Here is a 288,358-nt window from a genome sequence, read left to right as displayed (position 1 = left end):
ACTTGATCTATCTACATCTTCGGATCTGACCTTTGGTAGAGCTGTTCTTAATACAGTAATCCCACCCAAATAATGACTCTCTGAAAATCTCTCATGTGGGGTGCTGTCGTGGCGAAGAGTAAAAAGCCAGATTACGTACCGGTAATGCTCTTTTAATGAGTCCACGACAGCACCCATGTATTACCCTCCCTAAATTATGCACAGCTCTTTCCTTTAAGTTCACAAGTAATGGTTGTATAGAGTTAAGAATTTTATGTTACTGAATAAGAATGAATACTAACACTTTTGTGGTTCCCTTTTTATACTCTGTAAACTAAACTGAGGAGGAGAGGGGACCGCCTCCTTTTATTCTGTAGGTTTCCTGTTCCTATGGGCGGATCCCTCTCTCTCCCATGTGGGGTACTGTCGTGGACTCATTAAAAGAGCATTACCGGTACGTAATCCGGCTTTTTTATTTATCCCAATTGTTTTTTTTAGCTTGATTCATGAATAGCTAGTGCTAAATTTGTGGATTTGTCATAGAAGGTTTTGTTAGAAATAAGAGTGTGCTTCTCAGGCACATTGTGCCCTAACACATATTCTCTCTCTTGCTTCTGCTTTTCTTATGAAATGGCGAGGAGAATATTTCACTTGTCCAATGCCCTTCATGTTGAGCAAGTGCAAAATATACTGCTTGATGATGAGACAGACCCCTTACAGCTAGAAGATTTAGGGGAAGAAAGTGACATTGATTCAGAAGATGATGTGGAAGAATGTCCAGATGTGTCTGATACAGATCAAGATGGAGAGAGTGAGGAGGATGCTCAAGACATAGAAACATATTACTTGTCTGGTTATTAAAAAAAATTTTTACACCTGATTATGTGTATTCTCATTTATTACATTCCTATTAAGGTAACTGATCACTTTTAGAGCATTTAAATTTTTAAAAAAGGAAAATATAGCCAATTTTCTAGCCTGTGCCGGACAGGCGCAATGCCCCTAAACTCCTTATGAAACATATTGCCCCTGACGGAGGGTTAAAGGGGCCGCAGATCTTAGCTGGTGCGAGCGAGGTCACTCAGGACAGGGAGAGCGAATCACTGACGGAGTCGCTTAGGCTGCTTTATCAGGTTTTTGCCGTCAGGCACAATCCGGCAAATTTTGAAAAAAAACATCCTTTTTTTTTTCCGCCGGATCCTCCTTTTTTTGAGTTGTGTTAGCGCCAGATTGCGCCTGATGGCCACATGTTTCATACGTTTTTAGCCAAATCCGTCAAAATTAATTTTTACGGCGGACGGAAAAACGTACAGCGACGGTTCCAGCAATAAACGGATGAAATGTGAGGTTAAATGAGTTAATCTGGCTACAGATTCCGGTATTTTTCCACTGAGCATGCCCCCGTAGCTTTGTTTTCAATTCTGGAGTTCTCTCTCTCCCCGGAACAGGAAGTCCAAACTCTATGCACGGTAAACAAAAAACGGATCCAGCAAAAAAACGGATCTGGCACATCAGTTTTACACAATTTGCATCGGATCCGATTTTTAAAACGCCGGATTATGCCTGATGCCAAAAAACTGATGTGAAATTAGCCCTACATAGCGAGCTCAAATTTATCACATACTATCTACTATATAATTGTCTAAGGGTCACTTCCGTCTGTCTCTCCTTCTGTCTGTCTGTCACGGATATTCATTGGTCGCGGCCTCTGTCTGTCATGGAAATCCAAGTCGCTGATTGGTCGTGGCAAAACAGCCACGACCAATCAGCGATAGGCACTGTCCGGCGGCAACATGGCTGCTCCTTCCTCCCTGCAGTCAGTGCCTGCTCCGTACTCCCCTCCAGTCAGCGCTCACACAGCTGTATGGGGATTATGGGTGAAATATCACAAATACACATGCCCAGGAACATATTTAATCTACTTCTGATAGGAATATGGGTATAATTATTGATCTGTATGGGGATTATGGGTGAAATATCACAAATACACATGCTCAGGAACATATTTCATCTACTTCTGATAGGAATATGGGTATATCTATTGTTCTGTATGGGGATTATGGGTGAAATATCACAAATACACATGCCCAGGAACATACTTCATCTACTTCTGATAGGAATATGGGTATATCTATTGATCTGTATGGGGATTATGGGTGAAATATCACAAATACACATGCCCAGGAACATACTTCATCTACTTCTGATAGGAATATGGGTATATCTATTGATCTGTATGGGGATTATGGGTGAAATATCACAAATACACATGCTCAGGAACATATTTCATCTACTTCTGATAGGAATATGGGTATAATTGTTCTGTATGGGGATTATGGGTGAAATATCACAAATACTCATGCCCAGGAACATACTTCATCTACTTCTGATAGGAATATGGGTATATCTATTGATCTGTATGGGGATTATGGGTGAAATATCACAAATACACATGCCCAGGAACATACTTCATCTACTTCTGATAGGAATATGGGTATAATTATTGATCTGTATGGGGATTATGGGTGAAATATCACAAATACACATGCTCAGGAACATATTTCATCTACTTCTGATAGGAATATGGGTATATCTATTGTTCTGTATGGGGATTATGGGTGAAATATCACAAATACACATGCCCAGGAACATACTTCATCTACATCTGATAGGAATATGGGTATATCTATTGATCTGTATGGGGATTATGGGTGAAATATCACAAATACACATGCCCAGGAACATACTTCATCTACTTCTGATAGGAATATGGGTATATCTATTGATCTGTATGGGGATTATGGGTAAAATATCACAAATACACATGCTCAGGAACATATTTCATCTACTTCTGATAGGAATATGGGTATAATTGTTCTGTATGGGGATTATGGGTGAAATATCACAAATACACATGCCCAGGAACATACTTCATCTACTTCTGATAGGAATATGGGTATATCTATTGATCTGTATGGGGATTATGGGTGAAATATCACAAATACACATGCCCAGGAACATACTTCATCTACTTCTGATAGGAATATGGGTATATCTATTGTTCTGTATGGGTATTATGGGTGAAATATCACAAATACACATGCTCAGGAACATACTTCATCTACTTCTGATAAGAATATGGGTATATCTATTGTTCTGTATGGGGATTATGGGTGAAATATCACAAATACACATGCTCAGGAACATATTTCATCTACTTCTGATAGGAATATGGGTATATCTATTGATCTGTATGGGGATTATGGGTGAAATATCACAAATACACATGCTCAGGAATATACTTCATCTACTTCTGATAGGAATATGGGTATATCTATTGATCTGTATGGGGATTATGGGTGAAATATCACAAATACACATGCCCAGGAACATATTTCATCTACTTCTGATAGGAATATGGGTATAATTATTGATCTGTATGGGGATTATGGGTGAAATATCACAAATACACATGCTCAGGAACATATTTCATCTACTTCTGATAGGAATATGGGTATATCTATTGATCTGTATGGGGATTATGGGTGAAATATCACAAATACACATGCCCAGGAACATACTTCATCTACTTCTGATAGGAATATGGGTATATCTATTGATCTGTATTGGGATTATGGGTGAAATATCACAAATACACATGCTCAGGAACATATTTCATCTACTTCTGATAGGAATATGGGTATAATTATTGTTCTGTATGGGGATTATGGGTGAAATATCACAAATACACATGCCCAGGAACATACTTCATCTACTTCTGATAGGAATATGGGTATATCTATTGTTCTGTATGGGGATTATGGGTGAAATATCACAAATACACATGCCCAGGAACATATTTCATCTACTTCTGATAGGAATATGGGTATATCTATTGATCTGTATGGGGATTATGGGTGAAATATCACAAATACACATGCTCAGGAACATATTTCATCTACTTCTGATAGGAATATGGGTATATCTATTGTTCTGTATGGGGATTATGGGTGAAATATCACAAATACACATGCCCAGGAACATACTTCATCTACTTCTGATAGGAATATGGGTATATCTATTGATCTGTATGGGGATTATGGGTGAAATATCACAAATACACATGCCCAGGAACATACTTCATCTACTTCTGATAGGAATATGGGTATATCTATTGATCTGTATGGGGATTATGGGTGAAATATCACAAATACACATGCTCAGGAACATATTTCATCTACTTCTGATAGGAATATGGGTATAATTGTTCTGTATGGGGATTATGGGTGAAATATCACAAATACTCATGCCCAGGAACATACTTCATCTACTTCTGATAGGAATATGGGTATATCTATTGATCTGTATGGGGATTATGGGTGAAATATCACAAATACACATGCCCAGGAACATACTTCATCTACTTCTGATAGGAATATGGGTATAATTATTGATCTGTATGGGGATTATGGGTGAAATATCACAAATACACATGCTCAGGAACATATTTCATCTACTTCTGATAGGAATATGGGTATATCTATTGTTCTGTATGGGGATTATGGGTGAAATATCACAAATACACATGCCCAGGAACATACTTCATCTACATCTGATAGGAATATGGGTATATCTATTGATCTGTATGGGGATTATGGGTGAAATATCACAAATACACATGCCCAGGAACATACTTCATCTACTTCTGATAGGAATATGGGTATATCTATTGATCTGTATGGGGATTATGGGTGAAATATCACAAATACACATGCTCAGGAACATATTTCATCTACTTCTGATAGGAATATGGGTATAATTGTTCTGTATGGGGATTATGGGTGAAATATCACAAATACACATGCCCAGGAACATACTTCATCTACTTCTGATAGGAATATGGGTATATCTATTGATCTGTATGGGGATTATGGGTGAAATATCACAAATACACATGCCCAGGAACATACTTCATCTACTTCTGATAGGAATATGGGTATATCTATTGTTCTGTATGGGTATTATGGGTGAAATATCACAAATACACATGCTCAGGAACATACTTCATCTACTTCTGATAAGAATATGGGTATATCTATTGTTCTGTATGGGGATTATGGGTGAAATATCACAAATACACATGCTCAGGAACATATTTCATCTACTTCTGATAGGAATATGGGTATATCTATTGATCTGTATGGGGATTATGGGTGAAATATCACAAATACACATGCTCAGGAATATACTTCATCTACTTCTGATAGGAATATGGGTATATCTATTGATCTGTATGGGGATTATGGGTGAAATATCACAAATACACATGCCCAGGAACATATTTCATCTACTTCTGATAGGAATATGGGTATAATTATTGATCTGTATGGGGATTATGGGTGAAATATCACAAATACACATGCTCAGGAACATATTTCATCTACTTCTGATAGGAATATGGGTATATCTATTGATCTGTATGGGGATTATGGGTGAAATATCACAAATACACATGCCCAGGAACATACTTCATCTACTTCTGATAGGAATATGGGTATATCTATTGATCTGTATTGGGATTATGGGTGAAATATCACAAATACACATGCTCAGGAACATATTTCATCTACTTCTGATAGGAATATGGGTATAATTATTGTTCTGTATGGGGATTATGGGTGAAATATCACAAATACACATGCCCAGGAACATACTTCATCTACTTCTGATAGGAATATGTGTATAATTATTGTTCTGTATGGGGATTATGGGTGAAATATCACAAATACACATGCCCAGGAACATATTTCATCTACTTCTGATAGGAATATGGGTATATCTATTGATCTGTATGGGGATTATGGGTGAAATATCACAAATACACATGCTCAGGAACATATTTCATCTACTTCTGATAGGAATATGGGTATATCTATTGTTCTGTATGGGGATTATGGGTGAAATATCACAAATACACATGCCCAGGAACATACTTCATCTACTTCTGATAGGAATATGGGTATAACTATTGATCTGTATGGGGATTATGGGTGAAATATCACAAATACACATGCCCAGGAACATACTTCATCTACTTCTGATACGAATATGGGTATAACTATTGATCTGTATGGGGATTATGGGTGAAATATCACAAATACACATGCCTAGGAACATACTTCATCTACTTCTGATAGGAATATGGGTATAATTATTGATCTGTATGGGGATTATGGGTGAAATATCACAAATACACATGCCCAGGAACATATTTCATCTACTTCTGATAGGAATATGGGTATAATTATTGTTCTGTATGGGGATTATGGGTGAAATATCACAAATACACATGCTCAGGAACATACTTCATCTACTTCTGATAGGAATATGGGTATAATTATTGATCTGTATGGGGATTATGGGTGAAATATCACAAATACACATGCTCAGGAACATATTTCATCTACTTCTGATAGGAATATGGGTATATCTATTGATCTGTATGGGGATTATGGGTGAAATATCACAAATACACATGCCCAGGAACATACTTCATCTACTTCTGATAGGAATATGGGTATATCTATTGATCTGTATGGGGATTATGGGTGAAATATCACAAATACACATGCTCAGGAACATATTTCATCTACTTCTGATAGGAATATGGGTATATCTATTGTTCTTTATGGGGATTATGGGTGAAATATCACAAATACACATGCCCAGGAACATACTTCATCTACTTCTGATAGGAATATGGGTATATCTATTGATCTGTATTGGGATTATGGGTGAAATATCACAAATACACATGCCCAGGAACATATTTTATCATTATTTTAAGAACATATATATTTATCCCAAATAGTCATGCCCAGTACCACATTTGATGAATTTCCCATAATAATATGAATAGAATTATTCACCTCCATGGTAATTCAATGTGAAATATTATATTTACAGAGGCCAAATAATTTTGCAGCTTTGTTTGAAAAAATATCTTTAAAAACTTGTGGGCACCTAAGCTCCATAATAAATGAATACCTATATGTACATTTATATTACAGCGTCAAATAGGCTAAGTAATTTCCTTTTACAGCTTGGTAATTCTGCATTCAATAGCGCTGTAATAAGTCAGTATAGGCTGTTTATTGTCTCTATGACGGCTTTTCATTAATATAGCGATAACAGTTTGAACTATTAATTTGAAAATATCTGCATTGATTTCCTGGACATATGCAGTGTTTAAACGCTCAAAGATGCTGAAACAGGCCTGGAAAGATGGGTTTAACAAAGTTTTTGGTTTTTTTTTTTTTTTCTTCAAGATTGTGAAAACTGTCTGAAGCATTGACTTGAAAATAGCTTTTGTGACTTTATTGATATATTTTGTGTTTGGACATCAAGGTTGCTGAAATAAGTAAATAAAGGCTGATTTAAGAGACTTTTAACTGCTTATCTTCAGTACTGGAAAAAAGGCTTAAAGCTGACCTGTCATCACATTCAATGCCACCAAGCCGCAGCTATGGTGGCATAGCTGACAGGTCCAGCAGTGTGGACAGCCCTCTATCCGCCTCCCTGGTGCCTCCGCACTAAAATATTACACTTTATTCCTCTCGACGGGCACCACTGGAAGCATGAAGTGTCTGTATCGGTCCGATGGAGTGTGAACAAATCTGCGCTATCTACAATGCACTGCGTCATCAGTTGCTGGGCAGGAATTTTTTTACTGCCCAGCGACTGATGACGCGGCACAGCGCAGGGCTCAAGCACTGATTGGTTCACACTCCAAAACACCAACAGGACCACTTCTTGATTCCCGTTACGCGTGCCAAGGGGGCAATAAAGTTTATTATTTCAATGAGGAGGCACCCAGGGAGGTGGACAAAGGTCTCTCCACACAGCTGGACCTGTCAACTATGCCACCATAGCTGCGGCTTGGTGGCATTGAATGTGATGACAGGTCCTCTTTAAAGCGTCGAGTTGAAAATAGCCTGTGTTTTCCTTGTGAAATTTAATACTTAGCTGCTCAATCGTGAATAGCGTGTGCTGTCAACCAACAAACACCTTACCCCACTAATTTCACATAAAATGTATTGTGATATGATCATCAGATGTGGATGATTATATTATTGATTATTATCAATATTCATTTATATGGGGATTATGATTTGGCTACAAATCCCAACTCCCATATTTATCCTTTACCTGATAAAAATATCCAGTAGAGTCTCTTTTATCCAAGCTAAACGGGAGCAGAGGGTGCTTGGATTTGTGAAAAACTGGGATAACTCAAACAACTGAATAAAATGCCCCCCTTTGTATCCTGCTGTCCCGCTTTGGGTCTTCCTGTCCCTCTTGTATCCTTCTGTCCCTCTGAGTATCCTCCTTTTGTGTCATCCTACCTCTCTTTTATGTTCTACTGTCCGCTTTTGTCCCTTTTTTGTGTCTAAAAGGGGAGCCCTGGGCAGCCGCCTGGATGCTTGGATAAAGCAGTAAATTGGCTGGCAAAGTGCAGTACAGTCATGGCCAAAACTATTGAGAATGAGACAAATAGTAATTTTTCCAAAGTTTACTGCTTCATTTTTGTAATGGCAATTTGCATATACTCCTGAATGTCAAAGAGTGATCAGCTTAACAGCAATTACTGTACTTGCAAAGTCAATATTTGCCCAGAAAATGAACTTTAACCCCCAAAACACATTTCAACATCATTGCAGTCCTGCCTTAAAAGGAGCAGCTAACATGATTTTAGTGATTGATCCATTAACACAGGTGTGGGTGTTGATGAGGACAGGGCTGGCGATCAATCAGTCATGATAAAGTAAGAATGACATCACTGGACACTTTAAAAGGAGGCTGGTGCTTGGTATCATTGTTTCTCTTCAGTTAACCATGGTTATCTCTAAAGAAACACGTGCAGCCATCATTGCACTGCACAAAAATGACCTAACAGGGAAAAGTATTGCAGCTACAAAGATTGCACCTCAGTCAACAATCTATTGCATCATCAAGAACTTCAAGGAGAGACCTTCCATTGTTGTCAAAAAGGCTCCAGGGCGCCCAAGAAAGACCAGCAAGCGCCAGGATCGTATCTTAAAACTGTTTCAGCTGCGGGATCGGACTACCAGCAGTGCTGAGCTTGCTCAGGAATGGCAGCAGGCTGGTGTGAGTGCTTCTGCACGCACTGTGAGGCGGAGACTCTTTGAGCAAGGCCTGGTTTCAAGGAGGGCAGCAAAGAAGCCACTTCTCTCCAGAAAAAACATCAGGGACCGACTGATATTCTGCAAAAGGTACAGGGAGTGGACTGCTGAGGACTGGGGCAAAGTTATTTTCTCTGATGAATCCCCTTTTCGATTGTTTGGGACATCTGGAAAACAGCTTATTCGGAGAAGAAGAGGTGAGCGCTCCCACCAGTCTTGTCTCATGCCAACTGTAAAGCATCCTGAAACCATTCATGTGTGGGGTTGCTTCTCAGCCAAGGGAATCGGCTCACTCACAGTCTTGTCTAAAAACACAGCCATGAATAAAGAATGGTACCAGAATGTCCTCCAAGAGCAACTTCTCCCAACCGTCCAAGAGCAGTTTGGGGCCCAACAATGCCTTTTCCAGCATGATGGAGCACCTTGCCATAAAGCAAAGGTGATAACTAAATGGCTCATGGAACAAAACATAGAGATTTTGGGTCCATGGCCTGGAAACTCCCCAGATCTTAATCCCATTGAGAACTTGTGGTCAGTCATCAAGAGACGGGTGGACAAACAAAAACCAACAAATTCTGGCAAAATGCAAGCATTGATTATGCAAGAATGGACTGCTATCAGTCAGGATTTGGTCCAGAAGTTGATTGAGAGCATGCCAGGGAGAATTGCAGAGGTCTTGAAGAAGAAGGGTCAACACTGCAAATATTGACTTGCTGCATTAACTCATTCTAACTGTCAATATAACCTATTGGTACTCATAATATGATTGCAATTATATTTCTGTATGTGATATAAACATCAGACAAACACTAATAAAAACCAGGGGGCAGCAGATCATGTGAAAATATAATTTTGGTGTCATTCTCAAAACTTTTGGCCATGACTGTATACGTTACCCTCATCTTTTTCCCACAGACACACCAAAAAAAAAAAAAACAACACACACAAAAAAAAAAAAATGAATATAATGTCTTTTTTGTTAAAGGGACTGCCAGTGCCAAATCACATGTGTTGTGCTCTGCAGGCCTGCATTGACCTGCTGCCGCACAGCACAGCAGCACAGTGATCCCAGCCGCGCTCCGATCCGATGAGCCGTTCGGGCGCTACGGCCCCCGAAACGGAGCGCGTGCTGGGCTGTCACAGCGCTGGGACTAGTCCTGTGATGTAGCTCCCCCAATCAAGTCAATGGGAGGAGACCCCGTGACCGGGACTAATCTCGGCTCTGACAGCCAGCATGTGCTCCATTCCAGGGGCCGTAGCACCCGAACAGCTCATTGGATCAGAGCGTGGCTGTGATCACTGTGCTGTGCTCAGCAGGCCTGTATTGGCCTGCTGACGCAGAGCATAATGAGACCAGCGGCGCTCCGATCCGATGTACAGTAAGGGTGCTACGGCCCCTGGAACGGAGCGCACGCTGCCTGTCAGAGCCGGGTTTAGTCTGGTCACATGGTTTCCTCCATTGAGTTCAATGGAGGAGCTGCATCATGGGACTAGTCCCAGCGCTCTGACAGCCAGCACATGCTCCATTCCAGGGGCCGTAGCACCCTTACTGTACATTGGATCGGAGCGCGTCTGGTCTCATTATGCTCTGTGTCAGCAGGTCAATGCAGGTCAGAAGCAAAGATGATTTTGAGGTGGCAGATTAAATGGCTTTTACAACTGCAGCATGTCTTTCTCTATACATGGAGAGATCCAGCTCAGGATGGTCACCTGACTGTTACCAAAGCAACATCTTAGGGGAAAAGTTACAAAGTTACATATATTAGATGCTACTACTAGCCTCTCAGTGACCCTCCCAGGATGAAGGAGAATCTGCCTACATTCTTAAACTGAGTTTTCTTTCTCTGACCATTGTACCAATCTAATGGCGAACAAACCATATTTAAGAGACAAGAAGGATGACCTTACAAATCAACAGGTGATTGACCTGATTGAAAAGGTAGCTAGAGGAGAAATTGCAGAAGAACTAATGATGCATGGTCCACCAGTGACTCCCAAAGGAGGAGAAATTTACATCTTTGTGCCTCTAAATAGTCTTCAAGAAAATGATTATTCAAAAGATCAATACAGATGGATTTCAAGAGGAAACAACAAGCAGCGCAAGTGGTATGTGGAAACACAACTCCAAAAAAGGTGGGCTCTAAATCATTTTTCCATTGTGAAAGGGAATTTGCAAAAATCTGTGCAAAACAAAGCTGACTGTAAAAATAAATCAGTTTGTCTTTTTTTTTTTGTCATGTGTTGCTTCAGTTTATCTGGAAAGAGCAACTGTGACCAATTATTTTTTTATGTTACTACAGTGGTTGACCTTGTATTTTGCACCTACAGTTCCACATATTAAGGCTTCTGTACTGCATCACATGTCAGTGACGAGTGTGACCATGAGCCAGAATTTCAGCCTCGACACAGGCTGCCTGTGTTGGGCCAATGCTAATCAGGAGGGCTGCGCTGCATTGCATTACTCATGTCTTGCTATGACACCCGCACTGAGCTGATGCATTAGCATCAACTCAGTGCAGGCCCAACCGCGAAACCTGTGTGAGGCAGCCTGATTCTAATTTCATGGGTGGCACTGCATCGCATTATGCCGATGCAGCATCGGCCACAAAATTAGCATCAGGCTGCTTCACACAGGTCTTGCAATAGCGCCCGCACTGAGCTGAAGCATAAACTCAGTGCGGGCGCCAGCCATAGCGAGACCTGAGTAATGCAATGCGGCGCAGCCCTCCTGATTAGCATTGGCTCAACACAGGTGGCTATTGTCAATGCTGAAAGTCTTAGTTACTCACCGGTTAACGGTGTTTTTCGGAGTCCATGACAGCACTACGGAGAGAGGGGATCCGCCCTTCAGGAACAGGAAACCTACAGATACATAAGGGCGGCACCTCTCCCACGCATCAGTTGGTTTACAGAGCACAAGAGGACCACCAAGGTTAATAGCATACATAATAAACAATAATACAATAACTAACTATTCACTACCCGTGAATTACATATAAATAAAGGAAGAGGTGTACACCCAGAACTTTAAGAAGACGGGAGGGTATGTACAGGTGCTGTCATGGACTCCGAAAAACACCGTTAACCGGTGAGTAACTAAGCACTACGCAGAGAATTACAGAGAGTAACTAACTAGGGAGGGACTACAGCTTGCAGCACCCTTACACCAAAAGAGAGGTCAGAAGAGGCACCCAGGTTCAATCTATAATGGTTATAGAAAGTGTTTGGAGAAGACCAAGTAGCAGCCTTACAAATCTGGTCGATCGACACCTGCAATCTTTCCGCCCACGAAGCCGCCATAGCTCTAGTGGAATGTGCTTTAAGACCTTCAGGCGCCGGCTTGCCCTTTGAGAAGTATGCCAGCGAAATAGCCTCCCTAATCCACCTAGCTAAGGTAGATTTCGATGCTCTATGACCTTTTCTACTACCCTGATAGGACACGAATAGGGCATTATCTAACTTCCAGGGATCAGTTACCGCTAGATACTCCAGGATACATCTAACTACAAGAACTATTTCCTGTGTTCTGTGGAAACTGGACACTACTTTAGGAAGATATGCTGGATCAGGGGATAGTATCACTCTATCATCTCTAAGCTGCATGTAAGGGGGAACCCTGGATAATGCTTGTATGTCACCTATCCTACGCGCCGATGTTATGGCCACCAGGAAGGCTACTTTAAGAGATAAATTTTTAATAGAGGCTGAAGTAATTGGCTCAAATGGGGCCTCTGTCATGGCTGAGAGGACTAGGTTCAGGTCCCAAGGCATGACTCTATTCTTCACAATTGGCCTAGACCGTTTTGTTGCCCTGATTAATCTGCTGACCCAGTGATTCTCAGCAATGTTGCAGCAAAAGAGGGCCCCTAAGGCTGATACCTGCACTTTAAGAGTATTTGGGGATAACCCCATATCTAACCCCCTTGGTAAGAATTCCAAGATCTGGACAATCGGTATTGACTGTCCAGCTGTTGCCCCCGAGTTCTGAAGAAATCTCTTCCAGATTCTGACATAGATTTTTGTGGTTATCATTTTCCTGCTTTTCAGCAGCGTGTTAATGAGGGCCGGCGAGAACCCCCTATCTTTTAGCAGCGCCCGCTCAAAATCCACACCGTCAGATGAAGGCCAACCGCTCAAGGATGGTAGACTGGCCCCTGGGATAGGAGATCCGGAACGTCTGGCAAGACCCATGGATCGGACATCGACATAGCCCTCAGGCATGGAAACCACGTCCTTCTGGGCCAGAAGGGGGCAATTAATATTACTGTGGCTTTGTCCTTCCTGATTTTCCTCACCACCAGAGGAAGTAGAGACAGGGGAGGAAAGGCGTAGGCTAGCCTGAAGTCCCAGTTTATGAGGAGGGCGTCTACTGACAGGGGATTTTCTCTGGGGTTCAGAGAGCAGAATTGTGCCACTTTCCTGTTTTCTTTTGTGGCAAACAGGTCTACCTCTGGTTGTCCCCACCTTTCCACGATAAGGTCCAAGATGGTGCCGTTCAGGGACCACTCTCCCTGCCTCAATGTGTTGCGACTTAAGAAATCCGCCGTAGTGTTTTCTGCCCCTTTTATGTGTAGAGCCGTCAACGAGAGAAGATGTTGCTCTGCTAGATGAAACAGACGATCTGCTACACATATCAGGGATCTGGAACGAGTCCCGCCTTGGTGATTTATGTATGCCACGGTGACCCGATTGTCCGAGAATACCCGCACGTGGTGGCCCTGTAGATAGACAAGGAGTGTTTTAACCGCCTGTTCCACAGCCGTTAACTCCTTTAGATTGGAAGACATCTCCATCTGATCACGATCCCAAAGCCTCTGGACCAATGTATCCCCCATGTGAGCCCCCCACCCAGAAGGGCTAGCGTCCGAGGTGACAATACGAGTTATATTATACTCCCGGGGGACCCCTGTGGACAGATTCTCTTGGTCTAACCACCAACCGAGGGATACAATAGCGTCTTGGGATAGGGTCAGCAGACTTTCTAGACATCCCCCCAACCTTTTTTGATGTACCGGCACCTCGCCCTGAAGTATCCTCGTATGATACTGAGCCCATCGGACCGCTGGAATACAGGACGAGAGAGAGCCTAACAGAGACATGGCTCTTCGTAGGGACATGGTGGGGTTTTTTGAGGCATTCAGCACCTGAAGGTGCAGGCGATTAATTTTTTCTTGAGGCAAACGGCATTCCTGAACCTGGGAATCCAGGGTCAGGCCAAAAAATCGCTGCACCGTCATGGGCTGTAACCGTGATTTTTTAATATTTAGCATCCACCCCAGACGCTCTAGAGCCGACATCACTTTATGTAACTGCTCCAGACAGTGATCCGCCGTTTTACCTACGATAAGGAGATCGTCCAGGTAGGGGATTATTAGAATGTTGGACTCATGCAGGTGTGCCATAACTTCCCCCATTACTTTGGTAAATACCCGAGGGGCGACCGAAATCCCAAAGGGAAGGGCCCTATACTGGAAGTGTTTTACTACCCATCCAACCGTACCGCCACCCTCAGATATCGTTGGTGACCTGCATAAATAGGGATATGGTAATAGGTGTCCTTCAAATCCAATACTACCATAAAGCAGTTTTTAAACAGCAGCTTTATTGCGGTGTTAATAGTTTCCATTTTAAATGGTTGAACGGTCAGAAAATTATTCAGCGCTCTAAGGTTGATAATTGTTCTGAAGGAGCCGTCTGGTTTACTTATTAGGAATAGAGGAGAGTAGAATCCACTACCCTGTTCTCCTTCCGGAACCTCAGATAGGACATTTTTATTGAGCAGATCGTGAACTTCCGCTTCCAGGGCCGCCTGTTCCGCTGGAGAGGATCTGAGAGGGGTGATTCTGAAGAAGTTCTGAGGGATAGAGGAGAATTCTAGCCGCAGACCCGTAGCTATCAACCCCAAAATCCAATCACTACTGGAGATTTTGGACCAGGCCGGGTAGAAGGCAGATAGTCTACCTCCCACCGGGGCGACTAGTCATTGGGGTGGTTATTTGATTGCACGGGGTGGCTCCTGACGTCCTCCACCAAACATGAACCCAGTACCTCTCTTCTTTTTATCGTCCCATCTGCTCTGGTCTCTGGCTGGTCTCTTCCGAAAGAATATTTTCCCTGCGAAGGGGCGCCTGTAAGAAGTAGTTGGTAGATTAGGAAACTTCTTCTTCTCATCTCCGGCTTTCTCTAGCAGCTCATCTAGGACTGGCCCAAACAGGTATTCCCCTTCGCATGGGATAGAGCACAGACGAGATCTGGATTGAAGGTCACCCGGCCAACATTTCAGCCATAGGGCCCTGCGCGCTGCGTTCGATAATCCTGCCGCTCTAGCCGCCATTCTTGCCGAATCCGCAGAAGCGTCTGCGAGAAAGGCAGCAGCATTTTGGATTGTTGGCAGGAATTTAAACATGGAATCTCTGGAAACACCTTCTTCCAATTTAGACCCTAGCTGATCCAGCCAGACCATCATCGATCTAGCTGCGCATGTCGCAGCTACAGCAGGTCTCAAGGCACCAGCCGACATCTCCCATGTCCCTTTAAGGAACGAGTCAGCCTTTTTATCCAGAGGATCCTTTAGGGAAGCCATGTGATCAAAGGGGATAGATGATCTCTTAGATGCCTTAGACACCGCCGCGTCTAATTTTGGCGCCTTATCCCAGGTGTTCACCATGGGGTCCTCAAAGGGGTATCTTCGTTTAAAGGCCGGTGGGAAAGAGCCTTTTTTCTCTGGCTTCTTCCATTCTCTTTTGATGAGGTTCTGCACCTTGTCATTTAGCGGAAAAGACCTACGTTTTTTAGGGTCTAGACCGCCAAACATTAGGTCCTGCGTTGAACGTTCTGGCCTTTCGTCCGCCACCCCCATGGTGGATCTAACTGATTTAATTAGTTTGTCCATTTGGTCCAACGGGAAACATAACCGGTTAGACTCTTCTTCCGAAGAGGACGCTCAGGAGACAGAGGCATCTGAATCAATCTCCCTACTTGGGCCAGCGGACGAATCTGAATTTGAGGCGCTAGGCTCCCTTCTTCTCTTGGAAGGCTCTCCCCGGGATAGGGATTTCAGGGAATCCTTCACCTCCTTCCTGATAATCTCCCTAAGATTTGAAGTGAAATCGGGAGACTCCTCCGCCACCTATGGGAGCGGAGAAAAGGCTATGTCACTTATCCGGTGCTACCGCTATACAGTATCCCATTCAACTATTTCCTACCGTCTGCCGCACACACGACTGACAAAGTCTTTTAGGGTAGGCGTCTGGCAAAGGGCAAGAGCATAGCACGCACTCCTTGTTTTTGGATTTACCAGCGCTTTTTTCCCCTACGGAAATAAACATAGGAAAAGACTGCATCAGGGTACATTCACGAAGATCTCTTACCCAGGCAGTAGCGGTAGGTACCGGATCGCTGGGGGGTCGGTCCAGATCCTTCTGCCTTGATCTGCGACTGGCCTGATTACTGCGTCCGCGGGTCTTCTGCTGGGGTTTTGCAAGGGTCTCCGAGGATCTGTCCTGCTCCTGCTCCAGCAGACCAACGGCAGCTTCCGGCACATCCATAGCTGCAGATGCTCATAAGCAGCTCTGCAGCAATCTAATCGGCTATATATAGCCTTCCCCCGCCGGAACATGTGCAGGTGTGTGTGGCCAGTAATTAATCTCCCCCCTGCACCGGACCCTGCTCCATCCTCCCCCGCCCCTAAACGCTCCCCCCCTGCCACTCCCATCACATGCAGGACGCGGCATTTCCATCTGAAGCCGGCCGGCGTCCGAGTTCCGGTCCTGGCTCCGCCCCCCCCACCGCATCACTTCCGGAAACGGCTAGAGCGGTCAGAGACGGCGTCGCCGGATCCTCCAGCCGCACGCCCCATACCAACGCCGCACGCGGCCCCAGCACAGCGGCGATCGTGGCGGAAGCCGGCGCCCGACACCCGGATCCGCCCCGATCCCAAAGGAGTGCGGAGGGGCGTTCCAGGAAGCCTGCGCCGCCTGGATAGGACCAGAGGTAGGGAGACAGGGCACGGGAGAGCAAACGGACCCCGGGGGGGAGGGGGAGACATACTCACCTCGCTGACCCCAGAGACAGACCTCCTCCGGACGCTGCTCCCCTCTGCACCGCTCACTGTCGTGGAGCCCTACCCGGGCCCACCGTGGCGCTTCCAAGGACCCGCACTGCCCGAGGTAGGAGACCCCCTCGCTACCTGGGTCGGACAGCCGGCCTGGGTGCTTGATAGATGACTGAAGATAATCTGTAGGGAATCCTGTCCTCCAGGAACAGGAAACCAACTGATGCGTGGGAGAGGTGCCGCCCTTATGTATCTGTAGGTTTCCTGTTCCTGAAGGGCGGATCCCCTCTCTCCGTAGTGCTGTCATGGACGACCGAATAAATTGCCGTTTCACACCCACAGCTACTAGAAGGCAGCTTCTGGTCCACATCGTACGTCAGTATTGTTAGGTTAGGTTCGCACCTGCTTTAGTTCACTCTTAAGACCAGAGGGTAACAACTCCATTCTTTACGGTGAAGTAGCGGAGCGTTACTAATCTCCATCGACTTGGATTGACAACACAAGTGGCACGAATATACACAGTTATAACAATGGTCACCAGACAACGGACGCATCAGGACTGAAGTTTCGGTCGTTATTCGGCAGCGGCCAAGTGACGATTATGGTATCCAAACGTTAAAAATTTCCATAGATTTGCATACATACCGTAACTAGTATTGAGCGAACATGCTCGACACTGCTCGTTACTCACCCGAGCATCACGCTACTCGGCATGTTCGGCGAGCACCGAGCATTTCCGGGTTACTCGGGCAGTAGCTCAGGTCTCCGCCCTGCATGTTTGGCGCTCTTTACAGAGCCAATGAACATGCAGAGATTGCCAGCCAGTCACTGGAATGCCGCATCCATGTTGTTTGTGGGCATTACAGTGATTGGCTGGCCGCACAGCGTCACCTCGAGTATTTAAAACCGGGCGCCACCATCTTGGAAACAGTCGCTCCGGATTAGACAGTGTAGGGACAGCGCTGCTGAGCTAGGGAGAGATTTATATTGCAAAATAGTTAGTGTAGGGTCTCTAAAGGCTGCCATATCAAACAAGCAGTCCTTCTCAGGACTAATATCCATCCCAGATATCAGGCAGGCAGGCAGGCTGTATAGGAGACGCAGTGGTTATACCAGCAAACGCTGCATTACAGTCCTGTGTGCTCCTGTTGCTGAAATTTCTGTACTTAGCTCCAGGTCTCGGGGGACAGGAAAAATCCTTTTTTTTCATCTAAATCCTCTTTTTTTTTTCCTCCTTCACACTGTACAAATACCCGTCTTATTAACCTTTTGGTGTCCACCCCAAAAAAAAAAAAGTGTGTCTGTGACAGTTCAGACACAAATATATCTGTTGAAAATAGTCTGGTGTAGGCCACAGAAACAGAAGTGTGGTTTTGCAGTTCCACGGTGCAAACCTCAGTGTTATCCACTTTTGGGCCTTTTTTATCTAAAAAAACAAAAACGTTTCAGTGTGTTGCTCACTGTTCAGCCCAAAAATATCTAGATAAAAAAGTCTGGTATACACCAGTAAATTATAACTGTGGTTTTGCCATCCAACGGTAAAAAAATCTCTATTATTCAGGTTTTGGTATTTTTTACATAAAGAAAAACAGTAATAGTGTCTCCTGACTGTTCTGACACAAAAATATATCTGTTGAAAATAGTCTGGTGTAGGCCAGACAAATCCCAGTGTGGTTTTGCAGTTCCACGGGTAAAATCTCTGTACTATCCAGTTTTGGGCCTTTGGTATCTAAAAAAACACAGTTTGAGTGTGTTGCTCACTGTTCAGCTGCAAATCTATATATTTAAAAAACTCTGGTATATACACCAGTAAACAATAACTGTGGTTTTGCTCTTCCACGGTAAAAAATCTCTATTATTCAAGTTTTGGTATTTTTTACGTAAAGAAAAACAGTAATAGTTTCTCCCTGATTGTTCTGATTGTGTAAAAGAGTCGGGTGTAGGCCAGAGAAATAGAACTGTGGTTTTCCTCTTCCACAGTTCTAATCTCCTTTTTCTTACCCTTTTTCCATCGGGTGTAACCCCTGCTTCTTCCACTGTTGTGCATGCAATAGAACCCCCTGTTGTGTGTGCAAGGCAATCCCCTGTCCATACTGCATGTAAAGATGCCCCCTCCTCTCAGTCTTCACTTGTTATGGCAGTTTCTCAAGAAACAGCATCAACGTCCACGTCCCACCGCAGCGTTCAATTGTCCATATCCCAGACCTTTGAACGAAAGCGGAAATTCGCAGCTAACGCCCCACAGGCCACAGTCCTAAATTTGCACATTTCACTACTGCTTGCGTTGGAAATGCAGCCTTTTAGGCTGGTGGAGACGGAATCCTTCCGCAATCTTATGGCGGTGGCCGTCCCTCGGTACTCGGTCCCCAGCCGACACTATTTTGCCCGGTGTGCCATCCCCGCACTACACAAGCACGTGTCCCAAAGCATCTGCCGTGCCCTCAACAACGCAGTTACTGGGAGAGTCCACCTGACAACGGACACGTGGACAAGTGCTTGTGGCCAGGGATGGTACATCTCTCTGACGGCACACTGGGTAAACATAGTGGAAGCCGGGACCCAGTCGGACCTTGGGACAGAACACGTCCTCCCCACACCGAGGATTGCGGGCCCTATGTCAGTCATAGTTGCCCCCACAGTGTATAGCTCCTGCGCATCATCCTCCTCCTCATGTTCAGCCTCCATCTCAGATATCACCACATCAGTTACAAGCTGGAAGCACTGCAGTACTGCCTCCGCCAAGCGGCAACAGGCTGTGTTGAAACTCATAAGCTTAGGTGATAATCCTCACACTGCTTGTGAGTTGTGGACAGCTGTGAAAGAGCAGGCAGATCTGTGGCTGAGACCGCTGAACCTACATCCCGGCATGGTCGTGTGTGACAATGGCCGTAACCTGGTGGCGGCTCTGAGGCTAGGTGAGATCACACACGTACCATGCCTGGCTCATGTGCTTAACCTCGTGGTTCAGCGGTTTCTTAAATCGTACCCCGAGTTGCCAGATCTGCTCGTGAAAGTACGCCTGAGCAGCCCCAGCCAATAGCAGCGCTCGTAGCTGCAGGGAAGCACAGAGACTGTGCTTCTCGGCAGGCGAGGACCCCGACGGTACCGTAGGTACCGTCGCCCCCCTCCGGTCCCCGTGCGATCGCGTGCGGGGACCGGAGAAGCACTCCACCGTACATGTACGGCGGCTGTCCATTGGTCTGGACAAAATACGCCGTACATGTACGGCGGATGTCGGGAAGGGGTTAAAGAGCAACTGAATGCAAAATTTTTATTGCAGCAATGTGCTGCAACTGTTCCCCGACCCCTGGAAACAGTGTATTCTCCTAACCTTAGTATAGGAGAATACACTGTTTTCTCCCCTCTTATCTGCAGCTTTGGGTCCCGGTGCGATGCTCTGCAGCCGACCCGACATGGTTTCATGCATGGGAGCAGCGCTGAGAATGCTATTGGCTGATTGCTGTGTCAATCAAGCATGACTTATCAACCAGACAATAGCGAGCACCCTCTCAGCGCTGCTGCCTCGGAGGAGCCGACACCTTTAGGCCGACTGCAGAGTGCATATGTGACATGCGCTGCAGGTAAATGAAAAAGTAAATGAATACAAGACAGTACAATTTTGACCTGAAGTAAATTTATGTTCTCTTTCCATTTATACTGTGAATGTCAAAAGTTTATATTGTGTACTACAACTAATTTTGTAAATACTCCTTTTATAGGTATTTTGCTTTAAAGGATCCAAATGGCAAAGGTAAACAGTACCTACTGACATTCAGAAAGCAGGTACAGCAATAAGAGCAATTGTAGTTTACTGTCAAACGATACAGTATTTTTATGTTTTCATATTTAACCCCTTCCTGACATCAGCTGTATATATACGCACATCTTTTGTCTGGTGTCGGTATATGCTGTGTACATGCATGGTGCTTGTCTACTGTGAAAGCTGACACACCTGCAAACGGCTATGACCAGAGATAACTGATTGTGGCTGTTTAACATACTGTGAACACTGAAAGTGCCATTTACATGGTCTTGCAGAAACACATACACCCGCAATTAAATTCATGGCCGTCCATGAAACTCACATGGCAGCCGGAGGTCTTGTTAAAGAGGAAGTATAGGTTTAACTTACCTGCCGGATTCAGACCCACGGCGGCACGATTATCACATCTGGATTAGCTTCTCCTGGTCCCCGACGGCTCCTTCACCCTCTTCTTGGCCTGGTTAAGTCCCGACACAGCGCTCCATGCACCACCAGAAAAGTCGGAGCGCTGAGCGGGACCATTTGTCCTTTTTGCTACTGTCAAACACAAATTCAAATCCAATAGACTTAAAGGGGTAGGACCAACTTAAAGATCCCCCCTCATTATACAGAACACAGCAGCATATTACTTTTTGTAATATGCTTCCTATGTCCCTGTGGCTGTAGCCACACATGCGCCATGTGTGCCATGACCACGAGCATTTATGGGAGATTTAGTCTCCCATGAGCTCAGGTACACAGTCGCGTTCCCCCTAGCAATGGTCATCCATCCACCACGTTCAGCGGGAGCGCGCGCCGGGACTTTTGTGGTTCACGCTGCGGTGGCGGGAGCTGGCACCACAGTGCAACACGCATCATTAGGCTGCTGGGGCGACTGGGCAGCCCTCCCCAAAAGTCCCAATAGTTGGGCCAAACCCTTTAAACGGACTGTTATCATTTGATCAACACAACATGCATAGCATTTTGAATGTGCAAAATAACTTATGACAGACAATGTTTTACTATGTCTCTTTAGTTCTCATCTCAAAAAGATGTTTGTTTAACATTAGATTTCATTTTTTCCCAGGTATGGCAATACATGACTGGGCCACACAAACATATAAAAGTTATACAATATCTTGGAGATCATTCTGTAAATCTTCCAACCCCTCATGGAAATTCAAAATCTAACCGTATGTTCATACCGTCCACTCCATCGCAATTACTAAAATGTAGACAACATTACTCCAGTGCTCCAAAAAACACATACTCAAAATTGCGTAGTGAGGCATCTGCAGGAAGAGATGATGGAAGAGCAGCCGTAAATCGCCCAAGAAATCTAAAACAAGTACAGAATGTTCGCTATTCAGAAATTATCAGACGCAAAATTGGTAAAGATGAAATTTTTAGTACAATACAGCTGGCAGAACAGATTTTGTAAGACATGTCACAATATATCCAGATCTTGTGGTGTTTGCGTGGTCAAAAGAGTTATTGGATTTTGGAAAAGAGTTAATAAAAAGTGCCTTACAAGACATTGAAATAGAACAAATGTTTGCCTATGACACCACCTTTAACCTTGGTGATTTCTACATGTCAACTTTTGTTATGAGAAATACAATGTTGGAGAAAAATCCAATATTTCCAGTAGCTTTTATGGTTCATGAAAGGAAGTTTCAAAAATACCATGAACTCTTCATTGGAGAACTTGTTAATCAGTTAAATCTAAAATACATCAAAACTATTCCATTTGTGACTGATCGTGAAAAAGGAATTCTTAATGCTGTGAAGAAAGTGGCACAATCTATTTCACTTGTGTTATGTGAAAATCACATTTTGAGAGATATTGAATATTGGGTGAAGTCTGCTAGAGGAAAAAACGATGACATAAAGGTATTGAAGGATCATGTAGAACAGCTTAAAGATTCTGAAAGTGAAGAAGAATGGAGGAACAAATATGAAGAGTTCAAAATACTGTGGTCGCACTCGTTCGCTGAATATTTTGAACATAATTTGCATGAACACATATTCAAATTTGCAAGCAGGTTCTATACTAAGAAGTTTGCTGCATTTCAAGATAAAGGGTCAACAAATAATGTAAGTGAAAGCATGAACAAAATATTGAAAAACGCAACAGATTGGAAAGAATTGTCTTTGGACTGCCTTCTATTGTGCTTACTCCATTTACAATTGTTTTATGTTTATGAGTTCCAAAGGGCTTACTATAGTCTAGGAATGTATCACTTGAAAGCAACATTCAAGAAATTGCAGAAAGTCCCTAATGAGTACACACAATTCCCATTATATATACCAGTTGAGAAAATTGCTGAGAAGGTGAAATCAGAAAATTCCACAATTGTTCCCAGCCTTAAAAAAGAATCCACTAACAGAATGACACAGGCAGCTATTGCAAACTTATGCATTGAGAACAATTTAGTTTAGTTTGTTGTTAAGAGTCCATTTAAAAATGATGTCCATTCAGTGTGCTTGTCACGAAAACCTCAATGTTCCTGTAATAGCTCTGGACTGTGTTTCCATTTAATAGCAGTCCAAAAGGCATGTGGAATTTTTATCCCAGATAATTTCACTTATAATCTTTCCACTTTGAGGAAACGACAACGTCGGAAAGATGGAAAATCAGGACGTAAAAAGGCAAGAAAGAGAGATTATGACTATGAAACAGAGGCTGCACCAGATTCCGAGAAGGCAACTCAGCCAAACTCTTCACAGCCCAAATCTTAACCAAAAAAACCTAGAGGAGAATGTAGCAAATGAATCTCATGCAATCTTGATACCTACAGTTATGCAGTTAATAGAGAATACTCAAGACCAGTCTGCCAGTTCACACAAACAAATTGATAACCAACCAGTGTCACCGTTTTCCTGTGAAAGTCTCACGTTTAAAGAATTAACTGATGAGAATATTGCAGTACAATCTCCAAAGTATGAAAGCACACCAAGAAAGTCTGATAGCTTTGTAGACAAAAAGCCTTGGGATCAACCAGTAGACCTAATTGACAGTCTGACACTATGTCTAAAACCAAAGGCCTGGCTTGAAGGAGAAGTAATAGACAGTGCCATAATACAGTTGGTTAAGGAATCTGGAATTTCCAGTGGTTGTTTGACTGTTCCTCCACATTTTTTTCAATGCTATTAGTAATGGAGGACACGCATCTTTTTTACGATTTGCTGATTCCTTAGCAATGTTAAACTATGACATTTTGCTATTTCCAATAAACAGTGACCTCACTTTATACGGACGAGGTTTCCACTGGTTTTTGGCTTTAGCAGACCTAAAATCTAAAACAGTGACAATAATGGACTCTATGATCTCCGAATACAACATACACTGTGCTGTTCTCAAAAAAATTCTCTATGGCATCCACTCTCTATGCTCCTCAGTGGAGTTTTTTGAATATGAATGGACTTTTATTGTGAGCGCCGACTGCCCAAAACAGAATAATTCATATGACTGTGGAGTGCATGTCATACTAAATTCATATGTGATATGTAATGGTATTAACTATGTTCATTGGTTTGACAGCAATAATGTTAGAAGGTGGATACAGACCAAAATTAGGGAAGTTAATTACTCACATTTCAGCTACAAACAAACACCACAACAAAAAATTGTGGCTGAGAAAATGAAGACCTACAGCCCATCAATGATCAAAATAATTGAAAAGGAAACAGAGCAGGAAATAAGTACTCTTGCATCCCGCTACAGCAATTCAGAAGGGTGGACATTTTGCAGCTCTTGCTATTGCACAGGTGACATTTATCATGAAGAAAAACAGATCCTGTGTGTAATTTGTCGAAATTGGTATCACCAGAAGTGTGCGGGACCGATGGGCCGACCACCAAAATATTTCCTATGTTTACAATGTAAAAGAAACTAGTGCAAAATGTTATTGCCATTTTGTTTACGGTGAGAGACTTGATATTTAAAAAAAAAACCTTTATATTTTAATGTGGACTTACTTTTAAAAGAGTTACTGTCCTTTTTACTAACTTTTCATTTTCAGGTCCGCGCTGTCCTCCAGATCCTCCTCAGTCCAGCGGTGCCAGGTCTCCTCGCGCTCCTTCACCCGCTTCTGACCCGCTGAAGATCCCGGATCCTGTATCAGCGCTGAGCAAGCTGTGTCACATGACACGGAAGTGCCAGCGCTAATACAGCGATCCTGATTGGCTAGCTGCAAACTCCTGCGAGCAGCCAGCCAATCAGGCACACGGTCTCAGTGCTGCGCTCCGATTTTTCTCAATTGTTGGAGCGCAGTGCTGAGACCGGACTCCGGAGCTGCGGCGGGTCAGAAGCGGTGAAGGAGCATGAGGAGACCCGGCATCGTGGGTCCAAAAAGCATCTGGAGGACGACACGGAGCTGAAAATGACAAGTAAAAAGTACACTGACTCTTTAAACAGATCAAAAACAAGGAAGATTGATATTTTTAGCTTGGAATCCAGAATTTTACAAGTACTTTGTATTTTATGGGCGCTTTAGACTTTCATTATTTTCCAAAAGTGCCCATAAAATACAGTAAAGAGTATATAAAGGCTCTGAATTGGCATAATGTGTGTTCTGTACATCAGGAACGAATGTGCTGAACATAGGACTTTTTGATGGTGGCACAGCTAAACTGTGCAATCAGGGAGGCAGTGAGGGCAGAGGGAGAGGGATGGGTAGGTCTGCCCACCGCCAATACCTATTGCAGTTGAGAGGGAGGATGATGTCTGTGACCTATGTCAGGCAGACATCATCCTCCTCCGATGTCCACCCCTCCACATGAGTGTTCCGGCAGAGGTCAGAATTCTCTTGAAGAAGTAGAAGGAAATATGCCACGCACTGGACCTGGGTTTCTGAAGCACAGCAGAGGATGATAGTGGCAGCACAGAAACAGCAACACAAAAAAAAAAAAAATCTGCCCTGTATAGCGGGGAACAATATGAAAGTTTCCATTCCCATTCAAGTGAACCTGGATGGAAAACAGGCACATAAGATTCAATTATGCCTTGCCTACTGACGAAGAAGCAATACCGAGTCCTATATCAGACATGTGAACGTAAGCAGGATCATTTATTGTTCCATGAAAGCTATTTTGTTGGATTTGTTATGATGGCCTTCGTATTAACCTAGAGACCAGTATACACTAAAATTCATGTTCCATTTCCAAATATTTTTGTTAAGATAAAACCTATTATTTTATTAAAAGTTTTTTTTTAAAAATTCTATATATCTCCATTAAAAGTTATTGATGTCAACAAACCTAAGTAACCAATAAAATCCTGCAAAAGATCCAACATCCTATAAAGAACAATGTATTGAGAATAATATAGGTATATAAGCAAGAAGTATGGTGCAAGACTGCTCATCTCTATGACATGGCCGGCCTAATAAGGAGGTGGGAACACTGGGTCAAAGACCTATGATGCCAGGGCTCAAATCTCCCAGGGGTGGGAGAAGTCGATGGACATGTAATCCTGTCAGATGCAAATAGGTTACAGGATCTGTATATCCATAGCATTCTGACCATAACCCCATATAGAATAATAAATATACTCATATTCTTACCGGAAGTTAATGAAATGTTTCATCATATTTTACCAATAATCAACATATAAAACAATAATTGTACACATACGTGTTCTTACCAGGAATTGATCGAATATGACACTGGGCATGTGTATTCATGATATATCACCTATAATACCCACAAAGAACCATTATACCCATATTCCTAGCAGAAGTAGATGAAGTATGTTCCTGGGCATGTGTATTTGTGATATTTCACCCATAATCCCCATACAGAACAATAATTATACCCATATTCCTATCAGAAGTAGATGAAGTATGTTCCTGGGCATGTGTATTTGTGATATTTCACCCATAATCCCCATATAGATCAATAGATATACCCATATTCCTATCAGAAGTAGATGAAGTATGTTCCTGGGCATGTGTATTTGTGATATCTCACCCATAATCCCCATACAGATCTATAGATATACCCATATTCCTATCAGAAGTAGATGAAATATGTTCCTGGGCATGTGTATTTGTGATATTTCACCCATAATCCCCATACAGATCAATAGATATACCCATATTCCTATCAGAAGTAGATGAAGTATGTTCCTGGGCATGTGTATTTGTGATATTTCACCCATAATCCTCATACAGAACAATAATTATACCCATATTCCTATCAGAAGTAGATGAAGTATGTTCCTGGGCATGTGTATTTGTGATATTTCACCCATAATCCCCATACAGAACAATAGATATACCCATATTCCTAGCAGAAGTAGATGAAGTATGTTCCTGGGCATGTGTATTTGTGATATTTCACCCATAATCCCCATACAGATCAATAGATATACCCATATTCCTATCAGAAGTAGATGAAGTATGTTCCTGAGCATGTGTATTTGTGATATTTCACCCATAATCCCCATACAGAACAATAGATATACCCATATTCCTATCAGGAGTAGATGAAGTATGTTCCTGGACATGTGTATTTGTGATATTTCACCCATAATCCCCATACAGAACAATAATTATACCCATATTCCTATCAGAAGTAGATGAAATATGTTCCTGAGCATGTGTATTTGTGATATTTCACCCATAATCCCCATACAGATCAATAGATATACCCATATTCCTATCAGAAGTAGATGAAGTATGTTCCTGGGCATGTGTATTTGTGATATTTCACCCATAATCCCCATACAGATCAATAGATATACCCATATTCCTATCAGAAGTAGATGAAATATGTTCCTGGGCATGTGTATTTGTGATATTTCACCCATAATCCCCATACAGATCAATAGATATACCCATATTCCTATCAGAAGTAGATGAAATATGTTCCTGGGCATGTGTATTTGTGATATTTCACCCATAATCCCCATACAGATCAATAGATATACCCATATTCCTATCAGAAGTAGATGAAGTATGTTCCTGGGCATGTGTATTTGTGATATTTCACCCATAATCCCCATACAGAATAATAGATATACCCATATTCCTATCAGAAGTAGATGAAGTATGTTCCTGGGCATGTGTATTTGTGATATTTCACCCATAATCCCCATACAGATCAATAGATATACCCATATTCCTATCAGAAGTAGATGAAATATGTTCCTGGGCATGTGTATTTGTGATATTTCACCCATAATCCCCATACAGATCAATAGATATACCCATATTCCTATCAGAAGTAGATGAAATATGTTCCTGGGCATGTGTATTTGTGATATTTCACCCATAATCCCCATACAGATCAATAGATATACCCATATTCCTATCAGAAGTAGATGAAGTATGTTCCTGGGCATGTGTATTTGTGATATTTCACCCTTAATCCTCATACAGAACAATAATTATACCCATGTTCCTATCAGAAGTAGATGAAGTATGTTCCTGGGCATGTGTATTTGTGATATTTCACCCATAATCCCCATACAGAACAATAGATATACCCATATTCCTATCAGAAGTAGATGAAGTATGTTCCTGAGCATGTGTATTTGTGATATTTCACCCATAATCCCCATACAGATCAATAGATATACCCATATTCCTATCAGAAGTAGATGAAGTATGTTCCTGGGCATGTGTATTTGTGATATTTCACCCATAATCCCCATACAGAACAATAGTTATACCCATATTCCTATCAGAAGTAGATGAAATATGTTCCTGGGCATGTGTATTTGTGATATTTCACCCATAATCCCCATACAGAACAATAATTATACCCATATTCCTATCAGAAGTAGATGAAATATGTTCCTGATCATGTGTATTTGTGATATTTCACCCATAATCCCCATACAGAACAATAATTATACCCATATTCCTATCAGAAGTAGATGAAATATGTTCCTGAGCATGTGTATTTGTGATATTTCACCCATAATCCCCATACAGAACAATAATTATACCCATATTCCTATCAGAAGTAGATGAAGTGTGTTCCTGGGCATGTGTATTTGTGATATTTCACCCATAATCCCCATACAGAACAATAGATATACCCATATTCCTATCAGAAGTAGATGAAATATGTTCCTGAGCATGTGTATTTGTGATATTTCACCCATAATCCCCATACAGATCAATAGATATACCCATATTCCTATCAGAAGTAGATGAAGTATGTTCCTGAGCATGTGTATTTGTGATATTTCACCCATAATCCCCATACAGATCAATAGATATACCCATATTCCTATCAGAAGTAGATGAAATATGTTCCTGGGCATGTGTATTTGTGATATTTCACCCATAATCCCCATACAGAACAATAGTTATACCCATATTCCTATCAGAAGTAGATGAAATATGTTCCTGGGCATGTGTATTTGTGATATTTCACCCATAATCCCCATACAGAACAATAGTTATACCCATATTCCTATCAGAAGTAGATGAAATATGTTCCTGGGCATGTGTATTTGTGATATTTCACCCATAATCCCCATACAGATCAATAGATATACCCATATTCCTATCAGAAGTAGATGAAGTATGTTCCTGGGCATGTGTATTTGTGATATTTCACCCATAATCCCCATACAGATCAATAGATATACCCATATTCCTATCAGAAGTAGATGAAGTATGTTCCTGGACATGTGTATTTGTGATATTTCACCCATAATCCCCATACAGATCAATAGATATACCCATATTCCTATCAGAAGTAGATGAAATATGTTCCTGGGCATGTGTATTTGTGATATTTCACCCATAATCCCCATACAGAACAATAATTATACCCATATTCCTATCAGAAGTAGATGAAATATGTTCCTGGGCATGTGTATTTGTGATATTTCACCCATAATCCCCATACAGATCAATAGTTATACCCATATTCCTATCAGAAGTAGATGAAATATGTTCCTGGGCATGTGTATTTGTGATATTTCACCCATAATCCCCATACAGATCAATAGATATACACATATTCCTATCAGAAGTAGATGAAGTATGTTCCTGGGCATGTGTATTTGTGATATTTCACCCATAATCCCCATACAGATCAATAGTTATACCCATATTCCTATCAGAAGTAGATGAAGTATGTTCCTGGGCATGTGTATTTGTGATATTTCACCCATAATCCCCATACAGAACAATAATTATACCCATATTCCTATCAGAAGTAGATGAAGTATGTTCCTGGGCATGTGTATTTGTGATATTTCACCCATAATCCCCATACAGATCAATAGATATACCCATATTCCTATCAGAAGTAGATGAAGTATGTTCCTGGGCATGTGTATTTGTGATATTTCACCCATAATCCCCATACAGATCAATAGATATACCCATATTCCTATCAGAAGTAGATGAAGTATGTTCCTGAGCATGTGTATTTGTGATATTTCACCCATAATCCCCATACAGATCAATAGTTATACCCATATTCCTATCAGAAGTAGATGAAATATGTTCCTGGGCATGTGTATTTGTGATATTTCACCCATAATCCCCATACAGATCAATAATTATACCCATATTCCTATCAGAAGTAGATGAAATATGTTCCTGAGCATGTGTATTTGTGATATTTCACCCATAATCCCCATACAGATCAATAGTTATACCCATATTCCTATCAGAAGTAGATGAAATATGTTCCTGAGCATGTGTATTTGTGATATTTCACCCATAATCCCCATACAGATCAATAGTTATACCCATGTTCCTATCAGAAGTAGATGAAGTATGTTCCTGAGCATGTGTATTTGTGATATTTCACCCATAATCCCCATACAGAACAATAATTATACCCATATTCCTATCAGAAGTAGATGAAATATGTTCCTCAGCATGTGTATTTGTGATATTTCACCCATAATCCCCATACAGATCAATAGTTATACCCATATTCCTATCAGAAGTAGATGAAATATGTTCCTGAGCATGTGTATTTGTGATATTTCACCCATAATCCCCATACAGATCAATAGTTATACCCATATTCCTATCAGAAGTAGATGAAGTATGTTCCTGAGCATGTGTATTTGTGATATTTCACCCATAATCCCCATACAGAACAATAATTATACCCATATTCCTATCAGAAGTAGATGAAATATGTTCCTCAGCATGTGTATTTGTGATATTTCACCCATAATCCCCATACAGATCAATAGTTATACCCATATTCCTATCAGAAGTAGATGAAGTATGTTCCTGGGCATGTGTATTTGTGATATTTCACCCATAATCCCCATACAGATCAATAGATATACCCATATTCCTATCAGAAGTAGATGAAGTATGTTCCTGGGCATGTGTATTTGTGATATTTCACCCATAATCCCCATACAGAACAATAGATATACCCATATTCCTATCAGAAGTAGACGAAGTATGTTCCTGGGCATGTGTATTTGTGATATTTCACCCATAATCCCCATACAGATCAATAGATATACCCATATTCCTATCAGAAGTAGATGAAGTATGTTCCTGGGCATGTGTATTTGTGATATTTCACCCATAATCCCCATACAGATCAATAGATATACCCATATTCCTATCAAAAGTAGATGAAGTATGTTCCTGGGCATGTGTATTTGTGATATTTCACCCATAATCCCCATACAGAACAATAGATATACCCATATTCCTATCAGAAGTAGATGAAGTATGTTCCTGGGCATGTGTATTTGTGATATTTCACCCATAATCCCCATACAGAACAATAATTATACCCATATTCCTATCAGAAGTAGATGAAATATGTTCCTGGGCATGTGTATTTGTGATATTTCACCCATAATCCCCATACAGAACAATAATTATACCCATATTCCTATCAGAAGTAGATGAAATATGTTCCTGGGCATGTGTATTTGTGATATTTCACCCATAATCCCCATACAGATCAATAGTTATACCCATATTCCTATCAGAAGTAGATGAAGTATGTTCCTGGACATGTGTATTTGTGATATTTCACCCATAATCCCCATACAGATCAATAGATATACCCATATTCCTATCAGAAGTAGATGAAGTATGTTCCTGGGCATGTGTATTTGTGATATTTCACCCATAATCCCCATACAGATCAATAGTTATACCCATATTCCTATCAGAAGTAGATGAAATATGTTCCTGGGCATGTGTATTTGTGATATTTCACCCATAATCCCCATACAGAACAATAATTATACCCATATTCCTATCAGAAGTAGATGAAATATGTTCCTGAGCATGTGTATTTGTGATATTTCACCCATAATCCCCATACAGATCAATAGTTATACTCATATTCCTATCAGAAGTAGATGAAGTATGTTCCTGAGCATGTGTATTTGTGATATTTCACCCATAATCCCCATACAGATCAATAGTTATACCCATATTCCTATCAGAAGTAGATGAAGTATGTTCCTGGACATGTGTATTTGTGATATTTCACCCATAATCCCCATACAGATCAATAGATATACCCATATTCCTATCAGAAGTAGATGAAATATGTTCCTGGGCATGTGTATTTGTGATATTTCACCCATAATCCCCATACAGATCAATAGATATACCCATATTCCTATCAGAAGTAGATGAAGTATGTTCCTGGGCATGTGTATTTGTGATATTTCACCCATAATCCCCATACAGATCAATAGTTATACCCATATTCCTATCAGAAGTAGATGAAATATGTTCCTGGGCATGTGTATTTGTGATATTTCACCCATAATCCCCATACAGAACATTAATTATACCCATATTCCTATCAGAAGTAGATGAAATATGTTCCTGAGCATTTGTATTTGTGATATTTCACCCATAATCCCCATACAGAACAATAATTATACTCATATTCCTATCAGAAGTAGATGAAGTATGTTCCTGAGCATGTGTATTTGTGATATTTCACCCATAATCCCCATACAGAACAATAGATATACCCATATTCCTATCAGAAGTACCGTATATACTCGAGTATAAGCCGACCCGAGTATAAGCCGACCCCCCTAATTTTGCCACAAAAAACTGGGAAAACTTATTGACTCGAGTATAAGCCTAGGGTGGAAATGCAGCATTTACCGGTGAATTTCAAAAATAAAAATAGATCATTATTTCCCCATAGCTGTGCCATATAGTGCTCTGCACCGTTCATATTTCCCCATAGGTGTGAACCATATAGTGCTCTGCACCGTTCATTGTGCCCCCTAGCTGTGCCATATACGGTGCTCTGCACCGTTCATTGTGCTCCATAGATGTGCCATATACGGTGCTCTGCACCGTTCACTGTGCCCCATAGCTGTGCCATATACGGTGCTCTGCACCGTTCACTGTGCCCCATAGATGTGCTCCATATACGGTGCTCTGCACCGTTCACTGTGCCCCATAGATGTGCTCCATATACGGTGCTCTGCACCGTTCACTGTGCCCCATAGATGTGCTCCATATACGGTGCTCTGCACCGTTCACTGTGCCCCATACATAGCTGTGCTGTGCCATATACGGTGCTCTGCACCGTTCACTGTGCCCCATAGCTGTGCTGTGCCATATACGGTGCTCTGCACCGTTCACTGTGCCCCATTGCTGTGCCATATACGGTGCTCTGCACCGTTCACTGTGCCCCATAGCTGTGCTGTGCCTTATACGGTGCTCTGCACCGTTCACTGTGCCCCATAGCTGTGCCATATACGGTGCTCTGCACCGTTCACTGTGCCCCATAGCTGTGCTGTGCCATATACGGTGCTCTGCACCGTTCATTGTGCCCCATACATAGCTGTGCTGTGCCATATACGGTGCTCTGCACCGTTCACTGTGCCCCATAGCTGTGCTGTGCCATATACGGTGCCCTGCACCGTTCATTGTGCCCCATAGCTGTGCTGTGCCATATACGGTGCTCTGCACCGTTCATTGTGCCCCATAGCTGTGCTGTGCCATATACGGTGCCCTGCACCGTTCACTGTGCCCCATAGATGTTCCACATAAATTTGTGCCGCCGCTGCCGCAATAAAGAAAAAAAAAACACATACTCACCTCCCTTGATTGCAGCTCCCGGCGTCTCGTTCCGGCGCCTCCATCTTCCCGGCGTCTCTGCTCTGACTGATCAGGCAGAGGGCGCCGCGCACACTGTATGCGTCATCGCGCCCTCTGCCTGAACAGTCAGAGAGCAGAGACGCCGGGAAGATGGAGGCGCCGGCCGGGAAGATGGATCGGCGCCCGGCGGCTGGAACGAGGACAGGTGAATATGCTATACTCACCTAGTCCTGGCGATCCTCGCGCTGTCCCCTCCTGTCTTCGGTGCCGCAGCCTCTTTCTCTATCAGCGGTCACCGGCACCGCTGATTAGAGAAATGAATAAGCGGCTCCGCCCCTATGGGAGGTGGAGCCGCTTATTCATTTCTGTAATGAGCGGTCCCACGTGACCGCTGAAGAGAGGAAGAAGCTGCAGCACAGAAGACCGTGGGACGGCAGGGACAGCGCGAGGATCGCTGGGACTAGGTAAGTATACCTCAGCGCCCTCACCCCCTCACCCGCCGACCCCACCGCTACCGTGACTCGAGTATAAGCCGAGGGGGGCACTTTCAGCCCAAAAATTTGGGCTGAAAATCTCGGCTTATACTCGAGTATATACGGTAGATGAAATATGTTCCTGAGCATGTGTATTTGTGATATTTCACCCATAATCCCCATACAGATCAATAGTTATACCCATATTCCTATCAGAAGTAGATGAAATATGTTCCTGAGCATGTGTATTTGTGATATTTCACCCATAATCCCCATACAGATCAATAGTTATACCCATATTCCTATCAGAAGTAGATGAAATATGTTCCTGAGCATGTGTATTTGTGATATTTCACCCATAATCCCCATACAGAACAATAGATATACCCATATTCCTATCAGAAGTAGATGAAATATGTTCCTGAGCATGTGTATTTGTGATATTTCACCCATAATCCCCATACAGAACAATAGATATACCCATATTCCTATCAGAAGTAGATGAAGTATGTTCCTGGGCATGTGTATTTGTGATATTTCACCCATAATCCCCATACAGAACAATAATTATACCCATATTCCTATCAGAAGTAGATGAAGTATGTTCCTGGGCATGTGTATTTGTGATATTTCACCCATAATCCCCATACAGATCAATAGTTATACCCATATTCCTATCAGAAGTAGATGAAATATGTTCCTGAGCATGTGTATTTGTGATATTTCACCCATAATCCCCATACAGAACAATAATTATACCCATATTCCTATCAGAAGTAGATGAAGTATGTTCCTGGGCATGTGTATTTGTGATATTTCACCCATAATCCCCATACAGAACAATAGTTATACCCATATTCCTATCAGAAGTAGATGAAATATGTTCCTGAGCATGTGTATTTGTGATATTTCACCCATAATCCCCATACAGAACAATAATTATACCCATATTCCTATCAGAAGTAGATGAAGTATGTTCCTGGGCATGTGTATTTGTGATATTTCACCCATAATCCCCATACAGAACAATAGATATACCCATATTCCTATCAGAAGTAGATGAAGTATGTTCCTGGGCATGTGTATTTGTGATATTTCACCCATAATCCCCATACAGATCAATAGTTATACCCATATTCCTATCAGAAGTAGATGAAGTATGTTCCTGGGCATGTGTATTTGTGATATTTCACCCATAATCCCCATACAGATCAATAGTTATACCCATATTCCTATCAGAAGTAGATGAAATATGTTCCTGAGCATGTGTATTTGTGATATTTCACCCATAATCCCCATACAGAACAATAATTATACCCATATTCCTATCAGAAGTAGATGAAGTATGTTCCTGGGCATGTGTATTTGTGATATTTCACCCATAATCCCCATACAGATCAATAGTTATACCCATATTCCTATCAGAAGTAGATGAAATATGTTCCTGAGTATGTGTATTTGTGATATTTCACCCATAATCCCCATACAGATCAATAGATATACCCATATTCCTATCAGAAGTAGATGAAGTATGTTCCTGGGCATGTGTATTTGTGATATTTCACCCATAATCCCCATACAGAACAATAGATATACCCATATTCCTATCAGAAGTAGATGAAGTATGTTCCTGAGCATGTGTATTTGTGATATTTCACCCATAATCCCCATACAGAACAATAGTTATACCCATATTCCTATCAGAAGTAGATGAAGTATGTTCCTGGGCATGTGTATTTGTGATATTTCACCCATAATCCCCATACAGAACAATAATTATACCCATATTCCTATCAGAAGTAGATGAAGTATGTTCCTGGGCATGTGTATTTGTGATATTTCACCCATAATCCCCATACAGAACAATAGATATACCCATATTCCTATCAGAAGTAGATGAAATATGTTCCTGGGCATGTGTATTTGTGATATTTCACCCATAATCCCCATACAGAACAATAGTTATACCCATATTCCTATCAGAAGTAGATGAAGTATGTTCCTGAGCATGTGTATTTGTGATATTTCACCCATAATCCCCATACAGATCAATAGTTATACCCATATTCCTATCAGAAGTAGATGAAATATGTTCCTGAGCATGTGTATTTGTGATATTTCACCCATAATCCCCATACAGAACAATAGTTATACCCATATTCCTAGGAGATGTTGATGAGATATATCACCAGGCGTGTGTAACCCGATATTCTACACATAATCCCATATAGTTACAATCTTTTTCCCCTGGTTCTATTATTAAATTTTAATCCAGCCCTGTGGATGTTCTGATTCATTTAAGTATTTCCATTGAATTCCCTTCTTCCTATATTACAAGAAGTCATTTCCTGGGCTGCATTTGTAAAATGTGCTGCCATCTAGTGGTGGAGTCTAGTATTGCAGCCCATCATCCCATCATCCCATCATCCCAATATGCAGTTTAGTCCGTCCCCAGTGTCTGAAATCTCCACAGAGAGAAGTGTACGGCCACAAAAAATCATTCAGCTTCCCCAGCAATTCACTTTCTACAACTATGAACTCAGTTCTGTCCAAACGTGGAAGGAGGAAGTCGGTCCATGAGGATCACATTTACTTATTTTCCAAACGAACCGCTGATGATGTCCATTCCATCTGGGTATGTGAAAAATGGTCGACTTGCAAGGGACGTGTTTGGACCAATGAAAAATCTGGCGAAGTTGTGAAAGTAGTCAATCTTCACAGTCACGCAGCACAAGCTGCAAGCCCTGAAGCAATCCGACTTGTTAATGAGGCAGTCACCAAGGCAAGGACAACACAGGAGACACCACAACAGATTCTCACAGACGTCGTTTCAGGAGCCCATTCTAATGTTGCAGCACTTCTCCCAAAGAAAGCATCACTGAAGAGAACAATACGATTAGCAAGGCAACTTGGCAATATCCCAAGGTTACCTCAAACCCTTGATCAACTTGTTATCCCCCTGGAGTTCCAGGAGATCAGTATTGATGGTGTCCAGCAGCAGTTCCTTCTGCATGACTCTGGTAAGCTACTTAACCATTTAACATTGTATTAAAACAATTCCATTATGCATAATAATTGCAAAGTTTATTTTGCACAAATGTGAAAAATGGTAGACTATAAGGTGCTGATATAAAATACTATGTGATTTTTGCCTTCAAGGGAAACTTTGAGGGTAATATAATGTAGTGAGGCCTACTGATTCCAACTAGTGTTGGCCGATCACTGGAAAGATAGGATCAGATCGGGCTGGTCATACCGTAACATTGGAATTAATTCCGTAACATTGGAATTAATTCCGATCCAATCACCAGAGATATATATATATATATATATATATATATATATATATATATATATATATATATATATATATATATATATATATATATATATATATATATATATATATATATATATATATATATATATATATATATATATATATATATATATATATGGGTGGGTGATTGTGGTCTGGCACTTTTGGAACTTTGTAATGCAATAAAGGATTTGTATAGGACTTCAGCAGCGCGGAGGTCTTTCTTCATGGATGCATGTTAAGTACGGGCGGAAGCCAACCCCTGCTCTAGCAGCACACTGAGTCCTCAGCAATAATCTCAGTTGAGCCACTCTTCTTCCAGCTTTCTTGCATATATATAATGGCCCCAAGCTGCGCTGTTAAAAAATAAGTTATTCAACTCTCTCTCCGGTGTCCAGCGCTGTCTTCGGCGGTGCTGGGAATTCCAAAATCCCAACGCTATGCATTCTGGGTTGTGCATCACCACCTCTGCACATATGCCGGGCTGTTCTGTGACGTGATGTGGTGCTTTCCCAGGACCGTCTAGTGAGCGGTCCTGGGATCACTCTCCATTATAGTTATAGTACGGCAGGCACAAAGGCGGCGATGCGCCGCCCGGATTTTGGGATTCCCCGCACTGCTGGGCTAGGAGCCGGAGACAGTACTGGACACTCTATCAAGAGGTGAGTAACTGGGTTTGTGTATTTTTTAACAGCGTAGCCTGGAGCCATTTTTTAAAGCTAAATATGCACATACGCTGTACACCCGTACAGTGTGTGTGTGTGTGTGTGTGTGTATGTATGTATGTATATATGTATATACACACACACACACACACACACACACACTGGGCGTGTATGCCCGGACAGTGTTTTCAGATTATGGAGGATTCTGATTCAGATCATCATCATGATCTGGCTACAAATCGGATCATAATTTAAAATAACGATCAGCCTGAAAATCGTAATAAATTACGATCTTCAGTGATCGGATCGGCCAACACTAATTCCAAATATGCAGCATTGTACTGGTCATACCTGTCCTGGATGCTGCCCCGGAGTTCAGCCTCGCCTGTCTTCGGCATGCATGGGCTGAACTGCAATCGCCGGCTGATTCCTTTTGTAGATCAGTCCTGCAGATCCGTGGACAGGTCGGGCTGAACTCCGGAGCTCAGGTGAGATACGCCAGGATTTGCAGAGGTGTTTTGCCTGCTGCTTGCAAGCACTTTGTAAGCACTTTTTAAGCGCTTTAGCAAAACTCTTCTGCAAATAGGGGACGTGGCCATGCCCTGCTGTGGCCTAAACCGAGCGTATTTCCTGTGGTTTGCAGGCATTTTTCGGGAGGTTTCCCTCTTGCCCATTCCCTTGAATGGGGGCGAGTTAAGCAAGGGATCCGCTGGAAAATAGCTTTGAAGCTATTTTCCGGTGGGGCGTTTTCCGGCCCCGGCCGGAATCCGCCCGTAACCCGCACCATAGACATGAAAGGGCGGGTTTCAGGCAGGAAACAGCACGGAATACGCCTGTAAATCCAGCTTGTCTGGATAAAGCCTGAGGCCTCATGCCCACTGACGGAAGGGGATTGCAGAGCGGCATCTCCGCAGCGGCTGTAATTGCAGTAGCAATTGCAGATCCCACAGGAATCTATTTGTGCCTGCAACTGTGGCCACTATTGTGGTACTCTAATTCTGTATCAAAATCTTCACTTAACTCTATGGATTTAGGTGCAGGTTTTAGTGCAGGATTTCAGCCTCTTATCTAAATGGCTGGAATTTTCTTTGTATAATGGCAGCATGCATTGACATGCTGCACTGCATGTTTTTTTTTGTAAACAAATTTTTTCATCAGCATGTGGATGGGATTTACACATTAATGCTGCATATGACCCCAGCCTAATGGACCATTCAGTTATGCCTTAGGCCAAAAGCACACTGGTGATTTTACTGGCGTTTTTTGCGTCCTGCACAATCCTCTCAATGAGACAGCATAGTCACGAACGTCCGCCCTGCCCACCCGACGACTAGCGCGCCCATCCGCCTGAATGGAACGCCCCATTTAGGCGGACGGCCCGCCCAGTCGTTCATTCAGACGTCCAGCTGCACACCGCATCTGGATGCGGCTGTCAACTAGACGACCGTTCAGCATGGCGGCGATCGGCCGTGCTGAACGGCCGTCTAGTTGAAGGGTCTAAAGGTACTCTAAAAATGTGACCTATTTCAAGTTTGGAAGTAATTTTAATTTTAAACAAATATATCATTTTCCACTGCGACAATATATGCTGTAAAAAACTATTGGTTGGCCCCTTCACACTAGATTTTGCTTCAGTTTTTTTATTATGAAATCAGAAACTCTGGAGCAAAATGTGAGTTTTTAATGTGAGATATGAAGGCTTCTGATTAGGATATTTTTTTTTGTGAATTTATCCCAAAATTCTCTGTCTGCTGCTTGTTACACTTTTTCTGTTGTTTCCTCTACTAATACTTTCATTTTAAATTAGGAAATGGACACAGCTGTATGTTGATATTTGGAACAAGAGACAATCTCCATCTACTGGCACAAAAAAGAGTGGTTTGCTGATGGCATGTTTTTCACTACACCAGCCTTGTTTAACCCCTTTCTGACATGGGACGTACTATCCCGTCGAGGTGGGGTGGGCCCCTATGACCATGGACGGGATAGTACGTCCAGCGCGATCGGCGGCGCTCACAAGGGGGAGCGCCGCCGATCGCGGCCGGGTGTCAGCTGCCTATCGCAGCTGACATCCGGCACTATGTGCCAGGAGCTGTCACGGACCGCCCCCGGCACATTAACCCCTGGCACACCGCGATCAAAGATGATCGCGATGTGCCGGCGGTGCAGGGAAGCATCGCGCAGGGAAGGGGCTCCCTGCGTGCTTCCCTGAGCCCCCCGCAGCAACGCGATGTGATCGCGTTGCTGCGAGGGTCTCCTCACCTCCCTCCCTGCTCGAGCCCCGGATCCAAGATGGCCGCGGATCCGGGTCCTGCAGGGAGGGAGGTGGCTTCACAGAGCCTGCTCAGAGCAGGCACTGTGAAGCAGCCTGCACTGCTATCAGATCGGTGATCTGACAGAGTGCTGTGCACACTGTCAGATCACCGATCTGTGATGTCCCCCCCTGGGACAAAGTAAAAAAGTAAAAAAAAAATTTTTCAAATGTGTAAAAAAAAATAAAAAAAAATATTCCAAAATAATGAAAAAAAAAAAAATATTATTCCCATAAATACATTTCTTTATCTAAATAAAAAAAACAAAACAATAAAAGTACATATATTTAGTATCGCCACGTCCGTAACGGCCCGACCTATAAAACTGGCCCACTAGTTAACCCCTTCAGTAAACACCGTAAGAAAAAAAAAAAAACGAGGCAAAAAACAACGCTTTATTATCATACCGCCGAACAAAAAGTGGAATAACACGCGATCAAAAAGACAGATATAAATAACCATGGTACCGCTGAAAACATCATCTTGTCCCGCAAAAAACGAGCTGCCATACAGCATCATCAGCAAAAAAATAAAAAAGTTATAGTCCTGAGAATAAAGCGATGCAAAAATAATTATTTTTTCTATAAAATAGTTTTTATCGTATAAAAGCGCCAAAACATAAAAAAAATGATATAAATGAGGTGTCGCTGTTATCATACTGACCCGAAGAATAAAACTGCTTTATCAATTTTACCAAACGTGGAACGGTATAAACGCCTCCCCCAAAAGAAATTAATGAATAGCTGGTTTTTGGTCATTCTGCCTCACAAAAATCGGAATAAAAAGCGATCAAAAAATGTCATGTGCCCGAAAATGTTACCAATAAAAACGTCAACTCGTCCCGCAAAAAAACAAGACCTCACATGACTCTGTGGACCAAAATATGGAAAAATTATAGCTCTCAAAATGTGGTAACGCAAAAAATATTTTTTGCAATAAAAAGCGTCTTTCAGTGTGTGACGGCTGCCAATCATAAAAATCCGCTAAAAAACCCGCTCTAAAAGTAAATCAAACCCCCCTTCATCACCCCCTTAGTTAGGGAAAAATTTAAAAAATGTATTTATTTCCATTTTCCCATTAGGGCTAGGGTTAGGGTTAGGGCTAGGGTTAGGGCTAGGGTTAGGGCTAGGGTTAGGGCTAGGGTTAGGGCCAGGGTTAGGGTTAGGGCTAGGGTTAGGGCTAGGGTTAGGGCTAGGGTTAGGGCTACAGTTTGGGTTGGGGCTAAAGTTAGGGATCGGGTTGGGGCTAAAGTTATAGTTAGGGTTTAGATTACATTTACAGTTGGGAATAGGGTTGGGATTAGGGTTAGGGGTGTGTCAGGGTTAGAGGTGTGGTTAGGGTTACTGTTGGGATTAAGATTAGGGTTGTGTTTGGATTAGGGTTTCAGTTATAATTGTGGGGTTTCCACTGTTTAGGCACATCAGGGGCTCTCCAAACGCGACATGGCGTCCGATCTCAATTCCAGCCAATTCTGCGTTGAAAAAGTAAAACAGTGCTTCTTCCCTTCCGAGCTCTCCCGTGTGCCCAAACAGGGGTTTACCCCAACATATGGGGTATCAGCGTACTCAGGACAAATAGGACAACAACTTTTGGGGTCCAATTTCTCCTGTTACCCTTGGGAAAATACAAAACTGGGGGCTAAAAAATAATTTTTGTGGGAAAAAAAAAGATTTTTTTATTTTCACGGCTCTGCGTTATAAACTGTAGTGAAACACTTGGGGGTTCAAAGTTCTCACAACACATCTAGATTAGTTCCCTGGGGGGTCTAGTTTCCAATATGGGGTCACTTGTGGGGGGTTTCTACTGTTTAGGTACATTAGGGGTTCTGCAAACGCAATGTGACGCCTGCAGACCATTCCATCTAAGTCTGCATTCCAAATGGCGCTCCTTCCCTTCCCAGCTCTGCCATGCGCTCAAACGGTGGTTCCCCCCAACATACGGGGTATTAGAGTACTCAGGACAAATTGGACAACAACTTTTGGGGTCGAATTTCTCCTCTTACCCTCGGGAAAATACAAAACTGGGGGCTAAAAAATAATTTTGGGGGGAAAGATTTTTTTTTAAAATTTTCACGGCTCTGCGTTACAAACTGTAGTGAAACACTTGGGGGTTCAAAGCTATCACAACACATCTAGATGAGTTCCTTAGGGAGTCTAATTTCCAAAATGGGGTCACTTGTGGGAGGTTTCTACTGTTTAGGTACATTAGGGGCTCTGCAAATGCAATGTGACACCTGCAGACCATTCCATCTAAGTCCTCATTCCAAATGGAGCTCCTTCCCTTCCGAGCCCTCCCATGCGCCCAAACAGTGGTTCCCCCCACATATGGGGTATCAGCGCACTCAGGACAAATTGGACAACAAATTGTGGGGTCCAATTTCTCCTGTTACCCTCGGGAAAATATAAAACTGGGGGCTAAAAAATAATTTTTGTGGGAAAAAATTTTTGTTTTATTTTTACGGCTCTCCATTATAAACTTCTGTGAAGCCCTTGGTGGGTCAAAGCGCTCAGCACACATCTAGATAAGTTCCTAAGGGGGTCTACTTTCCAAAATGGTCACTTGTGGGGGGTTTCTACTGTTTAGGTACATTAGGGGCTCTGCAAACGCAATGTGACACCTGCAGACCATTCCATCTAAGTCTGCATTCAAATGGCACTCCTTCCCTTCCGAGCCCTCCCATGTGCCCAAACAGTGGTTCCCCCCACATATGGTGTATCATCGCACTCAGGACAAATTGGGCAACAAATTTTGGGGTCCAATTTCTCCTGTTACCCTCGGGAAAATACAAAACTGGGGGCTAAAAAAATAATTTTTGTGGGAAAAAAATTTTGTTTTATTTTTACGGCTCTGCATTATAAACTTCTGTGAAGCACTTGGTGGGTCAAAGTGCTCACCACACCTCTAGATAAGTTCCTTAGGGGGTCTACTTTCCAAAATGGTGTCACTTGTGGGGGGTTTCAATGTTTAGGCACATCAGTGGCTCTTCAAACGCAACATGGCGTCCCATCTCAATTCCTGTCAATTTTGCATTGAAAAGTCAATCGGCACTCCTTCCCTTCCGAGCTCTCCCATCCGCCCAAACAGTGGTTTACCCCCACATGTGGGCTATCAGCGTACTCAGGACAAATTGTACAACATCTTTTGGGGTCCAATTTCTTCTCTTACCCTTGGGAAAATAAAAAATTGGTGGCGAAAAGATAATTTTTGTGAAAAAATATGATTTTTTATTTTTACGGTTCTACATTATAAACTTCTGTGAAGCACTTGGTGGGTCAAAGTGCTCACCACACCTCTAGATAAGTTCCTTAGGGGGTCTACTTTCCAAAATGGTGTCACTTGTGGGGGGTTTCAATGTTTAGGCACATCAGGGGCTCTCCAAACGAAACATGGCGTCCCATCTCAATTCCAGTCAATTTTGCATTGAAAAGTCAAATGGCGCTCCTTCGCTTCCGAGCTCTGCCATGCACCCAAACAGTGGTTTACCCCCACATGTGGGGTATTGGCGTACTCAGGACAAATTGTACAACAATGTTTGGGGTCCATTTTCTCCTGTTACCCTTGGTAAAATAAAACAAATTGGAGCTGAATTAAATTTTTTGTGAAAAAAAAGTTAAATGTTCATTTTTATTTAAACATTCAAAAAATTCCTGTGAAGCACCAGAAGGGTTAATAAACTTCTTGAATATGGTTTTGAGCACCTTGAGGGGTGTAGTTTTTAGAATGGTGTCACACTTGGGTATTTTCTATCATATAGACCCCTCAAAATGACTTCAAATGAGATGTGGTCCCTAACTTTTAACCCTTATAACTCCCTAACAAAAGAAAATTTTGGTTCCAAAATTGTGCTGATGTAAAGTAGACATGTGGGAAATGTTACTTATTAAGTATTTTGTGTGACATATCTCTGTGATTTAATTGCATAAAAATTCAAAGTTGGAAAATTGCGAAATTTTCATAATTTTCACCAAATTTCCGTTTTTTTCACAAATAAACGCAGGTAATATCAAAGAATTTTTATGATTGTCATGAAGTACAATATGTCATGAGAAAACAATGTCAGAATCACTGGGATCCGTTGAAGCGTTCCAGAGTTATAACCTCATAAAGGGACAGTGGTCAGAATTGTAAAAATTGGCCCGGTCATTAACGTGCAAACCACCCTTGGGGGTAAAGCGGTTAAGCAACTTTACACAATCCATGTAGTCCACAGCGGCCTTGTTGTTCCGCTAGTGTACACCTTGCTGACAGACAAGAGCCGTTCTACATACCAGAGGTTGCTGCAAGAGCTGGAGAAATTGCAGCCTGGACTGCAGCCAGACAACCTGATGTTGGATTTTGAGCTAGCTGCAATACAGGCATTTGAAAGTGAATTCCCAAACCTTGTGAAGACTGGTTGCTTTTTCCACCTATCACAGTCAGTTTGGCGTAAAGTTCAAAATGAAGGACTCAAGATGCAATACCAAGGTGACCATGAATTTGCCCATTGGATACGCATGATACCTGCCCTTGCCTTTCTACCACCACAGAATGTTGTGCAATCATTTGAAGAATTGGTGGAAGATCCTGACTTTCCACAAGAAGCAATAGCTATTGCCAACTATTTTGAAGACAGCTATATCGGTCAAATGAATCGCAGAGGACGTCAAGCCCCTTTGTTTCCAGTTCAGTTCTGGAATGTGTATGAACGAACATTGAATGATCAACAGCGAACAAATAATGATGTCGAAGGATGGCACCGTAGCTTTCGAGAAACATGTGGTACTCTTTTCCAAAATATATACCATTTCATTAACTGTCTGAAACATCAGCAAGAGCTCCATAGTTTTGAAATTATTCAGATAATAGCAGGAAATCCCATCGCTGCAAGAAACAAAAAGTATGCTGTAATTTCAGCAAGGGTTAAACGTATCGTGCAAGATTTCAATAATAGGAGCTTGATGGATTATCTGAGAGGCATTGCCTACAGCTTTGAATTTTAGTTCATGGTCACATACTGTATGTTTTGAGAGCAGTGTTTTTAGCTGTAAAATAATTCAAGCATTATAACCTGTAATTTGTATTTTCTTTTTCTCTAATCCTTCCCCTCTATACCTTTTTATGTTTCTTGTTAAAACAGTTTTGATATATACAGTTAAAGCATAACTCTACAAAAAAACATGTTATGTTAAAGTACCTGTGCCCATGATATTCATTTCCAAAGGAGACCTTCCAGCAGCTTCACTTCTGTGTGAAAAGTCTCATCCAAGTTAAAGCTCCATGTGCTGTAGGATTTCAGTGGTTGCTAAGGAGGTTGTTTCTCCTTAGTAGCAGTACTTGTGGATGGATTCTAGAGGGTGTGGCTGCACAGGAGCATTCAACTAACAATATATTCCCTATGATGTATAAAGGGCTGCTGGTTTACAGCCCTCTGCAAAGCCCCCATGTGTTCCGTCCTGTAACGACTTTACACAGGCAGGGGGGAGCCTGTTGTAAATTCTGCTCTTGGGCTCCCTCCGGTGGTTATGAGTGGTAGTGCTGCTGTCTTTGGATCGCAGCATTTATCAGGTGTATCCACTTTTTGCAATTTGGGCTGGGCTATTTAGTCCTGCTTTATCCTTTAGTCTGTGCCAGTTGTCCATTGTTTTTGGAGGATTCACATCCCTCCCTGGTCTCTCCTGTTTTGCTGTTCATTTCAACAAAGATAAGTTCTGGCTTTGTTTTTGCCGTCCACCTGCTGTGGACCTTATAGTTCTGTGCATTTTCATGTTTTGTCTTGTCCAGCTTTGTCTGTGAAGGATTTTTTTTTGCAGCCAAGCTGTGTCTCTGGAGATGCAGATATACCCTCCATGTCTTTAGTCAGATGTGGAGATTTGTATTTTCTGTGGTGGATATTTTCTAGTGTTTTAATACTGACCGCATAGTACTCTGTCCTATTCTTTCTTTTTAGCTAGAATGGCCTCCTATGCTAAATCCTGATTTCAAGTCTGCGTATGTTATTTCCCTCTCCTCTCACAGTCAATATTTGTGGGGGGCTGTCTATCCTTTGGGGATTTTCTCTGAGGCAAGATAGTTTTCCCGTTTCTGTCTTTAGGGGAAGTTAGTTCTTAGGCTGTGTTGAGGGGTCTAGGGAGTGTTAGGTACTCCCCACGGCTACTTCTAGTTGCGGTGCTAAGTTCAGGGTTTGCGGTCAGTACAGGTACCACCTTCTCCAGAGTACGTCTCATGCTGCTCCTAGGCCACCAAATCATAACAGGAGCCCTCCTCTTGTCCAGGACAGAGCATATGAGCGGAGGGTGAAGGGGAGCTTTGCAGAGGGCTGTGAACAAGCAGCCCTGAATGTATAACAGGGAGCCAGGATCCATTCTGCTACCAAGGGGGCACGACCTCCTTAGTAACCAATGAAATCCTACTATTTTCCTGTCTGTAAAATTACTCATCTAGAAAACAAGGTTTTAGAATAAAAAAAAACTAATTTGATCAGAATTCTATATCTTAGACTCATATGGTGTATTATTTGTGATAAGCGAACCTGCCAATGTTCAGTTCAGGCAGGTCTTTCCTGGATGCGAAAGATCCAGGAGCAAATTGCTAGAGGTAAAACATCCGGTGGCGAACTGCTGGGTGCGAAACATCCGGGGGTGAAACATCCAGGGGCGAACTGCTGGGGGCGAAACATCCGGGGGCGAAATGTGCGGGGGTGAAGTGTACCTGGGCGCGAACTGCTGGGTGCGAAACATACGGGGGTGAAACATCCAGGGGCGAACTGCTGGGTGCGAAACATCCGGGGGCGAAATGTGCGGGGGTGAAGTGTACCTGGGGGCGAACTGCTGGGAGCAAAACTTCCTAAAACCCTCATAACCATAGTGTCTCCCCAACTAAACTTCCAAGTAATAGAACATATATCACATTTCAGGCGGGGTAGTGACTGTATCCAGAAATTGAAACACCGGGAGGCTTTTTGGATTCACACCTTAGGGACTTTGCACCCCAGAGGTCTCAACAGGGAGTATGATTTGATGTCATGTATTTGAACTGTATGGCCATTTCTTTCCCAATGTTCTCTCACTTTATAACATCGTCTGAATACAAAACTAAGCTGCTTTCATCATGTACTTGATTGTATGTATTATTGTTATACTAATTATGTCTTTCCTCTTTACAGAATAGTCTTTATCGATCACCTCCACTACTATTCACCACCTCGAGTCCTCTATAGCCCAGCCATCTCCTTATCCACCTTCTACTGGCAATATATTAACTCACATATCTCCCCAGCTTTTTATAAGCTACTAGCTGAAGAGCCCGGCGTTGCCTGGGCATAGTAAATATCTGTGGTTAGTTATAGCACGTCACTTCTCTTATTTTCCCATCACGCCTCTCATTTTCCCAATCACATCTTTAATTTTCCCCCTCACATTTCTCATTTTCTCCCTCACACCTCTCATTTTCTCCCTCACTCCTCTCATTCCCGCCTAACACTTGTCAGTTCGACCTCACATCTGTCATTTTCCGATCACTACACTATTTTCCCTCACTCCTCTCATTTTGCACTCACACCTTTTCATTTTCACCTCACACCTCTCATTTTCACCTCAGTATATGCATGTTTGTCATCTCCCTTATATATAGTATACACCTGTATGTCATCTCCTGTATATAGTATATACCTGTATGTCATCTCCCCTGTATATAGTATATACCTGCTGTGTGTCATCTCCCCTGTATATAGTATATACCTGTATGTCATCTCCTCCTATATATAGTATATACCTGTATGTCATCTCCTCCTATATATAGTATATACCTGTATGTCATCTCCTTCTATATATAGTATATACCTGTATGTCATCTCCTCCTGTATATAGTATATACCTGTGTGTCATCTCCCCTGTATATAGTATATATCTGTGTGTCATCTCCTCCTGTATATAGTATATACCTGTATGTCATCTTCTATATATAGCATATATCTGTATGTCATCTCCTCCTGTATATAGTATATACCTGTAGGTAATCTGCTCCTGTATATAGTATATACCTGTGTGTCATCTCCTCCTGTATATAGTATATACCTGTATGTCATCTCCTCCTGTATATAGTATGTACCTGTATGTCATCTCCTCCTTTATATAGTATATACCTGTGTGTCATCTCTCCTGTATATAGTATATATCTGTGTGTCATCTCCCCTGTATATAGTATATACCTGTGTGATCTCCTGTATTAGACCTCGTTAACACGTTATTTGCTCAGTATTTTTACCTCAGTATTTGTAAGATAAATTGGCAGCCTGATAAATCCCCAGCCAACAGGAAGCCCTCCCCCTGGCAGTATATATTAGCTCACACATACACATAATAGACAGGTCATGTGACTGACAGCTGCCGTATTTCCTATATGGTACATTTGTTGCTCTTGTAGTTTGTCTGCTTATTAATCAGATTTTTATTATTTTTGAAGGCTAATACCAGACTTGTGTGTGTTTTAGGGCGAGTTTCGTTTGTCAAGTTGTGTGTGTTGAGTTGTGTGTGGCGACATGCATGTAGCGACTTTTGTGAGATGAGTTTTGTGTGGCAACATGTGTGTAGCAACTTTTTGTGTGTCGAGTTGCATGTGACAGGTTAGTGTAGCAAGTTGTGTGCAGCAAGTTTTGCGCATGGCGAGTTTTGCGCGTGGTGAGTTTTATGTCTGGTGCCTTTTGAGTATGTGCAAGTTTTGTGTGAGGCAACTTTTGCATGTGTTGCAAATTTTGTGCATGTGGCAATTTTTCCGCATGTGCAAGTTTTGCGTGTGGCGAGTTTTCCATGAGGTGAGTTTTGCACTTGTGGCGAGTTTTGCGTGAGCCTATTTTTTGCACGTGGCGAGTTTTGCGCGTGGTGAGTTTTGAGCGGCGACTTTTGTGTTTCGACTTTTATGTGGCGAGGTTGGTGTATGTGTGGTGAAATGTGTGCTGAGGGTGGTATATGTGTTCAAGCACGTGGTAGTGTGTGGCGCATTTTGTGTGTGTGTTCATATCCCCGTGTGTGGTGAGTATCCCATGTCGGAGTCCCACCTTAGCAACTGTACGGTATATACTCTTTGGCGCCATCGCTCTCACTCTTTAAGTCCCCCTTGTTCACATCTGGCAGCTGTCAATTTGCCTCCAACACTTTTCCTTTCACTTTTCCCCATTATGTAGATAGGGGAAAAATAGTTTGGTGAATTGGAAAGCGCGGAGTTAAAATTTCACCTCACAACATAGCCTATGACGCTCTCAGGGTCCAGACGTGTGACTGTGCAAAATTTTGTGGCTGTAGCTGCGACGCCTCCAACACTTTTCATTTCACTTTTTCCCCATTGTGTAGATAGGGGCAATATTGTTTGGTGAATTGGAAAGCGCGGGGTTAAAATTTCACCTCACAACGTAGCCTATGACGCTCTCAGGGTCCAGACGTGTGACTGTGCAAAATTTTGTTTCTGTAGCTGCGACGCCTCCAACACTTTTCCTTTCACTTTTTTCCCCATTATGTAGATAGGGGCAAAATTGTTTGGTGAATTGGAAAGCGCGGGGTTAAAATTTCACCTCACAACGTAGCCTATGACGCTCTCAGGGTCCAGTCGTGTGACTGTGCAAAATTTTGTTGCTGTAGCTGCGACGCTTCCAACACTTTTCCTTTCACTTTTTTCCCCATTATGTAGATAGGGGCAAAATTGTTTGGTGAATTGGAACGCGCGGGGTTAAAATTTCGCCTCACAACATAGCCTATGACGCTCTCGGGGTCCAGACGTGTGACTGTGCAAAATTTTGTGGCTGTAGCTGCGACGGTGCAGATGCCAATCCCGGACATACACACACACACACACACACATACATACATACATACACACACACACACATTCAGCTTTATATAGTAGATTGCACCACAGTGTAACGTATAACATGGCTGCTATAACGCACGTGGAGCGCACACCCAGCACCTTCCTCCATGACGTGACGGCACTCTGAGGTCAGCTGATCTCATAGCCACAACCACTTCCTATTTAGTCTCGGCGCTTCTCACACCCGACTAGCGGTGGATGCCGCGTCACTGGAGCACACGCCGATTGCACTAAGGATAAGGGTAGGTATGCTTTATTCCACTTCGCTTCACACACCATCGCAAGTTTATTAAATAATACTCCACGTTCACAGGTTTATGCAAACTCGCCAGATCCCATGGCTGTACCTTTATGAGCCTACCTCAACACAAACTGGTAGGCATCACGGCACTAACATAGTGTCACTGTAGTGCATCAGTCTGTTTTACATTTAGCCTCACAATATGCGTTTTATCTATAGATATAAAGGCGTCACAAAATTCATCACAATTTTACCAGCCTAGATTTCCTGCCCCCATTAGGCAGCACGGTATGTCATTAAAATCTACTGTTTGCTATACATACTTATGTCTGTAATCATTATGCAACGTTTTTTCTTTTACCGTGTTTCCCCGATAGTAAGACACCCCCGAAAGTAAGACGTAGTGGGGGTTTTAGCGGGGTCGGCTAATGTAAGACGTACCCCGAAAGTAAGACGTATTAAATACCGTAGTGCTGAGTAGTGTCGGGGTCGGCCGAAACTCGATGGTTCCCAGGGTCTGAAGGAGAGGAAACTCTCCTTCAGGCCCTGCGATCCATATTTAAGTGTAAAATAAAGAATTAAAATAAAAAATATCGCTATACTTACCCTCTGACGCGCCCTGGTACTAACCGGGAACCTTCCTTCCTTCGAATCAGCGCTTCCAGGACCTGCGGTGACGTCGCGGTGACGTCGCGGCTTCTGATTGGTCGCGCGAGCGGTCACATGGGCGGTCGCGCGACCAATCACAAGTAAAAGAATGTAAGACACTGTCTTACTTTCGGGGAAACACGGTATGAGCAATGTATTGGTCTTTTCACCTCAATAGGCTTGTTATTATTCTATTCTGTTGACCATAGCTACCATTTTGTATATACTTTGTTTGCCTCTGTTTGAGTAATGTGTACTCACTTTATTGTTTATTTTTTTGTACATAGTTACTGAAGAAGGCCAAGACAGGCCGAAACTTTTATTTTTCTTTTGCTGTAATAAAGTGAACTTCTTTTGTATTTAAGTTGATTGCCAGGTTTGATTTACTTTGACACATGGTGTGGGAACCTACCCTGGCACCTTCTCCGGTAGTGCATATGGTATTTCACTTCACAAACGTGCATGTGTCTGCACAAACGGTCAGAAACCGACTCCATGAGGATGGTCTGAGTGCCCGACGTCCACAGATGGGGGTTGTGCTCACAGCCCAACACCATGCAGGATGCTTGGCATTTGCCACAGGATTGGTAAATTCACCACTGGTGCCCTGTGCTCTTCACAGATGAAAGCAGGTTCACACTGAGCACGTGACAGACGTGACAGAGTCTGGAGATGCCGTGGAGAGTGATCTGCTGCCTGCAACATTCTTCAGCAAGACCGATTTGGCAGTAGGTCAGTAATGGTGTTGGATGGCATTTCTTTGGAGGGCCGCACAGCCCTCCATGTGCTTGCCAGAGGTAGCCTGACTGCCATTAGGGACCGAGATGAGATTCCCAGACCCCTTGTGAGACTATATGCTGATGCGGTTGGCCCTGGGTTCCTCCTAATGCAGGACAATGCCAGACCTCATGTGGCTGGAGTGTGTCAGCAGTTCCTGCAAGATGAAGGCATTGAAGCTATGGACTGGCCTGCCCATTCCCCAGATCTGAATCCGATTAAACCCATCTGGGACATCATGTCTCGCACCATCCACCAACGTCACGTTACACCACAGACTGTTCAGGAGTTGGCAGATGCTTTAGTCCAGCTCTGGGAGGAGATCCCTCAGGAAACCATCCGCCGCCTCATCAGCAGCATGCCCAGGCGTTGTAGAGAGGTCATACAGGCACGTGGAGGCCACACACACTACTGAGCATCATTTCCTTGTCTTGAGGCATTAACACTGAAGTTGGATCAGCCTGTAACTTCAATTTCCACTTTGATTTTGAGCAACATTCTAACTCCAGACCTCTGTGGGATATTAGTTGTGATTTTTGTTGATCATTTTTAGGTTTTATTGTTCTCAACGCATTCCACTATGTAATGAAGAAAGATTTACAACTGGAATATTTCATTCAGTGATATCTAGGATGTGGGATTTTAGTGTTCCATTCATTTTTTTGAGCAGTGTACTTTTAGAAGCCTTAGACTTCATTGCTGGACTGGCTCTCTGGAGAATCCACCTGCGGGTCCAGGCCTCTCCTTCAGGGGCATCTACAATGCCAGACTTTACAACTGGTATGGTGGCACTGAGACTTTATTGGTATTTGAATATCTATCTATCTATCTATCTATCTATCTATCTATCTATCTATCTATCTATATAGTTGCATATGATGGTGGAAGACCGACATTGCTCCCTTCTTCACTATTCAGCTAATACATCTTAGCCTGGAAGCGGCAGACGTGAGGACGCTAATAGATTGTGCCTGCCGTGTCTGATCACACGTGATGGATGACATTACTACATTGTGCCTGCCGTGCCTCAGATGACATGTGAGGACATTACTACATTGTACCTGCTGTGCATCTGACTACATGTTAAATATACCTATTTTGTATATTTATTTATTCAGGACTCTTTACCAGGTGTGATACTCTTAAGAAAAGGTCATGATATTTCTTATAAAAAATGTAGTAGTTTATTGGATTGTCCACCAAAAAGCATCATTGCAGCAAAACATAAAAAAGGTGAAATAGTTACAAAGAGATTGTCCATTTGTCGATATCAAAGTTTGTTCCCCATCTTTCCTGGGATCTTGTATGGTAAATGGCATCTGTCATAAACATGGTTGAAAGAAACACATTGATAACTCAACTCACCACCTGTCCATGTGATGTCTTGTGTGGAGTGTGTGCGTGAAATATCCGAAGTGAAATACCCTTCCTGTAGGTCATGTGTTATACAGTATATGTCCCACAAAGCACGTGCTCTTTGTATATGGTGTTAACTTCTACTCTAACACCACACGTGATGGATGACATTACTACATTGTGCCTGCTGTGCATCTAACCACACGTGATGGATGACATTACTACATTGTGCCTGCTGTGCCTCAGATCACACATGATGGGTGACGGATGATGATGGATTGTGCCTGCTGTGCCTCAGACCACATGTGATGGATGACATTACATTGTGCCTGCCATGCCTCAGACTACGCGTGATGGATGACATTACTACATTGTACCTGCCGTGTCTTAGAATACACGTGAGGACATTACTACATTGTGCCTGCTGTCCCTTAGACCACACATGAGTACAGTACTACATTGTGTCTGCTGTGCCTCAGACTACACGAGAGTACATTACTACATTGTGCCTGCCTGCTGTGCCTCAGACCACACGTGATGGATGATGATGGATTGTTGCCTGCCGTGCCTCAGACCACATGTGATGAATGATATTACATTGTGCCTGTCATGCCTCAGACCACGCGTGATGGATGGCATTACTACATTGCCTCGACGTGCGTTTCATCACCTACGGCGTGTCTCACAGGCACTTCATACAGGGTGACCATCATGTCGCAAGGTAAATAATTACTATACATATTAACTTCACTACAGCATGATATCGTGGACAGATTGATTCCATTATTTATCACTGGCATTTAAGAGGGAACAATTGGGAACCACGTGGATTTTAGCCATGGGATACATGAACTCCTTATTGTCCCAATGGACGATCACGGCGGCATAGCCAACACCACTAAAACTGACTTATGTACTGGTACAATATATTATATCAAATCTGACCATTACTCCTTTTCAATCTTTTTTCCTGTATAATAACATACAATAGTGCCTTTTGAGACTCGTTTGTTTTTTCTCATTCCCAGTACCATACTGTCCAACTTATACGATACTGGTGGTCTTTTTAGCCACTTGTCACATACGAATGCTCTTTTGTTGTTATTGCGTCTGTTGTACTAAAATTATATAATAAAAGCTTTACATTTTTTCACTGAAAAAGTCCCCTATTTCTTCATTGAGGTCTCTGACCTGCATACTGACAGATACACAGGTTGACATTATTGCAGGATATTTATTTATTTACAGAGATCCAAGTTTTCTCTTTTCTTTTTGGTCTAACATTACTACATTGTGCCTGCAGTGCCTCAGACCAAACGTGAAGACACTACATTATACCTGCCGTGCCTCAGACCACTGGTGATGATGACATTAGATTGTGCCTGCCGTGCCTCAGACCACATGTGAGGACATTACTACATTGTCCCTGCCGTGCCTCAGACCACACGTGAGGACATTACTACATTGTGCCTGCTGTGCCTCAGACCGCACGTGAGGATATTACTAGATTGTACCTGCTGTGCCTCAGACCAGATGTGGACATTACTAGATTGTGCCTGCTGTGCCTCAGACCACACGTGAAGACATTACTACACTGTACCTGCCGTGCCTCAGACCACACGTGAGGACATTACTACATTGTGCCTGCTGTGCCTCAAACCACACGTGAAGACATTACTACATTGTACCTGCCGTGCCTCAGACCACACATGGTGACATTACTATATTGTGCCTACAGTGCCTCAGACCATACCTGATGACATTACTAGATGGTTCCTGTCGTGCCTCCGACCGGACAGGTGATCTCTGTATCAGGATGGTCATGAGAATATATCTGGAGATTCTATAAAGGACAAGTGATCTCTGGTATCAGAACTGGTCCTGTATAATCATATCTGGAGCTTTCTCTAGAAAGGAAAAGTCATCTCTGGTGTCAGGACTGGTCATGTGTGATATCTGGAGCTTTTATAAGGATAGGTAATCAATGGGGTCAGGAACTGTCATAAGTGATTGTCACGGATCCCCACCGTGCTGCTACCAGTTTTATCGCGTACCTGCTCTCAGCACGTGACTTGGGGTTGCGCCTGCAAGGGTTAATCTATCTCCCCTCTCTCAGTCCAGCATTCAGTCTCTGTCCTGTGCTGTAATGGGAGCATAAATCACACACCAACCCAGGCCAAACACCCGCTCATACACGCTGCCACCACTCACTTAACACACAGCGATGAGTCCCGGAAATATTACTAATACTGTCTACCACTCATAAGGGTCAAACACTTTAAGGCTATGGATTCTTTAGAACATACAAGGTTCAACTGTTAAAGTTTTATGCTTTAATAGAAAAAGTACAGTAAAAAAAAGAATATAAAAATATGGTAATAAAAAGACATACAGGTATGCAAAACAGTATAAGATAAACAGGAGAAAACTTACCAAAATAGCTAACTTGTAGTCTGCTTCTGCTCCATGAGGGGGGCTGAACATGGACTGGATCTCATCAGCTAGGCTGACCCTCAATCTATGAACAATTTTGAATGTATACAAGCCAAACTTATAGTCACTCTGGAGTTCAGATTTCTAGACCAGCCCCTGAAGTTGATATTCGAATAGCTAGTTTTTGATTGGACCATGGCCACGCCCCCAATGAATATATTATTCTCTCTGAGATTCTTTGTGTAAAGCTTCCCACAGAAAGACACTATCAGGCCATTATTGACATCTCTCTTCCAAAGAGCCGAAGGTGTGAAGCGCTTCCTCTCCTTCCTGGTCCTAGCTAGGCCCCCCTGGTGAGATTGGAGACAGAAGTCTGCTGTCTCAGGATAATACATATTAACACCTGGGTGAGACCTGCAGCCTTCAGGACAGATGTTAAATTATTACTAGTCACAAAATAAACCTGTACATAGTTCACTGCACACATATATATTTATACATATTTCACTACACCTCCCTCCTTATGATCGTGCATGGGGCTTGGCTTACAGGTCAGCTGGCAAGCATGTACTGGTTCCACCCCACCTTGGCGAGTTAGGCCATCAGCATTGCCATGATCGATTCCTTTCTTATGCTGAATTGTGAAATCATATTGTTGTAACATCAGACTCCATCTAAGCAATTTCCCGTTGTCCCCAACTACTCTGTTGAGCCAACTCAATGGGTTATGATCTGTGATCACGGTGAAGTTGCGCCCATAGATGTATGGTTGAAGCTTCTGCAGAGCCCACACCACTGCCAAACATTCCTTCTCAATGGTGGCATAAGCCACATCTCTGGGAAGGAGTTTCCTGCTTAGGTACAGAATTGGGTGCTCCTCACCTTGATGGTTCCCCTGGCTGAGAACCGCACCTAGCCCATAGGTGCTGGCATCTGTCTTTACTACAACCCGGCGAGTGAAATCTGGGGCCTGAAGGATGGGTGACCTAACCAATGCCGACTTTAGGGCAGAAAATGATTCCTCACACTGAGGACTCCAGGAGACAATTTTGGGAAGTTTCCTCCTGGTCAAATCAGTTAACGGTTTGTCCAGAGCACTGTAGTTTGGCACAAATAGTATTGTAGCCAGCCGTACACAGGAAGGACAGTACCTGCTTCTTGGCTCAGGTTTTAGCAGTCCTCCCCCCACCCAGTGTCCTAGGTATTGTACTTCCCGCATGGCTACCTGACACTTCCCTGGCTTAACAGTAAGACCTGCGGTTTTAAGCCTTTGCAACACCTGAGAAAGATGTACGAGGTGTTCCTACCAAGAATTACTAAAATGGCTATTTTATCAGGATAAGCAACAGCAAAACCATCACATCCTTCCAATAAGTGATTGACCAATCTCTGGAAGGTGGCAGGGGCATTCTTCATACCAAATGGCATTACCAGAAACTCAAACAGCCCGAATGAGACCTCTCCTGAGCTTCTCTGGTCAGGGGTATCTGTCAATATCCCCTACTCAAATCCATGATGGTGAGGTACGATGCATTAGCTAGCTGCTATAACAGCTCATCTATCCTTGGCATGGGGTAGACCTCACATGTAGTCAGTAAATTTAATTTCCTGCACTCTACACAGAACAGGGTAGTACGGTCCTTTTTCGGGACAAGAACCACAGGCGAGGCCCAGGCACTCTGGGATTTTTGTGTTACCTTGAGGTTTAGCATTTTCTCTACCTGTTCCCTCATGTGCGCCTTCACCTCTGCTGACACCCGGTATGCAGACTGCCGTACTGGGGGATTGGTACCAGTGTCCACATGGTGAGCTACTAAGTGCATTCTCCCAGGCTGCCCTGTGAAGACTTCGGTGAACTCGTTGAGCACCCCCATCAGCTCAGACCCCTGACTGTGGGATAGCTCAGGGTTAAACTCTGCTGACTCCAGGGACTCCATGTTCTGAGTCCCAGCCCCCACATCTAGTAACAGATCAGCCTCCCCCTCTTCAGGCAGGCTACAGACAGGTAAGACACAGGTCTCCTTGTCATGATGAGCCTTCAACATATTGACATGAAATACTTTCTGACGCTTTGCATTCTCATCTAGGGTCACCACATAATTAACATCATTTAGCCGCTTGTGTACAGTGTATGGTCCCTCCCATGCGGCTTGTAATTTATTCTGCAACATAGGGACCAACACCCAAACCTTCTGCCCCTCCTCGTATGCCCTCAGTCTGGCATTACGGTCGTACCAGACATTGTGGTTGATTTGGGCCTGGGTCATGTTCTCATGGGCCAGGTTGCTCAGTTTTTGCATCCTTTCTCTGAGCTGCAGGACATATTCAACCACTGAGACTCCCATAGTTTTGGGGTCGTCCTCCCAACAGTCCTTAATCAGATCAAGTGGCCCCCTGACCCTCGTCCCATAAACCAGTTCAAAGGGGGAGAATCTTGTAGACGTCTGGGGTACCTCCCTGTAGGCAAAAAACAGATGGGGAAGGTACCGCTCCCAGTCTCACCCTTCAGTCTCCACCAGCATTTTGAGAACCAGCATTTTGAGAATTTGCTTTAATGTTCCGTTAAAACGCTCGCAGAGTCCGTTGATTTGGGGATGATAGGTGCTGGCCACAACATGCTGCACTTGTATTTTCTCGCAGAGGCTTTCCATCAGATCGGACATGAACTGGGTTCCCTAATTGGTTAACATTTCCCTGGGGAAACTCACACGAGAGAACACATTCAGTAAAGCATCCGCCACTTTGTCTGCTCGGATGGAGGACAGTGCCACTGCTTCCGGGTATCATGTAACATAGTCCACCACTGTGAGGATGTAATTTTTGCCAGAGCTGCTAGGGATTGCAAATGGCCCTATGATATCCACAGCCACTCGCTGGAAAGGCTCATCGATCACAGGCAGTGGTATCAATGGAACTTTCTGTATATTCCCAGATTATCCAACTTTCTGGCAAACTACACAAGATCGACAGTAATTGGTAATATCTGTCCCCATCTTGGGCCAATAGAAGTTATGTGTCAGGCGAGCTTTAGTCTTTTGTATTCCAAGATCTCCGGCCAGAGGGATTTCATGAGAAATTTTCAATATTTGTTCCCTAAATGGATAAGGAACGACCAGCCGCTTTTCACAGTCCCAAGATTCTGTAGTATCCGTGGGGAGTGTCTCTTTATACAGTCTGCCCTTGTCCAAGTAGACTCTCTCCTTGTCAGAAGCAGCAGGGGGCTGGCCTGCAAGACGTCTGAGCTTCTCCAGACTGACATCTGTCCTCGGGGCCTCTTGGAAACTCTGTCAGTCTGCAGGCCCTGGGCTAGTGTGAATGCCAGGCCCTGATCAGAAGTGAATTTCAGTGTCAGTTATCAGGGACCTTGGTGGGTCTGCCATGTGAGGAGGCTCTGGGGCCACAGTATGGGCCTCCTGTTCTGGCAGTTCTGTCCGAGACTCATCCTCGAATCTCTGGGGTTGAGTCTGAGCCGCAGCCTGACTCTGGGTCACAGCTGCCACATACGTACAGTCCTGTGCAGTGGTACATTCTCCCTCCTCGCATTGGATCTCAGGTTGGGTTACTGGTTTCCACCTTCTCTGTAACATTTACTTGCAGGGGAGAAATATAGTGGGACACCATCCTCCCCAGGTCCTTGCCTAGCAACACATTGGTGGGGATAGCATCTGATACTCCAACTTCTCTCAGTCCTTTCCCTGCTCCCCAGTCCAGGTACACACCGGCCATGGGCATGGCAGGGCTGACCCTTCCAATCCCTGTTATAGACATAGTCTTTCCTGGTATGATATCGGCAGGGTTTATCATGGCTGGACGCACCAGGGTCACCTCTGCCCCAGTGTTCCTGAGACCAACGGTGACTTTATTGCTAACAGTGACAGATTGACAGTTCTCATTAGCCCTCGCATCAGAGCCTGCCACGAAGAGGACAGACAGTGGGGACACAGACGGCTTTGTGGTTGGGCGTTTCTCCCTATCAGGGCAGACAGAGCTAACATGTTCCACTTTGTTGCAGGAAAAGCATCGGTGTGCATCCCCTAGAGAATATCTATTCCCCAGGATCCCATAGGAGGTGGGCTTGGACAGTACTGGTGATCAGCCGGCAGAGGGAGAAGAGTCACCATTTGGCTTACATCCCTTCCAGCTGAATCCCGATGGCTTCCGCAACCTCAGGCATCCTGTTAGCTACATAGCAGTCCGCAATCTTTGCATCCTGATCCGCAGTTTGTGGTTCCCGATCACACACAAATTGTCGTACATCCGTGGGGCACATGAGAAGAAATTGATCCTTAACCATAAGATCCGTTAAGTCCTCAAAACGGTTAACAGAAAGTCCTCTGGTCCATTGGTGGATGGTGCTCACAACATCCACATAGCTGTCAGTTGATCCACGTTGTAGGTTCCGGAACTATCTCTGATACACTTCTGGTGTTAGGTTGTATTTCCTGATCAGGGCCTCTTTTATGGCCTTGTAGTTCCCGTCTAGCTCTGGTGGGAGGCCAGCAAAATCTTAGAGGGCTTTGCCTCTCAACACTGGGGTTAGATACTGCGCCCACTGCTCACGGGGTATTGCCTGCAGTTTTTTTTCAAACCCCCGAAGGAAATTGTCTAAGTCCGTATCCTTCTCCATCACAGGGAAGTTTTCCAGATGTGGTCTCCTCAGATTTATGTCCTATGAGGGGGTTAGCTTAAGACTGATACCCCTCTGTATTTGAGCCATCTGAAGCTAGAAAGCTCTCTTCTCTTGGCGTTCTGCAGCCTCTCTCTCAGCCCGGTCCTGACGTTATGCAGCAGCCTGTCGGTGCTGTAGAATAACCTGCATGCTCAGATTGTGATCACTTGTTCCCAGCCGTTGTAAGTCCATTTGTAAAGCAGAGTCCATATGCTCCTCAGCACTGGCACTTCCATCAATTATCTCCGGTGCAAGAGCTGGCATTGCATCTCTCTGAGATGAACTCTCAGCTTGCCCAGATTTTGCAGCACTTTGCTCCACGTCCTGCTCGAACAAGGTGTGTATCAGCAGTTCCTTGGATATGTTGTCCGTCTCTATTCCTCTCTGCTCACAGAGGTCAGTCAGAGCCTTTTTGCTCTGCTTCTAGTACTGGGCTGCCATATCGATGAACAGCCTTTGCCAGATACTGTTTGCAAGTATGTCTAAGTAAGCACTGAGTTGATCCTTGTAGAACTGGTGTACTCCTCACAAGGATACCAATTCTTTAGTACAGGGAATAATTGCTTAAACCATGCACTAATGCTCTAATAGAAATAATTCTATCCCACCGCTCTGCCACCAATTGTCAAGGATCCCTACCATGCTGCTACCAGTTTGTCACGTACACACTCTCAGCACGTGACTCGGGGTTGCGCCTGCAAGGGTTAATCTATCTCCCCTCTCTCAGTCCAGCATTCAATCTCTGTCCTATGCTGTAATGGGAGCATAAGTCACACACCGACCCAGGCCACACACCCACTCATACATGCTGCCACCACTCACCAAACACACGGGTGACGAGTCCCGGAAATATTACTAATACTGTTCACCACTCATAAGGGTCAAACACTTTAAGGCTATGGATTCTTTAGAACATACAAGGTTCAACTGTTTAAGTTTTATGCTTTAATACAAAAAGTACAGCGCTTACAGTAAAAAAAAAAGGCATACCAGTATGCAAAACAGTATAAAATAAAGAGGAGAAAACTTACCGAAATAGCTATCTTGTAGTCTGCTTCTGCTCCCTGAGGGGGGGGGGGGGTGAATGTGGGCTGGATCACATTAGCTAGGCTGACCCTCAATCTGTGAACAATTTTGAATGTATAGAAGCCAAATTTATAGTCACCCTGGAGGTCAGATTTGTAGACCAGTCCCTCAAGTTGATATTGTAATTGCTTGTTTTTGATTTGGGGCGCGGCCGTGGTCCAATGAATATATTATTTTCTCTGAGAGTCTTTGTGTAAAGCTTCCCACAGATATAGTGTCAGGCTATAATTGACATTATCTTCCAAAGATTATCATACAAAAACTATGATTAAGCTTGACGTGTATCCACTATTCACTATATACCTATACATATGATACACACTTCATTATTTGAAAAAATATATAACACGGGAAAAGAACCACCAGATGGCACAAGAAATGCTGGAATCAACACAAGGGCATGAAATTACATATGATAAATTACATAAAAAAGTACAAAAAATATAAAAAATTCTATGTATATATGTATATATATATATATATATATATATATATATATATATATACACACAGCAAGTGATATAGGAACAGTGACGTTTAGATATTTAAAAGGATTTTTTTGAAAATTATATCCCACTGTCCAATATTGCTAGATTATTGTATAGTATTTTTTTTTATATATGTATAGCACAAAGGAACATATATATATGCAGTATATACTAAATTATAATAAATCAATAATACAATAATTGTAATATAATACTTCACATAAAATACAATAATTCCTAATATGCCATAAATTATATAATAGATATCAGTGATATTAATAAAAATATTATAGACGGCAGTGATTAGTATAGCATTTGCTGGAGAAAAAGTGCTACTGTGCAATATACATTCCTAGCGTTTAAAGGGAACCTGTCACCCCGTTTTTTGAGATTGAGCTATAAATACTGTTAAATAGGGCCTGCGCTGTGTGTTCCTATAGTGTATGTAGTGTACCCCGATTCCCCACCTATGCTGAGAAATAACTTACCAAAGTCGCCGTTTTCGCCTGTCAATCAGGCTGGTCAGGTCGGGAGGGCGTGGTGACATCGCTGGTTCTTCCTCAGCTTTACGTTGGTGGCGTAGTGGCGTAGTGGTGAACAAGCAGCGCGCGATCTGCGCTGCAATCCCTTGCATCGGTGGGGGCGGCCATCTTCCTGGGGCCGCGCGTGCGCAGATCGAGTGCTCTGCTGCACGGGGCTTCAGGAAAATGGCCGCGGGATGCCGCGCGTGCGCATTAGAGATCGCGGCGGCCATTTTCCCAAAGCCGAGCTGCAACTCGGCTTTGGGAAAATGGCCGCCGCGATCTCTAATGCGCATGCGCGGCATCCCGCGGCCATTTTCCTGAAGCCCCGTGCAGCAGAGCACTCGATCTGCGCACGCGCGGCCCCAGGAAGATGGCCGCCCCCACCGATGCAAGGGATTGCAGCGCAGATCGCGCGCTGCTTGTTCACCACTACGCCACCAACGTAAAGCTGAGGAAGAACCAGCGATGTCACCACGCCCTCCCGACCTGACCAGCCTGATTGACAGGCGAAAACGGCGACTTTGGTAAGTTATTTCTCAGCATAGGTGGGGAAGCGGGGTACACTACATACACTATAGGAACACACAGCGCAGGCCCTATTTAACAGTATTTATAGCTCAATCTCAAAAAACGGGGTGACAGGTTCCCTTTAACAAACAGTTGAAAAGGTCAAATGCAGTCACTTGCTAAATCCCACTATAAATTGTAATGCGACGGTCTATACTTCAGTCTCCCTCGTCAAAGCCAAGGCGAATCGCGCGTCGGGCTGTGCCGGTTTCCAACACCTGGGTATGTCTTTGTTTAGCAAGTCTATAAAGGCACGGATGGATACCATGCTTGGCATAGGTGGTTTTCCTTTATTGGATGTTTTCCTTTATTGGATGCTGCCCTTCCCTTGGTTGTTCCTTCCCGGTGAAAGGCCTGGCTATTCACTGCCTGCGTTGAGAAACATGTGATGGTGTCTCCGCAGCTCCTCTACTTGCATTTGCATGTTTGGGGGCAGTGTTCTGGATCACTGCGTTGAGAAACACGTGATGGTGTCTCCGTGGTGTTGGATGTTTTGGTCTCCACGAGGTCAATCATCCGTGCCTTTATAGACTTTCTACTAGGCACTGCTCCTGATAGCCAGTTTCCTACTCCACACTGATGAGGGGCAAAAACCCCGAAACAGCTGTCTGTGGATGGATACCATGCTTGGCATAGGTGGTTTTCCTTTATTAGATGTTTTCCTTTATTGGATGCTGCCCTTCCCTTGGTTGTTCCTTCCCGGTGAAAGGCCTGGCTATTCACTGCCTGCGTTGAGAAACATGTGATGGTGTCTCCGCAGCTCCTCTACTTGCATTTGTTTAGCAAGTGACTGCATTTGACCTTTTTGACTGTTTGTTAAACGCTAGGAATGTATATTGCACAGTAGCACTTTTTCTCCAGCAAATGCTATACTAATCACTGCCGTCTATAATATTTTTATTAATATCACTGATATCTATTATATAATTTATTATGGCATATTAGGAATTATTGTATTTTATGTGAAGCATTATATTATAATTATTGTATTATTGATTTATTATAATTTAGTATATACTGCATATATATATATATGTTCCTCTGTGCTATACATATATAAAAAATACTATACAATAGTCTAGCAATATTGGACAGTGGGATATAATTTTCAAAAAAATCCTTTTAAATATCTAAACGTCACTGTTCCTATATCACTTGCTGTATATATATATATATATATATAATTTTTTTTATATTTTTTGTACTTTTTTGATGTAATTTATCATATGTAATTTCATGCCCTTGTGTTGATTCCAGCATTTCTTGTGCCATCTGGTGGTTCTTTTCCCGTGTTATATATCTTTGTCATGATGTAAATAATAAAATATACATATATTTTTTCAAATAATTATCTTCCAAAGAGCTGAAGGTGTGAAGCACTTCCTCTCCTTCCTGGTCCTAGCTAGGTCCTCTGGCGAGATTGGAAACAGAAGTCTGCTGTCTCAGGATAATACATATTAACACCTGGGCGAGACCTGCAGCCTCCAGGACAGATGTTAAATTATTACTAGTCACACAATAAACCTATACATAGTTCACTACACATATATATTTATACATATTTCACTACAGTGATCATATCTGGAGATTCTTTTCGTAAGGAAAGGTGATCTCTGGGGTTAGGACTGTGTAATTATATCTGGAGATTGTTCTGGAAAGGACAGATGATTTCTTGGATCAGGATTGGTTGTGACTCTTGAGCTTCTAGAAAGGAGAAATAATCTCATGACCATCCTGATCCATAGATCACATCAGGAGATTCTAGAAAGGATACGTGATCTCTGGGAACTGTTCATGTGATCATATCTGGAGCTTCGTCTAGAAATGGCAGGTGATATCTGAGGTTAGGACTGGTCATGTATAAATCATATCTGGAGCTTCCTCAGAGGTCCCCAAGGTTTCTGACCTTGAGAGCCACATCCAGCCTTGAGAGAGGGTCGCGAGCCACATTCAGCTCCCCTCACAATACTGGCAAACAAAGCCCCCATTACAGGCATAATAGCAACCAAAGCTTTTCCACAAAAATCACCCCAAAAGCAGTATACAAAGATCCAGGGGTTCCTACAATACCCCCCATTCAGTATTCTCCTATAAAGAACTCCCAAGACACTGTCACATCCAGCTTCATACATCTCCTCTGACAGGTGGTGTCATCTTGTCTCCAGCGTACCACACTTAAATCATCTCAAAATCCCTAAGACCAGCATATGTGCATCCAGATCTGCTCTTCTGTGCAAGGCTGCTCAAAATTCACCATTTTCAGATGTGCTCTTCATGTCTGTTCACAAGAACTGGAGCTAATGAACCAAGATGACAGACAGCCACAATTCATGGGACCACGAGCCACATGTGGCTCCCGAGCTACAGGTTGGGGACCCCTGCTCTAGTTAGCAAAAGTGATCTCTGGGGCAGGAATGGTCATGTGTGAACATATCTGGAGCTTATTCTAGAAAGGAAAGGTGATCTCTGGTGTCAGGACTGGCCATATGATTATATCTGGTGTTTTGGAAAGGACATGTGATTTCTGGGATCAGGACTAGTCATGAGATTACTTCTGGAGATTCTAGAAAGGATTTGAGGTCTCTTGGGTTAGAACTGGTCATATGATCATATCTGGAATTTCTTATAGAAATGACATGTGATTTCTGGAGTCAGGACTGGTTGTGGCGGGGTGTTTGAAAGAGCAGAAGGGCAGCAGGCTGATGAACAATCCAACAACTTTTATCTAGATCGGAAAATATAACACCAAACTTAGATTCCTTGGAGTCTGCAAGATGGCTACACAAATCCGAGGTGCCACCCAGTAATCAGGCGCCAAGGAATATGCAAAAACACAGTCTTTAGATTTGGTTATCAAATCCAGCAGGGTGGCGAGACATCACAATCGCACTTGGGAAATGATCTTCAATCTTCCTATGTGGCACCAGGACCTGGCCACAGCTACAGATCCTCATCCTTCCTAAGACACACCATCAACAAACTCAAAATGTGGCTTATTGTCCTCTCTCTTAGGGTACCGTCACACAGTGGCATTTTGATCGCTACGACGGCACGATCCGTGACGCTCCAGCATCGTAACAATATCGCTCCAGCGTCGTAGACTGCTGTCACACTTTGCAATGTACGACGCTGGAGCGATAATTTCATGACGTATGTGCGATGTAGAAGCCGTTGGTTACTATGCGCACATCGTATACAATATCGTGCACACCTTTGTTACACCATGCGATCATGCCGCCACAGCGGGACACTAGACGACGAAAGAAAGTTTCAAACGATCTGCTACGACGTACGATTCTCAGCGGGGTCCCTGATCGCAGGAGCGTGTCAGACACAGCGAGATCGCTGGAACGTCACGGATATATCGCTGGAACGTCACAAATCGTGCCGTCATAGCGATCAAAATGCCACTGTGTGACGGTACCCTTAGTATCTCTGCCCAACAAGGGAGCTGATACCAACACCCACCCCCTTAAGCATAGCTCAAAGGATGGAAAATATTCCAGAAGGCCTGTCTGCAGGTTTGTGTACCTGAGATGCCATCTGTAGAGAGTAACAAATACAAACATGACCCCACCAGATGCAGGACAAGGAATGCTAATGTAGGCCCGATTACAGCATGGTCCATGTGTACAGACCGGGGTGACACTGTTACACTGGTCATATATGGAGCTTCTAGAAATGACAGGTGAAATTTGGGGTCAGGACTGGTCATATCTGGAGCTTCTTATAGAAAAGGACATGTGATCTGTGGATCAGGATGGTCATGATATTATACCTGGAGATTCTAGAAAGGAAAGGTAACCACTACAGTCAGGACTTGTCAGGTGTGATCACAGCTGGAGCTTCTTCTAGAAAGGACAGGTGATTTCTGCGGTCAGGACTGGTCATGTGACCTTCCCTTTTCCCCCCCCATTAATAGGCAGAGTGGTAAAACAAGGCTTTTATTGCATAGCGATATATTACAGAGCCGCAGTAGCAAGGACAGAACATGAATATACAGACATTACAGGTAAATACAGATCATATAAATAGGCGCAGTGTCTGCACTGCAGGAGAAGGTGCTGGTGGTCACAGGATCCTGGAGAGGCACTGGCAGCTACGGCTTCTTCATAGGCAGCGGGCGCCGGAACAACAGGATATGTGGCTCTGAGGAAGACAAGAAAGCAACATGTATTACAGAGAGCAATAAGGAATGGCGTTCAGCCGCAGAGCCCCATTGTAGATGGGCAGACAGCACCAGAGCTGCCCTGGGACTTGGCTAGCCTCTCATGTGGGAGCAGACCTCGCTAACAAAGAGGACCCCGTCCGTCTCTTAATAAAGCTGTAGTTCTTTATACTCCTGTCTAATGTAGTGCTTGTTGTCCTTCTGTATACTCTAGTCCTGCGCTACTACATTTGGGAGCGATATTGACAATTGTCAGGCCAGAACTGATATTAATAAATATACAGTCACAACGAAAAGTTGTGAAAAGTTGATAGGTTAATGCGTTGAGGCGGTAGGCCAAACTATCCCTGTGTGGCCCATTCAAAAAACAAACAAAAAAACCCAACACATAATTGGGTTCCTCGCATCATGTTCTCATACACTTTATGCAGTTGATAGCCCTCTGTGTCTATACTGCTACATACTTAGGCTGTTAAGTGGTTCATGCAGCTTTACATGAACAACCGAGCCTTACACTATGGCTGGTCCGAACAACGAAAGCAATTGTTACCGTCCACCTCTCCTGTCTCCCCTTTTCCTCATAGTTTGTAAGCTTGCGAGCTGGGCCCTCATTCCTCTTGGTATCTATTTTGAACTGTGATTTCTGTTATGCTGTAATGTCTATTGTCTGTACAAGTCCCTTCAATAATTTGTAAAGCGCTGCAGAATATGTTGGCGCTATATAAATAAAATTACTATTATTAAAAGTTTTGGCACCCACGTGAATTTGTTCTAGACAATTATTGATAGAAATTACATCCAATTTGCCTTTTTTCGTTGTGTGTATTGGAATAACAAAACAAAGGAAATAAAGTGTGTAAATGCAATAGTTTTATGGGAGAAATACGATATTTTCTGGAACAGTTTTAAGTGTGCCCACACTTTCAACCATGACTGTATATCGCAGATGTACATAGTCTACACACCCCGGAAAATGATGTTGCCGAGAAGAATAATTCAGGAGTTTCTACCCCTTTAAATATAGATCTGGAGACACAGGGAAAGCGCTAGCCGAAACCGCATGGACCAGGGCTCAGCCCACCGAACGCCCACTCTCCTTTTACCGTGGGTATAAAATACTAAGACAATACAGGGTGAGGGTAAGAGTGTGGCCATGCTTTACTGAACCACAAAGCAGGCAGATAACACAGAACAGTCCTAGTTCAAAACCCCAAGATGGAGCACATTACAGAGCCTCACCCTTCCGCTGACTCGCCGTGATAATGGCAGCTGTGACGTCAGAGCTTCCAGGGTCGACTACCCCATCTGTTGCGCACACACACATAAAAAAAAAGCGTAGGAAGATGACAGTTTATTCAGGTACAAGGCCAGTTGCCCCGAGGGTCATAAACTGGCTTCTCCAAACATCTCCATGGAGCCAATCCTGGCTTTCTCCAAAACGTATCCATGGAGTTCATGTGATCGTTGGGTCCAAAACTTAACTACCCCAAAACGTATCCAAGGTTCAGTGATGTTCAATGAAGCAGATCTGTATTTTTCCAGCTGGGGCAGTGGTCCCCTAAGCTGGCATCCTGTCGAATGTAAATCTGTGTCCCTCGTGATGGAGCCTTGATGTTCTGGCTGATCTCTTGTACAGTGCTCCTGGCTGTGGTTTTATAAAGAGTCTATGGTTCCTTGAATCTCTTGTTACAGAGGCAGATCCCCTTTATATAATTCACAACTGTTGTCCTTCAGGCCATCATCCACAGGTGAAGAGGAAGGCGAGATGAGATGAACTTATATTGTTTGAGTATTTAAATCAATTTGCTTAGAGTTTCCTCTTCCCTTTTGCAAGTCAATAAGAAACAAGACCCACACAATGGTCACTCAACTTATTAAGCAAGCATCCATTCTGCAGTGACCCCACGTCCCTGCCTTGCAAAGTTTGCAGACAATAAGTTACATAAGCATCAATATAAAAAATACAGTCTATGCCTCCTGGCTTACTGAAAATAGATGATAATTACAATCGAATGCGGTGTCATCACAGTTGCCTATAATCTGTATAAATCCAGTGAGGAAAAACTGATTATTTTATTACTTCATTTTTCCACCAGAACCTAATCTGGTTGCATAAATCTGCACTCCCTGACATACTTTGTTGCAGTCCCCTGTGACTTTCCGGCAGTGCTCAGTCTTTTTTGGTTGTAGTCTATCAGCTCGGCACATCTAGAATTGTCGATCTTTGCCAGTTCCTCTTTGCAGCAGCTCCACATCTGTCAGATTGCAGGAACATCAGCTGTACAGCACCTGTTGTGAATTCTGTGGCAGAGCTCTCTCCTGTGGTCACAAGTGGTACTTCGGCTGATTCTCTCTATGAGCTTCCGCTGGTGGAGGAAAGTGGTACTGCGGCTTCTGAGTTTCCTTCCTCAGGTTATGTGGTGAAGTCGTTAGAGCAGCACCTATTTAACTCTACCTAGTGCTTTGATCCTGGCCTCCAGTCAATGTTCTAGTATTGGACCTGTTTCCTCCTGGATCGTTCCTGTGGCCTGCTGCTCTGCATAGCTAAGTTCTACTTTGCTATTTTGTTTGCTGTTTTTTTCTGTCCAGCTTGTCTATTTGTTTTTTCCTGCTTGCTGGAAGCTCTGGGACGCAGAGGGTGTACCTCCGTGCCGTTAGTTCGGTACGGAGGGTCTTTTTGCCCCCTTTGCGTGGTTTTTGTAGGGTTTTGTGTTGACCGCAAAGTTACCTTTCCTATCCTCGCTCTGTTCAGAAAATCGGGCCTCACTTTGCTAAATCTATTTCATCTCTACGTTTGTCTTTTCATCTTAACTCACAGTCATTATATGTGGGGGCTGCCTTTTCCTTTGGGGTATTTCTCTGAGGCAAGGTAGGCTTATTTTCTATCTTCAGGCTAGCTAGTTTCTCAGGCTGTGCCGAGTTGCATAGGGAGCGTTAGGCGCAATCCACGGCTGCCTCTAGTGTGGTTGGAGAGGATTAGGGATTGCGGTCAGCAGAGTTCCCACGTCTCAGAGCTCGTTCTATGTTTTTGGGTTATTGTCAGGTCACAGTATGTGCTCTGACCTCTATGTCTATTGTGGTACTGAATTACCTTATCATAACAAGCACCCTCTTCAGTTCACCACAGATTGTCCCTCAGATTCAGGCCTGGGCTCAGCCCTTCCATCTTCTCCTGGTGAAGCCATTCTTTTGGGGATTTGGAGGTCGCTTAGGGTCGTTGCCTGCTGAAATTCCTTTACATTTTCAGCTTTTTAGCAGAGGCCGGAAGGTTTCAATGAACAATTGTCTGATACCTTTCACACTATCTGACCACCATCTGCTCACTTTCAACTCCATGTCCTACTCACCTGCTGTCCATGTCCAGCAATTAGGGCCCGCTGCCAAAACTTGCACATTTAGGCATTCACACACTGCCTGTATTTTACAGCAGTCCTCCATATTTTTACTCAACGCAGAAAAGGTCTCTACACCACCACATAGGCAACAGCTATTGCCACCTCTCTTATACATGAAAGAACGAACAATCAATAGACAACCCTGGCACAACAGCCTCACTAAGAAGCTTTGTAGTTGTCCCGGGTTGCAGAGCAGTGCTACAAGAAAACGCACGCACAGTATGCCAAACCACATTCATGCAAATTAGTGTCAAGTACAGGATTGGCAAATTGGGAATAAATTTAAATACATGGCCATATAATAAAAATTATTTCAAAAAGGATGACAGACAAAAAAAAAACAACAACACACCAATACACCAGTGTAACGTACAAGACTTAAGAGTTTCCATCTGGGGTACAAAATATGTTATTTTTCCAAGTTGAATAGGACCACATAGCAGATACTATGGATAGGTCCTTTATAATATCCAGAATATTAGACCAACATTAGATAGTGTTCCCTAACTGATGAACTAACCGGATACTACCTGACTCATTATAATTATATATATATATATATATATATATATATATATATATATATATATATATATCTGAACGTGTGTGTGTGCGCGTGCGTGCGTATGTCCGGGATTGGCATCTGCACCGTCGCAGCTACAGCCACAAAATTTTGCACGTCTGGACCCCGAGAGCGTCATAGGCTATGTTGTAAGGCGAAATTTTAACCCCGCGCGTTCCAATTCACCAAACAATTTTGCCCCCATCTACATAATGGGGAAAAGTTAAAGGAAAAGTGTTGGAGGCAAATTGACAGCTGCCAGATGTGAACAAGGGAAACTTAAAGAATGAGAGCAATGACACCAAAGAGTATATATCGTACAGTAATAATAAGCAAACTACAAGAGCGACAAATGTACCATATAGGAAATACGGCAGCTGTCAGTCACATGACCTGTCTATTATGTGTATGTGTGAGCCAATATATACTGCCAGGGGGGAGGGCTTCCTGTTGCCTGGGGATTTATCAGGCTGCCAATTTAGCTTACAAATACTGAGGTAAAAATACTGACCAAATAACGTGTGAACGAGGTCTAATACAGGAGGAGATGACACGCGTATATACTATATACAGGGGAGATGACACAGGTATATACTATATACAGGAGATGACACACATATATACTATATACAGGAGGAGACGACACACGTATATACTATATACAGGCGAGATGACACACGTATATACTATATACAGGCGAGATGACACACATATATAATATATACAGGAGGAGATGAGATACAGGTATATACTATACTAGCTATTGAACCCGTTCTACGCCCGGGTGGTGAGCATTTATATTGGTATGTGGTCTCCATCCTGGTATGTGCTGCTCCATCCTGCATCCCCATCCTGTCATGAGCTGCTCCATCCTGCGCCCCCATCCTGTCATGTGCTGCACCCATCCTGCGCCCCCATTCTCACATGTGCTGAACCCATCATGCGCCTCCATTCTGACATGTGCTGCACCCATCCTGCGCCCCTATCCTGTCATGTGCTGCTCCCATCCTGTGCCCACATTCTGTCATGTGCTGCTCCCATCCTGCGCCCCCATTGTCATGTGCTGCTCCCATCCTGCGCCACCGTTCTGCAATTTGCTGCTCCCATCCATATGCCCCATACGCTGCTCCATAAAGGTTGATGGCCCCATAAGATGCTCCATAGTATATGCCCCATACGCTGCTCCATAAAGGTTGATGGCCCCCATAAGATGCTCCATAGTATAATCCCGCGTATGCTGCTGCATTACGGTTGATGGCCCCCATAAGATGCTCCATAGTATATGCCCCGTACACTGCTCCATAAAGGTTTATGGCCCCCATAAGATGCACCATAGTATATGCCCCGCATACTGCTCCATAAAGGTTTAAGGCCCCCATAAGATGCTCCATAGTATATGCCCTATATGCTGCTCCATAAAGGTTTATGGCTCCCATAAGGTGCTCCATACTATATGCCCCGTACACTGCTCCATAAAGGTTTATGGCCCCTATAAGATGCTCCATACTATATGCCCCGTATGCTGCTGTGATATAGAAAAAAAAACAAAAACAAAACATACCTATCGTCGCTGGGCGCCGAGTGCTGGGGGGCCTGAGCAGGCGGGGACAGCGGCGCGCTGTGGGGGTCAGGTGCCGGTATCGCCGCTAGCTCAGGCCCCCGACACTTGCTATATTCACCTGTCTGTCCCGTTCCAGCGCTGCGTGCCACTCCGTGTTCCGGGTCCTCTGGCTGTGACTGTTCAGTCAGAGGGCGGCGCGCATTAAGTGAATCATCACACCCTCTGAACGTCACAGGCAGAGGACCCGGAACACGGAGCGGCACGCATCGCTGGAACGGGACAGACAGGTGAATATAGCTTATACTCACCCTCCTGCCACGTCCCTGCTTCTCCGTTGGAGATCGCGGTGTGCGTTCAGTGCTTACGCATACCGCAATCTCCTGGGAGCGTCACTCTGTGGGGTCCAGACTGCGCCGGCGCTTGCGCAGTCTATAAAAGGCTTCGGACAGTGACCCTCCCAGCCTTATATTATAGATACAGGAGGAGATGACACACACACGCACACACACACATATATACTATATACAGGGGAGATGACAGGTATATACACTATATACAGGAGGAGATGACAGAAATATACAATATACAGGAGATGACATACAGCAGGTATATACTATTTACAGGGGAGATGACATACAGATTATATACCGTATATACTCGAGTATAAGCCGACCCGAGTATAAGCCGACTCCCCTAATTTTGCCACAAAAAACTGGGAAAACCTATTGACTCGAGTATAAGCCTAGGGTGGAAATGCAGCATTTACCGATGAATTTCAAAAATAAAAATAGATCATTATTTCCCCATAGCTGTGCCATATAGTGCTCTGCACCGTTCATATTGCCCCATAGCTGTGCCCCATACAGTGCTCTGCACGGTTCATATTGCCCCATAGCTGTGCCCCATATAGTGCTCTGCACTGTTCATATTCCCCATTGGCTGTGCCTCATACAGTGCTCTGCACTGTTCATATCTCCCCCTTGGCTGTGCCCCATACAGTGCTCTGCACTGTTCATATTCCCCATAGCTGTGCCCCATATAGTGCTCTGCACTGTTCATATCTCCCTCTTGGCTGTGCCCCATATAGTGCTCTGCAGCGTTCATATCTCCCCCTTGGCTGTGCCCCATATAGTGCTCTGCAGCGTTCATATCTCCCCCTTGGCTGTGCCCCATATATGCTCTGCAGCGTTCATATCTCCCCCTTGGCTGTGCCCCATATAGTGCTCTGCAGCATTCATATCTCCCCCTTGGCTGTGCCCCATATAGTGCTCTGCAGCGTTCATATCTCCCCCTTGGCTGTGCCCCATATATGCTCTGCCCCATATATGCTCTGCAGCGTTCATATCTCCCCCTTGGCTGTACCCCATATATGCTCTGCAGCGTTCATATCTCCCCCTTGGCTGTGCCCCATATAGTGCTCTGCAGCGTTCATATCTCCCCCTTGGCTGTGCCCCATATAGTGCTTTGCAGCGTTCATATCTCCCCCTTGGCTGTGCCCCATATATGCTCTGCAGCGTTCATATCTCCCCCTTGGCTGTGCCCCATATAGTGCTCTGCAGCGTTCATATCTCCCCCTTGGCTGTGCCCCATATAGTGCTCTGGAGAGTTCATATCTCCCCCTTGGCTGTGCCCCATATAGTGCTCTGCAGCGTTCATATCTCCCCCTTGGCTGTGCCCCATATAGTGCTCTGCAGCATTCATATCTCCCCCTTGGATGTGCCCCATATAGTGCTCTGCAGCGTTCATATCTCCCCCTTGGCTGTGCCCCATATAGTGCTCTGCAGCGTTCATATCTCCCCCTTGGCTGTGCCCCATATAGTGCTCTGCAGCGTTCATATCTCCCCCTTTGCTGTGCCCCATATATGCTCTGCAGCGTTCATACCTCCCCCTTGGCTGTGCCCCATATATGCTCTGCAGCGTTCATATCTCCCCCTTGGCTGTGCCCCATATATGCTCTGCAGCGTTCACATATCCCCATAGATGCTCCACATAAATCTGTGCCATGGCCGCTGCTGCTGCAATAAAAAAAAAAAAACACAACACATACTCCCCTCTCTTGATTGCAGCTCCCAGCGTCCGGTCCCGGCGTCTCGTCCCGGCGTCTCTGCACTGACTGATCAGGCAGAGGGCGCCGCGCACACTATATGCGTCATCGCGCCCTCTGACCTGAACAGTCAAAGCAGAGACGCCAGGAAGATGGAGGCGCCGGGAAGATGGAGCGACGCCCGGTGTGTGGAACGGGGACAGGTGAATATTACATACTTACCTAGTCCCAGCGATCCTCGTGCTGTCCCTGCCGTCCCACGGTCTTCGGTGCCGCAGCTTTTCTCTATCAGCGGTCACCGTTACCGCTGATTAGAGAAATGAATAGGTGGCTCCACCCCTACGGGAGGTGGAGCCGCCTATTCATTTCTCTAATGAGCGGTCCCACGTGACCGCTGAAGAGGGGAAGAAGCTGCAGCACCGAAGACTGTGGGACGGCAGGGACAGCGCGAGGATCGCTGGGACTAGGCGAGTATGCGTCAGCGCCCTCTCCCCCTCACCCGCCGACCCCACCGCTACCGTGACTCGAGTATAAGCTGAGAGGGGCACTTTCAGCCCAAAAATTTGGGCTGAAAATCTCGGCTTATACTCGAATATATATATATATATATATATATATATATATATATATATATATATATATATATATATATATATATATATATATATATATATATAATATACACAGGTCCTTCTCAAAAAATTAGCATATAGTGTTAAATTTCATTATTTGCCATAATGTAATGATTACAATTTAACTTTCATATATTATAGATTCATTATCCACCAACTGAAATTTGTCAGGTCTTTTATTGTTTTAATACTGATGATTTTGGCATACAACTCCTGATAACCCAAAAAACCTGTCTCAATAAATTAGCATATCAAGAAAAGGTTCTCTAAACGACCTATTACCCTAATCTTCTGAATCAACTAATTAACTCTAAACACATGCAAAAGATACCTGAGGCTTTTATAAACTCCCTGCCTGGTTCATTACTCAAAACCCCCATCATGGGTAAGACTAGCGACCTGACAGATGTCAAGAAGGCCATCATTGACACCCTCAAGCAAGAGGGTAAGACCCAGAAAGAAATTTCTCAACAAATAGGCTGTTCCCAGAGTGCTATATCAAGGCACCTCAATGGTAAGTCTGTTGGAAGGAAACAATGTGGCAGAAAACGCTGTACAACGAGAAGAGGAGACCGGACCCTGAGGAAGATTGTGGAGAAGGACAGATTCCAGACCTTGGGGAACCTGAGGAAGCAGTGGACTGAGTCTGGTGTGGAAACATCCAGAGGCACCGTGCACAGGCGTGTGCAGGAAATGGGCTACAGGTGCCGCATTCCCCAGGTAAAGCCACTTTTGAACCATAAACAGCGGCAGAGGCGCCTGACCTGGGCTACAGAGAAGCAGCACTGGACTGTTGCTAAGTGGTCCCAAGTACTTTTTTCTGATGAAAGCAAATTTTGCATGTCATTCGGAAATCAAGGTGCCAGAGTCTGGAGGAAGACTGGGGAGAAGGAAATGCCAAAATGCCTGAAGTCCAGTGTCAAGTACCCACAGTCAGTGATGGTGTGGGGTGCCATGTCAGCTGCTGGTGTTGGTCCACTGTGTTTCATCAAGGGCAGGATCAATGCAGCTAGCTATCAGGAGATTTTGGAGCACTTCATGCTTCCATCGGCTGAAATGCTTTATGGAGATGAAGATTTCATTTTTCAGCACGACCTGGCACCTGCTCACAGTGCCAAAACCACTGGTAAATGGTTTACTGACCATGGTATTACTGTGCTCAATTGGCCTGCCAACTCTCCTGACCTGAACCCCATAGAGAATCTGTGGGATATTGTGAAGAGAAAGTTGAGAGACGCAAGACCCAACACTCTGGATGAGCTTAAGGCCGCTATTGAAGCATCCTGGGCCTCCATAACATCTCAGCAGTGTCACAGGCTGATTGCCTCCATGCCACGCCGCATTGAAGCAGTCATTTCTGCCAAAGGATTCCCGACCAAGTATTGAGTGCATAACTGAACATTATTATTTGATGGTTTTTTTGTTTGTTATTAAAAAACACTTTTATTTGATTGGATGGGTGAAATATGCTAATTTATTGAGACAGGTTTTTTGAGTTATCAGGAGTTGTATGCCAAAATCATCAGTATTAAAACAATAAAAGACCTGACAAATTTCAGTTGGTGGATAATGAATCTATAATATATGAAAGTTTAATTGTAATCATTACATTATGGTAAATAATGAAATTTAACACTATATGCAAATTTTTTGAGAAGGACCTGTATATATAGATATATATAGTCATGGCCAAAAGTATTGACACCCCTGCAATTCTGTCAGATAATACTCAGTTTCTTCCTGAAAATGATTGCAAACACAAATTCTTTGGTATTATCTTCATTTAATTTGTCTTAAATGAAAAAACACAAAAGAGAATGAAGCAAAAAACAAAACATTGATCATTTCACACAAAACTCCAAAAATGGGCCAGACAAAAGTATTGGAACCCTCAGCCCAATACTTGGTTGCACAACCTTTAGCCAAAATAACTGCGACCAACCGCTTCTGGTAACCATCAATGAGTTTCTTACAATGCTCTGCTGGAATTTTAGACCATTCTTCTTTGGCAAACTGCTCCAGGTCCCTGATATTTGAAGGGTGCCTTCTCCAAACTGCCATTTTTAGATCTCTCCACAGGTGTTCTATGGGATTCAGGTTTGGACTCTTTGCTGGCCACCTTAGAAGTCTCCAGTGCTTTCTCTCAAACCATTTTCTTGTGCTTTTTGAAGTGTGTTTTGGGTCATTGTCCTGCTGGAAGACCCATGACATCTGAGGGAGACCCAGCATTCTCACACTGGGCCCTACATTATGCTGTAAAATTTGTTGGTAGTCTTCAGACTTCATAATGCCATGCACACGGTCAAGCAGTCCAGTGCCAGAGGCAGCAAAGCAACCCCAAAACATCAGGGAACCTCCGCCATGTTTGACTGTAGGCACAGGGTTAATTGTGTTAACGGAGTGCATTACACCGCGGCATAATGCGGTCCACTAACGCTGCCATTAACCCTGTGTGAGCGCTGACTGTGGGAAGTATGGAGCGGGGGCGCTGACTGCGGGGAGTAAGGAGCGGCCATTTTGCCGCCGGACTGTGCCCGTCGCTGATTGGTCGCGGCAAAACAGCCATGACCAATCAGCGACTTGGGATTTCCGTTACAGACAGAAAGACGGAAGAGGACCTTAGACAATTATATAGTAGATTATATATATACTGTACTAGATGGTGGCCCGATTCTAACGCATCGGGTATTCTAGAATATGCATGTCCACGTAGTATATTGCCCAGCCACGTAGTATATTGCCCAGCGATGTAGTATATTGTAGAGCCCACGTAGTATATAGCACAGGCCACGGAGTATAGTGCAGAGCCCACGTAGTATGTAGCACAGCCCACGGAGTATACTGCCCAGCCACGTAGTATATAGCACAGGCCACGGAGTATAGTGCAGAGCCCACGTAGTATGTAGCACAGCCAATGGAGTATATTGCACAGGCCACGTAGTATATAGTACAGGCTAAGGAGTATATTGCACAGCCCACGGAGTATATTCTCACCTTCCGTCCGCAGCTGTCACCACCGCATGTGCTGCGCTGTTTCCTTCTGTCGCGGCCATCATCAATGACCGCGGTTGTCATCACTGACCACGGCTGCTAATTTAGTCCCCGGCTTTTGGCCGCATTAGGCCCAACAGCGCCCATGGTCCTGGCCGGCTCCGCCTTCCTCACGGTGACTCCGCCCCCTTTGCAGCGCTTCTGGCCGGGCCTGTACGGAGTGGGCAAGAGCGAGCTCTGCATACTTCCTGGCCTCCCCTACCCTTTTGTCTCCGCTCACTGGCTGGCCCAAGGTCCCGGCTGGCTCCGCCCTCCTCATGTCTACGCCCACTGGCTGGCCACGACCAATGAATATCCGCGACAGACAGAAAGAGAGAGAGATGGAAGTGACCCTTAGACAATTATATAGTAGATCTTTTTTTCTGATGGGGGCCATGCCTACCAGGGTCGGGGACAGTTGAGAATAATCAGGGAGGTAAAATAAAGTGAAAATGGTCATGGAGCACAAGCATCAAAATTAAATTCCATCATAATAAGGTTGCTGGACCCACATAGGCAGCAAGGGAAAATTACCGAAATTTGGTGTCATAAATATAGAACTTGCTCATCTAGTTGAAAACAGTATTGATAATCTAGATACGATGGGGAACTTCATGTGACGCTGATAATGCCTCAACACAATTCTCCGGTAAGGAATTTACAGATGCTACTTAAGGCCTCTTTCACACTTCAGTCTTTCGGTGTCAGTCAAAAACCACCATTTTCCTCAAATAGCGGATCCGCCATTTTTTTTTGGCGGATCCGCTATTTTCCCATTGACTTGCATTAGTGACGGATTGTGGCGGATGGTGGTCCGTTCCATCTGCCATGCGACGGATCTGTCGAGATTTGGCGGACGTTGTCTAGACATTGACGGACTTTGTAACGTTTTTTGTCGCCGCCGAAAAGGCGGACCGCGGCGGATCCGTCGCGTCCGCCACTTTTTAGAATGGGCGCCTATGGGCGACGGATCCGTCGCGATCCGCTTTTTGGTGGATCCGTCGCCCCATTCCGCTTTTTTAATTGAGCATGCTCCAAAAAGTGGATACTTTGCCCAGACAACCCCAAAACTATATAAAGAGGACAGGTCATTCCCAAATGTGCCAGCCAGCAAGAGAGACCCTGCCAGCCAGAGAGGCCCTGCCAGCCAGAGAGACCCTGCCAGCAAGAGAGACCCTGCCAGCCAGGCCCTGCCAGCAAGACCCTGCCAGCCAGCGAGGCCCTGCCAGCCAGCCAGAGAGGCCCTGCCAGCAAGACCCTGCCAGCCAGCCAGAGAGGCCCTGCCAGCCAGCGAGGCCCTGCCAGCCAGAGAGGCCCTGCCAGCCAGCCAGCGAGGCCCTGCCAGCAAGACCCTGCCAGAGAGGCCCTGCCAGCCAGCCAGAGAGGCCCTGCCAGCCAGAAAGGTCCTTCCAGCCAGAGAGACCCTGCCTGAGAAAGCCATGTGAGTACTGCCATCCAGTATGAGTTGTGCGTGTGTGCGTGCGCCTGCCTGCCCTGTTTATATTTTTTTTTTTTCATACTATGCTGGTATTTTGAATAGCTGTGCTGTAACGTGTTTTGTGTGTGTATAAATGTCGTGTGATATGTTCTGCATTTTTGTTGTTTTCCATAATGTACTTGTATTTCAAATAAAGAGCAGTGTAGCTCCTACTGTTCCCAAAAAAAAGTAACTTTTAAAAAAAATATAGTAATAAAATTTTCACAAAACTGTCAGTTTCATTTCAAGATAAATGTCCAATTGGGTATACATGCAGTAAAGATTATATATACAAATGCGGAATGCAAATCTTTGCTATAGAAAATGTTATCTGGTTTTAGAAAATACAAACTGTAGGGTAATCATAATTAACAATCTTGGGAATTGGTATTTTAATTTTGAATGAGGAACATTTTTTTTATAAGGTTAGGTGGGTTTACCAGCATGTGCATGGCGCATATCAAGTTCAAAGTAGTTTTGGTTTTGCTTTAAAGGAATTTTTGGGGTTTTTTTTTGTGGGGAAACAGGAGGTAGAGGGTTTGGCAGCATGTGCATCAAGCATATCTAGCATATCAAGTTTGACGGTTAAGAATTTTTTTTCTTTTGTGGTGGGGGAAATCAATAAGTAAGTTGGCATACTTCTTCACAATCATTCGAATTAAAACTGTCTTCAAATTGGAAGATGTTACAGGAACCAAGCAAGGTACTGACCCAAAACGTAGGCAGGCAGGCTCCCCAAGTTTTGGAAAAAGATGTACCGTATATACTCGAGTATAAGCCGACCCGAGTATAAGCCGACCCCCCTAATTTTGCCACAAAAAACTGGGAAAACTTATTGACTCGAGTATAAGCCTAGAGTGGAAATGCAGCATTTACCGGTGAATTTCAAAAATAAAAATAGATCATTATTTCCCCATAGCTGTGCCATATAGTGCTCTGCACCGTTCATATTTCCCCATAGGTGTGAACCATATAGTGCTCTGCACCGTTCATTGTGCCCCCTAGCTGTGCCATATACGGTGCTCTGCACCGTTCATTGTGCCCCATAGATGTGCCATATACGGTGCTCTGCACCGTTCACTGTGCCCCATAGCTGTGCTGTGCCATATACGGTGCTCTGCACCGTTCACTGTGCCCCATAGCTGTGCTGTGCCATATACGGTGCTCTGCACCGTTCACTGTGCCCCATAGCTGTGCCATATACGGTGCTCTGCACCGTTCACTGTGCCCCATAGCTGTGCTGTGCCATATACGGTGCTCTGCACCGTTCACTGTGCCCCATACATAGCTGTGCTGTGCCATATACGGTGCTCTGCACCGTTCACTGTGCCCCATAGCTGTGCTGTGCCATATACGGTGCTCTGCACCGTTCACTGTGCCCCATAGCTGTGCTGTGCCATATACGGTGCTCTGCACCGTTCACTGTGCCCCATAGCTGTGCTGTGCCATATACGGTGCTCTGCACCGTTCACTGTACCCCATAGCTGTGCTGTGCCATATCCGGTGCTCTGCACCGTTCACTGTGCCCCATAGCTGTGCTGTGCCATATACGGTGCTCTGCACCGTTCACTGTACCCCATAGCTGTGCTGTGCCATATCCGGTGCTCTGCACCGTTCACTGTGCCCCATAGCTGTGCTGTGCCATATACGGTGCTCTGCACCGTTCACTGTGCCCCATAGCTGTGCTGTGCCATATACGGTGCTCTGCACCGTTCACTGTACCCCATAGCTGTGCTGTGCCATATCCGGTGCTCTGCACCGTTCACTGTGCCCCATAGCTGTGCTGTGCCATATACGGTGCTCTGCACCGTTCACTGTGCCCCATAGCTGTGCTGTGCCATATACGGTGCTCTGCACCGTTCACTGTACCCCATAGCTGTGCTGTGCCATATCCGGTGCTCTGCACCGTTCACTGTGCCCCATAGCTGTGCTGTGCCATATACGGTTTTCTGCACCGTTCACTGTACCCCATAGCTGTGCTGTGCCATATCCGGTGCTCTGCACCGTTCACTGTGCCCCATAGCTGTGCTGTGCCATATCCGGTGCTCTGCACCGTTCACTGTGCCCCATAGCTGTGCTGTGCCATATACGGTGCTCTGCACCGTTCACTGTACCCCATAGCTGTGCTGTGCCATATACGGTGCTCTGCACCGTTCACTGTACCCCATAGCTGTGCTGTGCCATATACGGTGCTCTGCACCGTTCACTGTGCCCCATAGCTGTGCTGTGCCATATACGGTGCTCTGCACCGTTCACTGTGCCCCATAGATGTTCCACATAAATTTGTGCCGCCGCTGCCGCAATAAAGAAAAAAAAACACATACTCACCTCCCTTGATTGCAGCTCCCGGCGTCTCGTTCCGGCGCCTCCATCTTCCCGGCGTCTCTGCTCTGACTGATCAGGCAGAGGGCGCCGCGCACACTATATGCGTCATCGCGCCCTCTGCCTGATCAGTCAGAGAGCAGAGACGCCGGGAAGATGGAGGCGCCGGCCGGGAAGATGGATCGGCGCCCGGCGGCTGGAACGAGGACAGGTGAATATAACATACTCACCTAGTCCTGGCGATCCTCGCGCTGTCCCCTCCTGTCTTCGGCGCTGCAGCTTCTTTCTCTATCAGCGGTCACCGGCACCGCTGATTAGAGAAATGAATAAGCGGCTCCGCCCCTATGGGAGGTGGAGCCGCTTATTCATTTCTGTAATGAGCGGTCCCACGTGACCGCTGAAGAGAGGAAGAAACTGCAGCGCCGAAGCCCGTGGGACGGCAGGGACAGCGCGAGGATCGCTGGGACTAGGTAAGTATACCCCAGCGCCCTCAGCCCCTCACCTGCCGACCCCACCGCTACCGTGACTCGAGTATAAGCCGAGGGGGGCACTTTCAGCCCAAAAATTTGGGCTGAAAATCTCGGCTTATACTCGAGTATATACGGTAAGTGTAAAGTTCCAGCTGCATCTATCTATCTATCCTTTTGTATAGTAGCTTAGAACTCTCTTTATACTTACAGATTCTAGGGACCAAGAGGGACGCAAGGAACTGACCAACCCAAGATTTACGCAAGACCATAATGTCTTCTTCTGAGAGCCCCCCAGCACATCATCAGCAAACTGAGGTGTTTATTTTTTTTTCTTCATAATTTTTTTTTTTGGTACAACTATGGTAATTGTATTTTAACCCTTTATGTGTTTATTCTGTATTCACAGGAAGATGAAGCAGAGGGGCTTACAGAAGGAGATGGACAGGGTGGAGAAATTCAAGGAGCGGGAGCGCATAGTGTAAGTTTTGCACAGACCGATCCTCACATACAACACACTACACCCAACACAAACATTCAGCACAGCACACAATACATATGCCTCTATCCAAGCACATAATTTTTTTTTTTTTTTATTATTAGTCTTCACAATCCGGGGCTCCCCCTAGAGTTCCTCAAAGCACCTCCCATAGTCGTCGGAATGCTAATCGCGGCGGTCGCCGAAGAGTAAGTTCCTTTTTGGTTCGGTGTTTAGTAAACTGTAAAATTCATGTGGTGTAATCTTTCCCTTTTTATTCTTATCTTTTTGTTAGGCTTCACAGCGTGCTCCCGAACAGGATGACGAAGAGGAGGGCATAGATGTGGACACCCTCATCCAAGCGGTACAAATTCGGGAGCCGCTGTGGAACATGTCGGACCGCCGCCATGCTGACCAGTTAATCACCCGACGGCTATGGGAGGAAGTGTGCAGTGCTGTTCTGGATAACTGGGAGGAACTCGATGCTGGGGCCCAGGATCTAGCGCGTAAGTATTCACACTTCATTACCTTATATTAGCATGATTTAATGTGTTGTATAGTAACCAATTTTTGCTTTCTCTTTCCAGGTAACAGGATTATTGTGCGGTGGCGGTCACTCAGGGATCGCTTCAAGAGGGAATTCAATAAGGAGATGCAGGCCCCGAGTGGATCTAGAGGATGCAGGAGCAGACACAAACATGCCAGAGCCCTGTCGTTCCTCCGGTCGACGCTGCTGAGCAGAAGGTAAATATTCAACACCACATATTTTCAGTCAAACTGTAAAAATGTGTAACCTTCAATTTTTTTGGCAGCAAGGGCAATTGTAATATCAAGATACTAATTTTTTTTTTTCTTCTTCTTTAACAGCACTTTCTGCAGCACTCGGAAGCCTGCATCAGAGTTGCACCCCTCTGGAGCGATCCCTCAAGAGTCCGCCACCGGGGACCACGTCGACCCCTCTGTATCTGCACCTTCCCTTTAGTTTGATCCCTCAGCCTCATCCACCAGCGCTGGAGCAGCAGGGTGGACTTCGTCACATGAAGCTGCAGGTGATGAGTTAGAGTTCCCTTTACCCCACCCCTCTGCCACTGCCGCAACATCTAGACCACCTTTGTGGTCAGGACGGCAGCGCCAGAGAGGTCAGGAAAGGAGCTATGCGCCTGACTTTTTGCAGCTGAATGCATCCTTCCACAGTGCCATCAAGCTTTTGAGTGAGCAAACGTCTGCTGGGTACAATATGCTTAACAAAAGCATACTTGAACTCAGCAGTCGTCTGGATAGGATGCAATCAGATGCAAACCAGTCACCAAGACACTTTTTCAGTCGGTCCTCAGGCACATGGAAAATCTAACTCCTGACCTGCAGATGCATGTGATGCAAGGCTGCCACACTGCTCTAGCGCAGGCGATGTCCCAAGCCCCTCCACCTACCCTTCATGTTTCAACACCTTTCCCCTCTCAAGCCACCGTCTATCCTCCCGTCCGTCCTCCTCCCGTCCATTCTACTCCTTCGTCATTCGTTCCTTCCCCCCTTAGTCTTTCCCAGTTTTTACCGTCCCCTTTCCATTCTTCCCCTTTAACTTCTCAGTTCCCGATCCCACGAACACCTTCCTACCTCACACACACCACATCTGCACCTACTCATGTTTTCACCACCCATTCTACTTCTGTTCCTCCCCGTGATGTCCTGTCTCACACTCTCGACGTGGTCCAACCTGTCAGCCCCTCCGCTACTATCTCCACCCAAAATTATGAGAACCTGTAAAATTTAAAAAATAAACTTTTTTTGGTTGAAAAACAATTTTATTGTCTCTCTTTTAATAAAAAAAAAAAAAAAACAAAAAAAACAAAACATGTTTTAAAGCCATCAAGGTTATGGTAATAGTAACAATAAACAGTGTTTAAAGGGTACCGTTTCAAAACATACGATGCAGCATTAAAGTACAAAGGTTTTGTAAGCAAACAAAAAATGGTATTTTTACAAGTGTAAAAAACAAAAAATTTTTTACACCATTTCATACTGCCAGTCAACTGATCCTGCAGGAGACATGAAGTAGTCTGCAAAATTGTCCCGCATTCTGGAGACTGCTACTGGACTGCGAAAAGTTGTGTTGTGGTAATCCCGCAAGGTGCTTTGTGACACATTATCCTCCAGGGAAACTTGTTCTTTTGATAAAACAAAATTGTGAATGACCACGCACGCTTTCACCACATCATCGACAGTTTCAGTCTGCAGTTTAATTGCAGTTAGCAGGACTCTCCATTTGGCAGTTAAGATGCCAAAAGCACATTCCACTACTCTTCGTGCTCTGGTTAAGCGGTAATTAAAAATTTTCTTCCTCTGGGTCAGTCCACTACTTCCAAAGGGTTTCAGCAAATGTGGGGAAAGCTGGAAGGCATCATCTCCAACGCAAACAAATGGTAATGGTGGACCGGTGGTTCCAGGGAGGGGTCTAGGGGGCGGAAAGTCAAATGTCTCTCCATACAAACGACGCCCCATTGGTGAATTTTTAAAAGATCTGTGAGTCATTTGCGCGTCCATACGCACCGACATCCACAGCGATGAACTTGCATTATGCGTCGGCTATGGCCATCAACACAATTGAGAAGTACTTCTTATAGTTATAAAACTGTGATCCAGAGCCAGAAGGTTTGACGATCCTTATGCGCTTCCCATCGACTGTTCCGACAACTTGGGAACTGGCAAATTTGATGAAAATTTTGGGCAATCTCCAGCCACCTCTCCTGTGATGGCTCTGGAATGTATTCCACTTGGAGGCACTCCCACAATGCCCGGCAGGTATCTCTGATGATCCCTGAGATGGTGGATATCCCAAGCCTAAACTGAAAATGGTGGGATGAGAACGACTCTCCAGTTGCAAGGAATCTGTTAACAAAAGGAAAAGACAATAATTAATAAAAAATTCAAAAAACAACATTACAGTTATAAGTCTGATGAATGAGAATCATTTAAAAAAACAAAAACAAAAAAAAAAAAAAACTTACCGAATAGTCACCATGAGACGCTCCGCTGGTGATATGGAGAAGCGCATCTGGGTGTCTCGTCTCCGTATAGAGTCTTGCACATGGCCCAATAAAATTTCAAAATTTTCAGCTCTCATCCTCACATAATTGAAGAACTTCTGAGGGTTTTCCCTTAGTTCAATGTAAAGTGTGGAATAAACACCACGGGTCATGCGTTGTGCTGTGATGGGATGGATCCACAGCCTTCTCTTCCGCCGCTGCCGTAGGATGCGCAGTCTTTCTTCCTCCCTCTCTCGAACGCTGACTGCCAACTGATTTGCCTCAAAAGTAAAATCAGTATAGATCTTTGCAATGTTCGCCAGTACTCCTTCCATTTCTGCCACTTTCTCTACAACCTTTCAAAGATGTTGTAAATACACACTATATATAGTTTTCCAGTAGTTTCCAGTAGCCAATCACATTGAAATCCTCCCCTTTTAAAAAATGGATCCGTCAAAAAACAGTTACAACGGATGTAAAAACGGTCGCAACGGTTCTAACGGATCCGTTTTTTTAACAGATCGGGGCAGCTGATCCGTCTAAAAAACGGATCCGTTAGAACCGTTTTCACAACAAATTTGACGGATCCGTCGATCCGCCACGATGTCGGACCTAACTGACGCCACCCAACTGAAGTGTGAAAGAACCCTAAGGAGACAAAACACTCAGTTCTCACCAGATTGAAGGGAGTTTAAGGATAAAACTGAATATAGAAGTGTTAACAAATTATATGCTTTATCATCAGTTACTGACACTTCTAACACTGAGCGAACAGAGAGCGGAGATTTGGGAAACTACCGGGGCAGGGATAGACTACATAAAATTAAATGGTGGGGACAAAGGAAACAATTCAGACAGACAAACAGAAATAAAGGCACTACCACACGATCCTCATCTCCATCTTCCCCAGTATCACACCATTTTTAGACAAATGATTGATGGTGTATGATCTGAGGAAAAGGCCATAAAGGATCAGGAACAGATCAATTTAACATGCTATAAACTTACAAAAGAGGAGTGTGCAAGGTTACAGAAGGGGTGTCATTTTGCACCCACGTATCCATCTAATTGGGTGAAAGATATGGGTTTCGATATAACCTTAAATAGAAACTACTTCAAAAACATGATGGTCCAAGCTGTTGGCACGGTTTACGATCGGACGATGAGATAGTTGGTTGGGCTACTGCAAGAGAATGAGAAGGATATAGGGTGAAGGCCCATTCACATACCTTAAAAAGAATACAAGGCCACCAAATGAGACCACGAGCTGTGTAGACACTGGGAGGGGGGGGGGGGGGCAATATTGTCCAGGGCTCATCACACTGAACTACCGTACTCGTTTTCCGTGGGCATACTACTTGGACAACTCAGGGTGAGGTTAAAACAGCGTGGCAATGCTTCATTGAGCCAAACAGAAAACGTCTGTAATAGCAAGATTGTGCAAAATTACAGCAGCTGTGACTTCAGGGCTTCCAGGGCAGACTACCCCACCAGTGGCACACCGCTTTTGGCAGGCACCCACAGAGAGGAGGTAACAATACACAATAAGGTTAGGAAGCTGACAGTCCATTGAGGCACATCGCCTGGTGACCTGGAGAGTCATAACCTGGCTTGTTAACATCTCCAAGGGTTCAGTGAGTCAATGGAGCAGATATGTATTCTGCCAGTTAGGAATGTGGTCCCTTAACCCCTTTCTACCATTGGACGTACTATTCCGTCCATGTGGGGTGGGCCCTACTTCCCAAGGACGGAATAGTACGTCCAGAGCGATCAGCTGGGGGAGCGCGGCCGAGTGTCAGCTGACTATCACAGCTGACATCCGGCACTATGTGCTAGGAATGGTCACGGACTGCTCCGGGCACATTAACCCCCGGGCACACTGCGATCGAACATGATCGCAGTGTTCTGGCGGTATAGGAAAGCATCGCGCAGGGAGGGGGCTCCCTGCATGCTTCCCTGAGACCCTCGGAGCAACGCGATGTGATCGCGTTGCTGCGAGGGTCTCTTACCTCCTCCTCCCTGCAGGCCCACGGATCCAAAATGGCCGCGGGGCTGCATCCGAGTCCTGCAGGGAGGTGGCTTACCAGTGCCTGCTCAGAGCAAGCGGTGGTAAGTGTCCCTGCTGTGCCTGTGTGATCGCTGATCTGACACAGTGCACAGCAAAGTGTCAGATCAGCGATCTGTCAGATCAGCGATCTGTCAATAAAATGCGATGCGCCCCCAATTTATTTCCATTTTCCCATTAGGGTTAGGGCTAAAGTTAGGGATACATTTACGGTTGGGAATAGGATTGGGATTAGGGTTACCGTTGGGATTAGGGTTAGGGGTGTGTTTGGATTAGGGTTTCAGTTATAATTGGGGGGTTTCCACTGTTTAGGCACATCAGGGGCTCTCTAAACGCGACATGGCGTCCAATCTCAATTCCAGCCAATTCTGCGTTGAAAAAGTAAAACCGTGCTCCTTACCTTCCGAGCTCTCCCGTACGCCCAAACAGGGGTTTACCCCAACATAAGGGGTATCAGCGTACTCAGGACAAATTGGACAACAACTTTTGGGGTCCAATTTCTCCTGTTACCCTTGGGAAAATACAAAACTGGGGGCTAAAAAATAATCTCTGTGGAAAAAAAAGGATTTTTTATTTTCACGGCTCTGCGTTATAAACTGTATTGAAACACTTGGGGGTTCAAAGTTCTCACAACACATCTAGATAAGTTCCATGGGGGTCTAGTTTCCTATATGGGGTCACTTGCGGGGGGTTTCTACTGTTTTGTTACATCAGGGGCTCTGCAAATGCAACGTGATGCCTGCAGACCAATCCATCTAAGTCTGCATTCCAAATGGCGCGCTTTCCCATCCGAGCTCTGCCATGCGCCCAAATGGTGGTTCCACCCACATATTGGGTATCAGCGTACTCAGGACAAATTGGACAACTTTTGGGGTCCAATTTCTTCTCTTACCCTTGGGAAAATAAAAAATTGGGGGCGAAAAGATCATTTTTGTGAAAAAATATGATTATTTTTACGGCTCTGCAATATAAACTTCTGTGAAGCACTTGGTGGGTCTAAGTGCTCACCACACATCTAGATAGACGCCCTAAGGAACTTACTTTCCAAAATGGTGTCACTTGTGGGGGGTTTCAATGTTTAGGCATATCAGTGGCTCTCCAAACGCAACATGGCGTCCCATCTCAATTCCTGTCAATTTTGCATTGAAAAGTCAAACGGTGCTCCTTCCCTTCAGAGCTCTCCTTTGCGCCCCAACAGTGGTTTACCCCCACATATTGGGGTATCAGCGTACTCAGGACAACTAGTACAACTTTTGGGGTCCATTTTCTCCTGTTACCCTTGGTAAAATAAAACAAATTGGAGCTGAAGTAAATTTTTTGTGAAAAAAAGTTAAATGTTCATTTTTATTTAAACATTCCAAAAATTCCTGTGAAACGCCTGAAGGGTTAATAAACCTCTTCAATGTAGTTTTGAGCACCTTGAAGGGTGCAGTTTTTAGAATAGTGTCACACTTGGTTATTTTCTATCATATAGACCCCTAAAAATGACTTCAAATGAGTTGTGGTCCCAAAAAAAATGTTGTAAAAATGAGAAATTGCTGGTCAACTTAACCCTTATAACTCCCTAACAAAAAAAAAAATTGGTTCCAAAATTGTGCTGATGTAAAGTAGACATGTGGGAAATGTTACTTATTAAGTATTTTGTGTGACATCTCTGTGATTTAATTGCATAAAAATTCAAAGTTGGAAAGTTGCGAAATTTTCAAAATTTTTGCCAAATTTTTATTTTTTTCACAAATAAACACAGGTAATAAAGAAATTGTATCACTATCATGAAGTACAATATGTCACGAGAAAACAATGTCAGAATCACCAGGATCAGTTGAAGCGTTCCAGAGTTATAACCTCATAAAGGGACAGTGGTCAGAATTGTAAAAATTGGCCCAGTTATTAACGTGCAAACCACCCTTGGGGGTAAAGTGGTTAAAGAGAGCCTGTCACCACCAAAATCGAAGATGAGCTGCAGCCACCAGCATCAGGGGCTTATCTGCAGCATTCTGTAATGTTGTAGATAAGCCCCCGATGTATCCTGAAAGATGAGAAAAAGAGGTTAGATTATACTCACCCAGGGGCGGTCCCGCTGCAGTCTGGTCCGATGGGTGTCACTGTCCGGGGTCTCCTATTTTCTTACGATGACGTCCTCTTCTTGTGTTCACGCTGTGCCTCCGGCGTACTTTGACTGTCCTGTTGAGGGCAGAGCAAAGTACTGCAGTGCGCAGGTGCCGGGAAAGGTCAGAGGCCCAGCGCCTGCGCACTGCAGTACTTTGCTCTGCCCTCAACAGGGCAGACAAAGTACACCTGCGTCGCAGAGTGAAGACAAGAAGAGGACGTCATCCTATGAAGATAGGAGGCCCCGGACCGGTCCGCCCCCCCTGGGGAGTATAATCTAACCTCTTTTTCTCATCTTTCAGGATACATCGGGGGCTTATCTACAGCATTACAGAATGCGGTAGATAAGCCCCTGATGCTGATGGGCTTAGCTCATCTTCGATTTTGGGGGTAACAGGTTCCCTTTAAGCTGGCATCCTGTAGAATGAGTTGTGCATTGGCTGTGGTTCTTTACAGAGTCTCTTCATAATAATATAGGCTCTTTTTAGACCCACATCTGTGGTTCAGACCTTCATCTACAGGTCAGGAAGTGGGTGGTGGGAGGGGGGTAAGATTTATCTCATTGTTTGAGTATTTAAACAATCTGCAGTTTGTACTTCAAGGTTTAGCAGGTCAACAAAGCTACATGGACTTATATAATGATTAATCAACATTGAACAATCAATGTTTGTCTAATGATCCCACTTCCCTGTCCTCCAAAGACAGTAACACAATAACTGTAGGAGCTGACATGAGGTAAACTGCAACCATTCATCAATTTCAAGAGTCAACGTTAAGACTCATGACAAGTCTGTGGTTCTTGAACTACTGAAGAAAAACACTAAACTATTGAAGTTATATTCAGACAATAGCCTCCTGAAAAGAAGGCATCTGGCATAATTAAGATTAAACACTGTTTCGTCACAATAGGTCAGGAAATGACGTATTTGATTCTATATTATCACGCACACTGAGCTCTGCTACATCCAATAGATCTGTGTAAGACACGCTTGAGCTGTGGTTCCCCCTGGCCCCTCCTTCTCCCTGCCTAGATAGCTCTCCTTCTCACTCTGTTTAATTCTAAACCACCCATGTGCTTCCATTTGTGTATGAGAGTTATTCAAAATGGAATAACTCGACCCCAAGTAGTGGTATAGGTGTGAAAGTTACATATTTGGGATGTGCAACAATAGTTACACACCAGTGCGTTTCCTAATGTCCTGTACCAGCAGAACGCGGGAAATGGACTACTACTTAACCGGGTCTGTCACGATATTGTATGAAATATCATAAGTTTAGTTTCTCTTGTTAGCCAGGCGGTGGCTTTCACTCAGGCAAGAGCCTGTCTTATCAATGCATGTGGGGGAGTTTTATTGTCGAAAGGTATTTACGACTAGGCTCAAAACTCCCTCTAGCAGAACTGTCTAGAAGTTTCCAGAAATCCATGAGAGTCCTTTGTTCCAATATGATCAGATATTGGGAAAATGAGTTAGGCTAGAAAAAAGGAAAATACATATTCTTTATATCCAGCGACGGATCTGTTAACCGCTGTAAACATGAGCTTCTAACTCCATTAGGTAAAAAAAAAATAAAAAAAAAAAATAGGGATTTCTTGGTAATTAGGCATCCCAAATAGGGCATATTTGATCTCGTTAGAATGCCAATGTTAATACGAGATGAATGCTGGGTTTGTTATGACCATGACATGTTCGGTAGCAGAGTTACAAGCCTTAGACACATTTAGCTTACATTTAGTTAGACTGAAAAGGTAGGAGGGTCTGGGATAGCCAGCCCTTTTGGTGATGTCACCAAGCTGAGCTATAACTGTTTTGCCAGACTCCAGCAGTCAGTCTGCTGCTGGAAGCCATGTGAGTCTGACCTGAAGAGCTGTTCCTAACCAGTCCTAATGCATTGGGACATATGGACCTAGCCTGGTTGCCTGAACTGATATGAACTAAGAACATGCGAGTTGTACCTTTTCTTATTTAATCCCTTTATTTTATAATTACCTTGTACATATATTTTCAATTGTCTCTTATTGTAACATCTTTATATAACTTTTTATAAACACTGCCTGAAAATCATTTATGGAGTATAATATTTAATATACTAGATTCGTTCTCCTGTTCTAAAACGTACCCCGTCTCCTGAAGGGAATTACGCTACTGTTTTGGGTTAGCTTCGGACCCGTTTAATCGAAGCTGGTGGCAGCTTACCGTGTGCAGGCCTCTGGGTGTTGTTGTAGCGACTGCAGCGTTGATAATTATTGTTCCTGCCTGAGTGGGAGTAGTTTATCGCATCGCTGCAGTGTGCCCAATAGCCAGTACATAGCAGGCAGCCTTTCTGGCGACTAATTACCCCAGGTGCAGTACCTAATCTGACCTGAGTGTAAGGGGGGGGGGGGGTGCCAGAGAGCTGCAAGTCTTAAGTGGAACTGTAAGCGGGATATACATAAATCCCTGCAGTTCGTGGTATATTGAAGAGCAGTGGGATACCTAAAATAAGCCCCTGCTGTAAACTAAGAGGTCAATAGCCCTGTGTGTGTTTTTTTCATCACATTGTGGAGTGGAGGGATAACTAAGATAAGCCCCCCTGCACATGCGATAGCCGTCTGTTGGCCTAAAGTCACCCCGACCCGTGACGTAGGGGTGACGGTCACGGTGTGAATCGTGACAGGGTCATACAGATGCTTCATGTTTGGGCTCAAATTAACGCCCATCTCATAGTAGTTCCATCGTCGCTATATGAGGTTCATACCCTGAGCTATGTTTAATAGATGGTTTTCCATAACTCTTCAAAAAGTAGGAATTAGTCCTACCGGTAATGTAATTCCCAGGAGTCCATCCTGACAGCACCACCAGGATTCATATCCTTGATAGGGACAGGAAACACAGAAGAGGATAAATAGCCCCTCCCCACCTCCACCCTTCAGTGTCTTTTCCAAGTACCACACCAGGATGGATGCAACGCCATTTTATTAAGTTTCCATTACAAATGTTTTACACCACATCAGATAAGAAATATACTGGAGGGAATATAAGGGGTGCTCTCAAGATGGACTCCTGGAAATTATCGGTAGGACCAATTCCTACTTTCCCAGGACGTCTCTCCTGACAGCACCACCAGGAGAAGTACCAAATAAGTACCATTAGGGCGGGATTACTGCTTGAAGGACTTTCCTCCCAAAGGCCGTCTGTTGATTTGACAGAAAGTCCAGGTTGTAATGTCTACAAAAAGTATCTATTTTGGACCAAGGTGCGGCCCTGCAAATTTGATCCATAAAGCCCCTGCACTTTCTGCCCATGAAGCAGAGACTGCTCTCAGTGAGTGGGCCTGAAGGCCTTCTGGCGGAATTTTTCCTGCCGAGGAGTATGCTGTGGAAATGGCCAGTTTTATCCACCTAGCTAAGGTGGCTTTTGATGCCTCTATTTTTACCTGCAATCTGGACGAAGAGATTTGAATCTAGTCTCCAGCCATCTGCGAGTTTCATGTATTGTAGGACTGTTCTTTTAACATCCAAAGAATGGAGTGCACGTTCTTTCTCGTTTTTATAGTCCTGACAGAAGGTGGGCAGTATTATTTCCTGGCTCTTATGAAAGTCAGTTACTACCTTTGGAAGGAAGGCCGGATCTAGCTTAAGAATGATACAGTCGTCCTGTATCCTTAGATATGGGTCTTTTATGGAAAGGGCTTGAATTTCCCCTATACGTCTGGTTGAGGTTATTGCCACCAGAAACACTGTTTTAAGTGTTACCGATCTGAGATCTGCTTGATCTAGGGGATCGTAAGGATTTTCCCATAAAATTATTCAGGACTAAATTTAGGTCCCAAGGAGGGACGGAGCTACATATTGTAAGTCTAATACGTTGAATGGCTCTAATAAACCTTACCACCCAAGGGTGTTCTGCCAGCAGGTAATCAAAGAAGGAGCTCAGAGCCGAGATTTGTACCTTTAGGGTCCTGGGCTTTAAACCCTTGTCAAAGCCAGCCTGAAGAAAATTTAAGATTTGAGGAATATCAGGTTTCTGTTTAAGGGAAATCGGGCCTGTACAATATGAGCAAAATTTCTTCCAGACTTTAAGATATATGGCTGAAGTGAGTGGCACTCTACTCATTTGTAAGGTAGATATGACTGACTCCAAGAGGCCTCTCAATTTTAGCATTTCCCTCTCAGGATCCAGGCTCAAAGCTGTAGGAATTCTAGATTGTGACTAACAAGAGGGCCCTGTATCAGCAGATTTTGTTGTAGTGGTAGAAGGATTGGATCTTCCACCACCATCTGCTTTAGTACTGGAAACCAGCTTCTCCTGGGCCAGTACGGCGCTATTAGAATAACCGTTGTCAGACTCTCCTGAATACTTCCATAGAACTCTCGGAATTAAGGGCAGTGGAGGGAAGGCATAAGCCAGTTCCATATCCCAATCCTGGGCTAAGACATCCACTGCTGTCAGGTTGTCTCCTGGATTTAGTGAAAAGAAGAGTCTTGTTTTTTAATTTATCCTTGAAGCGAATAAATCTATCTCTGGGAAGCCCCAGATGTCGGTAAGATGTAGAAGACTTCTTGATTTAAGGCCCACTCCGTGGGTTGGATTTTCTTCCTGCTGAGAAAATCTGCTACTTGGTTTCTTTTGCCCTTCAAATATACCGCCGTTAGGGCTCTTACATTTAGTTCTGCCAAAGAGAATATTATGTTTGTTAGGTCTTGAAGATGACGGGGTCTTGGACCTCCTTGATGTAGGATGAAAGAGACTAGTTGAATTGTCTGAGAATATTCTGACGTGAAGGTCGTTGAGCTGTTGCTGAGATCTGCTTAATTCTTCCCAAACTGCTCTGAGTTCTCTGAAGTTTGACGAGCTGTCGCTTATCCATGAGGGCCATGTTCCCTGAAGATAACTACTTTCTATATGAGCTCCCCAGCCCGAGACTTGTGTCCGTAGTTATATTTATGCATGGAGACACTCGCCAGGGTTTGCCCTGCTGCAGATTTGAGATGTTGATCCACCAGGACAGGGAGCGTCTTCCTTCTATGGTTAAGGAAATTTTGTCGCCCAATGACGTCTGTTTTCCGTCCCATCTGGCTAGTATGTCTCGCTGTAATCCCCTTGAGTGGAACTGGCTCCACTGGATGCACGGAATGCATGAGGTCAACAGGCCCAGTAGTCTCATGGCCTTCCTGATAGTGGTGTGCTGTGTTTTTCCCAACATCTGAGCTTCTCGTGAGACGGCTGTTTGTGAGCTGGAAAAAATGAATACTCTTTCTCAGAGTCCAGAAGGACCCCCAAGAAGGTTTTCCTCTTTTCTGCTTCTAGACTCTACTTTTTTAGATTACCCATCCTAGGGTTTCCAGAAGTGACAGTGCAGTGTTTTTTTAGACACTCTTCCATCTGCTGTCGTGAGTCTGCCACCAAACAACAGGTCCTCTAAGTACAGCACTATAAGGATATTTTTTGTCCGTAGGAAGGCCATTGCCTCTGCCTTGAGTTTTGTAAAGATTCTCGGAGCTAATGAGAGTCTGAATGGCAGACACAAATTGGAAATTAAGAATTTTCCCTCTGTCTTTTTTAGCGAACCTGAGGTATTTCTGGTGTAGGGGATGAATGGGCACATGATAATATGCGCTTTTGAGATCCATTGTACACATCACTGAATCTTTCTTTATTAATAGTATGACGGATCTGATGGTCTCCATTTTGAAGCGTTTGTAAAGGACCCACTGATTCAGTGGTTTTAAGTTTATTATGGTCCGGTACTCGCCTCCTGGCTTTTTTATAGAAAAGATTGGAATAGTGGCCATGGAGTGGTTTCGACAGGGGTACCGGAACTATGGCTCCTATTTGTAGGAGTTCTTGTATATCTTTTAAAAAAGTCTTTGATGGACCTCTGGAGATTGGCTTCGGGTCAGACAATATCTTCTGGGGGGTATTTGAGTAAATTTTATTTTGTACCCTTGAGAGACTGTTTGGAGTATCCAACGGTTTTGGGTAATACCCTGCCATCCTTCCACGAACTGTTGAAGTCTTCCTCCAATGCGCCTGCCGTCATTGTTTACCTGACCCGGTACCTTGGCCACGAAAAGAGCCTCTACCCCTGCCTCCTTGAGGGTAGCTCCACCTTCCGGTTTTACCCTTGCCACGATAATCCTGCCTTGGATTGAATTGGGGCCTCCGGAACACTGACTTTTTGTTTTGTTTCTGTTCTGGGAAGCTTTGTCCAGTAAAATCATACCAATACTGGACCAAATACAAGGAGGAGACCAGAAAATGGGATTGAGCAAAGTTTATTCTTGGATTGAGTGTCTCCTGACCATGACCTTAACCATACCGCACGCCTTGCGGCATTAGACAATGCATTGCCCCTGGCTGTAAAGCGGACTGGCTCCGCGGAGGCATCTGCCATGAAATCAGTTGCCATCTTCAGCAGTGGTAAGGATATTTAAATTTCCTCTGAGAGTTTTATTTTTTTATTTGGGTTTCCAACTCTTCAACCCATATACACATTGACCTTGCTACTGAGGTCACAGCTACATTAGCCTTCATAACTGCTGCTGAAGCTTCCCATGATTTTTTAAGGAGATCCTCCGCTCTTCTGTCCATCAGGTCCTTAAGGCCTGAGGAATCTTCGAATGGGATGGCTGTCTTTGACACTCTGGCTACTGGTATATCAATTTTCGGAACTGTTTCCCACGTCTTAGTATCCTCAGGGTTAAAGGGAAGTTGGAATTTAAAGTCTTTTGGGACTATAAGTTTTTTCCCCCACATCTTCCCATTCCTCTAATATCATGGCTGATATGTGATTATTCATGGGGAAGACCCTATGTCTTTGAGCCCTTAGTCCTCCGAACATTTCGATCTGGATTGTCATTGGCTCCGTGGCTTCTTCCACTTTCATGGTGTTTCGGACTGCCTGTAACAGGGTGTCTGTGTCTTCGGAAGAAAAGCATTAAGCTACTTACTGGTAGCGGCATTTTTCGGAGGCCCATGACAGCACTACGAGAGGGGATCCGCCCTTAAGGAACAGGAAACCTACAGATACAAAAGGGCGGCACCTCTCCCATGCATCAGTTGTATTTCAGAGCCTGAGAGGACTACCGCGGTTAGTGGTACACAAACATACATTATATACATTTGGAAACCAAAAAATAATCTACTATATTGTAACCAGACACCATATGTGAGATTTACATACTACACTATTTACATATCAGGAAGTGCTACCCCCACGTGAATAGGGAGGGAACTAAGGGTGCTGTCATGGGCCTCCGAAAAATGCCGCTACCAGTAAGTAGCTTAATGCTTTATTCGGACTCCCATGACAGCACTACGAGAGATTTACAGAGATGTAAGCTACCTTAGGGAGGGACTAGTCTGTAGCACCCTTAACCCAAAGGAGAGATCAGAGGAGGACCCCAAATCCAACCGATAGTGTTTAAAGAAAGTGGAAGGAGATGACCAAGTGGCCGCCTTACATATTTGCTCCACTGACACTCCAGATCTCTCTGCCCAGGATGACGCCATGGCCCGGGTGGAATGTGCCTTTAGATTCTGCGGAGCTGGCCCCCCACCTGCTGTGTAAGCTAGAGATATAGTTTCCCTAATCCATTTGGCTAGTGAATATTTTGACACTCTAAATCCTTTCCTTGGACCTTGGAATGAAAGAAACAGTGCTCCATCTTTCTTCCAATTATCAGTAGCTGAGATATACTGAAGGAGAGATCTCCTAACGTCTAACGTATGAAGCTCCTGCTCTTTAGGATTAGAGGGATTAGGAATAAAGGATGGCAAAACTATCTCCTGTGATCTATGGAAACGTGACGCTACCTTCGGCAGATATGCCGGGTCTGGTCTAAGGACTACTCTGTCTGATAAGATTTCTGTGTATGGAGGAGCTCTGGAAAGCGCCTGGATATCCCCTATCCTGCGAGCTGAGGTTATGGCAATCAGGAAGGCGGTCTTAAGTGTCAACATTTTGATTGAGGCCTCTTGCAGAGGTTCAAAGGGGGGTTTTGTTAGAGAGGACAGAACTAAATTTAAATCCCATGGAACTGTCCTATCCTTATATACCGGTCTAGATCTACTAACTGCCTTCATAAACCTCGCTATCCAATAATTGTTTGCTATATTGCATGAAAACAGGGCACCCAGAGCTGAGACCTGTACTCTAAGGGTACTAGTAGAGAGTTTTAACTCGAAACCCCTCTGTAGGAACTCTAAGATTTGTTGTATTGGTATCCCGTCTTGGATGTCAAATCTTGAACAAGACAAGAACTTCCTCCAAGTTCTAGAGTAGATTTTTGTAGTTACTTGCTTTCTACTCTTTAGGAGTGTCTCGACTAAATTTGGAGAGAAGCCTTTCCCCACTAATAGTGACCGTTCAAACTCCACGCCGTTAAATGGAGTGCTGCCACTTGTGGATGGGAGATCGGTCCCTGAGAAAGCAGGTTCGGGATCTCTGGTAGTACCCAGGGAACCGATACAGACATTGTCTTGAGCCAGGCAAACCAGGTTCTTCTGGGCCAAAAGGGGGCGATAAGGATGACTTTCGCTCGATCCTCCCTGATTTTCCTCACCACTAGAGGTATCAGGTTCAGTGGTGGGAAAGCATAGGCCAGTGGAAAATCCCATTTTATCAGAAACGCGTCCACCGCCAAGGGATTTTCCCTGGGATTTAGCGAGCAAAAAAGTTTTACTTTTCTGTTTCTGGTGGCGAACAGGTCTACCACTGGTTGACCCCATCTGCAGACGATCAGATTGAAAATGTCTTCGTTGAGAGACCACTCTCCTTGCCTTAACATGTTTCGGCTGAGGAAATCTGCTGCCACATTTTCCTTTCCTTTGATGTGGAGAGCCGTCAAAGATAGAAAATTGAGCTCTGCCATCTGGAACAATCGATCCGTGATTTGCATCAATGTCTCGGAACGAGTTCCCCCTTGCCGGTTTATGTAAGCGACTGCAACTCTGTTGTCCGACAGAATTCTGACGTGCTGGCCCTGCAGATATATGAGGAATTTTTTAACAGCCAATTCAACCGCCAACAACTCCCTCTGGTTGGATGAGAATGTTGTGAAGGGTTCCCATTGTCCCTGGACCACCATGTCCCCCATGTAGGCTCCCCGGTGGGCGCCGCCATCTTGGAGCTCCTGCGCATGCGCAGAAGCTCCGTGACCCGGAAGTCACAGCTGGCTCCGCCTTCCGACGTCACCCCCGGCCCACAGCTCTCCCTAAGCCGCTCAAGGGAGGGAAACAATATACTCACCAAGCGCCGGCTTCGGAGATCGGACACCCCCTGGTGACCGCTCCACGCTGATGAGACACTGCCGTGCAGCCCCCCAGAGCCACCGTGTCTCCTTCAGGTACCCCGCACCGGCCGAGGTAGGAGACCCTCTCGCTACCTAATTCGGCCCGGCCGGCCTGGAATCCTAGTATCTTCCGTAGGATCCAGTCCCTTCAGGAACAGGAAACCAACTGATGCATGGGAGAGGTGCCGCCCTTTTGTATCTGTAGGTTTCCTGTTCCTTAAGGGCGGATCCCCTCTCGTAGTGCTGTCATGGGAGTCCGAATAAATAAGTATCTCTTCTGATCACCGGAAAGAAGTACTGAGGAAGATTCACCTTCCGCTGAGTCTAGATCAGAGTAGCCCGATACTTCTACTTCCTCGGAGCCTGGATCCATGATCCATCTGGGTCTCTTAGGCGAGGGAACCTGGGGCGGTTCAGTAGTGGCTATAGTGGCCTGAGCCTCTTCTCTGATCATGGTGCGTATATTATCCAATAAGGATGATTGCTCTTGTTTGAGCAGCTTGGCGATGCATGACTCACTACATTTTTTCATAAACATCTGAAAGTCTCGCGGCACATAATGGGCACTTATTAGATCTTCTCTTGACCGCTGTTGTGGAGCGCTTAGTCATTTCCTTATCGTGGTCCAAGGGAGATTCAGACTGGACGTCAGGATGGCTATCACTCTCCATTTTACTGGGTCAGTGTGTGCTGTCAGTTTTTAATAGATGTCTTGAAGCCGGGCAAGACAGACTGAATCGTCCTCCTTCCGATCACAGCTGCTGCTCGTTTGGATCCTGCTGTCACTGGAACGCACTCTGGATACTGGATCTTTGCCTGGCAGCCACGCCCCCTCCTGGAGCGCCCGCCGGCCCATTCAGTGCCGCTCCCGGAGGTCGTCACCACGCGACTTCCAGTGTCATGGCGCCGCACTGGAGGGAGACGCCGACCGACAACTTCCCAGCCACCTGCAGTTGTGCCACATCGCTGGAACAAGCATCGTGGACGACTGCCCATAGGCCGTCGTGCAGCAGCTGCAGCCCAGTGTCTTCAGAGGGAAATACACCCATTGTACTCCAATACCAATAATGAACCACAGCAAGTTATTTATTGTGATAGATACTTATAGACATCACAGCCCCAAAATAGGGTTAGAAAACCTTATTGCCCAGCAAAATATGGTGAAAGTCACAGCTACCACACAATGAGGACTGTACTGACCAATAAGCTGCATGTGCATATAACACAGGACTGTTCCTTCATCGGTCCTTCTGGGCTCAGTTTAAGCCTTGGTTACAGACCAGCTTACCGTACTACAAGGAGACCTGCAGGACAGAGACCATGGACTGCGGGAAGATCAAACCAATAACAGTTAGTACATGGATAATGGCTGAGCATTGGGATGTACGCACATTACTCATCCAGGAGATCACATCTATTCCAAATCCTTAGACGTCTAACCCCAAATAAGGGTTATATATTATTGAAACTAAGGAATACACCATCCGGCAGGTAATATCCCCTGCCATTGCCAACGTCGGGCTTCTCATTAGAAGCGCTGAAAGAGAACGTGGATCATCACTCCTGTTTTACTTGATGTTAGACACAGGGAGCCTGGACTCTGAATTGATGAAGGTGGTGGTGCTAGAAAAAAAAAAATCTTCCGACACTTGAAATTATTCAAAACTGCATTTATACGAGTCATTAGTCCAGACATTATAAGTATGTCAACTTATTTGTCCATATATATTATTTGTCTTATATTCTAGGTTCTTCAAAGTAGCCACCTTTTGCTTTGATGACTGCTTTGCACACTCTTGGCATTCTCTTGATGAGCTTCAAGAGGTAGTCACTGGGAATGCCAGTCAGCGACGGCCACAGTCCGGCGGCAATAAGCGGCAATATGGCCGCTCTTTCCTACCCGCAGTCAGTGCCCACTCCATACTCCCCTCCAGTCATCCAGTCAGCCCTCACACAGGGTTAATGCCAGCGTTACCGGAGCGCGGTGTAACGCACTCCGGTTACGCAGCTATTAACCCTGTGTGACCAACTTTTTACTATTGATGCTGCGTATGCAGCATCAATAGTAAAACGATCTAATGTTAAAAATAATAATCAACAAAAAGGTTATTCTCACCCTCCGACGTGCGTCCTATACTCAGCAGTGCAAGAGGCAGGTTTCGGTTCCAAAGATGCTATGCGAGAAGGACCTTCCATGACGTCACGGTCATGTGACTGCGACGTCATCACAGGTCCTGCGATCATACCAATCCTGGGACCGGAAGCTGCCGCGTTCACCGCACACAGGCGACAGGACAACAAGGGACACCTCGGAGAGTAAGTATATGTTTATTTTTTATTTTTTAACCTGTTACATACGTGGCTGGGCAATATACTACGTAGCTGGGCAATATACGTGTCTGTGCTGTATACTACGTGGCTGGGCAATATACTACGTGTCTGTGCGGTATACTACGTCACTGTGCAATATACTACATGGCTGGGCAATATACTACGTCACTGAGCAATATACTACGTGGACATGCATATTCTAGAATACCCGATGCGTTAGAATTGGGCCACCATCTAGTATAATATATTTACTTACTTTAGACACAGTAGTTAAGCCCCTGATGGCGGTGGCCTCAGCTTATAGGCCTAAAATGTGGTGACAGATTCCCTTTAATAGCCTATTCCAGATAGAAGCCCCATGCTTATGCCCTTCGTGCTAACGGCTTTCTTATTGTGGACCTCATCTTTAATCCAACTATCCCTAGTATGTAGATGCAATACATTACAGGTGGGTTTTTTTTTTATCCGGATCCTATCCAGTGCCTGCTGTCTTATCGTGGTAAGCGCTGCTGACTCATATTCTACCATATGCTGTGGGGAACCATTCACCACGAGCCTGCTTACTGACTCATGTAGTGGCAGCCTTGCACTTTACTTTTTCATCTATATATGTTTCTGACAGCCTGCACTGGTGGTTATCCGCATGTCCCATCCTTATGCACTTTATTATATTGTATGCATGTTTTTAAGACATTTTTGGTATATAATAAAATATGACTTTATAGTTCCTATTGACTCCTATTGGTCTCCTTGTGTTATAACTATTGTATGGAGTTGGTTCTTTTTGGTTTGGGGTGTTTGCATGCACCACTGTGTTGTGCTCTCTCCCTTTGTGTTGAATTGTAATGGTTCCTGGTTCTGTTACCACATTACAGGTCCGTCTCTAGATGGCACGGCCGAAGATCTCTGTATATGTTAATGGTTTCACTCATTGAGATCGTATGTTCCATGATGAAAGCGGTACCATTGAGCTTTGGACTCAATGCTCCCATGGTGGATTGCAACTACAGGTAAGGCGGTAGCAGCACGTCACATGCGCGTTCCACCACTGGAGAGCATATTAACCAGGAGTGATGTCGTGCTGCATTGAGGCGCGATCCTGGCTGAAATGCACAAAGCTTTTACCCGTGCCATGCACATTTTATGTCCAGGATGCGACAACTACGGTTTGTTTGTAGTGCATGCAAAAATCTTAATTACTTATCGATAATGGGATTTTACAGAACCCATGATAGCACCACCTGAGAGAGGGTATCACCAATCAAGGACAGGAAACCTGTTTTCCCTTTCTCCCATGACAGCACAAACTGAGAGATTTATATAGACCAAAACACCTTAGGGAGAGAAAAAGACAAGTCGATAATGCTTATAGAAGGTAGAAGGAGAGGACCATGTAGCTGCCTTACATATCAGGTCGATCGACACTTCCACCTTCCTGTTGATCCAATTTGCCAGGAAGATGTCACGGCCCTAGTGGAATGAGCCTTCAAGTTCTCTGGAACTGGTATATCACTAGAAGAGTAGGCTAAGCTAATGGCATCCCTAATCCATCTAGCTATGGTAACCCTTGTTACTTTGAGGAATTTCCTGACGCCTTGGTGGGACATAAATAAGGATTCACTCTTTCCCCACTGTTTTGATATAGCCAAATACTGCACCAAGACCTGTGTGAGGTCTCTGCTCCTCTGCATTTTTAGAATTCCTAAAAAGAGGAGGGGATAATTTCTTGGCTACTATGACATTTATATGCCACCTTCAGAAGATATGCTGAGTCTCGTCTCAATATAACCATCTTCCATGATCTGCGTAAACCAGGGCTGTGGAGTCAGAGCCCATTTTGGTGGAGTCGGAATAAAATGGACCCACTCCTAAAATATATAATAAATTGGGTACAGTAGTTCAATGCAGTTTGTGGGGAAATTTTTTTTCATAAGAATTTGGGAAAGTTACGAAATGTCCTATAAAGGTCTGTCCTATTCCTTCCTGATCTAAGGTCTAGACTTTTAGCTGGGATGAATCTGTGCTGCAGTTTATGTTCATGATAAGTAGTGAAGCTCCACCTCTACAGATGAGGGGGAAAAAAAATAAAAACACACAGGGAAGGAAAGCTTACATTCATCTCAGAACTTCTGGAGTGAACAGGAAAGCAGGATTAAAGTAAGTATTCATTAAAGCATATCTAAACTTTCAATAAACTGTGCATAAATCAATAGTCCAGTATATGTTGTCTCTGTATGCTTTAGTTTACTTTTCCTCTTAGCTCATGTTTGGGGAAATTAGCTGCTCTGATGACTTGTTGTATATACTCGTGTACAAGCTGAGTTTTTCAGAGCTTTTTTTGTGCTGAAAACGCCCCCCTTGACTTATACATGAGCCAATTGCCCCAGAAAGCCAGTGCTGCTGCTAAAGAGAAATTAATATTCCTGCCTCTCCACTCCTATAGGCGTGGAGGGAACATTCGTTACCTTAATGCACGGGGCCATGTGATCACTTGGCACAGGAAGAGCTGCCTGCGCCAACGAGATACTGCGAGGGCGCCGGGACAAACGAGATGCTGCGAAGGCGTGTGGAAGGTGAGGAAGATGTTTTTGTTTGTTTTTTTGCTAATAGGAACCATTTATACCAGGACAGGAAGGGGGAGCCATTCATACCAGGACAGGAAGGGGGAGCCATGCATACCAGGACAGGAAGGGGGAGCCATGCATACCAGGACAGGAAGGGGGAGCCATGCATACCTGGACAGGAAGGGGGAGCCATGCATACCTGGACAGGAAGGGGGAGCCATGCATACCTGTACAGGAAGGGGGAGCCATGCATACCTGGACAGGAAGGGGGAGCCATGCATAGCAGGACAGGGAGGAGAGGAAAATGCATATTCAACTTATACTCGAGTCAATAAGCTTACCCAGTTTTCCATGGCAAAATTAGGTGCCTTTTAGTCTCCCACCCACTGGAGGATTAACTGTATAACTATAGGCTGAACTGGATGGACAAATGTCTATTTTTGGCCTTACTAACTATGTTACTATGTTATTTATTGCGTTTTGCTTAAAAGGGTCCACCAAACAAGGCACCTTTCTGCTTTGTCTCCCAGCGATCTTTCTGGCCCTGAAAGGATACAAACAGTGCCCTACTCTGCCTCCAGGACAGAGTTCTCATCATGTAGGTCAGGACAGCTCTTTTACGTCTAAAGTATGAAAGTTTTCTTCCTCCGGGCCTGAGGGTGTATCAAAAAAGAAAGGAAGAAATATCTCTTGTGAGCTATGATAACTGTATGCGACCTTAGGAAGGTATGATGGGTCTGGCTTGAGTATGGAGTACTATCCGGCCTTGGAATACTAACAATAAGGAAGGGGGGGGGGGGGGGTCTATGGAGATGGCCTGGATGTCACTGACTTCTGGCTGATGTCAATGTCACTAGTCGAGCTACCTTATATGACATGTTTAAAGGGATCGATTCTAATGGCTCAAAAGGGGGACTAGTTAAGGCCTCGAGAACCAGATTTAAATCCCATGGTGGTAGACGTGGAATGTGGATCGGGTTACTTCGCTCACATGCCTTAATGAATCTTGCAATCCATCTATCTCCCGCTAAATTACACCCATAAAGAGCCCCCAAAGCTGAAATAGACTTTTAATGGTGCTAACTGATCAACCCAGCTCTCGACCTTTTTGTAGAAATTCTAAGATGGCTATTGTCAGGAATCCCTGACCGCTGCCACCAATTTGTCACGATTCACACCGTGACCGTCGCCCCTACGTCACGGGTCGGGGTGACTTTAGGCCAACAGACGGCTATCACATGTGCAGGAGGGCTTATCTTAGTTATCCCTCCACTCCACAATGTGATGAAAAAACACACAGAAGGCTATTGACCTCTTAGTTTACAGCAGGGGCTTATTCTAGGTATCCCACTGCTCTTCAATATACCACGAACTCCAGGGATTTATGTATATCCCGCTTACAATTCCACTTAAGACTTGCAGCTCTCTGGCGCCCCCCTTACTTTCAGGTCAGATTAGGTACTGCACCCTGGGTAATTAGTCGCCAGAAAGGCTGCCTGCTATTTACTGGCTAATGGGCACGCTGCAGCGACGCGATAAAATACTCCCGCTCAGGCAGGAATAATAATTATCAACGCCGCAGTCGCTACAACAACACCCAACTACCCAGTACAAAACGTATGCTGCCACCAGCTTCGATTAAACGGGTCCAAAGCTAACCCAAAAACAGTAGCGTTATTCCCTTCAGGAGACTTATGGTACGTTTAGAGCATGGAGAGAACTAGTATTAAATAATATACCCCACAAAATTTAGGCAGTGCTTTATCAAAATATTTTACAAACCCCCCAACCCCCCCCTCCCCTCTCCTTGATTTTCCCTAGTCTTTTTGTTGACCCCTCCCCCCTCTTTTTTGTTTTTCATCTTTTCTTTAGCTATTACTTCCCCTCTCTCACCATTTGGGGTTATCTAGTTACAGAGTGGTAGTCCACTCGTATTGTATTTCCATGTTGAATTCTATGTCTTTAGCCTTATGTTTACCTTGATTGAGAGGCACTTTGCCTTTAACTTGCAAACTGGATCGCTAAAATAGTTATCGTCTTTAATAGTGGGCTTCTGTATTACCGGAAAGGGAGAGGTAATTCCGTGTACCTATGTTTGCATGTTGATATGCTAATGTTGAAAATGTTTAATTGAAAATGTTTAATAAATACAGTTTGGAAAAAAAAAAATATTTTACAAAGATGTTACAAATGAGACAATTGCAAATAATTGCAAATATGTACAAGGTAATTATAAAAAAAACGGTTTTTACGTACCGGTAATAGGATTTTACGGAGCCACGACAGCACCCCTACGAGATTTTCAAAGATCAATCACCTGGGAGGGACTACAGCACTAAGTACTGTACGGCCAAAAACTAAATTGGCCTCTGAAGATAAATCAAGACGATAATGTCTATAAAAGGTGGAAGGAGATGACCACGTTGCCGCCTTACATATTACGTCTATGGAGACGTCCGCTCTTTCCGCCCAGGATGAGGCCATGGCTCGAGTGGAGTGGGCCCTGATACCATCTGGTGGTGTCTGGCCTTTAGCAGTATAAGCAAGATATATGGCATCTCTTATCCATCTGGCGATAGACGCTTTAGTTACACTCGCCCCTTTCCTTGGATTCTGAAAGGAAACAGAGCCCTACTCTGCCTGCATGGTTCTGTTTTGTGTAGGTACTCTAATAGAGTTCTTCTGACATCTAACATGTGATATTTCTGCTCGTCAGCTGACTTCGGATTGTCACAGAAGGATGGTAAAATTATTTCCTGACTTCTATGAAATTTGGAAGCTACTTTTGGTAGGTATGCTGGATCAGGTTTTAACACTACCCTGTCCTGAAAGACCATTAAATAAGGAGGATCTATCGATAACGCTTGTAAATCACTCACTCTCCTAGCAGAGGTCAGGGCTACTAGGAAGGCTGTTTTTAAGGTTAAATTTTTTATGGAGACAGAATCTAATGGCTCAAAGGGGGGTTCTGTTAAGGCGTCTAAAACCAAATTTAAATCCCATGGTGGTAATCTAGGAATATACACTGGGTCACTACGTTCAGAGGCCTTAATAAATCGGGAAACCCATCTATTTCCTGCCTCATCGCTGTTATATAACGCTCCCAAAGCTGATACTTGGACTCTAAGGGTATTTACCACCAAGCCCAATTCTCGGCCTTTCTGTAAAAACTCCAGAATAGCCGGAATTGCTAGAAAAGGGATTTTGGTAGAAGGCAAGGAACTTTTTCCAAGTCTTAGCATAGATTTTAGTGGTAACTTCTTTCCGGCTATTTAAAAGGGTAGATATGAGAGCCTCTGAAAACCCTCTTCTCCTCAATAACTCCCTCTCAAATTCCACGCCGTCAGATGCAGGGATTCCACATTGGGGTAACTGAATGGACCCTGAGAAAGAAGCCCCGGGCTGGTCGGCAGTACCCAGGGGTCGGACACAGACATTGCCCTGAGTAATGAGAACCATGCCCTCCTGGGCCAAAAGGGGGCAATCAGGATCACTCTCGCCCTCTCTTCCCTGATCTTCCTGAGTACTATAGGGATCAGACACATTGGGGGAAACGCATAAGCCAGAGGGAAATCCCAGTGTATTTGAAGGGAGTCTATTATACAGGGCTTGTCCGCCACCCGAAGAGAAGCGAACTTCCTGGTCTGCCTGTTCTCTCTCATTGCAAATAGATCGATAACGGGCAATCCCCACAGGTCTACTATCTGTCTGAACACCCGTCGATTTAGAACCCATTCTCCCTGATGTAGAGAATGACGGCTGAGGTAATCTGCCTCTGTGTTGAGCTCTCCCCGAATGTGAACAGCTGATAGAGAGCGAAAGTGGGCTTCGGCTACTTTGAGTATGTCTGTGGCGGTGTTCATTAGGGATCTTGACATTGTACCCCCTTGATGGTTGAGATACGCCACTACTGTTGTGTTGTCTGTCGGACTCTTACATGTGAATCCTGCAGAGATGGAAGCAACCTGAGTAAGGCCTTTTTTACTGCCGTAAGCCCTTTCCAATTTGAGGACTTTTGAGCCTCTAAGAGAGACCATTGCCCTTGAGTCCAAACATCTCCTATATGAGCTCCCCAACCTATTGGACTGGCATCGGTTGTGACAGTGTTGTCTGGTACTACACTCCAGCGTACTCCTTTTTCTAAATGTCTCCTGTTTAACCACCATCTCAGACTGTGTAGAGTGGCGGTGGACAGCCCGAGTCTTCCGCCTAATTGCCCTTGAAGACTCCTCTCTGTATCCAAGACTTGGGCCTGCAACACTCGAGTGTGGAATTGAGCCCACTGGACGGCTGGTATGCAAGACGTTAGGGATCCCAGAAGGGACATTAGCGTCTCTCAAAGTCAGATCTGGCCTCCTTGTTACCGTACTGACTTTGTGCACAATCCTCTGCTTTTTCTCTTCCGGAAGGAAACATTGTTGCTCTTCCGAATCTAGCAGAATACCTAGGAAAGTCTGAGTTGTTGATGGTTCGAGTCTTGACTTCTCCATATTGACTATCCAACCCAAGTCCTGTAAGGAAGATATTACATGATTTAGGCGAGTACTACACTGGCAAAGGAATTCCCTACTACCAGGAAGTCATCCAAGTAGGGTATAATTAACGTATCCTGTTCTCTGACATAGGCCATTACTTCTGCCATGACTTTAGTAAACACCCTCGGTGCCACAGATAGACCAAAGGGCATTGCAGCAAACTGAAAGTGTCTGACCTGGTCGTTTAGGCGCACCGCCATTCTGAGGAATTGTTGATGATCCTGGTGAATGGGCAAATGGTAATACGCATCTTTTAAATCCAGGACTGTCATATAACATCTGGGAAAAAGAAGTTTAGTTGCCGTTTTAATAGATTCCATCTTAAAGGCATGATACTCTAGATGTTTGTTCAATCTCCGTAAGTTTATGATGGTTCGAAAGGATCCATCTGGCTTGGAGATTAAAAATAAAGGGGAATAGAACCCTTTCCCCTGCTGTTTTGGAACCTCCACTATGACTTTCTTCCGTCTTAACATTTGGACCTCTTTTTCAAGGGCCTTTTGTTGGTCTAAGGAATCAGGGGCAGTCAAGATATAAAATTCAGAAGGTCTTTCCCGGAACTCTAATTTTAACCCTGAATTAATTATACCCAGAACCCAATTGCTCGAAGTTATTTTGGCCCACTGAGCATAGAAGTATTTTAACCTGCCTCCTACTGGAAGATCTTTATTAACGATAATTCCTTCTTCTTCTTGAGGAAGATGATGAAGCATTAAAGTCCGAACCTTTCTTTTTCGGGTCTGATGGTTCCCAGTCTCGGTTGTGGTGAGGTCTTCTGTATTGGAAGCATCTCCTGAAGGTATTCCTAAAGGTAGGATTGAAAGCTTTAGGAAAACCTTTCTTCCTATCCTCAGCCTTAGCTAGGATATCATCCAATACCGGGCCAAACAGGTACTCACCCCTACACGGTATTGTACACAGTTTAGCTTTCGCCTGGGCATCCCCTTTCCAGGTCTTAAGCCATAGGGCTCGGCGAGCAGCGTTTGAGAGACCTGCTGATCTTGCCGCCAATTTTAAAGAATCCACTGATGCGTCCGCTAAATACGCCACCCCTTCACGTATTTGCGATAGGGAGTTCAGCATCTTGTCTCTGGGCACCTTGGACTTCAGCTGTTCCTCCAGCTGGGATATCCACACCATGACGGATCTAGCCGTACACGTGCTAGAGATAGCAGGTTTGAACGCCCCTGCAGTTGATTCCCATACTTTTCTCAAAAACATGTCCGCCTTCCTATCTGACGGATCTTTCAGAAGGCCCACGTCCTCCAGCGGCAAAGTACCGGCTTTAGACGTAGAAGCCACCGCTGCATCCACTTTCGGTACTTTCATCCACTCTGCCAGATCATTGTCTTCAAAGGGATACCTTCTTTTGGCTGATGACGGGAGGAAACCTTTATCCTGTTTATCCCATTCTCTCTTTATAAGAGTCTTAACCGTATCCACAACCGGGAATGCCTTACGACTCCTCTGGCACAAGCCCGCAAACATTATGTCCTGTGCGGACCTTGGTTCCTTGCTCTCTGCAACACCCATGGTAGCTCGGACTCCTTTAACTAACATGTCCATGTTATCCACTGATAAACAAGGCCTTCCCTCTTCATCTGAGGAGGATGGAGATGAAGAGCGGGAACATTCCCCTTCTTGCAGGGACAGACTAGATCCTGGCGATATGTCCCTGCCCGACCTTTCCTGGCGGCTGCCTCTAAGGGAATAGCTAATTTCCTCCCTGATGACCGCTCTAAGGTCTGATGACCGAATGGGAGCTTCCTCTTCTAAGGTCTGAGAGATGCAAGCCTGACACAGCCTTTTGGTATAACTGTCAGGCATTGGAGTCATGCATAGAGCACATTGCTTGTGTTTAGATTTAGCGTTTTTTTTCCCCTAAAACAAAGCACAAATAACAGACCATATCAGCACCAGGTGTCTGGTTTAACACTCACCATAAGGCTGATTCTGTGAATACCGGTTCTGGAGGAGTAGGATCCATATGTGACGCTGGGGCGCTCGCACGCTGCTGCCCCCGTACCACGCTGCTGCTGCTTCTCCTTGACCGGCCGCTACCGCTCTTACTGCGCTGCTCCGTTCCCTCTCCATGAGGGTGCTTGGCGTCCCCTACTGAGGACATGGCTGCACGCATCATTCCACAGGCGCCGCTCTTTTACAGCGCTGCAGCGCTCCTCCCCCGGCTTACCCCGGAAGTGTGCCAGTTCATTGGACGTGCTCAGGGCTCTCCGGGAAAAAAAAAAAAAAAACGACAAGAAGTGACTGCTGGGGAGCCTGCCACAAACTTAAAACCTGCAGCTAGTGATATCACAGAAAGGCTGGCTTATCCAGACCCTCCTCTCTCTACATTCTGAGTACTTCAACCTTAAATTTGTCTACTTTCTATAACTTCGCTACAAAACATGTCAGTCATAACAAACCCAGCATTCATCTCGGATTAACGTGGGCATTCTAATGAGATCAAATATGTCCTACCCGTGATACATATTTACAGAGAAATCTCTACTTCTTTACCAGATGGAGTTAGAAGCCCGTGTTTAGAGTGATGGGTAGATCCACCGAGGGAGATTAAGAATATATATTTTCGTGTTCTTAACGTAAACGGTTTGCCTAATATCTTACAAAAACAGAACAAAGAACTTTCATGGATTCTGGAAATTTCTAATCCAGTTATAGCTAATCCAGTTATAGCAGAAGAGTTGGAGCCTTCCAAAGCGATCGTAAATTCCTTTCTTCAATAAAACTCCCCCCAGTACATTGGCAAGGCAGCTCTTCGCTGAGTGAAAGGGAAGGGGGGGGGGGGGGGGGAGGGTGGCTTTTTAGCCCACAGCCTGCTAGCAAGAGAAACTACTTATATGATGTTTCATACCATATCGTGACAGCTATAATTGGAACTTCTTTAGAGAAAGCCTCCGTATGGAAGTTTAGAAACTTTCTCCACACTCTGCTATATATTACTGTAGTAGATTCTTTCTTACTTCTCAAAAGTGTGTTGAGAAGAAGATCATTAGAGAACCCTTCTTGATCTCAAGTTCCACGCCATCAAGTGCAGGCCCTTCACTTGAGGATGGAAAAATGGAGCTTGAGAGAGCAGCTTAGGGTCTGATGGAAGGATCCAGGGATCGTATACTGACATGGCTCGTAGACAGGAGAACCAAGGTCTCTTCGGCCAGAAGGGTGCAATAAGGATCACCCTTGCTTTTTCTTTCCTGATTTTTGACCAGTGGAATTAGTGTCAACGGTGGAAAAGCATACGCTGGATCGAACTTCCAGGGAAACTGAAGAGTCCACCAAGTCTGGTCGATCTATTTTGTTTAGGGACGTGTTCTTTGTACCTGTCCGTTTTCCCTGGAGGCAAACAGATCTATTTGTGGGAGACCCCATATGTCCACTATCTTTTTGAATATGTGGCCGTTGAGAGTCCATTCCTCTTGGCATAGCATACTTCGACTGAGAAAGTCGGCTTTTGTATTTTCCGCTCCTTTGATATGGAGGGTGGTCAGAGATAGTAAATGGACTTCCGCCAACTGAAAAATGTCCTCTGTGATAGACATTAATTTTTCCAATTACGTTCCGCCTTGATGATTTACATATGCTACTGTTGTGGTATTGTCCGATAGGATCCTTATGTGGGATCCTTGAATCTGTGAAAGGAAATGATTCAAGGCATGACTGACTGCTTTTAATTCTTTCCAATTAGAAGAGTATTCTAACTCAGAGTTCCAGCGATCCAGTCCTAGACTATCCCCCATATGGGCGCCCCATCCTGAAGGGCTGGCGTCGGTGGTAATTATTTTGGAAGGCTATATTATCCACGGTACTCCTCTGGAAAGATGGTCTCTATCTAGCCACCAGGCCAGAGAATCTAATACACTGTAAGAAAGTTATATTGCTCTCCAGACGCACCTGTAAATATTCCTGCTGTGCACATAGAATTTCATGCTGTAAAGTCCTAGTATGGTATTGGGCCCATTGGACTGCTGGAATACATGAGGTAAGGGACCCCAGTAGAGACATGGCCTCCCTCAGTGACATCTGAGGGTTCTTCCTTGCTGACCTAACTTTTGATATTATAGTTAATTTCTTGGATTCTGGGAGAAGTCACCTCTGACTTACGGAGTCGAGATGTAATCCTAGGAAGGACTGGAAGGTTTCCAGAACAAGTCTAGATTTTTTTTAAATTGATGATCCATCCTAACGCCTGTAAGGATGAAATTGTGTTAGATAGGCGATCTTTACATTGGGAAACAGATCTTCCCACCAATAGAAAATCATCTAGGTAGGGTACAATTAGTGTATCCTGTTGACGTAGGTAAGCCATCACCTCTAGCATTACTTTCGTGAATACTCGAGGAGCCATCGAGAGACCAAAGGGCATTGCTGATATTGGAATTGACAGATTTGGCTTGCCAGGTTGATTGCCACCCTCAGGTACTGTTGGTGCTCGGTGTGTATGGGAAAGATGGTAGTAGGCATCCTTCAAGTCTATTCCTGCCATCACACATCTGGGAAACAAAAGTTTGATAGTAGACCTGATAGATTCCATTTTAAAGGTACGATTATACAAAACGGTATTTAATTTCTTTAGATTTATAATAGTTCGGAACGAGCCATCGGGTTTAGTAACCAGGAACAAAGGGCAATAAAATACCCTTCCTTCCTGATCCCTTGGAGCTTCTATCAAAACTTTTTTGGACGATAGGGTCAAAACTTCCAATTCAAGAGCTTTCTGTTGTTCCAGCCCTCTAAGAGATGTTACTATGAATGAATCCTGGGGAATTTGTACAAATTCTAGTTTTAATCCAAAGCTAATTAGGTCAAGGATCCACTGGCTTGATGTTATGAGTTTCCATTTTTGGAAAAATTTTTTTAGTCTACCACCCACTGGAGGATTAACTATTTATTGCGTTTTGCTGAAAAGGGTCCACCAAACAAGGCACCTTTCTGCTTGGTCTCCCAGCGATCTTGCTGGGGTTCATATGGCTTACTTTTATTAAACGGTTGTCTTCTAAATGCCCTCCTGTAGGAAGGAAGAGACTGGTTAGGGAACCCTTTCCTTGTCTCTCCCGCTTTGGTGGGTAGATCATCCAGTGTCTTCCCGAACAGGAACTCACCCTGGCACGGGATTGCGCAGAGTTTTGATTTTGACTGTGCATCTCCTTTCCAGTTCTTTAACCAGAGCGCTCGTCGGGCTTTGTTCACTAAGCCGGCTGACCTAGCTAATAGGCATAGGGAATCCGCTGATGCGTCCGCCAAAAATGCCGCAGCTTTTTTAAATTAAAGGAATTGTAAGTAGAATTTTCTCTCTCGCTACTTTCCCCCTGATCTGCTCTTCCAATTGATCTACCCAAACTAGTAACTAGTGCCGTACATTTACTAGAAATGGCTGGTCTGAATGTCCCCGTGTTAGCCTCCCATGACCTTTTAAGCATGTTTTCCGCTTTACGGTCCAGAGGATCCGGCATAACTCCCGCATCCTCTACTGGCAGGACAGTGTTTCGATGTGGATGCTACAGCGGCATCTACCTTGAGGACTTTAGTAAATGAGAACTGGCTACCTGGTCCAAAGGGTTAACGCCTCTTGGAGGACGATGGTAAAAACCCTTGCTGGTTGTGTCTATCCCACTCCTTTTTGATTAGTTCCTTTATGGCAGAAATTACCGCAAAGGTTCTGCATTTTGTTTGTGCTAGTCCGGCGAATATTATGTCCTGTGCGGACTTAGATTCCTTTCGTGTCAGGGCATCCCATTGTATTCCTGACAGATTTTACTAATTTATTAATGCTGTTAATAGGGAAGCACAAACGACCTTCATACTCTGATGAACTTGACTGTGACCTTGGGGACTAAGAGGATCAACCCTGACACTCATCAGAATCTGAACTGGTAGCTGGGGTAAGAGTTCTACCCCCAGTTTGCCTTCCCGTACCGCTGGACTGTTCCAAAGCATGAATCTCCTCCCTAATTATGGCTCTGACATCTGTGGGCATCATCACTTTTTCCCTTCCGTAAGGTTTGATTAATGCAATCTAGGCACAGTTTTTTAATATACGAGTCCGGAAGGGGCTGCATGCATAAGGCACATTCCTTATGTTTGGATTTATGGGTCTTTTTCTTAGTCTAGTAAAGAGGAGTATATATACAAGGAATAGGCCAGCTTAATAGGCAGAGTAACATTTACACTCACCCAGTGAAGCTCAACGGTACCGATTCTGGAGTCGGGGGCACCACTCGGGATCTAGGTACCTCATCCTCTCTACCATACTGTCCCCTGCTCGTGGATCGCTGCTCTCTGGGGCGTCCACTGCTGCTCTTTGTGCTGGTGCTTTTCGCACTGCCACCTTTTTGCGGTGCTACTCTTAGTGCTACCTTTAGCACTGCTGGATGGTTGTACCGCTACCGCGGGTGGGTGCGCTTCATTAGCCGGTGACATGATGCACACGCCGGCCTTCTGCCTGCACCCACTTTTGAGTCTGGTGCCACGTTCCCTGCCTCCCCCGGAAGCGCTCCAACCACTTCCGTCAGAAACGTCGGATCCCTTCCCTGCGCGGTAACACAGACGCCGGGAATTTTTAAAAAAGCCTGCCGAGGTCCTACCGCTGCTGGGAGCTCATGCACGTGTCCTCGTGAAACCGGGTGGCCCACTCTGGACCCGGACGCACGGATGCTGGCGATCAGACGAGGGGGGAGGCTGCATGCAGGGTACCGCAGCCCCTGCTGTTCCCTTAGACACCACGCATGCGGATGCATTGGCCCAGGAATCCTCTTCTTACTGTAGGTATTGTCGGCATTCCTATAGGAAAAGGAAACCAAAACTGAGGAGGAGAGGGGGACTGCCTCGTTTTATTCTGTAGGTTTCCGGTTCCTATGGGCGGATCCCCTCTCTCAAGTGGGTGCGGTCGTGGCGAAGGGTAAAATCAGAGCATACTCAGACAGTGATAAAAATTCTCCTTCAAGAGCTTCCAATCTAAAAAAACCATTTACAACGCTGCCACCCAGAAGTTTACAAAGCTGTGGTTGAGAAAGATCACAGCAGCACCAAGAAACCAGAGACCAGCACTTCCTGCCAGGCAAAAAGGAGGAAAATTTCTCAAACATCAGTTACAAGATATTTTGTAAGTGACAAGGTTACTGTAACAATGACAGCAGATGTGTTTAACACAGAAATTTCGAGCTCCAAAAAAGGTAGAAATGTTAAATGACCCCTCTCTGGGACTTCTAGTGTTAAAAGACAGCTCATCGAGCTTGTTGTGAAGGACAGTGTACCATTATTTGCATCACCAGCTTTTACAGCCCTTATTGGAGAAATGGCCCGCAAACTTGGTGTTTCTCTAGAAAGAGAAAGTATTAGAAGATTAGTGATTGAAGAAGCCCTTAACCAAATGGAAGATATTAAAGACTCACAAGAGACCCTTTGTGTTTCTTAAAATGGATGCCTGCACACGTCTCAGAGTGAACTATATTGCTATTAACGTTCGGTATGTTTGTGACAAAACAATTGTTTCCAAGACGCTGGCAGTAAAAGATACTAAAGCCCATCACAGCAGCCAGTATTTCCAGACCTTAGTGGAAAAAGTTCTGCAAGATTATGAACTCAAAAAAGAACAGGCTCTTGCTATTGTAACTGATAGTGCTTCAAATATAAATACAATTAAACTGATCACTGAGAGTAATGAAGGTGAACAGCTAGAAGAACATTTCAAATTCAATATGTTGGAGATGGAAGGCCACAGTCCTGTTCCCATAACGGAGGAACAAACAGATATTACTACAGAAGAACAGCAAAATGATTCTTTACAATTAGATGATCTTGTTGAAGCTGCTTCATACCTCTTTTCTATTCATCACATGCGCTGTGTTGTGCACACGCTGCGCTGGCAATCAGAGATCGTCTGCAAGAGGGACATGCTGGAACTAGCAAAGTGAGGAAATTGGCTATTGCTGCCAGAACCCCTAAAATTGATTCTATCTTAAAGAGACGTGCTGGAAAAGGTGCAATTGTGGATCAAGCCACTCTGTGGCACCTATTTAACCCCTTTCTGATATCCGACGTACTATTCCGTCAATGTGACCTGGAACTTAAAGGGAACTTGTTACCCCCCTCAGGTGTTTGTAACTAAAAGAGCCACCTTGTGCAAGGTGGCTCTTTTAGGTATGCTCCCTGCAAACGCTGAAATAAACGCTTATAAAATGTGCTCCCTCATACCGTGAAATGGTACCAGGGGGCGGGTCTTTCCCTCCTAATCAGACGCAGTACAGCCGTCACTCCGGGCCTGTTCGCGCCACCTCTTGCTTCATTAGCGTCCCCGGCGCCTGCACTGTAAGTATTTTTTCCGGGTAAGCGCAGTTGCGCTGCCCTTCAAACTTACAGCGCAGGCGCCAGGGACGCCAATGAAGCAAGAGGCAACGGCGCCCGGTGCATCTGCTTATGAGGGAAAGACCAGCCCCCGGGACCATTTCACGGTATGAGGGGGCATATATTTTATAAGCGTTTATTTCAGCATGTGCAGGGAGCATAACTAAAAGCCACCTTGTCAGAATGCAGCATTAGTGCTGCACAAGGTGGCTCTTTTAGTTACAAACGCCTGAGGGGGAGGGGGGGGGGGGAACAGGTTCCCTTTAATCCCCATGGATGGAATAGTATGTCACGTCCTTTAATGCGACATTGTGACTTAAGCCATCTTACCTCAAGGAAGATGGTGACGGCATCCCGGGCTGCGTACTCCCCCATCCGGCCTCCTGATCGCTGTGATTGGCTGTTCAATTCTGAACAGCCAACCGCAGCCTCTCATTGACTGAAACAGTGAGGTCCCAGGCAAGGATCAAGTATCGATGTACTCTATGCTAGGCCGGTGCCTGGCAACAGGCATCGTCCAAAACTGCTTAGATTGGCGCAATCTACAATCACATCCATCGCGCCAATCGCAGGGCACACATCGGCGGTGTTACCGTTCTGTGCCCTGCTGGTACCGGCCTGGATCGGTGCTGTAATAGCAACGATCTTAACTCGGTACCTAGGACAGGCCTAGTATGGCCTGCAGCTGCTGATTGGCATGATCAATGTAATCGTGAATCGTGCCAATCACAGGGCACATATTCGGTGTGACCGCGCTGTGTCCTGCCAGTCACCTGCTGGTGACCTGCCTAAGATTGGAGCTGTGAACTCTGTTCCTAGGCCGGTGCCTAGCAACACCGATGTCACCAGGGCCACCTCTGATTGGTGAGATCGATGTGATCATCGATCCCACCAATGACAGGTCACAGCAGCGGTATGACCGCTCTGTTACCTGTCTGACTGCTCTGCAGGAATCCTCACACTAGCTGATGATTCCTGCAGAGCAGTCACACAGCTAGATCTCCTCCTGTGCTGGGACTTGTGGTGCCACTGTAGCCTGTGACACCACAATTCCTGCTGAAGAAAGAAGACAGATGAAAGAAGAGAGACTATAACTGTGATCCCTAATCCCTGCCCAATCTCTCTTTATCCACCCCAATCCCCCTCTTTTTACCCCCTTCACGCTGCCTCCGTGTGCATATTTAGCAGCCGCTGAGCGTTGATTGGTAACACAGCTCACCGATCACTCGCGCTTGCCTTCTCAGCCCCCTTTGCGCCAACTCGGTACGCACATCCAGCAGCCGCCAAACTTTGATAAGTGACGCAGTTCACTTGCCAGACCTTGCGCTGGCAGCTTTCCATTTTTTTTCACCCCAACTTGCGCCACCCCTGTACGCACATCCAGCAGCCGCTGAATTTTGGTAAGTGAAACAGTTCACTTATCAGAGCTAGGGCCTGCTGTTTTAGACTTTTCTTTTCACATGTATTTTTTCTCCCCATTTGCTTTTTCTCCTTTTAGCTTTTTCTTTTCAGATAACAGTTTGCACCAAGCACTATCCCCCCAAAGCACCATATTCACACAAAAAAAAAAAAAAGGCCCACCCGTCACGTTCGTCCCAACAACGTTATTCAGTGGAAGAGGCATATTTTCTTTCCTTGCCTCCGACACTGATAGCGAGGGAGAGGATCCCACATTTCTATTCTTTTCAGATTCTTCATCCTCCTCCTCGGGTCCTGCGGAACCACCACGCAGGCATCCCAGGAAAAGAGATGAGGCAGCGCCCACTCCTGAAAATGAACCAGCGCACCCCTCTTTGGACCCTGTATTGACCTCGCCCCCCCCCCTGAAAATTATAAGCCACTGATTCCTGATTTTGTAGCAGAATCAGGAATCAAGTTTGACCACCGGCCTCACAGAACTAGACTTTTTGAAAGTCTTTTTCACTGAGGATTTTGTTAACCTCATGGTGGAGCAGACTAATTTGTACGGTCGGCAGTTTTTGGCACAAAACGCCGGTTCATCATTTTCTAACTGGTCTCCTGTAGACGCAGTTGAAATTATGCAGTTTTGGGGCCTGGTCCTTTGTTGTGAATTCTGTGGCAGAGCTCCCTCCTGTGGTCACAAGTGGTACTTCGGCTGATTCTCTCTGAGCTTCCGTTGGTGGAGGAAAGTGGTACTGCGGCTTCTGAGTTTCCTTCCTCAGGTTATGTGGTGAAGTCGTTAGGTGCTGCTCTATTTAACTCCACCTAGTGCCTTGATCCTGGCCTCCAGTCAATGTTCTAGTATTGGACCTGTTTCCTCCTGGATCGTTCCTGTGGCCTGCTGCTCTGCATAGCAAAGTTCCGCTTTGCTATTTTGTTTGCTGTTTTTTTTCTGTCCAGCTTGTCTATTTGTTTTTTTCTGCTTGCTGGAAGCTCTGGGACGCAGAGGGTGTACCTCCGTGCCGTTAGTTCGGTACGGAGGGTCTTTTTGCCACCTTTGCGTGGTTTTTGTAGGGTTTTGTGTTGACCGCAAAGTTACCTTTCCTATCCTCGCTCTGTTCAGAAAGTCGGGCCTCACTTTGCTAAATCTATTTCATCTCTACGTTTGTCTTTTCATCTTAACTCACAGTCATTATATGTGGGGGCTGCCTTTTCCTTTGGGGTATTTCTCTGAGGCAAGGTAGGCTTATTTTCTATCTTCAGGCTAGCTAGTTTCTCAGGCTGTGCCGAGTTGCATAGGGAGCGTTAGGCGCAATCCACGGCTGCCTCTAGTGTGGTTGGAGAGGATTAGGGATTGCGGTCAGCAGAGTTCCCACGTCTCAGAGCTCGTTCTATGTTTTTGGGTTATTGTCAGGTCACTGTATGTGCTCTGACCTCTATGTCCATTGTGGTACTGAATTACCTTATCATAACAGTCCTTCACATTGGGATCCTGAAAAAGCCAGAAATTCAGCAATATTGGAATGTTGATACTTTATACATCACTCCAGAGTTCTGATTGGTCATGGCCCGGACAGGTTTTGGGGCCATGCACAAATTCCTGCATTATACCGATAATGCAGTGTCCCCCACGAGATGACCCCAACTTTGACCGTCTGTTCAAAGTTCGGCCGGTCAACGAACACTTCAGCAAAATGTTTGCTGAAGTGTATGTGCCCCTAAGGGACATCTACGTGGAGGAGTCCTTGGTTCATTTTAAGCCTAAATCGTCCTCATTCTCCAATATTACTGACCCATTGGAATCAGATGCTTGCTGCTTCGGTCTCTTTTCCTCCACCTTTTCTTGCTTCATCAGTTGTTTCAATGAGTCTTGGATCTCTGATTTTATTATAGATTTTAAATACATAGCAATTTTGGAGGTCGCTTCAGAGACGGTCTTCTGAATACAATTGGAGCAATCTTTTTGTGGTGGACTCATGACCAGCCCTATTCCTCTGGGCAGTTTTGTTGTTGCCACTTGCCTGACACCTCCAGGGACGCAGAGGTGGCAGTCTGTTGCTGCAGCTCCTTAAGCACATCCATGCTTGAGGTTGCTGCAAGATGCCATCTTCTGGTGACCATCCCATTATATATAGGGATAGTCCTGCCACACCTCCTCCGGTACCTCCCTGGTTTCCAGGTCATCATATAATTTAAATCCGGCAGCTGGGAGCCTCAGCCAGCCCTGCAAATTCCCAGATAGCTGCATATTCACATCCGTCGCGCTGCATCATAAGGACGCATCAAATATTATATACCATGTCCTGTGCAAACCCGGGCGGCCATGCTTTCTAGCACGATAGTCACTGGGGTGTGCCGGAGCTTCCACCAGTGTATTCAGCACATGTGCAGTTCCAGAAGCATGTCCTGGCGCACTCAGCACGGGGTGTTCCTGCAGCCCCGGCGTGCACAGACCCAGGACCTCGCATCGGCAGGAGACTTTTTGCCAAGAGGTCTCTTCCTGTACCGACCTCTTGGCCAGTGGATGTATCGCCCGTCCAGAAGGCATGCCGTCCCAGGACACCCTCCAGACCAGGACAAGTCTTTAGTGTACCGCTCTTCCTTCAAGGACAGGAAACCAGATGATGCGGAGATGTACCACCCTTTTATTCAGGTTTCTTGTCCTTGATGGGCGGATACCCTCTCACATGGTGCTGCCATTGGAGAAGGGGAAAATGAGGACACCGTAGTCCTGTAACATGAATAAGATATCTTGCACAAACCTCTAGGCTTGGAGGGTCATTTAAAGCCCATATTGTTTATTAGGTATGCCAGAATCATCCTGTGCTTAAACCATCATGAATCAGAACGAGCCATGTATAAAACCCCGAGGAACCGAATAGGCGGGGAAAAGTGTTGAGTCAGAGGCATTATCAGTGTCACAAGAAGTTCCTCAGCATATCTAGATTATCAATATTGTTTGCAATCATATGAGCACGTTCTATATTTATGACTCTAAATTTTGGTCATTTCCCCTCGATGCTGGCAGTCTACAAGTTGGCCAAGAAACCTTATGATAGGATTTAATTTTGATAATTGTGCTCCATGACCATTTTGACATTATTTCTCTTACCTCTCCTATATTCCCACTTGTATCTAGCTAATATAGGGCATAACAGGAGAAGAGAGGGCGAGCCTCCGACAAGCTGGGGCGCCAATCCAGTATCTTATAGGGCACCAACCTCTGCAGTCAGGTAGTATCAGGTTAGTTCATGAGTTAGGGAACATTAGCTAATATTTTTGGGCCACTATCCTGGATATTGTTCATAAAGGACCTATCCACAGTATCTTCTGCATGGTCCTATACACATTGGAAAAATAACACATCTTGTATCCCAGGTGGAAACTTAGTGTACTTTACACTGGTGTAATGGTGTCTTTAGACTGTGTCATAAACAAATAAATCTTTTAAAAAGGGATTATATGCTCATGCGGACCACAATCATACAAGCAACTTTCACATTCAAGTCTGCCCTCAACCCCTCCTGGACCGGACGACTCCATAACCCTCGTATCCTCCTTTTCCCACTACCCCAAATACCTCTACCTCCCTCCTCCGCCTCTCAGACCTCCCTGACTTTGCTGCATATTTCAAAGCCAAGATTGACCAAACACAAAGCTTTACTGCTCAACCACCACAGGCCCTATGTATAACAGGTCATTGCGCCTCCCCCATAACTTTAGTCCCACCATCACTGAAGGAGAGCTTGCTCATCTCGTCTCCAAATCACACTTTCTACCCAACCTCATCGCCATGCTTATCCCAGCCCTAACCAATTATTAATTTCTTCCCTTCTGCTTTCAAACATGCCACGATACCTACCCTCAAGAAACCATCCCTCCACCCGACCGCTATGACCAGATATCGCCCCATATTGCTACTCTAATTTGCCCCAAACTCCTCGAAAAGCACGTCCATGATGAACTTTCCTCCCACCTCTCATCAACCCATTTCACAAACCAAAATTTGTCCCCATCACTCCTCCAAATCTGCCCTGAACAAAACTACTAGCGACTTACTAGTAGCGACTTACTGCCAAAGCTAACAAACATTTCTTTATACTCCTTGTAGACCCATCCTCTGCCTTCGACACTCCCTCCTCCTACAGATCCTTTCTTCCCTCAGTATCACAGACCTTACCCCTATCCTGGATCTCCTCATACCTCTCCAATCATATAGTCAGCATCTCCCACTCACACACCATCTCACCCTCTCTCTGTTGGAGTCCCACAAGGCTCTGTTCTGGGACCCCTCTTCTCCATCTATACCTTTCGGTCTGGAACAACAAAGTCGGATGGCTTCCAGTACCATCTATACGCCGACACTCAGATCTACCTCTCTGCTATCCAGAAACCCAGAGTAGCCATATCCTCCTCATAACAATTCCTAAAGCTCAATGTGGACAAAACTGAACTCATCGTCTTTCCTCCATCTCACCTAACTCCACTAACCGATCTATCACAATACGTCATATTACACTTTCCCCTATACCGCAAGTTCGCTGCCTCGAAGTAACTCAGCGGTACCACGTTCTTCCACCTGCACATCCAAGCTCTTGCCACATCCAACAAAAACATTTTGAGAATCAGTCCTTTCCTCAACCCTGAATCTACTAACAGGTTAGTGCATGCCCTCAATTTCCCGCCTGGACCACTGCAATATTCTCTTCTGTATTCTATCTGCTAACACTCTCGTACCTCAACAGTCCATCCCTAACTCTACTGCACGATTAGTCACCACTCTCCTCGATATTCCTTGTCCTCTCCCTTCTGCAAATTCTGTCATTGGCTCCCAATTCCCCAACTATTCACTTCAAGCTGCTAACATTGACCTACAATGCCAGGAGATCTAATCTCCTGATACGTCCCAAAGTAATCTATGGTGCTTTCAAGACCTCCTTATGTCCTCCACACTTGTACTTTACTTGTCGCCTGCAAGACTTCTATGTCACACCTCCCATCCTCCAGAATTCTGTGCCCATCACGTTCAATTATCCGCCACATACAGAATCTCCAGACAGAACTTGAAAACAATCTCTTCAAGAAAGCGATAATCTATACTGGCCCTGCTGCCACCTCTTCACCACCAGAGCTGCCACAACCCCCAACCTACTGCTTCCTTCCCCATTATCCTGTAGAATTTATGTCCATTAGAGAGGAGAGGGCCTTGCCCCGTCACTGTTAGTATTATATGTGTATCTTGTATAATTCTAAAAATATTTCAGACTGTTCATAATTTGCTCCCCCTTGTCAAAAGCCCCAATTCTAGCTGCCAAAAATAACATTCATGAAGCAGAATTCTGTCTCCACCATGACTCACTGTGGGGATGATGATCTTGGCTTTGGGCCTTGTTGAATTATGGCCACAAAGTGCCTTCTCAGACTCAGGCAGAAGACATTTCCTACTTCTGGCCAACATGATTGAGGTTGGCAGAATTTTGTCAGCCTGGATGATTTTGTGTGTTAAGAAAGGCTTCCGTTTTGCCCCTCGACCCTACAGGCCAGAGATATGAAGTATGTGGGAGCATGTTGTCACATGCAAAACACAACCAGGCATGGACAGAAATTCTTGTAGCTCCTTTAAAGCTGCTGTCAGCCTACAGCACCAAATTTCTAAACTTTTCACCAATGTTTGAGAGATATCCAGTTCTCAGTAATATCACTGTTGTGCCACATTTGGGCCTCCTCGTGATGTTTTCAGTGTCCATGGTCGACCTAATGCCTGGGAAATGTTTTTGTCCCCTTCTCCTGACTGACAACTTTCCACAGTGAGATCTTTTGCTGTGTTGTCGACTGTTTACAGAAAATGTCAGGCAGGAAAATCCTCCTAGAGCAGCAACACTTTCTCTGGGGTTAATCAGAATGGCTGTAAATGACGGCGGCCGAGCACTGACTCGGTAAACAACTAGTTAACTATTAGGAAACTACTTGGTAAAAAAAACTGTCATCCAGCCAAGTTGGAAAAAGGAAAATAGTTACAGCTCTTATAAGATGACTCTCACAGCACTGCCCCTTATTCTCCAACTTTGCCCTTCTCCTTCTGGCAGCTGGCTATCGGCTTCAGGGCAGACCCTGACTGATGACAGCCACCATGTCAGGTTCTGCCCAGAAGCTGATGTCCAGCTGCCAGGGGGAGAAGGGCACAAGTTGGAGAATAAGGGCCAGCGCTGAGAATATTGAGGTTTCACAGAAGCTTCATGGATGTCAGTAAAAGTGCAACAAGTGATGAAATGTTTAGAATTGGCCATCATTGGCCGGGGGGGGAATCAAGGCACCGACAGGAGTGGCCACGCACTGGACAGACCACCGAAGACAGCCACTGTGGACATGATCAGGCATCATATTCCCACCCTTCTCCAGGCATTTGCAAATTTTTCTGCTTCCAATACATCAGGATCGAAGAATCCCCTCTCAGTGCCAGCAGACCCCCCCAGTGCCAGCGCAGTCTGCTTGGTGCCAGCAGCCCTCTGTCAGATGCCAGCAGACAACTAGTATATCATCAGCGCCAGCAGACCCCCGGTGGCAGCCCCAGCACTCACCAGGCTCGTGGATCATGTAGTGCACCCAGCCCTGGCTCTGCTGCACCCCCAAGTTCCGCCATTCAGTTTCAGACATGAGGTGGCTCCTCGGTACCATCTTGGCAAGGTCCTTAGGTAACATAACGTGGCTGCAAGAAAGGAAGAGAGTCAGGGGGGATGCAAGAGAGCGGCCCCAAAGGAGGAGTCAGGGGGGGAGGCAAGAGAGCGGCCCCAACGGAAGAGTCAAGGGGGAGGCGAGAGAGCGGCCCCAACGGAAGAGTCAGGGGGGGAGGCGAGAGAGCGGCCCCAACGGAAGAGTCAGGGGGCGAGAGAGCGGCCCCAACGGAAGAGTCAGGGGGGGAGGCGAGAGAGCGGCCCCAACGGAGGAGTCAGGGGGGGAGGCGAGAGAGCGGCCCCAACGGAGGAGTCAGGGGGGGAGGCGAGAGAGCGGCCCCAACGGAGGAGTCAGGGGGGGAGGCGAGAGAGCGGCCCCAAAGGAGGAGTCAGGGGGGAGGCGAGAGAGCGGCCCCAAAGGAGGAGTCAGGGGGGAGGCGAGAGAGCGGCCCCAACGGAAGAGTCAGGGGGGAGGCAAGAGAGCGGCCCCAAAGGAAGAGTCAGGGGGGAGGCAAGAGAGCGGCCCCAAAGGAAGAGTCAGGGGGGGAGGCGAGAGAGCGGCCCCAAAGGAGGAGTCAGGGGGGGAGGCGAGAGAGCGGCCCCAAAGGAAGAGTCAGGGGGGGAGGCGAGAGAGCGGCCCCAACGGAAGAGTCAGGGGGGGAGGCGAGAGAGCGGCCCCAACGGAAGAGTCAGGGGGGGGAGGCAAGAGAGCGGCCCCAACGGAAGAGTCAGGGGGGGGAGGCGAGAGAGCGGCCCCAAAGGAAGAGTCAGGGGGGGAGGCGAGAGAGCGGCCCCAAAGGAGGAGTCAGGGGGGAGGCGAGAGAGCGGCCCCAAAGGAGGAGTCAGGGGGGAGGCGAGAGAGCGGCCCCAACGGAGGAGTCAGGGGGGAGGGAGTATACGCGGAGCGCAGCACAAGGACTCCAGGCGTTGTCCCCGGGGCTCCCCCGGCTCAAGTTACCGGTACTCGTAGCTGTCGTCGTCGTACTTGTCAGAGTAGTAGATATGTTTGGCGGACATCTCTCCTCCACACTGACCGTAGATCGTTCCGTCCGCGCTTCACGTTCAAACCCGAGTTCCTGTCTTGGTTATTGGCGGCCAGGCTCAGCCAATCACCGCTCCAGATTCTTCAATGGGCGGAGTCTCGTTTCAGAGCGAGGCTTGAGATACATTCCCATCCACGATGGCGGCTCCTCCCCTGTGACGCGACCCAGGCGGAGCCGGAAGTGGGAAAGTTTCGTGTTTAGAGAAAGACGGAAAGTTTCTTGTCAAAAGATTCCGAATCTGTGACTCCCCTTCCCGTCCCACTCCATGCTGCCCCGGTGAGTGCGGGTATATGAAGGGAAGGCTTAGCCCACGGAAAGGTCAGTCACCTCCAACCCGTGTGTGGCACTGGCCACCTACCACAGATAATTGCCCACCCCCGTCCTGTCTCTGCTGCCACCCCCTCTGGTTCTGCCGGCCCCTTCCCCGTCATGATTCTGCCACCCCCCGATTCTGTCACCCCGTCCTGTTTCTGCCCCCCCCCCCGGTCCTGTTTCTGCCCCCCCGGTCCTGTTTCTGCCCCCCCCCCCCCGGTCCTGTTTCTGCCCCCCCCCCCCCGGTCCTGTTTCTGCCCCCCCCCCGGTCCTGTTTCTGCCCCCCCCCCCGGTCCTGTTTCTGCCCCCCCCCGGTCCTGTTTCTGCCCCCCCCCCCGGTCCTGTTTCTGCCCCCCCCCCCCCGGTCCTGTTTCTGCCCCCCCCCCCGGTCCTGTTTCTGCCCCCCCCCCCGGTCCTGTTTCTGCCCCCCCCCGGTCCTGTTTCTGCCCCCCCCGGTCCTGTTTCTGCCCCCCCCCCGGTCTTGTTTCTGCCCCCCCCCGTCCTGTTTCTGCCCCCCCCCCGGTCCTGTTTCTGCCCCCCCCCCCCGGTCCTGTTTCTGCCCCCCCCCCCGGTCCTGTTTCTGCCTCCCCCCCCCCCCCCGGTCCTGTTTCTGCCTCCCCCCCCGGTCTTGTTTATGCCCCCCCCTCCCCGGTCCTGTTTGTGCCCCCCCCTCCCCGGTCCTGTTTGTGCCCCCCCCTCCCCGGTCCTGTTTGTGCCCCCCCCTCCCCGGTCCTGTTTGTGCCCCCCCCCTCCCCGGTCCTGTTTGTGCCCCCCCCTCCCCGGTCCTGTTTGTGCCCCCCCCCGGTCCTGTTTCTGCCCCCCCCGGTCCTGTTTCTCCCCCCCCCCCGGTCCTGTTTCTGCCCCCCCCCCGGTCCTGTTTCTGCCCCCCCCCCGGTCCTGTTTCTGCCCCCCCCCCGGTCCTGTTTCTGCCCCCCCCCCCGTCCTGTTTCTGCCCCCCCCCGGTCCTGTTTCTGCCCCCCCCCCCCCCGGTCCTGTTTCTGCCCCCCCCCCGGTCCTGTTTCTGCCCCCCCCCCCCCGGTCCTGTTTCTGCCCCCCCCCCCGGTCCTGTTTCTGCCCCCCCCCCCCCCGGTCTTGTTTATGCCCCCCCCTCCCCGGTCCTGTTTGTGCCCCCCCCTCCCCGGTCCTGTTTGTGCCCCCCCCTCCCCGGTCCTGTTTGTGCCCCCCCCTCCCCGGTCCTGTTTGTGCCCCCCCCCTCCCCGGTCCTGTTTGTGCCCCCCCCCCCCCGGTCCTGTTTCTGCCCCCCCCGGTCCTGTTTCTCCCCCCCCCCGGTCCTGTTTCTGCCCCCCCCCCGGTCCTGTTTCTGCCCCCCCCCCGGTCCTGTTTCTGCCCCCCCCCCCGTCCTGTTTCTGCCCCCCCCCCCGGTCCTGTTTCTGCCCCCCCCCCCCGGTCCTGTTTCTGCCCCCCCCCCGGTCCTGTTTCTGCCCCCCCCCCCCGGTCCTGTTTCTGCCCCCCCCCCCCCCGGTCTTGTTTATGCCCCCCCCCTCCCCGGTCCTGTTTGTGCCCCCCCCTCCCCGGTCCTGTTTGTGCCCCCCCCTCCCCGGTCCTGTTTGTGCCCCCCCCCTCCCCGGTCCTGTTTGTGCCCCCCCCCCGGTCCTGTTTGTGCCCCCCCCCGGTCCTGTTTGTGCCTCCCCCCCGGTCCTGTTTCTGCTACCCCCCCCCCCCCCGGTCCTGTTTCTGCCGCATTTTATTCACTCCTCTCTCCCGCGGCTGCTGCCCCCAAGTGGTCAGTTCTGTAAATGATATTGTCCCCTTGGAGTTCTGGTGTCTGGTTCTCTGTCCGTCCATCTTCAGGGGTCTCAGAAACCAGTTTTCCAATTGTTTCCTTCCTGTATATTCCAGTCTGATCTATAGGAGTTGACTATGTGAACAGGACTGGTCAGGCCAAGCTGTCACCCTCCGTATTCAATCACTGATGGCAGAGCTCTGCACTCTGCATCCTGTACATGTTTGATATCTCACCAGTCCGTACTCTGCATCAGTGTAGGGGTGTGTATAACGGATATAAGTGTAGCAGATGTGTAGACAGTGGTGTTTTGCAGGCGGTGGCAGAGGTGCAAATGCATGTAGTGTTGTACAGGTATGGGTGGCGCATGCAGGTATCCCCATGGTGTGTGGGTATGGGTGGCGCGTGCAGGTATCCTCGTGTGTTGGTATGGGTGGCAAGTGCAGGTATCTCCACGGCATGCAGGTATGGGTGGCATGTGCAGGCGTCCCCGCGGTGTGCAGGTATCCTTGTGTGTGGGTATGGGTGGCGTGTGCAGGTGTCCCTTCGTTGTGCAGGTATCCTCGTGTGTGGGTATGGGTGGCAAGTGCGGGTATCCCCACGGCATGCAGGTATGGGTGGCGTGTGCAGGCTTCCTCGCGGTGTGCAGGTATCCTCGTGTGTGGGTATGGGTGGCGTGTGCAGGTTTCCTCGTGTATGGTATGGGTGGCAAGTGTGGGTATCCCCACGACATGCAGGTATGGGTGGCGTGTGCAGGTGTCCCCGCGGTGTATGGGTGGCAAGTGTGGGTATCCCCACGACATGCTGGTATAGGTGACGTGTGCAGGCGTCCTAGCAGTGTGCATGTATCCTCGTGTGTGGGTATGGGTGGCAAGTGCGTGTATTCCCGTGGCATGTGGGTATGGGTGGCGTGTGCAGGAGTCCCCGCGGTGTGCAGGAGTCCCCGCGGTGTGCAGGAGTCCCCGCGGTGTGCAGGAGTCCCCGCGGTGTGCAGGAGTCCCCGCGGTGTGCAGGAGTCCCCGCGGTGTGCAGGAGTCCCCGCGGTGTGCAGGAGTCCCCGCGGTGTGCAGGAGTCCCCGCGGTGTGCAGGAGTCCCCGCGGTGTGCAGGAGTCCCCGCGGTGTGCAGGAGTCCCCGCGGTGTGCAGGAGTCCCCGCGGTGTGCAGGAGTCCCCGCGGTGTGCAGGAGTCCCCGCGGTGTGCAGGAGTCCCCGCGGTGTGCAGGAGTCCCCGCGGTGTGCAGGAGTCCCCGCGGTGTGCAGGAGTCCCCGCGGTGTGCAGGAGTCCCCGCGGTGTGCAGGAGTCCCCGCGGTGTGCAGGAGTCCCCGCGGTGTGCAGGAGTCCCCGCGGTGTGCAGGAGTCCCCGCGGTGTGCAGGAGTCCCCGCGGTGTGCAGGAGTCCCCGCGGTGTGCAGGAGTCCCCGCGGTGTGCAGGAGTCCCCGCGGTGTGCAGGAGTCCCCGCGGTGTGCAGGAGTCCCCGCGGTGTGCAGGAGTCCCCGCGGTGTGCAGGAGTCCCCGCGGTGTGCGGGTATGGGTGGCAAGTGCGGGTATCAACGCGGCACGCAGGTATGGGTGGCGTGTGCAGGCGTCCTGGTGTGTGCAGGCATCGTGTGTGGGTATGGGTGGCAAGTGCAGGTGTCCCCGCGGCGCACAGTAGGATGTCCCGGCCCACACCCTCGTGACAGATGTGTCGGGGCTCGCTCTCTGGCATGTGGGTGGGGGTCGAGAAGTAGGAAGTGACTGTGAATTGTGTCTTTGGCTGCCAGGGGGTCTGCCTGTGCATCACACTACACTAGTGGGCAGGGGTCCTCAACCCCCACCTCCAGTACTTTAACCCCTTCTTGTCGCTGACATGCAGGTAGCTGAAGACCAGGCAGAAGTGAGACGCAGAGATGGAGTACGTGGTAAGCACAGTTGCCACGTCTTGTCCTGGTGTCCGCGGTGGTGGGCTGTGTCTTGGTGGAGGGCTCCTGGTGATGAGTACCCTTTGCAGTCATGTTTTAACATCGGGGAGTGGTCGGGTGCCCGCTGCCTGCAGTGCCCATACCTTCTTCTCATCAGTGCGGGACTTTGTAAAAATACGAGGCACAGCATGCTATTTCAGAGCCTGTGTGTGCTGAATGACAAGGCACTGCATTGTTCCATGCATAATAATGATAATAATTTTATTTATATAGCGCCAACATATTCCGCAGCGCTTTACAAATTATAGAGGGGACTTGTACAGACAATAGACATTACAGCATAACAGAAATACAGTTCAAAACAGATACCAGGAGGAGTGAGGGCCCTGCTCGCAAGCTTACAAACTATGGGGCTGTACAAGCTATGCTGGGACTTGTGGTTCTGCTCTGTATGCGCGGGGCGTCCCTCAGTGGTCGCCCCTTGCTCTGGAAGGTAGAGTGTGGTGGACAGCCCACAGATCAGCGGTCACCGGCCTCCCCTCGTCCTCGGCCTCCTTTCCTGTGTGGGGGAGGATGGCAGGAAGTCGAGTCCCAGGAGAGCGCCTAATGGCCATGGTGAGGGCTGAGGAGGAGGCGGGATGCATGGAGCATCTCTTAATTCTGTCCCCCATAGTACATAATGTCTTCCACACGTTGAGGAATGTGATCCCACTAGGAGGGGTGCTGGAGCGGCCCTGGACTACTCCCTATCATCTCTTATCTGCACACGAATGAATCAATAGCTGACATTACGGCCACTCTCCATCCCATCTGCTGTACTGAGTGTTGTAGTTCACCAGCCCACCACTAGGCGGGGTGAGGTCTAACACATAGGTCTCTGGCTGCCTCCACTACACAGCGCTGCAGCTTGGAAGCAGTTAATGGTTTCCATGACAGCAGGAAGCTGCGCCCTACTGTCGCTGTGACGATGCCACCACTGGCAGTGACCTTGTGCATTAGATGGCAAGCTCCGTAGGCAGAGTGACGCGCCGCAGGGTCACGTGCCGCAGGCTTTAATCTATCTGGGGCTGCAGGAAATGAGCTGGTGCCTTCCTGTGAGTCAGCACAGTGCCTGCCATTGGCCGTCTGCCTCTCCTCCAGGGAGCCTGTTAGCTGACAGCAGACACTCGCTCTACTCCAGAGATGGGAGATGCAGCTGCTCAGCCCTCCTGACCTCTCCTCCCGCCACCTCTTCCTTCCGCTGGGTGGAATAGGAAGGGACTGGGATGGGGTCCTCCTGGCTTCCATGCCAGGCCTCTGGCATCTGACTCTGCTTTACACTGCTGCTTCTCTCCTGTGAATTGCCGGACCACCTGGGGCACACAGTACTATGTAACCGGCCGAGTGTTAAGGGGCTCTAACTGCCGTTCTCCAGACTATGATACCTGGACCCCTCATGTCTGTAGATTACAAGCTGCCAACTGGCATCATGGATCTCTTGCCCAAAACCAAGTACAATCACCTACGTAACGAGTCTGTGAGCTCCGCGGAGGATGCCCCGGGCACCGGGCCCCCCACACCCTCAGTGGATATCATGGAGTCCTTGCCCAGCTCCTCCTCTTCCTCTTCTCTGACTCCTATGCTGAACCTGGCAGAACTTTCCTCCGAGTCCGAGGACAGCCCCACCACCCTTTGCTCCTTCTTCCCCAAAATGGCCAACCTTAAGCTCTCCAATCCTGCTAGTCTGCTGAGCCTCCGCGGCTTCTCAACAGGCATCCCTGGGGGGGCAGTAAATGAGACGGGCAGCCCCGCGGGAGCGGTAAATGAGACGGGCAGCCCCGGAGGGCCAGGGAAGGAGACAGGCAGCATCTGGGGGTCGACAGATGACAGCCCAGACTCAGGAAGGACTTTCACTGTTTTCTCCCAGGATATGAACAAGCTCAGCTGCGGGAGGAAAGTGCGAGTGGAAGGAGGACAGCTGGCTGGAGACGAGTGGACCCGACATGGCAGCTTCGTCAACAAGCCCACCCGCGGATGGCTGCACCCCGATGACAAGGTGATGGGTGCTGGAGTCCCCTACATTGTCAGGGTAAGTGCTCCCCATGTGTCGCTCTCAGGGATGTCCCTGCACCCCGAAACCAGAGCCCCCTGTGTATATACTGTCCCCCAAACCAAAGCCCCCTGTGTATATACTGCCCCTCAAACCAGAGCCCCCTGTGTATATACGTCCCCTCCCAAACCAGAGCCCCCTGTATATATACTTCCGCTAGTATATATACTGCCCCAAACCAGAGCCCTCTGTGTATATACTGCCCCCGAAACCAGAGCCCCCTGTGTATATACTGCCTCCCAAACCAGAGCCCTCTGTGTATTTACTGCCCCCCCAAACCAGAGCCCCTTGTATATATACTGCCCCCAAACCAGAGCCCCTTGTATATATACTGCCCACCAAACCAGAGCCCTCTGTATATACTGCCCCAAACCAAAGCCCCCTGTGTATATACTGTCCCCCAAACCAAAGCCCCCTGTGTATATAATTCCCCCAGTATATATACTGTCCAAAACCAGAGCCCTCTGTGCATATACTGCCCCCCAAACCAGAGCCCCCTGTGTATATACTGCCCCCCAAACCAGAGCCCCTTGTTTACATACTGCCCCCCAAACCGGAGCCCTCTGTGTATACACTGCCCCCAAACCAGAGCCCTCTGTGTATATACTGCCCCCCAAACCAGAGCCCCCTGTGTATATACTCCCAAAACCTTAGCCCCTTGTGTATATACTGCCCCCACACCAAAGCCCCCTGTGTATATACTGCCCCCCAAACCAGAGCCCCTTGTATATATACTGCCCCCCAAACCAGAGCCCTCTGTGTATATACTGCCCCCCAAACCAGAGCCCTCTGTGTATACTGCCCTCCAAACCAGAGCCCTCTGTATAAATACTGCCCTCCAAACCAGAGCCCTTTGTTATATACTGCCCCCAAACCAGAGCCCCCTGTGTATATACTTCCCCCAGTATATATATACTGCCCCTGAACCAGAGCCCTCTGTGTATATACTGCCCCCCAAACCAAAGCCCCCTGTGTATATATTGCCCCCCAAACCAGAGCCCCTTGTATATTCTGCCTCCCAAACCAGAGCCCCCTGTGTATATACTGCCCCCAAAACCAAAGCGCCCACTGTGTGTATACTCCCCTTCCACCAACCAGGGCCCCTGTGTATATACTGCCTGTAACGGGGTCTACCAAGCTGGGGTACCTCTTTCAGTACCACCCGTGTTTCAGGAGGTCCACTCTGCTTTTGCTAGATTCTGAATGAAGGACGCTGGCAGGAATTTCTTGATTACATGAGAGCATATAAAAGCTGACTGCTTCTCCACGCATTTCCAGTCTAAGAACACCCTTTATTTACAGCACACAGAATATATAACACAGATACACAGGGCAGGCCAATAGGAAAACAGCAGGCCAGACATACATTACAATAGCCGCAGGGGGCCGGAGCCTGCTGGTATTTACTGTGGGAATTACAAAGGTGGGGGAGGTCAGAAGGAGAATATCTTGTCCAGGGGCGCAGCCTGTGGACTGATGCATTTCACATGGAAACTATTATACATACATATACTGCATAACATTCTTGGTGCTGGGGGGTTCTGTAACACTGCTCCCCTTTTCAGTGACGCGATCGGCATACACAGTCTGATCCTTAACGGATCGGTTTGGGGATGACCGAAGTTTATGGAGTTGGTACGAGTTCCGTTTGTCAACTTAGTCCATCGGCGTTACCGTTTTGTTTGCCGGGTCTGTAGTGGATGGTGAAGTCCAGAGGATGTAGAGCTAAACTCCACCGCAGTAATCTGGCGTTGTCTCCGGAGACCCGATTAAGCCAGATTAGGGGATTATGGTCCGTTAGGAGGGAAAACTGTCGTCCATACAAATATGGTTGTAACTTTTTGAGTGCCCATACTATTGCCAGGCACTCCTTCTCGATGGCCGCGTAGCTTACTTCACGGGGCAGTAGTTTCCGACTCAGGTAAGCTACCGGGTGTTCTTGGCTGTCCGGCCCGACTTGCTCAGTACTGCCCCCAATCCAAACATAGAAGCGTCTGTGTGGACAAGGAAACGTTTAGTTGGATCGGGTGTGGCCAATACAGGGGTATTGGTGAGGGCGTCCTTTAGCTGGTGGAAGGCTTCCTCACACTCTGGGGTCCAGGTTACCTGGCGGGGTTGGTTCTTACGGGTCAGATCAGTGAGGGGCTTGGCTACGCTGCTGTAATTGGGAACGAATTTCCTGTAATACCCCGCTGTCCCTAGAAACGCCATGACCTGGGTTTTAGTGCGTGGGGTGGGCCATTTGGCTATGGCCTCAATCTTGGCTGGTTCTGGTCTCTGTTTCCCACTTCCCACCCAATGCCCTAAATATTGAACCTCTGTTTTGCCCACGTGACACTTGTTTGGGATCAGGGTGATTCCGGCCTTGTGGATCCTGTCTAATACTGTCTCTAGGTGATTTAGATGCTCTTCCCATGTCGGGCTGTAGATGGCGATGTCATCCAGGTAGGCACACGCATAGTCCTGGAGACCATCCAGAAGCCGGTCAGCCAGCCTCTGGAAGCTCGCCGGGGCAGTCTTCATCCCGAATGGCATAACTCGAAACTGAAATAAACCAAACGGGGTGACAAATGCTGACTTGGGAATAGCATCAGGAGTAAGGGGAATCTGCCAGTAGCCTTTGCATAGATCGATGGTGGTCAAATACTTTGCCCCTGCCAGCCGGTCTAACAAGTCATCCACGCGCGGCATGGGATACGCATCCGTCACAGTTTTCTCATTGAGCTTACGATAGTCTACACAAAACCGTGTAGTCCCATCTGTCTTGGGCACTAACACTACGGGGGATGCCCAGGGACTATCTCACTCTTCAATGACCCCTAAACGCAACATCTCTTGTATCTCTTGTCGCATCCCTTCTCGTACAGACTCAGGGAGGCGGAAGGGGGGTTGTCGCAGGGGGGGTCTGATCCTGGGTCTCAACCTTGTGTTGTGCCAGGTGAGTGTATCCGGGTTTCCCCGAAAACATCCTCTGTCGCTGCCTCAATAACTCCTCCGCCTGCTGTCTCTCCCGGGGACTTAAGTCTTCACCCCAGTGTACCTTGTCCCATGTTTTAGACTGAGTCCTCTCCCCTAAGACATCAGGCAAGGGAAGTCCGGCTAAATCCTCTGCTTCAGGTGCACAGATGGCCACTACCTTTTCAGGGCGCTCCCGATAGGGCTTCAGCATATTCACGTGGAACATGCGGATAACCCTGGGGTCGTCACAATCGGCGACATTATAGGTGGTGTCGGCTATTTTCCCCACTACCTGGTAGGGCCCCTGCCATGCAGCTTGGAACTTGTTCTGCCTAGTGGGCAATAACACCAGGACCTTCTGCCCTATTTCCAAGGTGCACTCTCTGGCCCTCCGATCGTACCATATGCGCTGGCGCCGCTGGGCCACCTGCATGTTCCCACGTACAGCCTGGGTCAGCTCCTTTAGGTGGTCCCGGAATTCCAGCACATAGGGTACAATAGGTACCCCTTCTATGATGCCTTCCCCTTCCCAGTGTTCTAGCACTAAGTCTAGGGGTCCGCTTACCCGTCTCCCGTATACCAGTTCGAATGGGGAGAACCCCGTGGATTCTTGGGGCACCTCTCGATAGGCAAACAGGAGGTGAGGCAAGAATTTCTCCCAGTCCCTGTAGGTCCTGGTAAAAGTCCCAATGAGTTGTTTTAACGTCCCGTTAAAGCGTTCACACAACCCATTGGTTTGCGGGTGGTACGGGGCGCTTCTAATGGACTTTACGCCGCACAGCTTCCACAGTTGGTTGGTCACCTCTGCTGTAAACTGGGTACCCTGGTCTGAGATAATCTCCCGGGGAAATCCAACCCGTGAGAAAACCTGGAGCAGGGCAGCCGCCACCGTCTCTGCCAGTATGTTAGGTAACGCAACCGCCTCTGGATACAGTGTGGCATAATCTACCACTGTCAATATATACTGTTGTGAATTCTGTGGCTGAATTCACTCCTGTGGTCACAAGTGGTACTGCAGCTTCTGAGCCTCCTCCCTCAGGTGTTCTGGTGAGCTCGTTGGCTGCTTTGTTATTTAACCCCACCTGATTCTGTCTTCCTTGCTCCTTGTCAATGTTCCAGTGTTGGATCTGAGCTTCTGGATCTTTCCTGTGGCCTGCTGCTCTGCTTAGATAAGTGCTTCTTTGCTTTTGTTGCTATTTTTTCTGTCCAGCTTGTCTATTCGTTTTGCTGGAAGCTCTGAGACGCAAAGGGTGTACCGCCGTGCCGTTAGTTCGGCACGGTGGGTCTTTTTGCCCCCTTTGCGTGGTTTTTTGCTTTAGGGTTTTTTGTAGACTGCAAAGTTCTCTTTGCTATCCTCGCTCTATCTAGAATATCGGGCCTCACTTTGCTGAATCTATTTCATCCCTACGTTTTGTCTTTTCATCTTGCTAACAGTCATTATATGTGGGGGGCTGCCTTTTCCTTTGGGGTATTTCTCTGAGGCAAGTCAGGCTTGTATTTCTATCTTCAGGCTAGTCAGCTCCACAGGCTGTGCCGAGTTGCATAGGTAGTGTCAGGCGCAATCCACAGCTGCCTTTAGTTGTGTTTAGGATAGGTTCAGGTATTGCGGTCTACAGAGATTCCACGTCTCAGAGCTCGTTCTATTGTTTTTGGGTTATTGTCAGATCACTGTATGTGCTCTGATTGCTGGCACACTGTGTCACTGGATTGCCTTCATAACAGTACAAGGAGCCAAACTAATGATTCCCAATAGAGGGAAAAAAGAAGTTCTGACATCATTTTTTTTTTCTCAGCTCTGTGTTCAGTCTTTTTTTTCCCCTAGACATTTGGGTGTTTCCAGACACAGGTGTGGACATGGATATTCAGGGTCTGTGCTCTTCAATGGATAATCTCATTACAAATGTACAAAGGATTCAAGATACTATTGATCAGAAATCTATGTTAGAACCAAGAATTCCTATTCCTGATTTGTTTTTTGGTGATAGAACTAAGTTTCTTAATTTCAAAAATAATTGTAAGCTATTTCTGGCTTTGAAACCTCATTCTTCTGGTAATCCTGTACAACAGGTTTTGATTATTATTTCTTTTTTGCGCGGCGACCCTCAGGACTGGGCATTTTCTCTTGCGCCAGGAGACCCTGCATTGAGTGATGTCAATGCGTTTTTCCTGGCGCTCGGATTACTGTACGATGAGCCTAATTCAGTGGATCAGGCTGAGAAAAATTTGCTGGCTTTGTGCCAGGGTCAGGATGATATAGAAGTATATTGTCAGAAATTTAGGAAGTGGTCAGTGCTCACTCAATGGAATGAATCTGCGCTGGCAGCTTTGTTCAGAAAGGGTCTCTCTGAGGCTCTTAAGGATGTCATGGTGGGTTTTCCTATGCCTGCTGGTTTGAATGAGTCTATGTCTTTGGCCATTCAGATCGGTCGACGCTTGCGCGAGCGTAAATCTGTGCACCATTTGGCGGTATTGTCTGAGATTAAACCTGAGCCTATGCAGTGCGATAGGACTATGACCAGAGTTGAACGGCAAGAACACAGACGTCTGAATGGTCTGTGTTTCTACTGTGGTGATTCCACTCATGCTATTTCTGGTTGTCCTAAGCGCACTAAGCGGTTCGATAGGTCTGCCGTCATTGGTACTGTACAATCCAAATTCCTTCTGTCCATTACCTTGATATGCTCTTTGTCATCGTATTCTGTCATGGCGTTTGTGGATTCAGGCGCTGCCCTGAATCTGATGGATTTGGATTATGCTAAACGTTGTGGGTTTTTCTTGGAACCTTTGCGGTGTCCTATTCCGTTGAGAGGAATTGATGCTACACCTTTGGCCAAGAATAAACCTCAGTACTGGACCCAGCTGACCATGTGCATGGCTCCTGCACATCAGGAAGTTATTCGCTTTCTGGTGCTACATAATCTGCATGATGTGGTAGTGTTGGGGTTGCCATGGCTGCAAACCCATAATCCAGTATTGGATTGGAACTCTATCTCGGTATCCAGCTGGGGTTGTCAGGGGGTACATGGTGATGTTCCATTTTTGTCTATTTCGTCATCCACTCCTTCTGAGGTCCCAGAGTTCTTGTCTGGTTATCAGGAGGTATTTGAAGAGCCCAAGTCCGATGCCCTACCTCCGCATAGGGATTGTGATTGTGCCATCAATTTGATTCCTGGTAGTAAATTCCCTAAAGGTCGATTATTTAATTTATCCGTGCCTGAACACGCCGCTATGCGCAGTTATGTGAAGGAATCCCTGGAGAAGGGACATATTCGCCCATCGTCATCACCACTGGGAGCAGGGTTCTTTTTTGTAGCCAAGAAGGATGGTTCGCTGAGACCGTGTATTGATTACCGCCTTCTTAATAAGATCACCGTTAAATTTCAGTATCCCTTGCCATTGTTATCTGACTTGTTTGCTCGGATTAAGGGGGCTAGTTGGTTCACTAAGATAGATCTTCGTGGTGCGTATAATCTGGTGAGAATCAGGCAGGGAGATGAATGGAAAACTGCATTTAATACGCCCGAGGGTCATTTTGAGTATCTAGTGATGCCGTTCGGACTTGCCAATGCTCCATCTGTGTTTCAGTCCTTTATGCATGACATCTTCCGTGAGTATCTGGATAAATTCCTGATTGTTTACTTGGATGACATTTTGATCTTCTCAGATGATTGGGAGTCTCATGTGAAGCAGGTCAGAATGGTTTTTCAGGTCCTGCGTGCTAATTCTTTGTTTGTGAAGGGATCAAAGTGTCTCTTCGGTGTGCAGAAAGTTTCATTTTTGGGGTTCATCTTTTCCCCTTCTACTATCGAGATGGATCCGGTTAAGGTCCAAGCCATCCAGGATTGGACTCAGCCGACATCTCTGAAAAGTCTGCAAAAATTCCTGGGCTTTGCTAATTTTTATCGTCGCTACATCTGTAATTTTTCTAGCATTGCCAAACCATTGACCGATTTGACCAAGAAGGGTGCTGATTTGGTTAATTGGTCTTCTGCTGCTGTGGAAGCTTTTCAGGAGTTGAAGCGTCGTTTTTGTTCTGCCCCTGTGTTGTGTCAACCAGATGTTTCTCTTCCGTTCCAGGTCGAGGTTGATGCTTCTGAGATTGGAGCAGGGGCGGTTTTGTCACAGAGAGGTTCTGGTTGCACAGTGTTGAAACCATGTGCTTTCTTTTCCAGGAAGTTTTCGGCTGCTGAGCGTAATTATGATGTGGGCAACCGAGAGTTGCTGGCCATGAAGTGGGCATTCGAGGAGTGGCGTCATTGGCTTGAAGGAGCTAAGCATCGCGTGGTGGTATTGACTGATCATAAGAACCTTACTTATCTCGAGTCTGCCAAGCGCTTGAATCCTAGACAGGCCCGTTGGTCGTTATTTTTTGCCCGCTTCGATTTTGTGATTTCGTACCTTCCGGGCTCTAAAAATGTGAAGGCGGATGCTCTGTCTAGGAGTTTTGTGCCCGACTCTCCAGGTTCATCTGAGCCGGCGAGTATCCTCAAGGAAGGAGTCATTGTGTCTGCCATCTCCCCTGATTTGCGGCGAGTGTTGCAAAAATTTCAGGCGAATAAACCTGATCGTTGTCCGGCGGAGAAACTGTTCGTCCCTGATAGGTGGACTACTAAAGTTATCTCTGAACTTCATTGTTCGGTGTTGGCTGGTCATCCTGGAATCTTTGGTACCAGAGAGTTAGTGGCTAGATCCTTCTGGTGGCCATCTCTGTCACGGGATGTACGTGCTTTTGTGCAGTCCTGTGGGATTTGTGCTAGGGCTAAACCCTGCTGTTCATGTGCCAGTGGGTTGCTTTTGCCCTTGCCGGTCCCAAAGAGGCCTTGGACACATATTTCGATGGATTTCATTTCTGACATTCCCGTTTCTCAAAAGATGTCAGTCATTTGGGTGGTCTGTGATCGCTTTTCTAAAATGGTCCATCTGGTGCCCTTGGTTAAATTGCCTTCCTCCTCTGATTTGGTGCCTTTGTTCTTCCAGCATGTGGTTCGTTTGCATGGCATTCCTGAGAATATTGTTTCTGACAGAGGTTCCCAGTTTGTTTCAAGGTTTTGGCGAGCCTTTTGTGGTAGGATGGGCATTGACTTGTCTTTTTCCTCGGCTTTCCATCCTCAGACTAATGGCCAGACCGAACAAACCAATCAGACCTTGGAAACATATCTGAGATGTTTTGTTTCTGCAGACCAGGATGATTGGGTGTCCTTTTTGCCGTTGGCTGAGTTCGCCCTTAATAATCGGGCCAGCTCGGCTACCTTGGTCTCTCCATTTTTCTGCAATTCTGGGTTCCATCCTCGTTTCTCTTCAGGACAGGTTGAGTCTTCGGACTGTCCTGGTGTGGATTCTGTGGTGGACAGGTTGCAGCAGATCTGGACTCAGGTAGTGGACAATTTGACCTTGTCCCAGGAGAAGGCTCAACTTTTCGCTAATCGCAGACGCCGTGTGGGTCCCCGACTTCGTGTTGGGGATCTGGTTTGGTTATCTTCTCGTCATATTCCTATGAAGGTTTCCTCTCCTAAATTTAAACCTCGTTTTATTGGTCCGTATAGGATTTCTGAGATTCTCAATCCTGTATCTTTTCGTCTGACCCTCCCAGACTCCTTTTCCATACATAATGTATTCCATAGGTCGTTGTTGCGGAGATACGTGGCACCTATGGTTCCATCTGTTGAGCCTCCTGCCCCGGTTTTGGTGGAGGGGGAATTGGAGTATATTGTGGAGAAAATTTTGGATTCTCGTGTTTCTAGACTGAAACTCCAGTATCTGGTTAAATGGAAGGGTTATGCTCAGGAAGATAATTCCTGGGTTTTTGCCTCTGATGTCCATGCTCCAGATCTTGTTCGTGCCTTTCATGTGGCTCATCCTGGTCGGCCTGGGGGCTCTGGTGAGGGTTCGGTGACCCCTCCTCAAGGGGGGGGTACTGTTGTGAATTCTGTGGCTGAATTCACTCCTGTGTTCACAAGTGGTACTGCAGCTTCTGAGCCTCCTCCCTCAGGTGTTCTGGTGAGCTCGTTGGCTGCTTTGTTATTTAACCCCACCTGATTCTGTCTTCCTTGCTCCTTGTCAATGTTCCAGTGTTGGATCTGAGCTTCTGGATCTTTCCTGTGGCCTGCTGCTCCGCTTAGATAAGTGCTTCTTTGCTTTTGTTGCTATTTTTTCTGTCCAGCTTGTCTATTCGTTTTGCTGGAAGCTCTGAGACGCAAAGGGTGTACCGCCGTGCCGTTAGTTCGGCACGGTGGGTCTTTTTGCCCCCTTTGCGTGGTTTTTTGCTTTAGGGTTTTTTGTAGACTGCAAAGTTCTCTTTGCTATCCTCGCTCTATCTAGAATATCGGGCCTCACTTTGCTGAATCTATTTCATCCCTACGTTTTGTCTTTTCATCTTGCTAACAGTCATTATATGTGGGGGGCTGCCTTTTCCTTTGGGGTATTTCTCTGAGGCAAGTCAGGCTTGTATTTCTATCTTCAGGCTAGTCAGCTCCTCAGGCTGTGCCGAGTTGCATAGGTAGTGTCAGGCGCAATCCACAGCTGCCTTTAGTTGTGTTTAGGATAGGTTCAGGTATTGCGGTCTACAGAGATTCCACGTCTCAGAGCTCGTTCTATTGTTTTTGGGTTATTGTCAGATCACTGTATGTGCTCTGATTGCTGGCACACTGTGTCACTGGATTGCCTTCATAACAATATACCTTTTCCCTGACGGACTGGGTTTGGCTAACGGCCCTATCAGATCGACCGCTACTCGGCTAAATGGTTCCTCCACAATGGGGAGGGGGCGTAATTTGGCCTTGCATCGATCTCCCCTCTTGCCAATGCGCTTGGCAACTGTCACAGGTCTAGCAGTATTGACGAACATCATAGGTTACCCCCGGCCAAAAGAAGTTTTGTGTCAGACGATGTCTGGTGCGACTGACGCCGAAGTGCCCGGCCAAGGGTATGTCATGAGAGATTCGCAGTAACTCCTGCCTATACTTCTTTTGAACTACCAGCTGTCGTTTTATAGTGGGGCTCGTCCCTGTGTGGTGCTGCTCTGTGATCCGGTAGAGGAGTCGCTGCTTCCATATAAACTGTTCCCATCCAGTTTTCCTCTCCCTTCCGGTGCCTTCCCACGATATCCCTACAATGAAGGATCCTCAAGTAACTCCCTCTTAAATTCATCTGGGGTGGCCCAAGAAATGTGTCTGGCTATGGGAATACGTGTAGGGCTGGGATGTCTTACCTGGGCCTCCTCTGAGTGTGATTCCGCCTCCGCAGCTCGAGCTTGTCTCCGGGTGGTCACAGGATATGTCTCAGCCAGAGGGGCAACCGAGAAGGCAGACAACATGGGCCCCAAGTCATTTCCCAGCAAAACGTCTGCAGGCAAATCCTCCATCAAGCCGACCTCAACAGGGCCATCCCCCAACTCCCCAGTTGAGGTGAATCCTGGCAGTGGGCAGTCGATGTATGGCTCCCCCTGCTACACGGACTGCCACTATCCGGTCCGTCTTCTCTTGGTCCTGGACGAGATGAGGCTTCACAAGGGTCAAAGTTGCTCCGGAATCTCTTAGTCCCTGCATGCGTTTCCCATTAACCCACACGACCTGTCGATGCTGTTGTTGATTATCTGCCCGGGCTGCCTGCACGGGGTCTACATCATGCAGCACTTCCTCCATGTCTTCCACCCCTTGGTTAGTTGTAGCCCCCAATGCCGGGTCAGCTTCGCCTTGGTAGCAGTGTACAGCGGCCCGGCGGAAGGTAGCTGTTCCCGCCTTTGGCCACTGGGTATGCTGAGTCCGGTTGGGACATTGTCTTTGCAGGTGGCCCAGCTGACGGCAGGTGTGGCATCGCGCCCCAGGGGAACTGTAGTAGGCCGGGTTTCTAGCTGGTCCCCCTACAATCTTCGGTGGTTTGGGGTCCTCCAGGTCCATGGGCAGACCCCTAGTGACCATCTTTGATCCGGACAACTGAGGCCTCCTGGCGTCATGATGTTCATCGGCCAGATGAGCGGCTTCCTCAAGAGTCATTGGCCGCCTGTCCCGAAGCCATTCCTGTGTTTCGGGGTTTAGTCCATTTAAAGAATCGTTCTAACAAGAAGAGCTGGAGGACGTCCTCCTTAGTGGTTGCTTGGCTCCCTTGTACCCACTGTAGCAGTGACCGCCGTAATTTACAGGCCCATTCAGCGTGGGTATCGGTTACTCGTTTTATAAGTCCGTGGAACTTTTGGCGGTATGCCTCTGGTGTCAGCGCATACCGGGCCAAGATCACTTCTTTGATCTGCTCATAGTCCATACAGTCCTCATCGGGTACCGTGCGATAGGCGTCTGCTGCCCGGCCTGTCAGCTTGCTGGCCAGAATCTGAACCCGTTCCTCCGGCTTCACTTGATGAAGGGCACACTGCCGCTCAAAGTCCTGCAGAAAGCCATCAATGTCTTCCTCTGCCTCCCCCAACTGTCGGAAGGCATTATACTGGATCTTTTTGTGGCTTACGGTTGAAGGTACCTGGGCGGAGGCCAGAGCTCCCCTTGCTCGCTGACTCTCCTCCTCTCTCCGCTCTGCCATCTCCATCTTGGCCAGCTCCACTTTGGTCCGCTCTGCCATCTCCATCTTGGTTAGCTCTATCCTGGTCCGCTCGGCTATCTCTTCTTTCAGATCAGTACGCACATAAGCCATCACCTCTCGTATGATCTCTACTGCAGGGTTTGGGCCATAGAACGCTAGTCTGTTCTTTACCTCCCTCTGGAATTCAGTCTCCTCCACGTTCACATTGGGGGGCGCTGCACTGTCGTGTTCCATGATGGCTGCTATCAAATCCGCTTTTGTTTTGTTGCTGGCGATTAACCCTCGGGCTTCCACCAGATCTTTTAATGTAGTCCTCTTTAACTTCTGGTAGTTGTCTTCCATTCATTCCTTTCCTCCTGTAGAAGGGATATCACATCCCGCTGTCTGCCACCAGTGTAACGGGGTCTACCAAGCTGGGGTACCTCTTTCAGTACCACCCCGTGTTTTAGGAGGTCCACTCTGCTTTTGCTAGATTCTGAATGAAGGACGCTGGCAGGAATTTCTTGACTACATGAGAGCATATAAAAGCTGACTGCTTCTCCACGTATTTCCAGTCTAAGAACACCCTTTATTTACAGCACACAGAATATATTATTTATTATTATTTATTTATATAGCACCATTGATTCCATGGTGCTGTACATGAGAAGGGGTTACATACAAGTTACAAATATCACATACAGTAAACAAACTAACAATGACGGACTGATACAGAGGGGCGAGGACCCTGCCCTTGCGGGCTTACATTCTACAGGATTATGGGGAAGGAGACAGTAGGTTGAGGGTTGCAGGAGCTCCGGTGTTGGTGAGGCGGTAGCTCCGGTGTTGGTGAGGCGGTAGCTCCGGTGTTGGTGAGGCGGTAGCTTCGTTGGTGATGAGGCAGCAGCGGTGTCAGTGCAGGCTGTAGGCTTTCCTGAAGAGATGAGTTTTCAGGTTCCGTCTGAAGGATCCGACTGTGGTTGATAGTCGGACGTGTTGGGGCAGAGAGTTCCAGAGGATGGGGGATATTCGGGAGAAGTCTTGGAGGCGATTGGATGAGGAGCGAATAAGTGTGGAGGAGAGAAGGAGGTCTTGGGAGGACCGGAGGTCACGTGAGGGAAGATATCGAGAGATTAGTTCAGAGATATATGGAGGAGACAGGTTGTGGATGGCTTTATAGGTCAGTATTAGCAATTTGAACTGGATACGCTGAGGGAATGGGAGCCAGTGAAGAGATTTGCAGAGGGGGGAAGCGGAGGAGTAGCGAGGAGAGAGATGGATTAGTCGGGCAGCAGAGTTAAGGATGGACTGGAGAGGTGCAAGGGTGTTAGCAGGGAGGCCACAGAAAAGGATGTTGCAGTAGTCAAGGCGGGAAATGATGAGGGCGTGCACAAGCATTTTAGTAGATTGGGGGTTGAGGAAAGGACGGATCCTGGAGATATTTTTGAGCTGGAGGCGACAGGAGGTGGAAAGAGCTTGGATGTGTGGTTTGAAGGACAGGGCAGAGTCGAAGGTTACTCCGAGGCAGCGGACTTCGGGTACAGGGGAAAGCATGATGTCATTGACTGCGATAGATAGGTCAAGTAAGGAAGATTTGTGGGATGGAGGAAAGATGATGAGTTCAGATTTGTCCACATTGAGTTTGAGGAAGCGAGAGGAGAAGGAGGATATGGCTGGTAGGCACTCTGGGATTCTGGACAGCAGAGCGGTGACGTCTGGGCCAGAGAGGTAGATCTGAGTGTCGTCAGCATAGAGGTGGTACTGGAATCCATGGGACTGAGTTGTCCCAAGCCAAGTGTATAGATTGAGAAGAGTAGGGGTCCTAGAACAGAGCCTTGGGGGACTCCAACAGAGAGAGGGTGGGATGAGGAGGTAGTATGGGAGTGGGAAACGCTGAATGTGCGGTTGGAAAGGTACGAGGCGATCCAGGATAGGGCGAGGTCTTTGATGCCAAAGGAGGAGAGGATCTGTAGTAGTAGGCAGTGGTCAACTGTGTCGAAAGCAGAGGACAGGTCTAGAAGGAGGAGTACAGAGTATTGTCCAGTAGCTTTGGCGGTAAGTAGGTCGTTAGTGATTTTGGTCAGGGCAGTCTCAGTTGAGTGATGGGGGCGGAAACCAGATTGTAGATTGTCGTACAACAAGTTAGATGAGAGGTGGGAGGAGAGTTCAGCATGGACGTGCTGCTCCAGGAGTTTGGAAGCAAATGGGAGCAGCGATATTGGGCGATAGCTGGACATAGCAGTTGGATCGAGGGTTGGCTTTTTAAGGATAGGCGTGATTGTGGCATGTTTGAACGCAGAGGGGAAGGTGCCAGAAGTTAGTGATAGGTTGAAGAGGTGGGTTAGGGATGGGATAAGTGTGGTGGTGAGGTTGGGGAGGAGGTGGGATGGGATGGGGTCGAGCGCACAGGTGGTGAGGTGGGATTTGGAGAGGAGACAATTAAGTCCCCCTTCAGTGATGTATGTTGGATAGGGAGGTTATGGGGTTTGGGCTGTGGTGGTTGAACAATAAAGTCTTGCCTTGTCTGGTCGATCTTATTTTTAAAGTGTGTGACAAAGTCCTCAGCAGAGATGAGGGAGGTTGGAGGGGGCAGTGGGGGGCGGAGGAGGGAGTTAAATGTTTTGAATCACTGTTTGGGGTTGTGGAATAGGGAAGATACGAGGGTTGTGAAGTAGGCCTGTTTAGCAGAGGTGTGTGCAGATTTAAAAGCGAGTGTTGCTTGTTTGAATACAGTGAAGTCGTCTTGCGAGTGTGTTCTCTTCCAACGCCGCTCCGCAACCCTGGACACTTGCCTTAGCTTTTTGGTGGTGTTATTATGCCAAGGTTGTCTATTGATACGTCGCGCTCTTCCATGGACGAGAGCGGCAACCGTGTCAATAGCTGATGCGAGAGTGGCATTGTAGAAAGCAGCAGCACTGTCTGTGTCGTGGAGTGAGGATATGGATGCCAGTGGTAGGATGGAGTCAGAGAGTGTGTGGGTGTCTAGGTGTGCAAGGTTTCTGCGTGGGTGTGCATGTTGCTGGATATGGATGATTGGTGAGGAGGACAGGGATGAGAAGGTGAGCAGATGGTGGTCGGATAGAGGGAGAGGGGAGGTGGTGAAGTTAGTTAGAGAGCAGAGACGGGTGCTAGCTGGCCATGTGAGTGGAAGCAGGGAAGAGTGCTCCTGCTGCCATAAGGACAAAAATCCTGCTTTAACCCCGATTTTCGGGTAAACTCCCCTAAATCCGGCTGGCTGAAGGTCTAGAGAGTGCAGCAGTGCGGAGCAGCAGGTCCGGAGTCGGCAGCGATGACCAGGAGGCGGCAGAAAGACGCTGGCACCAGCGATGCAGGAGCCAGCCAAGATGGCTCCGATGCTAGGGAGGACGCCGAGAAGGAGAATGCCGCATGTCAGCGGCGCATGGAGGTGGCCGCAAAGCTGCAGCAGTATGCCAGAATGGAGGCTGCTGAGGAGGCAGAACCAGGAGCTGGAGCTGACCAGGAGGAGGAAGCAAGCACAGCCGAGCAGCATGAGGTACAGAGGGGGAAGGAGAGAGGCAGCATGGCTGGGGCTAGTGGGGGACCTGAAGCCATATCACAGGGAGAGGAGCCGACTCTTAGAGATGTTATCACACTGATCTCTTCATGTCAGCAATCCCTGAACTCCTTGGCCCAGCAGATGCAGGAAGTTAAAGGGGACACGGCACAGATTAATGCGGCTCTGCAGAAAATGGACAAACGTATAGGAGTGGTGGAGGAGAGGGTGAGCACGGCAGAAGATCACATAGTTAAGCTACAAAAAGCTGAAAAGAAGTTCGCCCAAGCAATAGCCGAGCTCGCTGCCAAAAATGAGGATCTGGAAAATAGATCCAGAAGAAATAATATACGTATAGTGGGGCTGCCTGAAAAGACTGAGGGGAGAAGTCCCACTGAGTTTGTGGAGAACTGGCTGCTGGAGAAGATTGGGAGCACAGTGTTGACAAAAGTCTTTGCTGTTGAACGGGCTCATAGGGTCCCGCCGCAGCCCCCTGCCCCAGGAGCAAATCCCCCTACCATGCTTGCTAAAATACTCAATTGCAGAGACAGAGACATTATCCTTAGAAAGGCTAGAGAGATGGAGGATCTGGCGGCTGGAGGTCAGAAAATCGCCATTTATCCGGATTATTCCGCTGCAGTTCAGAAGCAGCTGATGAAGTTTACTGGAGTCAAGCGGCGACTGAGGGAGCTGGGAGTGCAGTACTCAGTGATGTTTCCCGTAAAGCTGAGACTGGTGGCTTTTAATAAGACACATTTCTTCCTGACACCGGAGGACGCTACCCAGTGGCTTGATACTCATGAGAAAAAACTTAAGGGAATGGGCGACTGACATTTCGGCGAGATCCAGTTGGGATTTGTTTTCTCTGTCGATGGAGGAGAGTTCTGCGCTCGTTAGCAATGGTTAAAGAGTTGAGCAACTGTTGGGGGTTTTGCTGGGCCATATTGAAGGAATGGCCGGAGGGGACAGTACCAACTACTAAGTACGGGGGAGGAGGGTTATGCTGGGTACTGTGAACTGGTTTGGTACTTTTTCTATATGTTAATATAAGTTGAAATGTTAAGATACAATAAAGTGAAAGTTGGAGGGGAAATTGTGATTGCTATGGCAGCGGGACGCGAATGGAGAGGGTTAAGTAAGGGAGAGTGTTCGCAGTGGGCAGTGGAGCCCCACTCTTGATGAGAGGAAGAATGCGTTATATTGGGGGGGTTAGGGGGGCATGTTGGGAGGGGGCAGGAGGGGTGGGAGGGTTGGGGCAGCTCATACTTGGGAAATTGGATACTTTAAGAAATGATGAGCCACATGATGGGAGATTGTATTAAAATATTGAGTTGGAATGTGAGAGGTCTGGCAGATAAAACACGGCGGGCGGCAAGTCTGCAGTATGTCCGAGAACAGAAGGTCTCAATGATATGTTTGTTAGAGACACATTTAGTGCGGGAGAGGGTGAACATATTGAATAGGCGCTGGATACAGAGGGCGTATCATTCTACTTTCTCGACGTATTCTAGGGGTGTGTCTGTGTTAATACCTGCGGGGGTGCAGTATGAGGAGGTAATGGTAAAAGAGGATGTCGATGGTCAGTATGTGGTGGTGAAATGTAAAATGAATGGAGTATTGATGTGTATAGTGGCAATGTATATTCCGCCCCCATACTCAAGCAAGAAGATAAGAGAGGTGCTGGAGAGGGTAGAGCGCTGGGGACCATTACCATTACTAATTATCGGCGACCTTAATAATATATGTGATGACTTTTGGGATAAGAACAAAAACCCCCAGAATAGGACGGCGGGACATACCACTACGTTTGGGACTTATGTCGGGGAAGTGGGCATGGTTGATTTATGGAGAGTTAGGCATATCGAGGAAAGGGCGTATTCATGCTACTCACCAGCTCATGATACGCTGTCTAGGATTGATCTGGCACTGGGTAACCGATTACTAGATACGATGGTAAGGGACGTGAGATATTTACCTAGGGCTCTCTCAGACCATAGTCCAGTTGAAGTGGAATTTCGATCAGTGGGGACACGGAACGGGAGCAGAAGGGAGTGGAAAATTCACCCTAATTGGCTACACAGTATAGACTTGGAGAAGATTAAGAAGGAATTGGTGGAATTTTTTGAGATAAATGAGGGTAGCGTAGATGTGCTTACTGTGTGGGAAGCCATGAAAGCGTACTTGAGAGGGCTGTTGTTTAGGGATATTAGCAGGTGTAAGCGGAAATCGAGAGAGGCAGAGAGGCTGGCGATAGATGGGCTGAGGGTGGCTGAAGATGAGATGGTAATAATGGGTACTTTGGAGGCTGGGAGGAGGTTAAAGGCAGCTCAAAGCCAGCTAGAGGCGGTCTTGCTGAGTAAGGCTGAAAGGAAGAGGGAATTCATGAATTTGGCCTATTACCAGGAGGGTGAATCAGTGGGTCATTTGCTGTCGCTTGTGGCATCTGCCCAGAGAAATACTTCCTTTGTTCACTCTTTGGTGACTGGGAGTGGTGTTGCTGTTTCTGAGACTTCAGAGATTTTGGAGACTTTTGCAGATTTTTACGCAGACTTATACTCCCCTCGGGTAGATGGGTCAATGGAGGACACGGTGGCGTTTCTTGAGGAGTTGGAGCTCCCGAGGCTGAGTGACACAGCTAGGGAGGATTTGGAGGCTCCCATTACGGAGGAGGAACTGGGACGGGCATTGCAGTCGATGGCTAATGGGAAGGCGCCTGGCGTAGACGGATTTCCTGCCGAAATTTATAAAAGCTTGGGGGAAGTGTTGATCCCTAAATTGAAGGCGGTCTTGGAAGAGGCTACGAATGGTGGAAGGCTACCGGCATCTATGCGGGAGGCCACAATAGTGGTGATTCCAAAGGAGGGGAAAGACCTGACACAGCCGGATTCATAACGGCCAATTTCTTTGCTTACTATCGACGTTAAACTCCTGGCTAAGGTGTTGGCGATGAGGTTGACAAGTGTTATTTCTGGCCTGATACACTCAGACCAGTCTGGCTTTATGCCTGATAGGTCAACTGCGATTAATCTACGAAGGCTGTATATGAACTTGCAACTCAAAGCCGATAACTGTGGCCAGAGAGTTATTGCATCTTTAGACGCTCACAAGGCGTTCGATAGTGTGGAGTGGGGGTATCTCTGGCAGGTGTTGCGAAGAATGGGGTTTGGACCGCAGTTCATATCATGGATTCAATTAATGTACTCGATGCCGATGGCCAGGGTTAGGGTAAACGGGGAGTTGTCACGGACCATACAATTGGCTAGAGGGACGAGACAGGGGTGTCCGCTTTTCCCCCTTTTGTTTGCTCTGGCGGTGGAACCACTGGCCGCTACGCTTCGACAGTCTGATGAGATGACGGGGTTTAAATATGGGGTGATTGAAGAAAGGGTGGCGTTGTATGCGGATGACATTCTGCTATTTCTGGCTGACCCGGTTACATCCTTGGAGGGAGCCATTGGGATTATTGAACGATTCGGATCAGTGTCGGGACTTAGGATAAATTGGAGTAAGTCTATCTTGTTTAAGGTGGACGATGTGGATGGGGAGCCATTGGAGGACGGGCGACTGGAGGTGACGAGTAAATTTAAGTACCTGGGAATATGGGTATCTATGCCGGTCACTGACTATATACATGAGAATCTGACTCCAATCTTGGGTGCCCTCAAGGCAAAAGCGGATGCATGGCTTAAGCTACATTTGTCTGTGGTAGGCAGGGTGAATCTTATTAAAATGATTCTGATGCCGAAAATACTGTATATTCTTCACAATGCGCCGGTTTGGATACCACGTGGGAAATTTAGACAGATCAACTCTCTGTTTAGGAATCTGATTTGGGGGAGGCAGCATCCGCGTATCAAACTGGAGACACTTCAGCGACCCAAGGATGATGGGGGTCTGGCATTGCCTAACCCTGAGTTGTACTTTCTTGCAGCCCAGAGTCAGCATTTAAGGGGCTGGGCGCATGAGGGGTCATCTGGGGCAGTACAGCGGTTGATGGAGGTGGTGACAAAAAGAAGGCCAGTGGTGCAATGTTTGGAGGATGGATCCTTGGAGAGTTTGGGGAAGCTATATCCGACTTTGCTGTTGATACGCAAGCTGTGGAGTAGATTGAGGCACATACGTGGGATCACGGACTTGACTAGATACTCGCCGCTATGGCATAATAACTATCTGAAAGAATTTGAGGCATTGGGGGTACTGATAGAGTGGTTGGGCAAAGGGATTCAGTATGTGTATCAAATAATTGAACAAGGTGAACTGAAATCATTTTCCCAATTGCAGGCGGAATTTGGTCTTGGGTCTGCAGGGGAGTATCAATATTTGCGGATGAGGCATGCCTTTGGAGCTCAGAGTAGGAACGGAGGTATTAGGATTCAAAGGGATATAGTACTGGAGTATGTGTGTAATGATGGGACGACTGGAGGAGTCATATCCACTCTGTACAGGGATCTGTTGCACACTTTTCTATTGGGGTTTCCAATAATGGCAAGAGCTAAATGGGAAAGGGATTTGGGCCCAATAGATAACGAGACTTGGGAGTCTGTGTTGGAATGGAACCCAAGACTGTCGCTGAGTGAACCGTATAGACTGTCACAGCTCTATGTGATACACAGAGTTTATAGGTCTCCGATGGTGCTATATAAGGCAGGATTGCGTAATGACTCTGAATGTCCGAGGTGTAAGTCTACGGATGCAGACATTTTCCATATGATGTGGACATGTCCGAGGTTGGCTGCCTTCTGGGTGGTAGTTTTGAGTCGTATGGAAGGTGCGTATGGATGCACGGTGCCAAGGGATCCAGTTGTCTGTTTGTTGGGATGCGTGGATGAGATTGGAGTGGATAAACACCTAAAGATAGCTATAGCCAGATTGTTGTATATGGCTAGGAAGGTGATAGCTAGAAACTGGATTAGGGAAGAGCCGCCGTCAAGAGGAGAGTTCCTCCAGTATGTGAAACAGGGCCTGACACTAGAAAAAGGGATTTATAAGAAGAAAGGGAAAACTGAAACGTTCAATAAAATGTGGTCTCCATGGATTGCTATGGGATAGTAATGTGAAGTGTGGCTTATACGAATGGTTGAGGGATTAGATACTCTATTGTTTTAATGATGGTAGTAATTAACAAGATGAGCTGCTTTGTGGGGTGGGGGGCTTTGGGATCGAAGGGGGCTGTTTGAAGGGGGAGGGGGGGAAATACTCTATATTGAAAATGTAAATGTAACATGTTAAGTCCAAAGGATGAGGTAAGGGACAGAAGTTTGGATGCTGTTGACTAAAGGGTATCAATGGGGATGTTGAAGTCACCCATGATGATGGTGGGAGTGTCAGCAGAGAGAAAGTGAAGAAGCCAGGTGGAGAATTGGTCAATAAAGGCAGTGGCCGGGCCCGGAGGTCGGTATATGACGGCCACTTGGAGGTTGGAGGGAGAGTAGATGCGGACAGAATGGACTTCAAAAGAGGGGAGGATAAGGGAGGGAAGAGGTGGGATTGGGTTAGAGGTGCAGTTTGAAGAAAGGAGAAGACCCACTCCTCCACCATGTTTGTTGCCTGGTCGAGGGGTTTGGGTGAAGTGGAGGCCTCCGTAACACAGCGCAGCAGGGGAGGCGGTGTCAGAGGGTGTTAGCCATGTTTCTGTGAGGCCAAGGAAGGCAAGATTGCGGGAGAGAAAAAGGTCGTGAATCACATGAAGCTTATTGCAGATTGAGCGGGCATTCCAGAGTGCTCCAGAGAGAGGGAGCAGGGGGGTGGGCGTCAGGGGCACGGGTTTTATGTTGGAAAGAGTGCGGAAGTTCATGTTGGATAGGAGGGAGTAGTAATGGGAGGTATGAGATGTGGGGGTCCAGGGATGGGAGATATGTCTCCAGCAGTGAGGAGAAGGAGAGAGAGAGAGCAGGTGGGAGAAAGAGAGTGTCCGACTTGTTTTATGTGTTTGTTGGACAGATTTGAGGTTGAGGAGCAGGTCAGCAGAGGAGGACAGGTGGGGAGGTAAGAGGGAAGGGGAGATGATTATTAGGTTAGGGAGTGCTGGGATTTGTGATAGCGAAGGAGAGAGAGGACTAGTGGAGCAAACAATGTAGGGGCATAGGTAAACATGGCAAAGAAGTAAGATGGGTTAATAGAAAGCTAGATTCAAGTAATAAGAAGTGCTTACTCGGAAGACACACCCAGAAGAAACAGAACATAGAGTGGGGTCCTGACTCCTGCCGTGACTAACGGCCGTTGAAATAACTGCGGCGTCTGTATGCTTAGCTGCCGTGATGCTTTGCTGCAGAGATGCGCGTGCCTGACCCCACACGCGTGCACCCCTTAAGATGCTACTAAATTTATAGGACTGACTAAAGGATCAGGTGAGAGGGATTGTGGGTCCTTATTTGGGATAAATTAGCAATTGGCCAACACCCCGGGGGAGGTTACAAGATCAAAGGCACTAGACCTGGCTGCAAACATTTGCTCTAACACCTTGAACACAATAATGTCTCCTGTGACCCCAGCATGGATGGACAGCAGTAAGTAATACAATGCAACAAATGCATTTAGCATACAGTCAACAGGCACATTAAAGGGAAGGGTGCAGGATTAGGGGCGGCAGATAACAGCGAGTAGCAGAGATGTTTGTACCATTAAAGGGAAGGGTGCAGGATTAGGGGCGGCAGATAACAGCGAGTAGCAGAGATGTTCGTACCATTAAAGGGAAGGGTGCAGGATTAGGGGCGGCAGATAACAGCGAGTAGCAGAGATGCTCGTACCTGTATGAAGAGAGGAGATGGATGTTAATTCTTGGCCGTTGAAATAACTGCGGCGTCTGTATGCTTAGCTGCCGTGATGCTTTGCTGCAGAGATGCGCGTGCCTGACCCCACACGCGTGCACCCCTTAAGAATATCTGTGTTAGAATATATAACATAGATACACAGGGCAGGCCAATAGGAAAACAGCAGGCCAGACATACATTACAATAGCCGCAGGGGGCCGGAGCCTGCCGATATTTACTGTGGGAATTACAAAGGTGGGGGGAGGTCAGAAAGAGAATATCTTGTCCAGGGGCGCAGCCTGTGGACTGATGCATTTCACATGGAAACTATTATACATACATATACTGCATAACATTCTTGGTGCTGGGGGGTTCTGTAACACTGCCCCCAAAACCAGAGCCCTCTGTGTATATACTGCCCCCCAAGACAGAGCCCGTTGTATATATACTGCCCCCCAAACCAGAGCCCTCTGTATATACTGAACTCCAAACCAGAGCCCCCTGTGTATATGCTGGCCCCAAAACCAAAGCCCCCTGTTTATATACTGCCTCCCAAACCAGAGCCCTCTGTATATACTGCCCCCCAGACCAGAGCCCCCGTGTATATACTGGCTCCGAAACCACAGCCTTGAGTGTATATACTGCCCCCCAAACCAGAGCCCCCTGTGTATATACTGCCTCCAAAACCAAAGCCCACTGTGTGTATACTCCCCTCGTCCCCCCAAACCAGGGCCCCTGTGTATATACTGCCCCCCAAACCAGAGCCCTCTGTGTACATACTGCCCCCCAAACCAGAGCCCTCTGTGTACATACTGCCCCCCAAACCAGAACCCTCTGTGTATATACTGCACTCCAAACCAGAGCCCCTTGTATATATACTGCCCCCCAAACCAGAGCCCTCTGTGTATATACTGCCTCCCAAACCACAGCCTCCTTTGCGTATACTGCCCCCCAAACCAGAGCCCCCTTTATATATACTACCCCCCAAACCAGAGCCCCCTATGTATATACAGTACAGACCAAAAGTTTGGACACACCTTCTCATTTAAAGATTTTCCTGTATTTTCATGACTATGAAACTTGTACATTCACACTGAAGGCATCAAAACTATGAATTATAACACATGTGGAATTATATACTTAATTTCAGTTGCTTCACACTTTTTTGTTATGTCTTATATTCTAGGTTCTTCAAAGTAGCCACCTTTTGCTTTGATGACTGCTTTGCGCACTCTTGGCAATATCTTGATGAGCTTCAAGAGGTAGTCACCGGGAATGGTTTTCAATTCACAAGTGTGCCCTGTCAGGTTTAATAAGTGGGATTTCTTGCCTTATAAATGGGGTTGGGACCATCAGTTGTGTTGTGCAGTAGTCTGGTGGATACACAGCTGATAGTCCTACTGAATAGACTGTTAGAATTTGTATTATGGAAAGAAAAAAGAAGCTAAGTAAAGAAAAACGAGTGGCCATCATTACTTTATGAAATAAAGGTCAGTCAGTCTGAAAAATTGGGAAAACTTTGAAAGTGTTCCCAAGTGCAGTGGCAAAAACCATCAAGCGCTACAAAGAAACTGGCTCACATGAGGACCGCCCCAGGAAAGGAAGACCAAGAGTCACCTCTGCTTCTGAGGATAAGTTTATCCAAGTCACCAGCCTCAGAAATCGCAGGTTAACAGCAGCTCAGATTAGAGACCAGGTCATTGCCACACAGAGTTCTAGCAGAATACACATCTCTACAACAACTGTTAAGAGGAGACTTTGTGCAGCAGGCCTTCATGGTAAAATGGCTGATAGGAAACCACTGCTAAGGACAGGCAACAAGCAGAAGAGACTTGTTTGGGCTAAATAACACAAGGAATGGATATTAGACTAGTGGAAATCTGTGCTTTGGTCTGATGAGTCCAAATTTGAGATCTTTGATTCCAACCACCGTGTTTTTGTGCGACGCAGAAAAGGTGAACGGAAATGCCTGGTGCCTGGACGGAAATGCCTGGTTCCCATCGTGAAGCATGGAGGAGGGGGTTTGATGGTGTGGCGATGCTTTGCTGGGGACACTGTTGGGGATTTATTCAAAATTGAAGGCATACTGAACCAGCACGGCTACCACAGCATCTTGCAGCGGCATGCTATTCCATGCGGTTTGCGTTTAGTTAGACCATCATTTATTTTTCAACAGGACAATGAGCCCAAACACACCTCCAGGCTGTGTAAGGGCTATTTGACCAAGAAGGAGAGTGATGAGGTGCTACGCCAGATGAGATGGGTTGGGGTGAGCTGGACCGCAGAGTGAAGGCAAAAGGGCCAACAAGTGCTAAGCATCTCTGGGAACTCCTTCAAGATTGTTGGAAGGCCATTCCCGGTGACTACCTTTTGAAGCTCATCAAGAGAATGCCAAGAGTGTGCAAAACAGTCATCAAAGCAAAAGGTGGCTACTTTGAAGAACCTAGAATATAAGACATAATTTCAGTTGTTTCACACTTTTTTGTTAAGTATATAATTCCACATGTGTTATAATTCATAGTTTTGATGCCTTCAGTGTGAATGTACAATTTTCATAGTCATGAAAATACAGAAAAATCTTTAAATAAGGTGTGTCCGAACTTTTGGTCTGTACTGTACTGCCCGCCAAACCAGAGCCCCCTGGGTATATACTGCCTCCCAAACCAGAGCCCCTTGTATATACTGCCTCCTAAACCAGAGCCCCCTGTGTATATACTGCCCCCAAACCAGAGCCCCTTGTGTATTTACTGCCCCCAAACCAGACCCCCTGTGTATATACTGCCCCCAAACCAGAGCCCCCTGTTTATATATGGTGCTGCCCCTGTGTGTGTACTGCCTCCCAAACCAGAGTCCCCTGTGTGTATACTGCCTCCCAAACCAGAGTCCCCTGTGTGTATATTGCCTCCCAAACCAGAGTCCCCTGTGTGTATATTGCCTCCCAAACCAGAGTCCCCTGTGTGTATACTGCCTCCCAAACCAGAGTCCCCTGTGTGTATACTGCCTCCCAAACCAGAGTCCCCTGTGTGTATACTGCCTCCCAAACCAGAGTCCCCTGTGTGTATACTGCCTCCCAAACCAGAGTCCCCTGTGTGTATACTGCCTCCCAAACCAGAGTCCCCTGTGTGTATATTGCCTCCCAAACCAGAGTCCCCTGTGTGTATACTGCCTCCCAAACCAGAGTCCCCTGTGTGTATACTGCCTCCCAAACCAGAGTCCCCTGTGTGTATACTGCCTCCCAAACCAGAGTCCCCTGTGTGTATACTGCCTCCCAAACCAGAGTCCCCTGTGTGTATAGTGCCTCCCAAACCAGAGCCCCCGTGTATGTACTGCCCCCCTATATACACCCTATATACTCTTCCAAAACTAGAGTCCCTATATACATTGTATATACTGCCTCCACACCAGAGCCCCCTGCATACACCGTATATGTTGTCCCAAAACCAGAGCACCTTGTATACACCATATATACTTCCCCATCATCAGAGCCCCCTATATATACTGCACCCCAAGCCAGAGCCCCTTGTATATACTGCACCTCACGTTATTAATGTATTAAACACACTACAGTCGCTGCTTCTCCTCTTTACCCCACTGCCCCTGTATACACTGCACTCCCCAATACTAATGTACAGTACTTGAGCACACACTGCAGTCGCTGCGTCTCCTCTTTACCCTACAGCCTCCTGTATACACTGCACCCCCGATATTAATGTACTGACCACACACTGCAGTCGCTACGTCTCCTCTTTACCACGCGGCCCCCTGTATACACTTCACCCCAGTTATTAATGTAGCGGGCTGAAGCTGCAGTCTCTTCATCTTCACTTTACACCGCAGCCCACTGTATACACTTCTCCTGCTGCTACTAATGTGCTGAGTACACACTGCAGTCGCTACTTTTCCTCTGTACCCTGCGGCCCCCTGTATACACTACACCTCCTGTTATTAATGTACTGAACACATTCTGTAGTCGCTGCGTCTCCTCTTTACTTTGCTGCCCCCTGTATGCTCCGCACCCCTCGTTATTATTGTATTCATCACACACTGCAGTCTCTACGTCTCGTCTTTACCCGCTGCTCTTGACGCCGGCTCCTCTATTGCAGTACATGGGGTGTGTGGAGGTTCTGCAGTCTATGCGGGCTCTAGACTTCAGTACCAGGACACAGGTGACACGGTAAGGGCCACAGGTCATGTGACTGTGTGGGGGGGAAGCTGCTATAGTATATATTATATATGACTGAATTGTGTCTCCACACAGAGAAGCCATCAGCCTGGTGTCTGACGCTGTGCCTGGAGCTAAGGGGGCTCTCCGTAGACGGAAGGTAAGGGATGGACCTATTAATATGGGTATACAGGTAATAGAAATGTTACACTGGTCATACCTGTCGGTCTTATATTAATGATCTTGTTACATTCTGTCCCCCCTTGGATGTATATGACCTATTAAAGGGAACCTGTCACCCCCAAAATGTAAGTTGAGCTAAGCCCACCAGCATCAAGGGCTTATCTGCAGCATTCTGGAATGCTGTAGATAAGCCCTCAATGTATCCTGAAAGATGAGAAAAAGAGGTTAGATTATACTCACCCAGGGGCGGTTCCGCTGCGGTTCGGGCCCGATGGGCGTCGTGGTCCAGTCCGGGGCCTCCCATCTTCTTCACGCTTCGGCGTACTTTGTCTGCCCTGTTGAGGGCAGAGGAAAGTACTGCAGTGCGCAGGTGCCGGGGAAGGTCAGAGAGGCCCGACGCCTGCGCACTGCAGTACTTTGCCCTCAACAGGGCAGACAAAGTACGCCTGTGCCGGAGCCGCAGCGTGAAGACAAGAAGAGGACGTCATCGTAAGAAGATGGGAGGCCCCGGACCGCGACGCCCATCGGATCGGACCGCCCCTGGGTGAGTATAATCTAACCTCTTTTTCTCATCTTTCAGGATACATCGGGGGCTTATCTACAGCATTAGAGAATGCTTTAGTTAAGCCCCTGATGCTGGTGGGCTTAGCTCATCTTCGATTTTGGGGGCCATATTAATAGTCATACACGTCCCCGGGGGACAGAATGTAACAAGACCATTAATATGAGGCAGACATGTAGGACTAGTGTAACATTTCTATCACCTGTATGCCCATATTAATAGGTCATACAAGTCCTGAGGGGACAGATTCCCTTTAAAGGGGTGAAAACATCTAAAAAAGTGCAGAAAATAATTTTCTGCTCAGCGAAAAAGATTCCCAGTGATTTAATATGGCAAACAAACCCTATGCCAAACACCAGATTATAAGGGTGTAGATGTTGTATCCTCCACAGTGAAGACCCCCGGTCTGTGGGGTCTGATACCACCACTCCTCGTGTGATCTCCATACTGCTGGGAGGGCTCTGATCACGGATGATGTATCATTATTGATAACTCTGGATCCATCTCTACAGACAGGGGGCCGATCCCTGAACTCCATCCTGGGAAAGTGTAACCTGAAGTTTGCCGGCATGCCCATTACTCTGACTGTCTCCACCAGCAGCCTCAATCTCATGGCGTCCGACTGCAAGCAGGTGAGGGGGCGAAGACACGCTTGAGAAATGTGGGGGTACCGACACGTGTGGGGCTGAAGATAGTCAGCGATAATCATACTGACATTGTTATATGGTTATTATCTGGCACAGATCATTGCAAACCATCACATGCAGTCCATATCTTTCGCTTCAGGGGGAGATCCGGTGAGTATGGTGTAGAGATATAGCAGAGCCGTGCGAGTATGGTGTGGAGGTGTAGCAGAGCTTCGCCATTATGGTGTGGAGATGTAGCATAGGCGCTCGAGTCCAAATTTCAGAATTCGATGACTATCTCTCCTTTTTGATTGTAGGACACAGCAGAATATGTCGCTTATGTTGCCAAAGATCCAGTGAATCAAAGAGGTACCTATGGAGATAGAGGGATAAGGGCAGTAGACCCCTACTGTATTGTTCTGGGTTCAATAGACAGTTTGGTTGCAGATGTGGAGGTGGGCTATGCCTAACAGTTTCTGCGGCAGGACGGGCCGATATGTCGGGGCGACCTCTCTGTAGGACGGGCCAATGTGTCGGGGCGACCTCTCTGTAGGACGGGCCAATGTGTTGGGGCGACCTTTATATAGGACAGTCCGATGTGTTGGGGCGACCTTTCTATAGGACAGGCCGATGTGTCGATTTGTAGGACGGGCCGATGTGTCGATTTGAGTTTGGCTGATGTGTTGGTGGTCTTTGTAGTACTGGGCTCTAGGTGATATTTTATGGTCCTCTGACGCTAAGGCCCATCACCACAAATTCCCGTTTTCTTGCAGCTTGCCATATCCTGGAGTGTCCCGAGGGTCTTGCTCAGGATGTAATCAGCACTATAGGACAGGCCTTTGAATTACGATTTAAGCAATACCTCAAGAATCCTCCCAAATTAGTAACACCACACGACAGGTTTGTTGTCTTCCCATGAGATATCTCTGGGCTTTGGCAGCGAGAGCAACGATTAGGTACATAGATTGGATGACTTTCCTGCTCTCACATTCCCTGGTGTCTCCTCCAGGATGGCTGGATTTGATGGCTCTGCATGGGATGAAGAGGAAGAGGAGATCCCGGACCATGCATACTACAATGACTTTCCAGGGAAGGAGCCACCAATCGGTGGGGTCGTGGACATGAGATTACGAGAGGGAACTGCTCCTTCAGTGCCGAGACAGAGCCCCAATCACATGGGGGCCACATTGGTGAGTGGCTGAATTGAGAGACTAAATCTGGCTTTGTAGTCAAATGTCTCACTGTCCTCATCTTCCACAGCCTGTTGGACAGATACCTGGAGCAGATCAAGACGTGCGGAAACTGCAGCCGCAGCCACCTGTGCAAGGTACCTGCACTGCCTGAGACTTTTCACTGACTATCTAGCCCCCTCTCCCTCCCACACCACCTGACCTGTAACTGTCTAGACCAGGGGTGGAGAGTCTTTTTTTTTTTTTTTTCTACCAAGGGCCATTTGGATATCTATACCATCCTTTTAAGGCCGTAGAAACTCTGCCCACGAAGTATATCCTGACCCTGGCACTGTTGTCAGGACGTAATCTTTGCATGCCCTTCAGTGTTCAGTAGTGAATACTTCATGTGTGTGCTAACAAAGCAAGAAGGTATTAATGAGCTGATGGCAATCAAAATACAGCAATACTGTACAGCTCCCTGCCCAAGAATTCGGTCCCTGAGAATCTGCCCTGGGGCCTGATAAAAGGTCAGCCCGGGGGCTTAAGGCTCCCTACCCCTGCTCTAGCCCCTCCCCTCACACACCACCTGACCTTTACCTGTCTAGACCCTCCCCTCTAAGGCCAGGTTTATATTGTGTTGGTGCAGTCCGTTCAACACACGCGTTAAACAGACTGCCCCAACTCTAGTGCCTTTTAAAGATCGCGTTATGCGATCGCGATAGCGCAGATGCTCCACCTACGCTAGCGGTGACGGACCCGGAAACGCTGCAGACCGCATCCCAGGGTCCGTCACAGAATGACGGAACATCGCTAACGCATGCCGATTATGACATGCGTTAGCGATGCGCTACATTATGGCAGTCAATGGGTGCGCTGAAGCATCCGTTACATTGAGTTAGTGCCGCTCTGTAACGGATGCCGCCAGTGCATTGCCATTGACGCAATGTGAATCTTGCCTAACTGTCTAGACCCTCCCACACCACCTGACCTGTATCTGTCTAGACCCTCCCCTCACACACCACCTGACCCGTACCTGTCTAGACCCTCCACTCCCACACCTTCTGACCCGTACCTGTCTAGACCCTCCCCTCCCACACCACCTGACCTGTACCTGTCTAGACCCTCCCACACCACCTGACCTGTACCTGTCTAGACCCTCCCCTCCCACACCACCTGACCTCTACCTGTCTAGACCCTCCCCTCACCCCCACCTGACCTGTAGCTGTCTAGACCCTCCCCTCCCACACCACCTGGCCTGTACCTGTCTAGCCCCTCCCACCACACACCACCTGACCTGTAACTGTCTAGCCTCTCCCCTCTCTCACCACCTGACCTGTACCTGTCTAGACCCTCCCCTCACACACCACCTGACCTGTACCTATCTAGACCCTCCCCTCCCACACCACCTGGCCTGTACCTGTCTAGACCCTCCCATCACACACCACCTGACCTGTAACTGTCTAGCCTCTCCCCTCACTCACCACCTGACCTGTACCTGTCTAGACCCTCCCCTCACACACCACTTGACCTGTACCTGTCTAGACCCTCCCGTCACACACCACCTGACCTGTACCTGTCTAGACCCTCCCGTCACACACCACCTGACCTGTACATGTCTAGTCCCTCCCCTTATACACCACCTGACCTGTACCTGTCTAGACCCTCCCCTCACACACCTCCTGACCTGTACCTGTCTAGTCCCTCCCCTTATACACCACCTGACCTGTACCTGTCTAGACCCTCCCCTCACACACCACCTGACCTGTACCTGTCTAGACCCTCCCCTCACACACCACCTGACCTGTACCTGTCTAGTCCCTCCCCTTATACACCACCTGACCTGTACCTGTCTAGACCCTCCCCTCACACACCTCCTGACCTGTACCTGTCTAGTCCCTCCCCTTATACACCACCTGACCTGTACCTGTCTAGACCCTCCCCTCCCACACCACCTGGCCTGTACCTGTCTAGCCTCTCCCCTCACTCACCACCTGACCTGTACCTGTCTAGACCCTCCCCTCACACACCACCTGACCTGTACCTGTCTAGTCGCTCCCCTTATACACCACCTGACCTGTACCTGTCTAGACCCTCCCATCACACACCACCTGACCTGTGGTGAGGTTACCACCACCGGTCGTTCATGCTCGCAACATGCTCTATCACTCTTTTATGGGGAGTAGGCTCCAGCTGATGTAGCGTAGTGGAGAGGACCAACTGCTTCAGGAGCTCCTCCATCTTGTCAGCGGGCCTGAGTTGTAGCATTGCAGGTTTAATCACAGATGTGCAGTTTTCTTTGGGGGTATGCCTCAATTCATACTGCCTGCGTTCTCCACCATATGTAGAGGAGTGGCTTTCACCCCAGTACAGTAGCAAGGCAGGGACCCAGGTAAGTTCAAAAACAAAATCTTTATTTTTTTAAACTTTACAAATTAAAGTTCCAAACCTAGATCATCCGGATCACAGCCAGGACCGTTCGTATATAATCTGTTACTGTGGGCGACTGCACCGCCATGTAACTCGTGGGTGCAGTAATGGCTTCGCTCTAATCTCTGGCTCTGGTCTGTGTTCAGTCAGTTTCACACATGCAGGCATGCATAGGACCTCCAGCTCTGCTGCACATGAAACCACCCCCAACCCTTACCAGCAAGATTAAATAGGAATCATGGACATAGGTTACTTCTAAGACCCAAACTGGAGGGAGAGATCCGTCCCACTACCTTCCCACAGATCTCTCCAAAAATAAAAGCCCATGTCAGGTTTTCCTAAATCTGACTTGGTGAAATAATTTGACGCTGTCACGTACCCGCTTCTCAGCACGTGACTTGGGGTAGCACCTGCAAGGGTTATTCTATCTCCTCTCACTCAGTCCAGCATTCAACCTCTGTCCTATGCTGTAATGGGAACATAAATCACACACCGACACAGGCCACACACCCCTCTTATACACGCTGCTACCACTCAACGAACACACGGGCGATGAGTCCCGGAAATATTACTACTATCTGCCAAACCTCAAGGTCACACACTTTAAGGCTATGGATCCTTTAGAGCAGAGGTCCCCAACGCTTCTGACCTTGAGAGCCACATTCAGTTCTGAGAGGATCGCGAGCCACTTTCTGTTCCCGTCCCCTCACAGTAGTGGCAACCAAAGCCCCCGTTACATGCATAATGTTAACCAAATCTTTTCCACAACAATCAATCACCCCAAAGCAGTATACAAAGATCCAGGGGTTCCTATAATACCCCCATTCAGTATTCTCCTATAAAGCACTCCCAAGACACTGTCATATCCAGCTTCAAACACCTCCTCTGACAGGTGGTGTCATCTTGTCTCCGGCGTACCATACTTTTTTTTTCATTTAAATAGATTTTTATTGAGAATAAACATGAACATTACATCCATCTTCCAGTGTATTACAAACAAAGTTTCTTCATGTTCCAAACCCCCAACAATCCCAACAAACCCCAAACCACCCCCCCCTCCCCCCATGACAGCTTCTTCCCAATGATACTTTTATTACTAGTATTGATGGCTCTTTGAGCCGCTTGACTCACTTATGACCGCTTACTCCTCTAGCAATCTCTCCCCTACAAAGGTCCTCAACCTCCCATTTCCTACACCTAATCATCCCAGCTCGAGCCACGGAGACCATATTTTGTCAAACAATTCTGTTTTCCCGCGTCTTTTGTAGACCCCCTTTTCCAGATTGAGACCATGTTTAACATATTTCAGGAATTCACTCCTTGTAGGCGGCTCCTCCTTGATCCAATTCCGTGCTATCACCTTCCGAGCCATATATAATAGCCTAGCTATTGCTATCTTCCAGGTGTTGTCCACTCTAATTTCCTCCACATATCCCAGTAGGCACACCTTCGGATCTCTCGGCACTCTGCATTTATACGCCCCTTCCACACGACTCAGTACTACCAGCCAAAAAGCAATCAGTCTTGGACATGTCCACATCATGTGGTATATTCCTGCATTCTCAGTACTACATCTCGGTCATTCAGAGTCAGCACGCAACCCTGCTCTATGCAGCACTTCCGGTGATTTATAGACTCTGTGCAAGATGTACAGCTGCGATAGTCTATACGGCTCACTTGGTGACACTCGTGGAACCCACTCCAACACCGACTCCCAAGTTTCATTCTCCATTGGGCCTAGATCTCTTTCCCACTTAGCTCTCGCTTTTAGAGGGAAATCCAGCAAATATGCATGCAGTAGGTCCTTATAAAGGGTGGTAATGACTCCCCTTGTGGACCCATCCCCACACACGTATTCCAAAACTATGTCCTCTTGGATCCTAATGCCATCGCCCCTGTTTTGAGCTCCAAAAGCATGCTTCATCTGGGCATATTGATACTCCCCAGTCGGTCTCAGTCCAAACTCCCCCTGCAGCTGAGAAAAGGATTTTAACACTCGTTGTTGAATTATCTGAGCAACAAAATAAATTCCTTTAGCATTCCACTCTGTCAGCACTCCCAGAGCCGCAAACTCTACCAAATTATTATTAAGCCATATCGGTGTAAATTTAGTCAGTCCCGTAACCCCCCGAATCTGCCGCAGTCTGGTCCATAGTTTACGTATCAAAAACATAGTTGGATACAATTTCCCCAATACGCCCAAGGAGCCATCATCCAGACACTGCAGCACCGGGCGTCGGTTTGTCACCCCCTCCATCAAGTGTTGTACCGCACTGGAGGACGCCTCCCGCGCCCAGCCCTTCAAATGCTGACTTTGGGCTGCAAGAAAATATAGCTCAGGGTTGGGCAAAGCCAAACCTCCATCTTCCTTGGGTCGCTGAAGCGTCTCCAGGCTAATACGTGGGTATTGCCTCCCCCATATCAGGCTTCTAAAAAGAGCATTAATCTGCCGGAACTTCCCACGTGGAATCCAAACTGGCGCGTTATGGAGGACGTAGAGTATTTTGGGCATCAGAACCATTTTAATAAGATTAACCCTACCCACCACCGATAGGTGTAACTTGTTCCACGCGTCTACTTTTGCCTTAAGCACGCCCATGAGAGGAGTCAAATTCCTATACAAAAACTCTGTAACTGGCATCGAGATCCATATTCCCAAGTATTTAAAAAGGGATGCCACCTTAAGCCGCCCCTCTCCCAATGGCTCACTCCCACTCTCCTCCACCCCATCCACATCAAAGAGGACCGATTTTTCCCAGTTTATCCTCAGCCCCGACAAGGCACCAAATTTCTCAATGATCTCGATGGCCCCTTTCAAGGCGTCCTCCGGGTCCGCCAGGAACAGTAAAATGTTGTCCGCATATAGCGCAATCTTCTCCTCAACACTCCCATATCTGAACCCAGGGACCTCAGACTGTCGAATCTTGGCGGCCAGTGGCTCCACAGCTAGAGCAAACAGAAGGGGCGACAGTGGGCATCCCTGCCTCGTACCTCTGGCCAACTTTATAGGCTGAGAAAGTTCCCCATTCACTCTGATTCTAGCTGTCGGTAGTGAATATAGCAATTGAATCCATGACACAAATTGCGGTCCAATACCCATACACTTCAACACCCGCCAGAGATATCCCCACTCCACACTATCAAACGCCTTGTGGGCATCCAAGGACGCAACAACCCTCCGGCCACAATTGTCAGACTTCAGCTGCAGATTCATATACAGCCTCCGCAGATTAACCGCTGTAGATCTGTCAGGCATAAAGCCGGACTGATCCGAATGTACAAGGTTAGTAATGACACTGGACAAACGGGAAGCTAACACCCTGGCCAAGAGCTTGACATCGATGGTTAACAGAGATTGGGCGATATGACTCAGGTTTCCCCAGATCCTTATCCTCCTTCGGAATAACCACTATAATGGCCTCCCTCATAGATGCTGGGAGATACCCCTGGCCTCCAGCCTCCTCCAGTACTAACTTTAATCTGGGAATCAACACTTCCCCTAGGCTTTTATAGATTTCGGCTGGTAACCCATCAACTCCAGGTGCCTTCCCATTGGCCATAGACTTCAGCGCTCGACTCAGTTCCTCCTCAGTGATAGGGGCATCACGGCTCACCCTATCCTCCTCACTCAATTTCGGGAGACCCAGACTCTCCAAGAAAGTCTCTGTATCTCCGACTGACTCATTGACCCTGGAGGAATATAAGTCCGCGTAAAAGTCCGCAAAGACCTTTATAATTTCAGATGTTTCAGATATCCTGCTCCCACCATCAGAAACCAACGAATGTACATATGAGGTACTTCGCTGAGCAGAAGCTACCACCGATAGCATGTGGCCCACTGTTTCTCCCTCCTGAAAATAAGTCACCCTTTGAAACTCCCGCTTCCTTTCAGCTTTTCCCAGCAGAATCTTCTCCATATGAGTTTGCACTGTTTTCAACCTTTTCCCTGCCTCGGAAGTCCCCAATACTACCATCTCGTCCTCTGCAGCCTTCAACTCCTCCACCGCTGCTCTCTCTGCCTCCCTCGTCTTCCGCTTACACCTACTAATATCTCTAAATAGTAGCCCTCTCAGGTACGCCTTCATTGCATCCCAAACAGTTAGAGCATCTGTACTCCCATCATTTAAAGGAAAACATTCCGTCACCTCCTTCCCTATACCCTCCAAGTCAATACTATGTAACCAGTTGGGATGGATCTTCCATTCTCTCCCACCTGCAGTCCGTGTCCCCAACAACCTAACCTCCACCTCAATTGGACCGTGGTCCGAAAGGGCCCTCGGCAGATAACGCACCTCCCCCACCATTGTGTCCAACAGGCGGTTACCCAGCGCCATATCAATTCTGGATAGCGTAGCATGAGCCGGTGAGTAGCACGAGTACCCTCTCTCCCCAACATGTCTAACTCTCCATAGATCAATCATGCCTATTTCACGCACATAGGTACCAAATGTTGTAGTGTGCCCCTCCGACCTGTTCTGGGTGTTCTTATTTTTATCCCAAAAATCGTCACAAATATTGTTCAAATCCCCAATAATTAAAAGTGGTAGCGGTCCCCATCGTTCCACCTTCTCCAACACCTCCCTAATCTTCTTACTTGAATATGGAGGTGGAATATACATTGCCGCGACACACACTCTCACTCCATATAATATACACTGTATCACCACATACTGACCATCATCATCCACGCATACCTTCACCTCTTCATACTGCACTCCCACCGGCACCAACACTGACACACCCCTTGAGTACGTCGAAAAGGTAGAATGATACCCCTTCTGAATCCAACGTCTATTCAGTACGTCCACCTTCTCCCGTATCAAGTGCGTCTCCAGCAAGCATATCATAGAGGCCCGTTGATCCTTTGCATACTGCAAGCTCGCAGCTCTCCTAGACTTATCCGCCAGACCTCTCACATTCCAACTCAGTATCTTAAAGCGGTCCCCCATTATGTGGCTCATCATCTTTAGTTATGTCTTTACTCCCAGTTCTGAGCTGTCTAACTTCCCTCCCTTCCCTTTCCCCTACCCCCCCTCCCCCACACTCCCCCCCCCCCCCCCCCCCCCCCCCCCCCCCAATACTATACATTCTGCCTCTTATCAAGAGTGGGGCACCATCACCCATTGCGAACACTCTTGTTAACGTAACCTTCTCCTTCCGCCTCCCGCTACCGTTTATAACAGAATTCGGCGCAATTCTTAGAAGAACAAAATATTTCAACATGTATTAACCCCTTCATGACCCAGCCTATTTTGACCTTAATGACCTGGCCGTTTTTTGCAATTCTGACCAGTGTCCCTTTATGAGGTAATAACTCAGGAACGCTTCAACGGATCCTAGCGGTTCTGAGATTGTTTTTTCGTGACATATTGGGCTTCATGTTAGTGGTAAATTTAGGTCAATAAATTCTGCGTTTATTTGTGATAAAAACGGAAATTTGGCGAAAATTTTGAAAATTTCGCAATTTTCACATTTTGAATTTTTATTCTGTTAAACCAGAGAGTTATGTGACACAAAATAGTTAATAAATAACATTTCCCACATGTCTACTTTACACCAGCACAATTTTGGAAACAAAATTTTTTTTTGCTAGGAAGTTATAAGAGTTAAAATTTGACCAGCGATTTCTCATTTTTACAACGAAATTTACAAAACCATTTTTTTTAGGGACCACCTCACATTTGAAGTCAGTTTGAGGGGTCTATATGGCTGAAAATACCCAAAAGTGACACCATTCTAAAAAATGCACCCCTCAAGGTGCACAAAACCACATTCAAGAAGTTTTTTAACCCTTCAGGTGCTTCACAGCAGCAGAAGCAACATGGAAGGAAAAAATGAACATTTAACTTTTTAGTCACAAAAATTATCTTTTAGCAACATTTTTTTTATTTTCCCAATGGTACAAGGAGAAACTGAACCACGAAAGTTGTTGTCCAATTTGTCCTGAGTACGCTGATACCTCATATGTGGTGGTAAACCACTGTTTGGGCGCACGGCAGGGCTTGGAAGGGAAGGAGCGCCATTTGACTTTTTGAATGAAAAATTGGCTCCACTCTTTAGCGGACACCATGTCACGTTTGGAGAGCCCCCGTGTGCCTAAAAATTGGAGCTCCCCCACACGTGACCCCATTTTGGAAACTAGACGCCCCAAGGAACTTATCTAGATGCATAGTGAGAACTTTGAACCCCCGGGGGCTTCACAAATTGATCCGTAAAAATGAAAAAGTACTTTTTTTTCACAAAAAAATTCTTTTAGCCTCAATTTTTTTCATTTTCACATGGGTAACAGGATAAAATGGATCCTAAAATTTGTTGGGCAATTTCTCATGAGTACGCCGATACCTCACATGTGGGGGTAAACCACTGTTTGGGCACATGGTAAGGTTCGGAAGGGAAGGAGCGCCATTTGACTTTTTGAATGAAAAATTATCTCCATCGTTAGCGGACACCATGTCGTGTTTGGAGAGCCCCCGTGTGCCTAAACATTGGAGCTCCCCCACAAATGACCCCATTTTGGAAACTAGACCCCCCAAGGAACTTATCTAGATGCATATTGAGCACTTTAAACCCTCAGGTGCTTCACAAATTGATCTGTAAAAATGAAAAAGTACTTTTTTTTTCACAAAAAAATTCTTTTCGCCTCAGTTTTTCATTTTCACATGGGCAATAGGATAAAATGAATCCTAAAATTTGTTGGGCAATTTCTCCCGAGTACGCCGATACCTCATATGTGGGGGTAAACCACTGTTTGGGCACACGGCAGGGCTCGGAAGGGAAGGCGCGCCATTTGACTTTTTGAATGGAAAATTAGCTCCAATTGTTAGCGGACACCATGTCGCGTTTAGAGAGCCCCTGTGTGCCTATGCATTGGAGCTCCCCCACAAGTGACCCCATTTTGGAAACTAGACCCCCCAAGGAACTTATCTAGATGCATATTGAGCACTTTAAACCCCCAGGTGCTTCACAGAAGTTTATAATGCAGAGCCATGAAAATAAAAAATAATTTTTCTTTCCTCAAAAATGATTTTTAGCCTGGAATTTCCTATTTTGCCAAGGGTAATAGGAGAAATTGGACCGCAAATGTTGTTGTCCAGTTTGTCCTGAGTACGCTGATACCCCATATGTGGGGGTAAACCACTGTTTGGGCGCACGGCAGGGCTCGGAAGGGAAGGCACGCCAATTGGCTTTTTAAATGGAAAATTAGCTCCAATCATTAGCGGACACCATGTCACGTTTGGAGAGCCCCTGTGTGCCTAAACATTGGAGATCCCCCACATATGACCCCATTTTGGAAACTAGACCCCTAAAGGAACTAATCTAGATGTGTGGTGAGGACTTTGAACTTCCAAGTGCTTCACAGAAGTTTATAACGCAGAGCCATGAAAATAAAATAAAAATTTTATTTTCTCTAAAATGATTTTTTAGCCTGCAATTTATTATTTTCCCAAGGGTAAAAGGAGAAATTTGACCCCAAAAGTTGTTGTACAGTTTCTCCTGAGTACGCTGATACCCCATATGTGGGGGTAAACCACAGTTTGGGCACATGTCGGGGCTCGGAAGTCAAGTAGTGACATTTTGAAATGCAGACTTTGATGGAATGCTCTGCGGGCGTTACGTTGCGTTTGCAGAGCCCCTGGTGTGCCTAAACAGTAGAAACCCCCCACAAGTGACCCCATTTTGGAAACTAGACCCCCCAAGGAACTTATCTAGATATGTGGTGAGCACTTTGAACCCCCAAGTGCTTCACAGACGTTTACAACGCAGAGCCGTGAAAATAAAAAATCATTTTACTTTCCTCAAAAATGATGTTTTAGCAAGCAATTTTTTATTTTCTCAAGGGTAACAGGAGAAATTGGACCCCAGTAATTGTTGCCCAGTTTGTCCTGAGTACACTGATACCCCATATGTGGGGGTAAACCACTGTTTGGGCACACGTCGGGGCTCGGAAGGGAAGGAGCACCATTTGACTTTTTGAATGAAAGATTGGCTGGAATCAATGGTGGCGCCATGTTGCGTTTGGAGACCCCTGATGTGCCTAAACAGTGGAAACCCCTCAATTCTAACGCCAACACACCCCTAACCCTTATCCCAACTGTAGCCGTAACCCTAACCACAACCCTAACCGCAACACACCCCTAACCACAACCCTAACCCCAACACACCCCTAACCCTAACCACAACCCTAATTCCAACCCAACCCTAACCCTAAGGCTATGTACCCACGTTGCGGATTCGTGTGAGATTTTTCCGCACCATTTTTGAAAAATCCGCGGGTAAAAGGCACTGCGTTTTACCTGCGGATTTACTGCGGATTTCACCTGCGGATTCCTATTGAGGAATAGGTGTAAAACGCTGCGGAATCCGCACAAAGAATTGACATGCTGCGGAAAATACAACGCAGCGTTTCCGTGCGGTATTTTCCGCACCATGGGCACAGCGGATTTGGTTTTCCATAGGTTTACATGGTACTGTAAACCTGATGGAACACTGCTGCGGATCCGCAGCGGCCAATCCGCTGCGGATCCGCAGCCAAATCCGCACCGTGTGCACATAGCCTAATTCTAAAGGTATGTGCACACGCTTCGGAAAACGCTGCGGATCCGCAGCAGTTTCCCATGAGTTTACATTTCAATGTAAACCTATGGGAAACAAAAATCGCTGTACACATGCTGCGGAAAAACTGCACGGAAACGCAGCGGTTTACATTCCGCAGCATGTCACTTCTTTCTGCGGATTCCACAGCGGTTTTACAACTGCTCCAATAGAAAATCGCAGTTGTAAAACCGCAGTGAAATGCGCAGAAAAACCGCGGTAAATCTGCCATAAATCCGCAGCGGTTTAGCACTGCGGATTTATCAAATCCGCTGCGGAAAAATCCGCAGAGGACCAGAATACGTGTGCACATACCGAAACCCTAACCCTACCCCTAACCCTACCCCTAACCCTACCCCTACCCCTAACCCTACCCCTAACCCTACCCCTAACCCTACCCCTAACCCTACCCCTAACCCTACCCCTAACCCTAACCCTACCCCTAACCCTACCCCTAACCCTAACCCTAGTTCTAACTCCAACCTTAGTGAAAAAAAAAAAAAATTCTTTATTTTATTATTGTCCCTATCTATGGGGGACAAATGGGGGGGGTCATTTACTGTTTTTTTATTTTGACCACTGTGATAGATTATATCACAGTGATCAAAATTCACATTGGAACGAATCTGCCGGCCGGCAGATTCGGCGGGCGCACTGCGCATGCGCCCGCCATTTTGGAACATGGCGGCGCTCGGGGAAGAAGACGGACGGGACCCCGCCAGGATCGGTAAGTATAAGGGGGGGAGATCAGGGCACAGGGGGGGGAGATCAGGGCACGGGGGGGCGTCGGAGCACGGGGGGGGAGGGATCGGAGCATGGGGGAGAGTGATCGGTGTGCGGGCGGGTGGATCGGTGTGCAGGGGGGGTGGATCGGTGTGCAGGGGGGGTGGTTCGGAGCACGGGGGGGGGATCGGAGTGCGGGGGGGTTTGATTGGAGCACGGGGGGGTGTGATTGGAGCACGGGGGGAGCGGGCAGGAGGACGGGGGAGCGGAGCACAGGACGGAGGGGAGCGGACCACAGATCGGGGGGCTGGGGGGGCGATCGGAGGGGTGGGGTGGGGGCACATTAGTATTTCCAGCCATGGCCGATGATATTGCAGCATCGGCCATGGCTGGATTGTAATATTTCACCATTTTTTTAGGTGAAATATTACAAATCGCTCTGATTGGCAGTTTCACTTTCAACAGCCAATCAGAGCGATCGTAGCCACGAGGGGGTGAAGCCACCCCCCCTGGGCTAAACTACCACTCCCCCTGTCCCTGCAGATCGGGTGAAATGGGAGTTAACCCTTTCACCCGGCCTGCAGGGACGCGATCTTTCTGTGACACAGCATATGCGTCACAGGTCGGATTGGCACCGACTTTCATGACGCATACGCTGTGTCACAGGTCGGGAAGGGGTTAAATTACAACTGCAAGAAACTAAATAAACTTTTAGTACGCTGCACACCCTTCCTCCCTCGTACTTCTCCGCCGTTTCAGCACTCCCAGGGCGTTCCCTGCGTAATGCCCAGCTCCACCCTCAAACCTTCATATCTCAATTACCAATGTACTGTCAGTCAATCTTTTTCCTTTTTAAAAAGTAAAATACCTCCCGACCAACCCACCCCGTATTTTCTATCTCCTTTCCCTTTAAGCCTTTTAGCATTGAGATCTATCCACTGGGTAGCGTCCTCCGGCGTCTGGAAAAAATGAATCTTATCCAACGCCACCACTCTGTCGTGCCGGAAACATCATGGAGTATTGCACTCCCAGTTCCCTCAGCCGTCTCTTGATACCCGTGAACATCATCCGTTGTTTCTGTACCAGGGCAGAATAGTCGGGGTAGATAGCAATTCTTTGACCTCCAATTGTCAAATCCGTCATGTCTCTAGCCTTCCTCAGGATAATGTCTCTGTCTCTGTAGTTTAGGATTTTGGCAAGCATGGTACGGGGACTTGCTCCAGGGACAGGTGGTTTCGGTGGGACCCTGTGGGCTTTCTCTACCGCAAATACTTTTGTCAGTGCTGCATCACCAAAGGTCTCAAGGAGCCAGCTTTCAGTATACTCCGTGGGATTCCTCCCCTCAGTTTTTTCAGGGATGCCCACTATACGAATGTTATTTCTTCTGGACCTATTCTCCAGATCCTCATTTTTTGCAGCTAGCTCTGATATTGCTTGAGCAAACTTCTTCTCCGCTTTCTGCAGCTGCACTATATGATCTTCCGCAGTGCTCACTCTTTCCTCCACAGCCCCCACACGTTTGTCAATCTTCTGCAGGGCTGCATTTATCTGGGCTGTATCCCCCTTGACCTCCTGTAGCTGCTGGGTCAGGGACTGTTTGCATGATGTCACCAGTGCAAAAACGTCTCTAAGGGTGGGCTCTGCTCCTGGCCCCTTATCTTCAGGTCCCCCTACTACCACCGCCATGCTGTTATCCCTGCTCCCCTGCTGTACCTCTTGCTCCTCTGCTGGGCTTTCCTCCTCCTCTTCTGTGTCCGTGTCCGCTCCGGCGTCCTCCTCTACTTTGCCTGCGTTCTCTGCGGCCTCCACTCTAGCAAACTGCTGGAGCTTTGCCGCCGCCATTCGCTTCTGGCATGCAGCGTTCTCCTTTTCCGCCTTCTCCCTGGCGTCGGCGCCATCTTGGCCAGTCCCAGCCTCGCCGGCTCCGGCGTCTCTTTGCCTCCTCCTGGTCATATTTGCTGACCTCGGGGCCACCGCTATTCACCGCCGCACTCCCGGGACTCTCCTGCAGCCGGTAAGCACCGTGAATCGCCGCTCAGCTGCGGCTAATAAGGATAATTACAATGTTAGCAGCGGGAGCGCTCTGCCGCGCGTCCGCTCACATGAGCATTCAGGCCACGCCCCCCTCCAGCGTACCATACTTAAATCATCTCAAAACCCCTAAGAAGAGTATATGTACATCCAGATCTTCTCTTCTGTGCAGGGTTGCTCACAAAATTCACCATTTTCAGATGTGCTCTTCATACCTGTTTGCTAGACCTGGAGCTAATGCACCAAGCTAACAGACAGCCACAAGCCACAATTCATGGGACCGCGAGCCACATGTGGCTCCCGAGCAACAGGTTAGAGGATACAAGGTTCAGACTTATTAAAGTTTTAAGCTTTAATAGAAAAGGTACAGTGCTTACAATAAAAAGGGTATAAAAATATGGGAATAAAAAGTGACATACAAATATGCAAAAACAGTGATAAAATAAAGGGATAAACTTACAGATATATCGAAATTTGAATTTGGATTCTCTGTCCTTGGGAGGGAGAAATATGGAATGGATCACATCTGCTTTCCAGGCTGCCCCCACATGTGAACAGCTTTCTTTGTGTCTAGGCCTAATTTATAGAGGTAACCTGGAGGTCAAATTTGTAGACCAGCCTCTCATGTTAATATCATAATTGCTGGTTTGTGGCTTGACCATGGCCACTCCACCAATGAATATATTATTTTCTCTGAAACTCTTTGCGTAACGTTTCTCATAGATAGATAGTGTCAGGCTGTAATTGACATTGTGACGGGGTGTGCGACAGAGCAAGCAGGGACAGCAGACCGATGAATAATCCAAGAGACCTTTATTGCAACTGAGAGAATATTCCGGCAAACAGTGATCAGGTTCTTCAACTTAAGGCCCCTTCACATTTAGCGACGCTGCAGCGATACCGACAACGATCCGGATCGCTGCAGCGTCGCTGTTTGGTCGCTGGAGAGCTGTCACACAGACCGCTCTCCAGCGACCAACGATGCCGGTAACCAGGGTAAACATCGGGTAACTAAGCGCAGGGCCGCGCTTAGTAACCCGATGTTTACCCTGGTTACCATGCTAAAAGTAAAAAAAAACAAACACTAGATACTTACCTACAGCCGTCTGTCCTCCAGCGCTGCGCTCTGCTTCTCTGCTCTCCTCTTGTACTGTCTGGGAGCCGGAAAGCAGAGCGGTGACGTCACCGCTCTGCTTTCCGGCTCACAGCCAGTACAGGAGGAGTGCAGAGAAGCAGAGCGCAGCGCTGAAGGACAGACAGCGGTAGGTAAGTATGTAGTGTTTGTTTTTTTTTACTTTTAGCATGGTAACCAGGGTAAACATCGGGTTACTAAGCGCGGCCCTGCGCTTAGTTACCCGATGTTTACCCTGGTTACCAGTGAAGACATCGCTGGATCGGTGTCACACACGCCGATCCAGCGATGTCTCCAGGGAGTCCAGCGACGAAATAAAGTTCTGGACTTTCCTCAGCGACCAACGATCTCCCAGCAGGGGCCTGATCGTTGGTCGCTGTCACACATAACGATTTCATTAACGATATCGTTGCTACGTCACAAATAGCAACGATATCGTTAACAATATCGTTATGTGTGAAGGTACCTTTACAATAAGGCCGCAAGAAAAATAACAAATCCAGGGCGACACCTGATAATCCGACTCCAGGGAAAACAAAACACTAGTTCATAGACAGACACCAGGATCTGGCCGCTGCAGCAGATCTTAGCTCCTCACACCACACAGGTCCCAGAAGAATGATAGTATATCCATGGGCTTATTGTTCCACCCCTAGGGATCAGCCCCTTGGATGGGTGGAGGGGCTCACACCCACCCTCAAACATTTGTTATCTGGAGCTGAAAGTACAAAAGAGGCTCCAGATGTCCAGTCCCACTGTCCCAGCCAGTCTGAGAAGCCCTCTGCAGAGAGCCACAAAGGAACACAATGTCCCCCACCAGAAGCAGGGTAGGAAATGTTAATGAAGTATGGTCTATGAAATCAGGGCGGGGGTGGTACTCCGTTACAACCCCTTCCCCTCTCAGATTGTGTACAGACTAGTGACCTCAACAGGTCGCTTGTCAAGTACACTTAGACATGGCCAACATGACTTATGACTCCTCCTGCCTGGACAATCCATCAGCATTTTGGTGTTGGCTCCCTCTTCTGTATTGTATGGTGAAATTGTAGGGCTGAAGTGCCAGGCTCCACTGCAGTAAATTGTCCCCAGAAACCCTATTCAGCCAAGTGAGGGGATTGTGGTCAGTAACCACAGTAAATTCTCGACCAAACAGATATGGCCTCAGTTTTCTAAGGGCCCATACTACAGCCAGGCATTCCTTTTCTACAGTTGCATAGGCCACTTCTCGGTCCAGCAGTTTCCTGCTTAGGTAGGCAATGGGGTGCTCCTCCCCAGCGGCACTCACTTGGCTGAGAACAGCTCCCAGTCCATAAGAAGAGGCATCTGTCTGCACAATAAATCTCCTCTTGTAGTCCGGGGCAGCAAGAACAGGATCACAGACGAGGGCGTTCTTCAGCAGGTTAAAAGCCTCGTCACATGCTGAAGTCCAGGTCACCACTCTGGGCATGGCTTTCTTCGTAAGGTCCGTAAGAGGTTTGGCCACAGTACTGAAATGAGAAACCAATTTCCTGTAATAGCTAGCAGTGCCCAAAAAAAGCCATAACGTGTTTCTTGGTTTGGGGTACAGGCCATTCTCTGATAGCCTGTATTTTGGCAGGTTCAGGACGTAGTTTCCCTCCCCCTACCCTATGCCCCAGGTATTGTACTTCACCCATCCCCAACTGGCACTTATCAGGTCGAATTGTTAGGCCAGCTGCATAAAGCCGGTCGAGAACAACAGCTACTTGACTCAAATGATCCTCCCATGTGTGATTAAATATAGCAATGTCGTCCAAGTAGGCACAAGCAAAGTCGCCGCATCCTCGCAGTATCTGGTCTACCATTCGCTGAAATGTGGCAGGGGCATTCTTCATACCGAACGGCATGTATAGGAATTCAAACAGACCAAAGGGGGTTATAAAAGCCGATTTTTCTGTTCCTCGCTCCGTTAGAGGGATTTGCCAGTATCCCTTGCTGAGATCCAAGGTGGTGACATATTTTGCCCTAGCTAGCCGGTCTAGAAGTTCATCGATGCGGGGCATTGGGTAGGCATCGCTAATGGTATGGTCATTTAATCGCCTGTAGTCCACGCAAAATCTAGTACTGCCATCTTTCTTGGGTACTAACACCACAGGAGAGGCCCAAGGACTTTGTGAGGCCTGAATTACCCCCAGCTGTAACATCTGCTACAGCTCATGTTGCATGGTGCTTCTAACAGATTCTGGTACCCGGTAAGGAGCCTGCTGTATAGGGCGGATGCCCTGGGTGTCCACATTATGCTGAGTTACTGTGGTTTGCCCTGGTCGGGATGAGAAAGCAGCCTGTCTTTGGTGAAGCACTTCCAGCATTTGTTTCTGTTGTAAGGAATTCAAGTGGTCTCCCAGAGGAACCTGTTCCACAGTGGATGGGGTTCTCGCAGCTTCAACAAGATCCGATAACGGGTCCTCGTTTTGACTCTCTTCTGAAACTAGCCGACAACTGGCTATCACAGGTAGGGTCCGGTCATGATATTCCTTGATCATATTCACGTGGATAGTCTTTTGCCTTCGACCCTGGTCATCTAAAGCAAGGAGGTAATTGGTGTCGTTAAGTTTTCTGAGAACTCGGAAGGGACCTTCCCAAGTGGTCTGAAGTTTATTTTGTGGATGGGGAACAATCATCAAGACACGTTGTCCTTCTGCAAACTCTCGATAGCGTGCTTTGCGGTCATACTATGTCTTCTGTCTGGTTTGAGCCATCCGTACATGATCCTGAGCAAACCTAGCAATTTGAGCTAGAGTTTTGCGAAGCTTCAGGACGTATGGGGCAACAGGGATTCCTGTATCTTCCACTTGCCCCTCCAAATATTCTTTTAGCAGGGTTAAAGGGACACTGTCACCTGAATTTGGAGGGAACAATCTTCAGCCATGGAGGCGGGGTTTTCGGGTGTTTGATTCACCCTTTCCTTACCCGCTGGCTGCATGCTGGCTGGAATATTGGATTGAAGTTCATTCTCTGTCCTCCGTAGTACATGCCTGCACAAAGCAATCTTGCCTGCGCAAGGCAAGATTGCTTTGTGCAGGCATGTACTATGGAGGACAGAGAATGAACTTCAATCCAATATTCCAGCCAGCGGGTAAGGAAGGGGTGAATCAAACACCCAAAATCCCCGCCTCCATGGCTGAAGATTGTTCCCTCCAAATTCAGGTGACAGTGTCCCTTTAAGGGTCCTCTGACCTTCCTTCCATAGATCAGCTCAAATGGAGAAATCCCTGTGGCCTCTGGGGAACTTCCCGGTAGGCAAATAGGAGATGGGATAGTTACTTCTCCCAGTCTGAATCTATTTCAGTGAAGGCCTTTAGCATATTCTTCAGGGTGCCATTAAACCTTTCACAAAGCTCATTGGTTTGAGGATGATATGGTGTAGTTCGGATCGCTCGTACTCCACAAGTGCGCCAGAGACACTGTACCAGCTCTGACATGAACTGGGAGCCTTGGTCCGATAGGATCTCACTTGGGAATCCCACTCTAGTGAAAATTGTAACCAGGGCCTCGGCTACTTTGGCGGCAGAAATACTTGACAGGGCAACCGTTTCTGGGTATCTAGTGGCATAGTCCACAACAGTGAGAATGTGCTGCTTTCCAGATTTACTGGGTTTAGCCAGGGGTCCAATAATATCTACAGCTACTCTTTGGAAGAACTCTTCTATTATGGGGAAAGGTTGCAAGGGTGCCTTTGGATCTCCTGGTCACCCTCTACACTGAGATATGTCGCAAGTTTGGCAGAAATGTGCTACTGCTTGAGAAATCCCAGGCCATTAGAAAACCTGAGTTAATCATCTCTCCGTTCAGGTTTTCCCTTGATGGCCGTCAGTAGGGATATCATGAGCAAGGTGAAGTAGGGAAACCCTGTATTTCTGAGGAACAATCAGCTGCTTACTAGAATTCCAGGGTTTATCTGGAGAGGTAGTATTGGTAACACGATATAGAAGTCCATTTTCTTTCATAATTCTTTCCCCATATTCCCCTATCCGCCCCACTTCAGCCCGAACTCTAAAACTGGCTAGGGTAGGGTCAGTCTCTACTTCTTGTCTAAACTGAGCTTTATCCCAAGGGACACTTATATTATCCCCCACAGAAGTGTCACTCACCGGCTGCTAAGGCAATGCTGATGGTCTTGGCTCCAATGACTGGTTGAGCATATCCATTTATGCGTCTCTCTTGGCTTGACTTCGGGTTACTGCACCCACAAAGTGGCACTGGAGATCCCCCCCACATCATTTCCTAGAAGAATGTCTGCAGGAAGGCCACTCATCACACCAATCATGAATCGTTTTGCCCCAAAGCCGTAGTCCAAGATCACGTTGGCTTTTGGGATATTCCTCTGGGTGCCCCCAGCCAATTCAATGGCAATCCCTGGTCCCTTTTGAATGGCTTCTGGCTGAACCACCCGGAGATCAGCTATAGTGAAAAATGCCCCCGAGTTACGGAAGCCAACAACCTTTTGGCCATCCAGCATAACTTCCGCAGATCAGAAGAATAGGTGGCGGTGGCCCGCATCCCATAAACTCCAGGTAGTTGGGCAGACATATTATGGTCACTTGGCAAGTCATCACGGAGTGAAACAAGCTCTTCCTCTGTTGAAGGTGTCTGTAGATAGCGGATTGGCCAAGTTGGGGTGTGGCCATTCCTCCTCCGACCACCTGGACAGGCAGCTTGCAGATGCCCAGGCTGCCCACATCCATAACATCTACGTTCTGCTATTCTTCCCCAGCGTTGCATTCCAGAAGATGCGGTAGCAGCTGCAGGCACTTTCACACGGGTATCAGTAGGGCGGTGAACATTGGGGACTGAAGGTAAAGGAGCCACTGGTGATGAAGGGGAGTTGGTAGTTCTTTCTCCATCTATCAGCAACTTTTTCCACTGAGGCTTGGTGGTGAGAACCTCATCAGCGAAGGCGGCAGCTTGTTCTACTGTAGCTGGCTTTCTCTCACGCACCCATTCCCTGATCTCTGTGGGACACTTCGCAAAGAACTGTTTTTAGGATGGCCTGGAGGATGGTCTCCGGCGTTAAGGCCCCCACCCCCTCCAGCCAGCGATGGCATGCTTTTTTGATTCTATGGGCATACATTTTAAAAGACCCATGCCCCCTACATGTTAGCAAGCGGAACTGAGTCCTGTAGGTCCCTGGATGCACAGCATAATGTTCCAGAATGGTTTCTTTGATGTCCTCATACTCTCGATTCCACCGAGGGTCCATAGCTCTGTATGCATCTGCAGCACACCGTCCAAAAGTCCCACCAGATGTCTGACCCGCTCTATTTCTGGGACTTCCATTAACTGACATTGATGTTCAAAGTCTTGGAAGAATCCCTCAATGTCCCCTGCAGCCTCGTTAAATGGCTTAAAGTCCTTGCGGGACACTCTTGGAGGTTCCCTCATGGTGGGAGTTATGGTGGAGGTCTGCCTGTGGGCTCTAGCTGCTTCCTCAGAGAGCTGCCTTTCATGAGCTCTCCGAATAGCCTCCCGTTTATCTTCTATGGTGGCTTCTTCTCCCAGCAAGGCCATCTCCTCCTCATACCACACAACCCACTGACTTTTCAGAGTATTTACCTCCAGGGAGTCCCTCTCCAGTGCCATCTTGAAGGCTAGCTCCTTCCAAAGCCTCAATCAGCTGATCCTTGTACAGTCCTTTGTAACTGACCCCTAATTCACGGGCCTTTGTCTGTAGGTTCATCACAGTCCAGTTCCTGTATCCTGAGGTTCTGGTTCCATTTGTTGCTGGGCCGCTGATCTCCATTCCTTCTGCTCTGATCCCGCTGCTTGCCACCAGTTTGTGACGGGGTGTGCGACAGAGCAAGCAGGGACAGCAGACCGATGAATAATCCAAGAGACCTTTATTGCAACTGAGAGAATATTCCGGCAAACAGTGATCAGGTTCTTCAACTTACAATAAGGCCGCAACAAAATAACAAATCCAGGGCAACACCCGATAATCCGACTCTAGGGAAAACAAAACACTAGTTCATAGACAGACACCAGGATCTGGCCGCAGCAGCAGATCCTAGCTCCTCACACCACACCACACAGGTCCCAGAAGAATGATAGTATATCCATGGGCTTATTACTCCAACCCTAGGGATCAGTCCCTTGGATGGATGGAGGGGCTCACACCCACCCTCAAACTTCTGTTACCTGGAGCTGAAAGTACAAAAGAGACTCCAGATGTCCAGTCCCACTGTCCCAGCAAGTCTGAGAAGCCCCCTGCAGAGAGCAACAAAGGAAAACAATGTCCCCCACCTGAAGCAGGATAGGAAATGTTAATGAAGTATGGTCTATGAAATCAGGGCGGGGGTGGTACTCCATTACAGACATCTCACTTCAAAAGAGCCAGAAGGTGTGAAATGTTTCCCCTTCCTGGTTCTTAGCAAGGCCCCCTGGTGAGATTGGAGACAGGAGACTGCCTTCTCAGGATAACATATGTTGTGACCCCTGTGACCTGAAGTCTCAGGACAAATGTTATATTACTGCTAGTCCTACGTTCATACTGTAGTGAAATATGTATAAATACAGTACAGACCAAAAGTTTGGATACACCACCTCATTTAAAGATTTTTCTGTATTTTCATGACTATGAAAATTGTAAATTCACACTGAAGGCATCAAAACTATGAATTACACATGTGGAATTATATACTTATCAAAAAAGTGTGAAACAACTGAAAATATGTCTTATATTCTACAGTAGGTTCTTCAAAGTAGCCACCTTTTGCTTTGACTGCTTTGCACACTCTTGACATTCTCTTGATGAGCTTCAAGAGGTAGTCACCGGAAATTGTTTTCACTTCACAGGTGTGCCCTATCAGGTTTAATAAGTGGGATTTCGTGCCTTATAAATGGGAATGGGACCATCAGTTGTGCTGAGCAGAAGTCTGGTAGATACACAGCTGATAGTCCTACTGAATAGACTGTTAGAATTTGTATTATGGCAAGAAAAAAGCAGCTAAGTAAAGAAAAACGAGTGGCCATTATTACTTTAATAAATGAAGGTCAGTCAGTCTGAAAAATTGGGAAAACTTTGAAAGTGTCCCCAAGTGCAGTTGCAAAATCCATCAAGCGCTACAAAGAAACTGGCTCACATGAGGACTGCCCCAGGAAAGGAAGACCAAGAGTCACCTCTGCTTCTGAGGAAAAGTTTATCCGAGTCACCAGCCTCAGAAATCGCAGGTTAACAGCCGCTCAGATTAGAGACCAGGTCAATACCACACAGAGTTCTAGCAACAGACACATCTCTACAACAACTGTTAAGAGGAGACTTTGAATCACTCCTCCTGTATATAGTATGTGTGTCATCTCCGCCTGTATATAGTATATACCTCTGTGTCATCTCCTCCTGTATATAGTATATATGTGTGTCATCTCCCCTGTATATAGTATATACCTGTCATCTCCCCTGTATATACCTGTCATCTCCTCTGCATATAGTATGTACCTGTATGTCATCTCCCCTGTATATAGTATATACCTGTCATCTCCTCCTGTATATAGTATATACCTGTGTCATCTCCTCCTGTATATAGTATATACCTGTGTCATCTCCACTGTATATAGTATATGTGTGTCATTTCCCCTGTATACAGTATATACATGTGTCATCTCCTCCTGTATATAGTATATATCTGTCATCTCCTCCTGTATATAGTATATACCTGTGTCATCTCTCCTGTATGTAGTGTATATCTGGGTGTCATCTCCCCTGTATATCTATAATATAACGCTGGGAGCGTCAATCTGTCCGAAGCCTTAATAGACTGCGTAGGCGCGACGCTCCTAGCGTTATATTATAGAAAAAATGCCGCCGAGAGCAGGGGGTCGGGAGCACGGGGACGCCGTCTACATATTTGCGCCCTGATTATGCAAATAATCCGCCGCCTTAGTAAGTTTTTACTTACACTATTCCCTTCGGCGCCATTGTCTTGCTCCTCCTGGTGCCGTAATCTGCGCCTGCGCAGTCCGCGCTTTCCGGCGCCATTTTCTTGAAGACACACAGCAGTGTGTCTTCAAGAAAATGGCGCCGGAAAGCGCGGACTGCGCAGGTGCCGATTCCGGCACCAGGAGGAGCAAGACAATGGCGCCCGAAGGAATAGTGTAAGTAAAAACTTGCTGTGCCATGAGGCTGTGGCACTTCATGCCACAGCAATTTGTTACTTATGCCATTCCTTTCCGGTGCCATTGTCTTGCTCCTCCTGGTGCCGGATTCGGCGCCTGCGCAGTCCACGCTTTCCGGCACCATTTTCTTGAAGACACACAGCAGTGTGTCTTCAAGAAAATGGCGCCGGAAAGCGCGGACTGCGCAGGCGCCGATTCTGGCACCAGGAGGAGCAAGACAATGGCGCCGGAAAAGAATCAGGTAGCGTAAGTAACAAATTGCTGTGCCATGAGGCTGTGGCACTTCATGCCACAGCTATTTGTTACTTACGCCACCTGATGGGGGCCATAAACCTTTATGGAGCAGCGTATGGGGCATATGGATGGGAGCAGCACATGACAGAACGGGGGCGCAGAATGGGAGCAGCACATGACAGAACGGGGGTGCAGGATGGCAGCAGCACATGACAGAACGGGGGCGCAGGATGGGAGCAGCACATGACAGAATAGGGCAGCACATGACAGAACGGGGGTACAGGATGGCAGCAGCACATGACAGAACGGGGGTGCAGGATGGAAGCAGCACATGACAGAACGGGGGCGCAGGATGGGAGCAGCACATGACAGGATGGGGACACAGGATGGGAGCAGCCAGTGGCAGAATGGAGGCGCAGGATGGGTGCAGCACATGTCAGAATGGAGGCGCAGGATGGGTGCAGCACATGTCAGAATGGAGGCGCAGGATGGGTGCAGCACATGTCAGAATGGGGGTGTAGGATGGGAGCAGCACTTGTCAGAATGGGGGCGCAGGATGGGAGCAGCACATGACAGAATGGGGGCGCAGGATGGGAGCAGCACATGACAGAATGGGGGCGCAGGATGGGTGCAGCACATGTCAGAATGGGGGCGTAGGATGGGAGCAGCACATGTCAGAATGGGGGCGCAGGATGGGAGCAGCACATGACAGGATGGGGGCGCAGGATGGAGCAGCTCATGACAGGATGGGGACGCAGGATGGAGCAGCACATGACAGGATGGGGACGCAGGATGGAGCAGCACATACCAGGATAGAGACCATATACCAATATAAATGCTCGCCACCCGGGCGTAGAACGGGTTCAATAGCTAGTAGTGTATATCTGTGTGTCATCTCCTCCTGTATTAGACCGCGTTCACACGTTATTTGGTCAGTATTTTTACCTCAGTATTTGTAAGCTAAATTGGCAGCCTGATAAATCCCCAGCCAACAGGAAGCCCTCCCCCCTGGCAGTATATATTAGCTCACACATACACATAATAGACAGGTCATGTGACTGACAGCTGCCGTATTTCCTATATGGTACATTTGTTGCTATTGTAGTTTGCAACTTTTGTGTTTCGACTTTTATGTGACGAGGTTGGTGTATGTGTGGTGAATTGTGTGCTGAGGGTAGTATATGTGTTCAAGCACGTGGTAGTGTGTGGCACATTTTGTGTGTGTTCATATCCCCGTGTGTGGCGAGTATCCCATGTCGGGGCCCCACCTTAGCAACTGTACGGTATATACTCTTTGGCGCCATCGCTCTCACTCTTTAAGTCCCCCTTGTTCACATCTGGCAGCTGTCAATTTGCCTCCAACACTTTTCCTTTCACTTTTTCCCCATTATGTAAATAGTGGCAAAATTGTTTGGTGAATGGGAACGCGCGGGGTTAAAATTTTGCCTCACAACATAGCCTATGACGCTCTCGGGGGCCCGATGTGTGACTGTGCAAAATTTTGTGGCTGCTGCGACGGTGCAGATGCCACACACACACACACACACACACACACACACACACACACACACACACACACACACACACACACACACACACACACACACACACACACACACACACACACACACACACACACCACCTTTATATATTAGATTGAAGGCATACTGAACCAGCATGGCTAACACAGCATCTTGCAGCGGCATGCTATTCCATCCGGTTTGCGTTTAGTTGGACCATCATTTATTTTTCAACAGGACAATAACCCCAAACACGCCTCTAGGCTGTGTAAGGGCTATTTGACCAAGAAGGAGAGTGATGGGTGCTACGCCAGATGACCTGGCCTCCACAGTCACCAGACCTGAACCCAATCGAGATGGTTTGGGGTGAGCTGGACCACAGAGTGAAGGCAAAAGGGCCAACAAGTGCTAAGCATCTCTGGGAACTCCTTCAAGATTGTTGGAAGACCATTTCCGGTGACCACCTCTTGAAGCTCATCAAGAGAATGCCAAGAGTGTGCAAAACAGTCATCAAAGCAAAAGGTGGCTACTTTGAAGAACCTAGAGTATAAGACATATTTTCAGTTGTTTTACACTTTTTTTGTTAAGTATATAATTCCACATGTGTTAAAGGGAACCTGTCACCTGAATTTGGCAGGCTCTGTTTACGGTCCGATGGGCGGTGTTTTCTGTTCTTTCATGCACCCCTTCCTTTCCCGCTGGCCGCAATATTGTCTTGAATTTGATTAGGTTTCCTCCTTAGTGCACACGTGCGCAATGCAATCTTGCCTTGCGCAGTTTGCTTTGCCCAACTACAGGCAAAGCCAAAAAGCATTAGTGCGCATGCGCCGGTGCACTATGTCCCGGAAGTATTTCGCTGTGTTCCGGGACATAGTAATAATTTAACATCTGTCCTGAAGGCTGCAGGTCTCACCCAGGTGTTAATATGTATTATTCTGAGGCAGCAGACTTTTCTGGCTCCAATCTCGCCAGGAGCCTAGCTAGGACCAGGAAGGAGAGGAAGCGCTTCACACCTTCAGCTCTTTGGAAGATAGATGTCAATTATAGCCTGACACTATCTATCTGTGGGAAGCTTTACACAAAGAATCTCAGATAAAATAATGTATTCATAATCAAAAACAAGCAATTAGAATAATCAACTTGAGGGGCTGGTCTAGAAATCTGACCTCCAGGGTGACTCTATAAATTTGGCTTGTATACATTCAAAATTGTTCACAGATTGAGGGTCAGCCTAGCCCACATTCACCCCCCCTCAGGGAGCAGAAGCAGACTACAAGTTAGCTATTTCTGTAAGTTTTCTCCTGTTTATGTTATACTGTTTTGCATACTGGTATGTCTTTTTATTACCATATTTTTACTTTTTTTTTTTACTGTAAGCAAAGTACTTTTTGTAGTAAAGCATAAAACTTTTAACAGTTGAACCTTGTATGTTCTAAAGAATCCATAGCCTTAAAGTGTTTGACATTTATAAGGGGTAGACAGTATTAGTAATATGTGTTCGGTGAGTGGTGACAGCGTGTATGAGCGGGTGTGTGGCCTGGGTCGGTGTGTGATTTATGCTCACATTACAGCATAGGACAGAGGTTGAATGCTGGACTGAGAGAGGGGAGATAGATTAACCCTTGCAGGTGCAACCCCACGTCACGTGCTGAGAGTGGGTACGTGACAAACTGGTAGCACGGAGTGGGATCCGTGATAATTGGTGGAGCACGGTAGGGATCCTTGACACATACCTAAACATATTTCACTACAGACCCAGTCCACACTTAAAGTGGGTACGGAAAGTATTCAGACCCCTTTAAATTTTTCACTCTGAGTTTCATTGCAGCCATTTAGTAAGTTCAAAAAGTTCATTTTTTCACATTTTTCACATCTTGACTGAATAAAAAAACAAATGTAGAAATCTTTGCAAATTTAATAAAAAAGAAAAATCACATGATTATAAGTATTCAGACCCTTTGCTCAGTCACTCATATTTAAGTCACATGCTGTCCATTTCCTTGTGATCCTCCTTGAGGTGTTTCTACTTCTTCATTGGAGTCCAGCTGTGTTTAATTAAACTGATAGGACATGATTTGTAAAAGCACACACCTGTCTACAGGTCCTTCTCAAAAAATTAGCATATAGTGTTAAATTTCATTATTTACCATAATGTAATGATTACAATTAAACTTTCATATATTATAGATTCATTATCCACCAACTGAAATTTGTCAGGTCTTTTATTGTTTTAATACTGATGATTTTGGCATACAACTCCTGATAACCCAAAAAACCTGTCTCAATAAATTAGCATATCAAGAAAAGGTTCTCTAAACGACCTACTACCCTAATCTTCTGAATCAACTAATTAACTCTAAACACATGCAAAAGATACCTGAGGCTTTTATAAACTCCCTGCCTGGTTCATTACTCAAAACCCCCATCATGGGTAAGACTAGCGACCTGACAGATGTCAAGAAGGCCATCATTGACACCCTCAAGCAAGAGGGTAAGACCCAGAAAGAAATTTCTCAACAAATAGGCTGTTCCCAGAGTGCTGTATCAAGGCACCTCAATGGTAAGTCTGTTGGAAGGAAACAATGTGGCAGAAAACGCTGTACAACGAGAAGAGGAGACCGGACCCTGAGGAAGATTGTGGAGAAGGACCGATTCCAGACCTTGGGGAACCTGAGGAAGCAGTGGACTGAGTCTGGTGTGGAAACATCCAGAGCCACCGTGCACAGGCGTGTGCAGGAAATGGGCTACAGGTGCCGCATTCCCCAGGTAAAGCCACTTTTGAACCATAAACAGCGGCAGAGGCGCCTGACCTGGGCTACAGAGAAGCAGCACTGGACTGTTGCTAAGTGGTCCCAAGTACTTTTTTCTGATGAAAGCAAATTTTGCATGTCATTCGGAAATCAAGGTGCCAGAGTCTGGAGGAAGACTGGGGAGAAGGAAATGCCAAAATGCCTGAAGTCCAGTGTCAAGTACCCACAGTCAGTGATGGTGTGGGGTGCCATGTCAGCTGCTGGTGTTGGTCCACTGTGTTTCATCAAGGGCAGGGTCAATGCAGCTAGCTATCAGGAGATTTTGGAGCACTTCATGCTTCCATCGGCTGAAATGCTTTATGGAGATGAAGATTTCATTTTTCAGCACGACCTGGCACCTGCTCACAGTGCCAAAACCACTGGTAAATGGTTTACTGACCATGGTATTACTGTGCTCAATTGGCCTGCCAACTCTCCTGACCTGAACCCCATAGAGAATCTGTGGGATATTGTGAAGAGAAAGTTGAGAGACGCAAGACCCAACACTCTGGATGAGCTTAAGGCCGCTATTGAAGCATCCTGGGCCTCCATAACATCTCAGCAGTGTCACAGGCTGATTGCCTCCATGCCACGCCGCATTGAAGCAGTCATTTCTGCAAAAGGATTCCCGACCAAGTATTGAGTGCATAACTGAACATTATTATTTGATGGTTTTTTTGTTTGTTATTAAAAAACACTTTTATTTGATTGGATGGGTGAAATATGCTAATTTATTGAGACAGGTTTTTTGGGTTAGCAGGAGTTGTATGCCAAAATCATCAGTATTAAAACAATAAAAGACCTGACAAATTTCAGTTGGTGGATAATGAATCTATAATATATGAAAGTTTAATTGTAATCATTACATTATGGTAAATAATGAAATTTAACACTATATGCTAATTTTTTGAGAAGGACCTGTATATAAGACCCCATGTGCATGTCAGACCAAATGAGAAGCATGGTATCCATCCACAGACAGCTGTTTTGGGGTTTTTGCCCCTCATCAGTGTGGAGTAGGAAACTGGCTATCAGGAGCAGTGCCTAGTAGAAAGTCTATAAAGGCACGGATGATTGACCTCGTGGAGACCAAAACATCCAACACCGCGGAGACACCATCACGTGTTTCTCAACGCAATGATCCAGAACACTGCCCCCAAATATGCAAATGCAAGTAGAGGAGCTGCGGAGACACCATCACGTGTTTCTCAACGCAGGCAGTGAATAGCCAGGCCTTTCCCCGGGAAGGAACAACCAAGGGAAGGGCAGCATCTGATAAAGGAAAACATCCAATAAAGGAAAACCACCTATGCCAAGCATGGTATCCATCCACAGACAGCTGTTTTGGGGGTTTTGCCCCTCATCAGTGTGGAGTAGGAAACTGGCTATCAGGAGCAGTGCCTAGTAGAAAGTCTATAAAGGCACGGATGATTGACCTCGTGGAGACCAAAACATCCAACACCGCGGAGACACCATCACGTGTTTCTCAACGCAGTGATCCAGAACACTGCCCCCAAACAGCTGTCTGTGGATGGATACCATGCTTGGCATAGGTGGTTTTCCTTTATTGGATGTTTTCCTTTATCGGATGCTGCCCTTCCCTTGGTTGTTCCTTCCCGGGGAAAGACCTGGCTATTCACTGCCTGCGTTGAGAAACACGTGATGGTGTCTCCGCAGCTCCTCTACTTGCATTTGCATATTTGGGGGCAGTGTTCTGGATCACTGCGTTGAGAAACACGTGATGGTGTCTCCGCGGTGTTGGATGTTTTGGTCTCCACGAGGTCAATCATCCGTGCCTTTATAGACCAAATGAGAATCATGAGGTCAAAGGAATTGGCCAAGGAGCTCAGAGACAGAATTGTGGAAAGGTACAGATCTGTTCAGGGTTGCAAACGAATTTCTGCAGTACTCAAGATTCCTAAGAGCACAGTGGCCTCAATAATCCTTAAATGGAAGAAGTTTGGGACCACCAGAAGTCTTCCTAGACCTGGCTATCCAGCCAAACTGAGTAACTGTGGGAGAGGAGCCTTGGTGAGAGAGGTAAAGAAGAACCCCAAGATAACTGGCTGAGCTCCAAAGTTGCAGTAAGGAGATGGGAGAAAGTTCCATAAAGTCAACTATCACTGCAGCCCTCCACCAGTCTGGCCTTCATGGCAGAGTGGCCCAACGGAAGCGTCTCCTCAGTGCAAAACATATGAAAGCCCGCATAGAGTTTGCTAAAAAAAAAAATACATGAAGGACTCACAAACTATGAGAAATGGGATTCGCTTGTCTGATGAGACGAATAGACCTTTTTGGTGATAATTCTAAGCTGTAGGTGTGGAGAAAATGGAGAAAACCAGGCATTGCTCATCACCTGCCCAATACAATCCCAACAGTGAAACGTGGTGGTGGCAGCATCATGCTATGGGGGTGTTTTTCAGCTGCAGGGACAGGACGACTGGTTGTCATTGAAGGAAAAATGAACGCGGCCAAGTATAGAGATATCCTGGATGAAAACCTCTTCCAGAGTGCTCTGGACCTCAGACTTGGCGGAAGGTTCACCTTCCAACAAGACAATGGCCCTAAGCACACAGCTAAAATAACAAAGGAGTGGCTTCAGAACAACACTGTGACCATTCTTAAGGTACCGTCACACTAGACGATATCGCTAGCGATCCGTGACGTTGCAGCGTCCTCGCTAGCGATATCGTCCAGTGTGACAGGCAGCAGCGATCAGGATCCTGCTGTGATGTCGCTGGTCGGGGAAGAAAGTCCAGAACTTTATTTGGTCGCTGGACTCCCCGCAGACATCGCTGAATCGGCGTGTGTGACACCGATTCAGCGATGTCTTCACTGGTAACCAGGGTAAACATCGGGTAACTAAGCGCAGGGCCGCGCTTAGTAACCCGATGTTTACCCTGGTTACCATCCTAAAAGTAAAAAAAACAAACAGTACATACTTACCTACAGCCGTCTGTCCTCCAGCGCTGTGCTCTGCTCTCCTCCTGAACTGGCTGTGAGCATCGGTCAGCCGGAAAGCAGAGCGGTGACGTCACCGCTCTGCTTTCCGGCCGCTGTGCTCACACAGACAGTACAGGAGGAGTGCAGAGCACAGCGCTGGAGGACAGACGGCTGTAGGTAAGTATGTAGTGTTTGTTTTTTTTACTTTTAGGATGGTAACAAGGGTAAACATCGGGTTACTAAGCGCGGCCCTGCGCTTAGTTACCCGATGTTTACCCTGGTTACCGGCATCGTTGGTCGCTGGAGAGCGGTCTGTGTGACAGCTCTCCAGCGACCAAACAGCGACGCAGCGATCCGGATCGTTGTCGGTATCGCTGCAGCGTCGCTTAGTGTGACGGTACCTTTAGCCCTGACCTATACCCAATTTGAGCATCTCTGGAGAGACCTGAAAATGGCTGTCCACCAACGTTCACCATCCAACCTGACGGAATTGGAAATGATCTGCAAGGAAGAATGGCAGAGGATCCCCAAATCCAGGTGTGAAAACTTGTTGCATCATTCCCAAGAAGACTCATGGTTGTAACTAGCTCAAAAGGTGCTTCTACTCAATACTGAGCAACGGGTCTGAATACTTATAACTATGTGATATTTCAGTTTTTCTTTTTTAATGCATTTGCAAAAATTACTACAGTTGTTTTTTCAGTCAAGATGGGGTGCAGAGTGTACAGTAATGAGAAAAACAATGAACTTTTTTGAATTTACTAAGGCCGCAATGAAACAAACAGAAAAATTTAAAGGGGTCTGAATACTTTCTGTACCTACTGTACTTTTATTTTGCTTTGTATCCACGCTGTGGCTGTGATTGCAACACTCTCCAGTGAGTTCAGTATGTTTCCATAAACATTCTGGGGGACACCTAACGACCCTCGTATATGATTCCCATCACTGCCTCACAAGGGGGTGTGAATAAGTGGAGTATAACTGAAAAGAGTCTTGCTGCCCTGGCCAGCTGTCTGCTTCACTGACTTTGCTTCCTTCCAGGTAAAGACTGGTTCCCAGTGCCCGGTGCCAAGCTTGGAAATCGGCCTGACATTTTTGATGACCCTTCCTATGTAAATGTGCAGAATCTTGACAAATCTCGTCAGTCCGCACGTGGTGCCACGAATGGCCAGAGAGACATCTTTGATATGAGTGAGTCTTGTATTGCATGATGGTTTCTGTGAGGAGCCTGATCCTTGCTGCAGCGCAGCCTCTCACGCCAGCCTTCCTCTTTGCTTGTCTCTTACAGAGCCATTTGAAGATGCCATACCACCAAGTGTGTCTTTTGTTACTATGGAAGAACAGCTGAAACGGGAGCTGTGGTATCATGGAAACATGACCCGAAAAGACGCTGAGCGTCAGCTGAAGGTCAATGGTGACTTCCTGGTGCGAGAGAGCACCACCACACCGGGTCAGTATGTCCTTACGGGCCTGCAGAACGGACAGCCCAAGCACCTGCTGCTGGTGGATCCGGAAGGAGTGGTGAGTGCTAAGAGAGGGGTGGGTGGTACACTCCCCACCCCCCCATAATGTTTTCTACCTCTCTTAACCCTTGTGTCTCTGTCTGCCAGGTCCGGACTAAGGACCACCGCTTTGAGAGTGTGAGTCATCTCATCAGCTACCACATGGACAATCACTTACCCATCATATCTGCGGGCAGCGAGCTCTGCCTCCAGCAGCCGGTGGAACGGAGACCATGACACAGACTGCCTGTGTAGAGCAATCCTCCTACCTCCACCTCACAGCGTCCTCTACTTCTGCTGCAGTGGGCATACTCTTTCTCTTCTATCAGGGAATTTGTAAGGTCACTGTGCACAAATCTACGGCCGAGGGTCTGTGCTGCCACCTGTCCACAGACATGACGAGGACTCCTGTAAGCACATGATGGCGTGGGGCAAGCACTCACCTCTACTGATCTGTGCCTTTTTTTTTTTTATTATTTGTGGGCTTATCCTTTTGGGGAGGGTGGTCCTACATTAACGTCCGTCTGTCTCTCCGCCTGTCCTATCTGTGTCTGTGACCTGGGCTATTAGGCCTGTGGCAGTAATGACCTAGAAACGTTAGGCTGGATGTTCTCACAGACCCCGAACCTCCTTATTTGTGCTGCTGATTTCACAACCTCCTGCGACCCTCAGGACATGGGGTATGCCCCGTCTTTAGACCCTCCACCCACCTTTTGCCTTAAGGAGATGACAAACAATGCTTCAGACTCCTACTGTCCAGATCTCCCTGAATGGTGACTGTGGCCTCGCTAGTTGGTGGAACCCCTAGAGATAGACAGAGACGATCCAAGGATCTAGCTGAACACAGCTGCACATCATACCATCACAGCCTCGAGTGACGCCACATCATGAAACCGAACCTGCACCGTCACTGTGATCCCGTCCACTCTGCGGGTCCGAACAGTCTGGTGGGTGACTACAGCTGGCCCAGCAGTGCAGGACAAGCACAATCATTCACATGTACAGCCATCCTCCTTCACTGCATGCACATTTATAGCCCAATACCAAAGTCAGGCTGGCAGCATTCCTCCCCTCCTCGCTCCTCCTTGTATATGGGGTTTTTCATATTATTTTCCAAATTGCAATGAATTATACCAAAGCAATCTCCAGAATAAAATTGTATTTGTGTATAGGCCACGTCCTGGTCTCACCTTCCCCCCGGCAAGAACTCGTCACCACCGAGCGAGCAGCGCTGAACGACAGCAATAAAGCACTATATAACGATCCAGCGGAGAGCACTTCTGCCCCGGATCCATAATGGCGAGTGAAGACCTATTACACCGTGTCCATGGTAACCAGAAGCAATTATACAGCCGTGACATCACCACTCTCCAGATATCAGTTATATTCTACAGCAGTGACATCACCACTCTCCAGATATCTGTGATATTATACAGCCGTGACATCACCACTCTCCAGATATCAGTTATATTATACAGCCAATGACATAACCGCTCTCCAGATATCATTTATATTGTACAGCAGTGACATCACCGCTCTCCAGATATCAGTTATATTATACAGCAGTGACATCACCGCTCTCCAGATATGATTTATATTGTACAGCAGTGACATCACCGCTCTCCAGATATCAGTTATATTATACAGCAGTGACATCACCGCTCTCCAGATATCATTTATATTGTACAGCAGTGACATCACCGCTCTCCAAATATCAGTTATACAGCAGTGACATCACCGCTCTCCTGATATCAGTTATATTATACAGCAGTGACATCACCGCTCCCCAGATATCAGTTATATTATACAGCAGTGACATCACCGCTCCCCAGATATCAGTTATATTATACAGCAGTGACATCACCGCTCTCCAGATATCAGTTATATTATACAGCAGTGACATCACCGCTCCCCAGATATCAGTTATATTCTATAGCAGTGACATCACCGCTCCCCAGATATCAGTTATATTATACAGCAGTGACATCACCGCTCCCCTGATATCAGTTATATTATACAGCAGTGACATCACCGCTCCCCTGATATCAGTTATACAGCAGTGACATCACCGCTCTCCAGATATCAGTTATATAATACAGCAGTGACATCACCGCTCTCCAGATATCAGTTATATTATACAGCAGTGACATCACCGCTCTCCAGATATCAGTTATATAATACAGCAGTGACATCACCGCTCCCCAGATATCAGTTATACAGCAGTGACATCACCGCTCCCCAGATATCAGTTATATTATACAGCAGTGACATCACCGCTCCCCAGATATCAGTTATATTATACAGCAGTGACATCACCGCTCTCCAGATATCAGTTATATTATACAGCAGTGACATCACCGCTCCCCAGATATCAGTTGTATTATACAGCAGTGACATCACCGCTCTCCAGATATCAGTTATATTATACAGCAGTGACATCACCGCTCCCCAGATATCAGTTATATTATACAGCAGTGACATCACCACTCCCCAGATATCTGTTATATTCTACAGCAGTGACATCACCTGTTATGAAAGGCAATTCAGAATCACAACGGACATGGAGGTCAGAGCACATACAGTGAACTGACAATAACCCAAAATAATAGAACGAGCTCTGAGACGTGGGAACTCTGCAGACCGCAATCCCTAAGCCTATCAAACCACAACTAAAGGTAGCCGTGGAGCGCTCCTGACCAGAACCTAGGCGCCTCGTCACAGCCTGAGAAACTAGCTAATCCTGAAGATAGAAAAATAAGCCTACCTTGCCTCAGAGAAATTCCCCAAAGGAAAAGGCAGCCCGCCACATATAATGACTGTGAGTAAGATGAAAACACAAACATAGAGATGAAACAGATTTAGCAAAGTGAGGCCCGACTAGCTGAACAGAACGAGGATAGGGAAGATAACTTTGCGGTCAGCACAAAAACCTATAAAAACCACGCAGAGGGGACAAAAAGACCCTCCGCACCGACTAACGGTACGGAGGTGGTCCCTCTGCGTCTCAGAGCTTCCAGCAGGCGAGAAAAACCAATTAAGCAAGCTGGACAGAAAAATAGCAACAAAATAACATAAGCAAAACTTAGCTTTGCAGAGCAGCAGGCCACAGGAATGATCCAGGGAAAAAACAAGTCCCACACTGAAACATTGACAGGAAGCATAGATCAAAGCATCAGGTGGAGTTAAGTAGAGAAGAAGCTAACGAGCTCACCAGATCACCTGAGGGAGGAAACTCAAAAGCTGCAGTACCACTTTCCTCCACAAACGGAAGATCCCAGAGAGAATCAGCCGAAGTACCACTTGTGACCACAGGAGTGAACTCTGCCACAGAATTCACAACAGTACCCCCCCCTTGAGGAGGGGTCACCGAACCCTCACCAGAGCCCCCAGACCGACCAGGATGAGCCACATGAAAGGCACGAACAAGATCGGGATCATGGACATCAGAGGCAAAAACCCAGGAATTATCCTCCTGAGCATAACCCTTCCATTTAACCAGATACTGGAGTTTCCATCTTGAAACACGAGAATCCAAAATCTTCTCCACAATATACTCCAATTCCCCCTCCACCAAAAACAAGGCAGGAGGCTCAACAGATGGAACCATAGGTATCTCCGCAACAATGACCTATGGAATACGTTATGTATGGAAAAAGAATCTGGAAGGGTCAGACGAAAAGACACAAGATTAAGAACCTCAGAAATCCTATATGGACCAATAAAACGAGGTTTAAACTTAGGAGAGGAAACCTTCATAGGAATATGACGAGAAGATAACCAAACCAGATCCCCAACACGAAGTCGGGGACCCACACGGCGTCTGCGATTAGCGAAAAGTTGAGCCTTCTCCTGGGACAAGGTCAAATTGTCCACTACCTGAGTCCAAATCTGCTGCAACCTGTCCACCACAGTATCCACACCAGGACAGTCCGAAGACTCAACCTGTCCAGAAGAGAAACGAGGATGGAACCCAGAATTGCAGAAAAACGGTGAAACCAAGGTAGCCGAGCTGGCCCGATTATTAAGGGCGAACTCAGCCAAAGGCAAAAAGGACACCCAGTCATCCTGATCAGCAGAAACAAAGCACCTCAGATATGTTTCCAAGGTCTGATTGGTTCGCTCGGTCTGGCCATTAGTCTGAGGATGGAAAGCCGAGGAAAAAGACAAGTCAATGCCCATCCTACCACAAAAGGCTCGCCAAAACCTCGAAACAAACTGGGAACCTCTGTCAGAAACAATATTCTCTGGAATGCCATGCAAACGAACCACATGCTGGAAGAACAAAGGCACCAAATCAGAGGAGGAAGGCAATTTAGACAAGGGTACCAGATGGACCATCTTAGAAAAGCGATCACAGACCACCCAAATGACTGACATCTTTTGAGAAACGGGAAGGTCAGAAATAAAATCCATAGAGATATGTGTCCAAGGCCTCTTCGGGACCGGCAAGGGCAAAAGCAACCCACTGGCACGAGAACAGCAGGGCTTAGCCCGAGCACAAATCCCACAGGACTGCACAAAAGCACGCACATCCCGCGACAGAGAGGGCCACCAAAAGGATCTAGCCACTAACTCTCTGGTACCAAAGATTCCAGGATGACCAGCCAACACCGAACAATGAAGTTCAGAGATAACTCTATTCGTCCACCTATCAGGGACAAACAGTTTCTCCGCTGGGCAACGATCAGGTTTATTAGCCTGAAATTTTTGCAGCACCCGCCGCAAATCAGGGGAGATGGCAGACACAATTACTCCTTCCTTGAGGATACCCGCCGGCTCAGATAAACCCGGAGAGTCGGGTACAAAACTCCTAGACAGAGCATCCGCCTTCACATTTTTAGAGCCCGGAAGGTACGAAATCACAAAGTCAAAACGGGCAAAAAACAACGACCAACGAGCTTGTCTAGGATTCAAGCGCTTGGCAGACTCGAGATAAGTCAAGTTCTTATGATCAGTCAATACCACCACGCGATGCTTAGCTCCTTCAAGCCAATGACGCCACTCCTCGAATGCCCACTTCATGGCCAGCAACTCTCGGTTGCCCACATCATAATTACGCTCAGCAGGCGAAAACTTCCTGGAAAAGAAAGCGCATGGTTTCATCACTGAGCAACCAGAACCTCTCTGCGACAAAACAGCCCCTGCTCCAATCTCAGAAGCATCAACCTCGACCTGGAACGGAAGAGAAACATCTGGTTGACACAACACAGGGGCAGAAGAAAAACGATGCTTCAACTCTTGAAAAGCTTCCACAGCAGCAGAAGACCAATTGACCACATCAGCACCCTTCTTGGTCAAATCGGTCAATGGTTTAGCAATACTAGAAAAATTGCAGATGAAGCGACGATAAAAATTAGCAAAGCCCAGGAACTTTTGCAGACTTTTCAGAGATGTCGGCTGAGTCCAATCATGGATGGCTTGGACCTTAACAGGATCCATCTCGATAGTAGAAGGGGAAAAGATGAACCCCAAAAATGAAACCTTCTGCACACCAAAAAGACACTTTGATCCCTTCACAAACAAAGAATTAGCACGCAGGACCTGAAAAACCGTTCTGACCTGCTTCACATGAGACTCCCAATCATCCGAGAAGATCAAAATGTCATCCAAGTACACAATCAGGAATTTATCCAGGTACTCTCGGAAGATGTCATGCATAAAGGACTGAAACACTGATGGAGCATTGGCAAGTCCGAACGGCATCACGAGATACTCAAAATGACCCTCGGGCGTATTAAATGCAGTTTTCCATTCATCACCTTGCTTAATTCGCACCAGATTATACGCACCACGAAGATCTATCTTTGTGAACCAACTAGCCCCCTTAATCCGAGCAAACAGATCAGATAACAATGGCAAGGGGTACTGAAATTTAACCGTGATCTTATTAAGTAGGCGGTAATCTATACAAGGTCTCAGCGAACCATCCTTCTTGGCTACAAAAAAGAACCCTGCTCCTAATGGCAACGATGACGGGCGAATATGCCCCTTCTCCAGGGATTCCTTCACATAACTGCGCATAGCGGTGTGCTCAGGCACGGACAAATTAAACAATCGACCTTTTGGGAATTTACTACCAGGAATCAAATTGATAGCACAATCACAATCCCTATGCGGAGGTAGGGTATTGGACTTGGGCTCATCAAATACATCCCGGTAATCAGACAAGAACGCTGGGACCTCAGAAGGAGTGGATGACGAAATTTACAGAAATGGAACATCACCATGTACCCCCTGACAACCCCAGCTGGACACCGACATGGATTTCCAATCTAATACTGGATTATGGGCTTGTAGCCATGGCAACCCCAACACGACCACATCATGCAGATTATGCAACACCAGAAAGCGAATAACCTCCTGATGTGCAGAAGCCATGCACATGGTCAGCTGGGTCCAGTATTGAGGCTTATTCTTGGCCAAAGGCGTAGCATCAATTCCTCTCAATGGAATAGGACACTGCAAGGGCTCCAAGAAAAACCCACAACGCTTAGCATATTCCAAGTCCATCAAATTCAGGGCAGCGCCCGAATCCACAAATGCCATGACAGAATATGATGACAAAGAGCAGATCAAGGTAACGGACAGAAAAAATTTTGACTGTACAGTACCAATGGTGGCAGACCTAGCGAACCGCTTAGTGCGCTTAGGACAATCAGAGATAGCATGAGTGGAATCACCACAGTAGAAACACAGCCCATTCAGACATCTGTGTTCTTGCCGTTCAACTCTGGTCAAGGTCCTATCACACTGCATAGGCTCAGGTTTAAGCTCAGGTAATACCGCCAAATGGTGCACAGGTTTACGCTCACGCAAGCGTCGACCGATCTGAATGGCCAAAGACATAGACTCATTCAAACCAGCAGGCATAGGAAATCCCACCATGACATCCTTAAGGGCTTCAGGGAGACCCTTTCTGAATATTGCTGCCAGCGCAGATTCATTCCATTGAGTGAGCACTGACCACTTTCTAAATTTCTGACAATATACCTCTATCTCATCCTGAGCCTGACAAAGAGCCAGCAAATTTTTTTCTGCCTGATCCACTGAATTAGGCTCATCGTACAGCAACCCAAGCGCCAGGAAAAACGCATCAATATTACTCAATGCAGGATCTCCTGACGCAAGAGAAAACGCCCAGTCCTGAGGGTCGCCGCGCAAAAAAGAAAAGACGATCCTAACCTGTTGAATTGGGTCACCAGAAGAGCGAGGTTTCAAAGTCAGAAATAGTTTACAATTATTTTTGAAACTCAGAAATTTAGTTCTATCTCCAAAAAACAAATCTGGAATAGGAATTCTCGGTTCAAGCAAAGAATTCTGGACCACAAAATCTTGAATATTTTGAACTCTTGCCGTGAGCTGATCCACACATGAAGACAGACCTTTAATGTCCATTGCTACACCTGTGTCCTGAACCACCCAAATGTCTAGGGGAAAAAAAAGACAAAACACAGTGCAAAGAAAAAAAAATGGTCTCAGAACTTCTTTTATCCCTCTATTGAGAATCATTAGCACTTTTGGCTTCCTGTACTGTTATGAAAGGCAATTCAGAATCACAACGGACATGGAGGTCAGAGCACATACAGTGAACTGACAATAACCCAAAATAATAGAACGAGCTCTGAGACGTGGGAACTCTGCAGACCGCAATCCCTAAGCCTATCAAACCACAACTAAAGGTAGCCGTGGAGCGCTCCTGAACAGAACCTAGGCGCCTCGTCACAGCCTGAGAAACTAGCTAATCCTGAAGATAGAAAAATAAGCCTACCTTGCCTCAGAGAAATTCCCCAAAGGAAAAGGCAGCCCGCCACATATAATGACTGTGGGTAAGATGAAAACACAAACATAGAGATGAAACAGATTTAGCAAAGTGAGGCCCGACTAGCTGAACAGAACGAGGATAGGGAAGATAACTTTGCGGTCAGCACAAAAACCTATAAAAACCACGCAGAGGGGACAAAAAGACCCTCCGCACCGACTAACGGTACGGAGGTGGTCCCTCTGCGTCTCAGAGCTTCCAGCAGGCGAGAAAAACCAATTAAGCAAGCTGGACAGAAAAATAGCAACAAAATAACATAAGCAAAACTTAGCTTTGCAGAGCAGCAGGCCACAGGAATGATCCAGGGAAAAAACTAGTCCCACACTGAAACATTGACAGGAAGCATAGATCAAAGCATCAGGTGGAGTTAAGTAGAGAAGAAGCTAACGAGCTCACCAGATCACCTGAGGGAGGAAACTCAGAAGCTGCAGTACCACTTTCCTCCACAAACGGAAGATCCCAGAGAGAATCAGCCGAAGTACCACTTGTGACCACAGGAGTGAACTCTGCCACAGAATTCACAACAATCACCCCTCTCCAGATATCAGTTATATTATACAGCAGTGACATCACCGCTCCCCAGATATCAGTTATATTATACAGCAGTGACATCACCGCTCCCCAGATATCAGTTATATTATACAGCAGTGACATCACCGCTCTCCAGATATCCGTTATAATATACAGCAGTGAAATCACCGCTCTCCAGATATCAGTTATATAATACAGCAGTGACATCACCGCTCCCCAGATATCAGTTATATTCTACAGCAGTGTCATCACCGCTCTCCAGATATCAGTTATACTCTACAGCAGTGACATCACCGCTCCCCAGAGTATATAGTTAAGTAAATAAGGCAGCACACTGTAGCGCTAAAGCATGCAAACTTGAAAACACGAAATTTGAACTGCATTACTGCACTAGAAATATGAAAAATGAGAGCTTTTAGCGCATAAAAATGGCCAATTTTATGTGTACCTGGTAGCCCCTTTACGGCATCTCTCTTATACCAGGTCCTACGCTTGCCTTACCTCGCTGAGAATAAACGTCTCCATCTGAATGGGTAGATGTGAAACCTCTTCTTAGACTAAAATTCTCTCTCTCTGTGGAGGGGTATTGGACCTGCTGTAATTAAAACAGAGATGCCGTAAAGGGGCTACCAGGTACACATTAATTTGGCAATTTTTATGCGCTAAAAGCTCTCATTTTTCATATTTCTAGTGCAGTAATGCAGTTCAAATTTCGTGTTTTCAAGTTTGCATGTTTTACCGCTCTCCAGATATCAGTTATATAATACAGCAGTGACATCACCGCTCCCCAGATATCTGTTATATTATACAGCAGTGACATCACCACTCTCCAGATATCAGTTATATTATATAGCAGTGACATCACCGCTCCCCAGATATCAGTTATATTATACAGCAGTGACATCACCACTCCCCAGATATCTGTTATATTCTACAGCAGTGACATCACCCCTCTCCAGATATCAGTAATATTATACAGCAGTGACATCACCGCTCCCCAGATATCAGTTATATTATACAGCAGTGACATCACCACTCCCCAGATATCAGTTATATTATACAGCAGTGACATCACCGCTCTCCAGATATCAGTTATATTATACAGCAGTGACATCACCGCTCCCCAGATATCAGTTATATAATACAGCAGTGACATCACCGCTCCCCAGATATCAGTTATATTCTACAGCAGTGACATCACCGCTCTCCAGATATCAGTTATATTCTACAGCAGTGACATCACCGCTCTCCAGATATCATATTCTACAGCAGTGACATCACCGCTCTCCAGATATCAGTTATATTCTACAGCAGTGACATCACCGCTCCCCATAAATCAGTTGTATTATACAGCAGTGACATCACCGCTCCCCAGATATCAGTTATATTCTACAGCAGTGTCATCACCGCTCTCCAGATATCAGTTATATTCTACAGCAGTGACATCACCGCTCCCCAGATATCAGTTATATTATACAGCAGTGACATCACCGCTCTCCAGATATCAGTTATATTCTACAGCAGTGACATCACCGCTCTCCTGATATCAGTTATATTCTACAGCAGTGACATCACCGCTCTCCAGATATCAGTTATATTCTACAGCAGTGACATCACCGCTCCCCAGAAATCAGTTGTATTATACAGCAGTGACATCACCGCTCCCCAGATATCAGTTATACAGCAGTGACATCACCGCTCTCCAGATATCCGTTATAATATACAGCAGTGACATCACCGCTCTCCAGATATCAGTTATATAATACAGCAGTGACATCACCGCTCTCCAGAAATCAGTTATATTATACAGCAGTGACATCACCGCTCCCCAGATATCAGTTATATTCTACAGCAGTGTCATCACCGCTCTCCAGATATCAGTTATATTCTACAGCAGTGACATCACCGCTCCCCAGATATCAGTTATACAGCAGTGACATCACCGCTCCCCAGATATCAGTTATATTCTACAGCAGTGACATCACCGCTCTCCAGATATCAGTTATATTATACAGCAGTGACATCACCGCTTCCCAGATATCAGTTATATTATACAGCAGTGACATCACCACTCCCCAGATATCTGTTATATTCTACAGCAGTGACATCACCGCTCCCCAGATATCTGTTATATTCTACAGCAGTGACATCACCGCTCTCCAGATATCCGTTATAATATACAGCAGTGACATCACCGCTCTCCAGATATCAGTTATATAACACAGCAGTGACATCACCGCTCTCCAGAAATCAGTGATATTATACAGCAGTGACATCACCGCTCCCCATATATCAGTTATATTCTACAGCAGTGTCATCACCGCTCTCCAGATATCAGTTATACTCTACAGCAGTGACATCACCGCTCCCCAGATATCAGTTATATTATACAGCAGTGACATCACCGCTCCCCAGATATCAGTTATATTATACAGCAGTGACATCACCGCTCTCCAGATATCAGTTATATTCTACAGCAGTGACATCACCGCTCTCCAGATATCAGTTATATTCTACAGCAGTGACATCACCGCTCCCCAGAAATCAGTTATATTATACAGCACTGACATCACCGCTCTCCAGATATCAGTTATATTATACAGAAGTGACATCACCGCTCCCCAGATATCAGTTATATTATACAGCAGTGACATCACCACTCCCCAGATATCTGTTATATTCTACAGCAGTGACATCACCACTCCCCAGATATCTGTTATATTCTACAGCAGTGACATCACCCCTCTCCAGATATCCGTTATAATATACAGCAGTGACATCACTGCTCTCCAGATATCAGTTATATAATACAGCAGTGACATCACCGCTCTCCAGAAATCAGTTATATTATACAGCAGTGACATCACCGCTCCCCAGATATCAGTTATATTCTAAAGCAGTGTCATCACCGCTCTCCAGATATCAGTTATATTCTACAGCAGTGACATCACCGCTCCCCAGATATCAGTTATATTATACAGCAGTGACATCACCGCTCCCCAGATATCAGTTATATTATACAGCAGTGACATCACCGCTCTCCTGATATCAGTTATATTCTACAGCAGTGACATCACCGCTCTCCAGATATCAGTTATATTCTACAGCAGTGACATCACCGCTCTCCAGATATCAGTTATATTCTACAGCAGTGACATCACCGCTCCCCAGATATCAGTTATATTATACAGCAGTGACATCACCGCTCCCCAGATATCAGTTATATTATACAGCAGTGACATCACCGCTCTCCTGATATCAGTTATATTCTACAGCAGTGACATCACCGCTCTCCAGATATCAGTTATATTCTACAGCAGTGACATCACCGCTCTCCAGATATCAGTTGTATTATACAGCAGTGACATCACCGCTCCCCAGATATCAGTTATATTATACAGCAGTGACATCACCCCTCTCCAGATATCAGTTATATTATACAGCAGTGACATCACCGCTCCCCAGATATCAGTTATATTATACAGCAGTGACATCACCGCTCCCCAGATATCAGTTATACTATACAGCAGTGACATCACCGCTCTCCAGAAATCAGTTATATTATACAGCAGTGACATCACCGCTCTCCAGATATCAGTTATATTATACAGCAGTGACATCACCGCTCCCCAGATATCAGTTATATAATACAGCAGTGACATCACCGCTCTCCAGAAATCAGTTATATAATACAGCAGTGACATCACCGCTCTCCAGAAATCAGTTATATTATACAGCAGTGACATCACCGCTCTCCAGATATCAGTTATATTATACAGCAGTGACATCACCGCTCCCCAGATATCAGTTATAATATACAGCAGTGACATCACCGCTCTCCTGATATCAGTTATATAATACAGCAGTGACATCACCGCTCTCCAGAAATCAGTTAAATTATACAGCAGTGACATCACCACTCCCCAGATATCAGTTATATTCTACAGCAGTGACATCACCGCTCTCCAGATATCTTATACAGCAGGGACATCACCTCTCCCCAGATATCTGTTATATTATACAGCAGTGACATCACCGCTCTCCAGATATCAGTTATATTCTACAGCAGTGACATCACCGCTCTCTAGATATCAGTTATATTATACAGCAGGGACATCACCGCTCCCCAGATATCTGTTATATTATACAGCAGTGACATCACCGCTCTCCAGATATCTGTTATATTCTACAGCAGTGACATCACCACTCTCCAGATATCAGTAAAATTATACAGCAGTGACATCACCACTCTCCAGATATCAGTTATATAATACAGCAGTGACATCACTGCTCTCTAGATCTCAGTTATATTATACAGCAGTTAAGTAAATAAGGCAGCACACTGTAGCGCTAAAACATGCAAACTTGAAAACACGAAATTTGAACTGCATTACTGCACTAGAAATATGAAAAATGAGAGCTTTTAGCGCATAAAAATGGCCAATTTTATGTGTACCTGGTAGCCCCTTTACGGCATCTCTCTTATACCAGGTCCTACGCTTGCCTTACCTCGCTGAGAATAAACGTCTCCATCTGAATGGGTACATGTGAAACCTCTTCTTAGACTAAAATTCTCTCTCTCTGTGGAGGGGTATTGGACCTGCTGTAATTAAAACACCTGAAGCTAGGAGGCGGAGTGCACGATCAGAAGGCTAGAGAATACATTTCAAAAACCTGACCTGCACATCCAAACATAGACTCAGTGTGAACAGGTGCTGTACCTAGAGTCGCCAACTCGTATATAGTTAAGTAAATAAGGCAGCACACTGTAGCGCTAAAACATGCAAACTTGAAAACACGAAATTTGAACTGCATTACTGCACTAGAAATATGAAAAATGAGAGCTTTTAGCGCATAAAAATAGCCAATTTTATGTGTACCTGGTAGCCCATTTACGGCATCTCTCTTATACCAGGTCCTACGCTTGCCTTACCTCGCTGAGAATAAATGTCTCCATCTGAATGGGTACATGTGAAACCTCTTCTTAGACTAAAATTCTCTCTCTCTGTGGAGGGGTATTGGACCTGCTGTAATTAAAACACCTGAAGCTAGGAGGCGGAGTGCACGATCAGAAGGCTAGAGAATACATTTCAAAAACCTGACCTGCACATCCAAACATAGACTCAGTGTGAACAGGTGCTGAACCTAGAGTCGCCAACTCGTATATAGTTAAGTAAATAAGGCAGCACACTGTAGCGCTAAAGCATGCAAACTTGAAAACACGAAATTTGAACTGCATTACTGCACTAGAAATATGAAAAATGAGAGCTTTTAGCGCATAAAAATGGCCAATTTTATGTGTACCTGGTAGCCCCTTTACGGCATCTCTCTTATACCAGGTCCTACGCTTGCCTTACCTCGCTGAGAATAAACGTCTCCATCTGAATGGGTAGATGTGAAACCTCTTCTTAGACTAAAATTCTCTCTCTCTGTGGAGGGGTATTGGACCTGCTGTAATTAAAACAGAGATGCCGTAAAGGGGCTACCAGGTACACATTAATTTGGCAATTTTTATGCGCTAAAAGCTCTCATTTTTCATATTTCTAGTGCAGTAATGCAGTTCAAATTTCGTGTTTTCAAGTTTACATGTTTTACCGCTCTCCAGATATCAGTTATATAATACAGCAGTGACATCACCGCTCCCCAGATATCTGTTATATTATACAGCAGTGACATCACCACTCTCCAGATATCAGTTATATTATATAGCAGTGACATCACCGCTCCCAAGATATCAGTTATATTATACAGCAGTGACATCACCACTCCCCAGATATCTGTTATATTCTACAGCAGTGACATCACCCCTCTCCAGATATCAGTAATATTATACAGCAGTGACATCACCGCTCCCCAGATATCAGTTATATTATACAGCAGTGACATCACCACTCCCCAGATATCAGTTATATTATACAGCAGTGACATCACCGCTCTCCAGATATCAGTTATATTATACAGCAGTGACATCACCGCTCCCCAGATATCAGTTATATAATACAGCAGTGACATCACCGCTCCCCAGATATCAGTTATATTCTACAGCAGTGACATCACCGCTCTCCAGATATCAGTTATATTCTACAGCAGTGACATCACCGCTCCCCAGATATCAGTTATATTATACAGCACTGACATCACCGCTCTCCTGATATCAGTTATATAATACAACAGTGACATCACCGCTCTCCAGAAATCAGTTAAATTATACAGCAGTGACATCACCACTCCCCAGATATCAGTTATATTCTACAGCAGTGACATCACCCCTCTCCAGATATCTTATATTATACAGCAGGGACATCACCTCTCCCCAGATATCTGTTATATTATACAGCAGTGACATCACCGCTCTCCAGATATCAGTTATATTCTACAGCAGTGACATCACCGCTCTCCAGATATCAGTTATATTTTACAGCAGTGACATCACCGCTCCCCAGAAATCAGTTATATTATACAGCACTGACATCACCGCTCTCCAGATATCAGTTATATTATACAGCAGTGACATCACCGCTCCCCAGATATCAGTTATATTATACAGCAGTGACATCACCACTCCCCAGATATCTGTTATATTCTACAGCAGTGACATCACCACTCTCCAGATATCTGTTATATTCTACAGCAGTGACATCACCCCTCTCCAGATATCCGTTATAATATACAGCAGTGACATCACCGCTCTCCAGATATCAGTTATATAATACAGCAGTGACATCACCGCTCTCCAGAAATCAGTTATATTATACAGCAGTGACATCACCGCTCCCCAGATATCAGTTATATTCTAAAGCAGTGTCATCACCGCTCTCCAGATATCAGTTATATTCTACAGCAGTGACATCACCGCTCCCCAGATATCAGTTATATTATACAGCAGTGACATCACCGCTCTCCTGATATCAGTTATATTCTACAGCAGTGACATCACCGCTCTCCAGATATTAGTTATATTCTACAGCAGTGACATCACCGCTCTCCAGATATCAGTTATATTCTACAGCAGTGACATCACCGCTCCCCAGATATCAGTTATATTATACAGCAGTGACATCACCGCTCTCCAGATATCAGTTATATTATACAGCAGTGACATCACCGCTCTCCTGATATCAGTTATATTCTACAGCAGTGACATCACCGCTCTCCAGATATCAGTTATATTCTACAGCAGTGACATCACCGCTCTCCAGATATCAGTTGTATTATACAGCAGTGACATCACCGCTCCCCAGATATCAGTTATATTATACAGCAGTGACATCACCCCTCTCCAGATATCAGTTATATTATACAGCAGTGACATCACCGCTCCCCAGATATCAGTTATATTATACAGCAGTGACATCACCGCTCCCCAGATATCAGTTATATTATACAGCAGTGACATCACCGCTCTCCAGAAATCAGTTATATTATACAGCAGTGACATCACCGCTCTCCAGATATCAGTTATATTATACAGCAGTGACATCACCGCTCCCCAGATATCAGTTATATTATACAGCAGTGACATCACCGCTCCCCAGATATCAGATATATAATACAGCAGTGACATCACCGCTCTCCAGATATCAGTTATATAATACAGCAGTGACATCACCGCTCTCCAGAAATCAGTTATATTATACAGCAGTGACATCACCGCTCTCCAGATATCAGTTATATTATACAGCAGTGACATCACCGCTCCCCAGATATCAGTTATAATATACAGCAGTGACATCACCGCTCTCCTGATATCAGTTATATAATACAGCAGTGACATCACCGCTCTCCAGAAATCAGTTAAATTATACAGCAGTGACATCACCACTCCCCAGATATCAGTTATATTCTACAGCAGTGACATCACCGCTCTCCAGATATCTTATACAGCAGGGACATCACCTCTCCCCAGAAATCTGTTATATTCTACAGCAGTGACATCACCGCTCTCCAGATATCAGTTATATTATACAGCAGGGACATCACCTCTCCCCAGATATCTGTTATATTATACAGCAGTGACATCACCGCTCTCCAGATATCTGTTATATTCTACAGCAGTGACATCACCACTCTCCAGATATCAGTTATATTATACAGCAGTGACATCACCACTCTCCAGATATCAGTTATATAATACAGCAGTGACATCACCGCTCTCCAGATCTCAGTTATATTATACAGCAGTTAAGTAAATAAGGCAGCACACTGTAGCGCTAAAACATGCAAACTTGAAAACACGAAATTTGAGCTGCATTACTGCACTAGAAATATGAAAAATGAGAGCTTTTAGCGCATAAAAATGGCCAATTTTATGTGTACCTGGTAGCCCCTTTACGGCATCTCTCTTATACCAGGTCCTACGCTTGCCTTACCTCGCTGAGAATAAACGTCTCCATCTGAATGGGTACATGTGAAACCTCTTCTTAGACTAAAATTCTCTCTCTCTGTGGAGGGGTATTGGACCTGCTGTAATTAAAACACCTGAAGCTAGGAGGCGGAGTGCACGATCAGAAGGCTAGAGAATACATTTCAAAAACCTGACCTGCACATCCAAACATAGACTCAGTGTGAACAGGTGCTGTACCTAGAGTCGCCAACTCGTATATAGTTAAGTAAATAAGGCAGCACACTGTAGCGCTAAAACATGCAAACTTGAAAACACGAAATTTGAACTGCATTACTGCACTAGAAATATGAAAAATGAGCGCTTTTAGCGCATAAAAATGGCCAATTTTATGTGTACCTGGTAGCCCCTTTACGGCATCTCTGTTATACCAGGTCCTAAGCTTGCCTTACCTCGCTGAGAACAAACGTCTCCATCTGAATGGGTACATGTGAGACCTCTTCTTAGACTAAAATTCTCTCTGTGGAGGGTTATTGAACCTGCTGTAATTAAAACACCTGAAGCTAGGAGGCGGAGTGCACAATCAGAAGGCTAGAGAATACATTTCAAAAACCTGACCTGCACATCCAAACATAGACTCAGTGTGAACAGGTGCTGAACCTAGAGTCGCCAACTCGTATATAGTTAAGTAAATAAGGCAGCACACTGTAGCGCTAAAACATGCAAACTTGAAAACACGAAATTTGAACTGCATTACTGCACTAGAAATATGAAAAATGAGATCTTTTAGCGCATAAAAATAGCCAATTTTATGTGTACCTGGTAGCCCATTTACGGCATCTCTCTTATACCAGGTCCTACGCTTGCCTTACCTCACTGAGAATAAATGTCTCCATCTGAATGGGTACATGTGAAACCTCTTCTTAGACTAAAATTCTCTCTCTCTGTGGAGGGGTATTGGACCTGCTGTAATTAAATCACCTGAAGCTAGGAGGCGGAGTGCACGATCAGAAGGCTAGAGAATACATTTCAAAAACCTGACCTGCACATCCAAACATAGACTCAGTGTGAACAGGTGCTGAACCTAGAGTCGCCAACTCGTATATAGTTAAGTAAATAAGGCAGCACACTGTAGCGCTAAAGCATGCAAACTTGAAAACACGAAATTTGAACTGCATTACTGCACTAGAAATATGAAAAATGAGAGCTTTTAGTGCATAAAAATGGCCAATTTTATGTGTACCTGGTAGCCCCTTTACGGCATCTCTCTTATACCAGGTCCTACGCTTGCCTTACCTCGCTGAGAATAAACGTCTCCATCTGAATGGGTACATGTGAAACCTCTTCTTAGACTAAAATTCTCTCTCTCTGTGGAGGGGTATTGGACCGGCTGTAATTAAAACAGAGATGCCGTAAAGGTGCTACCAGGTACACATTAATTTGGCAATTTTTATGCGCTAAACGCTCTCATTTTTCATATTTCTAGTGCAGTAATGCAGTTCAAATTTCGTGTTTTCAAGTTTACATGTTTTACCGCTCTCCAGATATCAGTTATATAATACAGCAGTGACATCACCGCTCCCCAGATATCTGTTATATTATACAGCAGTGACATCACCACTCTCCAGATATCAGTTATATTATATAGCAGTGACATCACCGCTCCCCAGATATCAGTTATATTATACAGCAGTGACATCACCACTCCCCAGATATCTGTTATATTCTACAGCAGTGACATCACCCCTCTCCAGATATCAGTAATATTATACAGCAGTGACATCACCGCTCCCCAGATATCAGTTATATTATACAGCAGTGACATCACCGCTCTCCAGATATCAGTTATATTATACAGCAGTGACATCACCGCTCCCCAGATATCAGTTATATAATACAGCAGTGACATCACCGCTCCCCAGATATCAGTTATATTCTACAGCAGTGACATCACCGCTCTCCAGATATCAGTTATATTCTACAGCAGTGACATCACCGCTCCCCAGATATCAGTTATATTATACAGCAGTGACATCACCGCTCTCCTGAAATCAGTTATATAATACAGCAGTGACATCACCGCTCTCCAGAAATCAGTTAAATTATACAGCAGTGACATCACCACTCCCCAGATATCAGTTATATTCTACAGCAGTGACATCACCCCTCTCCAGATATATTATACAGCAGGGACATCACCTCTCCCCAGATATCTGTTATATTATACAGCAGTGACATCACCGCTCTCCAGATATCAGTTATATTCTACAGCAGTGACATCACCGCTCTCCAGATATCAGTTATATTCTACAGCAGTGACATCACCGCTCTCCAGATATCAGTTATATTATACAGCAGGGACATCACCTCTCCCCAGATATCTGTTATATTATACAGCAGTGACATCACCGCTCTCCAGATATCTGTTATATTCTACAGCAGTGACATCACCACTCTCCAGATATCAGTTATATTATACAGCAGTCACATCACCACTCTCCAGATATCAGTTATATAATACAGCAGTGACATCACCGCTCTCCAGATCTCAGTTATATTATACAGCAGTTAAGTAAATAAGGCAGCACACTGTAGCGCTAAAACATGCAAACTTGAAAACACGAAATTTGAACTGCATTACTGCACTAGAAATATGAAAAATGAGAGCTTTTAGCGCATAAAAATGGCCAATTTTATGTGTACCTGGTAGCCCCTTTACGGCATCTCTCTTATACCAGGTCCTACGCTTGCCTTACCTCGCTGAGAATAAACGTCTCCATCTGAATGGGTACATGTGAAACCTCTTCTTAGACTATAATTTTCTCTCTTTGTGGAGGGGTATTGGACCTGCTGTAATTAAAACACCTGAAGCTAGGAGGCGGAGTGCACGATCAGAAGGCTAGAGAATACATTTCAAAAACCTGACCTGCACATCCAAACATAGACTCAGTGTGAACAGGTGCTGAACCTAGAGTCGCCAACTCGTATATAGTTAAGTAAGTAAGGCAGCACACTGTAGCGCTAAAACATGCAAACTTGAAAACACGAAATTTGAACTGCATTACTGCACTAGAAATATGAAAAATGAGAGCTTTTAGCGCATAAAAATGGCCAATTTTATGTGTACCTGGTAGCCCCTTTACGGCATCTCTCTTATACCAGGTCCTAAGCTTGCCTTACCTCTCTGAGAATAAACGTCTCCATCTGAATGGGTGCATGTGAGACCTCTTCTTAGACTAAAATTCTCTCTGTGGAGGGGTATTGGACCTGCTGTAATTAAAACACCTGAAGCTAGGAGGCGGAGTGCACGATCAGAAGGGTAGAGAATACATTTCAAAAACCTGACCTGCACATCCAAACATAGACTCAGTGTGAACAGGTGCTGAACCTAGAGTCGCCAACTCGTATATAGTTAAGTAAATAAAGCAGCACACTGTAGTGCTAAAACATGCAAACTTGAAAACACGAAATTTGAACTGCATTACTGCACTAGAAATATGAAAAATGAGAGCTTTTAGCGCATAAAAATAGCCAATTTTATGTGTACCTGGTAGCCCCTTTACGGCATCTCTCTTATACCAGGTCCTACGCTTGCCTTACCTCGCTGAGAATAAACGTCTCCATCTGAATGGGTACATGTGAAACCTCTTCTTCGACTAAAATTCTCTCTCTCTGTGGAGGGGTATTGGACCTGCTGTAATTAAAACACCTGAAGAAGCTAGGAGGCGGAGTGCACGATCAGAAGGCTAGAGAATACATTTCAAAAACCTGACCTGCACATCCAAACATAGACTCATTGTGAACAGGTGCTGAACCTAGAGTCGCCAACTTGTATATATAGTTAAGTAAATAAGGCAGCACACTGTAGCGCTAAAACATGCAAACTTGAAAACACGAAATTTGAACTGCATTACTGCACTAGAAATATGAGAAATGAGAGCTTTTAGCGCATAATAATGGCCAATTTTATGTGTACCTGGTAGCCCCTTTACGGCATCTCTCTTATACCGGGGTCCTACGCTTGCCTTACCTCGCTGAGAATAAACGTCTCCATCTGAATGGGTACATGTGAAACCTCTTCTTAGACTAAAATTCTCTCTCTCTGTGGAGGGGTATTGGACCTGCTGTAATTAAAACAGAGATGCCGTAAAGGGGCTACCAGGTACACATTAATTTGGCCATTTTTATGCGCTAAAAGCTCTCATTTTTCATATTTCTAGTGCAGTAATGCAGTTCAAATTTCGTGTTTTCAAGTTTGCATGTTTTACCGCTCTCCAGATATCAGTTATATAATACAGCAGTGACATCACCGCTCCCCAGATATCAGTTATAGTATACAGCAGTGACATCACCACTCCCCAGATATCAGTTATATTATACAGCAGTGACATCACCACTCTCCAGATATCAGTTATATTATACAGCAGTGACATCACTGCTCCCCAGATATCAGTTATATTATACAGCAGTGACATCACCACTCCCCAGATATCTGTTATATTCTACAGCAGTGACATCACCACTCCCCAGATATCAGTTATATTATACAGCAGTGACATCACCACTCTCCAGATATCAGTTATATTATACAGCAGTGACATCACCGCTCCCCAGATATCAGTTATATTATACAGCAGTGACATCACCACTCTCCAGATATCAGTTATATTATACAGCAGTGACATCACCGCTCCCCAGATATCAGTTATATTATACAGCAGTGACATCACCACTCCCGAGATATCTGTTATATTCTACAGCAGTGACATCACCCCTCTCCAGATATCAGTAATATTAAACAGCAGTGACATCACCGCTCCCCAGATATCAGTTATATTATACAGCAGTGACATCACCACTCCCCAGATATCAGTTATATTATACAGCAGTGACATCACCGCTCTCCAGATATCAGTTATATTATACAGCAGTGACATCACCGCTCCCCAGATATCAGTTATATAATACAGCAGTGACATCACCGCTCCTCAGATATCAGTTATATTCTACAGCAGTGACATCACCGCTCTCCAGATATCAGTTATATTCTACAGCAGTGACATCACCGCTCCCCAGATATCAGTTATATTATACAGCAGTGACATCACCGCTCCCCAGATATCAGTTATAATATACAGCAGTGACATCACTGCTCTCCTGATATCAGTTATATAATACAGCAGTGACATCACTGCTCTCCAGAAATCAGTTAAATTATACAGCAGTGACATCACCACTCCCCAGATATCAGTTATATTCTACAGCAGTGACATCACCGCTCTCCAGATATCTTATATTATACAGCAGGGACATCACCTCTCCCCAGATATCTGTTATATTATACAGCAGTGACATCACCGCTCTCCAGATATCAGTTATATTCTACAGCAGTGACATCACCGCTCTCCAGATATCAGTTATATTATACAGCAGGGACATCACCTCTCCCCAGATATCTGTTATATTATACAGCAGTGACATCACCGCTCTCCAGATATCTGTTATATTCTACAGCAGTGACATCACCACTCTCCAGATATCAGTTATATTATACAGCAGTCACATCACCACTCTCCAGATATCAGTTATATAATACAGCAGTGACATCACCGCTATCCAGATCTCAGTTGTATTATACAGCAGTTAAGTAAATAAGGCAGCACACTGTAGCGCTAAAACATGCAAACTTGAAAACACGAAATTTGAACTGCATTACTGCACTAGAAATATGAAAAATGAGAGCTTTTAGCGCATAAAAATAGCCAATTTTATGTGTACCTGGTAGCCCATTTACGGCATCTCTCTTATACCAGGTCCTACGCTTGCCTTACCTCGCTGAGAATAAACGTCTCCATCTGAATGGGTACATGTGAAACCTCTTCTTAGACTAAAATTCTCTCTCTCTGTGGAGAGGTATTGGACCTGCTGTAATTAAAACACCTGAAGCTAGAAGCGGAGTGCACGATCAGAAGGCTAGAGAATACATTTCAAAAACCTGACCTGCACATCCAAACATAGACTCAGTGTGAACAGGTGCTGAACCTAGAGTCGCCAACTCGTATATAGTTAAGTAAATAAGGCAGCACACTGTAGCGCTAAAACATGCAAACTTGAAAACATGAAATTTGAACTGCATTACTGCACTAGAAATATGAAAAATGAGAGCTTTTAGCGCATAAAAATAGCCAATTTTATGTGTACCTGGTAGCTCATTTACGGCATCTCTCTTATACCAGGTCCTACGCTTGCCTTACCTCGCTGAGAATAAACGTCTCCATCTGAATGGGTACATGTGAAACCTCTTCTTAGACTAAAATTCTCTCTCTCTGTGGAGGGGTATTGGACCTGCTGTAATTAAAACACCTGAAGCTAGGAGGCGGAGTGCACGATCAGAAGGCTAGAGAATACATTTCAAAAACCTGACCTGCACATCCAAACATAGACTCAGTGTGAACAGGTGCTGAACCTAGAGTCGCCAACTCGTATATAGTTAAGTAAATAAGGCAGCACACTGTAGCGCTAAAACATGCAAACTTGAAAACATTATATTTGAACTGCATTACTGCACTAGAAATATGAAAAATGAGAGCTTTTAGCGCATAAAAATGGCCAATTTTATGTGTACCTGGTAGCCCCTTTACGGCATCTCTCTTATACCAGGTCCTACGCTTGCCTTACCTCGCGGAGAATAAACGTCTCCATCTGAATGGGTACATGTGAAACCTCTTCTTAGACTAAAATTCTCTCTCTCTGTGGAGGGGTATTGGACCTGCTGTAATTAAAACAGAGATGCCGTAAAGGGGCTACCAGGTACACATTAATTTGGCCATTTTTATGCGCTAAAAGCTCTCATTTTTCATATTTCTAGTGCAGTAATGCAGTTCAAATTTCGTGTTTTCAAGTTTGCATGTTTTACCGCTCTCCAGATATCAGTTATATAATACAACAGTGACATCACCGCTCCCCAGATATCAGTTATATTATACAGCAGTGACATCACCACTCCCCAGATATCAGTTATATTATACAGCAGTGACATCACCACTCTCCAGATATCAGTAATATTATACAGCAGTGACATCACCGCTCCCCAGATATCAGTTATATTATACAGCAGTGACATCACCACTCCCGAGATATCTGTTATATTCTACAGCAGTGACATCACCCCTCTCCAGATATCAGTTATATTATACAGCAGTGACATCACCGCTCCCCAGATATCAGTTATATAATACAGCAGTGACATCACCGCTCCCCAGATATCAGTTATATTCTACAGCAGTGACATCACCGCTCTCCAGATATCAGTTATATTCTACAGCAGTGACATCACCGCTCCCCAGATATCAGTTATATTATACAGCAGTGACATCACCGCTCCCCAGATATCAGTTATAATATACAGCAGTGACATCACTGCTCTCCTGATATCAGTTATATAATACAGCAGTGACATCACCGCTCTCCAGAAATCAGTTAAATTATACAGCAGTGACATCACCACTCCCCAGATATCAGTTATATTCTACAGCAGTGACATCACCGCTCTCCAGATATCTTATATTATACAGCAGGGACATCACCTCTCCCCAGATATCTGTTATATTATACAGCAGGGACATCACCGCTCTCCAGATATCAGTTATATTCTACAGCAGTGACATCACCGCTCTCCAGATATCAGTTATATTATACAGCAGGGACATCACCTCTTCCCAGATATCTGTTATATTATACAGCAGTGACATCACCGCTCTCCAGATATCTGTTATATTCTACAGCAGTGACATCACCACTCTCCAGATATCAGTTATATTATACAGCAGTCACATCACCACTCTCCAGATATCAGTTATATAATACAGCAGTGACATCACCGCTCTCCAGATCTCAGTTGTATTATACAGCAGTTAAGTAAATAAGGCAGCACACTGTAGCGCTTAAACATGCAAACTTGAAAACACGAAATTTGAACTGCATTACTGCACTAGAAATATGAAAAATGAGAGCTTTTAGCGCATAAAAATGGCCAATTTTATGTGTACCTGGTAGCCCCTTTACGGCATCTCTCTTATACCAGGTCCTACGCTTGCCTTACCTCGCTGAGAATAAACGTCTCCATCTGAATGGGTACATGTGAAACCTCTTCTTAGACTAAAATTCTCTCTCTCTGTGGAGGGGTATTGGACCTGCTGTAATTAAAACACCTGAAGCTAGGAGGCGGAGTGCACGATCAGAATGCTAGAGAATACATTTCAAAAACCTGACCTGCACATCCAAACATAGACTCAGTGTGAACAGGTGCTGAACCTAGAGTCGCCAACTCGTATATAGTTAAGTAAATAAGGCAGCACACTGTAGCGCTAAAACATGCAAACTTGAAAACACGAAATTTGAACTGCATTACTGCACTAGAAATATGAAAAATGAGAGCTTTTAGCGCATAAAAATAGCCAATTTTATGTGTATCTGGTAGCCCATTTACGGCATCTCTCTTATACCAGGTCCTACGCTTGCCTTACCTCGCTGAGAATAAACGTCTCCATCTGAATGGGTACATGTGAAACCTCTTCTTAGACTAAAATTCTCTCTCTCTGTGGAGGGGTATTGGACCTGCTGTAATTAAAACACCTGAAGCTAGGAGGCGGAGTGCACGATCAGAAGGCTAGAGAATACATTTCAAAAACCTGACCTGCACATCCAAACATAGACTCAGTGTGAACAGGTGCTGAACCTAGAGTCGCCAACTCGTATATAGTTAAGTAAATAAGGCAGCACACTGTAGCGCTAAAACATGCAAACTTGAAAACACAAAATTTGAACTGCATTACTGCACTAGAAATATGAAAAATGAGAGCTTTTAGCGCATAAAAATGGCCAATTTTATCTGTACCTGGTAGCCCCTTTACGGCATCTCTCTTATACCAGGTCCTACGCTTGCCTTACCTCGCTGAGAATAAACGTCTCCATCTGAATGGGTACATGTGAAACCTCTTCTTAGACTAAAATTCTCTCTTTCTGTGGAGGGGTATTGGACCTGCTGTAATTAAAACAGAGATGCCGTAAAGGGGCTACCAGGTACACATTAATTTGGCCATTTTTATGCGCTAAAAGCTCTCATTTTTCATATTTCTAGTGCAGTAATGCAGTTCAAATTTCGTGTTTTCAAGTTTGCATGTTTTAGCGCTACAGTGTGCTGCCTTATTTACTTGCATGTTTTACCGCTCTCCAGATATCAGTTATAAAATACAGCAGAGACATCACCGCTCCCCAGTTATCAGTTATATTATACAGCAGTGACATCACCGCTCCCCAGATATCAGTTATAATATACAGCAGTGACATCACCGCTCTCCTGATATCAGTTATATAATACAGCAGTGACATCACCGCTCTCCAGAAATCAGTTAAATTATACAGCAATGACATCACCACTCCCCAGATATCAGTTATATTCTACAGCAGTGACATGACCGCTCTCCAGATATCTTATATTATACAGTAGGGACATCACCTCTCCCCAGATATCTGTTATATTATACAGCAGTGACATCACCGCTCTCCAGATATCAGTTATATTATACAGCAGGGACATCACCTCTCCCCAGATATCTGTTATATTATACAGCAGTGACATCACCGCTCTCCAGATATCTGTTATATTCTACAGCAGTGACGTCACCACTCTCCAGATATCAGTTATATTAAACAGCAGTCACATCACCACTCTCCAGATATCAGTTATATAATACAGCAGTGACATCACCGCTCTCCAGATCTCAGTTATATTATACAGCAGTTAAGTAAATAAGGCAGCACACTGTAGCGCTAAAACATGCAAACTTGAAAACACGAAATTTGAACTGCATTACTGCACTAGAAATATGAAAAATGAGAGTGTCACGATTCCCCTGACCGCTGTCACCAATGGGTCAGGATTCACACCGTGACCGTCACCCCTACGTCACGGATTGAGGCGACTTTAGGCCAACCGACGGCTATCACATGTGCAGTGGGGCTTATCTTAGTTATCCCTCCACTCCACGATGTGATGAAAAAAAACACACACAAGGCTATTGGCCTCTTAGCTTACAGCAGGGGCTTATTTTAGGTATCCCACTGCTTTTCTATATACCACGAACTGCAGGGATTTATGTATATCCCGCTTACAGTTCCACTTAACACTTGCAGCTCTCTGGCGCCCCCCTTACTCTCAGGTCAGATTAGGTACTGCACCCTGGGTAATTAGTCGCCAGAAAGGCTGCCTGCTATGTACTGGCTATTGGGCACGCTGCAGCGACGCGATAACTACTCCCACTCAGGCAGGAACAATAATTATCAATGCCGCAGTCGCTTCAGCATAACCCAAAAGTCAGCACACTCTCGCTGCCACCAGCTTCGATTAAACGGGTCCGAAGCTAACCCAACACAACAGTAACAGTAGCGTATTTCCCTTTAGAAGACTTAGGGTACGGTTTAGAACAGGAGAACGAACTAATATATAATATTATATCCCATAAAAAAAATTAGGCAGTGCTTTATCAAAAATATTTTATAAAGAAGTTACAAATGAGACAATTGCAAATATGTACAAGGGTAATTATGAAATAAACAGGGAATAAATGCGAAAATGTAACACTCACATGTTCAACGCATGACAGGCAACCATACGTCCCAGCTCATTTGGACGTGTGCAGGGCTCTTCCAGGAGAAGTCAAGAAATCAAGCAGAAAGTGACTCCTCAGAGCCTGCCAGACACTTAAAACATTAAGGCTGTGACATCACAGAAAGGCTGGCTTATCCAGACCCTCCTCTCTCTACATTCTGCCTAAACTTTAAACTATTTTCTCTAATTTCTATAACTTCACTACAAAACACGTCATAGTTCTAACAAACCCATCAATCATCTCGGATTAACGTGAGCATTCTAATGAGATCAAATATGTCCTATCTGGGATACATATTTACAGAGAAAACCCTACTTCTTTACCAGATGGAGTTAGAAGCTCGAGTTTCAAGGGATGGGTAGATGCACCGAGTGGGAATACGAATATATATTTTCGTATGTCTAGCTTAAATCGTTTGCCTAATATCTAACAAAAACTAAACAAAGAATCTTTCATGGATCCTTGCAGTTTCTACTTCACTTATAGCTGAGCAAGAGCTTACACAGGAGATGCCGGTCGTAAATTCCTTTCGGCAAAAAAACCTCTCTTCCCCCATACATTGGCAGAGCAGCTCTTGGCTGAGTGAAAGGGAAGGGGGGATTGTTAGCCCACAGCCTTGAGCAAGAGAAGAAACAAACTGTGGCAGTATCACTCCAAGAAGGGGGGCTTAGCCCACACAGGCTAGCAAGAAAACTAACTTATGATATACATTTTCCTCACAGAGAGCTTTTAGCGCATAAAAATAGCCAATTTTATGTGTACCTGGTAGCCCATTTATGGCATCTCTTTTATACCAGGTCCTACGCTTGCCTTACCTCGCTGAGAATAAACGTCTCCATATGAATGGGTACATGTGAAACCTCTTATTAGACTAAAATTCTCTCTCTCTGTGGAGGGGTATTGGACCTGCTGTAAGTAAAACACCTGAAGCTAGGAGGCGGAGTGCACGATCAGAAGGCTAGAGAATACATTTCAAAAACCTGACCTGCACATCCAAACATAGACTCAGTGTGAACAGGTGCTGAACCTAGAGTCGCCAACTCGTATATAGTTAAGTAAATAAGGCAGCACACTGTAGCGCTAAAACATGCAAACTTGAAAACAAGAAATTTGAACTGCATTACTGCACTAGAAATATGAAAAATGAGAGCTTTTAGCGCATAAAAAAGGCCAATTTTATGTGTACCTGGTAGCCCCTTTACGGCATCTCTATTATACCAGGTCCTACGCTTGCTTTACCTCGCTGAGAATAAACGTCTCCATCTGAATGGGTACATGTGAGACCTCTTCTTAGACTAAAATTCTCTCTGTGGAGGGGTATTGGACCTGCTGTAATTACAACACCTGAAGCTAGGAGGCGGAGTGCACGATCAGAAGGCTAGAGAATACATTTCAAAAACCTGACCTGCACATCCAAACATAGACTCAGTGTGAACAGGTGCTGAACCTAGAGTCGCCAACTCGTATATAGTTAAGTAAATAAGGCAGCACACTGTACCGCTAAAACATGCAAACTTGAAAACACGAAATTTGAACTGCATTACTGCACTAGAAATATGAAAAATGAGAGCTTTTAGCGCATAAAAATAGCCAATTTTATGTGTACCTGGTAGCCCATTTACGGCATCTCTCTTATACCAGGTCCTACGCTTGCCTTACCTCGCTGAGAATAAACGTCTCCATCTGAATGGGTACATGTGAAACCTCTTCTTAGACTAAAATTCTCTCTCTCTGTGGAGAGGTATTGGACCTGCTGTAATTAAAACACCTGAAGCTAGGAGGCGGAGTGCACGATCAGAAGGCTAGAGAATACATTTCAAAAACCTGACCTGCACATCCAAACATAGACTCAGTGTGAACAGGTGCTGAACCTAGAGTCGCCAACTCGTATATAGTTAAGTAAATAAGGCAGCAGACTGTAGCGCTAAAACATGCAAACTTGAAAACACGAAACTTGAACTGCATTACTGCACTAGAAATATGAAAAATGAGAGCTTTTAGCGCATAAAAATGGCCAATTTTATGTGTACCTGGTAGCCCCTTTACGGCATCTCTCTTATACCAGGTCCTATGCTTGCCTTACCTCGCTGAGAATAAACGTCTCCATCTGAATGGGTACATGTGAAACCTCTTCTTAGACTAAAATTCTCTCTCTCTGTGGAGGGGTATTGGACCTGCTGTAATTAAAACAGAGATGCCGTAAAGGGGCTACCAGGTACACATTAATTTGGCCATTTTTATGCGCTAAAAGCTCTCATTTTTCATATTTCTAGTGCAGTAATGCAGTTCAAATTTCGTGTTTTCAAGTTTGCATGTTTTACCGCTCTCCAGATATCAGTTATATAATACAGCAGTGACATCACCGCTCCCCAGATATCAGTTATATTATACAGCAGTGACATCACCACTCCCCAGATATCAGTTATATTATACAGCAGTGACATCACCACTCTCCAGATATCAGTTATATTATACAGCAGTGACATCACCGCTCCCCAGATATCAGTTATATTATACAGCAGTGACATCACCACTCCCCAGATATCTGTTATATTCTACAGCAGTGACATCACCCCTCTCCAGATATCAGTAATATTATACAGCAGTGACATCACCGCTCCCCAGATATCAGTTATATTATACAGCAGTGTCACGATTCCCCTGACCGCTGTCACCAATTGGTCAGGATTCCCACCGTGACCGTCACCGCTACGTCACGGATTGAGGTGACTTTAGGCCAACAGACGGCTATCACATGTGCAGGGGGGCTTATCTTAGTTATCCCTCCACTGCTACAATGTGATGAAACAACACACACAAGGCTATTGACCTCTTAGTTTACAGCAGGGGCTTATTCTAGGTATCCCACTGCTTTTCTATATACCACGAACTGCAGGGATTTATGTATATCCCGCTTACAGTTCCACTTAACACTTGCAGCTCTCTGGCGCCCCCCTTACTCTCAGGTCAGATTAGGTACTGCACCCTGGGTAATTAGTCTCCAGAAAGGCTGCCTGCTATGTACTGGCTATTGGGCACGCTGCAGAGACGCGATAACTACTCCCACTCAGGCAGGAACAATAATTATTAACGCCACAGCCGCTACAACATAACCCAAAAGTCTGCACATTTCTCGCTGCCATCAGCTTCGATTAAACGGGTCCGAAGCTAACCCAACACAGTAGCGTAATTCTCTTCAAGAGACAGGGTACGGCTTTTAGAGCATGGAGAACTGAACTAACATGTAATAGTATATCCCATTAACAAATTAGGCAGTGCTTTATCAAAAATATTTTATAAAGATGTTACAAATGAGACAATTGCAAATATGTACATGGGTAATTATAACATAAAGGGAATAAATGAGAAAAGATAACACTCACATGTTAAAAGCATGGCGGACATCCCAGGCTAGTGCAGTTTCCATACATCCCAGTCCATGGGATGTACTCAGCTCTTCCAGAAAAATAGGACAAAGAGTCCAGAAGAAGAAATCCAGCAGAAGGACTGAGCTGGGGATGTGTGCCACAACTTAATACCTTAAGGCTTTGACATCACAGAAGGGCTGGCTTATCCAGACCCTCCTCTCTCTACATTCTGAGTATTTCAATCTTAAATTTATCTACTTGCTATAACTTCGCTACAAAACATGACAGAGTCAGACTCAACCTATCATTCATCTCGGATTAACATGAGCATTCTAATGAGATCAAATATGTCCTATCTGGGATACATATTTACAGAGAAAACCCTACTTCTTTACCAGACGGAGTTAGAAGCCCGAGTTTCAAGGGATGGGTAGATACACCGAGTGAGAATACGACTATATATTTTCGTATTTCTAGCTTAAATCGTTTGCCTAATATCTAACAAAAACTAAACAAAGAATCTTTCATGGATCCTTGAAGTTTCTACTTCACTGATAGCTGAACAAGAGCTTACACAGGAAATGCCGGTCGTAAATTCCGTTCGGCCATAAAACTACCCACACTCTCTGAGAAGGAAAGCCAGGAATTGGCAGCTACAAACTGTTACTACAAGAAGGGGGGCTTAGCCCACGCAGGCTAGCAAGAGAACTACTTATGATATTTCATACCATATCGTGACAAGCAGTGACATCACCACTCCCCAGATATCAGTTATATTATACAGCAGTGACATCACCGCTCTCCAGATATCAGTTATATTATACAGCAGTGATATCACCGCTCCCCAGATATCAGTTATATAATGCAGCAGTGACATCACCGCTCCCCAGATATCAGTTATATTCTACAGCAGTGACATCACCGCTCTCCAGATATCAGTTATATTCTACAGCAGTGACATCACCGCTCCCCAGATATCAGTTATATTATACAGCAGTGATATCACCGCTCCCCAGATATCAGTTATAATATACAGCAGTGACATCACCGCTCTCCTGATATCAGTTATATAATACAGCAGTGACATCACCGCTCTCCAGAAATCAGTTAAATTATATAGCAGTGACATCACCACTCCCCAGATATCAGTTATATTCTACAGCAGTGACATCACCGCTCTCCAGATATCTTATATTATACAGCAGGGACATCACCTCTCCCCAGATATCTGTTATATTATACAGCAGTGACATCACCGCTCTCCAGATATCAGTTATATTCTACAGCAGTGACATCACCGCTCTCCAGATATCAGTTATATTATACAGCAGGGACATCACCTCTCCCCAGATATCTGTTATATTATACAGCAGTGACATCACCGCTCTCCAGATATCTGTTATATTCTACAGCAGTGACATCACCACTCTCCAGATATCAGTTATATTATACAGCAGTCACATCACCACTCTCCAGATATCAGTTATATAATACAGCAGTGACATCACCGCCCTCCAGATCTCAGTTATATTATACAGCAGTTAAGTAAATAAGGCAGCACACTGTAGCGCTAAAACATGCAAACTTGAAAACACGAAATTTGAACTGCATTACTGCACTAGAAATATGAAAAATGAGAGCTTTTAGCGCATAAATATGGCCAATTTTATGTGTACCTGGTAGCCCCTTTACGGCATTTCTCTTATACCAGGTCCTACGCTTGCCTTACCTCGCTGAGAATAAACGTGTCCATCTGAATGGGTACATGTGAAACCTCTTCTTAGACTAAAATTCTCTCTCTGTGGAGGGGTATTGGACCTGCTGTAATTAAAACACCTGAAGCTAGGAGGCGGAGTGGACGATCAGAAGGCTAGAGAATACATTTCAAAAACCTGACCTGCACATCCAAACATAGACTCAGTGTGAACAGGTGCTGAACCTAGAGTCGCCAACTCGTATATAGTTAAGTAAATAAGGCAGCACACTGTAGCGCTAAAACATGCAAACTTGAAAACACGAAATTTGAACTGCATTACTGCACTAGAAATATGAAAAATGAGAGCTTTTAGCGCATAAAAAAGGCCAATTTTATGTGTACCTGGTAGCCCCTTTACGGCATCTCTCTTATACCAGGTCCTACGCTTGCCTTACCTCGCTGAGAATAAATGTCTCCATCTGAATGGGTACATGTGAAACCTCTTCTTAGACTAAAATTCTCTCTCTGTGGAGGGGTATTGGACCTGCTGTAATTAAAACACCTGAAGCTAGGAGGCGGAGTGCACGATCAGAAGGCTAGAGAATACATTTCAAAAACCTGACCTGCACATCCAAACATAGACTCAGTGTGAACAGGTGCTGAACCTAGGGTCGCCAACTCGTATATAGTTAAGTAAATAAGGCAGCACACTGTAGCGCTAAAACATGCAAACTTGAAAACAAGAAATTTGAACTGCATTACTGCACTAGAAATATGAAAAATGAGAGCTTTTAGCGCATAAAAATGGCCAATTTTATGTGTACCTGGTAGCCCCTTTACGGCATCTCTCTTATACCAGGTCCTACGCTTGCCTTACCTCGCTGAGAATAAACGTCTCCATCTGAATGGGTACATGTGAAACCTCTTCTTAGAATAAAATTCTCTCTCTCTGTGGAGGGGTATTGGACCTGCTGTAATTAAAACACCTGAAGCTAGGAGGCGGAGTGCACGATCAGAAGGCTAGAGAATACATTTCAAAAACCTGACCTGCACATCCAAACATAGACTCAGTGTGAACAGGTGCTGAACCTAGAGTCGCCAACTCGTATATAGTTAAGTAAATAAGGCAGCACACTGTACCGCTAAAACATGCAAACTTGAAAACACGAAATTTGAACTGCATTACTGCACTAGAAATATGAAAAATGAGAGCTTTTAGCGCATAAAAATGGCCAATTTTATGTGTACCTGGTAGCCCCTTTACGGCATCTCTCTTATACCAGGTCCTACGCTTGCCTTACCTCGCTGAGAATAAACGTCTCCATCTGAATGGGTACATGTGAAACCTCTTCTTAGACTAAAATTCTCTCTCTCTGTGGAGGGGTATTGGACCTGCTGTAATTAAAACAGAGATGCCGTAAAGGGGCTACCAGGTACACATAAAATTGGCCATTTTTATGCGCTAAAAGCTCTCATTTTTCATATTTCTAGTGCAGTAATGCAGTTCAAATTTCGTGTTTTCAAGTTTGCATGTTTTAGCGCTACAGTGTGCTGCCTTATTTACTTAACTATATACGAGTTGGCGACTCTAGGTTCAGCACCTGTTCACACTGAGTCTATGTTTGGATGTGCAGGTCAGGTTTTTGAAATGTATTCTCTAGCCTTCTGATCGTGCACTCCGCATCCTAGCTTCAGGTGTTTTAATTACAGCAGGTCCAATACCCCTCCACAGAGAGAGAGAATTTTAGTCTAAGAAGAGGTTTCACATGTACCCATTCAGATGGAGACGTTTATTCTCAGCGAGGTAAGGCAAGCATAGGACCTGGTATAAGAGAGATGCCGTAAAGGGGCTACCAGGTACACATAAAATTGGCCATTTTTATGCGCTAAAAGCTCTCATTTTTCATATTTCTAGTGCAGTAATGCAGTTCAAATTTTGTGTTTTCAAGTTTGCATGTTTTAGCGCTACAGTGTGCTGCCTTATTTACTTAACTAGCAGCACAGTGACGCAGTGGTTAGCACAGCAGCCTTGCAGCGCTGGAGTCCTGGGTTCAAGCCCCACTAAGGACAACATCTGCAAAGAGTTTGTATGTTCTCTCCGTGTTTGCGTGGGTTTCCTCCGGGCACTCCGGTTTCCTCCCACATTGCAAAGACATACTGACAGAGAATTTAGATTGTGAGCCCCAATGGGGACAGCAATGATAATGTGTGTAAAGCACTGCGGAATATGTTAGCGCTATATAAAGATTATTATTATTATTATTAACTATATACGAGTTGGCGACTCTAGGTTCAGCACCTGTTCACACTGAGTCTATGTTTGGATGTGCAGGTCAGGTTTTTGAAATGTATTCTCTAGCCTTCTGATCGTGCAATCCGCATCCTAGCTTCAGGTGTTTTAATTACAGCAGGTCCAATACCCCTCCACAGAGAGAGAGAATTTTAGTCTAAGAAGAGGTTTCACATGTACCCATTCAGATGGAGACGTTTATTCTCAGCGAGGTAAGGCAAGCGTAGGACCTGGTATAAGAGAGATGCCATAAAGGGGCTACCAGGTACACATAAAATTGGCCATTTTTATGCGCTAAAAGCTCTCATTTTTCATATTTCTAGTGCAGTAATGCAGTTTGTCACGATATGGTATGAAATATCATAAGTAGTTCTCTTGCTAGCCTGCGTGGGCTAAGCCCCCCTTCTTGGAGTGATACTGCCACAGTTTGAGCTGCAAATTCCTGGCTTTCCTTCTCTGAGAGTATGAGGGAAGAGAGGTTTTATTGCCGAATGGAATTTACGACTGGCATTTCCTGTGTAAGCTCTTGTTCAGCTATACGTGAAGTAGAAACTTCAAGGATCCATGAAAGATTCTTTGTTTAGTTTTTGTTAGATATTAGGCAAACGATTTAAGCTAGAAATACGAAAATATATATTCTTATCCTCACTCGGTGCATTTACCCATCCCTTGAAACTCGGCCTTCTAACTCCGTCTGGTAAAGAAGTAGGGTTTTCTCTGTTAATATGTATCCCAGATAGGACATATTTGATCTCATTAGAATGCTCACGTTAATCCGAGATGAATTATAGGTTTGGTCTGACTCTGTCATGTTTTGTAGCGAAGTTATAGCAAGTAGATAAATTTAAGATTGAAGTACTCAGAATGTAGAGAGAGGAGGGTCTGGATAAGCCAGCCCTTCTGTGATGTCAAAGCCTTAAGGTATTAAGTTTGTGGCAGGAGCCCCAGCTCAGTCTTCTGCTGGATTTCTTCTTCTGGACTTGTCCTATTGTCCTGGAAGAGCTGAGTACATCCCATGGACTGGGATGTATGGAAACTGCACTAGCCTGGGTTGCCTGTCATGCGTTGAACATGTGAGTGATACTTTTCTCATTTAAACCCTGTTTATTTCATAATTACCATTGTACATATTTGCAATTGTCTCATTTATAACATCTTTATAAAATATTTTTGATAAAGCACTGCCTAATTTTTTATGGGATATAATATTGTATATTAGTCCGTTCTCCTGTTCTAAACCGTACCCTAAGTCTCTTGAAGGGAAAATACGCTACTGTTACTGTTATGTTGGGTTAGCTTCGGACCCGTTTAATCGAAGCTGGTGGCAGCGATATGTGTGCCGACTGTTGAGGGATGCTGAAGCGACTGCGGCATTGCTAATTATTGTTCCTGCCTGAGTGGGAGTAGTTATCGCGTCGCTGCAGCGTGCCCAATAGCCAGTACATAGCAGGCAGCCTTTCAGGCGACTAATTACCCAGGGTGTAGAACCTAATCTGACCTGAGAGTAAGGGGGCGCCAGAGAGCTGCAAGTGTTAAGTGGAACTGTAAGTGGGATATACATAAATCCCTGCAGTTTGTGGTATATTGAAAGCAGTGGGATACCTAGAATAAGCCCCTGCTGTAAGCTAAGAGGTCAATAGCCTTGTGTGTGGTTTTTCATCACATCGTGGAGTGGAGGGATAACTAAGATAAGCCCCCCTGCACATGTGATAGCCGTCTGTTGGCCTAAAGTCACCTCAATCCGTGACGCAGGGGTGACGGTCACGGTGTGAATCCTGACCCATTGGTGACAGCGGTCAGGGGAATCGTGACAATTGGTGGCAAGGCGGTGGGATATCTTAGAGCATTAGTGATTTGGTTTGAGTAATCATTCCTCTCACTAAAAACTTGCAGAAAGTTCTTGCGAGGACTCTGCGCAAATAAGTTTGGAGAACGAACTCAGTGCTTTTTAGTTGTGAGACAATTACGTACTGGTAATTATCCCTTCCCTTTCTCTTCGTTTTTCTATCCTATCTTTTATTTGGCAACCATGGCTGCGAAAGGGGAAGCCTGGTTCAACCAGCAGAAGAAGGACTTTCTTGCTGGGATATGCACATGCCATGGCCTGAACCCCCAGGGCAAGACCAAGACTCAAATGGTCGCTGAACTGGTGCAATTTGAAGCAGACCAAGCCAGGCCACAGAGCCCAGAGGCCGCAGAAGCCAGCACAAGCGAACATGGTGCTGCAGCAGAGGTCCAACCACTGAATACGGGCCCTACTGGCAACCAGGGGGGTGCAGACCTCCTCCTGCAGCTGGCTCTGCAACAATGCTCCGCAGATGACCTAGAGAGACGTCTGCAGCTGATCCAGCAATACCAGGAGCGAGCCGAGAGAGAGGCCCGAGCAGAGCGGGAGGCTGAGAGAGCCGAGCGCCAAGCCCAGCAAGCACATGAACTGGAGATGCTCCGGCAGGGGGAAATGCCTTCCACCGCCCAGAGCCGCGAGCCCAGCAGCGCTCAGATACCTAAGCCCCGGCCCGATCACTTTCCTGTTATGGAGAAGGACGGAGACTTGGACACTTTTCTGCGGGCCTTTGAGAAAGCCTGCAGACAGTACCGGCTGCCTACAGATGAATGGGCACGATACCTGACACCAGGGCTGAGAGGTAAAGCTCTGGAGGCGTTTGCTGCTCTCCCTCAAGAACAAGATGGTGACTATGAGGCCATAAAGCAGGCTCTGATAGCCAAGTACCAGCTTACACCCGAGGTGTACCGTAGAAAGTTCCGGACCCTCCAACGTGGCCCACGCGACAGTTACAGTGATGTGGTGCATGGACTGGGGACCCACTTTGACCAGTGGACCCAAGGACTGTCAGTGACCACCTTTGCACAGCTGCGAGACCTGATGATCAAAGACCAGTTCTTTCATCTTTGCCCAGCTGAGGTGCGACAGTTCGTGATGGACAGAGAACCCAAAGACGTGACGAAAGCAGCGCAGATTGCCGATGCCTATGAGGCCAACCGTAGATCGGAAGTGCGGAAGCCAGTCACCACCAGCTGGAGAGGGGGTAAGCCTGCAACCAACGCCAGTACCCCTGCCAGCCAGTACACCAGAGGTCCTGTCCCCGTGGCCAACAGCACCAGGCCTACCACCGAACCTCGCAAGTGTTTCACCTGCCATCAGACTGGTCATATCAGTCCCTCCTGCCCAACCAAGCAGAACAACACCCCGGCCAAGGCCCCAGGGCCTAATGCAGCAGTTCTTTTGGTGGGTGGTGTGGTTGGGAGGGTGTGTGACAACGTACAGCACGTCACTGTGGGAGGCCATGTTGCTACAGGCCTCAAGGACACCGGGGCTGAACGAACCCTCATCCGACCCGAACTGGCGGCCCCTGAAGAAATCATTCCGGGGAAAACCCTAACTGTCACTGGGATTGGGGGCATCCGCTGTCCCTTACCGATGGCCCAGGTTTTTATTGATTGGGGTGCTGGGAGCGGGGTGAAAGAAGTGGGGCTGTCGGATAATTTGCCCACTGATGTTTTGTTGGGGACTGATTTGGGGAGGATGTTTGCATACTACGTCCCTGACACCCCTCCCCAATCTACTAATAAGGGTAACGTTAACCCTGATGATGATGATGATGGGAGATCGCATGTGTTACCTGACCATGCTTTATCTTGTAATGATGCATCTAATAACCATTTTTTCCCTAGGATTGATGGTGAAAATGTTGTACCTGTGCCAGCTGAACCTGATAATGATTTTTCTGTGAAGGTTAATGTGTCCATAGGTACAGGTGTGCCCAGCCACGTCGCTCTGCGGAGTGAGACGGCTGAGGAACCCCTAACAGGGGCAAGTGTCGGTGCTACAGGAAATGGGGAGATGCATGGGAACCGTGATGAAGGTGACGCCATGAAAGTGACCAGTGCCACCGAGGAAGGTAACTGGCCCATAAGTAGCACTGCCCCTGGAGTGTTGGGGGTGGATGGGGAGGTCGAGCCCATAGCAGCGCCGGCTGATGGGTCTGTGGAAATCCCGGGGGAGACAGCCTACGTAGCTGCTGTCACCCGCAGTCAGAGTGCCCGGAACGCAGATAACTGTCTGCCTTCCGGACCCTCCTCAGTCATCACTGTGACTGAACCAGAGGTGGACCCAGAGCAGGTCCAAGAGGGTTCCCGTGGGGAAGGGACCCTGACGTCGCTTCTGGCTTCCCCTAGCCAGGAGTTTCAGGCCGCTCTGCACACAGATGCGAGCCTAGAGAGTTTGAGACAACTCGCCGGGACGCGCTTCTCCGACACTGATACGGAGAAGGTGTTCTGGGAACAAGGAAGGTTGTACCGGGAGACAGTACCCGGAGAATCAAAAAAGGAGTGGTTGAGGGAAAGACAGCTAGTCGTCCCACAGCAATTCCGGGGTGAGTTGTTGCGGATTGCCCATGAGATCCCGCTAGCTGGACACTTGGGGATCAGCAAAACTAAGGCCCGGCTGTCTCAACACTTCTATTGGCCTAAGATGGGGACAGATGTGTCAAACTACTGCCGCTCCTGTGTCACTTGTCAAAGAGTGGGGAAGGCGGGGCCTGCTATTAAGGCTCCCCTGATCCCTTTGCCAGTAATAGAGGAGCCTTTCCAGAGGATCGCGGTGGACATTGTGGGCCCGCTGGCCGTCCCCAGCAGCTCTGGAAAGCAATACATCCTTACTGTGGTAGACTATGCTACCCGGTACCCATAGGCAGTAGCTCTGTCGTCAACTAGGGCAGATAAGGTGGCGGATGCCCTGTTGGCCATCTTTTCACGTGTAGGATTTCCCAGGGAAATGCTTACTGATCAAGGGACCCAATTTATGTTTCGCCTAATGGAGGCTCTATGTAAGAGAATGCAGGTGAAGCACCTGGTATCGAGTGCGCATCACCCACAGACCAATGGCTTGTGTGAACGCTTCAATGGTACCCTCAAACAGATGCTACGCATGCTGGTTGAGACTCAAGGGCGTGACTGGGAGCTGTACCTCCCACACCTGCTGTTCGCTTACCGAGAGGTTCCGCAGGCCTCGACGGGGTTCTCCCCCTTCGAGCTCCTGTACGGCAGGCGAGTCCGGGGACCCCTGGGGTTGGTAAGAGAATCCTGGGAAGAGGAGCCGAACCCTTCTGAAGTGTCCATAGTGGAGTATGTCATGCGCTTCCGTGACAAGATGCAGACCTTGACGCAGTTGGTGCATGACAACATGACGCAGGCTCAGGCTGATCAGAAGCACTGGTACGACCAGAACGCCCGGGAGCGGACCTACCACGTGGGTCAAAAGGTGTGGGTACTGGTCCCCGTACCAACGGATAAGCTTCAGGCCGCCTGGGAGGGCCCGTACGTCGTCCACCAACAGCTCAACCCGGTCACTTACGTGGTCACGCTTGACCACGCTCGGGGTAGGCGAAAGGCCTTTCACGTCAACATGATGAAGGCTCATCACGAACGTGAACCTTTCGTCCTACCGGTCTGCAGCTTGCCCGAAGACGGTGAGGAAGACACCCTCCTGGACTTGCTGGCCCAAGCCAAGGCCAATGGGTCCATCGAGGATGTGGAGGTAAGCGCCTCGTTAACTGAACCCCAGCGGGTGCAGTTGCAAACCACACTGGAACCTTTCCGGGTCGTGTTCTCCAACCGACCTGGGAGGACTGAGTTAGCAGTCCACGAGGTGGACACCGGGAATCACGCCCCACTACGGCGAACACCCTATCGAATCTCTGACCAGGTGCAGCAGATTATGCGCCAAGAGATTGATGAGATGTTACAGCTGGGGGTGATTCGACGGTCAAAGAGTGCGTGGGCCTCACCTGTAGTTCTCGTGCCAAAGAAGGACCGGACCACCCGGTTCTGCGTGGACAACAGGGGGCTCAACGCCATCACAGCCTCTGACGCGCACCCCATGCCGCGCATCGAGGAGCTGCTTGAGAAGTTAGCTGGCGCAAAATACCTGACAATAATGGATTTGAGTAGAGGATACTGGCAGATTCCCCTGAGCCCCGAGGCGCAGGAGAAGTCCGCCTTTATCACGCCCTTCGGACTGTACGAGTCCACGGTCATGCCCTTCGGCATGAAGAATGCCCCTGCCACTTTCCAGCGGATGGTCAACCTCCTGCTTCAGGGACTGGAGACGTACGCCGTGGCGTACTTGGATGACATTGCCATCTTCAGTCCCTCCTGGAAGGAACACCTGCACCATCTCGAGGAGGTGCTCAGGCGAATTCACCAAGCAGGACTGACTATCAAGCCGGGAAAGTGCCAGATGGGCATGAGGGAGGTTCACTACCTGGGGCACCGGGTAGGCGGGAACACCCTGAAGCCAGAGCCTGACAAAGTGGGAGTGATCGTGAACTGGCCCACTCCCGTGACCAAGAAACAGGTGATGTCCTTCTTGGGCACTGCAGGGTACTATAGGCGCTTCGTACCGCACTATAGTAGCCTGGCAAAACCTTTGACGGACCTCACCAGGAAGAAGCTACCCCACATCGTCAAGTGGACAGATGGCTGTGAGGGGGCCTTCCAGGCGTTGAAAACCGCACTGTGCAACGCCCCTGTGTTGAAAGCAGTCGACAGAAGTCGTCCGTTCTTGGTGCAGACCGACGCCAGCGAGTTTGGCCTTGGTGCTGTGCTCAGCCAGGTTGACTCGGAGGACCAAGAGCACCCCGTGTTATACCTGAGCCGGAAACTTTTGCCGAGGGAAGTGGCCTACTCCACAATCGAGAAGGAGTGCCTGGCCATAGTCTGGGCCCTGCAGCGCTTACAGCCCTACTTGTATGGTCACACTTTCACTGTGGTGACCGACCATAACCCTCTGCGCTGGCTAAACGCCATGTGTGGAACCAACGGCAGGTTGCTACGCTGGAGCCTTGCCCTTCAGCAGTTTGACTTCACCATTGAACACAAAACGGGCAGGGAGCATGGGAATGCAGATGGACTCTCCCGCCAGGGTGAACCTACTGAGGTGACCATGGAGGCATACCGTCGGGTTCTACCTCCCTAGCGCACACCAAAAGGGGAAGGTGTCACGATATGGTATGAAATATCATAAGTAGTTCTCTTGCTAGCCTGCGTGGGCTAAGCCCCCCTTCTTGGAGTGATACTGCCACAGTTTGAGCTGCAAATTCCTGGCTTTCCTTCTCTAAGAGTATGGGGGAAGAGAGGTTTTATTGCCGAATGGAATTTACGACTGGCATTTCCTGTGTAAGCTCTTGTTCAGCTATACGTGAAGTAGAAACTTCAAGGATCCATGAAAGATTCTTTGTTTAGTTTTTGTTAGATATTAGGCAAACGATTTAAGCTAGAAATACGAAAATATATATTCTTATCCTCACTCGGTGCATTTACCCATCCCTTGAAACTCGGGCTTCTAACTCCACATCTGGTAAAGAAGTAGGGTTTTCTCTGTAAATATGTATCCCAGATAGGACATATTTGATCTCATTAGAATGCTCACGTTAATCCGAGATGAATGATAGGTTTGGTCTGACTCTGTCACTTTTTGTAGCGAAGTTATAGCAAGTAGATAAATTTAAGATTGAAGTACTCAGAATGTAGAGAGAGGAGGGTCTGGATAAGCCAGCCCTTCTGTGATGTCAAAGCCTTAAGGTATTAAGTTTGTGGCAGGAGCCCCAGCTCAGTCTTCTGCTGGATTTCTTCTTCTGGACTTGTCCTATTGTCCTGGAAGAGCTGAGTACATCCCATGGACTGGGATGTATGGAAACTGCACTAGCCTGGGTTGCCTGTCATGCGTTGAACATGTGAGTGATACTTTTCTCATTTAAACCCTGTTTATTTTATAATTACCATTGTACATATTTGCAATTGTCTCATTTATAACATCTTTATAAAATATTTTTGATAAAGCACTGCCTAATTTTTTATGGGATATAATATTATATATTAGTCCGTTCTCCTGTTCTAAACCGTACCCTAAGTCTCTTGAAGGGAAAATACGCTACTGTTACTGTTGTGTTGGGTTAGCTTCGGACCCGTTTAATCGAAGCTGGTGGCAGCGATATGTGTGCCGACTGTTGAGGGATGCTGAAGCGACTGCGGCATTGCTAATTATTGTTCCTGCCTGAGTGGGAGTAGTTATCGTATCGCTGCAGCGTGCCCAATAGCCAGTACATAGCAGGCAGCCTTTCTGGCGACTAATTACCCAGGGTGCAATACCTAATCTGACCTGAGAGTAAGGGGGCGCCAGAGAGCTGCAAGTGTTAAGTGGAACTGTAAGCGGGATATACATAAATCCCTGCAGTTTGTGGTATATTGAAAGCAGTGGGATACCTAGAATAAGCCCCTGCTGTAAGCTAAGAGGTCAATAGCCTTGTGTGTGGTTTTTCATCACATCGTGGAGTGGAGGGATAACTGAGATAAGCCCCCCTGCACATGTGATAGCCGTCTGTTGGCCTAAAGTCACCTCAATCCGTGACGTAGGGGTGACGGTCACGGTGTGAATCCTGACCCATTGGTGACAGCGGTCAGGGGAATCGTGACACAGTTCAAATTTCGTGTTTTCAAGTTTGCATGTTTTAGCGCTACAGTGTGCTGCCTTATTTACTTAACTATATACGAGTTGGCGACTCTAGGTTCAGCACCTGTTCACACTGAGTCTATGTTTGGATGTGCAGGTCAGGTTTTTGAAATGTATTCTCTAGCCTTCTGATCGTGCACTCCGCCTCCTAGCTTCGGGTGTTTTAATTACAGCAGGTGCAATACCCCTACACAGAGAGAGAGAATTTTAGTCTAAGAAGAGGTTTCACATGTACCCATTCAGATGGAGACGTTTATTCTCAGCGAGGTAAGGCAAGCGTAGGACCTGGTATAAGAGAGATGCCGTAAAGGGGCTACCAGGTACACATAAAATTGGCCATTTTTATGCGCTAAAAGCTCTCATTTTTCATATTTCTAGTGCAGTAATGCAGTTCAAATTTCGTGTTTTCAAGTTTGCATGTTTTAGCGCTACAGTGTGCTGCCTTATTTACTTAACTATATACGAGTTGGCGACTCTAGCTTAAGCACCTGTTCACACTGAGTCTATGTTTGGATGTGCAGGTCAGGTTTTTGAAATATTATACAGCAGTGACATCACCGATCTCCTGATATCAGTTATATAATACAGCAGTGACATCACCGCTTTCCAGATATCAGTTGTATTATACAGCAGTGACATCACCACTCTCCTGATATCAGTTATATTATACAGCAGTGACATCACCTCTCCCCAGATATCAGTTATAATATACAGCAGTGACATCACCGCTCCCCAGATATCAGTTATATTATACAGCAGTGACATCACCGCTCTCCAGATATCTGTTATATTATACAGCAGTGACATCACCGCTCTCCTGATATCCGTTATATTATACAGCAGTGACATCACCTCTCCCCAGATATCAGTTATATTATACAGCAGTGACATCACCGCTCCCCAGATATCTGTTATATTATACAGCAGTGACATCACCTCTCCCCAGATATCAGTTATATTATACAGCAGAGACATCACCGCTCTCCAGATATCAGTTATATTATACAGCAGTGACATCACCGCTCCCCAGATATCAGTCATATTATACAGCAGTGACATTACCGCTCCCCAGATATCAGTTATATTATACATTAGTGACATCACCGCTTTTCTGATATGTTATACAGCAGTGACATCACCGCTCTCCAGATATCAGTTATATTATACAGCAGTGACATCACCGCTCTCCAGATATCAGTTATATTATACAGCAGTGACATCACCGCTCCCCAGATATCAGTCATATTATACAGCAGTGACATCACCGCTCCCCAGATATCAGTTATATTATACAGCAGTGACATCACCGCTCCCCAGATATCAGTTATATTATACAGCAGTGACATCACCGCTCTCCTGATATGTTATACAGCAGTGACATCACCGCTCTCCAGATATCAGTTATATTATACAGCAGTGACATCACCGCTCTCCAGATATCAGTTATATTATACAGCAGTGACATCACCTCTCCCCAGATATCAGTTATAATATACAGCAGTGACATCACCTCTCCCCAGATATCAGTTATATTATACAGCAGTGACATCACCGCTCCCCAGATATCAGTTATATTATAGAGCAGTGACATCACCGCTCTCCAGATATCAGTTATATTATACAGCAGTGACATCACCGCTCTCCAGATATCAGTTATATTATACAGCAGTGACATCACCGCTCCCCAGATATCAGTCATATTATACAGCAGTGACATCACCGCTCCCTAGATATCAGTTATATTATACATTAGTGACATCACCGCTCTCCAGATATCAGTTATATTATACAGCAGTGACATCACCGCTCTCCAGATATCAGTTATATTATAAAGCAGTGATATCACCGCTCCCCAGATATCAGTCATATTATACAGCAGTGACATCACCGCTCCCCAGATATCAGTTATATTATACAGCAGTGACATCACCGCTCCCCAGATATCAGTTATATTATACAGCAGTGACATCACCGCTCTCCTGATATGTTATACAGCAGTGACATCACCGCTCTCCAGATATCAGTTATATTATACAGCAGTGACATCACCGCTCTCCAGATATCAGTTATATTATACAGCAGTGACATCACCGCTCTCCTGATATCTGTTATATTATACAGCAGTGACATCACCGCTCCCCAAATATCAGTTATATTATACAGCAGTGACATCACCGCTCTCCTGATATAAGTTATATAATACAGCAGTGACATCACCGCTTTCCAGATATCAGTTGTATTATACAGCAGTGACATCACCGCTCTCCTGATATCAGTTATATTATGCAGCAGTGACATCACCTCTCCCCAGATATCAGTTATATTATACAGCAGTGACATCACCGCTCTCCAGATATCAGTTATATAATAAAGCAGTGACATCACCGCTCTCCAGATCTCAGTTATATTATACAGCAGTGACATCACCGCTCTCCAGATAGCAGTTATATTATACAGCAGTGACATCACCGCTCTCCAGATATCAGTTATATATACTACAGCAGTGACATCACCGCTCTCCAGATCTCAGTTATATTATACAACAGTGACATCACCACTCTCCAGATATCAGTTATATTATACAGCAGTGACATCACCACTCTCCTGATATCAGTTATATAATACAGCAGTGACATCACCGCTCCCCAGATATCAGTTATATTATACAGCAGTGACATCACCGCTTTCCAGATATCAGTTGTATTATACAGCAGTGACATCACCGCTCCCCAGATATCAGTTATATTCTACAGCAGTGACATTACCGCTCTCCAGATATCAGTTATATTATACAGCAGTGACATCACCGCTCCCCAGATATCAGTTATATTATACAGCAGTGACATCACCGCTCTCCAGAAATCATTTATATTATACAGCAGGGACATCACCTCTCCTCAGATATCTGTTATATTATACAGCAGTGACATCACCGCTCTCCAGATATCCGTTATAATATACAGCAGTGACATCACCACTCTCCTGATATCAGTTATATTATACAGCAGTGACATCACCGCTCTCCAGATATCAGTTATATTCTACAGCAGTGACATCACCGCTCTCCAGATATCAGTTATATTATACAGCAGTGACATCACCGCTTTCCAGATATCAGTTGTATCATACAGCAGTGACATCACCGCTCCCCAGATATCAGTTATATTCTACAGCAGTGACATCACCGCTCTCCAAAAATCATTTATATTATACAGCAGGGACATCACCTCTCCTCAGATATCTGTTATATTATACAGCAGTGACATCACCGCTCTCCAGATATCCGTTATAATATACAGCAGTGACATCACCACTCTCCTGATATCAGTTATATTATACAGCAGTGACATCACCGCTCTCCAGATATCAGTTATATTCTACAGCAGTGACATCACCGCTCTCCAGATATCAGTTATATTATACAGCAGTGACATCACCGCTCCCCAGATATCAGTTATATTATACAGCAGTGACATCACCGCTCTCCAGATATCTGTTATATTATACAGCAGTGACATCACCGCTCTCCAGATATCTGTTATATTCTACAGCAGTGACATCACCGCTCTCCAGATATCAGTTATAGTATACAGCAGTGACATCACCACTCTCCAGATATCAGTTATATTATACAGCAGTGACATCACCGCTCTCCTGATATCAGTTATATAATACAGCAGTGACATCACCGCTTTCCAGATATCAGTTGTATTATACAGCAGTGACATCACCGCTCTCCTGATATCTGTTATATTTTACAGCAGTGACATCACCGCTCCCCAAATATCAGTTATATTATACAGCAGTGACATCACCGCTCTCCTGATATCAGTTATATAATACAGCAGTGACATCACCGCTTTCCAGATATCAGTTGTATTATACAGCAGTGACATCACCGCTCTCCTGATATCAGTTATATTATGCAGCAGTGACATCACCTCTCCCCAGATATCAGTTATATTATACAGCAGTGACATCACCGCTCTCCAGATATCAGTTATATAATAAAGCAGTGACATCACCGCTCTCCAGATCTCAGTTATATTATACAGCAGTGACATCACCGCTCTCCAGATAGCAGTTATATTATACAGCAGTGACATCACCGCTCTCCAGATATCAGTTATATATACTACAGCAGTGACATCACCGCTCTCCAGATCTCAGTTATATTATACAACAGTGACATCACCACTCTCCAGATATCAGTTATATTATACAGCAGTGACATCACCACTCTCCTGATATCAGTTATATAATACAGCAGTGACATCACCGCTCCCCAGATATCAGTTATATTATACAGCAGTGACATCACCGCTTTCCAGATATCAGTTGTATTATACAGCAGTGACATCACCGCTCCCCAGATATCAGTTATATTCTACAGCAGTGACATTACCGCTCTCCAGATATCAGTTATATTATACAGCAGTGACATCACCGCTCCCCAGATATCAGTTATATTATACAGCAGTGACATCACCGCTCTCCAGAAATCATTTATATTATACAGCAGGGACATCACCTCTCCTCAGATATCTGTTATATTATACAGCAGTGACATCACCGCTCTCCAGATATCCGTTATAATATACAGCAGTGACATCACCACTCTCCTGATATCAGTTATATTATACAGCAGTGACATCACCGCTCTCCAGATATCAGTTATATTCTACAGCAGTGACATCACCGCTCTCCAGATATCAGTTATATTCTACAGCAGTGACATCACCGCTCTCCAGATATCAGTTATATTATACAGCAGTGACATCACCGCTCCCCAGATATCAGTTATATTATACAGCAGTGACATCACCGCTCTCCAGATATCTGTTATATTATACAGCAGTGACATCACCGCTCTCCAGATAGCAGTTATATTATACAGCAGTGACATCACCGCTCTCCAGATATCAGTTATATATACTACAGCAGTGACATCACCGCTCTCCAGATCTCAGTTATAGTATACAGCAGTGACATCACCACTCTCCAGATATCAGTTATATTATACAGCAGTGACATCACCGCTCTCCTGATATCAGTTATATAATACAGCAGTGACATCACCGCTTTCCAGATATCAGTTGTATTATACAGCAGTGACATCACCGCTCTCCTGATATCTGTTATATTTTACAGCAGTGACATCACCGCTCCCCAAATATCAGTTATATTATACAGCAGTGACATCACCGCTCTCCTGATATCAGTTATATAATACAGCAGTGACATCACCGCTTTCCAGATATCAGTTGTATTATACAGCAGTGACATCACCGCTCTCCTGATATCAGTTATATTATGCAGCAGTGACATCACCTCTCCCCAGATATCAGTTATATTATACAGCAGTGACATCACCGCTCTCCAGATATCAGTTATATAATAAAGCAGTGACATCACCGCTCTCCAGATCTCAGTTATATTATACAGCAGTGACATCACCGCTCTCCAGATAGCAGTTATATTATACAGCAGTGACATCACCGCTCTCCAGATATCAGTTATATATACTACAGCAGTGACATCACCGCTCTCCAGATCTCAGTTATATTATACAACAGTGACATCACCACTCTCCAGATATCAGTTATATTATACAGCAGTGACATCACCACTCTCCTGATATCAGTTATATAATACAGCAGTGACATCACCGCTCCCCAGATATCAGTTATATTATACAGCAGTGACATCACCGCTTTCCAGATATCAGTTGTATTATACAGCAGTGACATCACCGCTCCCCAGATATCAGTTATATTCTACAGCAGTGACATTACCGCTCTCCAGATATCAGTTATATTATACAGCAGTGACATCACCGCTCCCCAGATATCAGTTATATTATACAGCAGTGACATCACCGCTCTCCAGAAATCATTTATATTATACAGCAGGGACATCACCTCTCCTCAGATATCTGTTATATTATACAGCAGTGACATCACCGCTCTCCAGATATCCGTTATAATATACAGCAGTGACATCACCACTCTCCTGATATCAGTTATATTATACAGCAGTGACATCACCGCTCTCCAGATATCAGTTATATTCTACAGCAGTGACATCACCGCTCTCCAGATATCAGTTATATTATACAGCAGTGACATCACCGCTTTCCAGATATCAGTTGTATCATACAGCAGTGACATCACCGCTCCCCAGATATCAGTTATATTCTACAGCAGTGACATCACCGCTCTCCAGAAATCATTTATATTATACAGCAGGGACATCACCTCTCCTCAGATATCTGTTATATTATACAGCAGTGACATCACCGCTCTCCAGATATCCGTTATAATATACAGCAGTGACATCACCACTCTCCTGATATCAGTTATATTATACAGCAGTGACATCACCGCTCTCCAGATATCAGTTATATTCTACAGCAGTGACATCACCGCTCTCCAGATATCAGTTATATTATACAGCAGTGACATCACCGCTCCCCAGATATCAGTTATATTATACAGCAGTGACATCACCGCTCTCCAGATATCTGTTATATTATACAGCAGTGACATCACCGCTCTCCAGATATCTGTTATATTCTACAGCAGTGACATCACCGCTCTCCAGATATCAGTTATAGTATACAGCAGTGACATCACCACTCTCCAGATATCAGTTATATTATACAGCAGTGACATCACCGCTCTCCAGATATCTGTTATATTCTACAGCAGTGACATCACCGCTCTCCAGATATCAGTTATAGTATACAGCAGTGACATCAAAACTCTCCAGATATCAGTTATGTTATACAGCAGTGACATCACCGCTCTCCAGATATCTGTTATATTCTACAGCAGTGACATCACCGCTCTCCAGATATCTGTTATATTCTACAGCAGTGACATCACCGCTCCCCAGATATCTGTTATATTATACATCAGTGACATCACCGCTCTCCAGATATCTGTTATATTCTACAGCAGTGACATCAACGCTCTCCAGATATCTGTTATATTCTACAGCAGTGACATCACCGCTCTCCAGATATCTGTTATATTCTACAGCAGTGACATCACCGCTCTCCAGATATCTGTTATATTATACAGCAGTGACATCACCACTCTCCAGATATCAGTTATATAATACAGCAGTGACATCACCACTCTCCAGATATCAGTTATATTATGCAGCAGTGACATCACCGCTCTCCAGATATCAGTTATATGATACAGCAGTGACATCACCGCTCTCCAGATATCAGTTATATAATACAGCAGTGACATCACCGCTCTCCAGATCTCAGTTATATTATACAGCAGTGACATCACCGCTCCCCAGATATCAGTTATATTATACAGCAGTGACATCACCGCTCTCCAGATATCAGTTATATATACTACAGCAGTGACATCACCGCTCTCCAGATCTCAGTTATATTATACAGCAGTGACATCACCGCTCTCCAGATATCAGTTATATTATACAGCAGTGACATCACCACTCTCCTGATATCAATTATATAATACAGCAGTGATATCACCGCTTTCCAGATATCAGTTGTATTATACAGCAGTGACATCACCGCTCCCCAGATATCAGTTATATTATACAGCAGTGACATCACCGCTCCCCAGATATCAGTTGTATTATACAGCAGTGACATCACCGCTCCCCAGATATCAGTTATGTTATACAGCAGTGACATCACCGCTCCCCAGATATCAGTTATATTATACAGCAGTGACATCACCGCTCTCCTGATATCTGTTATATTATACAGCAGTGACATCACCGCTCTCCTGATATCAGTTATATAATACAGCAGTGACATCACCGCTACCCAGTTGTTATATTATACAGCAGTGACATCACCGCTCCCCAGATATCAGTTATATTATACAGTAGTGACATCACCGCTCTCCAGACATCAGTTATATAATACAGCAGTGACATCACCGCTCCCCAGATATCAGTTATATTATACAGCAGTGACATCACCGCTCTCCAGATATCAGTTATATTATACAGCAGGGACATCACCTCTCCCCAGATATCAGTTATATTATACAACAGTGACATCACCACTCTCCAGATATCAGTTATATTATACAGCAGTGACATCACCACTCTCCTGATATCAGTTATATAATACAGCAGTGACATCACCGCTCCCCAGATATCAGTTATATTATACAGCAGTGACATCACCGCTTTCCAGATATCAGTTGTATTATACAGCAGTGACATCACCGCTCCCCAGATATCAGTTATATTCTACAGCAGTGACATTACCGCTCTCCAGATATCAGTTATATTATACAGCAGTGACATCACCGCTCCCCAGATATCAGTTATATTATACAGCAGTGACATCACCGCTCTCCAGAAATCATTTATATTATACAGCAGGGACATCACCTCTCCTCAGATATCTGTTATATTATACAGCAGTGACATCACCGCTCTCCAGATATCCGTTATAATATACAGCAGTGACATCACCACTCTCCTGATATCAGTTATATTATACAGCAGTGACATCACCGCTCTCCAGATATCAGTTATATTCTACAGCAGTGACATCACCGCTCTCCAGATATCAGTTATATTATACAGCAGTGACATCACCGCTTTCCAGATATCAGTTGTATCATACAGCAGTGACATCACCGCTCCCCAGATATCAGTTATATTCTACAGCAGTGACATCACCGCTCTCCAGAAATCATTTATATTATACAGCAGGGACATCACCTCTCCTCAGATATCTGTTATATTATACAGCAGTGACATCACCGCTCTCCAGATATCCGTTATAATATACAGCAGTGACATCACCACTCTCCTGATATCAGTTATATTATACAGCAGTGACATCACCGCTCTCCAGATATCAGTTATATTCTACAGCAGTGACATCACCGCTCTCCAGATATCAGTTATATTATACAGCAGTGACATCACCGCTCCCCAGATATCAGTTATATTATACAGCAGTGACATCACCGCTCTCCAGATATCTGTTATATTATACAGCAGTGACATCACCGCTCTCCAGATATCTGTTATATTCTACAGCAGTGACATCACCGCTCTCCAGATATCAGTTATAGTATACAGCAGTGACATCACCACTCTCCAGATATCAGTTATATTATACAGCAGTGACATCACCGCTCTCCAGATATCTGTTATATTCTACAGCAGTGACATCACCGCTCTCCAGATATCAGTTATAGTATACAGCAGTGACATCAAAACTCTCCAGATATCAGTTATGTTATACAGCAGTGACATCACCGCTCTCCAGATATCTGTTATATTCTACAGCAGTGACATCACCGCTCTCCAGATATCTGTTATATTCTACAGCAGTGACATCACCGCTCCCCAGATATCTGTTATATTATACATCAGTGACATCACCGCTCTCCAGATATCTGTTATATTCTACAGCAGTGACATCACCGCTCTCCAGATATCTGTTATATTATACAGCAGTGACATCACCACTCTCCAGATATCAGTTATATAATACAGCAGTGACATCACCACTCTCCAGATATCAGTTATATTATGCAGCAGTGACATCACCGCTCTCCAGATATCAGTTATATGATACAGCAGTGACATCACCGCTCTCCAGATATCAGTTATATAATACAGCAGTGACATCACCGCTCTCCAGATCTCAGTTATATTATACAGCAGTGACATCACCGCTCCCCAGATATCAGTTATATTATACAGCAGTGACATCACCGCTCTCCAGATATCAGTTATATATACTACAGCAGTGACATCACCGCTCTCCAGATCTCAGTTATATTATACAGCAGTGACATCACCGCTCTCCAGATATCAGTTATATTATACAGCAGTGACATCACCACTCTCCTGATATCAGTTATATAATACAGCAGTGATATCACCGCTTTCCAGATATCAGTTGTATTATACAGCAGTGACATCACCGCTCCCCAGATATCAGTTATATTATACAGCAGTGACATCACCGCTCCCCAGATATCAGTTGTATTATACAGCAGTGACATCACCGCTCCCCAGATATCAGTTATGTTATACAGCAGTGACATCACCGCTCCCCAGATATCAGTTATATTATACAGCAGTGACATCACCGCTCTCCTGATATCTGTTATATTATACAGCAGTGACATCACCGCTCTCCTGATATCAGTTATATAATACAGCAGTGACATCACCGCTACCCAGTTGTTATATTATACAGCAGTGACATCACCGCTCCCCAGATATCAGTTATATTATACAGTAGTGACATCACCGCTCTCCAGACATCAGTTATATAATACAGCAGTGACATCACCGCTCCCCAGATATCAGTTATATTATACAGCAGTGACATCACCGCTCTCCAGATATCAGTTATATTATACAGCAGGGACATCACCTCTCCCCAGATATCTGTTATATTATACAGCAGTGACATCACCGCTCTCCAGATATCTGTTATATTCTACAGCAGTGACATCACCACTCTCCAGATATCAGTTATATTATACAGCAGTGACATCACCACTCTCCAGATATCGGTTATATTATACAGCAGTGACATCACCGCTCTCCTGATATCAGTTATATTATACAGCAGTGACATCACCGCTCTCCAGATATCAGTTATATAATACAGCAGTGACATCACCGCTCTCCAGATCTCAGTTATATTATACTGCAGTGACATCACCGCTCTCCTAATATCAGTTATATAATACAGCAGTGAATAGCCAGGCCTTTCCCCGGGAAGGAACAACCACGGGAAGGGCAGCATCCTATGAAGGAAAGCCACCTATGCCAAGCATGGTATCCATCCACAGACAGCTGTTTCGGGGTTTTTGCCCCTCATCAGTGTGGAGTAGGAATCTGGCTATTAGGAGCAGTGCCTAGTAAAAAGACTATAAAGGCACAGATGATTGGCCTCGGGGAGACCAAAACATCCAACACTGCGGAGACACCATCACGTGTTTCTCAACGCAGTGATTCCAGAACACTGCCCCCATCCCTTATGGGAAATATGCAAATGCAAGTAAAGAAGCTGCGGAGACACCATCACGTGTTTCTCGACGCAAGCAGTGAATAGCCAGGCCTTTCCCCGGGAAGGAACAACCACGGGAAGGGCAGCATCCTATGAAGGAAAGCCACCTATGCCAAGCATGGTATCCATCCACAGACAGCTGTTTCGGGGTTTTTGCCCCTCATCAGTGTGGAGTAGGAATCTGGCTATTAGGAGCAGTGCCTAGTAAAAAGACTATAAAGGCACAGATGATTGGCCTCGGGGAGACCAAAACATCCAACACTGCGGAGACACCATCACGTGTTTCTCAACGCAGTGATTCCAGAACACTGCCCCCATCCCTTATGGGAAATATGCAAATGCAAGTAAAGAAGCTGCGGAGACACCATCACGTGTTTCTCGACGCAAGCAGTGAATAGCCAGGCCTTTCCCCGGGAAGGAACAACCACGGGAAGGGCAGCATCCTATGAAGGAAAGCCACCTATGCCAAGCATGGTATCCATCCACAGACAGCTGTTTCGGGGTTTTTGCCCCTCATCAGTGTGGAGTAGGAATCTGGCTATTAGGAGCAGTGCCTAGTAAAAAGACTATAAAGGCACAGATGATTGGCCTCGGGGAGACCAAAACATCCAACACTGCGGAGACACATCACGTGTTTCTCAACGCAGTGATTCCAGAACACTGCCCCCATCCCTTATGGGAAATATGCAAATGCAAGTAAAGAAGCTGCGGAGACACCATCACGTGTTTCTCGACGCAAGCAGTGAATAGCCAGGCCTTTCCCCGGGAAGGAACAACCACGGGAAGGGCAGCATCCTATGAAGGAAAGCCACCTATGCCAAGCATGGTATCCATCCACAGACAGCTGTTTCGGGGTTTTTGCCCCTCATCAGTGTGGAGTAGGAATCTGGCTATTAGGAGCAGTGCCTAGTAAAAAGACTATAAAGGCACAGATGATTGGCCTCGGGGAGACCAAAACATCCAACACTGCGGAGACACCATCACGTGTTTCTCAACGCAGTGATTCCAGAACACTGCCCCCATCCCTTATGGGAAATATGCAAATGCAAGTAAAGAAGCTGCGGAGACACCATCACGTGTTTCTCGACGCAAGCAGTGAATAGCCAGGCCTTTCCCCGGGAAGGAACAACCACGGGAAGGGCAGCATCCTATGAAGGAAAGCCACCTATGCCAAGCATGGTATCCATCCACAGACAGCTGTTTCGGGGTTTTTGCCCCTCATCAGTGTGGAGTAGGAATCTGGCTATTAGGAGCAGTGCCTAGTAAAAAGACTATAAAGGCACAGATGATTGGCCTCGGGGAGACCAAAACATCCAACACTGCGGAGACACCATCACGTGTTTCTCAACGCAGTGATTCCAGAACACTGCCCCCATCCCTTATGGGAAATATGCAAATGCAAGTAAAGAAGCTGCGGAGACACCATCACGTGTTTCTCGACGCAAGCAGTGAATAGCCAGGCCTTTCCCCGGGAAGGAACAACCACGGGAAGGGCAGCATCCTATGAAGGAAAGCCACCTATGCCAAGCATGGTATCCATCCACAGACAGCTGTTTCGGGGTTTTTGCCCCTCATCAGTGTGGAGTAGGAATCTGGCTATTAGGAGCAGTGCCTAGTAAAAAGACTATAAAGGCACAGATGATTGGCCTCGGGGAGACCAAAACATCCAACACTGCGGAGACACATCACGTGTTTCTCAACGCAGTGATTCCAGAACACTGCCCCCATCCCTTATGGGAAATATGCAAATGCAAGTAAAGAAGCTGCGGAGACACCATCACGTGTTTCTCGACGCAAGCAGTGAATAGCCAGGCCTTTCCCCGGGAAGGAACAACCACGGGAAGGGCAGCATCCTATGAAGGAAAGCCACCTATGCCAAGCATGGTATCCATCCACAGACAGCTGTTTCGGGGTTTTTGCCCCTCATCAGTGTGGAGTAGGAATCTGGCTATTAGGAGCAGTGCCTAGTAAAAAGACTATAAAGGCACAGATGATTGGCCTCGGGGAGACCAAAACATCCAACACTGCGGAGACACCATCACGTGTTTCTCAACGCAGTGATTCCAGAACACTGCCCCCATCCCTTATGGGAAATATGCAAATGCAAGTAAAGAAGCTGCGGAGACACCATCACGTGTTTCTCGACGCAAGCAGTGAATAGCCAGGCCTTTCCCCGGGAAGGAACAACCACGGGAAGGGCAGCATCCTATGAAGGAAAGCCACCTATGCCAAGCATGGTATCCATCCACAGACAGCTGTTTCGGGGTTTTTGCCCCTCATCAGTGTGGAGTAGGAATCTGGCTATTAGGAGCAGTGCCTAGTAAAAAGACTAATCACTGCGTTGAGAAACACGTGATGGTGTCTCCGCAGTGTTGGATGTTTTGGTCTCCCCGAGGCCAATCATCTGTGCCTTTATAGTCTTGTGACACGTGATGGTGTCTCCGCAGCTTCTTTACTTGCATTTGCATATTTCCCATAAGGGATGGGGGCAGTGTTCTGGAATCACTGCGTTGAGAAACACGTGATGGTGTCTCCGCAGTGTTGGATGTTTTGGTCTCCCCGAGGCCAATCATCTGTGCCTTTATAGTCTTTTTACTAGGCACTGCTCCTAATAGCCAGATTCCTACTCCACACTGATGAGGGGCAAAAACCCCGAAACAGCTGTCTGTGGATGGATACCATGCTTGGCATAGGTGGCTTTCCTTCATAGGATGCTGCCCTTCCCGTGGTTGTTCCTTCCCGGGGAAAGGCCTGGCTATTCACTGCTTGCGTCGAGAAACACGTGATGGTGTCTCCGCAGCTTCTTTACTTGCATTTGCATATTTCCCATAAGGGATGGGGGCAGTGTTCTGGAATCACTGCGTTGAGAAACACGTGATGGTGTCTCCGCAGTGTTGGATGTTTTGGTCTCCCCGAGGCCAATCATCTGTGCCTTTATAGTCTTTTTACTAGGCACTGCTCCTAATAGCCAGATTCCTACTCCACACTGATGAGGGGCAAAAACCCCGAAACAGCTGTCTGTGGATGGATACCATGCTTGGCATAGGTGGCTTTCCTTCATAGGATGCTGCCCTTCCCGTGGTTGTTCCTTCCCGGGGAAAGGCCTGGCTATTCACTGCTTGCGTCGAGAAACACGTGATGGTGTCTCCGCAGCTTCTTTACTTGCATTTGCATATTTCCCATAAGGGATGGGGGCAGTGTTCTGGAATCACTGCGTTGAGAAACACGTGATGGTGTCTCCGCAGTGTTGGATGTTTTGGTCTCCCCGAGGCCAATCATCTGTGCCTTTATATAATACAGCAGTGACATCACCGCTTTCCAGATATCAGTTATATTATACAGCAGTGACATCACCGCTCCCCAGATCTCAGTTATATAATACAGCAGTGACATCACCGCTCCCCAGATCTCAGTTATATAATACAGCAGTGACATCACCGCTCTCCAGATCTCAGTTATATTATACAGCAGTGACATCACCGCTCTCCTAATATCAGTTATATAATACAGCAGTGACATCACCGCTTTCCAGATATCAGTTATATTATACAGCAGTGACATCACCGCTCTCCAGATCTCAGTTATATTATACAGCAGTGACATCACCGCTCTCCTAATATCAGTTATCTAATACAGCAGTGACATCACCACTCTCCAGATATCAGTTATATTATACGGCAGTGACATCACCGCTCTCCAGATATCAGTTATATTATACGGCAGTGACATCACCGCTTTCCAGATATCAGTTATATTATACAGCAGTGACATCACCGCTCCCCATATCTCAGTTATATAATACAGCAGTGACATCACCGCTCCCCAGATCTCAGTTATATAATACAGCAGTGACATCACCACTCCCCAGATATCAGTTATATTATACTGCAGTGACATCACCGCTCTCCAGATATCAGTTATATTATACAGCAGTGACATCACCGCTCTCCAGATATCAGTTATATTATACAGCAGTGACATCACCGCTCTCCAGATCTCAGTTATATTATACAGCAGTGACATCATTGCTCTCCTAATATCAGTTATATAATACAGCAGTGACATCACCGCTTTCCAGATATCAGTGATATTATACAGCAGTGACATCACCGCTCTCCAGATATCTGTTATATTATACAGCAGTGACATCACCGCTCTCCAGATATTTGTTATATTATACAGCAGTGACATCACCGCTCCCCAGATATCAGTTATATTATACAGCAGTGACATCACCGCTCTCCAGATATCTGTTATATTATACAGCAGTGACATCACCACTCCCCAGATATCAGTTATATTATACTGCAGTGACATCACCGCTCCCCAGATATCAGTTATATTATACAGCAGTGACATCACCGCTCTCCTGATATCTGTTATATTATACAGCAGTGACATCACCGCTCTCCAGATATCTGTTATTTTATACAGCAGTGACATCACCGCTCTCCTGATATCAGTTATATAATACAGCAGTGACATCACCGCTCCCCATATGTTATATTATACAGCAGTGACATCACCGCTCCCCAGATGTTATATTATACAGCAGTGACATCACCGCTCTCCAGATATCAGTTATATTATACAGCAGTGACATCACCGCTCCCCAGATGTTATATTATACAGCAGTGACATCACCGCTCTCCAGATATCAGTTATAATATACAGCAGTGACATCACCGCTCCCCAGATATCAGTTATATTATACAGCAGTGACATCACCGCTCCCCAGATATCAGGTATATTCTACAGCAGTGACATCACCGCTCTTCAGATATCAGTTATATTCTACAGCAGTGACATCACCGCTCTCCTGATATCAGTTATATTCTACAGCAGTGACATCACCGCTCTCCTGATATCAGTTGTATTATACAGCAGTGACATCACCGCTCTCCTGATATCTGTTATATTATACAGCAGTGACATCACCGCTCTCCAGATATCAGTTATATTATACAGCAGTGACATCACCACTCACCAGATATCAGTTATATAATACAGCAGTGACATCACTGCTCTCCTGATATCAGTTATATTATACAGCAGTGACATCACCGCTCTCCAGATATCAGTTATATAATACAGCAGTGACATCACCGCTCCCCAGATATCTGTTATATTATACAGCAGTGACATCACCGCTCTCCAGATATCTGTTATATTATACAGCAGTGACATCACCGCTCTCCTGATATCAGTTATATTTTACAGCAGTGACATCACCGCTCTCCAGATATCAGTTATATTATATAACAGTGACATCACCGCTCTCCAGATATCAGTTATATTATACAGCAGTGACATCACCGCTTTCCAGATATCAGTTATACAGCGGTGACATCACCACTCTCCAAATATCCGTTATATTATACAGCAGTGACATCACCACTCTCCAGATTTCAGTTATATAATACAGCAGTGACATCACCGCTCCCCAGATATCAGTTATATTCTACAGCAGTGACATCACCACTCTCCAGATATCAGTTATATCATACAGCGGTGACATCACCGCTCTCCAGATATCAGTTATATTATACAGCAGTGACATCACCACTCCCCAGATATCAGTTATATTATACAGCAGTGACATCACCGCTCTCCAGATATCTGTTATATTATACAGCAGTGACATCACCTCTCCCCAGATATCAGTTATATTATACAGCAGTGACATCACCGCTCCCCAGATATTAGTTATATTATACAGCAGTGACATCACCGCTCTCCTGATATCTGTTATATTATACAGCAGTGACATCACCGCTCTCCAGATATCTGTTATATTGTACAGCAGTGACATCACCGCTCTCCTGATATCAGTTATATAATACAGGAGTGACATCACCGCTCCCCAGATGTTATATTATACAGCAGTGACATCACCGCTCCCCAGATATCAGTTATATTATACAGCAGTGACATCACCGCTCTCCAGATATCAGTTATATAATACAGCAGTGACATCACCGCTCCCCAGATGTTATATTATACAGCAGTGACATCACCGCTCCCCAGATATCAGTTATATTATAGAGCAGTGACATCACCTCTCTCCAGATATCAGTTATATAATACAGCAGTGACATCACCGCTCCCCAGATGTCAGTTATATTATAGAGCAGTGACATCACCGCTCCCCAGATATCAGTTATATTCTACAGCAGTGACATCACCGCTCTCCAGATATCAGTTATATTCTACAGCAGTGACATCACCGCTCTCCTGATATCAGTTATATTTTACAGCGGTGACATCACCACTCTCCAAATATCCGTTATATTATACAGCAGTGACATCACCACTCTCCTGATATCTGTTATATTATACAGCAGTGACATCACCACTCTCCAGATATCAGTTATATTATACAGCAGTGACATCACCGCTCTCCTGATATCAGTTATATTATACAGCAGTGACATCACCGCTCCCCAGAAATAAGTTGTATTATACAGCTGTGACATCACCGCTCCCCAGATATCAGTTATATTATACAGCAGTGACATCACCACTCCCCAGATATCAGTTATATTCTACAGCAGTGACATCACCGCTCCCCAGATATCAGTTATATTCTACAGCAGTGACATCACCGCTCTCCAGATATCAGTTATATTATACAGTAGTGACATCACCGCTCTCCAGATATCAGTTATATTATACAGCAGTGACATCACCGCTCTCCAGATATCAGTTATATTATACAGCAGTGACATCACCGCTCCCCAGATATCAGTAATATTATACAGCAGTGACATCACCGCTCCCCAGAAATCAGTTGTATTATACAGCTGTGACATCACCGCTCTCCAGATATCAGTTATATTATACAGCAGTGACATCACCGCTCCCCAGATATCAGTTATATTATACAGCAGTGACATCACCGCTCCCCAGATATCAGTTATATAATACAGCAGTGACATCACCGCTCTCCAGATATCAGTTATATAATACAGCAGTGACATTACCACTCCCCAGATATCTGTTATATTATACAGAAGTGACATCACCTCTCCCCAGATATCAATTATATTATACAGCAGTGACATCACCGCTCTCCAGAAATCAGTTATATTATACAGCAGTGACATCACCGCTCCCCAGATATCAGTTATAATATACAGCAGTGACATCACCGCCCTCCTGATATCAGTTATATAATACAGCAGTGACATCACCGCTCCCCAGATATCAGTTATATTATACAGCAGTGACATCACCGCTCCCCAGATATCAGTTATATTATACAGCAGTGACATCACCGCCCTCCTGATATCAGTTATATAATACAGCAGTGACATCACCGCTCCCCAGATGTTATATTATACAGCAGTGACATCACCGCTCCCCAGATATCAGTTATATTATAGAGCAGTGACATCACCGCTCTCCAGATATCAGTTATATAATACAGCAGTGACATCACCGCTCCCCAGATATCAGTTATATTATAGAGCAGTGACATCACCGCTCCCCAGATATCAGTTATATTCTACAGCAGTGACATCACCGCTCTCCAGATATCAGTTATATTCTACAGCAGTGACATCACCGCTCTCCTGATATCAGTTATATTTTACAGCGGTGACATCACCACTCTCCAAATATCCGTTATATTATACAGCAGTGACATCACCACTCTCCTGATATCTGTTATATTATACAGCAGTGACATCACCACTCTCCAGATATCAGTTATATTATACAGCAGTGACATCACCGCTCTCCTGATATCAGTTATATTATACAGCAGTGACATCACCGCTCCCCAGAAATAAGTTGTATTATACAGCTGTGACATCACCGCTCCCCAGATATCAGTTATATTATACAGCAGTGACATCACCACTCCCCAGATATCAGTTATATTCTACAGCAGTGACATCACCGCTCCCCAGATATCAGTTATATTCTACAGCAGTGACATCACCGCTCTCCAGATATCAGTTATATTATACAGTAGTGACATCACCGCTCTCCAGATATCAGTTATATTATACAGCAGTGACATCACCGCTCTCCAGATATCAGTTATATTATACAGCAGTGACATCACCGCTCCCCAGATATCAGTTATATTATACAGCAGTGACATCACCGCTCCCCAGAAATCAGTTGTATTATACAGCTGTGACATCACCGCTCTCCAGATATCAGTTATATTATACAGCAGTGACATCACCGCTCCCCAGATATCAGTTATACAATACAGCAGTGACATCACCGCTCTCCAGATATCAGTTATATAATACAGCAGTGACATTACCACTCCCCAGATATCTGTTATATTATACAGAAGTGACATCACCGCTCCCCAGATATCAATTATATTATACAGCAGTGACATCACCGCTCTCCAGAAATCAGTTATATTATACAGCAGTGACATCACCGCTCCCCAGATATCAGTTATAATATACAGCAGTGACATCACCGCCCTCCTGATATCAGTTATATAATACAGCAGTGACATCACCGCTCTCCAGAAATCAGTTATATTATACAGCAGTGACATCCCCACTCCCCAGATATCAGTTATATTCTACAGCAGTGACATCACCACTCTCCAGATATCAGTTATATTATACAGCAGTGACATCACCGCTCCCCAGATATCAGTTATATTCTACAGCAGTGACATCACCACTCTCCTGATATCAGTTATATTCTACAGCAGTGACATCACCACTCTCCAGATATCAGTTATATTATACAGCAGTGACATCCCCACTCCCCAGATATCAGTTATATTCTACAGCAGTGACATCACCACTCTCCTGATATCAGTTATATTATACAGCAGTGACATCACCGCTCTCCAGATATCTGTGATATTATACAGCAGTGACATCACCTCTCCCCAGATATCTGTTATATTATACAGCAGTGACATCACCGCTCTCCAGATATCAGTTATATAATACAGCAGTAACATCACCGCTCTCCTGATATCAGTTATATTATACAGCAGTGACATCACCGCTCTCCATATACCAGTTATATTATACAGCAGTGACATCACCGCTCTCCTGATATGTTATATTATACGGCAGTGACATCACCGCTCTCCAGATATCAGTTATATTATACAGCAGTGACATCACCGCTCCCCAGATATCAGTTATATTATACAGCAGTGACATCACCGCTCTCCTGATATGTTATATTATACAGCAGTGACATCACCGCTCTCCAGATATCAGTTATATTATACAGCAGTGACATCACCTCTCCCCAGATATCAGTTATATTATACAGCAGTGACATCACCGCCCTCCAGATATCAGTTATATTCTACAGCAGTGACATCACCACTCTCCAGATATCAGTTATATTCTACAGCAGTGACATCACCGCTCTCCAGATATCAGTTATATTATACAGCAGTGACATCACCGCCCTCCAGATATCAGTTATATTCTACAGCAGTGACATCACCACTCTCCAGATATCAGTTATATTATACAGCAGTGACATCACCGCTCTCCAGATATCAGTTATATTATACAGCAGTGACATCACCTCTCTCCAGATATCAGTTATATTATACAGCAGTGACATTACCACTCTCCAGATATTAGTTATATAATACAGCAGTGACATCACCGCTCTCCAGATATCAGATATATTATACAGCAGTGACATCACCGCTCTCCAGATCTCAGTTATATTATACAGCAGTGACATCACCGCTCTCCTGATATCAGTTATATAATACAGCAGAGACATCACCGCTTTCCAGATATCAGTTGTATTATACAGCAGTGACATCACCGTTCTCCAGATATCTGTTATATTGTACAGCAGTGACATCACCGCTCTCCAGATATCAGTTATATTATACAGCAGTGACATCACCGCTCTCCAGATATCAGTTATATTATACAGCAGTGACATCACCTCTCTCCAGATATCAGTTATATTATACAGCAGTGACATCACCTCTCCCCAGATATCAGTTATATTATACAGCAGTGACATCACCGCTCTCCTGATATCAGTTATATTATACAGCAGTGACATCACCGCTCTCCAGATATCAGTTATATTAAACAGTAGTGACATCACCGCTCTCCAGATATCAGTTATATTATACAGCAGTGACATCACCTCTCCCCAGATATCAGTTATATTATACAGCAGTGACATCACCGCTTTCCAGATATCTGTTATATTATACAGCAGTGACATCACCGCTCCCCAGATATCAGTTATATTATACAGTAGTGACATCACCTCTCTCCAGATATCAGTTATATTATACAGCAGTGACATCACCGCTCTCCTGATATCTGTTATATTATACAGCAGTGACATCACCGCTCTCCAGATATCTGTTATATTATACAGCAGTGACATCACCGCTCCCCAGATATCAGTTATATAATACAGCAGTGACATCACTGCTCTCCAGATATCAGTTATATAATACAGCAGTGTCATCACCGCTCCCCAGATGTTACATTATACAGCAGTGACATCACCGCTCTCCAGATATCAGTTATATTATACAGCAGTGACATCACCGCTCTCCAGATATCAGTTATATAATACAGCAGTGACATCACCGCTCCCCAGATGTTATATTATACAGCAGTGACATCACCGCTCCCCAGATATCAGTTATATTATACAGCAGTGACATCACCGCTCCCCAGATATCAGTTATATTCTATAGCAGTGACATCACCGCTCTCCAGATATCAGTGATATTATACAACAGTGACATCACCGCTCTCCAGATATCAGTAATATTATACAGCAGTGACATCACCGCTCTCCAGATATCAGTTGTATTCTACAGCAGTGACATCACCGCTCTCCTGATATCAGTTATATTATACAGCAGTGACATCACCGCTCTCCTGATATCTGTTATATTATACAGCAGTGACATCACCGCTCTCCATAAATCTGTTATATTATACAGCAGTGACATCACCACTCCCCAGATATCAGTTATATTATACAGCAGTGACATCACCGCTTTCCAGATATCAGTTATATTATACAGCGGTGACATCACCACTCTCCAAATATCCGTTATATTATAGAGCAGTGACATCATCGCTCTCCAGATATCCGTTATATTATACAGCAGTGACATCACCGCTCTCCAGATTTCAGTTATATAATACAGCAGTGACATCACCTGTCACGATATGGTATGAAATATCATAAGTTTAGTTGCTCGTCAGCTCATGAGGTGGGCTAAACCCCCCCTTCACTAGCTGACTCTACTTGTTTCTCTCTGGGCTACGGACTGTATGCTAGAAGGGGGTTTTATTGCCCTGGGGTCGTAAATTCCAGGCTCAGAGGAAAGTCCCTCACCCCTCCCACCTTCACTAGTCAGAACTGGTAAAGTGGCTCCAAAATTCATGAAAGATCCTTTGTTTGGTTTTGGTACGATATTATGCACCATGTTTAAGCTAGGAACATGAAAATATATATTCATAGTCTCACTCGGTGTATCTACACCTCCCATGAAACTCGGGTTTCTAACTCCATCTGGTAAAGAAGTAGGGTTTTCTCTGGAAAAATGTATCCCAGATAGGACATATTTGATCTCATTAGAATGCTCACGTTAATCCGAGATGAATTATGAGTATGTTAGGACTCTGACATGTTTTGTAGTGAAGTTATAGAAATCAGAGGAAATAGTTTAAAGTTTAGGCAGAAGGTAGAGAGAGGAGGGTCTGGATAAGCCAGCCCTTCTGTGATGTCAAAGCCTTAAGGTATTAAGTATGTGGCAGGCTCCCCAGCTGGTTCTTCTGCTGATGTCTCCTTCTGGACTGCTTGTCTTCTGAAGCCAGCAGCACGTCCAAATGAGCTGGGACATATGGAAAAACTCCACTAGCCTGGATGCCTGTCATGCTTTAAACATGTGAGTGTTGCTTTTCTCATTTATTCCCTTTATGTTATAATTACCCATGTACATATTTGCAATTGTCTCATTTGTAACTTCCTTATAAAATATTTTTGATAACGCACTGCCTAATTTTTAATGGGATATACTATTATATGTTAGTTCTTCTCCCTGCTCTAAAAACCGTACCCTAAGTCTTCTGAAGGGAAAACGCTACTGTTACTGTTGAGTTGGGTTAGCTTCGGACCCGTTTAATCGAAGCTGGTGGCAGCGAAAGTGCGCTGACTGTTGGATTATGCTGAAGCAACTGCGGCATTGCTAATTATTGTTCCTGCCTGAGTGGGAGTAGTTACCGCGTCGCTGCAGCGTGCCCAATAGCCAGTACATAGCAGGCAGCCTTCCTGGCGACTAATTACCCAGGGTGCAGTACCTAATCTGACATGAAAGTAAGGGGGCGCCAGAGAGCTGCAAGTGTTAAGTGGAACTGTAAGCGGGATATACATAAATCCCTGCAGTTTGTGGTATATTGAAAGCAGTGGGATACCTAGAATAAGCCCCTGCTGTAAGCAAGAGGTCAATAGCCTTGTGTGTGGTTTTTCATCACATCGTGGAGTGGAGGGATAACTAAGATAAGCCCCCCTGCACATGTGATAGCCGTCTGTTGGCCTAAAAGTCACCCCAACCCGTGACGTAGGGGTGACGGTCACGCTGTGAATCCTGACCCATTGGTGACAGCGGTCAGGGGAATCGTGACAATTGGTGGCAAGGCGGTGGGATATCTTAGAGCATTAGTGATTTGGTTTGAGTAATCATTCCTCTCACTAAAAACTTGCAGAAAGTTCTTGCGAGGACTCTGCGCAAATAAGTTTGGAGAACGAACTCAGTGCTTTTTAGTTGTGAGACAATTGCGTACTGGTAATTATCCCCTCCCTTTCTCTTCGTTTTTCTATCCTATCTTTTATTTGGCAACCATGGCTGCGAAAGGGGAAGCCTGGTACAACCAGCAGAAGAAGGACTTTCTTGCTGGGATATGCACGTGCCATGGCCTGAACCCCCAGGGCAAGACCAAGACTCAAATGGTCGCTGAACTGGTGCAATTTGAAGCAGACCAAGCCAGGTCACAGAGCCCAGAGGCCGCAGAAGCCAGCACAAGCGAACATGGTGCTGCAGCAGAGGTCCAACCACTGAATACGGGCCCTACTGGCAACCAGGGGGGTGCAGACCTCCTCCTGCAGCTGGCTCTGCAACAATGCTCCGCAGATGACCTAGAGAGGCGTCTGCAGCTGATCCAGCAATACCAGGAGCGAGCCGAGCGAGAGGCCGAGCGAGCTGAGCGGGAGGCTGAGAGAGCCGAGCGCCGAGCCCAGCGAGAACATGAACTGGAGATGCTCCGGCAGGGGGGGATGCCCTCCACCGCCCAGAGACGTGAGCCCAGCAGTGCTCAGATACCTAAGCCCCGGCCCGATCACTTTCCTGTTATGGAGAAGGACGGGGACTTGGACACTTTTTTGCGGGCCTTTGAGAAAGCCTGCAGGCAGTACCCGCTGCCTACAGATGAATGGGCCCGATACCTGACACCAGGGCTGAGAGGTAAAGCTCTGGAGGCGTTTGCTGCCCTCCCTCAAGAACAAGATGGTGACTATGAGGCCATCAAAAAGGCTCTGATAGCCAAGTACCAGCTTACACCCGAGGTGTACCGTAGAAAGTTCCGGACCCTCCAACGTGGCCCACACGACAGTTACAGTGATGTGGTGCATGGACTGGGGACCCACTTTGACCAGTGGACCCAAGGACTGTCAGTGACCACCTTTGCACAGCTGCGAGACCTGATGATCAAAGACCAGTTCTTTCATCTTTGCCCAGCTGAGGTGCGACAGTTCGTGATGGACAGAGAACCCAAAGACGTGATGAAAGCAGCGCAGATTGCCGATGCCTATGAGGCCAATCGTAGATCGGAAGTGCGGAAGCCAGTCACCACCAGCTGGAGAGGGGGTAAGCCTGCAACCAACGCCAGTACCCCTGCCAGCCAACACACCAGAGGTCCTGTCCCCGTGGCCAACAGCACCAGACCGACCACCGAACCTCGCACGTGTTACACCTGCCATCAGACTGGTCATATCAGTCCCTCCTGCCCAACCAAGCAGAAGAACACCCCAGCCAAGGCCCCAGGGCCTAATGCAGCAGTTCTTTTGGTGGGTGGTGTGGTTGGGAGGGTGTGTGACAACGTACAGCACGTCACTGTGGGAGGCCATGTTGCTACAGGCCTCAAGGACACCGGGGCTGAACGAACCCTCATCCGACCCGAACTGGCGGCCCCTGAAGAAATCATTCCGGGGAAAACCCTAACTGTCACTGGGATTGGGGGCATCAGCTGTCCCTTACCGATGGCCCGGGTTTTTATTGATTGGGGTGCCGGGAGCGGGGTGAAGGAAGTGGGGCTGTCTGATAATTTGCCCACTGATGTTTTGTTGGGGACTGATTTGGGGAGGATGGTTGCATACTACGTCCCTGACACCCCTCCCCAATCTACTAATAAGGGTAAAGTTTACCCTGATGATGATGATGATGGGAAATCGCATGTGTTACCTGACTATGCTTTATCTTGTAATGATGCATCTAATAACCATTTTTTCCCTAGGATTGATGGTGAAAATGTTGTACCTGTGCCAGCTGAACCTGATAATGATTTTTCTGTGAAGGTTAATGTGTCCATAGGTACAGGCGTGCCCAGCCACGTCGCTCTGCGGAGTGAGGCGGCTGAGGAACCCCTAACAAGGGCAAGTGTCGGTGCTACAGGAAATGGGGAGATGCATGGGAATCGTGAGGAAGGTGATGCCATGAAAGTGACCAGTGCCACCGAGGAAGGTAACTGGCCCATAAGTAGCACTGCCCCTGGAGTGTTGGGGGTGGATGGGGAGGTAGAGCCCATAGCAGCGCCGGCTGATGGGTCTGTATCAACCCCCGGGGAGACAGCCTACGTAGCTGCTGTCACCCGCAGTCAGAGTGCCCGGAACGCAGATAACTGTCTGCCTTCCGGACCCTCCGCAGTCATTACTGTGACTGAACCAGAGGTGGACCCAGAGCAGGTCCAAGAGGGTTCCCGTGGGGAAGGGACCCTGACATCGCTTCTGGCTTCCCCTAGCCAGGAGTTTCAGGCCGCTCTGCACACAGATGCGAGCCTAGAGAGTTTGAGACAACTTGCCGGGACGCACTTCTCCGAGGCTGATAAGGAGAAGGTGTTCTGGGAACGAGGAAGGTTGTACCGGGAGACAGTACCTGGAGAATCAGAAAAGGAGTGGTTGAGGGAAAGACAGCTGGTCGTCCCACAGGAATTCCGGGGTGAGTTGTTACGGATTGCCCATGAGATCCCGCTAGCTGGACACTTGGGGATCAGCAAAACTAAGGCCCGGCTGTCTCAACACTTCTATTGGCCTAAAATGGGGACAGATGTGTCAAACTACTGCCGCTCCTGTATCACTTGTCAAAGAGTGGGGAAAGCGGGGCCTGCCCTTAAGGCTCCCCTGATCCCTTTGCCAGTGATAGAGGAGCCTTTCCAGAGGATCGCGGTGGACATTGTGGGCCCGCTGGCCGTCCCCAGCAGCTCTGGAAAGCAATACATCCTTACTGTGGTAGACTACGCTACCCGGTACCCAGAGGCAGTAGCTTTGTCCTCAACTAGGGCAGATAAGGTGGCAGATGCCCTGTTGGCCATCTTTTCACGTGTAGGATTTCCCAGGGAAATGCTTACTGATCAAGGGACCCAATTTATTTCTCGCCTAATGGAGGCTCTCTGTAAGAGAATGCAGGTGAAGCACCTGGTATCGAGTGCGTATCACCCACAGACCAATGGCTTGTGTGAACGCTTCAATGGTACCCTCAAACAGATGCTACGCATGCTGGTTGAGACCCAAGGGCGCGACTGGGAGCGGTACCTCCCACACCTGCTGTTCGCTTACCGAGAGGTTCCGCAGGCCTCGACGGGGTTCTCCCCCTTCGAGCTCCTGTACGGCAGGCGAGTCCGGGGACCCCTTGGGTTGGTAAGAGAATCCTGGGAAGAGGAGCTGAACCCTTCTGAAGTGTCCATAGTGGAGTATGTCATGCGCTTCCGTGACAAGATGCAGACCTTGACGCAGTTGGTGCATGACAACATGACGCAGGCTCAGGCTGATCAGAAGCACTGGTATGACCAGAACGCCCGGGAGCGGACCTACCACGTGGGTCAAAAGGTGTGGGTGCTGGTCCCCGTACCAACGGATAAGCTTCAGGCCGCCTGGGAGGGCCCGTACGTCGTCCACCAACAGCTCAACCCGGTCACTTACGTGGTCACGCTTGACCACGCTCGGGGTAGGCGAAAGGCCTTTCACGTCAACATGATGAAGGCTCATCACGAACGTGAACCTTTCGTCCTACCGGTCTGCAGCTTGCCCGAAGACGGTGAGGAAGACACCCTCCTGGACTTGCTGGCCCAAGCCAAGGCCAATGGGTCCATCGAGGATGTGGAGGTAAGCGCCTTGTTAACTGAACCCCAGCGGGTGCAGTTGCAAACCACACTGGAACCCTTCCGGGTCGTATTCTCCAACCGACCTGGGAGGACTGAGTTAGCAGTCCACGAGGTGGACACCGGGAATCACGCCCCACTACGGCGAACACCCTATCGAATCTCTGACCAGGTGCAGCAGACTATGCGCCAAGAGATCGATGAGATGTTACAGCTGGGGGTGATTCGACGGTCAAAGAGCGCGTGGGCATCACCTGTAGTTCTCGTGCCAAAGAAGGACCGGACCACCCGGTTCAGCGTGGACTACAGGGGGCTCAACGCCATCAGAGCCCCGGATGCGCACCCAATGCCGCGCATGGAGGAGCTGCTTGAGAAGTTAGCTGGCGCAGATTACCTAACAATAATGGATCTGAGTCGAGGATACTGGCAGATTCCCCTGAGCCCCGAGGCGCAGGAAAAGTCCGCCTTTATCACACCCTTTGGACTGTACGAGTCCACGGTCATGCCCTTCGGCATGAAGAATGTCCCTGCCACTTTCCAGCGGATGGTCAACCTCCTGCTTCAGGGACTGGAGACGTACGCCGTGGCGTACTTGGATGACATTGCCATCTTCAGTCCCTCCTGGAAGGAACACCTGCAGCATCTCGAGGAGGTGCTCAGGCGAATTCACCAAGCAGGACTGACTATCAAGCCGGGAAAGTGTCAGATGGGCATGAGGGAGGTTCACTACCTGGGGCACCGGGTAGGCGGAAACACCCTGAAGCCAGAGCCTGACAAAGTGGGAGTGATCGTGAACTGGCCCACTCCCGTGACCAAGAAACAGGTGATGTCCTTCTTGGGCACTGCAGGGTACTATAGGCGCTTCGTAAAGCACTATAGTAGCCTGGCAAAACCTTTGACGGACCTCACCAGGAAGAAGCTACCTCACATTGTCAACTGGACAGATGGCTGTGAGGGGGCCTTCCAGGCGTTGAAAACCGCACTGTGCAACGCCCCTGTGTTGAAAGCAGTCGACAGCAGTCGACCGTTCTTGGTGCAGACCGACGCCAGCGAGTTTGGCCTTGGTGCTGTGCTCAGCCAGGTTGACTCGGAGGACCAAGAGCACCCCGTGTTATACCTGAGCCGGAAACTTTTGCCGAGGGAAGTGGCCTACTCCACAATTGAGAAGGAGTGCCTGGCCATAGTCTGGGCCCTGCAGCGCTTGCAGCCCTACTTGTATGGTCACACTTTCACTGTGGTGACCGACCACAACCCTCTGCGCTGGCTAAATGCCATGTGTGGAACCAACGGCAGGTTGCTACGCTGGAGCCTTGCCCTTCAGCAGTTTGACTTCACCATTGAACATAAAATGGGCAAAGAGCATGGGAATGCAGATGGACTCTCCCGCCAGGGTGAACCTACTGAGGTGCCCATGGAGGCATACCGTGGGGTACTGCCTCCCTAGCGCACACCAAAAGGGGGAGGTGTCACGATATGGTATGAAATATCATAAGTTTAGTTGCTCGTCAGCTCATGAGGTGGGCTAAACCCCCCCTTCACTAGCTGACTCTACTTGTTTCTCTCTGGGCTACGGACTGTATGCTAGAAGGGGGTTTTATTGCCCTGGGGTCGTAAATTCCAGGCTCAGAGGAAAGTCCCTCACCCCTCCCACCTTCACTAGTCAGAACTGGTAAAGTGGCTCCAAAATTCATGAAAGATCCTTTGTTTGGTTTTGGTACGATATTATGCACCATGTTTAAGCTAGGAACATGAAAATATATATTCATAGTCTCACTCGGTGTATCTACACCTCCCATGAAACTCGGGTTTCTAACTCCATCTGGAAAAGAAGTAGGGTTTTCTCTGGAAAAATGTATCCCAGATAGGACATATTTGATCTCATTAGAATGCTCACGTTAATCCGAGATGAATTATGAGTATGTTAGGACTCTGACATGTTTTGTAGTGAAGTTATAGAAATCAGAGGAAATAGTTTAAAGTTTAGGCAGAAGGTAGAGAGAGGAGGGTCTGGATAAGCCAGCCCTTCTGTGATGTCAAAGCCTTAAGGTATTAAGTTTGTGGCAGGCTCCCCAGCTGGTTCTTCTGCTGATGTCTCCTTCTGGACTGCTTGTCTTCTGAAGCCAGCAGCACGTCCAAATGAGCTGGGACATATGGAAAAACTCCACTAGCCTGGATGCCTGTCATGCTTTAAACATGTGAGTGTTGCTTTTCTCATTTATTCCCTTTATGTTATAATTACCCATGTACATATTTGCAATTGTCTCATTTGTAACTTCCTTATAAAATATTTTTGATAACGCACTGCCTAATTTTTAATGGGATATACTATTATATGTTAGTTCTTCTCCCTGCTCTAAAAACCGTACCCTAAGTCTTCTGAAGGGAAAACGCTACTGTTACTGTTGAGTTGGGTTAGCTTCGGACCCGTTTAATCGAAGCTGGTGGCAGCGAAAGTGCGCTGACTGTTGGATTATGCTGAAGCAACTGCGGCATTGCTAATTATTGTTCCTGCCTGAGTGGGAGTAGTTACCGCATCGCTGCAGCGTGCCCAATAGCCAGTACATAGCAGGCAGCCTTCCTGGCGACTAATTACCCAGGGTGCAGTACCTAATCTGACCTGAAAGTAAGGGGGCGCCAGAGAGCTGCAAGTGTTAAGTGGAACTGTAAGCGGGATATACATAAATCCCTGCAGTTTGTGGTATATTGAAAGCAGTGGGATACCTAGAATAAGCCCCTGCTGTAAGCAAGAGGCCAATAGCCTTGTGTGTGGTTTTTCATCACATCGTGGAGTGGAGGGATAACTAAGATAAGCCCCCCTGCACATGTGATAGCCGTCTGTTGGCCTAAAAGTCACCCCAACCCGTGACGTAGGGGTGACGGTCACGCTGTGAATCCTGACCCATTGGTGACAGCGGTCAGGGGAATCGTGACATCACCGCTCCCCAGATATCAGTTATATTATACAGCAGTGACATCACCGCTCCCCAGATTTCAGTTATATTATACAGCAGTGACATCACCGCTCTCCAGATATCAGTTATATAATACATCAGTGACATCACCACTCTCCAGATATCAGTTATATTATACAGCAGTGACATCACCACTCCCCAGATATCAGTTATATTATACAGCAATGACATCACCACTCTCCAGATATCAGTTATATTATAGAGCAGTGACATCACCGCTCCCCAGATATCAGTTATATTATACAGCAGTGACATCACCGCTCCCCAGATATCAGTTATATTATACAGCAGTGACATCACCGCTCTCCATATACCAGTTATATTATACAGCAGTGACATCACCGCTCTCCTGATATGTTATATTATACAGCAGTGACATCACCGCTCTCCAGATTTCAGTTATATTATACAGCAGTGACATCACCGCTCTCCAGATATCAGTTATATTCTACAGCAGTGACATCACCACTCTCCAGATATCAGTTATATTATACAGCAGTGACATCACCGCTCTCCAGATATCAGTTATATAATACAGCAGTGACATCACCGCTCTCCAGATCTGTTACATTATACAGCAGTGACATCACAGCTCTCCTGATATCAGTTATATAATACAGCAGTGACATCACCGCTCTCCAGATATCAGTTATATTAAACAGTAGTGACATCACCGCTCTCCAGATATCAGTTATATTATACAGCAGTGACATCACCGCTCTCCAGATATCTGTTATATTATACAGCAGTGACATCACCTCTCCCCAGATATCAGTTATATTATACAGCAGTGACATCACCGCTCTCCTGATATCAGTTATATTATACAGCAGTGACATCACCGCTCTCCAGATATCAGTTATATTAAACAGTAGTGACATCACCGCTCTCCAGATATCAGTTATATTATACAGCAGTGACATCACCTCTCCCCAGATATCAGTTATATTATACAGCAGTGACATCACCGCTCCCCAGATATCAGTTATATTATACAGCAGTGACATCACCGCTCCCCAGATATCAGTTATATTATACAGCAGTGACATCACCGCTCTCCAGATATCAGTTATATTATACAGCAGTGACATCACCGCTCTCCAGATATCAGTTATATTATACAGCAGTGACATCACCGCTCCCCAGATATCAGTTATATTATACAGCAGTGACATCACCGCTCTCCAGATATCAGTTATATTATACAGCAGTGACATCACCGCTCTCCTGATATGTGTTATATTATACAGCAGTGACATCACCGCTCTCCAGATATCTGTTATATTATACAGCAGTGACATCACCGCTCTCCTGATATCAGTTATATAATACAGCAGTGACATCACCGCTCCCCAGATGTTATATTATACAGCAGTGACATCACCGCTCCCCAGATATCAGTTATATAATACAGCAGTGACATCACCGCTCTCCAGATGTTACATTATACAGCAGTGACATCACCGCTCCCCAGATATCAGTTATATTATACAGCAGTGACATCACCGCTCTCCAGATATCAGTTATATAATACAGCAGTGACATCACCGCTCCCCAGATGTTATATTATACAGCAGTGACATCACCGCTCCCCAGATATCAGTTATATTATACAGCAGTGACATCACCGCTCCCCAGATATCAGTTATATTCTACAGCAGTGACATCACCGCTCTCCAGATATCAGTTATATTCTACAGCAGTGACATCACCGCTCTCCTGATATCAGTTATATTATACAGCAGTGACATCACCGCTCTCCTGATATCTGTTATATTATACAGCAGTGACATCACCACTCCCCAGATATCAGTTATATTATACAGCAGTGACATCACCGCTTTCCAGATATCAGTTATATTATACAGCAGTGACATCACCGCTCCCCAGATATCAGTTATATTATACAGCAGTGACATCACCGCTCTCCTGATATCTGTTATATTATACAGCAGTGACATCACCGCTCTCCAGATATCAGTTATATTCTACTGCAGTGACATCACCGCTCTCCTGATATCTGTTATATTATACAGCAGTGACATCACCGCTCTCCAGATATCTGTTATATTATACAGCAGTGACATCACCACTCCCCAGATATCAGTTATATTATACAGCAGTGACATCTCCGCTTTCCAGATATCAGTCATATTATACAGCGGTGACATCACCGCTCTCCAAATATCTGTTATATTATACAGCAGTGACATCACCGCTCTCCAGATATCAGTTATATAATACAGCAGTGACATCACCGCTCCCCAGATATCAGTTATATTGTACAGCAGTGACATCACCGCTCCCCAGATATCAGTTATATTATACAGCAGTGACATCACCGCTCTCCAGATATCCGTTATATTATACAGCAGTGATGTGAGGAAACTGTATAATATCAGTAGTAGTTTCTCTGCCTTTTAGCACCATAGCGAGGGAATTCTGCACTCCTAACCATGGTCGCTGTAAAACCCCCCTCTTTTTCCCCTTCCCATTACTTCAGAGTTTAGCTTTCCTTCTCAGAGAGTGTGGGGGTTTTAGGAGAGCCACGGTATTTACGACCGGCATTTCCTGCCGTTCAAGCTCTTGTCCAGCTATAAGTGAACTAGAAACTTCTAGGATCCATGAAAGATTCTTTGTTTGGTTTTTGTACGATATTATGCACAATGTTATGTTAAGAACACGAAAATATATATTCGTATTCTCACTCGGTGTATCTACCCATCCCGCGAAACACGGGCTTCTAACTCCATCTGGTAAAGACGTAGGGATTTCTCTGTAAATATGTATCCCAGATAGGACATATTTGATCTCAATAGAATGCCCACGTTAATCCGAGATGAATGCTGGGTTTGTTATGACTATGACATGTTTTGTAGCGAAGTTATAGAAATTAGAGAAAATAGTTTAAAGTTTACTCAGAATGTAGAGAGAGGAGGGTCTGGATAAACCAGCCTTTCTGTGATGTCACAGCCTTAAGGTTTTAAGTGTCTGGCAGGCTCTGAGGAGTCACTTCTTCTTGACTTCTTGTCTTCTCCTGAAGCCAGCAGCACGTCCAATGAGCTGGGACGTATGGTTGCCTGCCATGCTTTGAACATGTGAGTGTTACCTTTTCTCATTTAATCCCTGTTTATTTCATAATTTCCCTTGTACATATTTGCAATTGTCTCATTTGTAACATCTTTATAAAATATTTTTGATAAAGCACTGCCTAATTTTTATGGGATATACTATTATATGTTAGTTCATTCTCCATGCTCTAAAAACCGTACCCTAAGTCTTCTGAAGGGAAATACGCTACTGTTGTGTTGGGTTAGCTTCGGACCCGTTTAATCGAAGCTGGTGGCAGCGATAGTGTGCTGACTTTTGGATTATGTTGTAGCGACTGCGGCGTTGATAATTATTGTTCCTGCCTGAATGGGAGTAGTTTATCGCGTCGCTGCAGCATGCCCAATAGCCAGTACATAGCAGGCAGCCTTTCTGGCGACTAATTACCCAGGGTGCAGTACCTAATCTGACCTGAGAGTAAGGGGGCGCTAGAGAGCTGCAAGTGTTAAGTGGAACTGTAAGCGGGATATACATAAATCCCTGCAGTTCGTGGTATATGGAAAAGCAGTGGGATACATAAAATAAGCCCCTGCTGTAAACTAAGAGGTCAATAGCCTTGGGTGTGTTGTTTCATCACATTGTGGAGTGGAGGGATAACTAAGATAAGCCCCCCTGCACATGTGATAGCCGTCTGTTGGCCCAAAGTCACCCCGACCCGTGACGTAGGGGTGACGGTCACGGTGTGAATCCTGACAAATTGGTGGCAGCGGTCAGGGGAATCCTGACAATTGGTGGCAGCGGTGGGATATCTTAGAGCATTAGTGATTTGGTTTGAGTAATCATTCCTCTCACTAAAAACTTGCAGAAAGTTCTTGCGAGGACTCTGCGCAAATGAGTTTGGAGAACGAACTCAGTGCTTTTTAGTTGTGAGACAATTGCGTACTGGTAATTATCCCTTCCCTTTCTCTTCGTTTTTCTATCCTATCTTTTATTTGGCAACCATGGCTGCGAAAGGGGAAGCCTGGTACAACCAGCAGAAGAAGGACTTTCTTGCTGGGATATGCACGTGCCATGGCCTGAACCCCCAGGGCAAGACCAAGGCTCAAATGGTCGCTGAACTGGTGCAATTTGAAGCAGACCAAGCCAGGCCACAGAGCCCAGAGGCCGCAGAAGCCAGCACAAGCGAACATGGTGCTGCAGCAGAGGTCCAACCACTGAATACGGGCCCTACTGGCAGCCAGGGGGGTGCAGACCTCCTCCTGCAGCTGGCTCTGCAACAATGCTCCGCAGATGACCTAGAGAGACGTCTGCAGCTGATCCAGCAATACCAGGAGCGAGCCGAGCGAGAGGCCCAGGCCCAGCGAGCCGAGAGAGAGGCCCGAGCCGAGCGGGAGGCTGAGAGAGCCGAGCGCCAAGCCCAGCGAGAACATGAACTGGAGATGCTCCGGCAGGGGGGATGCCCTCCACCGCCCAGAGACGTGAGCCCAGCAGCGCTCAGATACCTAAGCCCCGGCCCGATCACTTTCCTGTTATGGAGAAGGATGGGGACTTGGACACTTTTCTGCGGGCCTTTGAGAAAGTCTGCAGACAGTACCGGCTGCCTACAGATGAATGGGCACGATACCTGACACCAGGGCTGAGAGGTAAAGCTCTGGAGGCGTTTGATGCCCTCCCTCAAGAACAAGATGGTGACTATGAGGCCATCAAGCAGGCTCTGATAGCCAAGTACCAGCTTACACCCGAGGTGTACCGTAGAAAGTTCCGGACCCTCCAACGTGGCCCACACGACAGCTACAGTGATGTGGTGCATGGACTGGGGACCCACTTTAACCAGTGGACCCAAGGACTGTCAGTGACCACCTTTGCACAGCTGCGAGACCTGATGATCAAAGACCAGTTCTTTCATCTTTGCCCAGCTGAGGTGCGACAGTTCGTGATGGACAGAGAACCCAAAGACGTGACGAAAGCAGCGCAGATTGCCGATGCCTATGAGGCCAACCGTAGATCGGAAGTGCGGAAGCCAGTCACCACCAGCTGGAGAGGGGGTAAGCCTGCAAACAACGCCAGTACCCCTGCCAGCCAACACACCAGAGGTCCTGGCCCCGTGGCCAACAGCACCAGACCTACCACCGAACCTCGCAAGTGTTTTACCTGCCATCAGACTGGTCATATCAATCTCTCCTGCCCAACCAAGCAGAAGAACACCCCAGCCAAGGCCCCAGGGCCTAATGCAGCAGTTCTTTTGGTGGGTGGTGTGGTTGGGAGGGTGTGTGACAACGTACAGCACGTCACTGTGGGAGGCCATGTTGCTACAGGCCTCAAGGACACCGGGGCTGAACGAACCCTCATCCGACCCGAACTGGCGGCCCCTGAAGAAATCATTCCGGGGAAAACCCTAACTGTCACTGGGATTGGGGGCATCAGCTGTCCCTTACCGATGGCCCGGGTTTTTATTGATTGGGGTGGCGGGAGCGGGGTGAAGGAAGTGGGGCTGTCTGATAATTTGCCCACTGATGTTTTGTTGGGGACTGATTTGGGGAGGATGGTTGCATACTACGTCCCTGACACCCCTCCCCAATCTACTAATGAGGGTAAAGTTAACCCTGATGATGATGATGATGGGAAATCGCATGTGTTAGCTGACCATGCTTTATCTTGTAATGATGTATCTAGTAACCATTTTTTTCCTAGGATTGATGGTGAAAATGTTGTACCTGTGCCAGCTAAACCTGATAATGATTTTTCTGTGAAGGTTAATGTGTCCATAGGTACAGGCGTGCCCAGCCACGTCGCTCTGCGGAGTGAGACGGCTGAGGAGCCCCTAACAGGGGCAAGTGTCGGTGCTACAGGAAATGGGGAGATGCATGGGAACCGTGAGGAAGGTGATGCCATAAAAGTGACCAGTGCCACCGAGGAAGGTAACTGGCCCATAAGTAGCACTGCCCCTGGAGTGTTGGGGGTGGATGGGGAGGTAGAGCCCATAGCAGCGCCGGCTGATGGGCCTGTAGAAACCCCCGGGGAGACAGCCTACGTAGCTGCTGTCACCCGCAGTCAGAGTGCCCGGAACGCAGATAACTGTCAGCCTTCCGGACCTTCCTCAGTCATTACTGTGACTGAACCAGAGGTGGACCCAGAGCAGGTCCAAGAGGGTTCCCGTGGGGAAGGGACCCTGACGTCGCTTTTGGCTTCCCCTAGCCAGGAGTTTCAGGCCGCTCTGCACACAGATGCGAGCCTAGAGAGTTTGAGACAACTCGCCGGGACGCGCTTCTCCGAGACTGATAAGGAGAAGGTGTTCTGGGAACAAGGAAGGTTGTACCGGGAGACAGTACCCGGAGAATCACAAAAGGAGTGGTTGAGGGAAAGACAGCTGGTCGTCCCACAACAATTCCGGGGTGAGTTGTTGCGGATTGCCCATGAGATCCCGCTAGCTGGACACTTGGGGATCAGCAAAACTAAGGCCCGGCTGTCTCAACACTTCTATTGGCCTAAGATGGGGACAGATGTGTCAAACTACTGCCGCTCCTGTATCACTTATCAAAGAGTGGGGAAGGCGGGACCTGCTCTTAAGGCTCCCCTGATCCCTTTGCCAGTGATAGAGGAGCCTTTCCAGAGGATCGCGGTGGACATTGTGGGCCCGCTGGCCGTCCCCAGCAGCTCTGGAAAGCAATACATCCTTACTGTGGTAGACTATGCTACCCGGTACCCAGAGGCAGTAGCTCTGTCGTCAACTAGGGCAGATAAGGTGGCGGATGCCCTGTTGGCCATCTTTTCACGTGTAGGGTTTCCCAGGGAAATGCTTACTGATCAAGGGACCCAATTTATGTCTCGCCTAATGGAGGCTCTCTGTAAGAGAATGCAAGTGAAGCACCTGGTATCGAGTGCGTATCACCCACAGACCAATGGCTTGTGTGAACGCTTCAATGGTACTGTCACGATATGGTATGAAATATCATAAGTAGTTCTCTTGCTAGCCTGCGTGGGCTAAGCCCCCCTTCTTGGAGTAACAGTTTGAAGCTGCCAATTCCTGGCTTTCCTTCTCAGAGAGTGTGGGGAGTTTTATGGCCGATCGGTATTTACGACCAGGTTAGAATCTTCCACTAGCTGGAACCGGAAAAATGGCTCCAAAGATCAGGAAAGATTCTTTGTTTAGTTTTTGTTAGATATTAGGCAAACGATTTAAGCTAGAAATACGAAAATATATATTCTTAGTCTCACTCGGTGTATCTATCCATCCCTTGAAACTCGGGCTTCTAACTCCATCTGGTAAAGAAGTAGGGTTTTCTCTGTAAATATGTATCCCAGATAGGACATATTTGATCTCATTAGAATGCTCACGTTAATCCGAGATGAATTATGAGTATGTTAGGACTCTGACATGTTTTGTAGTGAAGTTATAGAAATCAGAGGAAATAGTTTAAAGTTTACTCAGAAGGTAGAGAGAGGAGGGTCTGGATAAGCCAGCCTTTCTGTGATGTCACAGCCTTGAAGTTATAACTGTCTGCACACATCCCCAGCTCAGCCTTCTGCTGGATTTCTTCTTCTGGACTCCTTGTCCTATTTTTCTGTAAGAGCTGAGTACATCCCATGGACTGGGATGTATGGAAATTGCACTAGCCTGGGGTGCCCGCCATGCTTTTAACATGTGAGTGTTATCTTTTCTCTTTTATTCCCTTTATGTTATAATTACCCATGTACATATTTGCAATTGTCTCATTTGTAACATCTTTATAAAATATTTTTGATAAAGCACTGCCTAATTTTTTTTAATGGGATATACTATTATATGTTAGTTCTTCTCCATGCTCTAAAATCCGTACCCTAAGTCTTCTGAAGGGAAATACGCTACTGTTACTGTTGTGTTGGGTTAGCTTCGGACCCGTTTAATCGAAGCTGGTGGCAGCGAGAGTGTGCTGACTGTTGAGGGATGCTGAAGCGACTGCGGCATTGATAATTATTGTTCCTGCCTGAGTGGGAGTAGTTATTGCGTCGCTGCAGCATGCCCAATAGCCAGTACATAGCAGGCAGCCTTTCTGGCGACTAATTACCCAGGGTGCAGTACCTAATCTGACCTGAGAGTAAGGGGGGCGCCAGAGAGCAGCAAGTGTTAAGAGGAACTGTAAGCGGGATATACATAAATCCCTGCAGTTTGTGGTATATTGAAAGCAGTGGGATACCTAAAATAAGCCCCTGCTGTAAACTAAGAGGTCGATAGCCTTGTGTGTGTTTTCTCATCACATTGTCCAGCAGTGGAGGGATAACTAAGATAAGACCCACTGTACATGTGATAGCTGTCTGTTGGCCTAAAGTCACCCCAACCCGTGACGTAGGGGTGACGGTCACGGTGTGAATCCTGACCCATTGGTGACAGCGGTCAGGGGAATCGTGACAATTGGTGGCAAGGCGGTGGGATATCTTAGAGCATTATTGATTTGGTTTGAGTAATCATTCCTCTCACTAAAAACTTGCAGAAAGTTCTTACGAGGACTCTGCGCAAATAAGTTTGGAGAACGAACTCAGTGCTTTTTAGTTGTGAGACAATTGCGTACTGGTAATTATCCCTTCCCTTTCTCTTCGTTTTTCTATCCTATCTTTTATTTGGCAACCATGGCTGCAAAAGGGGAAGCCTGGTACAACCACCAGAAGAAGGACTTTCTTGCTGGGATATGCACGTGCCATGGCCTGAACCCCCAGGGCAAGTCCAAGGCTCAAATGGTCGCTGACCTGGTGCAATGGGAAGCCGACCAAGCCAGGCCACAGAGCCCAGAGGACGCAGAGACCAGCACAAATGAACATGGTGCTGCAGCAGAGGTCCAACCACTGAATACGGGCCCTACTGGCAACCAGGGGGGTGCAGCCCTCCTCCTGCAGCTGGCTCTGCAACAATGCTTCGCAGATGACCTAGAGAGACGTCTGCAGCTGATCCAGCACTACCAGGAGCGAGCCGAGAGAGAGGCCCGAGCCGAGCGGGAGGCTGAGAGAGCCGAGCGCCAAGCCCAGCGAGCACATGAACTGGAGATGCTCCGACAGGGGGGGATGCCCTCCACCGCCCAGAGACGTGAGCCCAGCAGAGCTCAGATACCTAAGCCCCGGCCCGATCACTTCCCTGTTATGGAGAAGGACGGAGACTTGGACACTTTTCTGCGGGCCTTTGAGAAAGCCTGCAGACAGTACCGGCTGCCTACAGATGAATGGGCACGATACCTGACACCAGGGCTGAGAGGTAAAGCTCTGGAGGCGTTTGCTGCCCTCCCTCAAGAACAAGATGGTGACTATGAGGCCATCAAAAAGGCTCTGATAGCCAAGTACCAGCTTACACCCGAGGTGTACCGTAGAAAGTTCCGGACCTTCCAACGTGGCCCACACGACAGTTACAGTGATGTGGTGCATGGACTGGGGACCCACTTTAACCAGTGGACCCAAGGACTGTCAGGGACCACCTTTGCACAGCTGCGAGACCTGATGATCAAAGACCAGTTCTTTCATCTTTGCCCAGCTGAGGTGCGACAGTTCGTGATGGACAGAGAACCCAAAGATGTGACGAAAGCAGCGCAGATTGCCGATGCCTATGAGGCCAACCGTAGATCGGAAGTGCGGAAGCCAGTCACCACCAGCTCGAGAGGGGGTAAGCCTGCAACCAACGCCAGTACCCCTGCCAGCCAACACACCAGAGGTCCTGGCCCCGTGGCCAACAGCACCAGACCTACCACCGAACCTCGCAAGTGTTTCACCTGCCATCAGACTGGTCATATCAGTCCCTCCTGCCCAACCAAGCAGAACAAAACCCCAGCCAAGGCCCCAGGGCCTAATGCAGCAGTTCTTTTGGTGGGTGGTGTGGTTGGGAGGGTGTGTGACAACGTACAGCACGTCACTGTGGGAGGCCATGTTGCTACAGGCCTCAAGGACACCGGGGCTGAACGAACCCTCATCCGACCCGAACTGGCGGCCCCTGAAGAAATCATTCCGGGGAAAACCCTAACTGTCACTGGGATTGGGGGCATCAGCTGTCCCTTACCGATGGCCCGGGTTTTTATTGATTGGGGTGGCGGGAGCGGGGTGAAGGAAGTGGGGCTGTCTGATAATTTGCCCACTGATGTTTTGTTGGGGACTGATTTGGGGAGGATGGTTGCATACTACGTCCCTGACACCCCTCCCCAATCTACTAATGAGGGTAAAGTTAACCCTGATGATGATGATGATGGGAAATCGCATGTGTTAGCTGACCATGCTTTATCTTGTAATGATGTATCTAGTAACCATTTTTTTCCTAGGATTGATGGTGAAAATGTTGTACCTGTGCCAGCTAAACCTGATAATGATTTTTCTGTGAAGGTTAATGTGTCCATAGGTACAGGCGTGCCCAGCCACGTCGCTCTGCGGAGTGAGACGGCTGAGGAGCCCCTAACAGGGGCAAGTGTCGGTGCTACAGGAAATGGGGAGATGCATGGGAACCGTGAGGAAGGTGATGCCATAAAAGTGACCAGTGCCACCGAGGAAGGTAACTGGCCCATAAGTAGCACTGCCCCTGGAGTGTTGGGGGTGGATGGGGAGGTAGAGCCCATAGCAGCGCCGGCTGATGGGCCTGTAGAAACCCCCGGGGAGACAGCCTACGTAGCTGCTGTCACCCGCAGTCAGAGTGCCCGGAACGCAGATAACTGTCAGCCTTCCGGACCTTCCTCAGTCATTACTGTGACTGAACCAGAGGTGGACCCAGAGCAGGTCCAAGAGGGTTCCCGTGGGGAAGGGACCCTGACGTCGCTTTTGGCTTCCCCTAGCCAGGAGTTTCAGGCCGCTCTGCACACAGATGCGAGCCTAGAGAGTTTGAGACAACTCGCCGGGACGCGCTTCTCCGAGACTGATAAGGAGAAGGTGTTCTGGGAACAAGGAAGGTTGTACCGGGAGACAGTACCCGGAGAATCACAAAAGGAGTGGTTGAGGGAAAGACAGCTGGTCGTCCCACAACAATTCCGGGGTGAGTTGTTGCGGATTGCCCATGAGATCCCGCTAGCTGGACACTTGGGGATCAGCAAAACTAAGGCCCGGCTGTCTCAACACTTCTATTGGCCTAAGATGGGGACAGATGTGTCAAACTACTGCCGCTCCTGTATCACTTATCAAAGAGTGGGGAAGGCGGGACCTGCTCTTAAGGCTCCCCTGATCCCTTTGCCAGTGATAGAGGAGCCTTTCCAGAGGATCGCGGTGGACATTGTGGGCCCGCTGGCCGTCCCCAGCAGCTCTGGAAAGCAATACATCCTTACTGTGGTAGACTATGCTACCCGGTACCCAGAGGCAGTAGCTCTGTCGTCAACTAGGGCAGATAAGGTGGCGGATGCCCTGTTGGCCATCTTTTCACGTGTAGGGTTTCCCAGGGAAATGCTTACTGATCAAGGGACCCAATTTATGTCTCGCCTAATGGAGGCTCTCTGTAAGAGAATGCAAGTGAAGCACCTGGTATCGAGTGCGTATCACCCACAGACCAATGGCTTGTGTGAACGCTTCAATGGTACTGTCACGATATGGTATGAAATATCATAAGTAGTTCTCTTGCTAGCCTGCGTGGGCTAAGCCCCCCTTCTTGGAGTAACAGTTTGAAGCTGCCAATTCCTGGCTTTCCTTCTCAGAGAGTGTGGGGAGTTTTATGGCCGATCGGTATTTACGACCAGGTTAGAATCTTCCACTAGCTGGAACCGGAAAAATGGCTCCAAAGATCAGGAAAGATTCTTTGTTTAGTTTTTGTTAGATATTAGGCAAACGATTTAAGCTAGAAATACGAAAATATATATTCTTAGTCTCACTCGGTGTATCTATCCATCCCTTGAAACTCGGGCTTCTAACTCCATCTGGTAAAGAAGTAGGGTTTTCTCTGTAAATATGTATCCCAGATAGGACATATTTGATCTCATTAGAATGCTCACGTTAATCCGAGATGAATTATGAGTATGTTAGGACTCTGACATGTTTTGTAGTGAAGTTATAGAAATCAGAGGAAATAGTTTAAAGTTTACTCAGAAGGTAGAGAGAGGAGGGTCTGGATAAGCCAGCCTTTCTGTGATGTCACAGCCTTGAAGTTATAACTGTCTGCACACATCCCCAGCTCAGCCTTCTGCTGGATTTCTTCTTCTGGACTCCTTGTCCTATTTTTCTGTAAGAGCTGAGTACATCCCATGGACTGGGATGTATGGAAATTGCACTAGCCTGGGGTGCCCGCCATGCTTTTAACATGTGAGTGTTATCTTTTCTCTTTTATTCCCTTTATGTTATAATTACCCATGTACATATTTGCAATTGTCTCATTTGTAACATCTTTATAAAATATTTTTGATAAAGCACTGCCTAATTTTTTTTAATGGGATATACTATTATATGTTAGTTCTTCTCCATGCTCTAAAAACCGTACCCTAAGTCTTCTGAAGGGAAATACGCTACTGTTACTGTTGTGTTGGGTTAGCTTCGGACCCGTTTAATCGAAGCTGGTGGCAGCGAGAGTGTGCTGACTGTTGAGGGATGCTGAAGCGACTGCGGCATTGATAATTATTGTTCCTGCCTGAGTGGGAGTAGTTATTGCGTCGCTGCAGCATGCCCAATAGCCAGTACATAGCAGGCAGCCTTTCTGGCGACTAATTACCCAGGGTGCAGTACCTAATCTGACCTGAGAGTAAGGGGGGCGCCAGAGAGCAGCAAGTGTTAAGAGGAACTGTAAGCGGGATATACATAAATCCCTGCAGTTTGTGGTATATTGAAAGCAGTGGGATACCTAAAATAAGCCCCTGCTGTAAACTAAGAGGTCGATAGCCTTGTGTGTGTTTTCTCATCACATTGTCCAGCAGTGGAGGGATAACTAAGATAAGACCCACTGTACATGTGATAGCTGTCTGTTGGCCTAAAGTCACCCCAACCCGTGACGTAGGGGTGACGGTCACGGTGTGAATCCTGACCCATTGGTGACAGCGGTCAGGGGAATCGTGACAATTGGTGGCAAGGCGGTGGGATATCTTAGAGCATTATTGATTTGGTTTGAGTAATCATTCCTCTCACTAAAAACTTGCAGAAAGTTCTTACGAGGACTCTGCGCAAATAAGTTTGGAGAACGAACTCAGTGCTTTTTAGTTGTGAGACAATTGCGTACTGGTAATTATCCCTTCCCTTTCTCTTCGTTTTTCTATCCTATCTTTTATTTGGCAACCATGGCTGCAAAAGGGGAAGCCTGGTACAACCACCAGAAGAAGGACTTTCTTGCTGGGATATGCACGTGCCATGGCCTGAACCCCCAGGGCAAGTCCAAGGCTCAAATGGTCGCTGACCTGGTGCAATGGGAAGCCGACCAAGCCAGGCCACAGAGCCCAGAGGACGCAGAGACCAGCACAAATGAACATGGTGCTGCAGCAGAGGTCCAACCACTGAATACGGGCCCTACTGGCAACCAGGGGGGTGCAGCCCTCCTCCTGCAGCTGGCTCTGCAACAATGCTTCGCAGATGACCTAGAGAGACGTCTGCAGCTGATCCAGCACTACCAGGAGCGAGCCGAGAGAGAGGCCCGAGCCGAGCGGGAGGCTGAGAGAGCCGAGCGCCAAGCCCAGCGAGCACATGAACTGGAGATGCTCCGACAGGGGGGGATGCCCTCCACCGCCCAGAGACGTGAGCCCAGCAGAGCTCAGATACCTAAGCCCCGGCCCGATCACTTCCCTGTTATGGAGAAGGACGGAGACTTGGACACTTTTCTGCGGGCCTTTGAGAAAGCCTGCAGACAGTACCGGCTGCCTACAGATGAATGGGCACGATACCTGACACCAGGGCTGAGAGGTAAAGCTCTGGAGGCGTTTGCTGCCCTCCCTCAAGAACAAGATGGTGACTATGAGGCCATCAAAAAGGCTCTGATAGCCAAGTACCAGCTTACACCCGAGGTGTACCGTAGAAAGTTCCGGACCTTCCAACGTGGCCCACACGACAGTTACAGTGATGTGGTGCATGGACTGGGGACCCACTTTAACCAGTGGACCCAAGGACTGTCAGGGACCACCTTTGCACAGCTGCGAGACCTGATGATCAAAGACCAGTTCTTTCATCTTTGCCCAGCTGAGGTGCGACAGTTCGTGATGGACAGAGAACCCAAAGATGTGACGAAAGCAGCGCAGATTGCCGATGCCTATGAGGCCAACCGTAGATCGGAAGTGCGGAAGCCAGTCACCACCAGCTCGAGAGGGGGTAAGCCTGCAACCAACGCCAGTACCCCTGCCAGCCAACACACCAGAGGTCCTGGCCCCGTGGCCAACAGCACCAGACCTACCACCGAACCTCGCAAGTGTTTCACCTGCCATCAGACTGGTCATATCAGTCCCTCCTGCCCAACCAAGCAGAACAACACCCCAGCCAAGGCCCCAGGGCCTAATGCAGCAGTTCTTTTGGTGGGTGGTGTGGTTGGGAGGGTGTGTGACAACGTACAGCCCGTCACAGTGGGAGGCCATGTTGCTACAGGCCTCAAGGACACCGGGGCTGAACGAACCCTCATCCGACCCGAACTGGCGGCCCCTGAAGAAATCATTCCGGGGAAAACCCTAACTGTCACTGGGATTGGGGGCATCAGCTGTCCCTTACCGATGGCCCGGGTTTTTATTGATTGGGGTGCCGGGAGCGGGGTGAAGGAAGTGGGGCTGTCTGATAATTTGCCCACTGATGTTTTGTTGGGGACTGATTTGGGGAGGATGGTTGCATACTACGTCCCTGACACCCCTCCCCAATCTACTAATGCGGGTAAAGTTAACCCTGATGATGATGATGATGATGGGAAATCGCATGTGTTACCTGACCATGCTTTATCTTGTAATGATGCATCTAATAACCATTTTTTCCCTAGGATTGATGGTGAAAATGTTGTACCTGTGCCAGCTGAACCTGATAATGATTTTTCTGTGAAGGTTAATGTGTCCATAGGTACAGGCGTGCCCAGCCACGTCGCTCTGCGGAGTGAGACGGCTGAGGAACCCCTAACAGGGGCAAGTGTCGGTGCTACAGGAAATGGGGAGATGCATGGGAACCGTGAGGAAGGTGATGCCATAAAAGTGACCAGTGCCACCGAGGAAGGTAACTGGCCCATAAGTAGCACTGCCCCTGGAGTGTTGGGGGTGGATGGGGAGGTAGAGCCCATAGCAGCGCCGGCTGATGGGCCTGTAGAAACCCCCGGGGAGACAGCCTACGTAGCTGCTGTCACCCGCAGTCAGAGTGCCCGGAACGCAGATAACTGTCAGCCTTCCGGACCTTCCTCAGTCATTACTGTGACTGAACCAGAGGTGGACCCAGAGCAGGTCCAAGAGGGTTCCCGTGGGGAAGGGACCCTGACGTCGCTTCTGGCTTCCCCTAGCCAGGAGTTTCAGGCCGCTCTGCACACAGATGCGAGCCTAGAGAGTTTGAGACAACTCGCCGGGACGCGCTTCTCCGAGACTGATAAGAAGAAGGTGTTCTGGGAACAAGGAAGGTTGTACCAGGAGACAGTACCCGGAGAATCACAAAAGGAGTGGTTGAGGGAAAGACAGCTGGTCGTCCCGCAGCAATTCCGTGGTGAGTTGTTGCGGATTGCCCATAAGATCCCGCTAGCTGGACACTTGGGGATCAGCAAAACTAAGGCCCGGCTGTCTCAACACTTCTATTGGCCTAAGATGGGGACAGATGTGTCAAACTACTGCCGCTCCTGTATCACTTGTCAAAGAGTGGGGAAGGCGGGGCCTGCTATTAAGGCTCCCCTGATCCCTTTACCAGTGATAGAGGAGCCTTTCCAGAGGATCGCGGTGGACATTGTGGGCCCGCTGGCCGTCCCCAGCAGCTCTGGAAAGCAATACATCCTTACTGTGGTAGACTATGCTACCAGGTACCCAGAGGCAGTAGCTCTGTCGTCAACTAGGGCAGATAAGGTGGCGGATGCCCTGTTGGCCATCTTTTCACGTGTAGGATTTCCCAGGGAAATGCTTACTGATCAAGGGACTCAATTTATGTCTCGCCTAATGGAGGCTCTCTGTAAGAGAATGCAGGTGAAGCACCTGGTATCGAGTGCGTATCACCCACAGACCAATGGCTTGTGTGAACGCTTCAATGGTACCCTCAAACAGATGCTACGCATGCTGGTTGAGACTCAAGGGCGCGACTGGGAGCGGTACCTGTTGTTCGCTTACCGAGAGATTCCGCAGGCCTCGACGAGGTTCTCCCCCTTCGAGCTCCTGTATGGCAGGCGAGTCCGGGACCCCTTGGGTTGGTAAGAGAATCCTGGGAAGAGGAGCTGAACCCTTCTGAAGTGTCCATAGTGGAGTATGTCATGCGCTTCCGTGACAAGATGCAGACCTTGACGCAGTTGGTGCATGACAACATGACACAGGCTCAGGCTGATCAGAAGCACTGGTACGACCAGAACGCCCAGGATCGGACCTACCACGTGGGTCAAAAGGTGTGGGTGCTGGTCCCCGTACCAACGGATAAGCTTCAGGCCGCCTGGGAGGGCCTGTACGTCGTCCACCAACAGCTCAACCCGGTCACTTACGTGGTCACGCTTGACCACGCTCGGGGTAGGCGAAAGGCCTTTCACGTCAACATAATGAAGGCTCATCACGAACGTGAACCTTTCGTCCTACCGGTCTGCAGCTTGCCCGAAGACGGTGAGGAATACACCCTCCTGGACTTGCTGGCCCTAGCCAAGGCCAATGGATCCATCGAGGATGTGGAGGTAAGCGCCTCGTTAACTGAACCCCAGCGGGTGCAGTTGCAAACCACACTGGAACCCTTCCGGGTCGTGTTCTCCAACCGACCTGGGAGGACTGAGTTAGCAGTCCACGAGGTGGACACCGGGAATCACGCCCCACTACGGCGAACACCCTATCAAATCTCTGACCAGGTGCAGCAGATTATGTGCCAAGAGATCGATGAGATGTTACAGCTGGGGGTGATTCGACGATCAAAGAGCGCGTGGGCATCACCTGTAGATCTCGTGCCAAAGAAGGACCGGACCACCCGGTTCTGCATGGATTACAGGGGGCTCAACGCCATCACAGCGTCTGACGCGCACCCCATGCCGCGCATCGAGGAGCTGCTTGAGAAGTTAGCTGGCGCAAAATACCTGACAATAGTGGATTTGAGTAGAGGATACTGGCAGATTCCCCTGAGCCCCGAGGCGCAGGAGAAGTCCGCCTTTATCACGCCCTTCGGACTGTACGAGTCCACGGTCATGCCCTTCGGCATGAAGAATGCCCCTGCCACTTTCCAGCGGATGGTCAACCTCCTGCTTCAGGGACTGGAGACGTACGCCGTGGCGTACTTGGATGACATTGCCATCTTCAGTCCCTCCTGGAAGGAACACCTGCAGCATCTCGAGGAGGTGCTCAGGCGAATTCACCAAGCAGGACTGACTATCAAGCCGGGAAAGTGCCAGATGGGCATGAGGGAGGTTCACTACCTGGGGCACCGGGTAGGCGGGAACACCCTGAAGCCAGAGCCTGACAAAGTGGGAGTGATCGTGAACTGGCCCACTCCCGTGACCAAGAAACAGGTGATGTCCTTCTTGGGCACTGCAGGGTACTATAGGCGCTTCGTAAAGCACTATAGTAGCCTGGCAAAACCTTTGACGGACCTCACCAGGAAGAAGCTACCCCACATTGTCAACTGGACAGATGGCTGTGAGGGGGCCTTCCAGGCGTTGAAAGCTGCACTGTGCAACGCCCCTGTGTTGAAAGCAGTCGACCGTTCTTGGTGCAGACCGACGCCACCGAGTTTGGCCTTGGTGCTGTACTCAGTCAGGTTGACTCGGAGGACCAAGAGCACCCCGTGTTATACCTGAGCCGGAAACTTTTGCCGAGGGAAGTGGCCTACTCCACCATCGAGAAGGAGTGCCTGGCCATAGTATGGGCCCTGCAGCGCTTGCAGCCCTACTTGTACGGTCACCCCTTCACTGTGGTGACCGACCACAACCCTCTGCGCTGGCTAAACGCCATGTGTGGAACCAACGGCAGGTTGCTACGCTGGAGCCTTGCCCTTCAGCAGTTTGACTTCACCATGGAACACTAAACGGGCAAAGAGCATGGAAATGCAGATGGACTCTCCCGCCAGGGTGAACCTACTGAGGTGCCCATGAAGGCATACCGTGGGGTACTGCCTCCCTAGCGCACACCAAAAGGGGGAGGTGTCACGATATGGTATGAAATATCATAAGTAGTTCTCTTGCTAGCCTGCGTGGGCTAAGCCCCCCTTCTTGGAGTAACAGTTTGTAGCTGCCAATTCCTGGCTTTCCTTCTCAGAGAGTGTGGGGAGTTTTATGGCCGAACGGAATTTACGACCGACATTTCCTGTGTAAGCTCTTGTTCAGCTATAAGGGAAGTAGAAACTTCAAGGATCCATGAAAGATTCTTTGTTTAGTTTTTGTTAGATATTAGGCAAACGATTTAAGCTAGAAATACGAAAATATATATTCGTATTCTCACTCGGTGTATCTACCCATCCCTTGAAACTCGGGCTTCTAACTCCATCTGGTAAAGAAGTAGGGATTTCTCTGTAAATATGTATCCCAGATAGGACATATTTGATCTCATTAGAATGCTCACGTTAATCCGAGATGAATGATAGGTTGAGTCTGACTCTGTCATGTTTTGTAGCGAAGTTATAGCAAGTAGATAAATTTAAGATTGAAGTACTTAGAATGTAGAGAGAGGAGGGTCTGGATAAGCCAGCCGTTCTGTGATGTCAAAGCCTTAAGGTATTAAGTTGTGGCAGGCTCCCCAGCTCAGTCCTTCTGCTGGATTTCTTCTTCTGGACTCCTTGTCCTATTTTTCTGGAAGAGCTGAGTACATCCCATGGACTGGGATGTATGGAAACTGCACTAGCCTGGGGTGCACGCCATGCTTTTAACATGTGAGTGTTATCTTTTCTCTTTTATTCCCTTTATGTTATAATTACCCATGTACATATTTGCAATTGTCTCATTTGTAACATCTTTATAAAATATTTTTGATAAAGCACTGCCTAATTTTTTTTAATGGGATATACTATTATATGTTAGTTCTTCTCCATGCTCTAAAAACCGTACCCTAAGTCTTCTGAAGGGAAATACGCTACTGTTACTGTTGTGTTGGGTTAGCTTCGGACCCGTTTAATCGAAGCTGGTGGCAGCGAGAGTGCGCTGACTGTTGAGGGATGCTGAAGCGACTGTGGCATTGATAATTATTGTTCCTGCCTGAGTGGGAGTAGTTATCGCGTCGCTGCAGCGTGCTCAATAGCCAGTACATAGCAGGCAGCCTTTCTGGCGACTAATTACCCAGGGTGCAGTACCTAATCTGACCTGAGAGTAAGGGGGGCGCCAGAGAGCTGCAAGTGTTAAGTGGAACTGTAAGCGGGATATACATAAATCCCTGCAGTTTGTGGTATATTGAAAGCAGTGGGATACATAAAATAAGCCCCTGCTGTAAACTACGAGGTCAATAGCCTTGTGTGTGTTTTCTCATCACATTGTCCAGCAGTGGAGGGATAACTAAGATAAGCCCCCCTGTACATGTGATAGCCGTCTGTTGGCCTAAAGTCACCCCAACCCGTGACGTAGGGGTGACGGTCACGGTGTGAATTGTGACAAATTGGTGGCAGCGGTCAGGGGAATCCTGACACCCAGATAGGACATATTTGATCTCATTAGAATGCCCACGTTAATCCGAGATGAATGCTGGGTTTGTTATGACTATGACATGTTTTGTAGCGAAGTTATAGAAATTAGAGAAAATAGTTTAAAGTTTACTCAGAATGTAGAGAGAGGAGGGTCTGGATAAACCAGTCTTTCTGTGATGTCACAGCCTTAAGGTTTTAAGTGTCTGGCAGGCTCTGAGGAGTCACTTCTTCTTGACTTCTTGTCTTCTCCTGAAGCCAGCAGCAAGTCCAATGAGCTGGGACGTATGGTTGCCTGCCATGCTTTGAACATGTGAGTGTTACTTTTTCTCATTTAATCCCTGTTTATTTCATAATTACCCTTGTACATATTTGCAATTGTTTCATTTGTAACATCTTTATAAAATATTTTTGATAAAGCACTGCCTAATTTTTATGGGATATACTATTATATGTTAGTTTATTCTCCATGCTCTAAAAACCGTACCCTAAGTCTTCTGAAGGGAAATATGCTACTGTTGTGTTGGGTTAGCTTCGGACCCGTTTAATTGAAGCTGGTGGCAGCGATAGTGTGCTGACTTTTGGATTATGTTGTAGCGACTGCGGCGTTAATAATTATTGTTCCTGCCTGAGTGGGAGTAGTTTATCGCGTCGCTGCAGCGTGCCCAATAGCCAGTACATAGCAGGCAGCCTTTCTGGCGACTAATTACCCAGGGTGCAGTACCTAATCTGACCTGAGAGTAAAAGGGCGCCAGAGAGCTGCAAGTGTTAAGTGGAACTGTAAGCGGGATATACATAAATCCCTGCAGTTCGTGGTATATGGAAAAGCAGTGGGATACCTAGCATAAGCCCCTGCTGTAAACTAAGAGGTCAATAGCCTTGGGTGTGTTGTTTCATCACATTATGGAGTGGAGGGATAACTAAGATAAGCCACCCTGCACATGTGATAGCCGTCTGTTGGCCCAAAGTCACCCCGAACCGTGACGTAGGGGTGACGGTCACGGTGTGAATCCTGACAAATTGGTGGCAGCGGTCAGGGGAATCCTGACAAGTGACATCATCGCTCTCCAGATATCAGTTATATAATACATCAGTGACATCACCGCTCTCCAGATATCAGTTATATTATACAGCAGTGACATCACCATTCTCCAGATATCAGTTATATTATACAACAGTGACATCACCGCTCTCCAGATATCCGTTATATTATACAGCAGTGACATCACCGCTCTCCAGATATCAGTTATATTATACAGCAGTGACATCACCGCTCTCCAGATAACAGTTATATTATACAGCAGTGACATCACCGCTCTCCAGATATCAATTATATTATACAGCAGTGACATCACCGCTCTCCAGATATCAGTTATATTATACAGTAGTGACATCAGCGCTCCCCAGATATCAGTTATATTATACAGCAGTGACATCACCGCTCTCCAGATATCTGTTATATTATACAGCAGTGACATCACCGCTCTCCAGATATCTGTTATATTATACAGCAGTGACATCACCGCTCTCCTGATATCAGTTATATTGTACAGCAGTGACATCACCGCTCTCCTGATATCCGTTATATTATACAGCAGTGACATCACCGATCCCCAGATAT

At 46.3% G+C, this 288,358-nt stretch overlaps 2 protein-coding genes and 1 pseudogene across 4 annotated transcripts; 1 reads left to right on the top strand and 2 right to left on the bottom strand.

Moving 5' to 3' along the window:
- Positions 1–59,630: 59,630 nt before the first annotated feature.
- On the bottom strand, positions 59,631–61,191 carry LOC138677996 (uncharacterized; annotated as a pseudogene).
- A 6,152-nt stretch (positions 61,192–67,343) lies between these two features.
- On the bottom strand, positions 67,344–126,998 carry CKS1B (CDC28 protein kinase regulatory subunit 1B). The gene is made up of 3 exons (XM_069768752.1): positions 126,841–126,998; positions 125,790–125,917; positions 67,344–67,564 (listed from the first exon to the last, which is right to left on the bottom strand). Exons 1-3 carry the CDS (start codon positions 126,897–126,899, stop codon positions 67,515–67,517), a joined length of 237 nt encoding a protein of 78 aa, XP_069624853.1. The 5' UTR covers positions 126,900–126,998; the 3' UTR covers positions 67,344–67,514.
- Positions 126,999–127,079: 81 nt separating this feature from the next.
- On the top strand, positions 127,080–194,599 carry SHC1 (SHC adaptor protein 1). 3 transcript variants are annotated; one of them, XM_069768734.1, is made up of 14 exons: positions 127,080–127,201; positions 130,838–130,883; positions 132,790–132,951; positions 158,802–158,872; positions 158,957–159,020; positions 160,118–160,237; positions 160,349–160,402; positions 160,549–160,600; positions 161,005–161,131; positions 161,241–161,421; positions 161,492–161,558; positions 192,963–193,112; positions 193,210–193,442; positions 193,532–194,599. In XM_069768734.1, exons 2-14 carry the CDS (start codon positions 130,872–130,874, stop codon positions 193,658–193,660), a joined length of 1,422 nt encoding a protein of 473 aa, XP_069624835.1. In that variant the 5' UTR covers positions 127,080–127,201; positions 130,838–130,871; the 3' UTR covers positions 193,661–194,599. The 3 variants fall into 3 exon arrangements, with proteins under 3 accessions (XP_069624835.1, XP_069624843.1, XP_069624828.1); XM_069768742.1 differs by lacking the exon at positions 130,838–130,883 and having other exon boundaries at positions 127,084–127,201; XM_069768727.1 differs by lacking the exons at positions 127,080–127,201; positions 130,838–130,883 and having other exon boundaries at positions 132,205–132,951.
- The last annotated feature ends 93,759 nt before the right edge of the window (positions 194,600–288,358 follow it).

Source organism: Ranitomeya imitator, chromosome 1 (assembly GCF_032444005.1).
Source record: "Ranitomeya imitator isolate aRanImi1 chromosome 1, aRanImi1.pri, whole genome shotgun sequence".
NCBI lineage: Eukaryota > Metazoa > Chordata > Amphibia > Anura > Dendrobatidae > Ranitomeya > Ranitomeya imitator.
Note: the sequence above shows the minus strand (reverse complement) of the source record. Positions and strands in the feature narration are given on the sequence as shown.

What these genes read in the sequence shown, in the direction of transcription:
- SHC1 (XM_069768727.1), top strand. Translation starts at nt 132,301, where the DNA reads ATGATACCTGGACCCCTCATGTCTGTAGATTACAAGCTGCCAACTGGC. An exon ending in GAGTCCCCTACATTGTCAGG is followed by an intron (nt 132,952 to 158,801) that starts GTAAGTGCTCCC and finishes CCTCTATTGCAG; the next exon opens with TACATGGGGTGTGTGGAGGT. An exon ending in GCCGCAGCCACCTGTGCAAG is followed by an intron (nt 161,559 to 192,962) that starts GTACCTGCACTG and finishes GCTTCCTTCCAG; the next exon opens with GTAAAGACTGGTTCCCAGTG.
- CKS1B (XM_069768752.1), bottom strand. Translation starts at nt 126,899, where the DNA reads ATGTCCGCCAAACATATCTACTACTCTGACAAGTACGACGACGACAGC. An exon ending in GACGACAGCTACGAGTACCG is followed by an intron (nt 125,918 to 126,840) that starts GTAACTTGAGCC and finishes CCTTTCTTGCAG; the next exon opens with CCACGTTATGTTACCTAAGG. An exon ending in CTACATGATCCACGAGCCTG is followed by an intron (nt 67,565 to 125,789) that starts GTGAGTGCTGGG and finishes TGTCTTCCTCAG; the next exon opens with AGCCACATATCCTGTTGTTC.